Genomic DNA, 226,472 nt, shown 5'->3' with positions numbered 1-226,472 from the left:
GACCATGGTAGGGTGTTTTAAGCAGAGTTCCATCATAAGACATCATAAGAAACCTTTCTAAATCTCTCTCTGTTTGCATTGAACACTTAAACTAACTTAAGTAATTAATGGTGTAGTATCCAAAGTAATATTGATGTTTCTATGTCTTATTAGCTAGTTGTAGGTTCCTAAATTAAGCATTCATTATCAGAGTTCATGATTAACAGTTAAGTCCTTTCCCTTCAGAATTAGAGGGATGCCTCTACTTGACAGTGCTAATAACTACATTTTAAAATATTTTAATTATAATTATTTTCACTTAATCAGCATTACTTGAATTATAAGGCCTACCAATTTTTATAAACTCAAAGAGAAATAGAATCATTTGATATATTATCATCTATGTATAGAAGTGAATTTATCCTGTTCTTTCTGACTAGTAGAAATATTCATTTTAATTTTTGACACAATGAAAGTGCATTCCTTCATTCTGCATTTTAATTTATCCATCTCTTCCATAATAAGAGCTCTTATTATGGTTTTTAAGGAAAACTCCCTTGGGTCTGTTTCTCATAAAGATTTTATCTGAGCCTGACCAGGTGGTGGCACAGTGGATAGAGCATCGGACTGGGATGCGGAAGGACCCAGGTTCGAGACCCCGAGGTTGCCAGCTTGAGCGCGGGCTCATCTGGCTTGAGCAAAGAGCTCACCAGCTTAGACCCAAGGTCGCTGGCTCCAGCAGGGGGTTACTCGGTCTGCTGAAGGCCCGCGGTCAAGGCACATGTGAGAAAGCAATCAATGAACAACTAAGAAGTCGCAACGCGCAACGAGAAACTGATGATTGATGCTTCTCATCTCTCTCCGTTCCTGTCTGTCTGTCCCTGTCTATCTCTGCCTCTGTATAAAAAAAAAAAAAAAAGATTTTATCTGAGAAAAAATCATTTGTACCCTTTGTTAAACATTGAACTCTTCTGAAAAAGTCAGGGTTTGGAGTGCCCAGGCAGGTACTTGATTTTTACCTCTTGCAAGTATCTGGCTGCTGAAAAGTACAGGGCATGATAAAGGATTGTACACTGGCAAACTAGGTCTTTGGGGAAACTTCAGTGTGAAACCTCTCAGACAAGAATCACTCGTATTAGCTATCTTACCACTTTTGTTGTTTGAATAGTCAGGGAAGGTTTTATGGATTTATATCTATTATTAAGTCTACTTATAGGGCTGAAATAGAGCCACTTTTGAAAAAACAAGAACCTTTTCTTAAATTGTAAAGTTGGTGTTTTATTTTGCTGTTTGTTAAGCTGGTATACAGAATACTGCTGATATGTAGGATTATATAAACTGTAAGACTTAATCGTTTAGTGACAAAGAAAAGCAGCATTTTGGTTAGTGGTATACATTTTTTCTTGTAATAGTACAGGTAATGTATGAGCCTTGTCTGTTAGGATTTTTATACAGCATTTCTGTATGCTTATGGAGAGCATGATCTTGATTTCCCGAAATGGGAAACAGGCATGTACTTTAGCCCAGCTGTCAACAAAAAACAAAGGTTAGAATTTAAAAAAAAAAGCTTGCATATTTATTCCATGTTCTGCCCAAAAGATACAATTTGTCTTCTATTTTCATTTTCTTTTGTCATAGTTACTGAACATTGAGTTTTCTAAAATTTGGTTTCAGTCAATTCCTCTTTTTGTAAGTTCAGTATACTAGAGCTGATCTAAGCATGTGACACAGGCAGAATTGTCCTCTGATTGCAGTTCTATTGCTGTCTCCATCTGTTGGTATGAAGAAGTAATGGTCTTGCCAGAATAAGCAAGCTCATTTTAATTTTAGCAAAAACAAATGAAGAAATAAGAAATTATGCTATTAATGCATTTTCTTTCTTTGTGACATGTAAGTCAGTTTGAAGATGCAAAACTATCATGGGATGTCAGCTTTTGTAGACAGATGGTATTTGATTTTTTTAAGCTTTTTTTTTTTGGTGATATTAAAGTGTCAACGAGAGTTATTAACTTAAAAACCTGATGTATTAATCATGCCTAGATTCTATACATCATGTTCTTTGGGAAAAGAGGGAAATATCATTATCTTAACCTTTTTCATCAGTGTGAAGTCAAGCATCAATGTACAACAAAATTTTAATAGGGAGAAATCTCAAAAATCCTGACAGTCCTTGTACATTCAGTTTCATGGGCTTTTGCATCATTGCTTCTGAATTCCTAATGAAGAGCTCGATATAGTTTCTGATGCATTTCAGATATTCTGGGTGGTGACTGGCTAGAGTGTTACTGACATCACAACATACAGCTGTTGACTTTCTTTTGTCTCTGAGTCCTCAGCAAGTAAGTGCTTTTTAGACTGCTCTAGCAGTGCTCTCCCAATGCCTGACTAATCAGCTGGCTGTGTGTGTGTTGAGCTCTGAAGGAGCAATGCAGAGCATCAGTTCACAGATCCTATGGAAAGTACATTTTCATCTCTGTGTAATAAAGCAAATAACAATACAACGAAGGTATGTGACTCTTAATTCATTTGCTAAATATGTATAAAAGGTAATCAAATAAATGAAGAGTTATTTATGTTCACTTTGTACTGTAATTTTTGCTAGAGAGGTGTGGTAAAATCCTTGCCATGTCCAAAGTTTTCGTTTACTTTTGCAAAGATGTGTTTGTTTGGGTTGCTAGAATGAGGCATAGGAGTCATTTACTTCTCATTTGTAGTACAAGTTTCTTCTTTCCTACCCCTTTAAACTTGTGATTTTCCTTGTACCTTATTGATAGTATGATTTATATGTGTGCTCATGGATATTTGTATATAGCAGAAAAATTGTCAGTTGGAAAAATGATTTCTCTTTCAACTTCATCTTAAAATAGACATGCTGTATGGCTTGTTTGATCTTAAAAATTTCATTAAGAGCCTTCTTTTGGGAATTAAGAAACTAAGAACCTTAACTTTTAAAATTGATGTTAAATTTTTTACCCTTTTGGGTGGAAAGAGATAGAAGATCTTTTTTTCACAGATTTATCTCTAATTGTTTTTAATTTTTTTATTGACTTTATTGAGTGACATTGGTTAATAAAATTACACAGGTTTCAGGTGCACAGTTCTACAGTATATCATCTGTATATCGCATTGTATGTTCACCACCCCATGTCATATAATAGGAAAACCTAGATCTGTCATTATTATGTCTAGCATAATCAAATACCACATTACAAAAGAAAGCAAATGTTAATCAACTGTTATTTTTTTAGAACTATCTGATTTCTAATTATACTGTCTGAAATTTTGACATTTATTTTGGTATTTTATTATTCTTCAAACTGGAATCTTACTGTATAGGTGATAATGAATAACTAAAACATGCCCATTAGTGTGTAACTGACTTATTTAACAGGTTTTTTCAAAGTTTTGCTTGCTTTTTACCTAAAATTAGTCAGATTTTAACAGCATTCAGAATTGCTGTGATATTTTCAATCTTTCCCTTTCCCATGTGAAGCAATTATTTTGATCCTGAATAATAACTTACTCTTTAATAGAGGAGATAACAGGAAAATCACTAAATGGCCTTTCATGGATGCTGAATATCATTACTCTTTTGTTTCTTTCTGATTTGCATTTATGGAAGTAATTAGGATCATGAAAATGTTAATAGCTGTTATTAAAATTAGGGTCTTTTATCAGTACATTATTTCCACCTAATACCAGGAGAATTTAATCATTTCTTTTTTAAGCTTTAAGTTTTCCATTGAAAACTACAAAAGAGAAAATAAAATAGCACATAGTCTCCATTCATCCTGTCACATTTTGCTCTTTTTTATAACCTTTCTTCTTTTTCATTTTTTTTCTTTCCTTTGGGTTTCTGTTTGTGTGTCCCTGCACACAGATCCATCCTCGTGTGTGTGTGTGTGTATGTGTGTGTGTGTGTGTGTACACACACCTCCCCACTGGTGTTTGCCTCTCTGCCAATTTTCTCTCCCTCTGATCCCTTCCCTCCACCATTCATTGGTCTTTCCCACTTTGTCTGGGCTTCTCTACCTTTCTGTCCATCTCTCCATGTTGTTTTTGTCTCTTTCTCTGTATGTATGTGTCTGTCTTTTGTTTTTAATTCACGTCTGACTCCCCTTTTCCTGGGATCTCTCTTCCTGTTTAGCTGTCCCTGCATCTCCATGTGTCTGCCTCATTTTTTCCCCTCTCTGTCTCTCTTTTTCTGTTAGTCTATTTTTCCCTTTCCCTCTCTGTGGTGTTTGATGTCCCCATTCTGCCTCTCTGTCCCCCTACCCTTTCCTTCGTCCTGCGTTATTCTTCTGGGCCTCTGTATCTTCCTATCTCAATATTTTTTTTTTTTTTTTTTGTATTTTTCTGAAGCTGGAAACAGGGAGAGACAGTCAGACAGACTCCCGCATGCGCCCGACCGGGATCCAACCGGCACGCCCACCAGGGGCGAGGCTCTGCCCACCAGGGGGCGATGCTCTGCCCCTCCAGGGCGTCACTATGCCGGGACCAGAGCCACTCTAGCGCCTGGGGCAGCGGCCAAGGAGCCATCCCCAGCGCCCGGGCCATCTTTGCTCCAATGGAGCCTTGGCTGCGGGAGGGGAAGAGAGAGACAGAGAGGAAGGTGGGGGGTGGGGGTGGAGAAGCAAATGGGCGCTTCTCCTATGTGCCCTGGCCGGGAATCGAACCCGGGTCCCCCGCACGCCAGGCTGACGCTCTACCGCTGAGCGAACCGGCCAGGGCCCTATCTCAATATTTTTATTTTGTCTGTTTCCTGGACTGTTGTTCTTTCTGTCAATCTTTCTGCCTCTGTCCTTCCCTCCCTTGGCATTTTTCTCCCTTTTCTACCCTACTCCAACGTCTTTCCCCTGTCCAAGCTTCACTCATGTGCACTCTCCAAATTTTCATTGTCATACAGATTTTCAGTTTTCATTGGAACCAAATCAGCACTTGACTGATTTTGTTGTTGTTGTTGTTGTTAACAGCAGTTATTGAATGCATTTTAATTTATGCTAAACTCTGCACTTCGTAAAAAATACTATTGGGTAAATAATTAAATATTTTTCAAAGAGTTTTTACCCTTTGCTCATTTTTTTTATTTGTAGAAACTTATGTTTTAGGCCTTAAAAGTGGATTGAGATGATCACATATTGAAATTGTCATTTAAAATGTTTTGTCTTCCAAAGATACACAGTTTAGATTGTTAAAGGAATTCGATTTCTCTTAAATGATTTTTCTATTAATTTATCAATTCTTTTAGCAGTTTTTAAATTTTTACTTATTAAGATACTTAAGACAGTATCCCACTTGATACTTGTTTTTGATTATGGGTAAACTTTCACTTTCTTATAACTATATGGCTTTTTAAAAATATTGTTCTCTATTTTAGGGGGTGTTTTTCTTTCACTTTTAACTTTATTTTTTGAAATATTATAAACTCACAAAGTAGCAAAAACCCAAAAGAAAGGTCCCATGTGTGTTTTTAAAGATTTTTAACATTTTTAAAATGTTTTCCTCACAGTTTTGTATCTTGGTATCTCAGTATTTAAATAGTCTGAAGAACTAAAACTTAGCATAGCATTTAACTGTTTATATAATCACAGACCTTAAAACTGTCATCATATTGTTTTTATTTTATTTTTATTTTGTAAAGCAGATTAAGATAGCAATTTTAGGAAGGCATAGTATTATATATTTTAATAGCACTGTCATTTTATGATAATTAGCATAAAGCTATCAGAAAAGAAAATTAAATTTATTGTTAAGTTATATATGTATAAGAAGCAAAGAAAGATGTGTAAGATGAAAATCTTCAGAGCTAAGTCAAAGGTCATTTTCCTACAACTTTGTCCTCTGAAATTATGTAGCACTTCTCATTTCTACATTCTTTTGATACCTCTACTGCTTGTATAGTTATCTTCTCTGTAATACAATTAGATTCCTGGTTGTGTGGGGCATGGGGTGGGGGTGAAATAAGATCAAAAAGTCATTGTCTCTGTAAATTTCTTGTTACACCTCTATAGCTGACCGACCTCATTCTGATTTATATATGATATTCTTAATAGTTAGTATATGTATTATACAAACATACATATACACACACATATGTGGGTATACATGTATGTATATACATACTGTACATACATATTCATACATATATAGGGTTGGTTTTCTAGAGCCTTCACATTAATCCTCATTAACAGTTCTTTTTTTTTGTGATAGACAGAGGGACAGATAGGGACAGATAGACTGGAAGGGAGAGAGATGAAAAGCTTCAATTTTTCGTTGTGGCACGTTAGTTGTTCATTGATTGCTTTCTCATATGTGCCTTGACCGGGGGGGACTACAGCAGACAGAGTGACCCCTTGCTCAAACCAGTGACCTTAGGCTCAAGCTGGTGAGCCTTGCTCAAACGAGATTAGCCCATGCTCAAGCTGACGACCTCAAGGTTTCGAACCTGGGTCCTCTGTGTCCCAGTCCAACGCTCTATCCACTGCGCCACCGTCTGGTCAGGCAACAGTCCTCATTTTATATTTTATCTGTAATACAGATATTATATAAAACATAAAACAGAAGTTGCTTACTAGAATTCATTTATAGATGTCTGGAAACCAAGAAACCCCTAACTTATCTATGAACATACATATGTATGGGTGCTACATTTATTTAGTCTACTACATTGATTTGACATTTTTCCTCTTTTCCTTAACTTCAGTGCTTAGAAGGGTATATCATTTTCTCCTTCAACAGCAGGCACTTCCACAAACATTACATGCGGTTCAAGTAGTGTGAACTTGTACGACTGATTACCCAAGCACAACTGGGTTATCCTACAAGATCACCAGGGAGATAGCAGTACCCATTACTTTCTTTCTTTTTTTAATATTTATTATGTACTTATTAATTTTACATAGGGGGGAGAGAGAGAGAGAAAGACAGACAGACAGACATGGGGAAGAGCAGGAAGCATCAACTCCCATATGTGCCTTGACCACACAGTGTAGGGTTTCGGACCGGCGACCACAGCATTCCACGTCGATGCTTTATCCACTGCGCCACCACAGGTCAGACCCCTTACTTTCAAAGTGCTAATTAAACCACAACTTTTAAGTGGTAGAAAATGAATGACCACCAAAGTTGAAGGCTAGATATCCTCATTGAACCCCAATGAGACAATTGTAAAGAAAACCAAAGGAACTTATTAAGTATTAATAACCACCAAAGCAATTTTATGTAGTGGACATTGCTAGGAAATAATGAAAGGAAGCCATTAGAAAATACAATCTGAAATGTATTAGACTCTAAACTAAGTCATTTTGTGCAAGGAAATGGGGATTTGAAAACCAGTTGATTTGAACAGAACCTGAGCTACTGCTCTAAAGAGAACTTCTGTCAGTTCACTCTGTGAATACAGTGTATAGTGTAGATTTCTAGAGATCATGAGATTCTCAGTGGTGCTCACTCATGCCTGGCAGGAGCATCTTCAAGCTATAAAAGTGTTTGCACATATCCTTTTATAGAGTATAAAGGTAGGTGATGGCAACTAAAAGACACCTGTTTTACCTCAGCTGTTTTATGCTATTTTTACTGACCATCAAATGCTCTCTGACTGAAAGAATAAATAAAACATTTTGAGCCTTTTCCCTGAACATAGTTCTTAGGTTCTTTCTTAAAAGAGTGTTGTGATCCTTTGTTAAGTAGTTGGCAATTCAAGAAGTGAATGGTGGCACATTAGTCATTCTAAAACAGAATGTCTGTCGATTGTTACCTAAATTAAAATCTTACCAAGGGAACAGATTTTTGTCATAGGAGGAAGTGGGTCATCTTAGATCTACTGATTCAAATGCTAGAGAATGTAGAGTTTCACATGTTGAAGCATATTAATCCATTAAAGAACCTCTGGGTGGATTAGATAAATGTGCTAGGAATCCACCATCAGTTTTGCTAAGAGTCGTTGATGACAGAACTTAATACTTTTAAGGGTTCCATTCTGATCCTGTGATAAGAAGAAAATGCTAGTCATAGGTAAAAAGTACATGAGATAAATTTATTTAGTTGTATTAGTAGTACACAGAAAAACATTTAAGTGAAGTAGAATTTTGAAGACATAAAGAGAATACCACATCAGAGTCTAGCTAAAATTAGCCAATAAAGACTGAAGGTTTTTGAACCTAGCACTTGCCACAGTCTGTGTAAAGCATATGCTTTCTCATTAGCAACATTAGGAATTACTGAATAAAAAAACTAGGATTATGCTCATGATGATTTTCACTTTTATTCATGAACTATAAACTACAGATATTATGCTATGGACCTAGCACCAAATACATTAGTAAAGAATGTAATATATGACATATGCTAAGTGCAGTAAGTTAGAGAAAGACAAATTTCTCTAACTTATATATGCAATCTTATATATGGATTATATAAGATTTCACTTATATATGCAATATAAAGAACAAAATAAATGAACAAACAGAAAGAGAATCACAGACACAAATAGCAGACTGGTCGTTGCCAAAGAAGAGGGATTTTGGAGAACTGGATGAGAAAAGATGAAGGGATTAAGAAGTACAAAATGGTATTTAAAAAAATAGTCATGGTGATGTAAAGTACAAAATAGGGAATGTAGTCAGTAATATCGTAATAACTACAGTGTGTCCATAAAGTCCTGGTGCACTTTTGACCGGTCACAGGAAAGCAACAAAAGACGATAGAAATGTGAAATCTGCATCAAATAAAAGGAAAACCCTCCCAGTTTCTGTAGGATGATGGTGGCAGCATGTGCGCATGCGCAGATGATGGCGTAACACCGTGTATACAGCGGAGCAGCCCATGGCCATGCCAGTTGAGATGTGGATGATACAGAAGAAAGTTCAGTGTATTCTGTGGCTCGCTAAATTCGAATCTGTGACCAAAGTGCAATGTGAATATCGGCGCGTTTATAACGAAGTGTCACCACATAGGAATAACATTACTCGGTGGGATAAGCTATTGAAGGAAACTGGCAGTTTGGTGGAGAAACCCCATTCTGGTAGGCCGTCAGTGACGAGTCTGTAGAGGCTATACGGGATAGTTACCTAAGGAGTCCTAAAAAATCTGTGCGTGAGCTCACATCGAACTGCACTGAATAGGTATGAAACTGGGGGAGTTTTCCTTTTATTTGGTACAGATTTCACCTTTCTATCGTCTTTTGTTGCTTTCCTGTGACCAGTCAAAAGTGCACCATGACTTTACAGACACACTGTATATGTGCTGCCAAAGTGAACACTTACATACTCATTGTGTTAAGTTCTTCTCTCACAGCCTCATTACCTGTGCCCAGTTTCTGGGAATGTAAACCTGTGAATGTTCTTTATTTCCCAAAGCATGGTCAGATGCTAAGACCATTCTTTTTTTCTTCCACAAAGTCTTTAAAAGAGATTTTATTATGTGCCAAGAGATCTTATTACAACCTATTTTCTTGCATTTGACACATACATAGGGAATACCAAGTATAATTTGAGATTATAATAGGTTTAGAATTAAGACAAATTTTATTTTACTCTTACTAGCACTATATTAGGAAGTAATTAATAAAGCCTTCAGGTATAGAGTAGCCCTAACTTTATTGTATTGTCTCTTGTCTTTATCTGCCATTATTTAAATACTTTCAGAATCTCATTAAGTTATCCCAGGGTTCTCTAAGGTCTCTACTGTGAACTCATGAACAGCTCTTTTCCTACTCTTCCAGTTTCATCCTTCTCTGGCTCCCTGCCACTTTTGCTAGTGCTTGCCATAGATTTGCTCATATTCCTGCGAAAGGTTCTGTAACATCATTAGTCTTCAGAGTACCATATTGACTAGAATCTTCTGTGCTGAGCTTGATTGCCTAAACACCATAGCTATGTGTCTCCCACTTCTCCCTTTCTACACAAAGTTATATGTAAAGTTCTTGTAGTACACTACCATTCCTAATTTCCAGCTTTTATATTTTGATTTGTGGTTATTAGGCTTTTGACAGCACTGTATCAAACAGTGATGTCAAGTCAGATCTAGAAATGGCTGTGAAAGGACATTTAGCCTATTTTATAGCCAAGTAGCCCCTGAGCTGTCTGACTGAAATTACTTTTATTGCACTGACCTCAGTTAAAGAACTGCAGAAACTTCCAGTCTTGTCCACAGACTACTCCCCCCAAAGGAGTTTGCCTGAACAGTCCTGAATGTTGGTGTCAGCCTAATGGACCTCCCCCTTAGAACAGTGGTTCTCAACCTGTGGGTCACGACCCCAGTGGGGGTCGAACGACCAAACCACAGGGGTCGCCTAAAGCCATCGGAAAATACATATTATACAATACATTTTAAAATAAAATATGTATTTCCGAAGGCTTTAGTATTTTCCGATGGCTTTAGGCCACCCCTGTGTTTTGGTCATTCGACCCCCCGTCGGGGTCGCTACCCACAGGTTCAGAACCGCTGCCTTAGAAACTCACTCCAGTGTTTATCCACACCCACTGTTTTCTCCAAACCCCACAGCCATCTCAACTTTCTCACTTCCAGTAGATAATATTCTGGGTAAAATGAAGCATAAAAAGAGTTTTGTTAGATATGCATTTCCTCCATTTCCTGCCACATTCAGTTTCTGAGAACAATAAACATTTTAAAGGCTTATCCTTCCACTTGTTTCTATCTCCATTTTCTTTTTTTTTTCCACCGCAGATATTCCTTCTCTTTTTCCCCTCATCTTTTTTTCCCTCTTAAACTTCCAGCCTGTCTTCCTCCTTTCCCTACTGGCATCTGTTTGGCCCACTTACCATCCTGACAGTCTTTTCCGACTTTGCATATCTTATTCTCCTTGTTGCCAAATTCAGTAGATCTTTTTGTCCTCTGTTTCCTTACTGATCTCTTAAGGGTTTGGTGTTCCCTAGGGAGTCTATCCCAAGACCACTTTACTTACTCATTGACTCCAGGGCAATTTCTCTGTGTTGATAATTCAAAGCTTCCATCTGTGTAGTGATTATACCCAAAGAAATGACATCAGCCCTGCCTTCTCTCCTAAGCTCCAGGCCATCCAATTCCCTGTTTAGATTTCTCCAAGTGAATGTCTTGAAGGCAGTTTAAACTTACTGTTTACAAAACAGATTGTTTTGCTCTAACTTCTCTTTTTTTCTCCTTATATATTTCTTATGTTAAAGGGTAGCAAGCACCACCTATACCTTCATTGTGTCCTGTCCTAACTTCCCCAGCTATTATATCCCTAACCTTGTTCCTGACCACCCCTGTGTCTAGTTAGCTTTCCCCAATTGGGTACTGTCCGATAGATAAACCTTTTTATTTCTAGTGGCAGAATATATAATTAGTGGCTTTAATAGCAACAGCTCTGAATTCAAATCCTAACTCTGCCAATTACTATTCTTGTAATCTTGGGCAAGCTGCTTAAACTTTCCCTACCTCAGTTTCTTCATTTGTAAAATGAAGTAATAAGAACACCTACCGTATAAGGTTGTTAGGAAGAGTAAATGAGTTAATACAGTTAAAGCATTGGGAATAGTGCTTTGTGAATAATAAGTAGCTATTTAACAGTGTGCTGTTAATATTACTAGTTTTAAAGTACACATCATAATCTGTAATTTCTTGTTAATTTGTCTGCAATAGAATGTAAGCACCCAGAATGCTGGGATCCTGCCTGCCTAGTTCACTGCTATAACCTCAGCACTTAGAGCAGTGCCTTAGCACAGTGGTCCCTAACCCCCGGCTTGCAGACTGGTCCACAGAGAAAAAATAAATAATTTGCATTATTTCTGTTTTATTTATATTTAAGTCTGAATGATGTTTTATTTTTTTAAAAAAATGACCCCATTCCCTCTGTTACATTCATCTAAGACTCACTCTTGATGCTTGTCTGGGTCACGTGATACATTTATCTGTCCCACCCTAAAGGCCGGTCCGTGAAAATATTTTCTGACATTAAACCAGTCTGTGGCCCAAAAAAGGTTGGGGACCACTGCTTTAGCACATAGTTTCTAATCAAAAGATTAGAATGAATGAAATCTCTTTCTTCCATTTCAGCCTTCACCTCTTAATGCTCTGTCTAAACTGGTCACTTTCTGTTAAAACTCTCATAACATTTTACCTGCTAGAACAGAGTTTATCTATACTAAAATAATTCTCCATGGTGTCTCTTAAAATCCTCTTATTCGGGCTTTCATGTCCCTCATGAGATCAAGACTTAACTTCAAATCTAGCCACCCTTTGATGGACTCCACTAAAAATTTATTTCCTCCAGTTCTTCAACTTACCAAAAAGTCTTTTTCCCCTCTCTTTAAATATCCTCTTAAAATTATTTTGTGAATTTGTTGATGTTATTATTAACCTTTTTGGGGTTTAACAAAAACTTTCAGGTCAAGGTAGTTCTTTCTCTTTTGCTCTTTGTAAGTACCACTAATATTATTGCAGCTATCTTGCTCTCTGGAGTACTCAGTAAATTTTTTGTTGGATGACAGTAACTGTTTATAAACCACATAGATATTTAGCATTTTCAAATGTTGGTGCTTGATCTCTTATACCATTGCTTCCTTCCAGGCAATAACTGGTCATTTTGGTTCAGAATCATTCTTTCATTTAATTAATTAGTTGTCAAGTGATACAGCATATTAGCAAGTATTTGTTATACATACTGGTTGTACGACTTAGGTCAAATAATTTGACTTCTGGAAACTAATAACTTGCATGGTAAATTAATAAGATTGGACTAGGTGGTTTTTAAGGCTTCTTGGGGTTCCTTAGGTCCTAAGAGACTCTTCTGATCCTCTTAGAATTTTGAGGGTTCACCTTTCCACATTGTGCCTCTTCCTCATTACCCCTTGAATTTATTGCCTTAGCCTATGCATTTATTTCTTAAATGAATCACAACCTTGCTCTTTTAGAATTTCAAATTTGAAGGGTTTTTGATTAAATCACAAAGTCACTTTACAAAGAACAAAAAATGTGACTGCTTAGTAAATACAAAGAACAAAAAATGTGACTGCTTAGTAAATGCAGCTATCCTTTTTTTTTTTTTTTTTTTTTGTATTTTTCTGAAGCTGGAAACAGGGAGAGACAGTCAGACAGACTCCCACATGCGCCTGACCAGGATCCACCCGGCACGCCCACCAGGGGCAATGCTCTGCCCCTCCGGGGCGTTGCTCTGTTGCGACCAGAGCCACTCTAGCACCTGGGGCAGAGGCCAAGGAGCCATCCCCAGAGCCCGGGCCATCTTTGCTCCAGTGGAGCCTCGCTGCGGGAGGGGAAGAGAGAGACAGAGAGGAAGGAGAGGGAGAGGGGTGGAGAAGCAGATGGGCGCTTCTCCTATGTGCCCTGGCCGGGAATCGAACCCAGGACTTCTGCACACCATGCCGACGCTCTACCACTGAGCCAACCGGCCAGGGCCAATGCAGCTATCTTGTGTCTACCATTTTATGAGAGAAAAATGTTAAAATGAGAAAAATTATACTGAAGTAATATTTTATTCTTTGTTTTTGGTTGTCAACCCATCACAATATGTAAGGAGACTCTGGCTAGAAATAAATGGCAGAGATTTATTCAAGACTCTTGAGATTTGCAAATCAGAAAAACTGCTAGGTAACAAACACTTAGAGTGTTCTGAAGAAAAGAGAAAAATTGAGAGTTCTTATAGTAAAATGCACATTCTTGAGAAGAATGCCCTGCATTCTTAGCTTCTTTATTGGTTCAAGATGGTTATCTTCAGATGTCCAGTGGGTCTGGACAATGAATGTCAGGTGTTCTGGACACAGTAACATTTTTTCCTGAGTTCTTCAGAGGGTTTTCTATAGGATTTATATTATATATCCAGGCATTGATAAACTACTGAAAAGTTCAAGTTAAGTTCCTAGGCTAGTTAAAGCAAAAATAAGTCATTTTCTCATGCTTCAACCTACTTGGTATTAGTAATTTAGCAGCTTGACTATAGTGACTCCATTTTATTTCTTCACTCTTTTCTCATCGTAGAACTTTAGAAAAATACTCCAGTCATTTGATTCAGTGGCCCAGTAACGTTGGGCAGATTGAGATGACAATATCAGTTTAAAAATAACTTTGACATTTGTTTAAGATACCTCCTTCTCTATTACGCCTTAGTGCTATTGAGATGTGAAAACTAATGTGAATCTATATCAGGGTTATGAGTAATGATACTTCAAAATAGTTTTTGAAGTTAGTGTAAGATGTGAGTTCTATGAGGCATACTTGGCAGTATTACATTACATCTCTTGGTGCTTATATCTTATTATGTTCAGTTTCACCTTAAAACTGTACTACTCTGTGTAGTACAACCATTATGGAAGAAAGTATGGTGGTTCCTCAAAAAACTGAAAATAGAACTACCTTATGACCCAGCAATCCCTCTACTGGGTATATATCCCAAAAACTCAGAAACATTGATACGTAAAGACACATGCAGCCCCATGTTTATTGCAGCATTGTTCACAGTGGCCAGGACATGGAAACAACCAAAAAGCCCATCAATAGATGACTGGATAAAGAAGATGTGGCACATATATACTATGGAATACTACTCAGCCATAAGAAATGATGACATCGGAACATTTACAGCAAAATGGTGGGATCTTGATAACATGATACGAAGCGAAATAAGTAAATCAGAAAAAACCAGGAACTGTATTATTCCATACGTAGGTGGGACATAATAGTGAAACTAAGAGACATTGATAAGAGTGTGGTGGTTATGGGGGGGGAGGGGGGGATGGGAGAGGGAAAGGGGGTGGGGAGGGGCACAAAGAAAACAAGATAGAAGGTGACAGAGGACAATCTGACTTTGGGTGGTGGGTATGCAACATAATTGAACGACAAGATAACCTGGACTTGTTATCTTTGAATATATGTATCCTGATTTATTGATGTCACCCCATTAAAAAAATAAAATTATTAAAAAAAAAACTGTACTACTCTGTTTAGAGACAACAGAATTGTCAGAAGAAGGTGGAAAAGCAATATAGGATTTTTAGAGTTGTTTATTTGCTATGGTGTATTCACTTGGACCAAAGATATACTGTATTTTTTTTTATTTATTCATTTTAGAAAAGTGAGACAGAGAGATAAAGAGAGAGAGAGAAGGGGGGAGGAGCAAGAAGCGTCAACTCTCATATGTGCCTTGACTGGGCAAGCCCAGGGTTTTGAATCAGCAACCTCAGTGTTCCAGGTCGACACTTGATCCACTGCGCCACCACAGGTCTGTTAAAATATTTAATAAAATATACCACAATAATATTTCACAAGGTAAACTGAACAGCAGTATTAACAACCATTAGCATTATTATTAACAAATGAGAAGAGATTTTAATGTTCAAATACTCTTTTAGTTGTCTGAGAACCCACAACAGCTAAAAAAAAAAAAAAAATGAACATTCGCTCCATAAGACATACGGGCATTTCCCCCTCCACTTTTGGGGACAAAAGTGTGTCTTATGGAGCAAAAAATATGGTAAAATGAAACTGACTTTAAAAGCAGATGACACTGGACATTGTTGCGAGGTCAGCGTACCAATTGCAAGGAGCAGCATTTCATAGATAAGCTAACTTGGCATTCAAGAGCAAGGCTCCTGGCTTCAAGTCAAGATGGTAGAGTAGTAGAAATATCCTGAGCTCACCTCTTATTGACACCAAAACTACAACTACACATAGAAAAGCAATCTTTGAGAATGATCTGAAGACTAACAGAACAGATATTCCACAACTACGGATGTAAAGAAAAGGCCACATTGAGATAGGTAGGAAGGTTAGACTACGTAAGTCTAGTCACCCACGTATCCCTATTCCCCATGTAGTGACTCGTAAGTGGTAAGAACATCACAACCTCAGATCTCCCCTGAAAAGTGAGGGATTTGAGCCCTAGCCTGGGGACCTGTATCAGGAAGAGAAGCCCCCATAACATCTGGCTTTGACAGCCAACAAGGCTATATCTGGGAGAGCCTAAGGGCTATAGGAAAGCAAAGTTGTGTTCTTTCTGAGCCTTGGAAGGGAGGAAGCAGTTTGAAAAGCACCTAGATCATACATGAAGGTGACATTGACTAATTACACGATATGTGCTAGAAAGACAGAGATGTATTGGAATTTCCTCCTCGGTCAGAAGTACTAGGGGTAGCCATTTTTTTCAAAACCCTTTCTTTACTCCTCTTCTACCTAGCTGGTCTGATGTTGGCGGGCACCATTTCTGACATTCACCATTAACCTTGCTAATACTGTTCATCCTACCCTGGTATTTCCCTGTGGGCTCACCCAGGCTGGCAGCCCTCAAAGTGGCTTCTGCCCAGCCACACCTACTGGATGGCTTCCATTGGCCCCAGCATACAGCAGTATGTCTGCAATAGTTGAGGCTGGGCCTCACAGTGAGCCACACTGAAGGCCTGCTTTGCATACCAGTGAGGCCACCACAGTTGTAGTCAGAACTCACAGTCAGTTTGGCCAGGGCCCAGCCTCACCTGCCAGTGTGACCATAGAAATTGTGGCCCAACCACAAAAGGAGGCCACACTAATTCACCCATGGAACACCTTTGGAGCACCTGGCTTTGGTTAAAATGGGCGATTCCACCACTGGGCCCCATAGGACACCTTCTAAATAAGGCCACTTTTTCAAGACCAGAAGACATAGGTGATCTACCTAATACATGGAAACAAAGGACAAAATGAGGAGAGAAAAAATATGTTCCAAGCAAAAGACAAAACCGCAGAAGAAGAACTGAATGACGTGGAGGTAAGCTATTAGAAGAAGAGTTCAACGAAATAGTCATAAAGGAGGTCATTAAACTCTGCAGACAAGTGGATAAACTCAGAACTTTAACAGATAATTATTTTAAAAATGTATTAGAACTGAAGACTATAACAGCTGAAATGAAAAATAGACTGGAGGAAATCAACAGATCAGATGACACAGAAGAATGGACAGAAATCAAGATAACAGGATAGTGGAAGTTATCCAACTGCAATATCTAAAAGAAAAAAGAATTTAATAGAATGAGGATAGCATAAGGAATCTCTGGGACAATGTCAAGCATGCTAAAATTCAAATCATAGGGATCTCAGAAAGAGAATAGAGAAAGAAAGGGACAGAAAACTTATTTGAAAAAATAATGGCTGAAAACTTACCTAACCTGGTGAAGGAAACAGACATCTTAAGTCCAGGAAACAAGAGTCTCAAACAAGATGGACCCAAAGAGACTCACACCAAGATGCATTATAATTAAATTATTAAAAGTTAAAGAGAATCTTAAAAGTAGCAATAGACAAGCAACTAGTTAAATACATAAGACTATAAGCTAATATTTCAACTAAAATTTTACAGGCTGGAAAGGAGGGGCATAATATATTCAGTATAATGAAAAGGGAGAATTTACAACCAAGACTACTGTACCCAGCAAGGTTATTCAGAATTGAAGGAGACGAAGATTTTCCCAGAGAAGCAAAAGCTAAAGGAATTCATCATCACTAAACCAGCATTATAAGAAACGTTAAAGGAAATTCTTTAAGTGGAAAAGAAAAGGTCAAAACTAGAAATAAGAAAATACATTTTTAAAAATCTCACTAGTAGAGGCAAACATACAGTGAAGACAATAAATAAATAGATCAACCACTTATAAATCTAACATGAAAACATTTTAAATGGCACTAAGTACATAAATATCAGTAATAACTTGAAGTGTAAATGGACTAAGTACTTCATTCAAATGACACAGGTGACTGAATGTATAAAAAAGCAAAACCCTTACATATGCTGCCTACATGAGGCTCACTTCAGATCAAAAGACACAGACTAAAAGTAAAGGTGTAGGAAAAGGTATTTCATGAAAATGGGAACAAACAAAAAAACTAAAGTGCCTATAGTTATATCAGCCAAAATAGACTTGAAAATAAAAGCTAGAACAAGAGACAAAAAGGGCCTAGCAGTTCCTCTTCTGGGCACTTACCTGAAAACAAAACACTAATTCAGAAAGGTATATGCACCCCCATGTTCACTGCAGCATTATGTACAGTAACCAAGATATGGAAGCAATCTAGGTGTTCATTGATAGATGAATGGATAAAAAAGAAGTGGATGTATATACAGGGTGGGGTAAAAGTAGGTTTGCAGTTGTTCATATGGAAAGTAATACAATAACTAATAAATAATGCAAGAATAAACTCTCATGTATTCAAGCTGTAAACCTACTTTTACCCACCGTGTGTGTGTGTGTGTGTGTGTGTGTGTGCGCGCGCGCGCTTTTTCAGTCATGAAAAAGAATGAAATCTTGCCATTTGCAACAATATGTATGGAAAGACCTAGAGGGTATTAGGCTAAGTGGTATTATGCTAAGTAGAGTAAGTCAAGAGAAAGACAAATACTGTATCATTTCACTTATGTGTAGAATCTAAGAAAATTAGAGACTGGGAGAAAAACTGATAGTTGCCAGAGGGTTGGTGGGGGCAGGAGAATAGGCAAAAAGGTAAAATGGGTTAAGAGGTACAAACAAACATATATAAGTCATGGAGATGTAAAGTACAGCATAGCGATTACAGTCTATATCACAATAACTTTGTACTGTGACAAATGGATGTGGTACTTTCTGTGCTCACTCTCTAAGATATATAAATGTCAAATCACTATTGTATACCTGAAGCTAATATATTGTATGTGAAGTATAATTAAAGAGAGCTTTACATTCCAGAATGAAAATTAAACATAGAAAAAGAAAAAGCAGGTGACATAGAATTTTGGCATTGATCTTTCGAAGTCTTTAAAAATAGTTATCCCATCCTTTAGAAACATTTGTTTTTAACAGACAATGTAGGTTTCTTTGAAAATGTTAAATGGCTTATTATACCCCTATGTTCTTTTGAAAATCTAGGGTGTGATTATTATTCAAAATTACAGTCGTCTTTTAAGTTTAAGGAGTTGTGGCTCTGGAAGGGAACTAAAAGTCACAGTTCTTGGGGTTAAGTGGTCCTGTTTGTAATCTAGGACAAACCTTTTTTTCTTATCCATAGTAAAGATAAAAGCTCCCTTACAACACTGACCACATACTAGGTTCTTATTATATGTTACCTGCTTTCTTCTCCATTCCCCTTTTGCTGCCACATTCTCTAAGTGGACACAGTGACTTATTCAAGCTCACAAAACCAATATATGTCCGAATTAGTTGAAAACTACGTGTTCTGACTCTTGTTTAGGACAAGACAATATAATCACCACAGTAACATTTTTAATTTATGATATTGTTTCACTTGGCTATTTTGTTAAAATGTTTTACTGTTTTGTTTGTTTTTATTTTAGGCCACTGAAAGTTATGATACATTTGATCCACGACAGTCCATTTCAAACCAGGAATCTACAGTGGTGACAAGGACATGGGACTCCTCCTGCCAGATTCCAGATGGTTCAATACAATTGACATCCTGGCTGACAACTGTGAAAAAGAACCTTGGATTATTTTATTTTATTTTTGTGGGACACCACAATACAAAATCCATAGGACACATCAGGTAACATCTTTTATTACTTGAGAGAAATACATCTCTTTTCTTTTAAAATCTTACATATAAAAAGCAAGGCCTGACCAGGTGGTGGCGCAGTGGATAGAGCGTCGGACTGGGATGCAGAGGACCCAGGTTCGAGACCCCGAGGTCACCAGCTTGAGCGCAGGCTCATCTGGTTTGAGCAAAGCTCACCAGCTTGGACCCAAGGTCTCTGGCTCGAGCAAGGGGTTACTCAGTCTGCTGAAGGCCCACGGTCAAGGCACATATGAGAAAGCAATCAATGAACAACTAGGGTGTCACAATGAAAAACTAATGATTGATGCTTCTCATCTCTCCGTTCCTGTCTGTCCCTGTCTATCCATCTCTGACTCTCTCTCTCTGTGTGTGTGTTTAAAAAAAAAAAAAAAGACAAGGAGCCAGGGTGTTTCAAGTAACCCTCTCCGCCTTGGTAACCTTACGGTTTTGAAAATGAACCAATTAACATTGGTAGGGAATATAATATAGGTAGACATATTTTTTATTCATTTGAGTTCATCTGTGACTTTAGAATTTATTTCTCTCTTTTTAAAAACTTTTCAGCATGGCCAGGAGGTGGCACAGTGGATATAGCGTCGGACTGGGATGCAGAGGACCCAGGTTCAAAACCCTGAGGATGCCGACTTGAGCACAGGCTCATCTGGCTTGAGTGCAGGATCACTGGCTTGAGTGTGGGGTCATAGACATGACCACGTGGTTGCTGGCTGACCCCTAAGGTCTCTGGCTTGAGCCCAAGTTCTCTGGCTTGAGCAAGGGGTCACTAGGTCTGCTATAGCCCCCCAGTCAAGGCACTTACAAGAAAGCAATCAATGAACAACTAAGGAGCTGCAGTGAAGAATTGATGCTTCTCATCTCTCTCTCTTCCTGTCTGTCTGTCCCTATCTGTCCCTCTCTCTGCCTCTGTGACAAAAAAAAACACAAAAAACCTTTTCAGATGTATTTTCCCCCTCAATATTTTATGAAAATTTCGAAACTACAGAAAAATTGAAAGAATTTTACAGTAAGCAACCATATAACCACTCCTGGGTTCTATCATTAATATTTCATTATCCTTACTTTAACCTGTACCTGTCCGTTTATATCCATTTCTCTTATCGAGCCATCAGTTTATCTTAATTTTTTGGATGAATTTCAAAATAAGTTGTTCTTGTTCTCACCACAAAAAAAAATTATAATTATGTGATAGATTGTGGTAATCATTTAGTGATATATACTTGTGTGAGATCCTCATGTCATATACATTAAACTTAACACAATTATAAAGCTGGAAAGAAAAAGTTTTTTACAATAACTTCTGCTCTTCAAGTTCCTATTTTCTAAAATGACAGCTATCTCTGATACATTTCTATTTGATATTCAATATGAAGTCCCCAGCGTTTTCTTAAACTTATTAAAAACGTGAAATTTATTGGCATTTGATGTATTTGCTACAGTCTGTATACTAGACCATTTGGTAATATATGTTGTTTGGCATTGAATCACAGAAGTCAGGAGAGTTTTAAATGCTTGATTCATAATTCCAAACAGTTGTTAATTGAGATACACAACTGTGTTTGTATAGAATGTTGCTGCTTATTTTTTAAATTATTTTCTTTTGGAATTGCAGGATAATTTTAAAAATTTGGAATTTTTGGACTCTAAATAGAAGCTGTGATAGGAAAATACTTTTCTCATAGGATGATGCTCATAATATTCCTTTAGAGAAAAAAATTTCAGCTGTCATCTAAATACACATTTCTGATAACGCAAGCCATTACCTCCCATCTCCATATGGCTTATTATTTAATGTTTCCTAAGAACTTTCACAAGTGTTGTGTTCATCAAACTCACCTCATACTTTTATTGTAATTCTATCTTACTGTATTAAAAATTTTTTTTTTTTAATTTTAGCCAGTCTACCACTAAATTGTATACTTTTTGAAAGTAATTTTGTGTGTGGTTTGCATGCTGTTGATTCTTTAATTTTAGTTGCTTTGTGCCCTTTAATATATGGTCATTTTATTTTTCTGAAAGCATGAATATTGCTTCTATATGGGTATACCCAACATTATTTCTGGGACATAGAAAGTAAGTCAGTCAGTATTGTGCTGTAACTGAATGTAAGAAATGTTTCCGACTAAATTAACTTTTTTTTTTTTTGCTAAGGCTTCAAGTTCCCTGTAGAATTCTACAATAACCTTTGCTGATGAGGATGTCTGATACTGTTACTGTAAAAAATGAAACTGAAACAATGAAGGATTTGGTGGCAGATACAAAAGATACAACCAAAGTTGAAAACCTTACCAAATCAGAGAACTATGGGAAGATTTTGGCAGAGAAGAATGAACATTGTATTGACAACAATATTGATTTTCAGGTAAATAGTATTTTCTCTCTGGCTATAAATTATATATTCATTATATAATTATCCCCTTCATACAAAACTCACTTTTAGAATTCTGAAAGAATGAGTTGAGCCATTGGGACACGCTCATTGGCGGGTGTTTGAGCTGGTCGCTGACCAGATTAGCTTGTTGAGTCTAGCTCTTTGACTTGCTTGTATTATGTAATATAATTCTTTACATTTATATGTGGCCAGTACTTTTTGTACTGGCATTCTATTTTTCATTCCACTCTGCACCTTAGCAGTATTGTGAGAGTTCTGAATTTAACCTGAGAGCTCTTACAAGATAGGAGAATAGAGAGATAGAAAATGCAGAAGTTCTTTTTGCAAAAAAAGAAAAGAAGAAAAAACAGCATTTGGGCGAAGCAGTCATCCATGACAGAGAAAAAAGGTTGGAGAGGGGGGGAAATTTCATTTAAAGGCTTTTTTTTTTCTGAAGTGAGAAGCAGGGAGGCAGAGAGACAGATTCCTGCAGGCACCCCTCCTGGGATCCACCAGGCATGCCCACTAGGGGGAGATGCCCTGCCCGTCTGGGGTGTTATTCTATTTCAGGGGTCCCCAAACTATGGGCCGCGGGCCACATGCGGCCCCCTTAGGCCATTTATCCGGCCCCCGCCGCACTTCTGGAAGGGTACCTCTTTCATTGGTAGTCAGTGAGAGGAGCATAGTTCCCATTGAAATATTGGTCAGTTTGTTGATTTAAATTTACTTGTTCTTTATTTTAAATATTGTATTTGTTCCTGTTTTTTTTTTTTTTTTTTTTACTTTAAAATAAGAAATGTGCAGTGTGCATAGGAATTTGTTCATAGTTTTTTTTTATAGTCCGGCCCTGCAATGGTCTGAGGGACAGTGAACTGGCCCCCTGTGTAAAAAGTTTGGGGACCCCTGTTCTATTGCAACCAGAGCCATTCTAGTGCCTGAGGTGGAGCCATGGAGCCATCCTCAGCACCCCCGCCAACTTTGCTCCAATGGAGCCTTGGCTGCGGGAAGGGAAGAGAGAGATAGAAAGGAGAGGGGGTGGAGGGGAAAAGCAGATGGTCGCTTCTCCTGTGTGCCCTGGGCAGAATTGAACCCAGGACTTTCACACGATGGGCTGACGCTCTACCACTGAGCCAACCAGCCAGGGCTCATTTAAAGGCTTTTGATACTACATTTATGTGATGATTTAGAACTGAACGCTGAGAAGGCTTTTAATTCCAAGTTTAGAAGGAAACTGAGGAGTTGATCAACAGATACAAGATAGGTAAAAATTGTTTCAAGTAGTACTTATTTAGTTCTAAGTGTTGCAGTTGTCTCTTACTACATAACATATTATCAAAAAACAAAGCACTAACAATTTTGAAACAACATTTTCTAAAACTTGCATTTTATTTTTTAATGCCTCATGATTTGTGAGTTGGAAAATGGAACAAAGGCTTGGCTGAGTGCATCTTCTGTTGCACAAGGAGTCAAAAGAGGTCCCTGACTGATATTTAACTGACAGATGGGCTGACCTAGAAGGTCCAAAACTGCTTCACTTGTATATCTGGCACTCTGGTGCCAATGGCTGGAATGTGGGCTGGCTGAAACTGGGAGCGCCTACCTATTGTCCCTCCAGCACATAGACCCCAAAGCAGTCAGGCTTATTATTGTGACACAGAATGAATGTTCAAAGAGCCAAGTAAAGCTGCGAGATCTCTTTTGACTAGGCTCAGAAGTCCCAGAATGTCACTTCCACTGTTGTGGAAGTGCATGTCACTTGAAACCAGTCCAGATTCAAGAGAAGGGAAATTAGGACCTGCCTATCAGTAGGAAAGATCTTTAATCTACCACAAAAAGTTATCTTTAAATACTGTCTTTAACATTTCTGTTTTAGTTTATGAATCAAGAATCCTACTTCTGGAGGAAATATTCTATCATTCTTTTTATATTCTGAGGACCTTGAGGGCTATACGCTAAAAATTAAACCTTCATTCTTTATGTTAAAGGCTTTTTTAAAGGTTATTTCATATATTTGGTCAAAACGTTTTTTTATTCTCATTATGTGCCACAAGTGTGTTAGAAAATGATACAACTCATACACCTATAAGAAAGCATTTAAGCCTCACTGATTAAGTATAGTCAAGTAGTAATTATCTAAGAAATTGGGAGGAATAATATGTTTTTTCTAGTCATTTTTGGTAATAGCACTTTTTAAAACAGAATTGCCATGCCTGTAATCTGTGCACTCAGTGATGGCAGCATGCCAGGGTCCTGACTGAATCAGAAAAAATCTCCTAGCATTGTATTGCATTCATGATTGAAATACTAAGATTTCCTTTTAATCTCTTTTCTATACCTAATGTTTACTTTTCCAGGTTATGCTTATCAAACAAGGGATTAATTTGAATTATCACATTTCATGCCCTGTGCTGCTCTTGTCAATAAGCACAAAAACATTCCGATGACCACTCTCAGATGGGCTGCTATCGTATGGCCTAGTGGTTCATACTATAGGAAAATTTCATGCAGTCTGCAAACACTTAACTGAAAACCTATTTTATGCCAAGGAAATACTATAATAAGCAAAAATGGGCATGGTCTCTGATATGTTCCATGAGTATGGTGACTATGAAGATTTGAAGGAGAAACAGAGAATATGATAATTCATTTTATGTAAATGCATTGAGTGCTGTATACAGTGCTTATTCTAAGGTTTATTTAGAATTTATTACATGTGGGACTATTTACTATGGTTGAATCTTTTTGAGGTTCAGGATGCCTCCATGCCAGGGGTTTGGCAACGGGCTTTGAGTTGAAATAAAGAGAAGAGATTTAAGTAATTGATACTAGGAATCTGGAAATAGATAAAATTAGAAAAATATTTTACCTAATGTAAAATAAAGTCAACTGAAGTTAGCTTTCAGTTTACTTTGAAGTTACCTATTATGAAATGTCTTCTTTCTGACATACTACTAGATATTTTATCTTCCTTTGGTTACCTCTAAGATATTGCCTAAAACTTTCATTTTATATAGGACCAACTATTTTTATTCAAATTTAGATGTATGTGCCAATTAATGTTGGTATTCTATTTCTCTCCTGTCATTCTGAAAATCAGCTACCATAAATATAATTTATGTCTGTTGTCTTGCTTCAGCACAGTAATATTTAAAGTGACTTAGGCCTTACTAGTGGTGGTGCAGTGGATAGAGCATTGACTGGGGATTCTGAGGCCCCATGTTCAAAACCCCGAGATCGCTGGCTTGAGCACAGCTCATCCAGCTTGAATGCGGCTCATCAGGCTTGAGTGGAGGGATGCCAGCTTGAGCATGGCATCATTAACATGACCACATGGTCTTTGGCTTAAGCCCAAGATCACTGGCTTGAGCAAAGAGTCACCGGCTTGGCTAGAGCTTTCTGGTCAAGGTATATATAAGAAGCAATCAATGAACAACTAAAGTGCTGCAGCTACAATTTGATGCTTCTTTATCTCTCTCTCTCCCCCACCCTCCCTGCCTTCCTCTTTTTCTCTCTGTCTTTCTCTCTCCTGCACACAGACACACACACTAATAAAAATTTATTTTGGGGGGGGGATTTTTCTGAAGCTGGAAACGGGGAGAGACAGTCAGACAGACTCCCGCATGCGCCTGACCGGGATCCACCCGGCACGCCCACCAGGGGCGAAGCTCTGCCCTCCAGGGGGCGATGCTCTGCCCCTCCGGGGCGTCGCTCTGCAGCGACCAGAGTCACTCTAGCGCCTGGGGCAGAGGCCAAGGAGCCATCCCCAGCGCCCGGGGCCATCTTTGCTCCAATGGAGCCTTGGCTGCGGGAGGGGAAGAGAGAGACAGAGAGGAAGGGGTGGGGGTGGAGAAGCAAATGGGCGCTTCTCCTATGTGCCCTGGCCGGGAATCGAACCCGGGTCCCCCGCACGCCAGGCCGACGCTCTACCGCTGAGCCAACCGGCCAGGGCCTAATAAAAATTTTTTAAAAAATAAAGTGATTTAGGATAACAAAACTGTTTTCCTTAAAGAAGCATACATTTCATTTATTTCCAAGTCTTAATTTTCTGACCATTCCCTTTGTATTTTATTTAGAAAAACTCATTTTGAAATGAGAGGTTGTTGTCATAGCTTCTTTAATACTGTGAAGAAATATGTATTATGATTTTCTATTATCTGTTCAGGATAGCATTTACATAAAATTTATTTCATCAAACTAGAGAGAGGCTGAAATTTATTTCAGCCAAACATTAGACATCACATTGTATGGTTCCAACTAGAGATTACCTCACAGAGCTCCTTGACCATTTCTTTTATAAATAATTCTACTTGAATGATGCTCTACTCTTTAAAAAATATTAGTTGTCAAAGAGAACAGAGGGAAAGGGGATGACAGGATGGGATAAAGCTGAAGGGAAGGGGAGAGGGTGCAATGAAGAGGCGGGCAAAGGAGATGTTGAGGGGAACACGGGGTGGGGGATGCATTCGGGGCACTGGAATCTATGTAAACACAATAAATTAAAATCAATTAAAATGTATTTAATCACAAAATACTATAGAACGATATAATTTTTAAGAAGTTTTCTGTTTATTTTCTTTATTCCTAGATGTGGATTATTAAATGTTGTTGCCAGTGGGGAAAAAAATATATTAGTTGTATTTTTTATTTAAAGTTTTGTACTGGACTATGCTCTTTTATATAAGTTTTAGGACTACTTTCTTAAGAATTTTGTAAGAATACTTTAGAGCAAATTTAAGCAATCTGTGTGTATTAATGTGAGGAAGTTAACTTTCCCACATAATTGCTGTGAAGTTGTCCTGAACTGTTGATAATTGTCCCAAATAATTGTGTAAAGGGTTTTTGCTTAGTAACTTTCATAATGCTACACACTATTTCTATTGCAAAATTTAATTTATGTTAGACTTTCTGTGATCATTAAGTATTTGGAAGATTGGGGTGGTGAGGTGTCAGGTTTCAAAATCCAGAAAAAAATTAATGTTAGACTACTACTAATCTTTAACGTAGGATAAATGCTTTGTTCACTTTGAATAAGTTGTATATGGCCTCTGGTTTTTCTCAGGGATAGATTCCTCAGATTAAATTTAGGTAAATTACTTGTGTTGATTGTTACTGTCATTTATTTCAAAATATAAAATTAGGAATCTTGTGGATTTTTTGTGGGTTTTTTTTTTTTAGCTAGAGAGAGTGAACACAGGAAAGGAGAGAGGTGAGAAGCATCAACTCAGAGTTGTAGCACTTCAGTTGTTCATTGATTGCTTCTCATACATGCCTTGACCAGGGGGCTCTAGCCAAGCCAGTGACCCCTTGTTCAAGCCAGCAACCTTTGGGCTCAAGCCAGTAACCATGGAATCATGTGAGTGATTCCACACTCAAGCTGGTGATCTGGGGTTTTGAACCTAGGACCTCAGTGTCCCATGTTGACACTCTATCCACTGCGCAACCACCTGGTCAGGAAGGAATCTTATGTTATTAAAGATTCAAATTCACCTTTACCATTTTTTTACAGTTTTATCTTTATACTTGACAAATGCTTGTCTAGGGGTATGGATCTGTATATATGTGCCTATAAACATAATTCAAAATGTATTTTAGAAAAGGTCAAACAATGATCCCTCTTCCCAATAACAATAGGATGCCCAGTCCAAACTGTGTTGGTAACCCTTGTTTTGAAGGAAATAAGAGAACTGATTTTTTTAAACAAGGCTTTATCTGCCAGGATACATGAACAGCTTCCGATATATGTGAGTGCATTTTCCATATATATATATATATATATATATATGCAAAGAAGCATTAGGAAATGAAACATATATCATCCCTTTGTATGAAGTTGACTATATAGATTTAGTTTCTTTTTTGTTATTGTTTAAAGCTCTCTTGTTTGGAGTAGCAATTAAGGTAGAGATAATGTTTTGAGTATTCTTTCAGAATTGTATTCTGAAATAAATTTTAAATCTGTTTAAAGTTTCTTTAGTGTAAACAAAATACCAAAGTACTAAAATCATTAATCATGTTTGTTTCTCTTTGCTCTCAGATCTCCAGAACAGTAAATTAATAAACAGTTTATGTTTATTGTAATGTTATATCTTAACCATTTATGATTAAACCTGTTTTTCTCCAAGATAGTAGTGTATAGTTCTGACAGTGTATAAATAATCGGTTTCAAACTGAAATTCCATTAAGGATGTTTCATATTCTGTATCCATTTGTTGGCCTATTTCTTGCCCTACGCTTCAGTGTCAAACAATGTAAGTTATATATTGGGGGCTTTGTCCCTAAGCCTTCTAAATTCTAATTAATTAGCATATTTCTGGAGTCATAAATGTCTGTTAAACAAGCTGCTAAATTTTTACTTTGACAGTAACATTGTTTTAAAATTGAAAAGCAAAATCACTTTAACACAATTCTATTAAAAGAGAAAATAAATGAATCCAAAAGTCAGTTCTTTTAGAAGATCAGCAAAAGTGACAAACCTTTAGCTAGATAGACTAAAAAATAGAGAAGACTCAAATTACTAAAATAAGAAAGTAGGGACATTACTACCAATTCTACAAAAGAAAAAGAATTAGCCTGACTTGTGATGGTGCAATGGATAAAGCAGAGACCTGGGAACCCTGAGGTCACCAGCTCTGAATGCAGGATTATCAGAGGGAGATCATCTACATGATCCCAAAGCTTGCCAGTTTGAACCCAAAGGTTGCTGGCTTGAGCAAAGGGACACTGGCTCAGTCTGAGCCTGAGGTCTGATCCCAGGTCAAGGCATATACAAGAAGCAATCAATGTACAGCTAAAATGAAACAACTTCAAGTTGATGCTTCTTACCCTCTGTCTTCTTTCCTGTCTCTGTCTCAAAAAAAAAAAAAAAAAAAAAAGCTTAAAAGAGGGTACTATGAACAAGTGTATGCCAAAAAATCGGATAATCTAGATGAAGTGTACAAATTTCTAGAAACATAGAACCTACCAAGGCTAAGATTACTGGTAAGGAGATTGAAGCAGTAATCACAAATCTCCAGACAGTAGAAAACCCTGGCTCTCTGATCTCTTCACAGGTAAATTCTACCAAACATTTAAAGAGCTAATATAATTCTTCTCAAACTTTTACTAAAAAATTAAAGGGAAGGGGGCATAATTCCTAATTCATTACCCAGATACCAAACTATACGAAGACTCTGCAAGAAAACTACAGACCAGTATCTTTTATGAACAGTGATGCAAAATTGAACAAAATACTAGCAAGGCAAATTCAGTAGCATATTAAAAGGATTGTACACCATGACCAAGTGGGATTTATTTCTGGAATGTTAGGGAATGTAATTTCAACATATGGAAATTGATCAATGCAATACATATTAAGAAAATGCTAGGGGAGTAAAGCATCTAATCAGCTCAATTGATGCAGAAAAAGCATTTCACAAAACTCAATAATTTTTTATGATCAAAACATTCATAAAACTAGGAATAGAAGGGAATTACCTCAATATAATAAAAGTCATATATGAAAAAATCCACATTGAACATCATACTCAATGATGAAAGACTGAAAGCTTTTCCACTAAAACCAAAAACAAGGCTAAAATCAAGTGTCTGCTTTCACTACTTCTATTTAACATAGTATTGAAAATTCTAGTAATTCAACTAAGCAAGAAAAAAAAAAGGTGTTCACATCATAAAGGAAGAAGTAATATTAACTATTTTGCAGATAAGAATCTTATGTGTAGAAAACCCTAAAAATTCCACACATAGCAGGATATAAGTCAACACAAAAAAACAACAATTGCATTTCTATACAACAATGAACAGACTAAAAGGAAATTACAAAAGCAATACCATTTACAATAGCATCTAAAAGAATAAAATACTTAGGTATTAACTTAGTCAAGGAGGTGAATGTCTTGTATAATGAAAATTTTAAAACATTGCTGAAAGAAATTAAAGATGACATAACTAAATGGAAACACATCCCATGTTCATGGATTGGAAGACTAATTTTGTTAAAATGACAGTACTACCCAAATCTACAGATTCAATAAAATCCTTATCAAAATTCAGATGACACTTTTTTTGCAGAAATAGAAAAACTCTAAAATTCCCGTGGCATCTCAAGGGATTTGGAGTAGCCAACAGTCTTGAAAATTAAAAAAAAAACTAGAGGACTCACACTTTCTGAATTCAGAACTTCCTATAAAACTACAATAAGCAAAACAGGATGGTGCTAGCTTAAAGGACAGACATATAGACCAAAGGACTAGAATAAAAAGCCAGGAAATAAACCAATACGTATACAGTCAAATGAATTTTGATAAGGATACCAAGACCATGGAGAAAGGACACTCTTCAACAAATGATACTGGGGAAATTATATATCCATGTGCAAAAGAATGAAGTTGGACCCTTACCTAGCACCATATACAAAAATTAATACAAAATTGATCAAAGACCTAAATCTAAGGGCTAAAATAAAAGTCTTAGAAGAAAACATAGGGGAGAAGTTTCATAACGTTGGATTTGGCAACGATTTCTTAGATATGACACCAAAGAAGCCAATAAGAAGGGCTTTCTCAGTCCCCTGCACCACCTCCAAGACACCCGTCTCACATGGGTACATAACTCCTATAAACTACACATCCAAGAGGGAAGGAGTCAAAGCTGCCAGAGTCATTCAAAGTCAAAAACTTTAAGGAGGGTAAACGAGGAAGTAAAGAATGTGTGGGGTGAGACCCCCAAAATTCAGCATCTCAGCAAGCTCTCAGATGGTGCCAGTGTTGCCGGGGGTGGTTCTTTGAACAGACTTTGTAAGATGCCTAAGACAAACAGCAGTACTGATGAAGGAAAACAGCTATCAGCTTTGGAAGCTACTCTAATCAAATGATTAGAAAACCGACTCCCTGCCCCTTGGCTGTCTTTTAAGAGCACACGCCCTCTGTGATATGATAGCAGAAACACACCGCCTAGAGTGGTAACAGGTTGGTCCTGGCCTCACAGACAATAAGAAGAAAGCCACTGAGTCACTTCACTTGTACTGGAGAGGAACTGTGGCATTTCCAGAAGAGTGAACACCAATGTCTGAGGTATGAGTATTAGTGGACACCATACCTAGCTAGTTCCTGGGAACTAACAGTGTGTGTTTGGGTTCAGGGTGGAAAAGTTTCCATTTGAAAACCCAGGGAACATTACCACCACCATCCTTCATGGAAAAAGAGGCTGAGGAAGAAATGCCCCAGAGAGGGATACCCTCTGTTAATTCATGTAATGACATTTCTCCCTGAAAAATCCTGAGTTGGCAAGAGAAGTACAAAGTAATGATTGACTATTTTGGAGTTAGATTCATAGAATTCAGAGTCACAGCTAAAAATTTTTCAAAGTTGATCTGAGCAACTCTTCCATTTTCCAGAGACTTGCACTCATGAAAATGAATTCCCAAGGCCACCTGGGGAGCCTGTGGCACAGCCAGGACTCAGTCCTAGCCTTCCTCCATGTGCTTTTCCAGAGCACCATACTGCTTCAGTCATGACCTTCTCCAACCTCATTTGGTCTGACTACCCTGAAAGCAGCATCTCGGTTTCAGTGCATATTACAATAAACTCAGACTCTCTTGCTGAGTATTGCAGATTCTAAAACTTTTACTGAAGCCTGGAAGAGATATCTGTACATCCATGTTTATAGCAGCATTATTCACAATAGCTAAAATATGGAATCAACCCAAATACATCCTTCAACAGATCAATGGATATTTCAGAATTGTACTGAACATGTTCAATAGCATTCACTCTCAAATATGCAGTATTATCTAGCATTAAAAAGGAAGGAAATTCTGCATTATCATGCAACATGATGAACCTTGAGATCATTATGCTAAGTGAAATAAGTCATATACTGTATGATTCGACTTCTATCATTTATATAGAATAGTCAAAATCATAGAGACAGAAAGTAGAATGGTGATTGCCAGGGTTTGGGGAGGAGAGGAGAATGGGAATTATCTTGATTGGGTACAGAGTTTTAAGTTTTACAGGATGAAAAGTTATCTACATTGATAGCAGTGATGGTTGCACAACATTATGAATGTATTTAATACCGCTGAACTGTATACCTGAAAATGGTAAAAATGTTAAATTTTATGTTATGCATATGTTTTTGCAATGAAAAAAATTGGGAAAAAGTGAAAGGTGTAGTTTAAATAATAAAATCCTCTTTAAAAATTATTTTTATTTAAAGCCAAATGTAGCTACCAAATTAATACTAAAAATATAAAACAGTGTTGTTTTTTTAATCAAACTTTGTTTCTCTGCTTTATTGTGTATGCATATATGTATATGGTAAATTTTCTGGCATATATTATATAATTTCAGTTCTTTGCTATTTGCAGTGAAATAATGTGACTTTTATTGAATAATGCCACTTTGGCAGTTTATACTTTTACTTTATGTAGTAGTGTATTAGATTTCTATTACTGCACAGCATGCTCCCACAAACTTGGCAGCATAAAACAATATATATATATGGTCTACCAGAAAGTTCTGTCCGTTTTTGGAATAAAACAAAATACAAATTTTTCTTACCGTCAATAAACTTTATTAAATAATATAATTGCCATTATTATTAATGATTTCTTGCCAGCATGAGGTCAATTTGTATATCCCTTTTTTTTTTTTTTTTAATTTTTTTACAGGAACAGAGAGTCAGATAGAGGGATAGATAGGGACAGACAGGAACGGAGAGATGAGAAGCATCAATCATCAGTTTTTCGTTGCGACACTGTAGTAGTTCATTGATTGCTTTCTCATATGTGCCATGACCGCAGGCCTTCAGCAGACTGAGGAACCCCCCTGCTCGAGCTAGTGAGCTTTTTGCTCAAGCCAGATGAGCCCGCGCTCAAGCTGGCAACCCCAGGGTCTCGAACCTGGGTCCTTCCGCATCCCAGTCCGACGCTCTATCCACTGCGCCACTGCCTGGTCAGGCTAAAAATGTTTTATCTTTTGATGCGAAAAATTGAACCAGTGCTTGTTTGATATCTTCTTCATTTTTAAATTTTTTGCCCTTCAAAAAATTTTGTAAGGACAAAAACAAGTGATAGTCGGAGGGTGCTGAGTCCGGGGAATATGGTGATGCGACAGAATTTCCCAGCCTAGTTCTGCAGGTTTTTTAAAATTTATTTTTATTTATTCATTTTAAAGAAGAGAGACAGAGAGAGAGAGAAGGGAGGGAGGAGCAGGAAGCATCAACTCTCATATGTGCCTTGACCAGGCAAGCCCAGGGTTTTGAACCAGCAACCTCAGTGTTCCAGGTCGACACTTGATCCACTGCGCCACCACAGGTCAGGCTAGTTCTGCAATTTTTTTGACGAGTCCCCAAAGCAGCGTATGGCCTGGCATTATCATGATGCAGTATGATGTTCTTCCTATTGAACATCGCCGGCCTCTTTTCTTGGACTGCTGTCTTTAAATTATCCAGTTGCTGACAATACTTCTCCGAATTGAGCTTTACGTTCGGTTTTAAAAGCTCATAATGTATTGGTCCTCGAATGTCCCACCATATACACAACATTCTCTTATTCAGAGTCAAATTTGGTTTAGAGGTGGAAGGGCTAGGTTTTCCGGGTTCACAATATGCCCTTTTCCTTACAATGTTTTCGTAGGTAATCCACTTCTCATCCCCAGTTCTCATCCGGTTCAAGAAGGGCTCGATTTTCTTCCGAGCAAGCAGAGATGTGCGTATGACAACTCGATCATCCAAATTCTTCTGACTTAATTCATGTGGCACCCATCTTGAATATTTCCACACCAATCCTATCTCCCAAATATGGCCCAAAATGGTTTGCTGAGCTGAATTAAGCCTTTCTGCGATCTCCGATGTTGTCAGAAAACGATCTTGCTCCAACATGGTCTTAACAACATTGTCATCGATCAAAGATGGTTGCCCAGAATGTAGCTTATCAGAAAGGTCGAAATCACCTGTTTCGAATTTTTCAAACCATCTTCTGCATGTCCTATCGGAAACTGTACCTTCACCAAACACTTTCAATAAATTTCTACATGCTTCTGTAGCATTTCTTCCTTGTTGAAATTCGTAAAAATTATAGTGGCGTAAATGAACTTTATCAGTAGCCATGGGTACACTATCACTTCACACATAAGACTAACATGAATCAACTTTGTGTTAGTTAATTTGCTACATCAGTATGTATACATTAAGTGATAAAAATAGAGAGGCACACATGCGCCAAATAAACATGTGCTTACATGTCGAAACTTGTTGTGATAGAAACGGACAGAACTTTCTGGTAGACCTGATACAATATCAACTCAGTTGTAGATATCAGACCTATAGATTAGAAGTTAGTTTGGGACCAGGTTATTCTTTGCTTAGGGTTTCACAAGGCTGAAATCAAAGATGTTGGCTGGACTAGGGCCTTATCTAAAGACTGGGGAAGAATTCACTCCTGGGTTCCTTCCAGTTGTTGGCAGAACTCGTTCCCTACAGTTGTAGGTCTGAGGTCCATGTTTCCTGGCTCACTGTTGGTCAAAGGCCAGTGTTCTCATAGAGGCTGCCTGCAATCCTTCTCACACAACCTCTAACTTCAAAGCCAGCATGCTGTATCAGTGCTTCTTGCCCTTCGAATCTGACTTACACTTCTGCTCCTCACCGAAGAATATGATCAGCCTTTAAAGGGTTCACTTGATTGGATCAGACCCAGCTGAATTATATCTGTATCTTGTTAAGACCAAGTGACTTGGGATTTTAATTACACCTTTTAAATCCTTTCCCATCCTAATTTAGATTAGTGTTTGATTAAATAACCAGGGGATGGGAATGTTGAGAGGCCATCTTTAGAATCCTCTCTCCCAGCCTGACCAGGTGGTGGCGCAGTGGATAGAGCATTGGACTGGGATGCGGAAGGACCCAGGTTCGAAACCCCGAGGTCGCCAGCTTGAGCGCGGGCTCATCTGGCTTGAGCAAAGAGCTCACCAGCTTGGACCCAAGGTCGCTGGCTCCAGCAGGGGGTTACTTGGTCTGCTGAAGGCCCACGGTCAAGGCACATGTGAGAAAGCAATCAATGAACAACTAAGAAGTCGCAACGAGAAACTGATGATTGATGCTTCTCATCTCTCTCCGTTCCTGTCTGTCTGTCCCTGTTTATCTCTGCCTCTGTAAAAAAAAGAAAAGAATCCTCTCTCCCATAAGTAGCATTTGATCCACAAGAAGGTTTTTATAGGTGTGATATGAAGTGCACCGGGCTAATATTCTGAAGGTCTTGGGTTACGGCTGACCATTTAGTAACTCTGAGTCTGGGCTGTAAGGTTCTTGACACCAGGAACTGTGTATTATTCATCTTTATAGCCCCAGTACCTAGCACAGTGTCTGGTATATAGCAGTAACTCAGAACATATTAATTTTACCTCTCTGTGTCTTTTTTAATCTTAATTTTCATCAAAGAATTCATATGAATTAAGGCTGTTAAATGCACGTGTAAATCCATGGAAATTCTAAACTATTACTTTAGAAACAATATACAACAGTAATTTTCAGCTGCCAGTCCACTGAAAAATACTGATGTACAGCATCCTCATTTCATAGATTTTTTTTAAGTTAAATCTCATAGTAAGCAGAAGTAAAACATTGGTCTTCTGACATGCTAGGTGTTTAACCTTTAATGATCTATTTATATAGTGCTTTAGTTTTTACAAAGCCCTTTTAATCTGCCCTTTCATTGAACCTTTTCAAGAAACTTGAAAATTAGTACAAATAGTATGAACTGTTATACAGATAAGAGTAAACTGAAATAACTTGACTGGGATCACCTACCTGTAAGAAGAAAAGTCAGAAATTTAAATTCAGCTTTGCATATAAATACAATTTTTGCTTGTCAGTTCTCTCTTTTTTTTTTTTTTTTTAATTTTAATAGGAAGTTTTTACCCTTGATGCTTAGAATTAAAGCAAGAGCACAGGAGGAAGTTGCAAATTCTTTTCTCATCTCTGCCTTTTTGCTAGCATTTATTTGTTGATTTTCTCCCACTTTTTCTTCCTTTTAAGTCCTTACTCTATGTAGCATAATTTCTTCTAATTATACATTTGGATGTGAATTACGATTAGAGATTTTCTTAAACAAATTAGAGAGTAAAATAGAAGACAACACCAACATTCAGAAGCTCTTGGGCAGCATTGTAATGTCATGTGTATGCATATGAGCCATTTTCTTCTCTATAAGAAATTGGAAGTCATTTTTCTTCATTCTACTTTCCTTTTGTGTTTGTTACTGCTAATTTGTATGTGATATGGATAATCCAGGGTCAAAATCTCAAGAATACAATGCTTATCTCAAGAATTTTGGGCTTAAAATCGGGGACAGGACACACTGGTACTGCATATTCTCATTTCTCTTGTTTCTACTAGAAGGGTGCTTTTGGATATTAGAATGACGTGATGACTTTTTTCATGTGTGAACAATACTAATTTAGATTTTAAGGACTTTTTATCTGTTTTATGTTTGTTACCAAACTGGCTCCCTGGCTTTAATGAGTATAAATGATAGGGACCTGGACCTGGTACTTTTTGGGATTGGGGCTAGAGAAGGAGATTGGAAGGAGATTGGAGGAAGGAAAGCATGTTTAAAACCTAGCTGGCTCTAGCTCGTGAGCACTTCAGCTGCTTTCCCAGTCTACAGCCTGCTGTCACACACTAGAGCGAGTTGCCCCAGTGGATTCCCCAACCACGTGATTGATGATTTGACAATCATGCTGAACATGTGTATTGGAACTTTGACCTCTTTACATCGCTTCATTGCCTTACTCTAGACCGGGCAGACAGGATTCTGTAACTAATAAACTGGTGGTGTACTTCACACAGTGTTTAAAAGGCTCAATAGATAGGTGGTTGTACTCTGTCTCAATGTGCATTAGCAACATTTCTCCTTAGTAAGTCTGTAACTTTGCTAAGCACCACTACTTAAAGTGCCTCAGGATTTTTGTGGGTTTTTTCCCTCCTAACCTTGCCTCAAGTGTATGTTATAAAATAATGAAGAAGCATGTTTTATTTTGCTATTATCTATGAAGTTACTTTATAAGTTCCATTTAGGTCAGTTAGCACAGAAATCGTGGTCATTTGCTCACTTGCAGAAAATGCCAATCCACAGAAAAATTTTAGAATCTTCTGTGCTTTTGGGAGGAATCAATACATTTTTACTTGATACCAAATTTGATGTCTTCATTTTCTATTCTTTATGCAGTTAGTTTCTTAGTGGTTTAGAATTATGAATTAAGCAGAAAACTTTGCATTTCAGTATGAAATTTAATACAAATCTTTCTTGTGTATTCAGCGGCCATTGCAGTCATTTGGACAGACAGGAAAAAGGTCTAAGGTATAGTAAATATTTTGTGCTGGCATGCCAAGGGCCGTCCCTCATGCTTGATGATCTTTTTTTTTTCATATAGCACCGCATTCAGTTTAGTTTTATCACATTTTGTTTGGGGCTGAAAGCTTTTTGTTTTATTTGGGTTTTTTTGTCTTGCCTAGTCACTTTTGTGCATTGCTTTAAATCTTTAATGGTTCTTTATAATCTATAGAGAAAATGGCTTTCTCAGCATCCTTTGGGTTTTGAAATTGGAATTATCCCCATTCTTGCTATTGCTATAATTTTGAAAACTGCGATTGTTTTCCCTCTTAACAAAAGGTTTTAGGGGTAATTAATGATATATTTAACTTTCACATTTCACATATGCCTATACAGAGCAGAAATTATAAAGACTTAAGAAACTCGAGGGGGCTTTTGGATATACATCCAGATTTGTGAAATATAGTGTTAATTTTAAATACTTTTCTTTAGTCAAGCTCAAAGTTAAAGCTAGTTCGGAGCCTTGCAGTGTGTGAAGAATCTCCACCACCCCCTACAACAGAGATATCACAGGAGAACCAGGTAAAATCTATATATACTGTTTAAAGAAATGGTGGAATAACCTACCTCCTGGAGAACAGTTTTTTATAAGGTTAAAGAAAAACCATATGTGCGTGTGTGCGCGCGCGTGCGCTCATTGTATATGTTTTTACTAAGAGAATGATTCGATAATATACCCAAGGTACACATGAAAAGTGGGAAAAACCTTGTTACTTCAGTCTAAGATTTAGTATAATGATTTCTCTCTGAAAAAACCTAAGGATAACATAATGAACCAGGAATGTGGCTTTACTGGAGTTAGTTATAAGTTATTTTGGAAAAGTAGAAAAATAGTACTTAATGAAATTGTAATGAAATTTGCCCTTTTTATTTTAACCTTTATAAATTTGTCAAATACCACTTGTGTGTGAAAAGGAGACTACCCAAGACTTCTGCTTGATGTATTTATTATTTTACTTAACCTGAATGCACAGTGAAGCCAATTCTCATATTAGCTTGGCTCTAATAATTGTATAAAACTTATAATTTTTTTTTCTGTCTAAACTTGTAAAAATACAACTACTGAAGTTCAAGCAAAATTTAGTTTGCCTTTTATATTTTTCATGCTATGACTACTTTTCTGTTCATCTTAGCTGTGAATTTATCTTTGCCTTATGTTATATTTGTACATTTTATACTAAATATTTTTGCATCTTTTACCAGTGTTTGGCTGTTGGTGGCTTGTTCTACTTTTTAAAAGTTTGAGCAATGTTAAAATTCCTTTATATCCCAACAATTACTTTCCAAAGAATTGAGGCAACTTTTTGGTTATTTAAGAAATTATGACCCAAAAAAAAGAGAGAGAAAGGAAAGAGAGGGAGAGGGGGGGGAAAGTTGGAAGGTTATGAAAAGCTGTATATCTTTTTTTTAATAAATGATAATTGTACATTTGTTGATTCAAGTGAAGACAGGCTTTGCTTGATTTAGAGAGTACCCTCAAAGCCTACTATAGCTACTGAAAAGAGTCATCACATATTAAAAGAATATGTTCTCTTTTTTAAAAGCACTACTTTTTTTTCTCAAAATGCAAAAAAGGGAAGGTTTTTAAAATAGATTATTTGTCATAGCCTGACCAGGCAGTGGTACGGTGGATAGAGTGTCAGACTGGGACACGGAGGACCCAGGTTTGAAACCCTGAGGTCTCCAGCTTGGGCATGGGCTCGCCAGCTTGAGCATGGGGTCACTGGCTTGAGCGTGGCATCATGGATATTGACCTCATGATCGTTGGCTTGAACACAAAGGTCACTGGCTTGAAGCCCAAGGTTGCTGGTTTGAGCAAGGGGTCACTAGCTCTGCTGTAGCCCCCTGGTCAAGGCACATATGAGAAAGCAATCAGTGAACAACTATGGAGCTGCAACAAAGAATTGATGCTTCTCATCTCTCTCCCTTCCTGTCTGTCCCTATCTGTCCCTCTCTCTGACTCTCTGTCTCTGTCAAAAAAAACCAAAATGTCAGTTTGATAATGTTCTTTTGTACAAATCAGAGTGAAGGATATGCCTGTTCAGAGTGGAGCGGTGGGCAGTATAATGTTTTTTATAAATTCATTTCTTCATTCTGTTGTCCAAAATGTTACAACATCTTAGCCTAATGGAATAATTAGTCCAAGGAGATTGAGAAAATGAGAAGTATTAGGCATTCAAAAGACTTTTAATACAGGAAAAATATATTCTTTTAAAGAAACACTGTAATATGATTTTTTTTCCAGTACATTTTACTTACCTATCTGAAAAATCCTGGGGAGGTATTCTTATAGCGCTACATAAATTTAGCTAGTGAAAATTTATATCAGAAAAAATTAATATCAGAAGAATATAGTGTAAATTAATATATGTATATTATTTATACACACACACACACACTATGATCACATCTTTTCACTTATAGTTCAAAGAGCTGTTATAGGATATGAATAAGGATGTTAGGCCAGAATTCAGTTATTTCTCTTAATACATTCATCCTCAGCTTTTCTTGGATTCAGTAATTATTTTCTTTTGAGATAATAACCAATTTTGACCCTTACTAAACAAAAGATACTCCTTTTTCCAAGTCTTGAGTTAACTGAATTGTACTTGAATGGAAATAGGTAAATAAATTATTTCTCATGAAATGTACTAGTATCTAATCCTTGATGGTAGAGACAATTTCCAACTAATACTGCTTGCTTCAGAATGTGAATTTTGAGGAATTAATACAGAATAAAATTCACTCAAAAGGGTGAGAGGCAGTTAAAAGAGAGATGTTACTTGTCTGATAGCTTATGAGAGGGAAGTGACCTCAGTAATAAATGTCAGTGACAATGAAGAGCAAAGGAATTACAACTTCGTATGGAGATGTTGCTTATTTATAATCAGAAGAGTTTGTGTATAAGGACTTCAGAATTTAGAATGCACCCTGCTTATTTGCTAATGAAAACAAAGTCTCAGTATCAACTGAAGACTGGCCTTAGTACATTAAGCCTACAAGATTTTAAATACAGTTCATCTTGATAAAATAGTTTTATATCTGTAGTTAATCATATGTAGAAATGAAGTCTGATAGTAATTGAAAGTGCCTTTTGTGACAATATAAATGTGAAGTCTTTTCTTCCAACCTGGATTTCATCGATTATCCTTGAGTATCAGAAATAGAAGCTGTGAGTCAGGAAAACTTCCAACATTCTACTTCCAAAACATACTTCTGGGATTCTTTTTTACATATCTATCTTACAATTACATATTTAAAAGTAAGGAAAATAGGTTAGAAAATGGGTCATAAGACAAAATGGATGGATCTTGAGAGTATTATGCTAAGTGAAATTAGATGGAAAAGGACAAGAACCATATTATTTCTCAAAAAAAGCAGCAAATGAACAAACAAAAAGCCATGTATATGCGGTAAACAATGGTGGTTGCCAGGGGTAGGGGATTGGGCAAAGGGCAAAAAGGGCAAAGGAGTCAAATACTAGGTGACTGAAGGCGACTAGATTTCCAAAGGTGAGCACACTCTAGAAAAAACGTATTATAAAGGTGTACACCTGAAGTTTACATGTTATTAACCATTGTTACCATGATAAATTAAGTTTTTAAAAAAGAAAATTGGTCATAATTAGAAAAATGACTTACCAATTGATGAATGTATTAAGTTTGGCAAGCAAGACAAAAGAGGGCATAAAACAAATGTTCATCATTTTAGTGAAAATTGACAGTAAATAGCTTTTGCCCTATATTATTATTTTTTTAATTTTTATTTATTGATTTTCAAGAAAGAGGGAGAGAGAGAGACATGATTGTTCCACTTATCTTTGCATTCCTTTGTTGATTCTTGTGCCCTGACCAGGGATTGAACCTGCAACCTTAGTGTATCAGGATGATGCTCTAACCAACTGAACTACCCTGCCAGTGCCTGCCCTATATGTTCTGAGCACAAATTTGACCTGAGATGGAAGGGGAAGTAGAATTGAAAAGAGATGAAAATAGCAGTCAGCAATCCTATAGGAAAAAATACTATTGATTTGAAGTTTTTCTACCAAATACTATTTCAGAAAAAATTATGGGGGCAGGTGTGTTTAATAGAAATCCTGATGGCTACAAGTTTAAGAATCCTGGTATTTGCTCTGGCTGGGTAGGCTCAGTTCATTTAGAGCATCATCCTAGTATGTGAAGGTTGCGGATTCAATTCCTAGTCAGAGCACATACAAGAATCAACCAGTGAATGTACGTAAGTGGAACAACAAATTGATGTTTCTCTATCTCACCCTTCCTCTCTCTCTAAAATAAATCAATTTATTTTTTTTTAAAAAGGAATCTTGAAATTTATCTCCCCTTTGATAGTGATTTAACTGCATTTATTACCACTACCAACCATCTCCCAGAGAAGCAAAGTAATTGATTGATATTTTTTATTGCTAAAGAACAAGAGTTTGATTTAGTCTACAAGAAAGCTGTACCTTTATCTTTAGTAGAAATGGTCTGGAAGTTACTCTACCTTTCTTTATAACTTTGCCTGAATAAACAGAGCTATGTGATTTTTGCCTTTTTAGGCTTATATGAATTTTCAATAATTCCTTTGGATTGTGAAATCGCATGTAATGACATTGTTTTAAAAATGAAATGTAGAATTAGTTCTCCTTTTCAGTCTTATGCAATATGGTTACTCTACAATGAATTATTATGGATCAGGAAAGAAAATAATCTTGTTTGAAACCTTTCTAAACTTTGTGGTGATTAAAGGAAGAATGATGGTAAATCTCAAATAGAAAATAATGAAAGTCATGTAAACCTGGTTTTAGAAATGTTGTACTTAAAGTTTTTTATATGTCAAGAGAATGAAGGAATACGACATTAAAGTGAATACTCAGAAAGTGCTTCTTATTAAGTGTTGACTTGACACGTATTTCTGTTGTCATGATTGATGATAATTATCCTTTTCTATTTGGCATCTTCATTGCAAAACAGGTTAAAAAGACCTTGGTTCTCATTCTCCAGGAGTTTTGCAAGTAGATACATTTAAACTATTATAAAAAAACACATACATTTTTTTCTAAAATAGTTTTCAGGATATTTCAGTTGATATATTCAGCATTTTAACATTTGATATTTAGACTTTGATAAAAATGGCAAAAATATTTTTAAGTTTTCTACTTTGAAGAATCTAATTGGATAAAATAATTTTTTTCTTTTCTCTATACACTTCGGTACTACTCAGAAATTACAAATGTGGGGTATTAACTGATTGCTTTATACTTTTATTTAATAATGGATTTTACCTTCCAACAGGAGAAAATTCAGATCCAGTTAACGCAATCATTTGAAAAAGAGGAGAAACCCTCAAAAGATGAAGCAGAAAAAGAAAAAGCTGGTGATAAGTTGCCCAGAAAAATGTTATCAAGAGGTTTGCAATTTATTTCTGTATTTCTGTTTTTTTAAACAAAATTTTAGTGTCACTGTTGATCATCCTATTACCCCTCATATGATTATATTTATAGGATATCTGTATTAAAAATGATACAGAACAAACTGAAGGGATAATACAGTATTTGCTCATCTGAACATCATCAGTAAGACACTTTTGCCAAAAAGCTGTAAAACATTACAGAGTCACAGAGAAGGATAGCTGTCTTGATATCTTATCAAAATAATGGAATTACTATAAATTGTACACTGATTCCACTAAAAATATTTTTAATTATTATGAAACAAAGCAATGATGACTAAATATTCAGTATTCAATAATAATATTCTTGGGAACCAGAATGTTTTCTTTCATAATAAATTTTAAGGGACTTCACCATCATCTAGTACTGCATCCCTAAAAAATGCTTTTTTTATTTACAAACTCAATTATGCTGATCAGTATTATAAATAGCATATTATATAAAATAGGATATAAAAGGATATTACATTTAATAGGAAGAAATAAACATGAATTTTTGAAAGTTATAGACTTGATCAAATCTAATTAATATTCTATCAAAACTAAATTCCTGTCTACCTCCAAATTATTTTCTCTACCTGTGTTCACAACTGAACTAAGTTGCTGAATTTGTTACCAATATAGTTAATTGTATAAATCATTCTAATTTTTTACTTAAGGAAGCATTTTAGAAAGTGACAGTTGTAGTGAGTTGTATGAAAGGATCTTTAAAGAATTCAGAGTAAATTAAACTGACATGTTTGAGAGAGAAACTTTTTTCCAGAATGTGCATGTCCATGCAGTTACATAAACCCATGTCTGTTCATTATAAGTGCATAGAAAAGTTGTGGTCATCTGAATTCATCATAAATTTCCTTTTCCTACTTTGTTAATGTTTTTCATTGTGAGGCATCTCATTTAATAAATGTATCATGTATAAAAGGGAAAGGAATTTATTTTCAAACAACTTTATACTGGGTTTTTGTGTTGTTGTTTTTTAGATTCCAGTCAAGAATACACTGATTCAACTGGCATAGATCTACATGAATTTTTAGTAAATACATTAAAAAACAATCCCAGGTAAAAATTAAATTTATAAGGTTTACATTGCTTCTAGAGTACCATAATTTACTATATATGTTTTCATTACTGAGTTAGAATATTAGAATAAGATTGCAATATTTGAAGTATACTAGAAACATTTTAGATTCTTAGGGCTAAGATGTTGTTGGTCTACTATATGCACCTGTGTAAATAGCTTTTTGCATTATATATGTCACCATGATACAAAAATAATTCATACTCTCTAGGAATTTTGGGACAGAATTACAAAATAATTTTTACTCAATTGAAATACAAAGGTAACGTTAATCATGAAAAACAAGAAAAAATATTCTCACAATAATTCACTCATCTAAATAAGAACTTGTGTATTTGTTTATGATGAGTTTTTGTTCTTCCCTAGTTTATAAGCCTTCAACCCAAAGATTTTTAAGGTGTTTATTTAAGTCACTACTTTAAGTAATTATGAAATTCTTTGTTTTACCAGGGTACTGAATAAATAGATTTTAACTTTTTGGTAGGTTATTGACCCCTTTAAGACATTTCCCCACCAAAATGCTTATCCAAAAAATATCTCACCAGTGCTTTCATAAAGTAGAAGCCATCTTCTAAAAGTTAGCTTCCCAGAGTGGTATTTTTACATACATTGAAATAAAAATAAAGCCGTTTCATTGGATATGTGTACATGAAAACATGAACAACTCTCTTGAGTCTCATTGAGACGTATGTCATACTTCAAGGCAAGCCTTTATTCTAATTCAGAGTTAATTTTATTCAGTACCATCTTTATTTTCTAGTTTGCATTTAACATAAACTTCAAAAGCTAAACAACCATAATGAAAAATGGCCTTGTAATAGGGGTTGAAGCAATATAGGTATGAAGTGAGGAAGAAGTTAGTCAGTTTTGCCTGACTTTTTTGTTTGAAGTTCAGGCTTATTCTTTTTTTAAAATTGAATTTATTCAGGTGACAATGGTTAATAAAATCATAGAGGTTTGAGTGTACCATTCCGTAACACATCATCTGTACACTGCACCGCACGCTCACCACCCCAGATCAAGCCTCCTTCCTTCACCATTTATTCTCAGGCTTATTTCTTTAGTCTCAAAAGAAAGATGAATTTATTAGCCCATTAAACAGGCGTTTATTGAGCATCTATCATGTGCTAAGCATTCTAGATACAAAGACTGACCCTAAATTATTCACCCTCTATGCTGGATAAAAAGCACATTATATATCATTAAAATAGAATAGATGTTATAAAATAACTTTTTTAAGGTGCCATAAAAGCACAGGGTGAGTACTCTAACCTCTGAAAGGATATGGGAAGGCTTTACTGAAAAGATACTGCCTGAGCTGAGTCCTGAAATTGGAGTGCTTTAAATGGGAACTATCTATACTGAGACGCATGGGATAGAGATAAAGAGCATTGCAAGGCATCATAGTGTGCAAGAGGAAGTGATACTTTCAAGGAAAGACAAAATTGTACATGCTGGCTCTAGCAGGGAGCATGTGGCAAGTAATTCTAGAAAGTGATGGGGAATGAGTGGGAGAGATCTGAAGATGGATCATAATCCAGTTGTTCTTAACCTAGAATTCTGCCAACATGCTGGGGTTGTGAGTCCTAGTGACTGTGGAGTGTTACTTGGAAGTCAGTGGTGTTAAAAAGATCTGTAAGACAATGATAAACAATGAAAAATATACTCTTATTTGAAAAGTCAGTAGTGCACCATCTGAGAAGTATGGCATGCTAAGTTGAGGAGTAATTAGAAGATTTTGAATAGGGTAATGCCATAATCAGATTTGTATTTTAGAAAGGTTATTTCAGCAATGACGGGCTAATATCATAAGCAAGGAGTACAGAAAGGAGACCATAGAGAAAACTAGAGAGTAAAGGACACTTTTAAAAGATACCCAAAAAGTACCTTGCAGGACTTCGTGATCATTTGGATATGGAAAAGTATTGGGAATAGAACAAAGTGGCTATTAGGTTTCTGGCTGGGCTGACAGTGTGAAAGGGGTCAGACCTGAATGAAATAGGGCAAGTTCCATTATAAATAAGAATAGTTGGAGGTTCCTGAAAGAAAGCAAGGAGATGAGATGTTAGCATTAAGAGGCTCTGTTTTTCAAGTAAATGAGCCTGGCTGGAGTTACAGATTCAGGAGTCATCAGTAGAGGCGAAGCTTGCTATAAATGAGTTTGCTCAGAAAGATGAAATAAATACCAAGGACACAGTTCCATGGAAAGATAGGATATAAAGGAAGATGAGCCTGACCAGGTGGTGGCGCAGTGGATAGAGCATCGGACTGGGATGTGGAAGGACCCAGGTTCGAGACCCTGAGGTCGCCAGCTTGAGCGCGGGCTCATCTGGCTTGAGCAAAGAGCTCACCAGCTTAGACCCAAGGTCGCTGGCTCCAGCAGGGGGTTACTCGGTCTGCTGAAGGCCCGCGGTCAAGGCACATGTGAGAAAGCAATCAATGAACAACTAAGTCGCAATGCTCAACGAGAAACTGATGATTGATGCTTCTCATCTCTCTCCGTTCCTGTCTGTCTGTCCCTGTCTATCTCTGCCTCTGTAAAAAAAAAAAAAAAAAAAAAAACTTTAAAAAAAAAAAAAAAGGAAGATGAGAAGGAAGAGACTCCAGTCAGTCCTAAATATAGAAAATGGTGTGAATTTTTGTCTTACAAGTCAGCCAAGAGGGAACAATTTCATGGAAGGTAAAATCAAAGTACCAAAAACAATTCATGAGGTTGAAAAACTAGGAAGTTACTATCTATTTTAACAAGCTGTTTCATACGGATGGTAGAAACCAGAATTCAGTGGTTTGAGGAATAAGGGGAAGGTAGAAAATACATAACTTCTTTGAGTAAAACAAGATAGGATCCTAAACCAGGTAGAATTGTTCTTGTCTCTGAACCAATAGGAGAAACATCAATAAGGACAAAGATTAGAAATTTTTTTATACATTTCAAATTATTTTATTGTACAGTGCTGTTTTCCTCTATAATTGTAAAAGTTTGTGAGTTATCTGCATTTTTAAAGTGTGTAATTTAATAGGCTTTAATATACTGCTTACAAAAGTTAGGGGATATTTTATAGCTTCATAATCATTTTGAAAATATCCCCTAATTTTTGTGAGCAGTATATATTTAAAGGTCTATACAACCATCACAACAGTCAATTATAGAACATTTTCATTACTCAAAAATAAAACCTATACCTATTGCTATCACCTCCCTGTGCCCAGAATGCTAATCAAGTTTGTACAGATTTCCCTGTTTTAGACATCTCATGAGAATGTCATATGTATTTGTGGTCTTCTGTGACTGGCACCATTCCCTTAGCATAATATTTTTATGGTTCATCCATGTTATAGCATGTGTCAGCATTTTATTCTTTCTGTGTACATTGTGTTTTTATTTAAATAAATATATAGTGAACAATTTATTTAATAGCTAATGTATAAGTTATTACTATTATCAATGTGGATTTAGGAAGTTGTAGCGAATGTTAAATTTTGTGAGAAATAAGATTTGCTTAATAATGCCTGTGTTTTCTCTCAGTGAAACACCCAATTAATTGCCAGAGACACGTGGCACAAAATTAGTAATAAGTATGACAGATTTCCACTAAAACTTTCAAGATTAAATATTGTTTAGAAGTGCCTGATCTGTGTTGGCTCAGTGGATAAAGCGTCAACCTGGAATGCTGAGGTTGCTGGTTCGAAACCCTGAGCTTGCCTGATCAAGTCACATATGGGAAGCAACTACTACAAGTTGATGCTTTCCATTTATCCCCCACCCCCTCTATCTATAAAAAAAAGTTTGCTTGATCTGTGGTGGCTCAGTGGATAAAGTGTTCACCTGGAACACTGGGGTTGCTGGTTCAAAACCCCAGGTTTGCCTGACCAGACGGTGGCGCAGTGGATAGAGCGCTGGACTGGGATGCAGGGGACCCAGGTTCGAGACCCTGAACTCGCCAGCTTGAGCATGGGCTCATCTGATTTGAGCAAAGCTCACCAGCTTGGACCCAGGGTTGCTGGCTCGAGCGGGGGGTCACTTGGTCTGCTGTGGCCCCACGGTCAGGGCACATATGAGAGAACGATTGGTGAACACCTAAGGTGTCGCAACAAAAAACTGATGATTGATGCTTCTTGTCTCTCTCCATTCCTGTCTTTCTGTCCCTATCTGTCCCTCTCTCTGACTCTCTCTCTGTCTCTGTAAAAAAAAAAAAAAAAAAAAATCAATAATATAAAACCCCAGGTTTGCCCGGTCAAGGCACATATGGGAGTTAATGCTTCCTTCTCCTCCCCACTTCTCTCTCTCTCTCTCTCTTTCCCTTTCACTCTAAAATGAATAAATAAAAATCTTAAGCCTGACCAGGAGGTGATGCAGTAGATAGAGTATCAGCTTGGGACGCAGAGGACCCAGGTTCAAAACCTGGTTGCTAGCTTGAGCGCAGGCTCACCAGCTTGAGTATGGGGTCGCTGGCTTCAACTGTGGGATCATAGACATGACCCCATGGTTGCTGGCTTGAGCCGAAAGGTCTCTGGCTTGAAAGCCAAGGTTGCTGGCTTGAGAAAGGGGTCATTTGCTCTGCTGTAGCCCCGTGGTCAAGGCAATATAAGAAAGCAATCAATGAACAACTAAAGTGCTGCAACAAAGAATTGATGCTTCTCATCTCTCTCCCTTCCTGTCCGTCCCTGTCTATTCCTCTCTCTGACTCTCTGTCTCTGTCAAAAAAAGATAGAATATTGTTCAGAGAAATTTTTCAAAAATTTTTTTCAGGTCATTAAATTTTTATCTTGTTCTCAGTCCAACTTCAGATGTTAAATGGTAATTTCTTTGGAATTCCTGTTTATAAGGAATATTTTCAGATGCTACATTAAGTAGTCATTAACTGAATTAAAACCTAGGAATCTGAAGTTATCCTCAGTAAGGATTACACTGACATGATATACTATTTTTCTGTTAATGTTATACTCATTTTGTGAAAATTTTATCAGTATTAAATATGGATAATAAAGGTAACTATATTAGGTCACTAATGAAGGGGAGCAACCTTATGAATTAATCCTGAGATTGGATTTTTTTTGAAGTAATTTGTTTTACTCAGTGAAATATTGTGTAATTGTTCTGTGTTTGAAATACTTTGTAAAACTACTTTTATTAGAGGTAATGTTTAAGTTATTTCTTATCTGTTGCAGATACTTGACCAAAGTCAGAAGGAACGTTGGGGAAGGGGTGGTCCAGTGGAAGCTTTATTGTATTCTTCTTTTGAGTTGCCGCTGGTGCAGCAGCCACACACAGCTTTCTCTAAAGCTAGGTCTGGTGTCGTGACTACAACACTCAGGAACTAAAAGATTGTTGCCTTTTCATTTTAACTGTGGACTACTGATCAATTTGAAATCCTTGTTTTTATTATTTCTTTAAAAACAGATACCATATATTGATTTCTTTTTTAAACTTTTCCATTATAGTTGGCATACATATTATATTCGTTTCAAGTATACATATAGTGACTAGACACTTATATTGTATTGGTTTCTTTTAAACGTTTTAAAAAGTAGCCTACTTTTAGGTTCATGTGCTAAACTTTATGCCTTAAAAGAAATAATCTGTAGCCTGACCAGGCAGTGGCTCACTGGATAGAATATTGGACTGAAACATAGAGGACCCAGGTTCGAAACCCCGAGGTCACCAGCTTGAGCACAGACTCACCAGCTTGAGCTTGGGATCATAGACATGACCCCATGGACGCTGGCTTGAAGCCCAAGGTCGCTGGCTTGAGCAAGGGGTCACTCACTCTGCTGTAGCCCCTGGTCAAGGCACATATGAGAAAGCAGTCAGTGAACAACTAAGGAGCTGCAACGAAGAATTGATGCTTCTCATATCTCTCCCTTTCTGTCTCTCTCTGTCTCTCTTCTCTCTCTGTCTCTCTCTCTCTCTCACGCTATCTTTGTCACCCAAAAAATGTAATTTGTAGATCTTTAGTTGGATTCCTATATTTGTTTTATATTATTAATATATTATTGCATTAATTCTTGGCTTATGACCATTACCAAAATGTCTAACCTTGATTACAGATTTGAAAATTTGGGAGCTTGGACTGAGCTATACTAGATAAAAGGCAGAAAGTGTCGATCTTAAGAATTTGGGGCCTGGCCAGTGGCTCAGTAAATAGAACGTCAGCCATTGTATTGTCGTCTCGTTTTCAATTCCTGGTCAGGGCACACAGGAGAAGTGACCATCTGCTTCTTTCCCCCTTTTTCTCTTCCTTTTCTCCTCCTTCTCTCCTCCTTCTCTCCTCCTTCTCTCCCCTCTTCCCTTCCTGCAGTCAATGAGTTGATTGGTTAGAGCATGGCCTAGGGCTCTAAGGTTGGCTACCTTGGAGTGCATCGCCTCAGGCACTAAAAATAACTTAGTACTCAAGCATCAGCCCCAGATAGGGTTGCCAGGTAGATCCCATTTGGGGTACATGTGGGAGTCTGCCTCACTATCTTCCCTCCTCTCACCTAAATAAATAAATAAGAATTTAGGAAAGTTACTGGCCTTATGTTTCTAACAGTTTTCTATTTTTTAGTAACTAAAAGTTTAGTAAACTGAGAAAGAGAATAGTAAATAGTGTACATAATAGAAAATCCTCTGCAACTCAGGTCTACATGTGAAAAAAAAGCCTAAATTCCTGTTAATGACTAGTAAAAATATTAGATTTGGGGTTTTTTTTCTTAGAGATAACACTTTTTTTTTTAGTAACAGTAGTGCATTTATGAAGAACATTTTCTGTATTTTATGCCTGCTTGTTCAGCTCAAACACAGAAAACCAATTTAAATGCACTGTTTTTTTAATGCTGATAAGTTGCCTGCCCCAGATTTTCTTTATTTTTTTTTACAGTGTCTAAAATATATCAGGAAAGTTATTGAAAATTATATCAACTCAAGACAGATTAACCCCTAAAAGTTACATGAAAAGATGGTCTTATAGTTAAGTAAATCCTTTTTGGGGAAAACCCTGTGAGGTAAAAATTTCCTATCTTCCCCCAATAATTTAAGGAAAAGAAATATTAAAAGACCTTCTGTATGAAATAATTTCATGCAAATACATTTGTTGAATTCCTATTTAGTCCAAATAACTATATAACTTATAAATGCTATTTTAAAAATGTATGAAAGAAACAGTCTAAGAATATAAAAAAGTTGTTCAGGCAAAGGAAACAGCATGTTCCAAGAAGCTGAGAAAGGAAGGAGCTTATTAGCAAGTAGAGATAAGCCAAACTGATGAGTTTTGTGGCTAAGGGGAAGGAGATGAGGCTAAAGATGGATGTAAGGAAAGACCAGATTATGCCTGCCTGGTAGGCCACAGTACAAATGTTTAGTTCCACCCCAAAAGCAGTTGGAAACCTGCGATAAATATTTAACCAAGTCAGTGACATTATTTTGTTTGCTTTAGGTGGAATAGATTTGGAGGGAAAATACCAAGAGACAGTAACTACTCAATATTGTAGTAATTTAAGTTACAGATCCTAATTGCTTGGACCCAGGGTATTGGCATTGCTCAGAAGAAAAATAGGTAGAAGGTAGATAAAATTTGCAGTAATAATTAACTGCATAAGAGGGTTAGAAGGTTGATTATAACAGGCCAAAAATGTCTCTAATACAGTCTACTGGGTGAAAAGGGTACCACTTACTAAGCTGGGGAATACTAGATGAGGACCAGATTTACGAGCAGAATTGAATTTTGCTACAATTTGTATTAAAACGTACAAGTGGTACCTTGAGATACGAATTTAATTCGTTCTTTAGCCGAGTCAGTCAACTCGTATATCAAACTGCCGATACTGGACTTGTGTACCAATGCATCAACTAGCTGCAGCTTCTCGAATCATGACTCATATCTCGGAATTTCGCTCGGATCTCAAACAAAAATACAGACCGAGTCGCAGCTCGTATCTTTAAAAAAAAAATCTGTATGTTGGTTTGCTTGTATCTCAAGGTACCACTGTAATTCCATTTTCAGCTTTAGGTTTGAAATCACCAGGTTGCATGTTTTTCTCTTGATTTTTCAAGTAATATTTTTAAATTTATGATCAAATAATACTCAGTTTTATGAGAAATTTTTACAGTGTAGAACAGGGGTAGTCAACCTTTTTGTACCTACTGCCCACTTTTGTATCTCTGTTAGTAGTAAAATTTTCTAACCGCCCACCGGTTCCACAGTAATGGTTATTTATAAAGTAGGGAAGTAACTACTTTATAAAATTTATAAAGCAGAGTTACAGCAAGTTAAAGCATATAATAATAATTACTTACCAACTACTTTATGTCGGATTTTCAATAAATTTGGCAGAATAAATTTTTTTTTTTTTTTACAGAGGCAGAGAGAAGGATAGACAGGGACAGACAGACAGGAACAGAGAGAGATAAGAAGCATCAATCATTAGTTTTTCATTGTGCGTCACAACACCTTAGTTGTTCATTGATTGCTTTCTCATATGTGCCTTGACCGCGGGCCTTCAGCAGACCGAGTAACCCCTTGCTGGAGCCAGCGACCTTGGGTTCAAGCTGGTGGGATTTTTCTCAAACCAGATGAGCCCACACTCAAGCTGGCAACCTTGAGGTCTCGAACCTGGGTCCTCTGCATCCCAGTCCGACGCTCTATCTACTGCACCACCACCTGGTCAGGCTTGGCAGAATAAATCTTTATAAAACAACTTACTATAGTTAAATTTATCTTTTTATTTATACTTTGGTTGCTCCACTACTGCCCACCATGAAAGCTGGAATGCCCACTAGTGGGCGGTAGGGACCAGGTTGACTACAACTGGTGTAGAAGGAGGTTCAAATTCAAGGCTGATGTATAGACTTCCAGGCAACTTAAGCAGGGCATATCATCTTCTCTATTAGAATTTGAGAGAGTTCTATATAACATTTATTTGTGAGGAAAACCATTTACCTTTTGGTCTAGGTTTATTAATCTATAAAATTTTGGGAACACAATTGAATGATCTGTAAAGCTGCTTCTAGCTTTAAGGTTCTAGGATGTACTTGTTTTGTGTGTCTTAAGTGCACATAAAATGTATAGTGAGCACAGAAATACTCTACTCTCTTGAGCCACATTCTTGGTGTTTGAAAAAGGAGGTCCTTTGGGGAGGGGTGCCATTATTGTTAACAGCCTAAGTACACCAAATAGGACCCCAATGGTCTAAAGGATCACATGCAGGTACTCCCTCAAGTCCTTATTTATTTTACATGTTGGAAGCTTTTGGTTCTTGATTTTTATGGGCAAAATTTCCAAAGCCTTAAAAATATTTAATAGCAATTTACAAAATGATTTGGGAAGTCTTCTTCTTTTAAGTTAGAGTTAGGATTGTAGTTCATACTTCTCTGCTATAGTTCCATCTATATAATAGCTTTGGATTCCCGTAGGAGTATTCCTGTTGTTACTGGCACTGCGTGTTCTTTAGATACTGTTTCTGTGGAGTTCAGCATGATAACAAAGTCAGGAGTCTTAATTGCAGTTTTCTGTTTTCTTCCTACCACCTCTCAGTTTTATTAAGTAACGAAGTAAAAACTAATATGGTCTCATCCATATAAAGTGGGGGGGCAAAAGTAGGTTTACAGTTGTTTGTATGTAAAATAATGCAATTAGTACATAATTCAAGGATAAACTGTTTTGCATACTCACAATTATAAACCTACTTTTGCCTTGCCCTGTATTTACAGAAAAGATTTCAGTATAGTCTTACTTAGTAAATCAAAATACATCTATTTTAAGAATGGCAACATGGCCCCTAGCCGGTTGGCTCAGTATATAGAGTATTGGCCCAGCGTGTGGACGTCCCAGGTTTAATTCCCAGTCCGGGCACACAAGAGAAGCAACTATCTGCTCTCTCCTCTTCCCTCTCCTTGTTTTTTCCCTCTTTTCCTCCCTTCTCCACCTTCAGCCAGTGGCTTGATTGGTTCAGGCATTGGCCCAGGAGCTGAGGATAGCTTATTTGGTCCAAGTGAGTCGGCCTCATGTGCTAAAAATAGCTCGGTTGATTTGAGCATCGGCCCCAGAGAGGGTATGCCAGGTGGATCCTGGTCCCAGTGCATGCAGAAGTCTGTCTCACTATCTCTCCTTAAAAGAATGGCAACATGTTGATAGTTGTTGGAGTTGGGTTTGGTGTTTGCTATATTGAGGTTTATTACACTGTTCCCTTTACATATGTGTATGTGTGAATTTTCCATAATAAAAAGTTAAACGAAAACTATCATCTTTTAGTTTTTAAAATTTTACTTTTTTAGAGTATATAAATATTCTAGCATCAAGCTTGTGATTTTTCTCAATGTACAGTTTTTAAGAAAAATATTTAGCAGTATTCAACATTTATGATTATTTCAGTGTTAAGTTTTACATATAAGAGTCTTCATATTTTGTTTCAGGGACAGAATGATGCTGTTGAAATTGGAACAAGAAATTTTAGATTTCATTGGAAATAATGAGTAAGTCCTGGCATTTAACAAGAAAAGAAATTGTCATCACATTTTTCCTTGATTTACTTAGGTTTTTTTTCCTATTTCTAGGTCTCCACGTAAAAAGTTCCCCCCGATGACATCTTACCATAGGATGTTATTACACAGAGTAGCTGCTTACTTTGGATTAGACCACAATGTTGATCAGAGTGGGAAATCTGTCATAGTAAACAAAACTAGCAATACACGAATGTAAGTATTGAGAAATGTAGGTATATGTTATATTTGTATGTAACAGCATTTTATCTTTTTTTTTTTTTTTGGTATTTTTCTGAAGCTGGAAATGGGGAGGCAGTCAGACTCCCGCATGCGCCCGACCGGGATCCACCTGGCATGCCCACCAGGGGGCGATGCTCTGCCCATCTGGGGTGTTGCTCTGTTGCAACCAGAGCCAGTCTAGCGCCTGAGGCAGAGGCCATGGAGACATCCCCAGCGCCCGGGCCATCTTTGCTCCAATGGAGCCTTGGCCGTGGTGGGAGGGAAGAGAGAGACAGAGAGGAAGGAGAGGGGGAGGGGTGGAGAAGCAGATGGGCGCTTCTCCTGTTGCCTTGGCTGGGAATCAAACCTGGGACTTCTGCACGCCAGGCCAACGCTCTACCACTGAGCCAACCGGCCAGGGCTGCATTTTATCTTTTTTACAGTACCTTTCCATCTGAGGTTTCCCACATGTTTTAGCAGCCTAATTAAGCTTTGTAATAAACTTATATGATTGAATCAAAAACTACTTTTAGCTCACTAGATTCAAAATGTACCAATCTGAACTGAAATGAGGTAGATGAATGAGGACTAGTTTTAAAAAAAACAAAAGCATAAACTCCTCAGAGGTTATAATACCAATAATGTTTGATGACCATTCTCTTCTGGATTTTTAAATTCATGTAATTCACATAGCTGTGTCCAACTTCTGGCAAATCGTGGGGGTGGGAGAAAGCAAATTTTGACACCATCACCTTTAATCTTCTATTAGTTTACTGTCCTTTCCACCTCTATTGTTGCTTCTTTTCTGCTAAAGCTCTCAAGAAAGTGAGTCTTAGGCTAATACAGTATTAACCAGAATATTGAGTCCACCTTCTGGGCTACACATAATTTACTGAGGAAATTTTTCTTTTCTTTTCTTTTCTTTTTTGTATTTTTCTGAAGTTGGAAATGGGGAGGCAGTCAGACAGGCTCCCGCATGCGCCCGACTGGGATCCACCCGGCACGCCCACCAGGGGGCGATGCTCTGCCCATCTGGGGCATTGCTCTGTTGCAACCAGAGCCATTCTAGCACCTGAGGCAGAGGCCATCCTCAGTGCCCGGACCAACTTTGCTCCAATGGAGCCTTGGCTGCGGGAGGGGAAGAGAGAGACAGGGAGAAAGGAGAGGGGGAGGGGTGGAGAAGCAGATGGGCGCTTCTCCTGTGTGCCCTGGCCAGGAATCGAACCCGGGACTCCTGCACGCCAGGCTTATGCTTTACCACTGAGCCAACTGGCCACAGCTCACTGAGGAAATTTTTTTAAAGAGTTAGGAGAAGCCATTTCCTTTAAAAAGTAATAGCTTTCCAGGCATCCCCAAACTACGGGCCCGTATGCGGCCCCCTGAGGCCATTTATCCAGCCCCCTGCCGCACTTCCGGAAGGAACACCTCTTTCATTGGTGGTCAGTGAGAGGAGCACTCTATGTGGCAGCCCTCCAACGGTCTGAAGGACAGTGAACTGGCCCCCTGTATAAAAAGTTTGGGGACTCCTGCTATACTGTTGGTGAAATGATCATCAGTGCTAGTATTCGGGAGCCAAGGGCTCAATGTAGAGGCACCTAAAATTACAACGTTCACAACATCTGTTCTGCCTATTTGTAAAGCTGATCCTAAAACAACTAGTTGAGTTCAGCTAAAATTTTATACTTTGGTGTTGATATGCCTATCAATAGAATTTTCTGTATTAATTTCTGTCTGACAACTGTGATTATGTGGTATTGAGCAGCACTCAACTTCAGCTGCCATAAATGCTGCTTTTCAGTTCATTATTTTTTGCCCTTTTTTTTTGAAGCTGAACTTCTCTCAGAGTTTTATCCATGAACCATTTGGTTTGCATGGTTATATTTAATTCACTTAGGTCCTTTCTGTTATACTGGCCTTTCCCCTTACAGCTGGCATTTTGTTTGCTGGAACAAAGTTGGTTTTCTTCTATTGCAAGTAGAATGTTGTCAATAAAATAGATATATTGATGGAACCTAGTCTTTTTAAATGGTTGTTCCTACAACTAAAATTGAATGAAGGTAAATGTCCTTGAAAAGGATCCTCCTATCTTTCTTCAGGGATTAAATTTTACTTGCAAGTGTGAATCTGATTTAATTTTCCTCTTCCTGTCACTTAGTCCTTTAAAAATATCCTCCTCAATTAGTCTTTTCCCAGTTAGTTACATCATGGCTAAAGTAGGATAATAACCATAACACATGAGCTGGACTGAAGGTGAATAGATCTCTAACCCATACCTTTCAACGTTACTCAGAGCTGCTGGACACCCAAGCACATGCACATTAGCAGGCATTTTGACTAACATTTTGACTGATGATTCTAAGGTTTTCAATACAGTGTAACCTCAGTTATTTGAATACTATGAATAATGTCAGAAACTTTATACTTCTCTTCATCAAGGTTGTAAAAAGTTTAGCTAAGCACTGATGTTTATGATGTACTAAAAGAAGAATGGATCGATTGCATATTTCGAATCATTGAAGTTACACTGTATTCTTGTATCTTCTGCAATATGAAGAAGGTTGTAAATCAGAAAACCTTAGAGATCTACTCCACATTAAATAAAAACAAACTTACCTTTTCCTCATAGGCAGATTACCCGCTCCAGCCTTGAACCAGTGGTGTTGTGGATGTCAGCAACCCAGTGTCCACTGGGGTGTCTCAGTTGAGCGGGCGCTGGAGATTGCAGGGCAAAATATTCAGGTATCTATAAAAGAAAGAGGTAAGACAGTCTTCAGGTTAGCTGAAATGCCTGCTAATGCTTTTTGGTGTGGGAATCCAGCTGCTCTTAGAAAAGTTGCCAGGCTCTTGGTTAAACTTTATAGCTCACTTTGGAATAAGTCTCTCACCCAAGTATAAATTTGTTGAATAAGAAAATGTGACTTTAGCTACTAAAGTAATTGATATAAGTAAACAGGGTGACAAGAATAACTACATACCATTGTCAGAACTTTATAGATAATCTTTCAAATTCCTAAAACAGCCTTTTTCTTATCAGTTTGGTCATGAAAATGTTTTTACTCTGTATTTTTCTCTTCAGTTCTGTATATACAGTGTGTCCGTAAAGTCCTGGTGCACTTTTGACCAGTCACAGAAAAGCAACAAAAGACGATAGAAATGTGAAATCTGCACCAAATAAAAGGAAACTCTCCCAGTTTCATACCTATTCAGTGCAGTTCGATGTGGGCTCACGCACAGATCTTTTAGGGCTCCTTAGGTAGCTGTCCCGTATAGCCTCTACAGACTCGTCACGGACTGATGGCCTACCAGAACGGGGTTTCTCCACCAAACTGTAGGTTTCCTTCAACTGCTTATCCCACCAAGTAATGTTATTCCTATGTGGTGGCGCTTCATTATAAACACGCCGATATTCACGTTGCACTTTGGTCACGGATTTGAATTTAGCGAGCCACAGAACACACTGAACTTTCCTCTGTACCGTCCACATCTCAACTGGCATGGCCATGGGCTTCTCCGCTGTATACACGGTGTTACGTCATCATCTGCGCATGCGCACATGCTGCCACATCATCCTACAGAAACTGGGAGGGGCCCTGGCCGGTTGGCTCAGCGGTAGAGCGTCGGCCTGGCATGCAGAAGTCCCGGGTTCGATTCCCGGCCAGGGCACACAGGAGAAGCGCCCATTTGTTTCTCCACCCCCACCCCCCTCCTTCCTCTCTGTCTCTCTCTTCCCCTCCCGCAGCCAAGGCTCCATTGGAGCAAAGATGGCCCGGGCGCTGGGGATGGCTCCTTGGCCTCTGCCCCAGGCGCTAGAGTGGCTCTGGTTGCAGCAGAGCGACGACCTGGAGGGGCAGAGCATCACCCCCTGGTGGGCAGAGCGTCGCCCCTGGTGGGCGTGCCGGGTGGATCCCGGTCGGGCGCAGGCGGGAGACTGTCTGACTGTCTCTCCCCGTTTCCAGCTTCAGAAAAATGCAACCAAAAAAAAAAAAAAAAAAAAAAAAGAAACTGGGAGGGTTTTCCTTTTGTTTGGTGCAGATTTCACATTTCTATTGTCTTTTGTTGCTTTCCTGTGATGGGTCAAAAGTGCACCATGACTTTACAGACACACTGTAATTTTTTGTTTTTGTTTATGGTAGGTTTTTTGTTTTGTTTATTTTTTTTAATTCTCTTTATTTTTCTCTTTTCCATATATATTTTTTTGTTTGTATTTGTGGTGGGTTTTTGTTTTTGTTATGTTTGTAAAAATTCACTAGGTTAAAACAAGTATTTAGAAGTGTTACTTGAGTACTATGTATAATGAAATAACTCAGTTTGAAAATGTCTTTATTCAGGTGTATTTGTTTTAGAAATTTACTTAATGTTAGTCATAATATATTGTGCGACAATATACATAATATATTTTTCAACTATTTTTTTTTTATTTATAAATAAATTTTTATTTTAATGGGGTGACATCAATAAAGCAGGGTACATACATTCAAAGAAAACATTTCCAGGTTATCTTGTCATTTAGTTCTGTTGCATACCCATCACCCGAAGAGAGATCATCCTCCGCCACCCTCCATCCAGTTCTCTCTGTACCCCTCCCCCTCCCCTCCCCCTCTCCCTCCTTCCCTCCCCCCACCCCCCCGTAACCACCACACTCCCGTCTATGCCTCTTAGTCTCGCTTTTATGTCCCACCAATGTATGGAATCCTGCAGTTCCTGTTTTTTTTCTGATTCGCTTATTTCACCCCGCACACTGCTACCAAGACTCCACCATTCCTCTATAAGAGATCGATGTCACCATTTCTCCTAGCTGAATAATATATCATGGTGTATATGTGCCCCATCTTCTTCATCCAGTCCTCTATTTTTTACAGTGATTAAAAGCCTTTAAGCAAACTCTTGGCCAATACAGCAAGAATCCCTAAAAGAGTAGTGTCCTTAACATGTTCCCCAAGTCCAAGTTGGCCCCATCACCATGCCAAATCCCTGAAAAATGCAACCCAACCACAGTTCAGTCTGTTAGGAGCTGTCACAGGGAGCAGGAGTCCAGGAAATTTCCCCACAGGAAAAGTCCACATGGCACTGGAATTGTTGTCACCATTCTATACTTTGAAGCTCATGTCCAAGTCCCAATGACCACTGCTTCTAGCTGGTAATGATTCAGGTAGACTGGAAAAAGCCATTTGCAGCATGTGTGGATATGGAGCTTCTGTTCTCCTCTGCCTGGAGAGTTGAGACCAGGTTGCTTTTCCCTGGAGCTTTGCGACTGTGGCCTGGTAAAGAGAACCTTGGGATTTTTCAACTATTTATAATAAAACTACATGGGGGTTCAATTGGACTTTATAACCTCTAAATATATTTTAGTTTATCATATTTTAAACAATTCCAGTTTTGTGAGAGGATAATATTAACTCATAAGAGTTTGAATGAATAATTTTTGGAAGTGAAATTTTACATAATTATAGTTTTCCTGGGGCCACAGTCTTGTCTATCTTCTGGATCTCAGTAGAACTTGTAACATTTCCATAGAGGAAGGACCAATCAGTCATAAAATATATTAAACTTTATAATCATTAGGTTACAACTTTAATGTCCAAAAAAAGAACTTTTTTGTAACTAGTTTCAATTAACATAAAGATGTATCCCGCAATAATTAAGCATTCTTACTTAATCACTTGGTTGTATTTTGAAGTAATCTCTTAAGTTTTAGTCATTTCAACCACAAGATATTTTATTCCTTTCAATTATATAACACCAAACCAAGTGCACTACGAATATAACATGTTACTGTGCTATAGTTTTTTCTTTGCCCTAAAACTTTTTCTTAGATTTAGAGGAGACAGTGCACAGAGGACATACAATCATTGGTTCTTGCATACCAGAGCTTCAATTATGGCTCAGTCATGTACTTGCCCCTTGTGTTTGTTGTTATTTTGTCTCTGAGGGTGTGCACCATTCCCAGAGGTACTACAATGTGGGGTTGATGAGCGCAGTGGTTGGAGCAAGCTCCTAGTCCACCTCCCTGCTCCAAAAATTCATTTACTATGTTGTCTTGGATAGAGGACGTATCAGATATTAAGCTCATAACAGGGCTCAGCCCTGGCTGGATGGCTCAAAGAGTTAGGCCCTGGTTGGCAAACTGCGGCTTGCAAGCCACACGCGGCTCTTTGGCCCCTTGAGTGTGGCTCTTCCACAAAATACCACGTGTGGGCGTTACCTCGATAAGGAATGTACCTACCTATATAGTTTAAGTTTAAAAAATTTGGCTCTCAAAAGAAATTTCAATCGTTGTACTGTTGATATTTGGCTCTGTTGACTAATGACTTTGCCTCCCAGGAGGTTAGAGCATCATCCCAACATTCCAGGTTGTCGGTTCGATTCCAGTGAGGGCACATATAAGAATCAACTAATGATGGCATAAGTGGTAGAATAACAAATCGATATTTCTCCCTCTCTGTCTCTCCCCCCTTCCTTTCTTGCTGTAAAAAGCAATAAATAAAAATTTAAAAGAACAGATCTCTACACTTGATCTTAGCCAAAAGGCCAAGAAGTCATGTGTACTTGCTCTTTGACCTTGGAGAGTTGCTCAAATCATTTGAACCTGTTTCCTAGGTAATATTTATAATAATAACATACTTCTAATGGGTTGTCACTGTTTTAAGTGCTGTTTATTAATTCATCTTCAGACTAACCCTATGAAGTAGAGACACTATAATTTCCATTTACAAATGAGGAAATTAAGAAATATAGAAGTTAAAATAACTTGTGCAAGTCCCAAAGCAACTAAATTGGTAAAGCTATTTGAACCCAAGCAGTCTGATTCCAGAGCCCACACTGTATTTCATGTAGCCTTTCACGCATAACATGGGCTAGTTGATATTTTCTTAAAAGGTTGTTATAAGGAATAAATGAAACAACTTAAATATCTATTAATGGCACCAGTGAGTGGTAACTTTTATTACTTCTATTACTTTTCATAAAATGTTATATTTACCTTTTCTGTAAATATTGTATGTTATCTTTTTATTTCCTTGTTTTTGTTTTTTAGACCTGATCAGAAATTTAATGAACATATTAAGGATGATAAAGGTGAAGACTTTCAGAAACGCTATATCCTCAAGAGAGATAACTCTAGCTTTGACAAAGATGATAATCAGGTAATCTAGCACAATTAGAACATTGTTATATGTGCAGGACTTATACCAGCAGATTATTTCCCCAAGAATTAATTGTTTTGTTTTCTGTAGATAAGAATACGATTGAAAGATGACAGAAGAAGCAAATCTATAGAAGAAAGAGAAGAAGAGTACCAGAGAGCTAGAGATCGTATATTTTCCCAAGATGTATGTATTATAGTGTTTAGCTTGTCATATGAGAATATATACTAATTGCATTAGAGGGCCTTATTCCTCCCTTAATCTACTGGTCACAGTTTTAACCACATTTGTTCCATATCAAAACACCTTTTAGAAATACTTAGATATGTCTTGTTCATGTTAATAATTTAAAGTTTATAATATACTATTTTGTGGCAGTTAAATAAGTTTGTCAAAAGTTAGTAGTAGATCTACTTCAGGAGTAATATGCTGAACTGAGTATGTAGTTCTTATAATATTTTTTTCTTCCAGTCTTGAGATTTTTAGAGCATTGATCACTGTCTATAAAATCACGTGCTCTCTAAACCAGTGGTCCCCAACCTTTTTTGGGCCACAGACCGGTTTAATGTCAGAAAATATTTTCACAGACTGGCCTTTAGGGTGGGATGGATAAATGTATCACGTGACCAAGACAAGGGTCAAGAGTGAGTCTTAGACGGATGTAACAGAGGGAATCTGGTCATTTTTAAAAAATAAAACATCGTTCAGACTTAAATATAAATAAAATGGAAATAATGTAAGTTATTTATTCTTTCTCTGCGGACCAGTACCAAATGGCCCACGGACCAGTAACAGTCCGCGGCCTGTGGGTTGGGGACCGCTGCTCTAAACCTTACTTGTTAGAGGACTTTTCTTGATAAATAACTTGTTTCTTTTTTTTTAAATAAAGCTAATTGATTTTTAGATTATTACTTGTTTTCCACTTTGTAAGTGATTATATGAAAGAGATCTTTTAATTGGCTAATTATTTTATGCATATATTTGAGAAGAGCATCAATGTGATTTTACCAATCTCTGTTAAGCATCTGTTCTGTGCAGTACTAGTTACTATTCAAAGATATATTAATGTCTGTGTTTGTGTTAACATTGCCAGCGATAAAAATTGCCTCTGTATTTAAAAAAAAGCAAATAACATTAAAATCTAGACTCTTAGTTAAGAATTTATAGTATTCATTCAACAAATTTTATTTAACACCAGTAGCAGGTACTGTACTTAGTACTGTAGAACATACCCAGGGATTGCTACCATAATTTATCCCCAAACAGCTTATATATATTAGATACTATAATTGGTTTTGTTTTACAGATAAGGAAACTAAGGCTCCAGGAGGCTAAGTAAAATAGCCAAAGATCATACAGCTAGAAAATGACGGAGCTGGGTTTCAACCCAGGTCTTCTGAACTCAGAGCCTGAAAGAGATGTATTTCTCTGTAGTTATAAGATAGATGAGATCTCTGCCCTTGATGAGCAAACAGAAAATGACGATATGGTATGTGATTTGTGTAGAGACATGAAGGTAGAATAGGGACACAGCAGAGAAGCACCACAAATGAGAGGCAAAAAACCAGGTTCAGCCATAATTTAGTAACTCCTGGTAGATGGAAAACTAGTTAGAAGACCCATAATAATACAAATAAAAATAGTGGTTGTCTAAGCCAGGTTCATAACATTAGAAAAGCTACATGAAAGTGCGGCTGCTTGCTCACTGCTACTGCCACAGCCGAAGGACAGTGGTCAGAGTATTTGTTGAGTAAATTGGGTAGGTCCGCAGACTGTTGTATACCTTGAATATATACTACTACTAATAATAATAATAATAATAATGATAATGGGTTCACTTGTTTGGTAGAGAATATAACTTCTTTATTATTTATTTGTGCACTTTTATCACCATGTGGAGTATTTTGGTTGGAGATACTTTTTAAATATTAGGTAATTTTTATTGTTGTTATTGGTTTATAGGTGGCATTGTGTATTTAAGAAAAGCTCAACTTGATCTGTTCTTTCTTTCTAGTCCCTGTGTTCCCAAGAGAATTATATTATTGATAAAAGGTGAGGGAATTTTTAACATTTGTTTTGGTAACTGACTGATACTAATAAAAAATAAAAATGTGTTATTAAAATGCCAACAGAATCCAAGATGAGGATGCTAGTAGTACCCAGCAGAGGCGCCAGATATTTAGGTATTGGAAGCATGCTTTCATGCAGCAGTGAAAAATTAAAGCTTTTTAATTCTTTTTGTTTTTGTCTTCTATTTGCTTTTCAAAGTTCTATTTCTAAATTACAGAGTTAATAGAGATGCTTCAGGAAGATCAACAAATAGCCATCAAAGCAGCACTGAAAATGAGCTCAAGTACTCGGAACCACGACCCTGGAGCAGCACAGATTCGGACAGCTCCCTCCGAAACTTCAAGCCTGCGGTAACCAAAGCCAGCAGCTTCAGTGGAATTTCGGTCCTGACGAGAGGTGATAGTTCTGGAAGCAGCAAAAGCATAGGCAGGCTTTCAAAAACAGGTATAAATATCTGTCTAGAACTGTGCAGTCAAAACTTTAGTTTCCCAAATACTGTCTGAGCTCTTTGTTTTATATGGCTTATGTAATTATCCAAATTACATCAGCAGTGTTTTGAGCACTTCCAAAGAACTTAAGAGATATATGCTATTGACATGACAGTTCATTTTCTGTGTGAGAGATTTACAAGAGATTAAAATAAGAATTCTCTATTGTGACATAAACTTAATCAGGTTGGTTCGATGAAATGTCATCTCAGTACCCAGACATATTGGAAATTCTTCATTGCTTATTTAGTCAGAAGATATGGTTTCTCACCTTGGATTATTTAACAGTGATTGCCTTTTCAGCTAATACTATCAATTATTGGTTGCATTTTTTCATGATAAAGTTCTTCATCTGCCATTGAAAAATGAATGCAATTGCTGAGAAGTTTTCAGAGTACTTCAAAACTAAATAAAAAATAAAATGATGTAATTATTACAAATGATAGAAATTTTAATAACATCCTGATTCTCTTAGCTTCTTTGCATTTGCAGTGCATAACATTTAGGCTTATAACATATTCTCCTTGCACTTTTATAAGCTGGTTTCAATAATAAAAAAGCTCATGTTTCTCTTAGAATCTTCATTTTCATCCCAATATAAGCATGAACATCAGGATAAGTGGCTCCCTCTCTTTAGCCTATTGAGGTCAGATTTGGTCTTGTACAGATGACAATTTAAGGGAGAGCTATGTATTTGAAAGTGACAGTATTTTTTTAATCCTGATTACAGTCAATGCTTCTTTACAATATTGAGGCTTGTGAATTGCACTTGCCACATTTTTAATTTATATTGTGGATATCAAAAATGTCTTAGTGTATATAATAGATTTGCTAAAAAATAGGTGAGTTTTATGAATATAAGAAATATGCATATGTGCCAAATATGTATTTATCTGAAAAAATGGCCACTTAGTCTTCATAAAAAGAAACTGCTCTTGCATCATGAGACCATCATTTAGACACTGCCAAATTAAAATATTTTAAGAACATGTACTATTTATTATCTGTATTAGTTTCAGAGATTAAAAAGGAATATTATTTAACTCTTAATAGGAAAAAAGTATTTTTTATATACTGGTCAGTAGTCATTTTTGCACAACTTAAAATAGAAGCTATCCTTCAAAGGAAATCTGTATAGTTCATCATATGTGTTTATTTTATTCTTTAAAGATTAATTCTCCATTCCAGAGTCAACTCTGTTTTACAAAACTTAATTAACTGTATACATTATCAAAGTTCTTTTGTTCATTTTCTTATTCACCTTGAGCCATTTTACTGAAAGTCAGTGACGTTTTCTGTCTCTGTATAATAGAAAATGAATTCAGATTGCAAGCGTGAAGCAATTAAATATATATAAGTTATCAATTTATTAAGTACAGTGAGGAATAAATTTTAAGGTGATGGTAATATAAGTACTTGGCTATTTTTCATGCTATCTTTGTCTCTTGATAGGATTTTTTTTAATTTTAAGGTGACTTTACGTTATAGGAAGATGCTATGATTATGTGCTGAAAATGAAGTTCTGCAGTGAAACTTGACAGTTTCTCTTGATAGAGAATTTATCTTTTATTTTTAATTCCTACAGTACTATTAATCTTTCTGTGTTCTTATAGATAAGGGGTTTCTGATATAAGAGGTTTTGGGCATTTGGCTGTGCTATGTTCTTTTTCCTGTGGGGAAAATTATAATCTGTTATATTTCTAGGTGTTAATCTAAAAGGTAAAATGTATATAACTTTGTTGGTTTGGGGATGTGGATAATATGCTTTTTGTGATTGTCTGTGGCTGGTGTTAGTGTAAACATGCTAGTTGCATGCTTTGGCTGTGACTTCTCTGACAACTTATGTGGTCAGTTTTCTGTATTAAACTTGTTTTTTGTGGGGAGGGATAGCAAAATTTACAGTAAATAAAAAATAGCCAAGCTTTTATGTGGTAACTGCATGTTATGCAATGTGAATTTTATTATTACATATTTAAAACCTGCATCTTTAAATGAGGTTTAAAAACTCCGTATTTTTCATTACTCCTCCCCTAGGTTCTGAGTCTTCTGGTAGTGTAGGGTCATCTACGGGCTCTCTTTCTCACACCCAGCAGCCTCTTCCAGGTACCGCTCTCAGCCAGTGTTCTCATGGCGCACCTGTCGTCTATCCAACTGTCAGCACTCATAGTTCTCTTTCCTTTGATGGTGGCCTAAGTGGGCAAGTCGCATCTTCTAGCACTAGCTTCTTTTTGCTTCCCTTGGAAGCGGCAGGCATACCACCTGGCAGTATTCTGATCAACCCACAGACAGGTTGGTATCCCAAAAAGGATGTTTCTTTCCATTGAGAGATTAGGAGTTATCTGAAAATTAGAGAATATGTGTTAAATGTAATGTCTGTGTATGTGTTGTCAGCTATTTATTTCTCATTTATAATCAGCATTTTCCCTAGAACTTTTAATGAAAACAGTTATGCTAGAAAATGTTAAGACATATCAAAAAGTACTTTTCTCCTTATGACATTATCTTTTAGGCCAAATAATGGCCTAACTGTAATTAAAAACAATTTATATCCTTGAAATGAGACAACTACCTTTGAACGACATTTATTTGATAAAGCTTTGATAAAAGGTTTTATTTATAAAGGCTTTATTCTGAGTATAATAGTGTACATTTTATGAAGAAGGAGAAAGTTAACAGTGCTTACTCATTATATAATGAAGTAGAAAGAACCTATAAGTAATTGTCCTGAATATGGGAATTGTTTTATTCTGAGGAAAGACTAAAGACAATCTTATTACTAAAAGAAAATACGTAGCCACTATGAATTAATATTGACAATACATAGTCTTTGCAATTAGACAATTGTATATACCAAGCATTTACTATATGTCATATCCTGTAATAGATGCTTTAAATACACTGTTTATTGTTTTTAGAACAACCCTGTTAGATAGGTTAAATCACCTTCTACAGATAGGGAAACAACCGTGGAAAGATAGAGTCATAATACATTTTATTATGTACATTGTCAAAAATGACATACGGAAAAAATGTGATCTTTTAAAAGATCACAGGAAGTCTTGGTCTCTCTTCAAAATAGCATAGCTCAGTCATTTGGTAAGATAATGAAAACAACTTTAAATTATTTGATAACCTTCCTTAAAAATTTACACACTTAGTCACATCGCCATGGTAGTTTGTCAAGTAAGGTAGATACAGGTGAGAGTATCAGGGTCTCTGAATGTTTCTTTTGTTTGTTGTCGAGAAAATCATGGCTTTGAATTCATTGCCTTCAGATTTCATTTACATTCTTTTTTAAAAAATAATGTATTCAAACATTGTTTCTATATAAGAATTGAATTAGCATAAATGACTCAGAAAATCAGTTTTTGCTTAATAACAGTTATCTTTTATCCTTCAGGTTTATTATATCACTAACTTCCTAATTCCTGGAGCAGGATATAAGATGATTTATTATACTATTTCCTATTCTTTTTTATTCAAAACCCATTAGTTAATATGTTTTTGGTAACATGAAAGATTCAATTGAGTAGGGAATAATAGAGTGAGACTAATCAATCTGAAGTTGAATTGTCTTAATTTTAAATGAGTTCAAAAGTGACCTTTTTGCTTTTTGAACGCAGTGTTATAAGACATCTAATTTTTTCAAGCAGTTTTGAAGTTACTTTTAAACATACTTTCACCTTAATTCCTGCCTAACATTTTATTTTCAAAATTATTAACAATCAGCAGTTATGCAGCATGACTTGTTTTTAGTTATTTATAACCAACACATAAATTCTCAGGAAACTGATGAAAATAATTTGGCCTTGGAGGATTTTTCCCACTTGATAGCAATGGAGCAGTGAATTCTTCTCTTCCAAAATTATTATATAAGTTTCAAAAATAATAGGTATATATCATGAAAAAAAGGATGTTTTGAAGGCAATGGAAAAACTATTATTCAAACTTCTCTTTTTTTTTCTTCTTTATTCTTCCCATACTAATTTGATATCATGTGCAACGGTCAGTTTATTTCATGTAGTCTTTTCCTTTTTTTATTTTTTAAATAATCTAGCATAGAGGGAGGAAAAATACTTACCTTTGAATCTATATATGTATTGAAAAAAAGGTCTGGAAGAAGGTATCCAAATTATTAACAATAAGATTTTGGGGGATTTATTTTCTTTTTGATCTCTGTTTATTGGGTGGGTTGTTTTTTGATTTTTAGTAAGAGAGAGGAGAGAGAATGACTGAGACAGGATGGGAGAGAGATGAGAAGCATCAACTCATAGTTGCATCACATTAGTTTTTCATTTATTGCTTCTCATGTCCCTTGACTGGGGGACTCCAGCCAAGCTAGTCACCCCTTGCTCAAGCCAGCAATCTTTGAGCTCAAGCCAGTGACCGTGAGGTCATATCTGTGATTCCACACTCAAGATGGTGACCCAGTGCTCAAGCCAGATGAGCCTGCACTCAAGCTGGTGACCTTGGTGGTTTCAATCCTGAGCCCTCGGTGCCCCATGTTGACGCCCTGTCAACTGCGCCACCACCTGGTCAGGCTATTTGTTTTTATTTCCACTACATTTTTTAATAAAAAGTTGTTTAGCATGCATGTAGAGAAAGAATAAAATTTACTATTACTTAAAATTTCCCTCTGATAATTAGTAAGCACTAAAAAGCCTCACAATCAATATTAAAGTTCTCTCTAGTTTTCTCTCTTAACAATAATAAATCTTGGCCCTGGCCAGTTGGCTCAGTGGTAGAGCATTGGCCTGGCATGCAGGAGTCCTGGGTTCGATTCCCGGCCAGGGCACAAAGGAGAAGCACCCACCTGCTTCTCCACCCCTCCCCCTCTCCTTCCTCTCTGTCTCTCTCTTCCCCTCCCGCAGCCGAGGCTCCATTGGAGCAAAGTTGGCCCAGGCACTGAGGATGGCTCTGTGGCCTCTGCCTCAGGCACTAGAATGGCTCTGGTTGCAACAGAGCAATGCCCCAGATGGGCAGAGCATCGCCCCCTGGTGGGCGTTCCGGGTGGATCCCGGTCGGGTGCATGCGGGAGTCTGCCTTTCTGTTTCCAACTTCAGAAAAAAAATAATAAATAAATAAATAAAAACAATAAGAAATCTCACTGGAATTAAAAAGATTATTATGATAGAAAATGATATAGAATTTTTAAATTATTTACAGGTTTGACAAATTAAAGATATTGCCATCAAGTCCACATTTGAAATTTGAAGCTGTCAATCATGTTAATTTTCATTTCGTTTTAATTTTATTTGTTAAATATACACAATGTGGCCTATAAATTAGCTATTTCCTGCCACCTAATAGAGGCCAACTAACAATTTTCCAGGAACCCAAAGTCAAGCAATTTTTTCTTGAAACTGAGAAGTATTATTAGAGCACTAAAGCACCCCAGTTTTGTAACTAAACTTGGAGCAAGATATATTTCAGAATTCAGAGGTTTTAAGAAAATACTACCTATTATAAATTAACTTCAGCAGATTCTGGAGCAGTAGTACCCTTACAATAAAACACTGCAGCAAAAGTTTTGAATACTTTAAGTGGAAAAAATAAAGACTATTAATAGCTTCATATAAGGTCAGACTTTGCTTCTTAACCTGGGAACATCTTTTAGTTTTCAGAAATTTGAGACTTTGAAATTGTGAATAAGGATTGTAATTGTGTGCTGTAAGTTGTTATTAGAATGATCTATTTTTAAACTGTATTGTGATTGACTTTTTTTCCCTCCTTTTTAAATTTTTTAGGTCAGCCCTTCATAAACCCAGATGGGAGTCCAGTTGTGTATAATCCTCCTATGACTCAGCAACCAGTTAGAACCCAAGTGCCTGGACCTCCACAGCCACCTCTGCCACCCCCACCACCTCAGCAGCAAGCAGCTAATCACATTTTCTCACAGGTGCACATACCCACAGTTATCTAAGGCTGCGAATAAGTTCACCTGCTTTGCATATTTGGGATTGAATTCACTAATTATGATTGAGATAGCCCACATAAGTATCTCTTAGAACTTTATTATATTCTCCACCAGTGATATCCCACTCACTACTTATAGGAAGAGAAGTTAACTTCAAGGGCTTTTTAGCTAATAAATATAGACTCGATAGTGGAAAGAAGGGAATTTTGTATCTCATGATCCTGTGTAGTATTTTATTCCTATTTCACAATAACAGGAAATGGACAAGAGGAACAAAAACTATTGATAAATTAAGATTGTTCATTATCCCAGTGAACAAAGTGAGTTGTTTTAAAATTTAAAAGATCAGCACTTTGAAGAAACTGAGTTGAGTTGCTGAAGTTTCGCAATGTACCCTCTTTCCCATCTACCCTATGAAAGATAGAGACAAACATCTCGAGTTAGGGTTCACAAAAGCACTCAATTATAATTTGAATGTTTGAATGCTTAGAGTTTACACATAGATTTTCACATTCAGGCTTTTCCCCTATAGATGTGTGAACTTGATTATACTAGTGTGAACTCTTACTTCATTTTGTCTTAAAGGTCGTGTGACATATCAAATACAATTTGTACAATTAGTGGCACCTCTTTTTTTCTATAAGACCATCTAAAATTTCCACTGGTGAGAAAATGCAGAGTAATTTCTTGTGAAAGAAGTATGGTGATAAACTTGAACTGCAGAAATTTCATTTGTTTTGCTCCCAGTTTATATCATTTGTATTGCAGGGGTGAAGGCTGTATGAGCATTTGATAAAGTTATCAGATATTTTTCAAAGTCATGAAAATAATTGTTCCTCAGGCAATTAATACTCCTAATACTGGGCAAGGCAGTTTATCTAAATTAAGTGGACTTTGAAGTTTTTGATGTATTTCTCCAGCCATAAATATGAATTCATATATGTAGAGGAAATTGCCTAACATAATTTCCAAAGACTCCATACTCACTTCCCAACCCCATTTGATTACATACACTCAGTTACATGTTAGACTACAGAAAACTCCCTCCCTGATCTTCTGTGCCTGGGCTTCGTTCAGGTTGGTCCGGGAGTGTTTTTGCTTTTACACGGTTTTTGCAACACTCTATCTCACTAGACGCTTGATAGGACTGATTTTCATTACATTTAATTCAGTAAAAATGTAGTCTGGTAGTTTCAAAACATTCTGAGGATTTGTCTATGGTTATATATCTCTTAGAAATAACTGATTTAGTTATAAAAGGCAATTCTAAGTGAAGGTACCAGTGGTCGGCAAACTCATTAGTCAGCAGAGCCAAATATCAACAGTACAACGATTGAAATTTCTTTTGAGAGCCAAATTTTTTAAACTTAAATTATATAGGCAGCTACATTCCTTATCAAGATAGCGCCCACACGTGGTATTTTGTGGAAGAGCCACACTCAAGGGTCCAAAGAGCTGCATGTGGCTCACGAGCTGCGGTTTGCCGACCAGGGGTCTAGACAGTTTAGTTCAGAAATAAATGCCTTAACACATTGTAATTTGAAATCTTGCAGTATGCATCAAACTCCATGGCTCTTTTTTTCTAACATTGCTTCAAGTGTTTTTGGTAATCATCATCAAGTACAAAAATAGAGAATTGACGAACAAGTTGATAATCATCTTTTGCACACTGAGATCATCCATGAGATTTCAAATAACCAAACAAAATAATGCTTTGAACCTGACCAGGTGGTGGCGCAGTGGATAGAGCATCGGACTGGGATGTGGAGGACCCAGGTTCGAGACCCCGAGGTCACCAGCTTGAGCACAAGGTCACTGGCTCCAGCTGGGGATCACTCGATCTGCTGTAGCCACACACCCCCCCAATCAGGGCACATGTGAGAAAGCAATCAATGAACAACTAGGGAGCTGCAACAAAGAATTGATATTTCTCATCTCTCTCCCTTCCTGTCTGTCCCTCTCTCTGACTCTCACCAAAAATAAAAATTAAAAAAAAATAATCTTTGATTTCCAAAGCCTGCAGATGGGCTACATTTCTTGAAGCCAGTCACTTTAAATGGGTATTGCTTTGCAGCTAGTTGCAATATAAGTAGGGAAAGGAAGTGTTGAGGCTTTTTCTTTTCTAAGTGGTATCAAAATTTCACTTTGATCAGCCAGTCTTCTTGGTTCACGTTTTTCTCATTACCACTTGACACCCTGGCAGACATTAATTCATACTCTTTGTACTCATAGTGCTCTTCTTTCTCTTATCCTCTACCAGACTGAAGCTTTTGTTTCATCTGACACTTACATAGTAGGTCAAGTTCTCTGGAAGAAACTTGTGTCTTAATGGCTGTCTGACTTAATAACACATTGGACAGCCTGTACTTGGAAGTTCTAAAGCTGCTACATCTCATTTAGTGTCATACGAGCTGTCATCCGTTGGGAAGCTTGAGGGGTTAGTGAAGAACCAATGGCTGCTCTGTAGATTTTTTCAGCTTTTACCTTTTTTAGTTCTTTTATTTTCATTTTAGGTAATTTGTATGATTCTAAACTAATATAAGCCTTTCATATTTTTAGAAGCTATTATGTTGATTTTGTGGTAAAAATGCAACTCTATACATTTTAGTTGTCATAAGAATTTCTCCTTATTTATATTATATCATATTCGCTTAGTTTATTTTGCAATTCGAAAGTATTTTCTTTGACCCTGGCTATGTGATTCACTGGATAAAGTGTTGGCTTGGCACACCAGACATCACAGGTTCAACCCCTGGTCAGGGCACATACGAGAAGCAATCAGTTATTTAGTATACAACTAAGTGAAACAATGAGTTAATGCTTTTCTTTCTGTCTGTCTCTCTCCCTTCCTCTCTGAATTAAATGGAAAAAAATTTTTAATAAAGCGTTCTCTTAGGAAATATTCCAGAGGGATATTCATGTACTGTATATACATTTTGACCAAAAGTCAGAGTTTTTATTAGATAAAATTACTTGGGTTACTCCAGTGCTTGCTTACAGGACTGTCTACAGGTCACTTAGGTCATCTTAGCATCAATCATAAGTTTTTCATTGCACGTTGCAACACCTTAATTGTTCATTGATTGCTTTCTCATACATGCCTTGACCACGGTCCTTCAGCAGACCGAGTAACCCCTTGCTCGAGCCAGCGACGTTGGGCTCAAGCTGGTGAGCTTTTGCTCAAACCAGATGAGCCCGCACTCAATTTGGTGACCTTGGGGTCTCGAACCTGGGTCTAACGCATCCCAGTCTGACGCTCTATCCATTGCGTCACTGCCCGGTCAGGTGGTTTTTCTATTTTTTAAGTATTTTTTAATTGATTTTAGAGAAGAAAGGAGAGAGAAAAAGAAAAACATCAATTGTGAGAAACATCAATTTGTTGTTCAAATATTTATGTATTCATTGATTCTTATATGTGCCCTGATGGAGGATTGAGGCCACAACCTGGTGGTATCAGCACAATGAGTTGCCCAGGCAGAGCCTAAAATGTTTTTCTTTTTTTTAAACACCTATTTTTTGAGTGCCCCTGAGAAATATTTTTTTTCCTGAAATGCAAGAGTGTTCCATTAGTGAAAAGAATTTCAAGAACTAGTTTCTCAGCTCTTAATAAAAGTTTCTAGTTACAAGAAAAATATGTTTATTTTTTGTATAGAAAAGTGATGTGTTTATGTGCCTGTATGTATGTGTGTGTGTTGTCTCTTTAGGCTATTATTCTTTTTTTTTTTAATGTTTGTTATATTGATTTGGAGAGAGCAGGAGAGAGACAGAATGTCTGTTCCTGTATGTGCCCTGACTGGAGATTGAACTGGCAACGTGTGCTTCAGAACAACACTCAAACCAACCGAGCTATTCTGTCAGGGCTAAGCCATTGTTCTTAACGGTGCCCCCAGCACACTTTTCTTACATAATTGCTAAAATTTAGACACTTTGGTCCCAAAAGAGAACCTCATCATGCCTTATCACATAAAGGGGTTATTGCCATAGATCAGTGCTAGTCAACCTGGTCCCTACCGCCCACTAATGGACGTTCCAGCTTTCATGGTGGGTGGTAGCAGAGCAACCAAAGTATAAATTAAAAGATAGATTTAACTATAGTAAGTTGTTTTATAAAGATTTATTCTGCCAAACAGCGAAAATTTGACATAAACTACTTGGTAAGTAATTATTATTATATGCTTTAACTTGCTGTAACTCTGCTTTATAAATTTTATAAAGTAAAGTTACTTCCCTACTTTATAAATCACCATTATTGTGGAACCGGTGGGCGGTTAGAAAATTTTACTACTAATAGAGATACAAAAGTGGGCGGTAGGTATAAAAAGGCTGACTACCCCTGCCATTATGTAAAGTATTACTGTCTTATAATAAAATAAGTGAAGTTTTAATTTTATTATTTAGTGTTATATAACTAAACAGAGCAGCCCCTTCATCGAATCAGGAAATAAGAATAAGTCATTTTGCTTTTCCCACCTTCAACCAGAGGTCTTGGTTAGTTAACAGGATTTGAATTCCCTGCTTCAGTGAATCTAATAAGTCTTTTTATGAATTAGATATCTTTCTTATTATGTGTAAATATAGGTGTATTCTTACAAATTTTACTATGTAAAGTTTTTTTCATTTAGCATTGTTTTTGTTGTTTTCTATATTGTATTCAAAGTGACTTTATGAATGTCACTTAAGCTATTGCCAAAAAAGTATAACTTCCCAATTTATGCAATAGTACTTCTATTTTATTCTGACATTAACGTTTCCCAACCTGTTATTCCTTAATCTGTTCATCCTCTTCACAGCTTGTTCAGTCCTTCACAGCCCCTCACCCATCCCTGCTCCTGCCAGTGTCCCTCACCCAGCAGTACTCGGTGGTACTATTTCTGTTCACCTCTTTGTTGTTTCTGTTGTTGGATATGTGATGAAGGCTCATGAATGGGATTAATGTGATGGAATCATTTGTGGTGTGTGTGTGTGTGTGTGTGTGAGACAGAGTCAGAGGGACAGACAGACAGGAAGGGAAGAGATAAGAAGCATCAGTTCTTCGTTGCAGCACCTTAGTTGTTCATTGATTGCTTTCTCAAATGTGCCTTGACTAGGAGGCTACAGCAGACAGAGTGAGCCCTTGCTCAAGTCAATGACCTTTGGGCTCAAGCTGGTGAGCCTAGCTCAGACCAAATGAGCCCATGCTCAAGCCAACGACCTCAGTTTTGAAGCTGGGTCCTCTGCATCCCAGTCCGACACTCTATCCACTGCGCCACTGCCTGGTCAGGCCTTGTGTGATTATTTTAAAGTCAGGGATATATGTATACTGAAAAGTGTGTCTAGCCTGTATTAGGAGTAAATTTAATTCTCTTTCATAAAATATTCATTATATTGGCTTATATTAGGGATTTTATAAACCCTAATCTTTTCCTTCATTTCATAATGAAATAATTTCATGTTGACTATTCTAGTACTAACATGTTTACTGTTTTTCTCAGTGAGGTCAATGCAGCTCCCTGCAATTCTGGGAGGCAGCTTTCATACGGGTTCAGGCTTTCTGTTCTTTCCCCAGTGCCATAGGCACAGTAGGCTTAGTACCAGTCATTAAGGTGAATTGAAGCTTTCAACTACAGAAGTCATCCTCCTAAGTAAATTTCTAAGAAAGAGCTATAGATATTCAATCTGTGACTCTAAAGTAATGGTACCTCCTTTAATCCAAAGTATGCCCCAAGAGATACTGCTCCATAGGAACTCAGATAGATGCACCACTGCCTTGTGTTTTCTATGTGACCTTCCGTAGTCACTAACCACATGAGACAGTGGTGTAAGTGCCTCGTGCCTGACGTGAAATAGTGAATATTAGTTTCCTTCCCTTAAAATTACTCCTCCTTCCCTAATAGCCTGCATGTTTTCCCCAGTAATGCTTTATTTCTCAGGCTGCATACTCATCACATTTTGGAACTGCTTCCCAAGTTAAATAACAAGCTATATCTGAAAATCTACACTTTTCACTGTACCTTTCAGAAATTATTTGTTTTATTGGGAGTAGTTTTGTTTTTTTGTTTTTGTTTTTAATTTTATTTATTGATTTTAGGGGGAGAGAAAAGGGAGAGACAGTGGGACAGAACCATTCTTTGTTCTTGTATGTGCCCTGATGAGGGATTAAACTGGCAGCCTCTGCTTATCGGAATGATTCCCTAACCAACCGAGCTATCTGGCCAGCGCAGGATAGTTTTGTTTTGAGTTGGGGGGAAACCTTATTTACTAGCCGTGGCTCTGAATGATTTTAAAAATCACTTCTAGTCTGAAAAAGTAAAGGTTTGACAGCATTGAGATTGTTGACAACATAAAATGAATAGCATAAAATCCTCAAAAATGTTTTGAAAAATGACAAATTATTAGAATAACAAAACTGACTTTTTGCTACGATGACAGTAATGATGGTATACAATTATGGTATTTCTTTTTAAAACATTAGCCATATCACTTTGCAATTACAAGTAGTATACAGTGTGTCCGTAAAGTCATGATGCACTTTTGACCAGTCACAGGAAAGGAACATAAGACGATAGAAATGTGAAATCTGCACCAAATAAAAGGAAAACTCTCCCAGTTTCATACCTATTCTTTTTTTTTATTTTATTTTTTATTTTTCTGCAGTTGGAAACGGGGAGGCACTCAGACAGACTCCCTCATGCGCCCATCTGGGATCCACCCAGCACGCCCACCAGGGGGCGATGCTCTGCCCATCTGAGGCATTGCTCTGTTGCGACCAGAGCCATTCTAGCGCCTGAGGCAGAGGCCACAGAGCCATCCTCAACGCCCGGGCCATCTTTGCTCCAATGGAGCCTTGGCTGTGGGAGGGGAAGAGAGAGACAGAGAGGATGGAGAGGGGGAGGGGTGGAGAAACAGATGGGCGCTTCTCCTGTGTGCCCTGGGCAGAAATCGAACCCGGGACTCCTGCACACCAAGTGGACTCTCTACCACTGAGCCAGCCGGTCAGGGCCATTTCATACCTATTCAATGCAGTTCCATGTGGGCTCTCACGCACAGATATTTTAGGGCTCCTTAGGTAGCTATACCATATAGCTTCTGCAGACTCGTCACTGTCTGATGGCCTACCAGAACGGGGTTTCTCCACCAAACTGCTGGTTTCCTTCAACTGCTTATCCCACTGAGTAATGTTATTCCTATGTGGCGGCACTTCGTTATAAACACGCCCATGGATTCGAATTTAGCGAGCCACAGAACACACTGAACTTTCCTCTGAACCGTCCACATCTCGACTGGCATGGCCATGGGCTGCTCTGCTGTATACATGGTGTTATGTCATCATCTGCACATGCACATATGCTGCCACATCATCCTACAGAAACTGGGAGGGTTTTCGTTTTATTTGGTGCAGATTTCACATTTCTTTCGTCTTTTGTTGCTTTCCTGTGACCAGTCAAAAATACACCATGACTTTACGGACACACTGTATTTAGGTATATTTTTCCCTTTTGAAAGTATGCATTGAGTTAAGAGAACAGAGCAGCCATTTGAGGGATAAAACCATATATTTTCAACCATAAATCAGGTTCACCTTTTCAGTCCCTTATTTTGGCTATAGCTTTAAGTTACTTAGAAAAAAAATACAGCAGTCTTAGTAATTACAGACATGTCAACTTTAATCTGACAACTCAGTTGTCACCATTTTTTTAAGTAACTTTTTTTATTTTTAATCTTAGCAAAATGTTATATGCATTGCTGCTAATCTGTGAATCCTGGAGAGCATGGAACTGCCATTTTAACCCTGTTGTTTATATTTTAGTGATATTCTCTAGACTAGTCAGAACTGGTCCTTTATGTTGTTGAGCCAGAGAAACATTTCTCAGGTGATATAAATTATAACCCTGTTGTGGCTGGGCACCATGGCCTGCTCACAATGTAGCAAAAACAGAAGGACACTTATTTGGATTACATTTGTTAACATGTGAGTTAAGGAGCAGACTGAAACACATTTGGAAAGAATAAAATTTATGGTAAATCATTTTTGAGAGATTTGAGAAAAGAACAGGATGGATGGATTTTAATTTTATTTAATTTCTGCTAGTATGTTTGTTAGGTATGATAAAAGAGTCAAGATGCTTAGGATCTAAATCTTACCTTCTAGGAAGAGAAGCAGTGATTTAAAGTTAAGAATAATTAGTACTGTGCCTGGCTAGGTACCTGGTGTTGAAGTCCTTTTAGTTTCACTTTCTCATCCTAATGTGCTTTTAATTTTTATTTAAATTAGTGGTGTGTGTGTGTGTGTGTGTGTGTGTGTGTGTGTGTGTGTGAAATGTTATACCCTACTCTTTTCTGCATGCTATGAATTTACATTACATGTGTTTTTTAAGTAATTTGTAGCCCTGGCCAGTGGTTCAGTGGATAGAGCATCGGCCCTATGTGTGGATGTCGCAGGTTCAATTCCCAGTCAGGGCACACAGAAGAAGCGACCATCTGCTTCTCTTCCACATTCTCACCCCTTTCCTCTCCCACAGCCAGTGACTCAGTTGATTCGTGCATGGCCCAGCACTGAGGACAACTCAGGTTGCTCCAAGCGGTCAGCTTCAGGCACTAAAAATAGCTCAGTACTTGACCATAGGCCCAAGATAGGGTTGTCAGGTGGTTCCTGGTTGGGGTGCATGCAGAAGTTTGCCTCACTGTCTCCCCTCCTCTCACCTAAAATAAAAAAAATGTAATTTGTAATAACTGCATTGTAATAATCCTACCATCCTACCTTAGAGTTTTAATTTTCTTGAAGATGTTCTTTTATTAAGTTATGTCTGTTGTAATACATGATTTTCATAACATACACTACTGGATCTCCTCATAAACTATGTGAAGTGTTTTTCTTTGATAAGTTTTGTCTGTGTTTGAAAGGTGTACCGATTTGACTTTCTTTTTTTTTTTTTATTCATTTTAGAGAGGAGAGAGAAAGGGAGAGAGAGAGACAGAGAGGAAGAGAGAGAGGAGAGAGAGACAGAGAGAGAAGGTGGGGAGGAGCTAGAAGCATCAACTCCCATATGTGCCTTGACCAGGCAAGCCCATGGTTTCAAACCGGCGACCTCAGCATTTCCAGATCTATTCTTTATCCACTGCGCCACCACAGGTCAGGCTGACTTTCTTTTTTTTGGCAGGACAACCTTGGATCTCAGTTCAGCCACATGAGTCTTGCCCACCAGCCATCTGCAGATAGTTCTGACCCTCATGCTACCATGTTCCAGTCCACTGTTGTTCTTCAGTCTCCACAGCAGTCTGGTTACATCATGACAGCAGCTCCTCCACCACCACTACCACCACCTCCCCCTCCGCCACCTCCCCCTCCTCCTCTCCCACCGGGGCCGCCAGTCCCTACTGCTGGCTATTCTGCTTCTGGTCATCCTGTCAGCCAGCCAGTGCTCCAGCAGCAGGGATATCTTCAGCAGCCCTCACCACAGGTACATCACTTTTTTCAACTAAGCTTCTCATTTAAGATCAATTTTAATGTTAGAGTTTAATTTCACAGGGAAAGAATTTGTGAAAACGTGTAAGCAAAGCTTGCCATCATTTTCTTTCCTCTGGAGATTTTCAAATGTGTGCTAGACAACTGCAGATAGCTGGGTAATTAAACTATGTGCTCTTGGCCCTGGCCGGTTGGCTCAGTGGTAGAGCGTCGGCCTGGCGTGCAGGAGCCCTGGGTTTGATTCCCGGCCAGGGCACAAAGGAGAAGCGCCCACCTGCTTCTCCACCCCTCCCCCTCTCCATCCTCTCTGTCTCTCTCTTCCCCTCCCACAGCCAAGGCTCCATTGGAGCAAAGATGGCCCGGGCGCTGAGGATGGCTCTGTGGCCTCTGCCTCAGGCGCTAGAATGGCTCTGGACGCAACAGAGCGACGCCCCAGAGGGGCAGAGCATCGCCCCCCGGTGGGCATGCCGAGTGGATCCTGGTCAGGCGCATGCTAGAGTCTGTCTGACTGCCTCCCTGTTTCCAGCTTCGGAAAAATACAAAAAAAAAAAAAACCACAAAAAAAACTATGTGCTCTTGGAGTTTTCTTCTGACTCCACCTGGTTTGTTTTTTATAATTAGCTTAAGAGAAACACAATAAAGTAAATGCACTATAAAAATAAAATGCATTTCAAGAAGAAATAGATTAGTTTGGAGAGAATTAACATCTTAACACTATTGAATTTTCTAGGGTAGGAACACGTTATCTCTCAGTCTACTTAGATCTTCCTCAGTTCTCAACAGTATTTTGTAGTTTTCATTATACAAGTATTACACATATCTTATTAAATATAACCCCCTAAGTATTTAGTATTTTTAAATATCCTAAGAGATTTTTTTTCAATTAAAGTTGACATTTAATATTATATTAGTTTCAGGTGTACAGCATAGTGCTTAGACATTTATTTATATAGTTTTCCAAGAGATCCCCCCATAAGTCTATTACCCACCTGATGTGAAGTGATATCTCATTGTGGTTTTAATTAGCATTTCTCTGATGACTAGTGACATTGAACATCTTTTTATATGTCTGTTGGCCATTTGTATGTCCTCTTTCAAGAAATATCTATTTGCATCCTTGCCCCCTTTTTTTTTTTTTTTTTTTTTCTGACAGGCAGAGAGAGGGACAGATAGGGACAAACACACAGGAAGAGAGAGAAATGAGAAGCATCAGTTTTTCTTTTCTTTTTTTTTTTTAATTTTTTTTTTTATTCATTTTAGAAAGGAGGGGGGGAGAGAGAGAGAAGAGAAAGAAGGGGGGGAGGAGCAGGAAGCATCAACTCCCATATATGCCTTGACCAGGCAAGCCCAGGGTTTCGAACTGGCAACCTCAGCATTTCCAGGTCGGTGTTTTATCCACTGCGCCACCACAGGTCAGGCGAGAAGCATCAGTTTTTCATTGCAGCACCTTAGTTGTTCATTGATTGCTTTCTCCTATGTGCCTTGACCAGGCAAGCCTGGGGTTTCAAAGTGGCGACCGCAGTATTCCAGGTTGATGCTTTTATCCATAATGCCACCGCAGGATAGGCACTAACTAATTTTATCTGTGCATGCCCTTATCAACTTGAGGACATTCTTTTCTGTTCCTACTTTGCTGAAAGTCTTTACTATGAATGGATATTAAATCTTGTAAAATATTTTTCTGTACCTGTTTAGGTGATCATATCATTCCCCCCCTCTATTGATACTGTGTTTTTGTTTTGTTTTTTTACAGAGAGTCAGAGAGAGGGATAGATAGATAGGGACAGACAGACAGGAACGGAGAGAGATGAGAAGCATCCATCATTAGTTTCTCGTTGCGACACCTTAGTTGTTCATTGATTGCTTTCTCATATGTGCCTTGACCATGGGGCTACAGCAGACCGAGTAATCCCTTGCTCCAGCCAGCGACCAAGGGTCCAAGCTGGTGAGCTTTGCTCAAACCAGATGAGCCTGCGCTCAAGCTGGCGACCTCGGGATCTTAAACCTGGGTCCTCCGCATCCCAGTCCAATGCTTTATCCACTGAGCCACCGCCTGGTCAGGCTTTTGATACTGTTTTTAATGTAGGTATGCTGCATTGCTACTTGTTTTCCATTTGTCCTTTATTTTATTTCTTTCTGCTTCTTTTCCTACTCTTTGTGTTATTAGAATACTTTCAGTGTTTCATTTTCTTCTCGCAATGCTTTATTTTACCTATAGCCTTTTGAATCTTGTGTTTGTAAAGTTCCTTCGGGGACTACTATACATATTTTTAGCTTATCACAGTCTACCTCAGTTTGATTTGAAACTATAAGTACAATATCTTAGTCATGTTATCAGTATAATTCTTTTTCCCCTCTCTCCATTGTTGTCATATATATTACAAGTATATACATTATAAACAAAAAATGGTGTTATAATTTCTGCCTTAAATAATAATGTCTATTAAGAGGAAAAAAAATATTTATATATACACATACTGAAAAATATAATAATGTATAAGATCTGAAATCAGAATATATACCTACTGATTGCTGGCATTTCCAAGAAAAGTTAAGGGATTACATCTGTATGGTGTATAATATTTCAAAGACAAAAGGATAATACAGTAAATATAGGAGATTCTTGGCTTATAACTGATCTAGAAATTATTTGCTTGGCAGATTTCCAGATGAAATGGGCACTCTTTAAGATCTCCACAGGTCTCTGTCTTTTTGTAGTAACCCAGTCAGAAAAGCAGAGCCTGAGCGAGCCCGTGAACCAAGTAAAATTAACTACCATCTATTTCTACATCACTGGATTATTTATTCTTCACTTTAGACTAAATTAGATTAGTTTAAGAGAATTTCAAAGCTGATATAAATAGCTCTGGAAGGAAAATAAATCAAGCTAGTCTTACTGGCATTTTTTCCACATTTACTAAGGTATTTTTGACAAATAAAATTTGTATATTGGCATTTTAATTTGCATTAAAAATAGGAGGAAAAGTAAGGAATGGAACCAGTACAATTGTATTTCTATGTGGGAATGGATAAAGTTATTTATTTATATAATGATTGCTATTCAACATTTAAATTGAATGAGCTAGCAGTACATGTTTCAACCAAGAAAAATCTCAAAAATAATGTTAATTGCAAAATAAGTTGCTTGAAATTATAATTGAGTGCCATAAATGTACATTTGTTAAATTCTCAACAATACTTGCATATGTATGTATATTAAACACATAGGAATAATATAGTATTCTAACTACAAGATAATGACTTTTTGTGGAATATAGAACAAAGCAATGTTGGCATGAGCCTTCAGCTATTTCAGTAATGTTTGGTTTTCTAAAATAGAAAAGATAATCTGAAACAAAGAATAGCCAAAAAATTAAAATCTAATCCTGATGGGTATACTGTATGTTTTAATTTTTTGTTTAATTTTTTCAGTTAAAGCCAGGAAAGTCCATTTTTAAATGATTGGTTTTGGAAAGAATTATTTCTCATTACACGCTGATATGCCTCACAGAAAAAAAATTTTATTGCAAGTAAAATTTATTTTTTCTCTCTTGATATTTATATCCTAGATGCCAGCCTGTTATTGTGCTCCAGGCCACTATCACTCCGGTCAACCTCAGTATCGCCCAGTCCCTTCTGTCCATTACAATTCACATCTAAACCAGCCAGTGCTGCAGCCTGCACAGCAGGCAGGTGAGTAGTATTTTTGTCATTGATTCTTAGCTTTTGGGTATTGCTTTTTTTATCCTGCTTTATTTCAGTCTTACTATTAAGATACTGCCTCAGTCGATCAAGGGTCTCAGATATGTGCATAAGTTTGAATATGCAAACCAATGATACTGAAAGAGTGGGCAGATCTTAGCACCTGCTGGCAAACACCACACTACCAGGTTTATATGCTAAAGGGCTGGGGGCCATGATGGGCTTGTAGGAGGTTGAGCACCCATGGTGAGCAGCCTGCTGGTGCTCACTGCCTTTGTAGTTGAACACTTCTTTGCAGCCTGGTTAACCTTTGAGTAGTACAAACATTCATGTATGTCCTTGTGCCTCTTGACCATCCAGAGTACAGCCATACATGTGTAAGGCAACATTAAAAAAGGCAAAATGTATGTTCTTCTTGTTTCCATAAATTGGTTATCAAACAAACATTATTTTAAGTTAATAAAATTATAACTGTAGCCTGACCTGTGGTGGCACAGTGGATAAAGCGTCGACCTGGAAATGCTGAGGTCGTCGGTTCGAAACCCTGGTCTTGCCTGGTCAAGGCACATATGGGAGTTGATGCTTCCAGCTCCTCCCCCCTTCTCTCTCTCTGTCTCTCCTCTCTCTCTCTCTCTCCCTCTCCTCTCTAAAAATGAATAAATAAATAAATAAAAATTTTAAAAAAATTGTAACTGTAACTAATTTCATTTTTTGAAAAAAAAAACCTCACTCCTGGAGGCCAGCAAGCATGAAAAAAACTCACTACACAAAAGGTTAATCCACCAATGATAACAACAAAAGAGAGGCAAGGCAAGTTAAAATGTCTCCTGAACCTAAATTTGATTGAGAACTCTAGCCTAGTAAAAAAATTTTATGTCTCACTAACAGTAGGACTGCCTTGAAAAGGAATAATGTTCTTAATACATCTGTTTTTGTGTGTTTGTTTGTTTGTTTAGTTTGCTTGTATAGTGAAAGCTATTTTTAAACCTAATGCAATCTAATACTAGGCATAGCAAATGTATTAAAACTCAAAGATTATTTTCCTTTTGCCACTTTCAAATTTTCTTTAAGCATTCAATGAAAACAATTTATCTCAGTGTGTAAAAGTATCTTATTTTAGTGAACTCATTTCTATCTGTGCTTTCCAGTTAGAGGTATTCTTCCGCCATAGATATTTAATAAAGTATTTTTTCAGCCTTTCATAAGTCTAGGTGTTGAAGTCAAATTTGTATTGGTTTCTTTGAAGCTTTTTAGCTACTTGTCACCATTGGGGGCTCTCAGAATATGTCAGCATGACTCACTGAGGCCACATAATTCTCCAGCTCCATTTAGGCAGTTTCTTGCTTTTAATATCGATTGGAACTCTTTAAGGGATGCTACAGTTTCAGGAAGAAGACTGCTGCTCTGAGCAGTCTGATGAGAAGTATTCTTGTTTCTCATCACTTATGCAGTCTTCAGTGATCATTGTGACTTACCAGCTTCCTTTATAAGATAGGATTTTTTTAAACAAAAGAAGGGAAAGAGATGAAAAGCATTAACTCATAGTTGCGTTACTTTAGTTGTTCATTGATTGCTTTCTCATACGTGCCTTGACCAGGGGTTCCAGCCGAGCCAGTGACCCCTTGCTCAAGCCAGCAACCAGGGATCATGTCTATAATCCCACACTCAAGCTGGTGACCTCAGAATTTCGAACCTGGGACCTCAACATCCTAGGTAGACCCTATATCCACTGTTCCTCCACTGGTCAGGCAAGATCTGATTCTTATCATCCCTGCAGTGGAAATTCCAGGTCCTTAATCTTTTACATCTAGCAGTTGTCTTCTACTCAGTATGTAGGTTCTTCCTTTTTGTGCGTTGCTGGCCCTGTATTATATGTTTGACGGATGTTCTTCCAAAGGATGTTGAGTACAAGCATTGGTCTTTGGTCAACTTAGAATTTGCCCTCTGTCTCAACTATGACTCTTAGTTTTAGGTTTTCCTGAAATTTAATAATATAGTCCAGTTGTAATGTAAACTAATACATGCAATCATTTTGGAGAGCATGAAAAGTTCTTTATACATAGAAACATTGGTTGTGATGCCGCTCATTATCTTTAATATATTATTTCATTCTTCTAGAAATTATTTTCCAAGTTTTCCTAGAAACTCAGTCACTCAGCCTCAATGACTGACTTTTCATATTGTTTTTATCTTAATTTTTTCTCTCAAAATTATAATACAGATTATAGTTCATTCCATGATAATAAAGAGTGATTTACCTTCATGTTCCCCATTCAAGTACCTTGTGTGTGACTAATTAATATAGTTCATTAGTACATCCTATTAATGGAGCAGTCAGAGGTTTTTTGTTCTGTATTGAGTGAGCTTATTAGTTTTGTTCTTTATGACTAAATTTTTGTAAAATTGCCTGCGAAATTAAAATTTAGTCACAGGTTGACCAGTGTACTTGTACAAATGCATTCCTGCAAAAAAAATATTTCTACTTAATGGAAAACAAGTGAAAATGACACTTCTAATTGAAGGCCAAAATAAGTATGACAGATAGCTTGTGTTTATCATCAGTCATATTTTAATTTGGGGGGTTTTTTTCTAATGCTGGTTATGGTGAGAAGGAAGAAAACAATGAGTAAGTTAGATTGCATCTGGTTAATAAAGGCACAGAAAGAGAATATGTCTGAATAGTTTTTGACATTGTTTGACTCATAGAGTCAATCACAATACAGCACTTTATAACTAGAGTTGGTTCTTCCAGTTATTTTATATAGTATCTTCTTATTTTATAGCTTAAGTTAGTTGAATCTCATGTAGTTTGATGAAGAAAAGAGAAATACATGCTTAAAGCATCCTTATCTGAAAGGGAGAGAAAATCTGTTGTGCTAGTAAATACAATAGAAATTTTTCTTGAAAGAGAAGTTTGGTAGGGCCAGTGCCAAGTATTGTGTTGGTAGTTATATTGAATTTTTGTTATAGAATTTGTAGGATTTACATATTTTAAAACGTAAATAACCTGAAGACTTGTAGTTAATGGTTATTTTTTATGGCAAACCTTGCAGAAAATGTGCATTTGTTTGTAGGTATCCTAATAGAAAAATAAAATGCATTGAGAAATGGACAGTTTTTTGTTTCTGATTTTTTTTCACAGATTTATAGCAATTTGTCTCAGTAATTTACATTTTTATATGTAAGCATCATACTTCCTGGGTTTATTTTTCTTATTTTTTTCCTTATATTTTCTTATATTCTACCATATCAACCTGATAAAATCAGAAATTGTGACATCTTACACTTTTTTTCTTTGAACATTTAAGTAAGCAAGTTTCTTTTATTGCACAAAAGGGTGAAATTAATTATTTAACCAAATAATGAAAACATTGATATAGATCTGGAACAATTTTTCTTCACTGAGGCACAAGTAAATAAATTTTTAAATATTTGTGTATTAACTTTAAAGAAAGTTTTGCCATAAATTAGTAAACCCAATTGAATACCCTGTTCTTAGACTAGGTAGGGTATGGGAAGTTAAATATAGGGTTTTCTATTATTTTCCCTTTTGGAGAAAGAGAAAGGATGAAATATTTTGATCTTTTATCCATGTGTGTGCCAGAAGACCATAATAGTTACTGGTTTCCTTGACAGTACACCTCCAGCCTATTAGAGGAATGGAATTGAAATCAGGACTAGAATTACTGCTGAGGAATGAATATACAAAGCTTTTGTTGTGAATATGAAACTATTATAATCATTCAAAACAAGGTAGAATCAACCTCTGCCAACAGAGGTAGAAGAAATTCTGGCTACATAAGGCTTTTTCAGACAATGTAGTGTATAAAGTGAAAGAAAACAAAATAGGAGTCAAATCCTGACAGCCCTTGTTTTCAACAGGTTTTAGGTGTACCACTTAAAGCCTCTGGGTTTCAGTTTAATTATTTTCCAAGTTAGGGAGCTTGGAAAGCTTACTGTATTGTCTATTGAAGCCTCTCTGTACCCTAAAATTCCATGATTCTGTGTCTATCTTATGTGAGTCATTTCTAGTTCAGAAAGGTGGGAAGATCAGAGAATTGGTTTGCGTTAACAACTTACTGCCAAGAACTGGAGTCTTATAAGCAGCGATTTCAAAAGGTGGTTACTTACCAGTTACAGTAATAAGGATTTGTTATTTTAACTCTTTATCATAAAATGTACAGCTTGGAGACTATGAAGTATACTACATATAGCGAGCTTGTTAGACTTACAAAGAAGCCTTTTTCTGCAGCTAGTGATTATAGCCAAGAATTTGGGTTTATGAGGCCCTGTCTTTTCTATGTAGCTGCTTTCATTCTTACAACTCTTTTAAAAAGTTTGCAGCTTCAGCATATAAGTTTAATATTTTGCAATAATTTGCCTTGTTTCTGAGCTGTTGGATTCGGGGCCGTGGCACTGTCTGAGAGGTTTACATTTCTCACAGTGAACCGGTCTCTTTTTCAGCTGCTTCCTGGCTTCTTTTTACTCAGATTTCCACAGCTTTTTTCTTTCTTTCTTTCTTTCTTTCTTTCTTTCTTTCTTTCTTTCTTTCTTTCTTTCTTTTTTTTATATTGTATTTAGGTATTAAGATTTGCTTATAATTTGCATTAATTGTAATGCCCGTTAATCATGCATCATACTCAGCAATAGGGATTTGAATTTAAATGACAACCTTAGCTTAATGTAATTTACCTTTTAAAAATTTGTGTAGTTTACTATTGCTTTAATTTCTTTTCCAAAGCAGATTTGGATGGCAGATTCAGTTTGGTTTGGAGCTTTAATTTTTAAAAGTTTGATGTCTTAATTATGCCAAACTCATTATTAAAAGTCAAATACATCTCTTTTCCTCTTGTTACATAACTTTTTTAAATTATTATGCATAAAGCATGCCATCAAGTAAGATAACCTAAAAGCATTTGAAGCTACCTGGGCTCTGACCAGGGCGACAAATTTGTTTTTCTTCCAAATTGTGATATTGTATGCATGTGGGAAGCAAAATGACTGTAAAACTAAATAACATTTTAGTTTGCAACCAGTGGATGAATTAAAAAGAATATCAAAGCATTATAATCTCAGCCTCAGCTTTTCAGGTAACTTAGAACCATGTGGTCCCCAAGTTTTATTACCAGCGGACTATTGTAGGATCCTGATGAGCTACACTGTAGAGGAACATTTTAGGATAAACAGTCTGAGATGCACAGAATATTAGCAGCATTGCAAGGTGCAAATTTAAGTAACTAGGAGGTAAAAGGGAAACAAGGAAGAAAGGGCCCTGCAGGATAATGATAAAGGATTTAGCTATGTCAAATAGGGACTTTGCACACAAAGTCTTTGTCTTTACGACAACCTTTGGTAGGAGTAAGAAGAATTTTGTATTTATATTACTAGATTGGTAGCCCTGGCTATCATTTTTTTGTTGATTCTGTGAGCATTTCTTAGTATTGTGTGACCAGCACAGATTCAGACATTGTGTAATACCTACAAATCCACCTATTTCCCTTTTCCCTTCTCCATTAACCTGCCGCCACTGAAATATGGAGCCAAATGTATCAGGTAAGTACTCATAGATTTTCTTGAGTTATATAGACTCTTCATCGGAGTGTCGTTTAAATAGCTGTGAGCCGTAATCTCTATGGCTGTTAATAGGTTTGTTTTTTTGTGTTTGTATTTATGTTTATTTCAGGCACAGAGGTAGGAGACGAGGGTTATAGAGGAGAAAGAATAGTGAAGGTGTGCTGTGTCTTCTTCCAAATTTACCTAAAGAGCTAGTTGAACTTGCCTGCTCACTAAAATAGTGCCACAGACATAGACAGCCCATGATTACAAATTTGAGGTTTTGATGATTTAGAAATAGTTCTCCTAATTTGTCCTGTAAATAACTAGTTACCAATAAAATCATGTTGGCAAAATGGCTCCTCTGAAAAACTACCCTCACAGTGCTTCAGCTATGCACATTTAATCTCTAAAAAAATTAATAATAAAATTTAATAAACCTTACATTTATGACTATTCTGACTAAGCAGTTCTTCATTCAGTTCTTCATTTCTTTTTATCTTTCTAATTATATCTAATTCATATTAAGCATGCTTTTCTTATCATAAGTGCTAGTTCTGGTCACCTATTTAAAATAAAACTAGCACCTGACCAGGCGGTGGCGCAGTGGATAGAGCATTGGACTGGGATGCCAAGGACCCAGGTTTGAGACCCCGAGGTCACTAGCTTGAGCACGGGCTCATCTGGTTTGAGCACAGCTCACCAGCTTGAGCCCAAGGTCACTGGCTGGAGCAAGGGGTCACTCGGTCTGCTGAAGGCCCACAGTCAAGGCACATATGAGAAAGCAATCAATGAACAACTAAGGTGTCGCAACGAAAAACTAATAATTGATGCTTCTCATCTCTCTCCGTCCCTGTCTGTCTGTCTCTATCTATTCCTCCCTCTGGCTCTCTCTCTGTTTCTGTAAAAAAATAAAACAAATAAAATAAAACTAGCTGGTTACAGCCTAGGCAATACTCTTCTGCTGAACACTCTGTTTCCTTCTTACTCTCTTCTCTGTTGAAGTGAAAGAGAGTTAAAAATAGAATATTCTTTGGAACCCTCCAGGGAAGTGCCTGAGCCATCAATTTATATTGTCCTAGTTCTCTGGGCTGGCAGAATTGATTGTGCTTTCCTATGAAAGTGCTGGAAGAAATGGGATAGCATCGCAACAGTTTGATCTATATATCAACAAAGGAGAGCAGCAGTACTAAATAACACATTTATTCCTAATCTACAACCTACTCTTTTTCCAGATCATTGGATTACTTTCTCATATTTGACAGTCTTCAAACTATACTTTTGAAACTACTTTTGCCCCTCCCATTTTTCTGAATAATTGGATATGGACCTGAACCACAGTGCCACTTTTCTCTGTAACAGCTGATGCTCAGCAGCCTGAGTGCTTAAACACACATTTAGGGGAGCAACTTGAACCCTTCCTTAAGATGTAAATTTTATTAAGGAAACGTACATAAAGTGAGACATGTCATTAATTAGATGATCTTTTTTGTTGTTAAGAAATTATTTTATTAATGCTCTTGTCTTGCCTGACCAGGCAGTGGTGCAGTGGATAGGGCATTGGACTGGGACACAGAGAACCTAGGATTAAAATCCCAAGGTTGCTAGCTTGAGTGCAGGCTCATCCAGCTGAGCACAGTCTCATCCAGCTTGAGCGCAGGGTTGCTGACTTGAGCATGGCATCAGTGATACCATGGTCACTGGCTTGAGCCTAAGGTCGCTGGCTTGAGCAAGGGGTCACTTGCTCTCCTGTAGCTCCCCCTCCCCCCGTCAAGGCACATATTTCCATATGTGAAAAAGCAATCAATGAACTGCTAAGGAGACTAAGGAACTGCAATGAAGAATTAATGCTTCTCATCTCTCTCCCTTCCTGTCTGTCCCTATCTGTCCCTCTTTCTGTCTCTGTTTCTGACACACACAAACACATACAAATGATTTTGTCTTACAGAAACTTTAGTAAGGTTCTTCTTGTCTTTAATTGGATTAGTAAAATGGTGTTTGGATATTTTGTTTGCTTTTAGTGCTTTCCAGCTGAATACAGTTGTCCCTCGCCGAATTGCAGTTCACTTTTCATGGTCTCACTGTATCGCACATTTTTAAATTGTATATATCTAATTTCATATCACGGATTTTTTGCTATACCATGGGATTTTGTGGTATATGGGTATTTTTATATATTATTTTAATTGTTTTTGTGGTAAAATAAGCATTTTATAGCCTAAAAATTGAAAAACTATGAAAAATATAAAATGTATTAATTAAAACATTAAAAGAATATTACTGTATATTCACTGGTGAGAACCCATATAGAATTTTATATGTTGTTAAAATTACATATGTTTAAGAGTGTAGAAAGTATTTAAGAGCATAGGAAGTGTTTATAAGAGTATGGGAAAGATTAATAACAGTCTGGGGAATATTTATACAAGTGTGGGGAGGGTTTATAAAGCCTTAAAATATATATATATAAATAATAAAATAAATATAAAGTCACCACTTCGCGGATTTTCGCATATCGCAGGGGGTTCTGGAACCTAACCCCGTGACAAATGAGGGACCACTGTATTTCTAGCTTTGCTAGTGATTATACTAATTTTTTTTTGATTATACTAATTTTAACCAATGTAGAGCCCATGGCCTTATGTCATTTGCAAAAGTCCAGGAATATTATTGCAACTTTTAATATTCTGCTTTTTAGAAAATATACTCAAAAATTATATATTTTATAACCAGTTGTTTGTTTGTTGTAATTATTGGAATGAATAATCAAACATCTCATTTCACTGCTGAAAAGCAGTTTAAATACTTGTCCTAATGCCAGTAAAGTTTGCCTCCAGGAGTACCAATTATACAAAGCATCAAATGTTAAATCAGGGGTAGTCAACCCTTTTATAACTACCACCCACTTCTGTACCTCTGTTAGTAGTAAAATTTTCTAACTGCCCACTGGTTCCACAGTAATGGTGATTTATAAAGTAGGGAAGTAACTTTACTTTATAAAATTTATAAAGCAGAGTTACAACAAGTAATGTAATAATTACTTAGTATTTTATGTCAGATTTTCACTAAGTTTGGTAGAATAAATCTTTATAAAACAACTTACTATAGTTAAATCTGTCTTTTTGTTTATACTTTGGTTGCTTCGCTACCGCCCACCATGAAAGCTGGAACACCCACTAGTAGGCGGTAGGGACCAGATTGACTACCACTGTGTTAAATGGTGCTTTAAAAAAAACAAAACGTTGTGACAGCCTTAGATTCCTCAGACCCTGACAACTTTCTGCTCAGTGTGGGTCAGAACTGGTGGGTTTTCTTGCCTTGAATGTAAAAAGGAATGTAAAGCTATTCAGGGTATAGAAAATAGCCATTACTTTATAAAACTTCAAGACTTCACCCATTATACAAAATATATTTCCTTAGCCTGGCTAGGCGGTGGTACAGTGAATAGAGTGTCAACCTGGGACGCTGAGGATCCAGGTTCAAAACCCTGAGATCGCTGGCTTGAGCCCGGGGTTGCCAGCTTGAGCGTTGGATCACAGGCGTGACCTTATGGTTGCTTAGTTGAACCCAGGGTTGCTGGCTCGGCTGGAGCCTTCCAGTCAAGGCACGTATGAGAAAGCAATCAATGAACGACTAAAGTTCCATAACTAGGAGTTGATGCTTCTCATCTCTCTCCCTTGTTGTCTGTCTGTACCCTCTCCCACTCCCCTTGGCTAAATAAATAAATAATAATAAATATATAAAATAAAATATACTCCCTTATACACAGGTGTCCAGGCTAAAGATGACATTGTCCACTGGAGTAAAGTCTGACTTAGCAAAGCAACTCAAATTGTGGAGAAGAAAGCCAAAATTAGGAAAATTCTGCTAGAGAAATCTTGTCGTTGACTCAGGTGGAATGTGGCAACAGGGTATATACACTTGGAGCAAAGGCAGCCTTTGAGGCAAAATAGCAAAGCTAAATCCTAAAGAGAAACATTGGCAATTGACATGGCAATAATTAGGCTGAGAGGCACAGACCAAGGAATGTGGAACTTGAAATAAGTCTTTCCCTTCTCAGTTATTTTATACACATGTGAGTCTAATTACAGTCAAGAAGTGTAACCTTGAAATACAGAGGTCACAAACCATGTGTCTTGGGAGTAGTGAGCAAAGTAAGGGAAGGAGAGTACCTCCCAGGCACAGGACATTATTGGCCGATAGTATGAACTCAGAGACACACCTGATCTTTTCTCAGCCCCCATGTTCATATAGCTACCATCTGGACTAATTCTTCAACAGCCTTTCACTCTGATTCCTACCATATTTCCCCATGTATAAGGCGATCCCATGTATAAGACGCACCTTAATTTGGGGGCCCAAAATTTGAAAAAAAGTGTATTACATAAAGTTATTGAATTCACGTTTTATTCATCATAAAATTCATACAACTCCTCATCACTGTCAAAACTCCCATCCACCAGCAATGAGGAAAGAGTGGGAAATGCAAGTAAAAAAAAAAAGCTACAACCACTGTATAAGACGCACCCCGTTTTTAGACCCTGAATTTTTTGGGGAAGGGCTGTCTTATTCATGGGGAAATATGGTAATTTGAACAGTGCTTATTCTCACAGATAATCTTTTTTTTTCTTTATTTTTCTTTTTTCTGAAGTTGGAAACAGGGAGGCAGTCAGACTCCCGCATGCGCCCAACCGGGATCCACCTGGCATGCCCACCAGGGGGCGATGCTCTGTTGTGACCAGAGCCATTCTAGCGCCTGAGGCAGAGGCCATAGAGCCATTCTCAGTGCCCAGGCTAACTTTGCTCCAATGGAGCCTCGGCCGCAGGAGGGGAAGAGAGAGACAGAGAGGAAGGAGAGGGGGAGGGGTGGAGAAGCAGATGGGTGCTTCTCCTGTGTGCCCTGGCTGGGAATCGAACCCGGGACTCCTGCACAGCAGGCCGACACTCTACCACTGAGCCAACCGGCCAGGACCTCTCACAGATAATCTTGAATTCAAAAAATTTTTTAAATTATTGGTTGATTATTTACAATAATTCTCTGTTTTCCTATAATTAAATTTATCTTGAGAGTTAGGTATGTGAAATTACAGTAAAAGTCTTCATTAACCAAAATTCTCAGAAAATGGAAAGTGGCTAGGTATTTAGTGTTCTGCTTATTTGAAAAGTTTTACTGGAATATTCTATCTCACCATTTGCCCCTGAGAAAAGTAAAGCTTAGGATCAGACTGTGATGTGCAAATCCTAGATAAGCTTGTATGAACCACTCTGTGTTTTTGACTCTTTGTCTAAAAAATGGGGATAACAATTATACCTGTTTCATGAGATTGTAAACATTAAATGAGTTAGCATATATAAAGTGCCTAGAACAGTGCCAAAAACTAAAAATGTCATGTAAATATTAGGTATTAATAATACCTTGTCATACCATCAAATAAATAAAAATTATGTAGTAGTCTAAATAAAAAGACATAGAAATTTTGGACTCAGTTTGTGTTTAAGCTGAATTCCAGAGTGGACATGAGAAACTGACATAGTTTATTCTAAAGTATTTACTTTTTGTCTTGTTAGCCTATTGACACTTTCCTTCTTCCTTAAAGTGGAGTACAGAGTTCAGATCAGTTCTTTTTTCATCCTTGGATTGTTAGCTTTAGGTTTAAATATGTTCTAAGAGAATTTACACCTGACCAGGTGGTGGTGCAGTAGAATAGAGCATCAGACTGGGATGCAGAGGACCTAGGTTCGAAACCCCAAGGTCACCAGCTTGAGCTCAGGGTCACTGGTTTGAACCCAAGGTCGCTGGCTTGAGCAAGGGGTGGACTCGCTCTGCTGTACTCCCCCCCCCCCCCAGCTCAAGGAACATAGGGGAAAGCAATCAGTAAACAACTAAGAATAGGCCCTGGCCGTTTGGCTCAGTGGTAGAGCATCAGCCTGGCGTGCAGAAGTCCTGGGTTTGATTCCCAGCCAGGGCACACAGGAGAAGCGCCCATCTGCTTCTCCACCCCTCCCCCTCTCCTTCCTCTCTGTCTCTCTCTTCCCCTCCCACAGCCAAGGCTCCATTGGAGCAAAGATGGCCCGGGCGCTGGGGATGGCTCCTTGGCCTCTGCCCCAGGCGCTAGAGTGGCTCTGGTCGAGGCAGAGCGACGCCCCGGAAGGGCAGAGCATTGCCCCCTGGTGGGCAGAGCGTTGCCCCTGGTGGGCGTGCCGGGTGGATCCCGGTCGGGCGCATGCGGGAGTCTGTCTGACTGTCTCTCCCCGTTTCTAGCTTCAGAAAACAAACAAACAAAAAAACAACAACTAAGAATACTAAGGAGCTGCAGTGAAGAATTGATGCTTCTAATCTCTCTCCCTGTCTGTCTGTCCCTATCTGTCCCTCTCTCTGTCACACAAAGAAAAAGAAAAAGAAAATTTACTTAAATACTTGCTTCCCATAGCCTTGTATTTTTTTAAGGTTTTTATGTCTTTTTTTCCTCCAGAAATGTTCAAATAAAACCTTCATTTAAAAGCTTTACATATTAGATATAAATTAAAACAGTTCTGGGTTCTTCCTTATCAAGTGAGCATTTTGAGGTTAATTACATAAAAACGATGGTTCAGCTGCTGTGCATTTTTTGAGGAAAGGCTTAGTGCATGGTCCCTGAATCCCAGGCTGAGGTGGTTTGTATTCGTGGGATTAAGTTCCATTTTAATGAAAAGGTAATTCAATGTATTTAGCCTTATTATAAACATGTTGCCTTCAAACTTAAGCTTACCTTTGGTGTCAGAAACCATTCCTTCAATATGGACAGTAGGAAACTGGCCATTTCAGTCAACCTTTCGGCACCTAATAAGGTCCTGGTTTCATGTAGAAGCATATATTATTTTTATTTCATTCTGTGAAGAATATGTTTTTTCTTATTGTTTTATCAGTAAGCATAAATATTGAGTGCCACTTTTTTTGCCTTGGCTGTGTGATAACTGATATAGGTGTTTTGGGTTGTGTTGTTTTGTTTTGTTTAATAGGGTTGATGTTAAAGTTTTTAACCTCACCCTTAAAAAACACACTGTTTTAATTTTTTTAAAGGCATACATAAATCACAAGTGAACAAGAGAGTTTAGGGAATATATTTTCTTTTAAAGTGCTTAGCATTCTTATTTTTAATAGCTCAGCTGTTATTTAAGATCATGTTCCCATTTAGTTATGTTGCTTCTGGATGAAGTACTAGTATTAGTCATTTTTCTATTTTCCCAATCTGTAAAATCTAGAACTTCTGGTTAATTCTCACTGCTCTTTCACTTACAAACTGGTTCTTCACCAAAATTCTATTCTACCTTCATCTTCTACTTTTCCCTCCACATCCCACATCCAGCCACTCCTGACTGTTCTCTGTTCTCTATCCAAAAGCATTTTACTCATTTTTTGCTTTTTCAGATGTTTTTCTTTTTTTTTTTTTTTTTTTTGTAGCAGAGACAGAGAGAGGGACAGATAGGGTCAGACAGACAGGAAGGGAGGGAGATGAGAAGCGTCAATTCTTCGTTGCAGTTCCTTAGTTGTTCATTGATTGCTTTCTCATATGTGCCTTGACTGGGGGACTACAGCAGAGTGAGTGACTCCTTGCTCAAGCCAGTGACCTTGGGCTCAGGCTGGTGAGCTTTGCTCAAACCTGTCAAGTCTGCACTCATTCTCACTCTTGCCCTTTATTTTCCTAGGGTTAGAAGTGTGTCAGTGTATTTTTTTGACAGTGTTTGGTATTTAAGATATGAATTAGAAAGACCTGTTATTTGATAAACTGAAAAATAGGGTTAAATGTTGATTATTATACTAAAGAGCAAGAAAGAAGTTTCTTCTGCTCATCCTTTATCTACCTATAAGTTTAAGTATTATTGGAAAGTCACAGGGAGAAAGGTTTAAGAAACAGCATATTATCAATCACTTATTATAGGCCCTGGCCGGTTGGCTCAGCGGTAGAGCGTCGGCCTGGCGTGCGGGGGACCCGGGTTCAGTTCCCGGCCAGGGCACATAGGAGAAGCGCCCATTTGCTTCTCCACCCCCACCCCCTCCTTCCTCTCTATCTCTCTCTTCCCCTCCCGCAGCCGAGGCTCCATTGGAGCAAAGATGGCCCGGGCACTGGGGATGGCTCCTTGGCCTCTGCCCCAGGCGCTAGAGTGGCTCTGGTCGCGGCAGAGCGACGCCCCGGAGGGGTAGAGCATTGCCCCCTGGTGGCCAGAGCGTCGCCCCTGGTGGGCAGAGCGTCTCCCCTGGTGGGTGTGCCGGGTGGATCCCGGTCGGGCGCATGTGGGAGTCTGTCTGACTCTCTCTCCCTGTTTCCAGCTTCAGAAAAATACAAAAAAAATTTTTTTTAATTAAATTATAGATAAGGACTAGAATATATATTTTCTTGTACAAAGTTAGATTGATGAGAATTCATTTGAAACATGGCCATAATCATTTTCCTTTTTTTTTCTTTTTTTTAAGTGAGAGGAGGGGAGATAGACGGACTCCGCATACACCCAGACCAGGATCCACCTGTAAACCCATTCTGGGGCCGATGCTAGAATCAACCAAGCTATCCTTAGCACCCGGGGCCAATGCATCAAATTAATTGAGCCACTCACTGGCTATGAGAGTGGAAGAGAGAGAAGGGGGAGAGGGAGGGGAAGAGAAGCAGATGGTCGCTTCTCCTGTGTGCTTTGATCTTGGATTGAACCCAGGACATTCACACACCAGGCTGATGCTCAACCCACTTAGCGAACTGGCCAGGGCCAGCATCATTTTCTAAAACCTTTCACTCCTTTTAACGGTTTTTTGGGGGGGTTTTAGATTTTTATTTATTCATTTTTATTAGAGAGAGAGGGGAGAGAGAGAGAGAGAAGGAGAGATAGACAGAGAACAGGGGGAGGAGCAGGAAGCATCAACTCTCATATGTGCCTTGACCAGGCAAGCCCAGGGTTTTGAACCGGCGACCTCAGCATTCCAGGTCGACGCTTTATCCACTGCGCCACCACAGGTCAGGCTAAAACCCTTCACTTTTTAAGGATTCACTCTAACTGGGTGTTTACTTTGTTGTTAATACTATAACGGTTACCAGGTATACTTTGTATTTATGTCTTTAGAGAAGGTTGATGCTAGATTTTATTCAATTATTTGGTCATTGAACAGGGTCATCAAGACTTCTGGGTAACTATAGTGTTGGTGTTGTCTATATTCAATACCGGAGATGTGACCTTTGCCATTTCTTTTGTTTTAGGGATTAATAAGGTTGAAAATGAAAACTGATACTTAAAACAAAATATATTTATGTATTACCAGAGAAATCATTTCATTGACCTTTAGTTGTGGAGGTTTGTATAGGCAGAACCATAGTTTGTTTCATCTTTGCAAAAGCTTTCAAAAACCCCATGTTAGGGGTGCTGCTATTACCAACCAGTGCAAAATTCTCAATAAAATTTAACAAGGAGCCCTATATTTTCATTTTGTACTCAGCCTCACAAATTATGTAGTTAGTCCTGGACCCCGAAACTAGTTGACATAATAGATTATAATACATACTAAATAGTAATTATCTGTGTGAACCAAGTCTCTGTGACCCTTTAAATATTTGGAACTGCAAAGAAAGTCTTTGTTTCTTTTTTTATTTTTTTGTTTTTGTATTTTGTATTTTTCTGAAGCCGGAAACGGGGAGAGACAGTCAGACAGACTCCCGCATGCGCCCGACCGGGATCCACTCGGCACGCCCACCAGGGGCGATGATCTGCCCCTCCAGGGCGTCGCTCTGCCGCGACCAGAGCCACCCTAGCGCCTGGGGCAGAGGCCAAGGAACCATCCCCAGCGCCCGGGCCATCTTTTGCTCCAGTGGAGCCTTGGCTGCGGGAGGGGAAGAGAGAGACAGAGAGGAAGGAGGGGGCGTGGAGAAGCAAATGGGCGCTTCTCCTATGTGCCCTGGCCGGGAATCGAACCTGGGTCCCCCACACGCCAGGCCAACGCTCTACTGCTGAGCCAACCGGCCAGGGCCACAAAGAAAGTCTTTGTACACAAATTTTATTTGAATGTATTTTAAGGCAGTCGGTTACCTAGAAGGTAAATCTTTTAAATGTTAACTCTCATAATAGAGGGTTTTGTGAGATTTGCTGTTTAAACAATATTTTCATTTTAAAACACAGAGTACGTGCTTCAAGTACAAAACATCCTACTAGATAAAATAAAATAAATTCAAAGTAGGACTTAATTCATTATGCCATTACAGGTTATCAAGTTATGCCCAACCAGCAGCAAAACTACCAAGGAATAGTTGGAATTCAGCAACCCCAGAGTCAGAGCCTCGTTAGTGGCCAACCCAACAGCATTGGGAATCAGATTCAAGGAGTTGTCATCCCCTATCCTTCAGTGCCATCATATCAGGTACGTTATCACTCACCAACTTAGACTGGAGGTGGTTTAAAAGAAATAGAATGTTTATAGCTACGATGCATCATCTCTTCTTTTAATATGGGGACAATGCTCTGTAATACATAACTTTATAGTTTTAGGAGTCTTATTAGTCATAGCAGCTTTGTTTTACCCTCATTTTATTGCTTTATTCCTTCATTTCATTAATTTTTTAATTTTATTAATTTTAATTTATTGTGTTAACATGGATTCAAGTGTCCCACTCATTATAACAATCTCACCCCCCACCCTCATGTTCCCCATTACACCCCCTTTGCCCGCTTCCCCCTAACTCCCTTGCCCTTTCCCTCTAGGATTTGTTGTCATGTTATCTGTATCTGTGTTTTATGTATTTATAATCCCTTCACCTTATCTGATCCAATCCTCTCATCCCCCTTCCCTCTGACAGCTGTTCCTCTGGTCCCTATGACCTCTCTTCTGCCTCTATTCTATTGCTCAGTTCACTTTGTTCAATAGATTCCACATATAAGTTAAATCATATGATATTTGTCTTTCTCTGCCTGGCTTAGTTCACTTAGCATAATAATTTCCAAATTCATCTATACTATCACAAAAGGTAACGTTTCCTTTTTCATGGCCACGTAGTATTCCATAGTGTGTATGTACCAAAGTTTTTTAATCCACTCATCCACTGAAAGACACTTGGGCTGTTCCAGGTATTGTCTATTGTAAACAATGCTGCAGTAAACCTGGGGGTGCATATCTTCTTGTGAATCAGTAATTTGGAATTCTTAGGATATATTCCTTAAAGTGGTATGGCTGGGTCAGAAAGCAGTTCTATTTTTAATTTTTTGAGGAAACACCGTACTGTTTTCCACAGTGGCTGCACCAGTCTGCATTCCCACCAGCAGTGCAGGAGGGTTCCCTTTTCTCTACATCCTCGCCAGCACTTATTCTCTGTTGTTTTGTTGATGAGCGCCATTCTGACTGGTATGAGGTGATATCTCATTGTGGTTTTAATTTGCATTTCTCTGATGATTAGTGATATTGAACATTTCTTCATATGCCTATTGGCCATCTGTATGTCCTCTTTGGAGAAGTACCTGTCCAATTCCTTTACCTTTTTTTTATTATTATTTTAATTTATTGTGGTTACATAGATTCTAGTGTCCGCTGAATGCGTCACCCCTCCCCCATGTTCCCCACAACATCCCCCTTTTCCCCCTCCTCACAACGGCCTCCCCCATTCCATTCAGGATTAGCTTTTCTGCTCTCTATAACATTATGTGTGTATAATTTCACCAATCTCTTTCCCTTTTCTGATCCCTTCCTATTGTCCCCTTTCCCTCTGTCCGCTTTTCATCTCGACCTATTGATCCCGCCTCTGTCTCTATTCCACTCCTCAGTTCATATTGTTCATTAGATTTCTCAAATGAGTGAGGTCATGATATTTTTCTTTCTCTGCCTGGCTTATTTCACTTAACATAATAGTTTCCAGGTTCATCCATGTTGTTGCAAAAGGTAAGATTTCCTTCTTTTTCATGGACCCATAGTATTTCATTGTATATATGTACCACTGCTTTTTAATCCATTCGTCTACTGACGGACACTTGGGCTGTTTCCAGATCTTGGCTATTGTGAACAATGCTGCCATAAACATGGGGCTGCATTTCTTCTTTTGAATCATTGATGTGGTGTTCTTGGGGTATATTCCTAAAAGTGGGATGGCTGGGTCAAAAGGCAGTTAGATTTTTAATTTTTTGAGGAATCTCCATACTGTTTTCCACAGTGGCTGCACCAGTCTGCATTCCCACCAGCAGTGCAGGAGGGTTCCCTTTTCTCCATATCCTCTCCAGCACTTTTTGTTTCCTTTTCTTTTTTTTTTTTTTTTTTTTTTTTTTTTTTTTTTTCTGAAGCTGGAAACGGGGAGAGACAGTCAGACAGACTCCCGCATGCACCTGACCGGGATCCACCCGGCACGCCCACCAGGGGTGACACTGCCCACCAGGGGTCAATGCTCTGCCCCTCTAGGGCGTAGCTCTGCCACGACCAGAGCCACTCTAGAGCTTGGGGCAGAGTCCAAGGAGCCATCCCCAGCACCCGGGCCATCTTTGCTCCAATGGAGCCTTGGCTGCGGGAGGGGAAGAGAGAGACAGAGAGGAAGGAGGGGTGGGGGTGGAGAAGCAAATGGGCGCTTCTCCTATGTGCCCTGGCCGGGAATCGAACCTGGGTCCCCCGCTCGCCAGGCCAATGCTCTACCACGGAGCCAACTGGCCAGGGCCTGTTTTGTTTTCTTAATGAGCACCATTTTGACTAGTGTGAGGTGATATCTCATTGTGGTTTTAATTTGCATTTCTCTAATGATTAGTGATGTTGAGCATTTTTTCATCTGCCTGTTGGCCATCTGTATCTTTTCTTTGAAGAAGTGTCTATTCATTTCTTTGCCCATTTTTTGATTGCATTGTTTATCTTCCTGGTGTGGAGTTTTACAAGTTTTTTTTAAAAATTTTGGTTATTAACCCCTTATCAGACGTATTGTTGAATATGTTCTCCCATTGTGTGGTTTGTCTTTCTATTTTGTTCATATTGTTTTTAGCTTTGCAAAAGCTTTTTAGTTTGATATAGTCCCATTGTTTATCCTGTCTTTATTTCCCTTGCCCATGGAGATAAATCAGCAAATATTCAATATATTGCTGCAAGTGATGTCAGAGAGCTTATTATTGCCTGTTTTCCTCTAGAATGCTTATGGTTTCATGACTTACATTTTAGTCTATCTATTTTGAGTTTATTTTTGTTAATGGTGTAAGTTGATGGTCTAGTTCAGGGGTCAATAACCTTTTTGGCTGAGAAAGCCATGAACGCCACATATTTTAAAATGTAACTCCATGAGAACCATACAATGACCCGTGTACCTTACGCATTATCCAATAAAAATTTGGTGTTGTCCCGGAGGACAGCTGTGATTAGCTCCAGCCACCTGCAACCATGAACATGAGCGGTAGGAAATGAATGGATTGTAATACATTGAGAATGTTTTATATTTTTAACATTATTTTTTTTATTAAAGATTTGTCTGTGAGCCAGATGCAGCCATCAAAAGAGCCACATCTGGCTCATGAGCCATAGGTTCCCTACCTCTGGTCTAGTTTCATTGTTTTGCAGGTAGCTGGCCAGTTTTCCTAACACCATTTGTTAAAGAGGCTGTCTTTACTCCATTGTATCCTATTACCTCCTTTGTCAAATATCCATTGTCCATAAAGGTGTGGGTTCATTTCTGCATTTTCAGTTCTGTTTCATTGATCTGTATGCTTGTTCTTATGCCAGTACCAAGCTGTTTTGAGTACAATGGCCTTGTAGTATAACTTGATATCAGGAAGTGGGATACCTCCCACTTTATTATTCTTTTTCAAGATTGCTGAGGCTATTCTTGTTCTTTTTTTGGTTACATATGAATTTTTGGAATATTTGTTTTATTTTTTTTTTTTTATTTATTTTTTTTTCCATTTTTCTGAAGCTGGAAACAGGGAGAGACAGTCAGACAGACTCCCGCATGCGCCCGACCGGGATCCACCCGGCACGCCCACCAGGGGCGACGCTCTGCCCACCAGGGGGCGATGCTCTGCCCATCCTGGGCGTCGCCATATTGCAACCAGAGCCACTCTAGCGCCTGAGGCAGAGGCCACAGAGCCATCCCTAGCGCCCGGGCCATCTTTGCTCCAATGGAGCCTTGGCTGCGGGAGGGGAAGAGAGAGACAGAGAGGAAAGCGCGGCGGAGGGGTGGAGAAGCAAATGGGCGCTTCTCCTGTGTGCCCTGGCCGGGAATCGAACCCGGGTCCTCCACAAGCTAGGCCGACGCTCTACCGCTGAGCCAACCGGCCAGGGCAATATTTGTTTTATTATCTTTGAAGAATGTCATTGATATTTTAATAGGAATTGCTTTGAATTTATAAATTGCTGTGGGTAGTATAGACTTTTTTTTTACAGGGACAGAGAGAGAGTCAGAGAGAGGGATAGACAGGGACAGACAGACCAAAATGGAGAGAAATGAGAAGCATCAATCATCAGTTTTTCGTTGCTACACCTTAGTTGTTCATTGATTGCTTTCTCATATATGCCGTGACTGTGGGCCTTCAGCAGACTGAGTAACCCCTTGCTCGAGCCAGCAACCTTGGGTCCAAGCTGGTGAGCTTTTGCTCAAACCAGGTGAACCCATGCTCAAGCTTGCGACCTCGGGGTCTCTACCCTGGGTCCTCTGCATCTCAATCCGATGCTCTATCCACTATGCCACCGCCTGGTCAGGCTAATATAGACATTTTAATGATGTTTATTCTTTCTATCCATGAACACAGTATATGCTTCCACTTGTTTGTATCTTTCTTGATTTCTTTTATCAATATTTTATAATTTTTCGAATACAAGTCTTTAACCTCCTTGGTTAAATTGACTCCTAGGTACTTTATTTATTTTTCGATGCAATAGTGAAGGGGATTGTTCTCTTAATTTTTCTTTCAGAAGATCATTGTTGATGTATAAAAATGCCTTGATTTCTGAGTATTAATTTTCTATCTTGCCACCTTGCTGAATTCATTTATCAGGTCCAGTAGTTTTTTATTGCAACTTTAGGGTTTTCTATGTACAGTATCATATCATCAGCAAATATGATAGTTTTACTTCTTCTTTTCCAATATGGATGCCTTTTATTTCTTCTTCTTGTCTGATTGCCGTGGCTAGGACTTCAAGAACTATGTTGAAAAAATGTGGTGAAAGGTACCAACCCTGCCTTGTTCCTGATCTTAAAAGGATTGTTTTTAACTGTTGTCCATTGAGTGTGATGTTGGCTGTGGGTCTGCCATAGATGGCCTTTATTATGTTGAGGTATGTTCCCTGTATTTCCACTTTGCTGAGAATTTTTATCATAAATGGGTGCTAGATTTTATCGAATGCTTTTTCTGCGTCTATTGATATTATCATATGGTTTTTCTTTTTCCTTTTGTTTATGTGATGAATCACATTGATTGATTTGTGAATATTGTACCAGCCCTGCCTCACCAGAATAAATCCCACTTCATCATGATGTATGATTTTTTTTATGTATTGCTGGATCCAGTTTGCTAATATTTTGTTGAGAATTTTAGCATCTAAATTCATCAGGGATATTGGCCTATAGTTTTCTTTCTTTGTTTATCTTTGCCTGGTTTTGGAATCAGAATTATGCTTGCCTCATAAAGGGAGCTTGGAAGTCTTCCCTCCTCTTGAATTTTTTGAAATAGCTTGAGAAGGACAGGAGTTAGTTCTTTGAATGTTTGGTAGAATTCGCCTGTGAAGCCATCTAGTTCAGGGCTTTTGTTTTTTGGGAGTTTTTTGATAACTGTTTTGATCTCATTTGTTGTAATCAGTCTATTTAGGTTTTCTAATTCTTCCAGATTGATTTTTGAGAGATATTTTTTAAGGAATTTGTCCATTTCACCTAGGTTGTCTAACTTTTTTGCATATAGTTCTTCATAGTATTTTCTTACAATCCTTTGTATTTCTGTGGTGTCAGTTGTTATTTCTCCACTCTTATTTCTAATTTTATTTATTTGAGTCCTCTTTTTTTTTTTTGATGAGTCTGGTTAAAGGTTCATCGATCTTGTTTACCTTTTCAAAGTACCGGCTCTTGCTTTCATTGATCCTCGGTATTGTTTTTTTAGCTCTATATCATTTATTTCCACTCTAGTCTTTATTTCCTTCTTTCTACTTCCTTTGGGCTTTACTTGCTTTTCTTTTTCTAGTTCTTTTAGTTATGGGGTTATGTTGTTTATTTGAGCTCTTTCTAGCTTCTTAAGTTATACCTGTAATGCTATGAACTTCCCTCTCAGGACTGCTTTTGCTGTGTCCCATAAATTTTGAATTGATGTATACTGATTTTTATTTGTTTCAAGGAAACTTCTGATTTCTCCCTTGATCTTATTGTTGACCCATACACTATTTAATAACATGCTGTTTAATTTCCAAGTATTTGAGTATTTTTTAGTTTTTCTATTGTAGGTGATTTCTAGTTTCATGCCATTGTGGTCAGAGAAGATGCTTGGTATGATTTCATTCTTAAATTTGTTGAGGCTCCGGTTGTGCCCTAACATGTGGTCTGTCCTAGAGAATGTACCATGAGCACTTGAAAGGAATGAATATTCTGCTGCTTTAGAGTGAAAGGTTCTGAAGATATCTATTAAATATAGTTGATCTAGCGTGTCCCTCAATTCTGCTGTTTCTTTATTAATTTTCTTTCTTATCTATCCAGTGATGTTAGTGGGTATTGAAATCCCCTACAATTATAGTATTGCTGTTGAACTCGCCCTTTATGTCCATCAGTCTGCTTTATATATTTAGGTGCTCCTATATTAGGTGCATAGATATTTATAATGGTTATTTCTTCTGTTGGCTTGCTTCCTTTATCATTATGTAGTAACCTTCTTTATCCATTACTATAGTCTTTTGGGGTTTTTTTTGTTTTTTGGGTTTTTTTCCTTTATTTTTTGTTTCTTCTGAAGCTGGAAATGGGGAGAGACAGACAGACTCCCGCATGCGCCCGACCGGGATCCACCCGGCACGCCCACCAGGGGCGAAGCTCTGCCCACCAGGGAGCGATGCTCTGCCCCTCCGGGGCGTCGCTCTTCCGCGACCAGAGCCACTCTAGCGCCTGGGGCAGAGGCCAAGGAGCCATCCCCAGCGCCCGGGCCATCTTTGCTCCAATGGAGCCTTGGCTGCGGGAGGGGAAGAGAGAGACAGAGAGGAAGGAGGGGGGAGGGGGGGAGAAGCAAATGGCGCTTCTCCTATGTGCCCTGGCCGGGAATCGAACCCGGGTCCCCCGCATGCCAGGCTGACGCTCTACCGCTGAGCCAACCGGCCAGGGCCTATAGTCTTTTGTTTTAAAGTCTGTTTTGTCAGATATAAGTATTGCTACCCCAGCTTTTTTTCATTTCTGTTTGCATGAAATACTTTTTTCCACCCTTTTACTTTCAGTCTATGTGTATCTTTTGTTTTGAGGTGGGTCTCCTGTAGACAGCATTTGTATGGGTCCTGTTTTCTTATCCATTCGGTTACCCTATGTCTTTTGATTGGAGCATTTAATTCATTTATGTAAGGTATTTTGCCCCGCCAAGAAGGAAGGAAGGGGCCGTAGCCACGAAATGTGGAATAATAATAGGCTTTATTGAGTACAGAGCGCTTTCTGCCCAACGAGGTTCCCTGTTTCCAGGGACAGAGAGGCCAGAGAAGTCGTAAGGGGTGACCAATGTGAGAGATACTTAAAGGGTCCCTAGGGTGGTCAAGCTAATATGACGTGGTGAAATCTCACTGGCTGACGGCGGTGTTGCTCTTTTCAAAAGGGCTCTTGGGAAGTTTCTTTTGGTGCACTTGGTTGTGGACAGTCCTAGCCAAAGTTCCCGGACCTGAGTTCCTCACGTGACCTTCCCCAATTGCCCACCACCCTACATTCTGGTCTTTTGTGTTAACTAGCAGCGCCGCTTATTCGTCTGATTACTTCCTGCTGATTAGGGGCATCATGGGGAGGGGGAGATCAGAAGGTGGTTGCTTTCAGGGGAGTCGGGAGGAACATTTGTTTGGCTGTGACTGGAGAAACTTCGCGGATGCAGTCCTCTAAGGATTTTTTTTTTTTTTAAAGGACAAGTAACGGGATCTGCATAGTCCAGCCTTTTGGTGAGCTGGAGATGGGTAGAGTCCAGTGGTTCTTACTGCCAGTGGTCCTGCATGGAGGCAAGCTTGAGGCAAAACTGTATGCCAGGAGTGGCGTACGAAGGGGGGAAAACTGCATGTCAGGAGTGGTGTGCAAAGAGGAAAAGAAGGGGGGGTCCCATCCATTCCCATAAGCGAGAACTGTGAGGGAACTAAAGGTCCAGAGTGTCATGGCAAAACAGAGGAGGGTAACCCCCATGTCCACAAGAAATGAGATGGATTTACCCTTTTTTTAGCATTACCGTGGGTTTTGGTGAGGATGATGAGGGTTTCTGAGTCCAGGGCATCAGTCCCAGGAGTTCAAGCGATGGGCCCACCTGGCTGGATTGGCCTCCTATTCGGTCAGCTTGTCCTCCATGTAGAGACGTTGAGGAAAAGCCTGTTGCCCAAAGGGGCAATCACTCTGCCAGTGATCGGGCTGCTTGAAGTTAAGGCAGGGCTCAGTGGGCAGCTGCGGGCAAGGGCCCTGTCAGTCACAGTGGTTCTGCTTGCCACACTTAAAGCAAGCTCCTGGTGGGGATTTTCTTTGCAGCCTGGACTTGGGTTGGGCACCTCCTGTGTCTTGGCCCTGTTGCTCTGATGGCCTCAGGGTTGCCACAGGAATTTGGGTTTAGAGCATTACCTTCTGCTGCATGCGGGCCTGGCGAATAGCCTTGGCCTATTTCTACTAGTTGGACCATTAAAAACTTTAAATGCCGTGTTCACAGGTCCCGGATAGGGGTTTGAGGGTTGAGAATAAGAAGAGGGGGGCCCGTGGGGAGCCCAGCACCCAGATCCAGGTGGAAATGCCAGAACCGGAGGTAAGACAGGGCCAGAACTTCCTGCAGGAAAATTGGGGTTGGGCTTTGGGGGCCTGCAAACTGGTGTAAGAGTCAATAGTAGGTGGAGAATGGACTGACGGAGGAGGGGTTTAAGAACACAGTTGAAAAGGGAAGAGCCCCTGGCCAGCAGGGGAGGAGAAAAAGGGAATGGTATTTACAAGTGAATGAGAAACGGAATCCTGCAAGGGGAGGGGGCTTTCTGTAGGGAAGATACTCAGTGGAAGAGGTCTGCAGAGGGACCAGAGAGGGGTCCCGAGAGAGGGGTACCCTCCGGGGGTCAGGCAGGAGGGGGGGAGAGAGTTGGGAGTCCGCAGAGAAGGAAAGATTAAGAGTGGAGGTTTTAGGTGAGGTTTCTCTGTCCAAAAAAATGGCCTGCACATGGAACAGGCCGCACAGATATTAAGGACGGGAGCGCGAATAACTAGGAACCCTGTATGTAAGGGATCTCCAATCAATTCCCAGCTTTTTTGATGATAGTTAAATTGGTGAGGGTGTTAAAACCGAAAGTCCCTTCAGGAGGCTACCTGGTCCAGTTACCAGTGGGTTCTGTGGCCTGGCCACAGCGGAGAAAAAGAACAGTTTTCTCTTCTTTCAGGAGGGAGAGATTTCATATAAGGCAACTCCCAGAGTGTTTTTGGATTATGTTTAGTGTTTAGATTCCTGTGCCCCCACGGCTGCCCTCAGTCTTCAGAGTGGTCAGAGTTGAGAAGTGGCATCCCAAAACTCAAGCTCTGGCCACGGACAGATAGGGAAAGTGGATGTGCTCGGAACTTCTCCACGGGCACACACACACTCAGATGGAAAGACGTCCCTGACATACCTACGGTTTTGGACAGGGAGTCTTGGCGGAAGGAACTGAGGGGAAGGCTGAAGGCAGAGGACTTACCACATCGTGTGTCAAAGTGGGTGGAAGGTTGGAGATCCTGGTTCTTTCTTGGAGGGGAAGGGAAGAGGAGTGGTCCTTGTGGACTTCAACTCCTCCCGGGTTTTTGGCACCAAAATGTAAGGTATTTTTCCCCGCTGAGAAGGAAGGAAGGGGCCGTAGCCATGAAGTGTGGAATAATAAAAGGCTATATTGAGTACAGAGCACTTTCCACCCAATGAGGTTCCCTGGTCCTGGGGACAGAGAGGCCAGGGGGTGACCCGCATGAGAGATATTTAAAGGGTCCCTAGGATGGTCGAGCTAATATGACATAATGAAATCTCACTGGCTGACGGAGGTGTCACTCTTTTTCAAAGGGCTCTTGGGAAGTTTCTTTTGGCACACTTGGTCATAGGTGGTCCTAGCCAAAGTTCCCGGGCCTGAATTCCCCACGTGACCTTCCCCCATTGCCCACCACCCTACAGTTTACATTTAAGGTTATCATTGATATGTAGTTGTTTATTGCCATTTTTTTTCTTTAAATCTACATTCCTCTTTTACTAGATTTTTTCCCTGCTTTGTTCTATCTACAACGGGCCCTCTTAACATTTCTTGCAACATTGGTTTGGTTGTGATGAATTCCTTGAGTTTTTGTTTTTCTGGGAAGCTTTTTTATTTCTACTTTAATTTTAAATGATAGCCGTGCTGGATAAAGTAGTCTTGGTTGTAGGTTCTTGTTTTGCATCACTTTGAATTTCTTGCTAATCTCTTCTGACCTCAAGTGTTTCTTTTGAGAAGTTGGATGTCATCCTAATGGGGGCTCCTCTGTATATAATTAACTGATTTTCTATTGCAGCTTTTAGTGTTTTTCTTTGTCTCCTAATGTTGGCATTTTAATTACAATGTATCTTGCTGTATGCTTCCTTGAGTTCCTCTTTAATGAGACTCTCTGGACTAGATGACGTCAGAGTAATGGCGGGGTAGGAAGCGATACCGATAAATCTCCCCCAAAACTCAACAAGATCTTCAACCAGAAACAGAAAAACCTATACTTGGAGCTTCCAGATGCTTCGCAATACACCCAAAGATGCCATTAAGGAAGAGAAAATCGAATATCATGGATACAAAAGAAAGAGAGGTAACACAGCTAGATGAGGAAAAATCTATGGAGAAAAAATTTAATATATTGGAAACCTTGGAGCTAAATGACAGAGAATTCAAGATAGAAATACTAAAAATCCTCCGAGATATACAAGAAAACACAGAAAGGCAATTTAGGGAGCTCAGAAAACAACTCAATGAACACAAAGAATATATGTCCAAGGAAATTGAAACTATAAAAACAAATCAAACAGAGATGAAAAATTCAATTCACGAGCTGAAAAACGAAATAACAAGCTTAGCTAATAGAACAGGTCAGATAGAAGAGAGGATTAGTGAAATAGAAGACAAGCAACTTGAGGCACAACAGAGAGAAGAAGAAAGAGACTCAAAAATTAAAAAAAAATGAGATAGCCCTACAAGAATTATCTGACTCCATCAAAAAGAATAACATAAGAATAATAGGTATATCAGAGGGAGAAGAGAGAGAAAATGGAATGGAGAACATACTCAAACAAATAATAGATGAGAACTTCCCAAGCCTGTGGAAAGAACTAAAGCCTCAAGTTCAAGAAGCAAACAGAACTCCAAGTTTTCTTAACCCCAACAAACCTACTCCAAGGCATATCATAATGAAATTGACACAAACAGCAAAGAAAAAATTCTCAAGGCAGCCAGGGAAAAGAAGAATACAACATATAAAGGAAGGCCCATTAGATTATCATCAGATTTCTCAGCAGAAACTCTACAAGCTAGAAGAGAGTGGACCCCAATATTTAAAGTCCTGAAAGAGAGGAACTTTCAGCCACGAATACTATACCCATCAAAGCTATCCTTCAAATACGAAGGGGGGTTCTCCAATCAGATACAAAGAACAAAAAAAAACAGAGCCACAAGTAAAAGCTCCAAGAAGAACACAATAAAACCAAATTTAAACTGTGACAACAACAAAAAGAAAGAGGGGGAGAAGATGGAGATTAACAGTAGCAAAGGACGATGGAGTGCAAAAGTACTCACAAAATAGTTCGCTACAATGAACAGGGTAACGACCCTTTTCATTACTGAAAGGGAACCACCATTGAAAAAACCACCACAGAAGCACATGAGATGAGACTCTCTGTGTTTCTTGAACTTGTGTGACTTTTTCCTTCCATCAATTTATGGAAATTTTCAGCCATTTTTCCTTCAGAACCCCTATGATGCAGTTGTTGTTTTTCTTCATGTTGTCACAGAAGTCTCCTAAAGTTTCCTTAGTCTTTTTGAGTCTCTTTTCATTTTGCTGCTCTACTTTTGTGTTCATGTTTATCTTGTCTTCTAAATTGCTAATTTGATCCTCTGCTTCATCCAGCCTACTATTGATTCCTTCTAGTGCAGTCTTCATGTGTGATATTGCAGTTATCATTTCTGACTGATTCTTTTTTATGATTTCAATGTCCTTTTTGATGCTTGCTATCCTTTTATTTAGTTGCTCATTGTGTCCATCCATTCTTGCTCTAAGATCCTTGAGCATCCCCAAAATCATTATTTTAAACCAGGGGTCTCAAACTCGCAGCCCGCGGGCCGGCATGCAGCCCGCCAAACAATTTTGTGTGGCCCGCAGACTAATCCACGGGCTTACTTAATTTTATCCAAAATATTTTGAACTTCGTGGATTAGTCTGCGGGCCGCACAAAATTGTTTGGCGGGCCGCGAGTTTGAGACCCCTGTTTTAAACTCTGCATCTGGTAGTTTGGTTACTTCCATTATATTTAGTTGTTTTTCCAGGGATTTCTCTTGTTGATTCATTTGGATTGCATTTTTTTGTCTACCCATTTCATCTGTGTATTAGGTAGTACTGTCTGACTGAAATTGTTTTGGTGTCTGTATGAGGAAGATGAGCTGGGTCGTACTGCCCTACCAGCCACCTTATTTCCTTTTTCTAGAAATGCACCTTGAGAGTACTATTTTCCTTTCTTATTGTATTGATTATTGCATGCAGTTCATCCTTTCATGGATACGGTTATTCCATCAGCTTGGCTGGCTCTAAGGGTCAACCTTGATCATGTGTGTTACACACTGTGCAATGTCTGTCCTGTTGGGCATATTTATTCTCCACAGTGTCTGGTGCCTGCTAGACTTCTCTTTTGAGCATCCTACTTATGTAGCTAGCCAAGTCTAGGGTTAGTGCTGTCTTCCACACACTAACAGTTGTGTTGGTTCTAAATCTTCTTGAGTTGGTGCCTGCTGTAGTTTATAACCTGCTGTGGGCTACCTGTGTGCAGCTACTGCACTTTTCTCTGTTTGTGTCTGCGTTTTCTGTGCCTGAGTAGTGTTGGAGGGGCCAACCTGTGTATAAGGATCATTTTCCCCCTGCTTACAGATGACAGCAGCTATGTAAAAGCCCCAAGCTACATAAGATTTGCCTCCACTTTTCAGTTGATCCACCTTCTCTTGCAGCTTTCTGGTCTTCCCACAAAGTCTTCTGTAGAAAGACTGTATTATGGGCTCAGACTGGCCTCACCCAACCAACCCCTCTACAGGTTGCAAGTTTGTTGGGTTAGGGCTGTTAAAGTTGGGAATACAAACTTTGTGGGACCCCTACTTCATTGGTCTCTTGATCAGTAGCTCAATACAGACAATGTGGCCCCTACTCCAGAGCCTAATTCCTCAGCCATTGCTGGATACTTAATTTGTGTGTGTGTGTTTCTGAAGTGAGAGACAGACTCCCGCATGCTCCCGACCCCTGTCTACCCAGCAAGCCCACTATGGGGTGATGCTCGGCCCAAGTGGGACATTGCTCTGTTGCAAACGGAGCCATTGTAGCATTTGAGGCAGAGGACATGGAGCCATCCTCACCACCCGAGTCAACTTTGCTCTAGTGGAGCCTTGGCTGCGGGAGGGGAAAAGAGAAACAGAGAGAAAGGCGAAGGGAAAGGTGGAAAAGCAGATGGGCGCTTCTTCTATGTGCCCTAGTCGGGAATCGAACCCAGGACCTCCACACACCGGGCAGATGCTCTACCACTGAGCCAACCAGCCAGGACTGGATACTCAATTTTTGTTTTTCCCTAGCAAGGTGAGCAGCAGGTTCAGATCGAGTGGAGCTTACAGTCCCCTCTGCAGAAGTTATTATACCTGGTGAGACCCTGGCCTCGGGGTGGAATGGAGCTGACTGTGCACCCCCCAAAAAGTGGCTTAAGGCCCTCAGCCAGAGTCAAATAGGCTCATAGGTTCCCACACTTTCAATGTCCATGCTCCAAGCCTCTCTCTATTCCCCCTGTGGAATCTAGCTTAATGCAGCAGGATGTACAGCACTCAAGCTGGCATCCAATGCCCATGAGCCTATCCAATGCCCATGAGCCACTTTGGTGTCTGTATGAGGAAGATGGGCTGGGTCTCCTTGATGGGCTAATCAAGGAGAGCACAACTCACCTCAAGTGGGCCAGGTGTGAGGAGCCCTTCCTTAGGATACCACTCTAGCAGGGGTTGTTAGGTCCTGAACTAATGTTCTCTGCAGCCACTGGATGTACCAGCCCTGGGCCTCCCTGGCAGGAACCTGGCGCATACCAATGGGAGACACTGCCCGTTACAGTCCCGCAGCAACCTTCTTGGATCTACAAGCAATCCAGAGTTTGTGGCTGCCTCTGCTGGGCCCAGGTGCACATGGAAATACCAAGCTTCACACCTAGGCTGGATTTTACCCACTCTGGGCCTGGGGCAATGTCCACTTACAAGGCCAAGTTTGCCCTGGCCAGTTGGCTCAGTGATAGAGCGTCAGCCCAGCGTGTTGAAGTCCCGGGTTTGATTCCGGGCCAGGACACACAGGAGAAGCACCTATCTGCATCTCCACCCTTCCCCCTCTCCTTCCTCTCTGTCTCTCTCTTCCCCTGCCGCAGTCAAGGCTCCATTGGAGCAAAGTTGGCCTGGTTGCTGAGGATGGCTCTATGTCCTCCACTTCAGGCACTAGAGTGGCTCCGGTTGCAATGGAGCAATGCCCCAGATGGGCAGAGCATTACCCCCTAGTGGGCTTGCCAGGTGGATCCTGGGTCGGGCGCATGCGGAGTCTTTCTCTGCCTCCCCACTTTTCACTTCAGAAAAAAAATTAAAATTAAAAAATATTTTAAAAGGCCAAGGTTCCCTGAATCCCACCTCCTACAGCCTCTGTCTGCTGTCTGCTTGTTGGACTCAGCCACTGAATAGATCTCTGATGGAGTCTAGAGCAAGGGTCAGGAACCTTTTTGGCTGGGAGAGCCATGAACGCCACATATTTTAAAATGTAATTCCGTGAGAGCCATACAACAACCCATGTACATTTCACATTATCCAATAAAAATTTGGTGTTGTCCCGGAGGACAGCTGTGATTGGCTCTAGCCACCCGCAACCATGAACATGAGCAGTAGGAAATGAATGGATTGTAATACATGAGAATGTTTTATATTTTTAATGTTATTATTTTTATTAAAGATTTGTCTGCGAGCCAGATTCAGCCATCAAAACAGCCACATCTGGCTCATGAGCCATAGGTTCCCAACCCCTCGTCTAGAGGCTGCAGCAATTCAGGTATTAGGAAGGGTTGGGGGTGTGGCACCGCCCCTTGGCCCCAGGTATCTGTCGGTCTGTCCAGACTTTCATAGACCTCAGTAGGCCTCTGAGACCTAGAGGTGTGTGTTGCCTGCACTCCGGACAGATTTTACTGAGTCTCCTGTTGGGCGGAAGCACCAGTCTTAGACTCCAGAGCATGTGGTGGAAAACTCCTGCCTCAATGCCAGTAAACTGAGTCACTGATGTGCCCCCTGCTTCCTGGCTTCTCGGAACAGCCTAGTTGCTTTGACCGGAGCAGGAAATACTCTTGGGGGTAGAGCAGTTGCTTTTCCCCAGGCTGATGCCACTCAGAGGGTACTGCTCCACCCAAGAAAGGTGGCGACTGCAGTATTAGAGAATGACTCAGCAAAGGGATTGCAGTGGCCATCCCCCACAGTGTCTCTCCCTGAGCCTCCAACTTCACACTCTCCTCATGCAACTCTAGTCGTCAAAGCTCTCCCTCTACTGAAGCCTGTGGGTGGCTGTCAATGAGATGTTTTGCGCAGGCCCTTTAAGACGGAGCTTTTGTCTCCAAGAGCTCAGTCTCTTTCTCACAGACAGAAAGCTGGCTCTTTTCACCACAAAATGCTGTCTGGGTGCCTCTTCCAGGCTCTGAGGCTCTAGGCTGGGGCTCCGGGCCTGAGGCTGAGGACCCACACCTTTCAGAGTGACCCTCCCTGCAGTGAGAGTTCCTTGGAATCCTTAGTAGTCCCCTCTTGCTCCTGGGAGCAGGCAGCCCTTTCCGCTTCTTCACCCTTCCTACCAATCTCGATGAGGCTTCTTCTGTGATCCTTGGTTATAGACTCCTCTTCATTCAGTCCAAAGTTATTTTTTCAAGATGATTGTTCTTAAATTAAATTGTAATCCAATTTGGTCCTAGGAGGTGGCAGTTGGAACATCTCCCTTCTCCATCACCATCTTGGAATCCTCTTCACTTTGTTAATCTTTTTTTTTTTTTTTTTTTTTTTTTTTTTTTTGATTTTTCTGAATCTGGAAATGGGGAGGCAGAGAGACTCCCGGCATGCCCACCAGGGGGCGATGCTCTGCCCATCTGGGGTGTTGTTCTGCCGCAATCAGAGCCATTCTAGCACCTGAGGCAGAGGCACAGAGCCATCCTCAGCACCCGGGCCAACTTTGCTCCAATGGAGCTTCGGCGGCGGGAGGGGAAGAGAGAGACAGAGAGGAAGGAGAGGAGGAGGGGTGGAGAAGCAGATGGGCTCTTCTTCTGTGTGCCCTGGCCGGGAATTGAACCCGGACTCCTGCACACCAGGCCGACACTCTACCACTGAGCCAACCGGCCAGGGCCCACTTTGTTAATCTTAAGAAAAAATATGAAATACTTTGATGCTGACAAATTTTCTCTGGTATTGACTGTGTTTCCAATTATATAAGTACATAATCAAGTGTCTTATTCTATAATTCAGCCCCTTAGAAATTGTCTTTTGAGGAAAGAGTGGAATAGGAAGGAAAATAGAGGGGAAGTATGTATTTGAAATAACGAGATAGAATACAGAGTATAAATCAGTGTTCATAGAGTAAAGGAGATTGTGCAATTGCCCATGCTGGAACTGACTTTTTTTTTTCCACCTTAATCCCAAAAGAAATGGCATATATTAAAAATGACATGGATTTTAAAATAAGAATACCTATTGTTTCATAAGTAAGTTATATTTTTTAGTATAATATGGCACATTTTCAGAAATTTGTTTTACCTCCTTTTATCTTTCTAGAATAACTTACAAGTAGGTTTGTTTTATTAGTTGCATGGTTTTCCATAACTGGGTCTAATGTTAAGGAATCCAGAGATCATTTTTATTCATCTCAACATGGTAAAAACAATGTCGTTTGGAAGATAAATGCATGTGCATTTTAACTAAACATATATAAACAAATTTGTGATACTATATATAGACCAGTAACTGAAGGGATCATGAAGTAAGTGATGAATGGATTAGGGACTTAATTTCTTCTGGGAAATATAAACCTTAAACTATTTCTTAGAAGAAAATTACAGGTATAAATTGGTTAGAAGACATTCTGGGGATAGAGAAGTATGTGAGCAAAGGTGCTAGGATAGTTCATTTAATTCCAGAAAATTGAAATTGAAATTAAAGTATAAAATGTGGAGCCTGACCAGTGGTGGCACAGTGGATAAAGCATTGACCTAGGACGCTACGGTCTCAGGTTCAAAACTTTAAGGTTGGTGGTTTGAGCATAGGGTCACCGGCTTGAGCAGGGAGTCACTGGCTCAGCTTCAGCTACCCACCACCTCTCCCCCGGTCAAGGCAAGTACAAGAAGCAACCAATGAATAATTAAAGTGAAGCTATGAGTTGATGCTGCTCTTCTCTCTCCCTTCCTGTTTCTCTGTCTCAAAAAAGAATAAATGTGCCTAACCTATGGTGGCACAGTGGATAAAGCATAGACCTGGAATGCTGAGGTTGCTGGTTGAAAACCCCGGGCTTGCCTGGTCAAGGCACATATGGGAGTTGATGCTTCCTGCTCTTCCCCCTGTTCTCTCTGTCTCTTTTCTCTCTCTCTCTCTCTCTCTCTCTCTCTCTCTCTCTCTCTCTCTCGGTAAATAAATAAAATAAAATAAAACAATTTTCTTTAAAGAAAAATGAAATGTGAAATTGTCAAGAACTGATGTGTGTGTCTCAACCAAGACTAAAGAGTATGTCTAGCTTTGAAGCCCCTTAATTTCAGAACTAAGGAAAAAAAGACACGTTATGAAATCAGATTTTATATCTTTCTTTTGTCACATTTTCATGCTTTTTATTTCGTATCCTCCATGCATGAGGCTATGTACATGATACTGCCCATCCCCTACTTTCTTCATAGCTAGACATTAGACATTAGAAGCATTACCACACCAGGAACTCTCCCTTGTCCAGGGACCATGGTCATGCTGCCTAGTCCAGTACATTGAGCATCTATAAGATACAATGCCATGGCGCTATGTAAATAAGATTTACCCTTGACCTTTGGTGGCTCACAGTCTAGTACATGAAATACAATTTTTAAATAGAGTACTACCTTGTTAGTGTCTTTAAAAATGGCGCTACGTATTGAAGATGCTTCAGAGCTAAGATAGTTACACAATTTCCTTAGCATACTTTTTTTTTTTTGAGGGAGGGAGGGAGAGAGAGAGAGGGAGAGAGAGAGAGAGAACGGGGGAGGAGCAGGAAGCATCAACTCCCATATGTGCCTTGACCAGGCAAGCCCATGGTTTTGAGCCAGCAACCTTAGTGTTCCAGGTTGATGCTTTATCTGCTGCGCTACCACAGGTCAGGCATTAGCATACTTTTTTAAAAAGATTTTATTTATTGATTTTAGAGAGAGGTGAGAGAGAGAAAAAGCAGGGAGGAGGAGCAAGAAGCAACAACTCATAATAGTTGCTTCTCATATGTGTCTTGACCCGGCAAGCCCTGGGTATTGAACTGGTAACCTCAGCATTCCAGGTCAACACTCTATCTACTGCGCCACCACAAGGCAGGCTGTGGCACACTTTTTTTTAAGCTACAAATTGTTTTCCTATGGTATTTCGTGTAATCCTCACACTGGATGAATGACTGTGAGAAATGTTGCTTTGATGAGCAATGAATAATAACAGCCTCTTTGTACTTCTTCCCACATTTGATAGATGAGCTGAGTGGTGAATTATTATATAAAAATTAAGCCAGAAGAGTCATCCATCCTTAGTAGAGTGTATTGTATCTGTATATTCTCAAGTACTGTCCCTTTTTCTTTCTTGGTACTTCAGTTTTTTTCTTTACCACTAGTTACAGATCTGTTCTATAGCTTAAATCATCTAGATTGAGCTGTGTCATTTTTCCTAAATCTGCCTTGTATATATATTAATTTAGTTCCACTCAGAAGTAATATTCTCAGAATGTTAACACTGCATTGGTGGACAAAAAGACTGAAATACGTTATACAGAGTTGGATACATTAAATCAGTAACTTTCTCTTTGAAGTAATTGAGAGATTACTGTGTATTTTGAAAGGACCAGTTCATTTCAGAAACAGGCTACATAGGCAGGATTTAGAAGTGAATCATTAATTCATGAATCACGGAGGCTGGATATAGAGAACAGTGCAAAGAGGTTAAAGAGCTGAGGCTCTGGAGGTAGAAGGCATGGGTTCAAATCTTGATATACCTATGTACTAGCTATATAACTTTGAGCAAGTTACTTAACTTCAGTTTCCTAAAATGAGGATGATAAAAGTATCTTACTAAGGTTGTTAAGAAGACTTGATGTAATAATACACATAGTATTTAGAACAGATGGTGAACATGATAGTAAATACTCAGAATTGTTCACTTTCATTGTCACCATTGTTACTAATATTGCTGTTATTGCTACTATTATTACTATCATCATCATCATCAGATTTCATTTGTAAATTAAGAACCCATTATGCCTATGTGGATTCTATTTTAGAAATTAGAGAACTGAAATACCGAATTGAAGAATATTATGTTCATGTGGGTTTTATGTAAATAATATAGAAAGCAAAGAATTGAAAGAGCCACTGTTCACCAAATGCCTCTTCTTTTAGATACTGTGTTTTCTAAAGAACTAAAGCAGTAGTGTTACTGCTGACTCTCAGGACATCCCATTGGTAGTTCTAACTTATTCCTAACCGGTCATACTTGAAAAGTTTTTGAAGGCTAGAGACATTAACATTTTTGCAAGATTTTGGATAATATTTTCCAATATTTTCTCTTTAAATTGTTTTTCAAATTTTAGGTTTCACTGCCTCAAGGTTCTCAAGGAATTGCCCACCAGACTTATCAGCAGCCTGTTATTTTCCCTAATCAATCGAATCAAGGATCTGTGCCCACAACAGGAATTCCAGTTTACTATAGTGTCATTCCACCTGGCCAACAAAATAACTTAAGGTGAGTATGACTAAGAAACCTTAATTTTGCCTGACCAGTTGGTGGCACAGTGGATAGAGCGTAGGACTAGGATGCAGAAGTTCCCAGGTTCAAGACCCTGAGGTCGCCAGCTTCAGCGCAGGCTTATCTGGCTTGAGCAAAAAGCTCACCAGCTTGGACCCAAGGTCACTGGCTTGAGCAAGGGGTTACTCGGTCTGCTGAAGGCCTGCGGTCAAGGCACACATGAGAAAGCAATCAATGAACAACTAAGGTGTCGCAATGAAAAACTGATGATTGATGCTTCTCATCTCTCTTCGTTCCTGTCTATCCCTCTCTCTGACTCTCTCTCTGTCCCTGTTAAAAAAAGAAAAAAGAAAAGAAACCTTAATCCTATAGCTTCTCATTTTTAAATCGGATTTTGCTCTGTTGCTAATTTTAAAGTTGTTTCAGGGGCATTACCTGAGGTCATTCTCTAAGGTAGAAGAGAAAAACTGTGATAAAATCTATTTTTCTAATATTCTTTTAACAAAGTTCATGTAAGCAAAGCATTCCATTTATAAACCAAAAAGTAAAATTTTGCCTTAAGTCTAGTCTTCTGCCAAGTGGTTCAGTTGCTTTCTCCCTTCCTCTATCTCTCAAAAGAACAAACAAACAAGTTTGTCTCCTTTTATTTACCCAAGTGGAATAAAATAGTTGGCCATAGAACTTGGAGTTTTTAGAGCATTTGTTGGTTAATGTTTAAGGATTTTGTCAGTTTGGGGAGAATATATTTCCTTTATATAACAGCAGCAAACGACCATGCTGAACTTCTCCAGGCTCTGGGGAGCTGATTTTTTTATCAGTAAGGGAAGGGAGGTATATAAGAGCAAATGTATAATAGTAAGTCTATATTAAAGCAAGTCGTGAAGTATTACATTAGCTTCTTCAATTTGGAAGAGCAAAAGCTTGTCTGATAAGCCTAATGTGTAAAATAGTAATCTTCATTTGAATTGAGCACCTTTAGTTTGTTGTTCAGAGTGTATTATAATCCTTCATTTATTCTTATAACATCCCTGTAAGGTTGCCAGAGGGAGCTTCAATGCTCTTAATAAGAAGGGGTCTTTATTTATAATTGCTGATAAGAGGTTGTTGCCAGCTTACGGTTACAAATGGTATTTAGGCATGAAGAGGGGATTGACATACTTGCTTCATTGAACCTGCTTGGGAAATGGGGGCTTGGCTCTCGTTTTATGTATCATAAGAAACAGTCACGCGAGCGCGCGCACACACACGGAATTCACATGGTTCTATGACTGCTGCAGTTCTTCCAACTCCAAGCCCATGCTTTTTAAACAGCAAGTTGTTTTTGAATCTCATAGGCAACTCTGGAGTTTTATGTTGTAGTAATTCTCAGCTCTTTGGAAGTAGAGCTTCAACACAATAAAAATAGAAATGTTTATTGTCTTAAATTTTCCATTTGTTGTGTGAGTTTAAGTTACATAAATAGGGAGAAAATACTCTCAATCTGAGCCTCTTTTTCTAATTTATGTAAGTTTGGGGTCTATAATACCAATTCAGTTTCTGAATTGTCAACTATTGGTAGAATTCTGTGCTAAAGCAGGTGAAATGGATATGCAAAAATTGCTGAATTACCTGCTTTTTGAGCCAAACTGTAACTTTTCATTTATCTGAAAGGAAGTTACCAAAGTATTCATTCCTTTGTATTGTAGGGCATAAGCTGAGAGAAATAGATATTTCTAAATGCAGAGACCACAAGGCTCCTGTTTTAATGTTACTTCTGTAGGCCTAAATGCAGGGTAAGGACTTTCATGAAGGAAGGAGATCAAACCTATAAGAATCTGTATAATGTGTTTGTTGTATACTGCTCACAAAAATTAGGGGATATTTTTTATTATATCTTCATGTGAAGCAATAAAATACCCCCTAATTTTTGTGAGCAGTATATTTATTAATCTCTTGAAACAAAAAATATCTCTACTTGACTTTTGAGGGACCTGGCTCTAAAAGTATATGTGGAGGTGAGAAAGCACAATTCTGCACCCTTTCAACTTCAGCCTTATTTTAAGCTTGAGGGCAGAATCCAAAAGCTGTCAAGTAGATGCTGATGACTGGACTTTGGAATGAAACATACTGTATATACTTTTAGTCCCGGGTCCTGCTTTTCCAAGGAAAATAAAATTTTGAGACCTATCTTTAGCCTGAGGAATAGCTTGGAAGCACATCAATTTAAAGATAAGTGACCCTAACCAGGCAGTGGCTCAGTAGATAGAGCATTGACCTGGGATGCATAGGACCCAGGTTCGAAACCCCAAGATCGCCAGCTTGAGCGCAGGCTCACCAGCTTGAATGTAGGGTTGCTGGCTTGAGCATGGGATCATAGACAAGACCCCATGGTCACTGGCTTGAGCCTAGGGTCACTGGCTCAGTAGGAGGCCCCCAGGCACGGCACATATGAGAAAGTAATCAATGAGCAACCAAGATGCCACAACTATGAGTTGATGCTTCTCATCTCTCTCCCTTCCTGTCTGTCCTTGTCTATCTCTCTCTCTCTTGCTAAAAAAAGACTTGGAGGGTGAACACACAATACAATGTACAGAGATGTTTGTAGAATTGGGCACCTGAAACCTGTATTATTTTATTACCAGTGAAACAAAGTTCATCCCAATAAATTTAGTTTAAAAAAAAGATTTCTGATCACTTGAGAATTCTCATAAAGAATTAATATATAATATTGCCTGACTAGGCGGATGCGCAGTGGATAGAACATCAACCTGGGATGCTGAAGACCCAGGTTCAAAACCCTGAGCTCACCAGCTTGAGTGCAGTGTTGCTGGCTTGAGCCCAAAGGTCACTGGCTTGCACAAGGGGTCACTGGTTGAGCTGATGCCCCCAGTCAAGGCATGTATGAGAAAGCAATCAGTGAATTACTAAAGTGCCACAACTACGAGTTGATGCTTCTCGTCTCTCTCCCTTTCTGCCGTTCTCTCTCTCTCACACACACACAAAAGGAAAAAAGAAATTAATAGTATCTCTGCCTGACAGTGAATAGGACATCAACCTAGAGTGTGGAAGTCACTGGTTCAAAACCCAGGCTTGCCCTGTCAAGGCACACATGAGAATCCATCAGTGAGTAATTAAAGTGAAGCAACTATGAGTTGATGCTTCTCGCCCTGCCTCTAAAGTCAACAAATAAAATATTTTTAAAAAGAAAGGATTAATAGCATCTTCCTATGATCTGAAACTATTTTCTTGAAAAAATTTACTGAAAAGGGAAAACTTTTAAAACTAATTAAGACGTTACGTATTAGACTTAGACTCAGACTCACTGTTAACAAATACAGCAATAACTTAGTAGTCTTACATTAACAGCCTTTTTTGTTTCTATCACTATGTAGTTAGAATATGTCAGAATCATGTCCTATTGTTTCCTTTATTATTAGATAGTACATTTTTTTGCCATGAAATATTTTTTAGAATCTCATCATTGTCAAACTGTATATTCTCTTTTCTAAAATACAGCTTAGGGTAGTGAGATCCAAATAAATTACCTTTTTATTTTATAAAGTTAGTGAATTATTTTTTTAAATTATTTGAACAATACTAAAGGTATATTTAGAATAAGTGGTAAAAGAGTAAGAGCAATGGAATTAGTTGTTTTTTCCCGGTTTTAAAAGACTGGTATTGGCCCTGGCCGGTTGGCTCAGCAGTAGAGTGCCAGCCCAGCATGTGAAAGTCCCAAGTGCGATTCTCGGCCAGGGCACACGGGAGAAGCGCCCATCTGCTTCTCCCCTCTTCCTCTTCTCCTTTCTCTCTCTCTCTCTCTCTCCCTCCCCCTCCCTCAGCCAAGGCTCTATGGGAGCAAAGTGGGCCGGGACACTGAGGATGGCTCCTTGGCCTCCACCTCAGGCGCTAAAAAATGATTCAGTTTGCAACAGAGCAACGGCCCAGATGGGCAGAGCATCGCCCCCTAGTGGGCATGCCGGGTCGATCCCAGTTGGGCCATGTGGGAGTCTGCCTGCCTCCCTGCTTCTCACTTCAGAAAAATACAAAATAAAAATAAAATAAAAGATTGGTATTGGCTGATCAGGGGATGACGCCGTAGATAAAGTGTCGTCAGACTGGGATGCGGAAGACCTGAGTTCAGGGCCCTAAGAGAGCCGACTTGAGTGCAGGTTCATTCAGCTTGAGTGCAGGCTCACCAGCTTGAATGTAGCATTGCTGGCTTGAGCATGGGACTATAGATATGACCCCATGATCACTGGCTTGAGCAAGGGGTCACTCGGTCTGCTGTGGCATGCCCCCCACTCCCCGTCAAGGCACACATGGGAAAGCAATCATTGAAGGTGACTAAGGAGCCGCAACAAAGAATTGATGCTTCTCATTCCTCTCCCTTCCTGTCTATCCTTATCTGTCTCTTTCTCTGTCTCTCTCTGTCTCTTTCACACACACAAAAAAAGATTGATACTGGGTCCTGGCCATGTAGCTCAATTGGCTGGAGCACTATCTTGACAACACCAAAGTTGCCAGCTCTGTATCCAGTCAGGGCACATAGAAGAATCAACCAAGGAGCCTGACCAGGCAGTGGGTGGTGCATTGGATAGAGCGTCAACCTGAGACACTGAGGACCCAGGTTCAAAACCTCGAGGTCACTGGCTTAAGCCCAAAGGTCACCATCTTGAATCCCAAGGTCACTGGCTTGATCAAAGGACTGGCTCAGCTGGGCCCCCCTTCCAATCAAGGCATGTAAGAGAAAGCAATGAACAACTGAAGTGATGCAACTACGAATTGACACTTCTCATCTCTCTCCTTTTGTGTCTTTCCTTTTCTCTTTCTCTTCTTTGCATGTGCACAAAAACAAAACAAAATTAAGTTTAAAACACAAGAATCAACCAAAGAATACACAAGTGGAACAACAAATTGGGTGTTCTTCATCCCTCCCTTTTCCCCTTCTTCTTTTTTCCTTCCTCTCTAAAATTAGTAAAAAATAAAAATTATTTAAAAAAACAATTTGGCAGCCCTAGCCAGATGGCTCAGTGGATAGGGCCTCATCCCTGTGCACCAAAGGCACCAGTTCATTCTCTAGTCGGCATGGACAGGAGGCACCCGGGGAGTGCACAGCTAGGTGGAACTACTGAATGGAATAGGTTGATGCTTCCTCTCCCTCGCCCTCCCCTTCCTTCTCTCTCTACCCCTTCTTCTCTTCTTTCCTTCTCTCCTCTCTCTTTCTCTGTCAATGGAAAATAATTTTTTTAAAGATTGATATTATTGCCATAAACATAATTATTCAAAAGATTATTTATAATGCACAAGACAGATTTGACTTTTACTGCTAATCAATTTGAATAATAGTTTAATTTAAACAAATTTTCAGGACTCTTCATCCAAAGTACCTTCACAGTCATCTCCATCTAATTGTGCTGTGATTTTTGTGTTTATTTGATCCCCCTTCCCCCCCAGCTCATCAGTAAGTTACTTACAGCATCCAGGATCAGAACAAGTACAGTTTCCTCGAACTACTTCACCATGCAATTCCCAACAGCTTCAGAGCCACCAGTGTACAGGTATGGATAGATAATTGAACAAAAGGGTAATGGTTTTGCCTGACCAAGTGGTTGCGCAGTGGATAGAGCTTCGGACTGAGATGCTGAAGGACCCAGGTTCGAGACCCCAAGGTCGCCAGCTTGAGCACGGGCTCATCTGGTTTGAGCAAAGCCCACCAGCTTGGACCCAAGGTCGCTGGCTCGAGCAAGGGGTTCCTCGGTCTGCTGAAGGCCCGTGGTCAAGGCACATATGAGAAAGCAATCAATGAACAACTAAGGTGTCGCAACGAAAAATTAATGATTGATGCTTCTCATCTCTCTCCGTTCCTGTCTGTCTGTCCCTATCTGTCACTCTCTCTGACTCTCTCTGTCTCTGTAAAAATAAAAGGGGGGGGGTGTATTGGGTTTTACATTTGAGATAATTAAATTAAGTTCCTTAGGCATTTCTAGATAAACATTTTCAGCCTGTTAGGTGCAGAGATATACAGGATATTCAGGGTACCATGCAAAAGTAGTGCTGGCAGGTTCAGTCGACTTCCTTTTCTGCTGCTGCCACCACTGTGCTGCCATCCTGTTTTCCTCCTCTGGTTCCTTCTCCCTGCCTCAGAAACATGATGTTCTCTAGGATCCTGTCCTAGTTACTCTCTCATTACTTACTCTAAGGTCTTCCAAAGTCATCCAACCACCTTCTAGGCTTCAACTATTGCTTTCTGCCAACGCCTTCCAAATTTTATTTTTGCTAAGACCATATTGCCAGCTGTCTACTAGGCACTCCTACCCAGATGTGTTGAATGCACTTTAGATTTACTGTTTCTGCCTGACCAGGCGGTGGCACAGTGGATAGAGCGTCGGACTGGGATGTGGAGGACTCAAGTGTGAAACCCCAAGGTCGCTGGATTGGGCCCCAGGTCACTGGCTTGAGCAAGGGGTCACTAGCTCTGCTGTAGCCCCCTGGTCAATGCACATATAAGAAAGCAATCAGTGAACAACTATGGAGCTGCAACAAAGAATTAATGCTTCTCATCTCTCTCCCTTCCTGTTTGTCCCTCTCTTGAACTCTGTCCAAAAAATATATATATTTTAAAAAATATTTATTATTTCTTCCCCTTCCTGCATTCCTTACCTCACCTATCTAGAAAAAAAATGAAATTCAAAATCATAATTAACTCTTTCTATTCTCCTCTTTCACGTTCATGCCATCACCATTTTCTCAGATCTGTTACCTTCTTTCCTTACCTGCTGCGGCTACTTTCGGTCAGTTCTTTTCATGTCTTATTTGCCAGTAATCTCAAGTGTTTTGTTTATTTCCTGTTTCCTCTATGCCCAGCTTTTTTCCTCCCCAGTGCACAAGCACATACACAGACAGCTCAAAAAATATTGTCCTGAAACAGAAGTCTCTCTGCATGTCCTTCCCTTGAGTAAAAAGTTTGCATTCTCTGGCTGGATAGCTTCCCTGGTTAGAGTATCAACCCAAACTGCAGAGGTTGCCAGTTCAATCCCTGGTTGGGGCACATACAAGAACAGATCAATGTCCCTATCTCTTTCCCCCTCTCCCCCTCTCCTCTCCTTCACCTCTCCCTTTTATTTTTCTCCTAAATCAATGAAATTAAAAGAAAATTTGCATGGATTCTCTATCTGAACTCGACCAAGTGTGCCTCTTGTTTATACTTAGGTGCTCAATTCACACAGAACTTTGTTTCCTGAATATACTGTTCTTTTTTTTTTTTTGCCAAAGTTTTGTATCTATTTTTCCTCTGTCTTCAATGCCTATCTGCTATCTGCCATGCTCTGTTTGCCAAAGTCCTGTTCATCCTTAAATTTTGACTCAAAACTTGCCTCTTCTACAAAGGCTTCTTTCTTAGTCCTTAAAATAGTTTGTTGCTTCTTTTTCTCTGCTTCCCTAGTGTCTCAAACAATCTTTACCATGACACCATATATTATTGTAATGCTTTATTGACACATAGTCTGTGAGAAACAGAAACAATAAATGATTCTTAAATGAAAAACTAGTGGCTGCCTCCTACATGGGCTGCCGTAGCAGAGAACTTGGAGCGTCCTTAGCAGTCAGCCCCTCTGCGGTGCCCAGCCAGGCAGACTGGCACTGTTCCTAGGGTGCTGGTAACTACCGTTGTCATTGCAGTGCAGACCACGACCCTGTCTGCAGGGTGCCGAGTCCCCTTGACCATACCCTGAGCTGGCTGGTGAGGGGCTGCCTTATACTAGCAGTGCTGCAGTATTTGAACACAAAAGAAATAAGTCAGATTAGAAGATAGATGTAATAGTCCCCTTATCTGTCCTGTGCAGTTAGCAGAGTGTTTAGACATACATGTAAGCACAGCTATTTAAAGTCAGCTATGTAGGCCTGACCTGTGGTGGCGCAGTGGATAAAGTGTTGACCTCGAATGCTGAGGTCACTGGTTCGAAACCCAGGGCTTGCCCTGTCAAGGCACATATGGGATTTGATGCTTCCTGCTCCTCCCTCCTTCTCTCTCTACCCCTCTCTGAAATGAATAAATAAAATATTTTAAAGTCAGCCATGTAGGTCTTCCTAGCCAACTTTTTCAGATGAGAAAACACAATAAAATCGCTTTCTCTATTTAAAACCTGAACAAACTGCTTCATTAAACCAAGTTTGATGTGAAGTGGGGGGAAAATGATCCTGTCTCGATTAACTACAGGTTCATTCACAATATTTTGCATCCCTACTTCTAGAGCTTCACGTTTCGGTCACTCCTGTGTCCAGTGTTTCTCCCGAGCTTGGCTGTCCCACAAACACAGAAAGCAAGGATACTTCGTGAAACCTGTCTGTTGTCCTAGCAGGAAATTTACCATTTTAAGGTCCACACAAATGATCCAGTTATGCTCCTCATACTTTAGAAAGTCGAGGACATTTTTTATGTCATTATAATCTTCCCACAGATGAGTCGAATAGCCAATTGGAACCGATGCATAAACATTACCGTTGTGTAGGAGGACACACTTCAGACTCCATTTAGAGCTGTCAAAAAATAGCCGCCATTCTGTTGGACTGTAAGTGGTAACACCTAGCTGTCTGAGAAGACTACTGATATCATGACAGTAAACAAAGTGTTTGTCTTTGGGAAAAAGTCCACAAAATTTTGTTCAGGCTTCTTGAAATGGGATACTTTAGCTGACCAGTGGAGTACATTCTATTCTTGAAGCCTGGAGATTAATAACTCAGCTGCTTTCTTTGATAGGCCCAAATCTCTTACTAAGTCATTCAATTCAGGTTGGCTAAACTGCTGAGGGGTTAATGACTGCTTGGCATCAGAAGAAGACCCTTCAGATTCTACAACCATTTTCTCATGCATCTTATCAAAATACACTTGATCACCATGTTCATTTTCTTCATCCTTTGAAGAAATAAAACCCTTGAAAACTGGAACCGGGAGTGTCTCAGAGTGTGGGATAGGTCATATTGCTGAAGGAATGTTAGGATATGCGATCATATGTCATCTTTTCTTGCTGATGCCCTTTGTATAGATCAGACAGAAATAATGCTGTGGTCCTTGGGTTCACGCCAGACCATGGGAATACCAAAAGGCATTCCTTTGCATTTTCCTTTTGTCCAGTCAGGAAGCATTCCTCACAATTATGACACACAATATGAGGAGCCCAATTCTTGTCTTGATCGCCAAGAGAACTTGAAAATTGGCAATATATGCACGTGTCACAATTGATGAAATATTGCGCCTTTGATGTTTAAGTGCGTAACAGCCACATATATAACTGAAGGTGTCAGGACTATTCTTACATTTACACCTACTCCAAGAAGCTATGATTCAATCTTAAAACAAAATAAGAAGGTGTTTTTATCAGATAATAATTTCTTACATTTAAAAACAACTACAATTGCCTGACCTGTGGTGGCGCAGTGGATAAAGCATCGACCTGGAAATGCTGGGGTTGCCAGTTCGAAACCCTGGGCTTGCCTGGTCAGGGCACATATGGGAGTTGATGCTTCTAGCTCCTCCTCCCTTCGCTCTCTCTCTCTCTCTCTCTCTCTCCTCTCTAAAATGAATAAATAAATAAAAATAAGAATAAATAAAAACAACTACAATTATGTAAAAGTGATGTTTGTGAAACATTAATTGCCCTTTAACTCCAATTTAAAAACCAATGGACAAGAGGATGGAGGGGCACAAAGAAAACCAGATAGAAGATGACGGAAGACAATTTGACTTTGGGTGATGGGTATGCAGCATAATCAAATGTCAAAATAACCTGGAGATGTTTTCTCTGAACATATGTACCCTGATTTATCAATGTCACCGCATTAAAATTCATAATAATAATTTTAAAAAATTTTTTAAAAATACATGCTATTAACTGTAAAAAATAGAAATTAAAATTGCATAAAAACTAGAGCATACTTTTCTTCTTTCTTTATCTCTCCTTTCCTTTCCCTCCCTCCCTCCCTCCCTCCCTCCCTCCCTTCTTTCCTTCCTTCCTTCCTTCCTTCCTTCCTTCCTTCCTTCCTTCCTTCCTTAAAAATATAAAAAATAAAATTTAAAAAAAAAAAACTAGAGCATGCACCAAAATATGGATTTCAGATTTGGAATCAGCGATGCAGAAATACATAGAATCAGTTTTAAAACCTCATGCAACAGAAAATGAAAAAAAAAGTGTTCCCCAGTGCAATTGGACTTTTCTGAATAACTATAGACCTATTATTTTTAGGATAAAGGAGATGTTTAGGTCTCCATTGTCCATTCTAATGCCTTTTTAAAGAACACAATGCTTTTAGCAGGAAGCAGTAGGGTTTAAATCTGCCTCACATGTATAATAGTAAAGATTTGTTCAGAAATGTAAATGAATGCTATCATATCAATGTTTAAAGATAGCTGCTCTTTTCTAAGGTACACTGACTATAGTACCCTAATTCTGGTTTTCAGCTGTGCCGCCTCCACCGCCTGGTGGAGGAATGGTGATGATGCAGCTCAACGTACCAAACAGCACACAGTCTCGGGCCCCCTCACCCCCCCAGTGGAAACAGAACAAATACTACTGTGATCACCAGAGAGGACAGAAGTGTGTGGAATTTAGCAATGTAGACAATGTTGTTCAGGTAAGATGCTTAATTTTAAAACTTTTCATATTTTAGTCATAGAAGATTGAACTTGAAACCTCTTATTTTTTATATCCAGACAAGTAAATGTTTCTCTCTCTCTTTCTTTTTCTCTCTCTCATTCACTTTCTCTCCCCCTTCCTCTCTCTGTCTCTCTAAAATTAATCAGAAATACGTATCTGCAATATTATTGTCTGGATATAAAAGCAGGATTCAAAAATAGGATGTATAGCCTGACCTGTGGTGGCGCAGTGGATAAAGCGTCGACCTGGAACGCTGAGGTTGCAGGTTCAAAACCCTGGGCTTGCCTGGTCAAGGCACATATGGGAGTTGATGCTTCCTGCTCCTCCCCCCTTCTCTTTCTCTCTCTCTCTCTCTCTCTCTCTCTCTCTCCTCTCTAAAATGAATAAATAAATTTTAAAAAATAAAAAATAGGATGTGTAGTCTATTTCCATTTTTGTAGAACATGGATGTATGAGTGCATATACATAGAAACAAGCTGTTACCAGTGTTTATCTTTGGGAGTTGGAAATTTTAGATTTCTATGTTGTTGTTTTTTTGTTGTTGTTGTTTTCATTTTTCCGAAGCTGGAAATGGGGAGGCAGTCAGACAGACTCCCGCATGCGCCCGACCGGGATCCACCCGGCATGCCCACCAGGGGGCTATGCTCTGCCCCTCTGGGGCATTGCTCTGTTGCATCCAGAGCCATTCTAGTGCCTGAGGCAGAGGCCACAGAGCCATCCTCAGCGCCTCAGGGCCATCTTTTGCTCCAATGGAGCCTCGGCTGCGGGAGGGGAAGAGAGAGACAGAGAAGAAGGAGAGGGGGGTCGTGGAGAAGCAGATGGTTGCTTCTCCTGTGTGCCCCGGCCGGGAATTGAACCCGGGACTCCTGCACGCCAGGCCGACACTCTACTGCTGAGCCAACCGGCCAGAGCCTCTTTGTTTTAATTTTTATAAAAATTAGTATACATTGTACTAGTATAACAAGTTACATATTTATAATCAAAAAGAAGAAAATTTTTGTCCACTAGAAAATTTGCAAAAAGCCTCACTAAAATGCTGACCCGTTTTCTTGATTTTTTACAGCACAGTCCTCAACTCAGTAGTCCCATTGTTTCACCAGCTCAGTCTCCAGCACCAGCTCAGCTATCTACCCTGAAAACTATTCGTTCTTCTGGACCACCACTTTCCATCATACCCCAGTTTTCTAGACCTTTTATCCCTGGGCAAGGTGAGTGTGCACAAAACTAGACACAGACATAGAGAATTTTAAGACTTCAATCCCAGTAACTTTGTGATTTACCTTGGTTTTGCTAGCTTTCATTTTCCCATAGGACATGTTCACCTCCACCTGGGCATGTTTCTTTATTACCATATACTGTCCTAACCTTAATGTTTCATCACTAATTAATAATTAATTACTAATTTAGTAATTATATTCAGTAATTACTTACATGATAATTAAAATGGTTTTAACTTATTATCCTTACACTTTATTCCTCTATAGCAATAATCAATTTTCTACATTTGTTCTATAGTTCTAATTTTTATTTTAGAGTAATATATATCAAGAGTTTATTCAAAAATGTATTTAACAAACCTTTTTTGAGGACTTACTGTGCCCCTGATGTACAAAAATGAGTAAGATGAAGTCTTCATCCTCATCAATCCTCAGTCTAGCTGGAGGCACAGACACATAAGCAATGATTATAAAATAATGTGGAAACCATTGATTATATTTCCTGAAATTTATTGTAAAAATAAATCCACACAATCAATGCACGTAACTAACAGTTGATACACAGGAGACTGTATAGCAGAACATTTTTTCCGAAGATAAATATTTTTCAAAACAACCTAAGTGTTCATCAGTAAGGATCAGTTAGATGATGATATGTTCTTATATGGAATACGGTGAAATTATCTAAAAATCATGTTTTAAAGAATCATTAGCCTGACCTGTGGTGGCGCAGTGGATAAAGTGTTGACCTGGAAATGCTAAGGTCGCCGGTTCGAAATCCTGGGCTTGCCTGGTCAAGGCACATATGGGAGTTGATGCTTCCAGGTCCTCCCCCTTCTCTCTCTGTCTCTCTCTCCTCTCTCTCCCTCTCTCTCTCTCCTCTCTAAAAATGAATAAATGAAATTTAAAAAAATAATAATAATTTAAAAAAAAGACTAGTGAAAAAACAAAAAAAGAATCATTAGCCTGACCAGGCGGTGGCGCAGAGGATAGAGCATCAGACTGGGATGTGGAAGGACCCAGGTTCAAGACCCCGAGGTCGCCAGCTTGAGTACGGGCTCATCTGGTTTGAGCAAAGCTCACCAACTTAGACCCAAGGCCACTTGCTCCAGCAAGGGGTTTCTCGGTCAGCTGAAGGCCCGCAGTCAAGGCACATGTGAGAAAGCAATCAATGAACAACTAAGGTGTTGCAGCGCGCAATGAAAAACTAATGATTGCTGCTTCTCATCTCTCTCCGTTCCTGTCTATCTGTCCCTGTCTATCCCTCTCTCTGACTCACTCTCTGTCTCTGTAAAAAAAAAAAAAAAAAAGAATCATTAAAAGGAACCTGACCGGGTGGTGGTACAGTGGATGGAGCGTTGGACTGGGATGCAGAGGACCGAGGTTCGAGACCCCGAGGTCACCAGCTTGAGCGCGAGCTCATCTGGCTTGAGCAAGGCTCACTAGCTTGGGCCCAAGGTCGCTGGCTCGAGCAGGGGGTCACTCAGTCTGCTGAAGCTCCCTCCAGGTCAAGGCACATATGAGAAAGCAATCAACGAACAACTAGGATGCTGCAACGAAGAACTGATGTTTCTCGTCTCTCTCCCTTCCTGTCTGTCCCTCTGTCTTGTCTCTGTCACAAAATAAATAAAAATTTTTTTTAAAAAAAGGATCATTAAAAGGAAATTCAGCCCTGGCCGGTTGGCTCAGCGGTAGAGCGTCGGCCTAGCGTGCGGAGGACCCGGGTTCGATTCCCGGCCAGGGCACACAGGAGAAGCGCCCATTTGCTTCTCCACCCCTCCGCCGCACCTTCCTCTCTGTCTCTCTCTTCCCCTCCCGCAGCCAAGGCTCCATTGGAGCAAAGATGGCCCGGGCGCTGGGGATGGCTCCTTGGCCTCTGCCCCAGGCGCTAGAGTGGCTCTGGTCGCAACATGGCGACGCCCAGGATGGGCAGAGCATCGCCCCCTGGTGGGCAGAGCGTCGCCCCATGGTGGGCGTGCCGGGTGGATCCCGGTCGGGCGCATGCGGGAGTCTGTCTGACTGTCTCTCCCTGTTTCCAGCTTCAGAAAAATGAAAAAAAAAAAAAGGAAATTCATAGAACAGTGAATGATTTTCAAAAAAAAGATACCTGGACATTTCAAAAAAGATGTTCAAAAAGCCCTTGAAAAAATGCTCAATGTTATTCATTACAGAAAGGAATATTGAAGTCTGAATGGAAAAATCACTTTGCCCCACTAGAGGGGCTATAATCAAAAAGGTTAAAAACACCAAACGTTGATGATGACACAGAGGAACTAAAATTCTTACACATTGGTGTGGGAGTGTAAAATTATAAAGCCACTTGGAGAAAAGATTTGACAGTTTCTTACAATGTAGCAATTGCACTCCTAGGTATTTACTCAAGAAAAGTAAAAACTTGTCTATGCAGACTTGTACAAGAACTTTTATAACAACCTGTAATAGCCCAAACGGACATGGCGCAAATGTCCACCAGTGGAGCCTGAATAAACGAATTGTAGTGTATTCTTACAACAGAGTACTGCTCAACAGTGAAAGTGAACAAAGCGAACTACTGACATTCAACAACAAGGGAGAATCTCAGAATTACGTTACGCAAAAAACAAACCAGACACACACAAAAGACATGCTGTCTGATTCTAATTATATGAAAGCCCACTACAGGCAAACTAAACTAGGATATTAGAAAGCCAATAACGATGTGGAAGGAACAAGGAGTTAACTGGAAATGCGCTTGAGGGAACTTTTCAAGCAGTGGAAGTGTTTATCTTTTTTGGGTAGGTCATGATTACATGGATCTTTACAGTTGTTAGAAGTAATCAAACCTAACAACTGTGCATTTTATTTTATGTTAATTGTATCTCAATTTTTTAAAAGCATTCTAAAATTTGTATACCTGTGTGAGCACACATATATATGTAGAACAAAGACTGAAAAGATACACACCAAAATGTTAGAAATAATGGAATTCCTAGGATGGTTTTTATTTTCTCCTTTATAATACTTTAATCTAGAAAAATAAAGCATTTATAAGAAATATATTAAACAGCATTTGGGTTGAAACTATATATGTGGCACCATAATAATATCAAGATGCACAGTCTAGTATGAATGCCCCAAGAGAAGCACATGGCACAGCCTATAAAGAGCGGTCTTTGGTTACTGCTGACTTCAGTCTCATCTTCATATGTGAAAATACTGCTTCAGAGGCCTAAACTTACCTCTGGCTTCTTTACAAGTGTTTTTTAGGCATCTTCACAATTGTGCATTTCTGATCTCAGTGCTAAGCTTCTGTGTCATATCTGCCCTTCAGGGAAGGAGAAGTATGTCATGGGTGTGTTCTTACAGGGAGTTTGCCAAGCACCTTCACAGTGTTCATTAGAAAAGAGCCCCATAGACTAGTAGGAAGTTCACACCTGCTTTTCTGTTGTGAAACTGTCAAGGGAAAAGGGATGTATAATTTCCTGAAGATGCTTTCCTAGCACCTACCTATAACCCTCTTCTAAACAGAGAACATGCTAAATTTGGGGATTTGTGGTAAAAATAAAATGAGAATATAACAAATAGAAGCATTCTTCTCCAGGACAAGGTTTTGCAGTCAGCCTTTATTAAGCCTTTTTCATGTGAAGACTTTAGGCATTCTAGAAGGAAAGAACATAATAGGAGGATTTTCATCCTGAGTACCTGACACTTGCTGATTTAGGAAGAGGATACTTATTCATAAATAACACTTAAGAACTGTGCCACTCTTTCTAAGCAAGTTGAAACTAGAAATGTAAATTTTCATATAAAGAGAGCTCACAATGTAAACATACCTACAATGTAAATATGTACATGTATATATTCATAGTAGTTAATACTGAATTTGGGTAGCTAGAGAGTTTAATTCCTTCTCCTGAAATATAAATTATATTACTTTTTAATCATCAGAGAATATGTGGATTTTAGCATCTCAAGTGGTTGATGGAGGTATTATAGTTATCTTGATGGGTTTCATATGGAAAACCATCCCCCTCTTCATCCTATCCCATCGACCCAGTTCCCACCACTTACCCTTCTTCATAACTGCTATTGTTAGTCCTTAGTCCTTTGAGAAGTTTACACTAGCTCTTTAAGTTTATTTTATTTTATTTTATTTTTTTCTTTACAGGGACAGAGAGAGAGAGTCAGAGAGAGGGGTAGATAGGGACAGACAGACAGGAACGAAGAGAGATGAGAAGCATCAATCATCAGTTTTTCGTTGCGACACGTTAGTTGTTTATTGATTGCTTTCTCATATGTGCCTTGACCGTCAGCCTTCAGCAGACCGAGTAACCCCTTGCTTGAGCCAGCGACCTTGGGTCCAAGCTGGTGAGCATTTCTTATTTTGCTCAAGCCAGATGAGCCCATGTTCAAATTGGCAACCTCGGGGTCTCGAACCTGGGTCCTCGGCATCCCAGTCCAACACTCTATCCACTGCGCCACCACCTGGTCAGGCTACACTAGCTCTTTAAAGGATATTTGGAACTTTTAATCCTTTTAAAAAATGTGTCAGTACCTACTCAACTGAGACAATAGAGAAAACTCTTAAGGAAGTACTGTATAAGTCAGTAGAGAAAAATGTTAAAATGTTTCTGCTGACTTTTAGGAGATATCAGATACCCGTTACTTGGCCAACCACTGCAGTACAACCCTCCTGCTGTTATGCATGGACACATTCCAGCCCAACAGGTGAGAAAGCCAGCTCTCTGACCTCCTCGGCTTTATTGGCAGAACATCATACTTTGTTGCTGAATATGGGGCACCCTAGGCCCTCCTGTTAGCGCTGCATAGGGAGACCTCTGTGCCAGTTGCTTTCTTGTTGTCACTGGCCCCATGGGGAGCAGAGCAAGGAAGAAGGTGGAGCATTGCTTGGCTGAACAGTAATTCATGCTTTCCAAAAATGGGTGGTGGCTGGCATGAGGGTACCCTTTCTTATGAGGACCAGCAAATGACTGCTCACGGTGAGGGACAGGAGTGTCGTCGCCACAAAGGCAGAATTCAGAAGGCCTGAGATTGAATTTTTTTCTGCTGAAATACAAAACCCAAACTGAGTATGGTTAGATGTTAAGTGTTTAAACATTACAAACACATTTTTCAGCATTGTTAACCCTATTTCTCACCTGTTTGTGGGTTTTCAGTCTGGCAACAGGCATGGAAACCGAGGAAGGAAACAAGCTAAGAAAGCTGCATCCACTGACCTTGGTGCAGGAGAAGCAGGTTCGTCCCTCATGGGCAGCTGGATGTGGGTCTGCAAACTGTTGACCAGTCAGTAGTCTTTAAAATGATACCACGGCACAAAAAGTGGGTGTTCCTCCTTTTGGAGTCCTGTAGAAAGTCATAGACAGTTATGCCATCTATAATGTAGGGTGGTTTAATGTTTTTTAAATGCTATTTCATTTTAAATTTGAGAATGTAGTAGGTACGGGTTAAGTGTAGGAGTGAAGGAACCAGAGGGAGAAAATAAGTGTGACAAGAACAGATAGAATGAAATTCTGCCTCTATTCTTTGAGAAAGGAAGTAGTCCTTACGTTCACAGAGCTAGTCTGAAAAATATATCACCTTTCTATGGCAAAGTGCTTTCAAGTACCATATTTCCCCATGTATAAGATGCTCCCATATATAAGACGCATCTTTAATTTTTGGGCCTGAAATTTGAAGAAAAAAAAAAGAATTACATAAAGTTATTGAACTCAGGTCTTACTCATTATAAAATTCATACAACTCCTCATCACTGTCAAAACTCCCATCCATTAGCTTGTCCTCATCTGTGTCTGATGACAAATCACTGTCTTCATATATTGCCTCGTCCTCAGTTTCATCCATGGCAATTGAAATGCCACAACCACTGTATAAGTCACACCCAGGTTTTAGACCCGAAATTTTTTGGGAAAGGGTGCGTCTTATACCTTGGAAAATACGATATGTACTTTAACTTTCTACCCAGCTTCCTTGGGGTGGTTAGGACAGGGCTGTTATCTTTATTCTACAATGAGAACATGAAGTTCAGGGAGCTGTTTCCCCAGAATCACACACCTCATTTAAAGAAGCCACTGTACAGTGCTGTGTTTTGTATGTGCACCTCCCAATGAAGACTGAAATGAGTAGTTTAGCACCATTAGCTCTACACATCTTGCCTAGGGGGTAAGTAGGAGTGATTTTAAAAATGGCCATAACAGTTATAATTTCGTGGATTTGAATGGTTTGGAAAATTCAGTTCATTTTCTATGGCACATTTGGGTCTACAGTACTATTTTGCCTCTTCAGTAACCGGGATTATTAATTCTATACTTTTTCCATTCTAGTTGTTGGGAAAGTCTTGGAAATTACTGAACTGCCAGATGGAATAACTCGTATGGAAGCTGAGAAGCTTTTTGGGGAACTCTTTAAAATTGGCGCCAAGATCCGGTGGCTGCGGGACCCGCAGTCCCAGTCCCAGCCACGTCGTCACCCCCTCTGCTGTGGCAGTGGGGACAGCACTGTTAATTCTGAACGCTCTAAACCTAGTGACTTGGCCTCCACATACACTGTCTTAGCCACATTCCCCTCCATTTCAGCTGCACAGAATGCATTGAAGAAACAAATTAACTCGGTTAACAAATTTAAACTGAGAACAAGCAAGAAGCACTATGACTTTCACATTTTGGAAAGGGCAAGTTCTCAGTAACAGAGCCACCTTGGACCCTTGGCCTTTTTGATTCCCCCGTCCTCTCCCATCTTTAATTGGCTTTGTATATGGAGCTTCTGTTAACATGATAGAGACTCCTAGGATATGTGGTCATGACGTCACAGCTTTTGAAGACAGGCCAGTGTTCTGGCAGAGGGGGGAATGCACTCTTCACCCTGAATGACTACAGGAATCCACATTGGAATGATACAGAGTTAGCAGCTTTTTCTGAGGAAATGCTGTTCATATGCCTCCTGACTTTTATAGTTATTTTGTTTTATATTTCTGAATTCTTGTATCAGATCCAAAGCTCTATTGTATAGCAAATTATTCTTCAAAATGATTACAATCAATTGCAACCTGTATTTCTTTTTTGCAGCCAGCACAATGTGATCCCACATAGAGTTTGGGGAGGAAAGAATACAGGAGTGGAATAACCCAAGTCAGAACCATGTGCTGTCTTTGAGGGCCTTAATGGGGACTGAGGAGAGCCCACAGATTGATCACTCTTCCCCTGTATCTAAACAGAGAACCAGTTTTCACAAAATACAGAATTCCCTCATCGGGTTTTTTCCTTATTAAATTAGGTGGTATGACCGTCAAGTGTAAAGTAAATTATGTTATATCTAAGGCCTCTTAAACCACTTTTGACTCAAAGGGGAACAGGAATCATTCTAGGCAAGAAAATGCTTCTACTTTGTTTTAGAATGTCCTTCCAATAGCTAAATAAATTCTTTGTGGATTTCTTGTCACCTGAGGAAATGCATTTGATGAGTGCTGGAAACTTAAGTGGTTTAAAATTTGTTTTCATTGTTTGCTGCAGCAGATCACTGGACATCAAAGGTTCACTGCACTTATGAACAAGAAACCTTTTTTCAATTTCTGTGTAATTTGAAAGGCTGTACAATGTGTGCTGATGCAAGCCTTTTTCAGTTCCAGAGAATAAATGTTTACAAATATAGACCCACTTTGTCTTTTGTAAATTAAAATCATCTTTGTAAATGAGTGCCAGTATTAAAGACTGAACCTGTCCTACAGATTTCCATTTCAGACTTAAGGTAGAAGACAGTAAAGCCTTACCTTTTTTTTTTCCTTTTATTACTGAATTTATTGGGTGACAGTGGTTAGTAAAATTATATAGGTTTTAGAGGTATAATTCTATAATACATCATCTATATATTGCATCATGTAGTAAACCCCTCATCTTAAAGATGTTTTACAAGCATCACTTTCTCTATGGCAGTGATTCCTGTGGGTACGATTCATATTTTGTTTTCTCATAAAATTAATACCAATTAATTATAGAGAATTTTGAGTATGTGAACATAGTTACATAACTAAAATTCGAAGATTATTTGGTTAGGTAAAGAATTTGTGTTTGTAGGCAATGTGTTGATCACCCAGTGTCCAGTTCAGCTCACACGCTGAAACCCACCCCCCCACCCCACCCACCCCCCGTTTAGTACGCAAGCAGAGTGCTGGGAATCCAGAGGGGAAGGCTCTGCCACGTGCAGCCTGTTGGCTTTCAGCCCAGAGTAGGAGGAGCAGGAATTACCAGACTGGCACAGATGTTCCCTCACTCCAGAGCACTTACAAAATCACACTTGGGAATCCCAGGCTTCCTCACGAGCTGGTGTATCCGATTATGAATATTGTCTTCCAGGGAACAGAAGTTGGAACTGCCTTTAAACCATGTTAGACAGATTAAGGAGCCATACACAGAGGGAAAGTAAGGATTATGAAAATCATTTCCAAGGGCTGATAAATTTTTATTATTTTTGATAGTAGAGAGTTAAAGATCTAGAGGATACAAAATTAGGGCCAGCACTGCAGCAAGAATTATCCAATCGTACGTGGGACTGGAGACAATAAAACCTACAACCCTATGGTTTATTTCAGTCTTCTGAATATTTGCTTTAACTCCTGCAGTAGGACTCCTAGTAACATAAGTGGAGGTTTAGGTTTTTTGAGTTTTTTGTGTTTTTCTGAAGTTGGAAATGGGGAGGCAGACAGACTCCCACATGCGCCTGACCGGGATCCACCCAGCATGCCCACCAGGAGGTGATGCTCTGCCCATCTGGGGCGTCGCTCTGTTGCAACCAGAGCCATTCTAGCGCCTGAGGCAGAGGCCATAGAGCCATCCCCAGTGCCCAGGCCAACTTTGCTCCAGTGGAGTCTTGGCTGTGGGAGGGGAAGAGAGAGACAGAGAAGAAGGAGAGGGGGAGGATGGGTGCTTCTCCTGTGTGCCATGGTCAGGAATCGAACCCGGGACTCCTGCATGCCAGGCCAACGCTCTACCACTGAGCCAACCAGCCAGGGCCCAGTTTTTTGTTTTTTTTGAGGTATAATTGACATTATATTCCTTTCAAATTTATAACACAATGATTTGAAATTTGTATATATTGGGAAATGGTCACCATGATAAATCTAATTAACATTCATCACCTTACATAGTTACAAAATTTTTTTCTTGTGATGGTGAGAACTCTTAAGACCTACTCTTAACAAATTTCAAATATACAGTACAGTAATAACTAGTCACCATGTTGTACATTAAAACCTAAATTTTTGCTTTAGATTCTTGCTTTACCCTTTAAGAGTTGAAGACTACCAGAGGAAACAGGTAAGAAATCAAAGCAAGGTTATTATTCAGTCAGCTCTTAGCCACCACCACTACTTCCCCCAGTCCTAAACACATGGGAATGGTTATGAAATGACCAAGATTCCACCCCCCACAATACACGTTACAAAACTAATGCACCCATTCCCTATACTATATCCCCTGTTCTTTTTATTCTAGAATCTGGTTTTACCTATAGAAAAGTACTGGAAGAAGGAAACACACAGGAACTATGTAAGATGTGATCTGACTCATTCTTTAAATCTTTCTAAGGATAGTCTAACCCAGGGGTCTCAAACTCAACTCAGCATGTGGGCCGCAGAGCAAGATCACAGCCGTTTGGCGGGCCGCACTAGGTCTACAAAAGGCAACTGTTACGCAACACTTTTCTCACTGCAGTTGAAAACAAAAAAAAATCAGTACAACAAGCACAATCGTACATGCAGTTTACTCAGTGTCACAAAACGACCAGAAACTGTAGTTCGCATCACAACTGCTGTTAACTAAGCTAATATCTAGCTAGGATGCTAGAGAAATGAAAAATACAAGTAGGCCCCTAGGCTTACTTAATTTTATCCAAAATATTTTGAACTTCGTGGATTAGTCTGTGGGCCACACAAAATTGTTCGGCAGGCCGCATGCAGCCCGCGGGGCACGAGTTTGAGACCCCTGGTAACCAGTAGTGGTGCATTAGATAGAAGAGTGTCAACCTGGCATGCTAAGGTTTGACCCAGCTTAAGCATGGGCTCACCAGCTTGAGCACAGGGTCACTGGCTCGGCTGGAGCACACACACACACCCCCCTTGAAGGCACGTTTGAGGAGCAATCAGTAAACAACTAAAGTGATGCAACTATGTGTCGATGCTTCTCTTGCTTGCTCGCTGGCTCTCTTGCTAAAAAAATAACTAGCTTGTCCTTTGAGCTGACAACAAACTAAGAATCTGATCAGCAGACGCCGCCACCCCTCCTACTCACCCGCCAACTGCAGGCTAAGAAACTGATCCCAGCAGGTAGGGCCATGTGGCCTGCGTGTAGTGTGCAAAGAGGTCTCATTAGAACCCACTGCCAGAGCAGCTTGGGAAGAGGCAAACCAGCACATCAGCAACTCCCTCAGCAGCTGAAGAATTGGGTTTCTCACATATCAGCAACAGGGAATGGAAGTGTAAGTCTGTTACAAGTTTGGGTTCTTGTCTCCTGATAAAGAATTTAGACCAGGGACACTGATAAAGGCAAAGCTGTTTTATTGAGGCTCTGCAAAGGGTGAGAACACTGAGATAGGATCCCAGATTCTGTGCACTGAATGTGAACTGAGGGGTTTTATGGCTTGGGAACACAGAAGTTGTTGAGGTAACCAATCAGGGAGTAGGTTAGCAAGCTTCTCTTTTGGAACAAAGATGTCCAGTATATGATGTCCAGGTGTACAGCAGTGAAGCGAAGCATTCTGGGGATTGTGCAACATTTATGGGATGCAGGAAGGGACTTTCCCAACCAGGTATTGAGTTTGTCTCTGATTTGGCTTGGCTTCAGATCTGAAAAACAAACTTAAAAGGAGTCAGGTTAGTTCCTGGGCCATTTTTTTATAGCTTCCTATTGGTAACTGCCACAGTTCTGGCAGGGCTTGACTTGATAGAGCAATTTTGGGGAACATTTTATTTTACCTGTTTCATTTCCCCCCGAGAGATTTTTATGCTCATAATTCTTTTTGTGTGTGTGTGTGTGTGTGTATTTTTCTGAAGTTGGAAACGGGGAGGCAGTCAGACAGACTACCGCATGCGCCCGACTGGGATCCACCCGGCACGCCTGCCAGGGGGCGATGCTCTGCCCATCTGGGGCATCTCTCTGTTGCAACCAGAGCCATTCTAGCGCCTGAAGCAGAGGCCACAGAGCCATCCTCAGTCCCCGGGCCAACTCTGCTCCAATGGAGTCTTCGCTGCAGGAGGGGAAGAGAGAGACAGAGAGGAAGGAGAGGGGGAGGGGTGGAGAAGCAGATGGGCGCTTCTCCTGTGTGCCCTGGCTGGGAATCGAACCCGGGACTCCCGCACGCTTGCCGACGCTCTACCACTGAGCCAACCGGCCAGGGCCAGTATGCTCATAATTCTTTATGGCTTAGTGGACAGACCTCTCTTTCCCTAGCTAATTCCTGTTGAGGAGGGTCTCTGGCCTGCCTTATTGAGTAAAAATTTTTCTCTTGCCTGACCTGTGGTGGTGCAGTGGATAAAACATTGACCTGGAACACTGAGGTTGCCAATTTGAAACCCTGGTGCTTGCCCAGTCAAGACACATGCAGTATCTGACCTGTGGTGGCGCAGTGGGATAAAGCGTCGACCTGAAAGTGCTGAGGTCGCTGGTTCGAAACCCTGGGCTTGCCTGGTCAAGGCACATATGGGAGTTGATGCTTCCAGCTCCTCCCCCTTCTCTCTCTCTCTCTCTCTCTCTCTCTCTCTCTCTCTCTCCCTCTTCTCTCTAAAATGAATAAATAAATAAAGAAAATTGATAAAAAAAAAAAAGTTAAAAAAAAAAAAAGACACATGCAGTAAGCAACTACTGAGTTGATGCTTCCCGCTTCTCCCCAACTCTTTCTCTCCTCTCTCTCAAAAGTAAAAATAAAAATTTTTCTCCTATTTAAGCTAAAATGAGATTCTGTTCCCATGTTTGGTGCCCATCCTTGTATTACCATGAATTTGTTTTGGAAGTAATCTAGAAGCAATGATTAACTAGACATTAAGGCCCAAAGATGAATAGCAGGAGGGTTAGCAGAGGTCCTGGAAGTATGATAAACCAGAATCTCAGACCTTGTAAGCACCATGGGAGTTGGGATTTCTCTTAAAAGTTATGAGCCTTTGCTAATAGGTTTTTAATGTTTTCTGGGACTTGTAATGCTTGATGGACATAAAAGCAACGTATTTCTTGCCTGGCCTGTGGTGGTGCAGTGGATAAAGCATAGAACTGGAATGCTGAGGTTACTGGTTCAAAACCCTGGATTTGAGCATCGGACTGGGATGCGGAAGACCCAGGTTCAAGACCCCGAGGTCGCCAGCTTGAGCACGAGCTCATCTGGCTTGAGCAAAAAAAGTTCACCAGCTTGGACCCAAGGTCGCTGGCTCAAGCAAGGGGTCACTTGGTCTGCTGAAGGCCCGCGGTCAAGGCACATATGAGAAAGCAATCAATGAACAACTAAGGTGTTGCAACGAGAAACTGATGATTGATGCTTCTCATCTCTCTCCGTTCCTGTCTGTCCCTATCTATCCCTCTCTCTGACTCTCTCTGTCCCTGAAAAAAAAATATACTCTGGATTTACCTGGTCAAGGCACATATGGGAGTTGATGCTGCCTGGTCCTCTCTCTCTCTCTCTCTCTCTCTGTTCTTACTAAAATAAATCAACTTTTTAAAAAGGCAACTTATTTCTTATAAGTAAAGGCAGGTTCCTCCCTGACTGGCCATAAGTAAATTTAAGGCTTTCCAGTTTAATGAGACCACAGAGGCTAGAGAGTCCATTTGCTCTTGAGCTCAGGTTAAAGAGTTGGCAGCAATTTCTAGGGATGCGGCTGTTGCCTGAGCCAGGGCTCTGCTGTCAAATACTGTCCTGCTAGGCCGCCTCCATTTGCTGCTGCTCTAGCTGCGAGGGCTGTTGCGAGGCTGCAGTAGGGGAATGAGGCTGCTTCCTCTGAGTGAGTGGGGCATTATAGTTGGCAATGGTGCTGAAGCATTTCCCCATGCTTTTTTTTCTTTTTTGCTTTTTTTTGTATTTTTCTGAAATTAGAAGCAGGAAGGCAGAGAGACAGACTCCCGCATGTGCCTGACCTGAATCCACCCGGCATGCCCACCAGGGGGCGATGCTCTGCCCATCTGGGGTGTTGCTCTATTACAACCAGAACTATTCTAGCGCCTGAGGTGGAGGCCACAGAGCCATCCCCAGCGCCCGGGCCAACTTTGCTCCAGTGGAGCCTTGGCTGTGGGAGGGGAAGAGAGAGAGAGAGAGAGAAAGGAGAGGGGGAAGGGTGGAGAAGCAGATGGGCGCTTCTCCTGTGTGCCCTGGCCAGGAATCGAACCCAGGACTTCCACACACGACCGATGCTCTACTGCTGAGCCAACCAGCTAGGGCCTTCCCCATGCTCTTTAAATTTCAGGCCAGACACATCCTAAGGAGCATAACCCTATCCAATTTGCGGGAAGAGAAAGATAAGCCTTATTTCTACAGATTAAGTAAAGACCAAACTTGATAGGTAGACAAATGCACAGATACTGAGACCATGAAAAAGGTTGTGGGTTGTTTGAGGCAAACCAATCACTTTTGAAGTGAGTCTTTTTTTTTTTTTTTTTAAGGAGCAGAGGGTTTTTTTTGTGGGTTTTTAAAAAATGTTTATTTAAATGATTTTAGAGTGAGGAAGGGGAAGAGAGGGAGAGACAGTAACATCAATCTGTTCCTGTATGTGCCCTGACCAGGGATTGAACCGGCAACCTCTGTGCTTTGGGTTGATGCTCTAACCAACCAAGCTATCTGGCCAGGGCTGAAGTGAGTCTTAACAAGAAAATCTGACAGGCTAGATTTGCCAAGAGTGAGGTTTGGGTGTGATGTGTGGCCAATAGTAAGATTTTCATAAAATATAGTTGCTCTATTTTGATCATATAAGATTTTATAGGTGGGGGTTTCTTCAAGAAGATAGATACAAGTGGTGGATTTGTTCAGAAGCCGAGGAGCAAAATGTGATAAAACATGGCAGTCATGACAGAATTGAAAGGTGAAAATATTTAAAATAGGTGTATAGAAAAGGCTTAGAGAGAAAATGTACAAGGAGATAGTTTTAGACTGTAGAGCAGGGGTCCCCAAACTACAGCCCGCGGGCCACATGCGGCCCCCTGAGGCCATTTTTCCGGCCCCGCAGCACTTCCGGAAGGGGCACCTCTTTCATTGGTGGTCAGTGAGAGGAGCAAAGTTCCCATTGAAATACTGGTCAGTTTGTTGATTTAAATTTATTTGTTCTTTTTTTTTTTTTGTTCTTTTTTTTCTTTATTCATTTTTAAAGAGGAGAGAGAGAGGGAGAGAGAGAGAGAGAAGGCGGGAGGAGCTGGAAGCATCAACTCCCATATGTGCCTTGACCAGGCAAGCCCAGGGTTTTGAACCGGCGACCTCAGCATTTCCAGGTCGATGCATTATCCACTGTGCCACCACAGGTCAGGCTAAATTTATTTGTTCTTTATTTTAAATATTGTATTTGTTCCCGTTTTGGTTTTTTTTTACTTTAAAATAAGATATGTGCAGTGTGCATAGGGATTTGTTCATAGTTTTTTTTTTGTTTTTTTTTTCATTTTTCTGAAGCTGGAAACAGGGAGAGACAGTCAGACAGACTCCCGCATGCGCCCGACAGGGATCCACCCGGCACGCCCACCAGGGGCGATGCTCTGCCCACCAGGGGGCGATGCTCTGCCCATCCTGGGCGTCGCCATGTTGCGACCAGAGCCACTCTAGCGCCTGAGGCAGAGGCCACAGAGCCATCCCCAGCGCCTGGGCCATCTTTGCTCCAATGGAGCCTCGGCTGCGGGAGGGGAGGAGAGAGACAGAGAGGAAAGCGCGGTGGAGGGGTGGAGAAGCAAATGGGCGCTTCTCCTGTGTGCCCTGGCCGGAATCGAACCCGGGTCCTCCGCACGCCATAGTTTTTTTTTTATAGTCCAGCCCTCCAACGGTCTGAGGGACAGTGAACTGGCCCCCTGTGTAAAAAGTTTGGGGACCCCTGCTGTAGAGTATTGTCAAGAATGTCAAATGATAGACGTTGGATTCTTGTTTAGACTGAGGATTTAGGCCTGACCTGTGGTGGCGCAGTGGATAAAGCGTCAACCTGAAAACGCTGAGGTTGCCGGTTCAAAACCCTGGGCTTGCCTGGTCAAGGCACATATGGGAGTTGATGCTTCCAGCTCCTCCCCCCTTCTCTCTCTCTCTCTCTCTCTCTCTCTCTCTCTCTCTCTCTCCCCCCTCTCTATAATGAATAAAAAAATAAATAAATAAATAAAAATTAAAAAAATAAAAAAAAAATAGACTGAGGATTTAATGTGAAGTTTAACTTGCAGTTAGATCTGGTGAGATTTCCAACAAAGGTTGAAAACTGTTACGACTTTGGCTCGAAATGCAAGGGGGGAAGACCAGGCCAGTTATGTGTGTGTGAAGTGAAGGAGGGAACTGGGTTCCATGTTGGAAGGGTATTTGATGAACAGTAATAGCTGCTCTAAGGGAGGATGAAGTGGGACTAGGGCTACATGACAGTAAAGGAGGATTGTAGACCAGTCAGCCAGTGAAGCTGGAAGTACTGTCCCTCGCTGGCGGTTACTGATACATACCCGCAGTTAGTTTGGTTTAATACGCAAGCAGTAATGTTTGCAAGGGAAAGGATGGAAGGGACTGCAGTGGACTGGGAGAGAGGTAGATCTAGTGTGGGGATCATGGTGAAGTAAATGGAACTGTGAGAATGTACAGTTTTTCTTTTTTCTATTAAACTATCCAGTGTTACAGAATATAGAGAAAACACCATTAAAAAGACCCTAGGAAATATAAAAAACAAAAACAAAACTTGGATCTTCAATTCTATTAACATAAATCAGTGTGGTTAGTCAGTGGTTTTAGTCAGGTGCAGTGAGGTAGGGAGTAATGCCCAGAAAGGGGACGGCTGCAGCAGACTGGACTGGCAGGACAAATGCAGTTAGCAGACAGCTCCGCGAGGCGAGTCTTAGTAGTACACGTGGAATGGTCACTCACCTGTTGTTGGTGGTTTTCTTGAAGAGATACTTGAGAACTTCTCCTGGCTCACAGGTGTAGGAAATAGGACGTGGTCCAGCCTTTTCAGTGTAGGGCTGCTCCTGAGTGAGGTGCAGTTTGACAGAAAGATAAACCCAAGGGGTCACTCCCTGTACCTTGGTTGTGGTTGGGGTGGTTAGAATTACATGGAAAGGTCCTTTCCACTTTTCCTATAATTGAGCAATTATAGGAAATTCTGAACAAATCCACCCACTTTCGTGCAAATGTTTAAAACCTGTCGTCTGAGGTTCATCAAGAGGGGGCGATCCTGATGAGGGATGGGGAGTCTTTTCTCCTCATTCTCTCAGGGCTTGTTGGAGTTCTCCTAGATTAATGATATATTTTCATTGTTGGGTATCAAAATCAAGTAAATGGTCAGGGTTAGGAAGGGTCTTTCATATGTCATTTCAAACAGGCTAATCTGTAGGGAAGAACTAGGTGCAGCCCTCACCCCCATTAAAGCTATTAGCTAGCATGTCAAGCCATATAGAGTTTGACTTTTGACAAAATTTAGAAAAAGTTTGCTTTAAGGTTTGGTTCATTCTCTTTTTATTTTTTAAGAAGATTGTGGCCTCCAAAAGGAATGAAGCTTATAATTTAATTCCAAGAGAAATAGCCAGGCTTTGAGTAATTTAAGCTATGAAAGAGCCCATTGTCATTCTGGGGGAACTTCCATAGTCCAAATCTAGGGGCAACTTCCTTGAGTAGACTTTTGCAGAACACTGTAGCTTTTTCAGTTCTGGTTGGATAGGATTTGACCTGTCCAGTAAAGTATGTATAAGATTAAATGATATTTGTCTCCCTTGCAGAGAGGCATGACTGTAACCTTCAATCAGCCAATTCTCTTTCAGATACGTTCCCATGTTTCCCAGGAGGAATGCGTGGTGGTGGACAGCAATTCTTGGGGTTGTTTCTGTTACCTCGCAGACCCTGGTAACTTGCCTTATGGTTGAAAATAATTCAAAGCTGTGCCCAGGCCAATTAGCTTGATCAGTTAGAGCATTGTCCCAGTATGCAGAGGTTGCCAGTTTGATTCCTGGTCAGGACACATATAGGAACAGATTAATGTTTCTCTCTCTCTCCCTGTCTCTCTACCTCTCTCCCTTCCTCTCTCTATAAAAATTAATAAATAAACCATAGGAGATAAAAAAAGAAAATAAGCCTGACCAGGCGGTGGCGCAGTAGATAGAGCATCGGACTGGGATGCAGAGGACTCAGGTTCGAGATCCCGAGGTTGCCAGCTTGAGCACAGGCTCATCTGGTTTGAGCAAAAGCTCACCAGCTTGGACCCAAGGTCCCTGGCTCCAAAAAGGGATACTTGGTCTGCTGAAGGCCCACAGTCAAGGCACATATGAGAAAGCAATCAATGAACAACTAAGGTGTCACAATGCGCAATAAAAAACTAATGATTGATGCTTCTCATCTCTCTCTGTTCCTGCGTTCCTGCCTGTCTGTCCCTGTCTATCCCTCTCTCTGACTCATTCTCTGTCTCTGTAAAAAAAAAAAAAAAAAAAAAAAAAAAAGAAAATAAGCCTGACCAGGCGGTGGCACAGTGGATAAAGCGTCGGACTGGGATGCAGAAGGACCTAGGTTCGACACGCCGAGGTCGCCAACTTGAGCGTGGGCTCATCTGGTTTGAGCAAAGCTCACCAGCTTGGACCCAAGGTCGCTGGCTTGAGCAAGGGGTTACTCAGTCTGCTGAAGGCCTGTGGTCAAGGCACATATGAGAAAGCAATCAATGAACAACTAAGGTGTCACAACCAAAAACTGATGATTGATGCTTCTCAACTCTCTCCCTTCCTGTCTGTCTGTCCCTGTCTATCCCTCTCTCTGACTCTCTCTCTGTCCCGGCTAATAATAATAATAATAATAACAATAATTCAGGATTGTAAATGAGAGGCCTTAAAAATTTATTAATATATTTCTTAAGCGAGTGAGGGGAGGGGGACAGGCAAGCAGGAAGGGAGAGTTATGAGAAGCATCGACTCATAGTTACAGCACCTCAGTTGTTCATTGTTTTCTTATATGTGCCTTGACCAGGGGGCTCCAGCTGAGCCAGTGACCCCTTGCTCAAGCCAGCAATCTTGGGTTTTAAGCCAGTGACCTTTAGGCTCAAGCTGGATGAGTCTGTGCTCAAGCTGGCAACCTTAGGGTTTTGAACCTGTGTCCTCAACATCCCAGGTCCCAGGTCGATGCTCTATCCACTGCACCACTGCCTGGTCAGCAGACTTCACTTCTATTACTGTCTTGAATAATATTTACCAGGTCCTGGAGAATTACGTCTACTCAATAGAGAGCCGTGGGGTCAGGACCTAGCATCCCAATACTTCTCCCCTGGGATGCCTCTTAAATAATTGCGCATCCTTGCAATTAGATGGTCTTAAAAAGAAAAAGCTCAAAAAATATTGAACTCAAGATTGACCCACTTACCCTCTGGGGGATCAGGAGAAATGGTGACCCAGTGGCTCCCTTTCTTTTTTTTTTCTTTTTTTTTTTTACAGAAACAGAAAGTCAGAGAGAGGAATAGACAGGGACAGAGAGACAAGGAATGCAGAGAGATGAGAAGTATCAATCATCAGTTTTTCGTTGCGACACCTTAGTTGTTCATTGATTGCTTTCTCATATATGCCTTGACTGTGGGCATATATGAGACTCAGCAGACTGAGTAACCCCCTGCTCGAGCCAGCGACCTTGGGTTCAAGCTGGTGAGCTTTGCTCAAACCAGATGAGCCCGTGCTCAAGCTGGAGACTTCGGGGTCTCCAACCTGGATCCTCTGCGTCCCAGTCCGATGCTCTATCCACTGCGCCACAGCCTGGTCAGGCGGCTCCCTTTTTTATATTACCATCCTGCAGCTCAGTCTGTATTGCTGAAGGGCAAGGAAATATGATGAGGTTCCCTATGTTCAGGCATATATAGCTCTACAGCAGGGGTCCCCAAACTATGGCCTGCGGGCCACATGCGGCCCACTGAGGCCATTTATCTGGCCCCCACCGCATTTCCGGAAGAGGCATCTCTTTCGTTGGTGGTCAGTGAGAGGAGCATAGTTCCCATTGAAATACTGGTCAGTTTGTTGATTTAAATTTACTTATTCTTTATTTTAAATATTGTATTTGTTCCCGTTTTGTTTTTTTTACTTTAAAATAAGATATGTGCAGTGTGCATAGGGATTTATTCATAGTTTTTTTTATAGTCTGGCCCTCCAACGGTCTGAGGGACAGTGAACTGGCTCCCTGTGTAAAAAGTCTGGGGACCCCTGCTCTACACCAAGATAAAAATCTTGGGGAGAAATGTCATCTCAAAACCCCTGTTACCTACCCTGTTAAAGTTGCAGTTATTAGGCTGAAGAAAATTTAGACGATCCCCTTTATTTACTTTTGATACCTCCATCTCAGTTTCCCCAAAAGGACCCAGCAAGATCAAGAAAGCAGTCTGAGGCTGGTTCCTCACCTCAGGGGAAGGAGGGAGTAATGTCTGGAGCCTCAGTGCCGCCTCCCTCACCTGTGCCTGCTGCTCCCTCACCTGCTGTGTGTTCACCCACAGGGTTAAGATCAAGGAAGGAGCTTTATCCATCCTTTCCTTTCATTGTCCCCTGTGAGAGCCCCTGGTGGGGAGGGGGGACTGTGAGGGTCGATGTTCCTTTCTCCAAGATTTAGCACAACACAAAGCTTACTTAGGGTCTTATTCCAAAAGTCCTCAAAAATGTAAAGATGAATTTCTTTCTATTATTTTTATTATTATTACTGATTGATTGACCTTAGAGAGACAAAAAGGAAGGGAGAGAGAGAGAACCACTCATTTGTTCTACTTAGTTGTGCATGTTGGGATGACACTCTAACCCACTGAGCTAACTGGCAAGGGCGAATTTCTTAAATCGACTATTGACTTCTCATTAACTTGGGAAGACACAATGATTATTCTAACTAGATGTTGTAAAATAACTTTAAAAATTCAGGATTTTAAAGAATGTACAGGAAATAGCTGATAAGAAAAACTAATGCAAATAAACCTTTGGGGGAAGAAGCAGTTACTCAGACAGAGCCTGACTGGCCCCTTAATAGGTAAGCAGGAAAGGAAACAATTTTCCATATGTTCTCCTGTATAACTAGAAGAATGATTAAAAACTAAAACTTTTTTTTTTTGTATTTTTTCGAAGTTAGAAGCAGGTAGGCAGTCAGACAGTCTGACTCCTGCATGCGCCCAACCAGGATCCACCCGGCATGCCCACCAGAGGGTGATGCTCTGCCCATCTGGGGCGTTGCTCTGTTGAGGCCGGAGCCATTCTAGCACCTGAGGCAGAGGCCATGGAGCCATCCTCAGCGCCCGGGCCAACTTTGCTCTAATAGAGCCTTGGCTGTGAGAGGGTAAGAGAGAGATAGAGAGGAAGGAGAGGGGGAAGGGTGGAAAAGCAGATGTATGCTTCTCCTGTGTTCCCTGACTGGGAATCGAACCTGGGACTTCCACACACTGGGCCAATGCTCTACCTCTGAGCCAACCAGCAGGGCCAAAAATTAAAACTTTTTAAAAATTTATTGATTTTAGAGCAAGAGGTAAGGGGGAGCAAGAGAAAGAGAAAGTGAAGCATCAATTTGTTGTTCCACTTAGTTGTGTGTTCATTGGTTCTTCTTATATGTCCAAATTATTTGGGAATTAGCACTAGAAGGGGAAACTGAAACTTATTTACTGGAGGAGTTCACTTTTTTTTTTTTTTTTAGCGAGAGAGTTGTGGGGGACAGGGACAGACAGACAGGAAGGGAGAGAGATGAGAAGCATCAACTCGTAGTTGCGACACTTTAGTTGTTCATTAATTGCTTCTCATACGTGCCTTGACCTGGGGGCTTCAGCTGAGCCAGTGACCTCTTGCTCAAGCCAGCAACCTTGGCTAAAGCCAGTGACCTTGGGTTTCAAGCCAGCGACCATGGGATCATGTCTATGATCCCATGCTCAATCCAGCGACCTGTGCTTAAGTTGGTGAACCCACACTCAAGCTGGCAACCTCTGGGTTTTGAAGCTGGGTCCTCAGGGTTCAAGGTCAACACTATATCCACTGTGCCACACCAATCAGTCAGAGATTGGTTAGTTTTTAACACACTTTGGTAGAAGGTGGGTGTATCTCTTCCCTAGCATGTTGTTTCTCAGCCCCCTACTTCTGATGGGCCATGCATTTGAGTTTTGGCCATTGAAATGCAAGCAGCAAAAGTAATAATGCATGCCAACTTCATGTCTGGCCCCTAAAGCCCTCTGAGAGATTCTCTTGGTCCTTGCTAAGCAGAGTGAGGGTGGTGGGTTAGAAACAAGTAGTTATCAGTATCTCCAGAGAGTTTAATGCAAATGCAGAAATGCAGAATCTCAGGTCTTACTCCAGACCTATTTGAGTCAAAATCTGCAGGGGTTTTTTGGTTTATTTTTGTATTTTTCGGAAGTGAGAAGCAGAAGGGAGGGGACAGACTCCTGCATGCGCTCGACCGGGATCCACCCGGCATGCCCACCAGGGGGCGATGCTCGGCCCCTCTGGGGTGTTGTTGCTCCACTGCAATTGGAGCCAGAGCCATTCTAGCTCCTAAGGCAGAGGCCATGGAGCCATCCTCAGTGCCTGGACAAACTTTTGCTCCAATGGAGCCTTGGCTGTGGAAGGGGAAGAGAGAGATAGAGAGAAAGGAGAGGAGGAAGGGTGGAGAAGCAGATGGGTGCTTCTACTATGTGCCCTGACCAGGAATCGAACCCAAGACTTCCACACGCCAGTCTGATGCTCTACCGCTGAGCCAACCGGCCAGGGCCAGAATCTGAGGGGTTTTTTTGTGTTTTTTTGTTGGGACACCTTAGTTGTTCATTGATTGCTTTCTCATATGTGCCTGGACCACAGGCCTTCAGCAGACCGAGTAACCCCTTACTCGAGCCAGCAACCTTGGGTTCAAGCTGGTGAGCTTTTGCTCAAACCAGATGAACCCGTGCTCAGGCTGGCAACCTCGGGGTCGCGAACCTGGGTGCTCTGTATCCCAGTCCAACGCTCTATCCACTGCGCCACCGCCTGGTCAGAATCTGAGTTTTTAATAAGATCTTCAGATGATCTGTAGACACTAAAGTTGCTGTGTTGGCTGCATGTAAAGGATCTAATGGAGCTCTATGGGGTGTTAAGAAAAGAAAGAGCTACTGGGTGGAAAGATTCAAGAGTACTTGACTGTATGAAGCAGAGGCCCCTGCAGCAACACCCCTTTACACCTCTGACTGGTACGAGTCTGTAAAGTGAATAAGAAGTAAACCTTTTTTGTGTTAAGCCACTCAGATTTGAGAATTATTTTTTTCCACATATAACTTATCTTCTGCCTAGAACACTTATTCTTCCCACCCTACCCTCCAATTTTTGGTTAATTTGTACTCATACTCTAGGTCTCACTCACCTCATATTATCTGCGTTGAGGTAGCCTGCTCTTCCTCCAGAGCTCCCTCCCTCTTTCAGTCCTTCAGACTAAGTCATTTTTGCTAGTAATAAATAATAATAACCTGTACTTTCTCCTCAAAGTACTAATCACGATGGTAATTATCTGAGTAGTTGTTAATGTTTTCTAGCCATCAGTATGTAATCTCAGGGCAGGAAAAATGTCTATTGCTGTGTTTACTAATGAATCCTCAGCTCCCATCAGTGCCTTTCTCAATAAATGTTTGTCCAGTGATTAAAGGAAGAAATGATCTTGCTGAGCCAAATGCTTTGAATCCTGACATATATATGTGTATGATTTTAGCAAGCAGGCAGAAAATAGCCAACATTTGTAGAGCAGTTAATTACAGTTGACTCTTGAACAACACCGGTTTGAGCTGCATGGGTCCATTTTTTTTTTTTTTCTTTCATTTTTCTGAAGCTGGAAACAGGGAGAGACAGTCAGACAGACTCCCGCATGCGCCCGACCGGGATCCACCCGGCATGCCCATCAGGGGCGACGCTCTGCCCACCAGGGGGCGATGCTCTGCCCATCCTGGGCGTTGCCATGTTGCCACCAGAGCCACTCTAGCGCCTGAGGCAGAGGCCACAGAGCCATCCCCAGCGCCCGGGCCATCTTTGCTCCAATGGAGCCTTGGCTGCAGGAGGGGAAGAGAGAGACAGAGAGGAAAGCGCAGCGGAGGGGTGGAGAAGCAAATGGGCGCTTCTCCTGTGTGCCCTGGCCGGGATTCGAACCCGGGTCCTCCGCACGCTAGGCCGATGCTCTACCGCTGAGCCAACCGGCCAGGGCTGCATGGGTCCATTTATATGCAGATTTTCCAATAAATATTCAGTTGTCCCTTCTTATTGGTGGGTTGAACATTCACAGATTCAAAGAACAGCAGATCAAGGACAGTATTTTTTTTTTTTAATTTTTTTTATTTATTCATTTTAGAGAGGAGAGGGAGAGACAGAGAGAGAGAGAGAGAGAGAGAAGGGGGAGGAGCAGGAAGCATCAACCCCCATATGTGCCTTGACCAGGCAAGCCCAGGGTTTTGAACCGGCGACCTCAGCATTTCCAGGTCGACGCTTTATCCACTGCGCCACCACAGGTCAGGCAAGGACAGTATTTTTGATCCATGGTTGAGGATCTGCAGATACAGACTGTATGCAATGTTCTACACCATTTTATTTATTATTTTTATTTACTTTATTTTTTATTTTTTAGAGAGAAGGAGAGAGAGAGAGAGAGGGACATTGAGCTGCTCCGGTATGTGTCCTGACCAGGGAATCCCACTGGAGGACGCTCCAACCAACCGACCAGGGTTTATGGATTGATTGTTTTTTAAGAGAGACAGAAAGAGGGAAGGGAGAGAGAGTGGAGGGGGAAGGGAAGCATTCATTTATTCCACTCAGTTGTGCATTCATTGGTTGCTTCCCATGTGTGCCCTGACCCTGACCAGGGATCAAACCTACAACTTTGTTGTTTCCAGGCAGTGCTTTTAACTGACTGAGCTAACCGGCTGGGCTTTCTATGCCATTTTATTATATAAGGATCATGAGCGCCTGTGGATTTTGGTATTCACAGAGGTCCTAGAACCAACCCCATGGATCCAGAGGGAGGCCTGCAGTTGAGTTTTAGAGTCGAAAGTTATATGTGGATTTTTTACTGCATGGAGCAGTTGGGTGAGTTATGAGGGGTGGGGAGTGAGAGGGTTGGTGCCCCTGACGCTGTGCTGTTGAAGGATCAACTGTACTATGTGCCAAGTACTTGCTAAGCATTTATAAAGGTCCCTGCTTAATCATCATAATAGCACTAAAAGGTAAGTTCTGTTATCATCCCAATTTAGTAGTGAGGCAACTGAATTGTCAGATATATGAGGAAATTTGCCCAAGGTTAGTTTAAGTGTTGGCTGCACACGTAACCCAGGATGCAACAGAGATAGGCTCAGCTTGAGTTCATGGGCATAATTCCTCAAGCTGCTTACTGCCTTGCTAATGTAGTGATTGTGACTGTGATTGCCATTTGTGACTTGTCTTATGCTCCTGGATCTATATATAGGAGAAGCCAGAGAGGAGTGCCATCCTATCTTCACTCGTGAAAATTCAGCGGTTGCGAGTGAAGCATACAATATATTCAAATGTTCCTTCTCCTCTTTTTAAGTTTTAGATGCATCCACAAGCCTTATGTAGTATTGAAACTGTTCTTTTACTGATCAATAGGTAAGTAAATAATCAATTTACATTTTTACACATTTCAATTCTTCACTCAAGAGAAAAACAAGAACAGAGAATATTCCTTTTCCTTCACAGGTTTTTTTATACTAAATGGCTTTGCAATAGGTAAATCATATAGCCTCCTCTAGTGGTGAACAGTGCACACTTCTATGAAACAAAAGAAATGTCTTTTTTTTTTAAGGTTTTTTTTTTAATTTTTATTTATTTATTTATTTATTTTACAGAGACAGAGAGTGAATCAAAGAGAGGGATAGACAGGGACAGACAGACCAAAACGGGGATGAGAAGCATCAATCATTAGTTTTTCATTGCGCGTTGTAACACCCTAGCTGTTCATCAATTGCTCTCTCATATGTGCCTTGACTGCGGGCCTTCAGCAGACCGAGTAACCCCTTGCTGGAGCCAGTGACCTTGGGTTCAAGCTGGTGGGCTTTTGCTCAAACCAGATGAGCCCGCGCTCAAGTTGGCAACCTCGGGGTCTCGAACCTGGGTCCTCTGCATCCCAGGCTGATGCTCTATCCACTGCGCCACCGCCTGGTAAGGCTGTCTTTTTTTTTTTTTAAGCATGGTGTGTGACTGTTTATTTCAAGGTGACATTACCAATCCAGCTTCAGTAAGAAATGCCTTTTTTTCCCTTTTTAAAGCAATAGTGAAGATTTGGCACTGAACTCTTCGCCTTCTTAGGAACATTGAAATAAATCTATTTGAGCAACCAGAGGTAAGGATTCAGTTTGTGATGGGTTTTTACCTGTGCGAATTGAAATAGAACTTTGTAGTGGGAGAACTTTGGTCTTCAGACACTAATAAGCCATTCAATTCACAGAGAAAACAAGGCATTTTTGGAGATAGAAGATTAAGTAGAGTTGCTGCTTTTTATCTTTAAAGGAAAGAAGACATAAACCCACAGATTTAAATAACTATATAAAATAAAGTGTTCACAGGATAAAATAAGCATGAGGAACTGTGCACTTGCTGCAGAGGTGCCACGTTACCTGACCAATTGTCCTTCAGGTTCTTAGGTGAGAGCTGATACTGAGCAGATTGGAGAAACACCAGCCAGTATTGTTTGTACACTTATGTCTGTGAGGCCAACTAAATGTGTACAACAGGGTTGGCTAATTCAAATACTTGATACTGCCAAAGAGTAAAGGAGTGAAGCTTAGAACTGAGAGGGGCTGTGACAAACTAGAGGGCATATGACTTTTTCTTACATTTTTTGTTTTGTTTATTTATTTCAGAGAGAAAGGAAGGAGAGAGAGAAACATTGACTTGTTTTCCACTCATCCATATCAACCCAATGGTTGATTCTTGTCTGTGCCCTGACTGGGGATCGAACCTGCAACCTTGGTGTGTTGGGACAATGCTCTAACCAAATGAACTACCTGGCCAAGGCTGCACATGACTTTTCTAAAACCTCGTGCAGGCCCCCAAAAAAGAACCGGAGACCAGATACAGTCCACGGGCTTCAGCACAAATGCAGGACCCAAGCATCCAAAGACCCCACCCTGCAAAGGCGTGAAGAGAGTTAGGACTCCTGTCCTGAGTAAACAGGTGCAGGGTTTCTGTTGCTGAAACCTGAAGCAGCACATAGGCTTCTGTCACAGGAGAGAACTGATGGGTTTCGAGAGGTGGAAGGCCAGAGGATTTATGGTTGGCCGAATAGGGTGGTTCCCTACCCCATTTCACTGTGAATTCTCGCTATTTTTGATGACAAGAAGCCAAATTTTAAAATTCACTGTAGGGCCAAGCATGCAGGTTAAAGCTGTTGTGGTGAGGAGTCTTCCTATAGTCAGAGACACCCCGGCTGAAACCTGACCTTCCTCTTCATTACCTCTGCTCTGGGAACAGACACCCTGATATCTAAGATCCTTCGTGGAAGAGCTCCTCTCAATGAAACCATTCTTTTGTATCAAAGAAGCCCATAAAGCCTTGGAGCCCAGCTCATTGGAAGTCTTTTATCTCTAGAACTGACGAACAGTAGTGAGAAGAAAAAGAACAGGATATAACTCATTCATAGTTTGCCTGCTGCACAGCAGTAAACAAACTTCAGTTTTATGGGTCTGATTGTATAATGGAACTTAACTTTTCATCAGTGGTTCAGGTTCATTTAAAAAATAGGGTTGCCTGGCCTGTGGTGACGCAGTGGATAAAGCATTGACCTAGAATGCTGAGGTCACTGGCCCAGAACCCTGGACTTGCCTGGTCAAGGTACATACAACAAGCAACAAGCAAGCCATGAACAACTAAAGAGAAGCAACTATGAGTTGGTACTTCTTGCTCTACCCCCCCCCCCAAACACACCTCCTCTCTCTTCTCACCTTTCTGTAAAATCAGTAAATAAAATATTTTTTAAAAAATAAAAATAAAAATAGAGTTGATACCACTTCCTCCAGCAGACCATCCCTGTCCCTCACTTTCTCTCTGCATGCCCTGTACATGGGTCTTTCATTCTACCCAAGCCAATACAGTGGTACCTTGAGATACAAGTTTAATTCATTCTGTAACCGAGCTTGTAAGTCAGTCAACTCGTATATCAAATAACTATTTAAAATAACTGAAATAGATTTAATCTGTTCCAGCCCTGTGAAACATCCCCAAACCATTCTAAATTATAAAAAAAGATATGTTTTTAATTAAGAAACACACATGTATACTTTCCCAATGCATAACAAAATATATGAAATAAAAGAAAAAAGTGTTATTTAGTATTGTATTCTTACCTTGGAGACAGACAAGTGCAGCTAAAGGAGGTGAATGGCAGAGGAGGAGGGAGGGAGGAAGGGATGCAGGCCCTGTAGACATGTAAACTAAAACTGCACTTTCTTAACACTAAATGTAAACTAAAACTGCATTTTCTCTACTTTAAACAAAACTAAAACTGCATTTTCTTTTCTTTTTTTTTTTTTTTTTTTACAGAGGCAGAGATAGACAGGGACAGACAGACCGGAACGGAGAGAGATGAGAAGCATCAATCATCAGTTTCTCGTTGTGCGTTGCAACTTTTTAGTTGTTCATTGATTGCTTTCTCACATGTGCCTTGACCGTGGGCCTTCAGCAGACCGAGTAACCCCCTGCTGGAGCCAGGTACCTTGGGTCCAAACTGGTGAGCTCTTTGCTCAAGCCAGATGAGCCCGCGCTCAAGCTGGTGACCTCGGGGTCTCGAACCTGGGTCCTTCCGCATCCTAGTCTGACGCTCTATCCACTGCGCCACCACCTGGTCAGGCTGCATTTTCTTTACTTAAAATGAAACCACAAAAACTTAATTGTAAAAAAATGCACTTTCTTAACTTTAAACTTAACCTAAGCTTAACATTACATATTTTTCATTTAATCATCACCTGTTTTTGCCTTTTTGGCTGCACTTTCGGCACTTTCACTAGCAGGACTTTTGAATAAAAATCTATCCAAAGAGGTTTGCTTTTGCCTGCCTTTTAAAATGTGACAGAAATGTGACAAACAAGTGTCATTAAAAAGTGCTGAAGCACGACCAGTTGAAACTTTTTCTGGGTGTTTCTTTTCAATGAAACTTGAAAGCTTCTCCCACATTGCCAGCATGTCTTTAATTTCACTTGTAGAAATCACTTCCTCCGACTCTGCCTCCTCCTCACTACTAATCTCTTGCAGAAGCTCCATATGTTGCATCATCTGTAGCTCCTTCAACTCCTCAGTTGAGAGTTCCTCCTCATGTTCCTCGACAAGCTCATTTATTTCACCCTCATCTACCTCCAGACCCATCAACTTTCCGAGGGACACATCTCCTCCAACCTCAGTCTCGGTCTCTGGTTCAAATCCTTCAAAGTCCCTGTCTGCAACAACATCAGGCCATAACTTTTTCCATGCCAAGTTCAAGGTTCTTCTTGTAACCTCTTGCCATGCCAAGTCAATAATACATAAACATATCACGATGTTGTAGTGATCTTTCCAAAACTCTCAAAGGGTTAGAATTGTATTCTCAGTCACCTCAAAGCAGCGGCGGAACAATTGCTTTGCGTAAAGCTTTTTAATGTTGGAAATGACTTGCTGATCTATAGGTTGCAAGTTCGAAGTTGTGTTGGGTGGGAGGTAGAGGACTTTCACGAATTTGAACTCATCGAGAATGTCATCTTCAAAACCAGGTGGGCGGGCTGGAGCATTTTCAAGGATTAGTTATGCTTTCATTGGGAGTTTATTTTCTTGAAGATATTTCTTCACTACAGGACCAAAGACAAGATTTACCAATTCAACAAAAAACTGCCACAGAACCCATGCCCTAGCATTGGCGCGCCACATAACCTGCAGTTTTTCTTTAAGAATCTTGTGAGTCTTTTTTTCTTAATTTTTTATTTTATTATTATTATTATTATTATTATTTACAGAGACAGAGAGAGTGTCAGAGAGAGAGATAGACAGGGACAGACAGACAGGAATGGAGAGATAAGAAGCATCAATCATTAATTTTTAGTTGCGCATTGCAACACCTTAGTTGTTCATTGATGTGCCTTGACCGTGGGACTACAGCAGATCGAATAACCCTTGCTCGAGCCAGTGACCTTGGGTCCAAGCTGGTGAACTTTTGTTCAAACCAGGTGAGCCCGTGCTCAAGCTGGTGATCTCAGGGTCTTGAACCTGGGTCCTCACCATCGCAGTCCGCACCCTATCCACTGCGCCACTGCCTGGTCAGGCAAGAATCTTGTGAGTCTTAAAGTCTCGAGGATTTTTGGAATGATACACTAGCAGTGGATTTACTTTACAGTCACCACTAGCATTTGCACACAATGCAAGGGTCAGACGATCCTTCATGGGTTTATGGCCTGGCAGCTTTTTCTCCTCTGCGGTGATGAAAGTTCTCCGGGGCATTTTTTTCCAAAACAATCCTATTTCGTCACAGTTGAACACTTGTTGGGGGATGTAGCCTTCCTTTGAGATAAGCGCAGCAAAACATGTGATGTACTCCTCAGCTGCCTTAACGTCAGCACTCGCAGCTTCATCATGCCTCACCACCGAGTGGATGCCGGATCTCTTCTTGAAATTTTCAAACCAGACATGACTTGCCTTAAATGTATCTTCTGCTTCCTTTTTTTTTTTTTTTTTTTTTTTTTTTTTTTGTATTTTTCTGAAGTTGGAAACGGGGAGAGACAGTCAGACAGACTCCCGCATGCGCCCGACCGGGATCCACCCGGCACACCCACCAGGGGGCGACGCTCTACCCACCAGGGGGCGACGCTCTACCCACCAGGGGGCGATGCTCTGCCCCTCCGGGGCGTCGCTCTGTCGCGACCAGAGCCACTCTAGCGCCTGGGCAGAGGCCAAGGAGCCATCCCCAGTGCCCAGGCCATCCTTGCTCCAATGGAGCCTCGCTGCGTGAGGGGAAGAGAGAGACAGAGAGGAAGGAGAGGGGGAGGGGTGGAGAAGCAGATGGGCGCTTCTCCTGTGTGCCCTGGCCGGGAACCGAACCCGGGACCCCTGCATGCCAGGCCGACGCTCTACCACTGAGCCAACCGGCCAGGGCCTCTGCTTCCTCTTTTGAGGATGGTTCTTTCTTCTTCAAGTTGCTGTAAATAATATGTGGCTTTCCACATTTACAGTCTCCATCATTGTATCTCCTTCCAGCTCTTTCTCTTTCACCCACACCAGCAGAAGTGTCTCCATTTCTTCATGGATCTTTGTCCTTAATTGGGACAGAATTGTAGTTCCTTTTGCTGGATTTGTGCTTTTGATGGCATCCTTTTGTTTAAGGATGTTACAAATTGTAGATGTATTGCGGTCGTACAGCCTTGCCAGTTCAATCACTCATACAACACGCTCATGTTCTTCTATTATTTCTTGCTTTACTTCTATGGACATCATTCTCTTCTTCTTCTCACCACTGTCCTTTACACTCGCTGTCTTTGGCTCCATGATAGCACACAAAAAAAGTTAGTAAAAAATGCAAAAATGATGCAAGAACGAGTACAGTGCACGAGATTTGACTTGACTCTGTGGGTAATGTGAGAAAGAACGAGATGCTGATGTTGTGCTGCTGATACTGGACCCGTGTGCCATCGCGCCAACTAGCAGCAGCTTCCAAATCACTTGTATCTCGGAATTTCGCTCAGATCTCGAACCAAAATACAGACTGAGTCACAGCTCTTATCTAAAAAAATTAGTATGTTGGTCTGCTCGTATTTCAAGGTAACACTGTATATAATGGTCTCCTATATATATGTAGTTTTCTCTCCTACTGACAAGACTGTAAGCTTTTTGAGGACATCCATCTTTCATCCATCAACAAACATATTTTTCTCAGCATCTGATCTACTAAATATTTGTTGACTGAAAGAAGAGAATTCCATGCAAGAGACATGGTGTGAACAAAAATAGAGATGACGAGGAATATGGCATGATCAGTGAGTAAATTAATCAGGTTGGCTGGAGAGCTCAGGTGGGAAAGTAGAAGGAAATGTTAGAAAGTTGGATGGAGCCAAACTGCAGAGGATTTTAAATGTTGGGCTACAGAATTTTTACTTTATTTGTAGAAATATTACAGAGCCACTAAAAGTTTTAAGCAGGAACTAACATGCTTAAAACAACTTGGGGGGGAATGATGGACCCACCCTCCCTCTCCACCCCCCCTCCCCACCCCCCCACTCCACTCCCAGTCCTTTCCCTTCAACACTCATCAATATTATTTCAAACCTTGTCCCCTATCCTCAAGGTACCAAAGTCCTTATTGTCACTTCATGTCCTGAAACTTATAAACTTATTTATCTCCAAAATTATTTCCCTTTCTTACTCTTGTTAAAATGGAAAAGATGTCGGCCCTGCCCGATTGGCTCAGTGGTAGAACGTCGGCCTGGCGTGTAGAAGTAATGGGTTCAATTCCCAGCTAGAGCACACAGAAGTGCCCATCTACTTTTCCACCCCTCCCCCTCTCCTTTCTCTCTGTTTCTCTCTTTCCCTCCCGCAGCCAAGGCTGCATTGAAGCAAAGTTGGCCTGGGCACTGAGGATGGCTCCATGGACTCTGCCTCAGGTGCTAGAATGGCTCCACTTGCAACAGAGCAACGGCCCAGATGGGCAAAGCATTGCCCCCTGGTGGGCATGCGAAGTGGATCCTGGTTGGGCACATGTGGGAGTCTCTCTGACTCCCCACTTCTAACTTCAGGAAAAAAAAAAGAAAGAAAGAAAAGAAAAAAAAAATGGAAAGGACGTCTCTTCTGCCTGCCTGTGCTCTGGATCCAATCCATGCGTGTTTGTTTAGAATGGTGGTGATTACAGGAAGCAATTAACCAATGAGAACACTTGATATATCATAAGACAAGACTTGTTTCATCATAGACACATGTGCTTCCCATATTCTCTTCTACTGAGAGGGGAGAAACCAGAAAAATGCAGGAGAAGGGGCCTGCAGGAATGACTGGATCAGCCAGTTAAAAATTACCCAATAGCCTGACCAGGCGGTGGCACAGTGGATAGAGCATCAGACTGGGATGCAGAGGACCCAGGTTCAAAACCTCGAGGTTACCAGCTTGAGCACAGGCTCATCTGCTTGAGCCCAAGGTCGCTGGCTTGAGTAAGGGGTCACTTGCTCTGCTGTAGCCCCCTGGTCAAGGCACATATGAAAAAGCAATCACTGAACAACTAAGGAGCCTCAATGCAATGAAGAATTGATGCTTCTCATCTCTCTCCCTTCCTGTCTGTCTGTCCCTATCTGTCCCTTTCTCTGACTCTCTGTCTCTGTAAAAAACAAAACAAAACAAATACCCACATCCTGTAGATCTTTAACTGACCTGCTGGAGACTCTTACAATACTCACAAGAAAAACAAGATCTGCAAATAGATAGGGCCAGAGGTCTGGAAACCCCTTCCTCCTTGCTGCCCCACCTAAACTCCCCTGCCCCACCTTGAGCCACGAAGTGCACATAGGACCTCAGACAAAGGATTCATGTGCCTCTTGCATGGACACTATAAAAGGTGTATAAGATGTAAGAAATTTAACTTTGGGAAGCTTGTGCTTTGGTGCTACTAATTCCACATGCTCTGCCAGCTACTAATAAATTCTTCTTTCTCCATTAAGTTATCTGGGTGCCTATTACCCTCCATTTGCATGCTGTTTCTTGCAACGCTGCCATTCTTAGAGCATTGGCAATATCATGCCTTATGGCCAAAGATAGCTGCAGCAGTACCAGATATCATATGCATACAACCACATCCAGCAAAGGGGATATGTACTTTCTTCCATGTGACTTTTTATTAGAAAATCTTATTTTAAAATATTTTATTTATTGATTTTACAGAGAGAAGAAACAGAGAGGGGGAATGAGAAGTATCAACTCATAGTTGCTTCATTTTAGCTGTTCCTTGCTTGCTTGTTGTATGTGCCTTGCCCGGGCAAGCCCAGAGTTGCCAGCTGGCAACCTCAGCATTCCAGGTCAATGCTCTATCCATTGTGCCACCCATGCATTGTTAGGAAATCTTATCTTAGAAGTGTCTATTCCCACTTCCCACGAGGTTTTATTGGGTGCAAGAGGAGGTTTAAAAAAAGTCTCTAGCAGTTTACCCTCTCTGCCAGCATGGAATAATGGAGGGCATGGTAAATGAATGATTGTTGAGTGGCCTATCCGCACCATATGCCACATAATCTCATTTCCTCCCGTCTTCACAGGGGCCTCCCTTTTTCCTGTGTATTCAGTCTCTCCAAGACTAGCTTCTTTCCATCAGCATTTAATTGTGTACAAATTTCTGCAATCTTTAAAAAGTCTGTCTTTCCTAATCCAAATCCCTATCCAGCTAATGTCCTTTCTTCCTCCTTCCCTTCACACTTACTGACACCCTTTTCCTATCTCCCCTCATTCCTCAACCCTTTGCCATCTGGGTTCCACACAGAGGAATCCAACAAAACCCTTCTTGCTAAGTTGATAATCACCTCTATGTTGCTAAAAACAATGGACATTTAAAAATATTATTTAAGCCCTGGTGGATAGCTCAGTTGGTTAGAGCACTGTCCTGATATGTAAATGTTGCCGTTTCCATCCCCAGTCAGGGCATATACGGGTCAGATTGATGTCTCTCTCTCTCAAATTAATAAATAACAATTAAAAATAGTAAAAATAAAAATCTTATTAAATTACCCCAACAGCAGCATTCAGCATAGATGCTTTTCATCCCTTCTTCTCAAACTTTTCTACCCTTGGCTTCTTCAGTATCTCACAGACTCAGTTTCCTCCATATACACAACCCTGGTCTCCCCTCCCCTACTAGCTTTCTTGAGTCTCCTATACAATCCTCTAAATGTTGGAGGTTTTAAGACTTCGGTCATATACTCTTATTTCACTTCACTTTGCATACTCTGTGATAGCATCTTCCAGAGCCTCAATTATTCTCTGTATAGAGACAAATCTCAAATTCTTATCTCTGGGTAAGAATGTTTTCTGAGCTTCAAATCTATTATCTACCTACTTAACATCTCCACTTTGATGTTTCTCCAGCATCCCAAACACATGTCTAATACTGCCCTCACACCTTCAAGAACTCCTCCCCACCAACCTGCTCTTCCTTTAATGTTCCCTATTTCAGTGCCTTCTATATGGTTTCTCAAGACACAAATCCAAGATCTCCTTTCAATTACTTCCTCAAATTCTATACCTAATCAATCAACAAAACCTGTCGGGTCTGCTTCTGAAATATCAAAGGTATCCACTTCTCCATCTCCCTTATGCATGGACAACAATCTCTTAACCAGTCTCTTCACTTTTGCCCATTCCACTTCCAATCTAATCCATTTCAATTGCAGCATAGCTTCATATTAAAAACTCAAGTCTTATATGTAACTCTTATTTAAAATTTTTCAATGACTTTCTACAAGTTTTAGAAAAATGTCTTCAACCCTTCACATGACTTCCAAGACACTTGTATGATCTAATCCTAGTTTATCTTTCCAGCCTCATTTGACTACACTCCCCTTTCTCTGTTCTCATGGCACTGGACATTTTTCAGTTTTTCAAGTGCATTATTCTCATTTGCTTCACAGCCTTTACATTGCTGTTTCTTCCACCAGGAATGTCTTCTTCACCTAGCTAGATGTTTCCTGCACATCATTTTCTCCGAAAGGCCTTTTCTAATCCCTCTACCCATGTTTGGTCACATCATCACATCTCTGAAGCACTCAATGTTATACACCTATTGTGGCATTCATTATCACAACCACTTGTTCAATGTCTGCCTTCTTTAGAACAGTATAAAGTCATTGACCTGACCGGTAGTGGCACAGTGGATAGCATTGACCTGAGACGCTGAGGTCCCAGGTTTGAAATCCTGAGGTAGCCACCTTGAGCTCAGGCTCATTGACATGGTCCCTGAGCAAGCGGTCCCTGGCTCGACTTGAGCCCTTGAGTCACAGCATGTATGAGAAGCAATCAATGGCTTGGCCTGTGGTAGCACAGTGGATCAAGCATCGACCTGGAACTCTGAGGTCGCTGGTTTAAAACCCTGGGCTTGCCCGGTCAAGGCACATATGGGATGCTTCCTGCTCCTCTCCCCATTCTCTCTCTCTCTCTCTCTTTCTCTCTCTCTCTTTTCTAAAATGAATAAATAAAGCAATCAATGGATAACTAAAGTGAAGCAACTAGAAGTTGATGCTTTTCACTCTCTCTCCTCTCTCTCAAAATCAATAATAATTATAAAAGAACAGCCTAAAGTCACAAAAGCAAGGCCTTCATCTGATTTCCTCATCTCCTTATCAATGCCAAGAACAATGCCTACCTCCTAGTAGGAGAGCACTAAACATTTGATGAATAAATGAAAGGCCAAGAATGATTCTTATAATATTGCTCTACTGAAAGAATCTATAGGTTGATTGAATTTTAAGAAATCCACTTAGGTCTGACCTGTGGTGGCACAGTGGATAAAGCGTCGACCTGGAAATGCTGAGGTCGCCGGTTCAAAACCCTGGGCTTGTCTGGTCAAGGCACATATGGGAGTTAATGCTTCCAGCTCCTCCCCCCCTTCTCTCTCTCTGTCTCTCTCTCTCTCTCTCTCTCTCTCTGTCTCTCCCTCTCCTCTCTAAAATGAATAAATAAAAATTAAAAAAAAAAAAGAAATCCACTTAAAAAGTTGATGTTTAAGATCAACTCTAATTCTTCTTGAGGATCAGTGTCCTAATCACTATGATGTTTCAGTTCATAATAACACTCTATGTAAGTCCTGATCAGAAAACATTAAAAATTGGAATGCAATCTGTTAGCATTCTTTAGGTAAAATATTTGCAGGAAAAAGGTATTTTCAGATATAGTACCTCTTTAATCCTGCAAAGATTATCAAATGGCTCTACTGCTGGAGGAGACATTTAATTGATGTAGAATGTACCTGTACAATAGTATATGCAACTTTAAATAAACCATACAAGTAGTTGTTAGAGACCATGCATTTTTTTTTCTTTTTGAGAGAGGTGAGGGGTGGGGGAAGAGAGAGAGAGAGAGAGAGCGAGAGAGAGCGAGAGAGAGAAACATGAAGCTGCTTTAATATGTACCCTGAGTGGGGGAATCCAACCAGAAACTTCACACTCCAGGACGATGCTCCAACCAACTGAACTGAGGTATCGGCCAGGGCTTAATTTTTATTGGTTCTTTAGAAAGACAGAGAGAGGAAGGGAGCAAGAGGGGAAAGGAAGCATTTGTTGTTCCACTCAGTTGTGCATGTTTTGGTTGCTTCATGTGTGCGCCGTGACTGGGGATAGAACTCGCAACCTTATTGTTTCTGGATGATCTTTCTTTCTTTCTTTCTTTCTTTCTTTCTTTCTTTCTTTCTTTTTTATGTGATAGAGACAGAGAGAGACAGATAGGAACAGACAGGCAGGAAGGGAGAGAGATTAGAAGCATTCATTTTTTGTTACAGCACCTTAGTTGTTCAGTGATTGCTTTCTCATATGTGTCTTGATGGGGGGGGGGGAGGGGGCGCTACAGCACAGCAATCAATCGCTTGCTCAAGCCAGCGACCTTGGGCTCAAGCTGGTGAGCCTTGCTCAAACCAGATGAACCCGCGCTTAAGCTGGCGACCTTGGGGTTTGGAATTTCGTGTCCCAGTCTGACGCTCTATCCACTATGCCATCGCCTGGTCACACTGGATGACCTTAACCAACTAAACTAACCAGCCAGGGCTAAGACCATGCAATTTAGTGAAAGTATTAAATATGAATCAATTTTCATTTTATTGACAACCAACCACAAAGTGTTGTATCTTGATTAGAGAAGCTTCTTACATAAAATTGTAAACAAAATCATTATGTATTCTTCTCTTTTGTATTACCAGGAAAAGTAGCTGGAAAATAAAGCAAGTCATTATTTATTCTCTGCTTTTGAGTTACTGTAGAAAACCACTGTGGCAGTAGCTTAGCGAAGGGTTTTGAAGTTTTGTAAAGACCTCCAGTCAATGAGTGGGAAATTGTTCAGGCTTACCTTCTACCAACACCTCCCCTCAGGTACATGGGCTGCGTGATAACAGAAGTGACTGTCGTGGTTTTTTATCCTGTCTTTTCTTTTTTTAAAGCTATTTATTTATTCATTCATTCATTCTTTCATTCATTCATTTTAGAGGGAAGAGAGGGGTAGGGGAGAGCAGGAATACCAACTCTCATATGTGCCTTGACCAGGCAAGCTCAGGATTTTGAACCAGCGACCTCAGCATTCCAGATCAACCTTTATCCACTGCACCACTACAGGTCAGGTCAGGTGTACCTGTCTTTTCTTTAAGGTTGGGCTGATAAAGTATGTAAGTTCAGTAGAAATCAAAGCCTCTCACTAAATCCCTACGAAGCCCTTTTAGTTCCATACCGAGAGACACACAATCTTATCACACAATGGCCACTAATCGTAACAGAGAGTTTATGTCGTCCCTCACTAAGCAGGGTTCCACTTGGAGCAGGAAGGTTTCAAGGGGGCAGAGCACACAACCCCGGGTCACTGAAGGTCCCTTTCCCTCCTCCTTTTTATAAATTGTGAAGTGGCTCCCACTGATGCCCCTTTAGCGGTGCCCAGAAATCAGTTACATTTCCCACAATACGAAGGAGATCAAGCCTAAGACTACAATTCCCATCATGCCTCATGCAGGCGTCGCCGACGCGCTGTAGGGGGTTAAGTCATCCTTTCCAAGGCCTCCTTGCACTTCCGGAAATGTCGGACTCGAAGGCTTAGCGGGCGCACGCGCGCACGAATTTGCCAACGAGACAAGGCCCCAACCGAGCGCGACGTGCGGTGTCACGTGACACAGAGCACTTCCCGCCCGCGCGTTCGCGCGCGTCCCAGGAGGCCGGTGACGGTTTTGCGCGTTCGTGCGGAGCCTGAGGTGGTGGGCGGATCAGCAGGGCCTCGGGGGACCGCTGGGGCCGACGACGGAGAGGGCGGGGCCAGGTCCGGGACCGGGTGGACACCACTTCCTGCGAGCACCTACTCCCGAGTGAGACGATGCTGTGGTTCCAGGGCGCCATTCCGGCCGCCATCGCGTCGGCCAAGAAGAGCGGCGCGGTCTTCGTGGTGTTCGTGGCAGGTGAAGGGGGCGGGGGCCCGAGCTGTGGCTGGACACCCTCTCCGGCCTACCTGCCACCCAGGGCCCCCCAGCCTTTGTTCCGGGGCGGCCTGGCCCTGGCTTTTCAGCGCCTCCCCGACCCTTTGGGGGTACAGCGGGCCTGGCCCCCTCCGCCCGGGTGGGAAGCGCTCGAGCGCGCTGAGCCCCGCCGACCCCTCTGCCTTGAGGCGGGCAGTCAGGCGCGGGCCCTCGCCGCCGCCGCCGCCGCCGCCGGCTGCGCCCCGCCGGGCTCCCGCGCCCTCGGGGTCGGCGCGCAGACCCCGCCGCCCCCGGTGCGGCCGGTGCAGTCCCGGAGTCCGCGCGGGGTGCGGACAGGCCCCGAGCAGGCGGCCGGGTAGGTAGTTGTGGAGTGTCAGGGAGAAAGCTGTGTCATCGGTGAGCAACAAAGGGAGACCACCTGACGTTCACGGGTATTGGCGTTCCTGTGTTCCGGAAACGCGAGCTGTTGAGCATTAGATAGGTTTAATTTTTTAAATGATAGTGGGAAGTAGTTGTTTAATGTGAAACGACGTTTAGTTGCAGGTTGATTTTTTTTTTTCTTTTACCGTTTGTTTAGAAGAAGTAGACGTTCAGTCCTTGGTTCTTTTGGTCATTATCTTCCTGGTCTGTTATCTGCGGTCTCCAGAATGTGTATTAACTCTCATTTACCCCGGGTGGCTCTGGTTCACGTACTCCGTATTTCATTACTTCCCTGTTTTATTACTGAAATCTTCTACAGTAAACCTCTGCCTATGTGGATTTGCTGATTCTCGTTACGTGAACCAAATCAGTATTCGTGGCAACTATTAATTTGAGGTGTATTATTTCAACTATTTGTGTCTAATAACGGTTTACTCATTATTAACTTACACACTTGGGAGACTACATAATGGCTCTGTAACTTTATGCATTGCAGTGAGAACAAGTTGCTGAAATGTGAGTTTCAGTTAACATTAAATTTGAATTTTGTAATTGTTTTGTTATGCTAAATTTACAGTTAAATTTCTAATGCTGTTAATTTAGAAGAGTGAGTAATTCATATTCTCTTGTGCTGTTTTACATAAAACAGTTACTATTTTACATAGAAAAAACTGCTGTAATCCTATAAGGATTACTGTAGATTAAAAAGGAAAGGAAAATTAAATGATAGATACCACACTTATTAAGAGTACAATTATATTTTTATGACATTTTAAGTACTTTTTCACATAAAACCTCTGTTGATTCTTGTGGTAGGTAGAACAGGTTTTATTATCTCCATTATATAGATGCGGAAACTTATGTCCACAGTGGTTAAGTCACATACAGCAGGATCACATAAAAAGATTTACATCCTGACAAATTTTTTAGCAGCTTAAAGAGAATTGTCTTTTTTGTTTTCAGAAAAAACTTAATAATTGTACCCTTTATGTGGTTATTGAAGTTAGTGTAGAAATGAGGAATCAAGAATTATGATATTCATGTTGTTAAGCAAAAAACACAATTGATGGTGCCCAAATGTTACTAGAAGGCACTCATGGGCTGATCAGTTAATTTGACAGAAGTAATGCTAGATTTAATTAACAAATATTTGGAAACCCATTTGGAAACAGTAGTGCTAACAGTATTTTTACAGTACTGTATTAAAGTTACAGGTCTTTGGGACTTCTGTGTATATACAAGGTGTGGCAAAAGCAGGTTTACAGTTTGTATGGGAAATAATATACTGCTCACCAAAATTAGGGAGTATTTCAAAATGAATATGAAGCAATAAAAAAAGAAGCATTTGGCCTGACCAGGTGGTGGCACAGTGGATAGAGTGTCAGACTGGGATGTGGAGGATCCAGGTTCGAAACCCTAAGGTCACTGGCTTGAGCAAGGGGTCGCTGGCTTGAATGTGGGATCATAGATGTGACCTCATGGTTGCTGGGTTGAACCCAAAGATTGCCAGGCTGAACCCAAAGGTTGCCGGCTTGAGCCCAAGGTTGCTGGCTTGAGCAAGGGGTCACTCTGACTTTGTCTCTGTCAAAAAAAGAAAAAAAGCATTTGATTTCTTTTTATTAAACATCAGAAGAGCAGACAAGTTGAAGAAAATTGTTTAATAATGCAAATGAGATGCAAAACCAACTTTTATTTTGATCGTGAAAATGCTCTATACAAAAGGCTGAAAGTACTGGAGTATCTGCTCGTTCCCTGCTCCCCTAGTTTTTGTGAGCAATGTACAATAATTAATAAATAGTAATACAAGAATAACACCATTTTGCATACTCACAACTGTAAACCTACTTTTTTCCCCAGAGAGAGTCAGAGGGACAGATAGGGACAGACAGACAGGAAGGGAGAGAGATGAGAAATATCGATTCTTCGTTGCAGTTCCTTAGTTGTTCATTGATTGATTTCTCATATATGTCTTCACCGGGGGGCTACAGCAGACTGAGTGACCCCTTGCTCTAGCCAGCGACCTTGGGCTCAAGCTGGTGAGCCTTGCTCAAACCCGATGAGCCTGTACTCAAGCTGGCAACCTCAAGGTCTCAAACCTGGATCCTCCGAGTCCCAGTCCAACGCTCTATCCATTGCACCAACGCCTGGTTAGGCTGTAAACCAGGGGTCTGGAACCTATAGCTCGTGAGCCAGATGTGGCTCTTTTGATAGCTGCATCTGGCTCGCAGACAAATCTTTAATAAAAAAAATAACATTAAAAATATAAAACATTCTCATGGCCCTGGCCGGTTGGCTCAGCGGTAGAGCGTCGGCCTAGCGTGCGGAGGACCTGGGTTCGATTCCCGGCCAGGGCACATAGGAGAAGCGCCCATTTGCTTCTCCACCCCTCCGCCGCGCCTTCCTCTCTGTCTCTCTCTTCCCCTCCCGCAGCCAAGGCTCCATTGGAGCAAAAAGATGGCCCGGGCGCTGGGGATGGCTCTGTGGCCTCTGCCCCAGGCGCTAGAGTGGCTCTGGTCGCAACATGGCGACGCCCAGGATGGGCAGAGCATCGCCCCCTGGTGGGCAGAGTGTCGCCCCATGGTGGGCGTGCCGGGTGGATCCCGGTCGGGCGCATGCGGGAGTCTGTCTGACTGTCTCTCCCTGTTTCCAGCTTCAGAAAAATGCAAAAAAAAAAACAAAAAAAAAAAAACCATTCTCATGTATTACAATCCATTTCCTACCGCTCATGTTCATGGTTGCAGGTGGCTGGAGCCAATCACAGCTGTCCTCCGAGACAACACCAAATTTTTATTGGATAATGCATAACGTACATGGGTTGTTGTATGGCTCTCACGGAATTACATTTTAAAATTTGTGGCATTCATGGGTCTCTCAGCCAAAAAGGTTCCCAACCTCTGTGTTAGGTTGACGTTCTACTGGTTAACTAATCGTCTAGGGCTAGAAGCTGTCTGTAAGAGCAACTTTGGTTTCTGTAACTACTCAGATAGTAAGCATTTCAGGTAAATTGTTTCTCTTTAGTGAACTTTTTCATGGATAAATTAAAGAATATTGTAGGGTTGATGTTAGATTGGAGAGATTACTACTAGTTCAACTAACAGATTACAAGGATTTTCAAAGTATTATATCTGAAAATTAAGAAAAAGAAAACTGAAAAAGATTTTGATTCTATTCTTGGAAAAGTAGAATAATCTGACAAGGATCCTGATGCTAAGGTGTCAGTTCACTGAGTAGTGTAGCTAGTGGGTTAAAGTTCTTTGACACTGTTAACTGCCTTTTTTTGTTTAAATAGACTATAAAAGTCTTTCGTTGTTTTGACCAGTGGAAGTTTACTAGGTTGGAATTGGTGGCTCTATTAGGGTTTGCAATTCTTTGCTCCCCCCCCTTTTTTTAATAGTGAGAAGATGGGAGGTAGACAGACTCATGTGCCCTGGCCAGAATCTACCTGGCACCCCCTATCTGTGGCTGGAATCAATAGAGCTATCCTCATCGCCTGGGGCTGATGCTCAGACCAACCTAGTTATCCTCAGTGCCTGGGGCTAACACTCAAATCAATCAAGCCACTGACTCTGAGGGGGGAAGAGAAGCACATGGTTGCTTCTCATGTGTGCCCTGACCAATTATCGAACCCAGTACATTCACATGCTGGGCCCACACTCTATCCACTGAGCCAACCGGTCAGAGTGCAATTCTTCAATTCTTCTGAGTTTGTACTGTTCTAAGTAGCCTTACTTTGGATACTGTTGATACCAACAAGGAGACAGTCTTTTCTCCTAAAGTCTTAGGCCCACCTAACTCCATAGTATAGTTCATTATTTGAAACTATGAAACTAAAGTTACTGAAGTTGACAAATGATCATTCCATTCAGTAGTATTAAGATAGCTCTCACCCAGTTGAGTAATTCCATTCAACCTTACACTTAGTCATGCAGCTGCTGCTGCCACTAGGCTGAGTCATGGACAGATATTTTTAGTGGGGATGTGACATCTGGGATACCAACCACGTGGTACAGCATAGGTGAGGGAGAGTGCAAAGTAACAACCTCAGAAATAGCAGATCCATACTTCCAGCTACCTACTTGACATCCCCACTTGAATGCCTCATAGGATTCTCAAGCCTAAAAGTATAGTTATTGCCTGAACCTGTGTTTTCACCCAGTGTTCTACATCTAAATAATGGCATCACCTTACATCTGGTTGGATAAACCCTAAGTGTGGGAGTGATCTTTGACTCTTAACTCTTCAGTCTCATCTTGTGCTCCCTATTGTTCATGACACTACCAATCACACAGCCCTTTCCCTATATCTAAATTCCTTCTGCTTAGTAAACTCTTCTGGCTCTTAGTATGCCAAAACCTTTTATCTCCACAAAGAGGGCTTCCTTGATCAATCTGAAGAGGTGTCATTATTTCCTCTCATAGTCCTGTTCTTTTTTTCACAGCATTTTTTACTATATTTATAGTTTATTAAACAAGTACTTTTTTTCTGTACCATTAGATTTTAATCTCCACTGAGGGCAGACAGTGTCTCATTTGTTTTATATTTAGTTTATAGCCCAATGTCTAGCATGAAGTATGTGGAACAAAATAGTGAATGCATGAAAGAAAGAATGAATAAAAAGGATCCCTATGCCTCTAAGTCTTCTCTTTAGAAGTGTTTGTAGTAAGAATATTCCCATGCATCAATTTTCGAGGTTGACAATTTTTGTCGTTGACTTGGAATTATACATCTGTCTGCAACCTATGTCTTAAGAGTTGCTCTGACTGGTGTCACTGCAAATACAGTAATACTTTTCCCCATCCTCTTTTTCAACATCTAGGAGTCTGCTGATGGGCATTCATTTTGGTCTTGGCCTGTGGGTGCATTAAAATCCCTGTTTATTTTTCCATGGCCAGATTCTCAAGTTCCTATTTCTGATATTCCTTAAATTCATCTCACACAAAATATACTCAAATATGCAGCATTACTTAAGTATTGTAAGCATCCCAAGATACTTTCTATACCAAAAATTTAGCTGTTGATTTCGCACAGTTTTTGAGAACCTTCTATATGCCACCTACCTACTTATATGCCAGGTTTTGTTGTAGGCATCTAAGTTATTACATATCAGTAAGTAAAAAGGAAAACAATCATTGCCCTGCTGAAGTCTGATTTATTGTGGAAGATACAGACAATAAATAGTAAACATAATAAGTAAAAAGCATACTCTATTAATAGGTGATAAGTATTACAGAAAAAGAAGCAGGAAGTAAGGAGTCTTTGGTAATTTCTGAAGGCTGTATGATTTTAAAGTGATTAGGGAATGCTTTATTGAGAAGATAATATTTGAGCAAGGATTTATGGTAGTTGAGTATTAACCATGTAGATGCTGGGGAAAGATCATTCAGGCAGAGGAAACAACTGCTACAAAGACCTTAAAATGAGGGTCTTTTATAATTTGAATAGAAAAGAAAGGAATAGGAAGAAAGTAAAAGGAAATGAGGTCAGAGAGGTACCTGGACTTTTTAAAGGACTTTGGCTTTTGCTTTGAGGGAAAATAGGGGGCCATTGTAGGATTTTGAGCTGAGGATTGATGTGATCTGAGAGTTTAAGGAAAGTTGCTGTGATAATAGACTGAGCATGGAGACCATTGAGGAGGCTATTGTTACTGTAATCATTAGGTGAGGTGTGGTATCATAAATCAGCATGGTAGCAGTGAAAGTATTAAGAAATAGTTACATTCTGGGTATATGGTTGACCCTTGAACAGCACGGGTCCCTTCATACATGAATTCTTTTTTTCAATAAATACATAGAGATATAAGTGGATTTTGACTGCAGAGTGTGGGGTTTGGTGTCCCTAACCCCTGTGTTCAAGACTCAACTGTATTTTGGAGATGGAGTCAACTTAAGTCAAGGGGTAACACAAGTTCCTGGTCCGAGAACTGAAAGGATGAACTTACTATGAACAGATAATTGTGATGGGGAAGGCTAAGTATGGATTAAATTGCGGGGGGGGGGGGGGGGGGGCAGTGAAAGTAGCTTACAGAAGAGCAGGTATAGAATGATCTCTTTTTTTTTTTTAAGATTTTTTAAATTCATTATAGAGAGGGGGGGAGAGAGAGAGAGAAAGAGAGAAAGAGAAGGGGGGAGGAGCAGGAAGCATCAACTCCCATATGTGCCTTGACCAGGCAAGCCCAGGGTTTTGAACCGTCAACCTCAGCGTTTCCAGGTTAATACTTTATCCACTGCGCCACCACAGGTCAGGCTGATTTCATTTTTCTAAAATGAAAAAGGTGGCCTGAAAACTTCTTTTATCTAAATTGGCAGAGGTTGGTCACCTTTGAGAAAGTTCTTAGCTCTGCTAACCTCAGAAATATTTTTCGGTGACCTACTCAGGTAAGGTTTTCTCTGTCCACCAATAAGTGGTTATGCCAAAATATGGACATAATAGCTCTAAAATAAAAACAATCTTTTGATAGGTATAATTTTTTAAAATTTTGTCACTGAGATGTGATATACAGTATATTAAGTGAAACATAATGAAGTGAACAGCTCGATGAATTTTTATGCATAAATATACCCGTGTAACCAGATAAGATATAAACATTTCCAGCAGCCCTGAAGTTCCTTCATGCTCTTCTAGTCATCAGCACCTGCACTAAGGTAGCCACTATGCTGAATTCTGTCAGCATAGATTACTTTTGGGTCAGCATAACTTTCATGATTAGCATGCCTATAAGAGAAAGCTGTTCCCAAGACTACTCACAGAATTGCACCTGACTCTGTCTACCTTGGAGGAATTCTGGAGAATAAATGTTGTGGAGGACATTGAACTCAACAGAAAGTTGCTACATGAAGGAGGGGTATTGGGTTTGATCCCTGGCCAGAGCACATGTAAGGTATTTTCCCTGCTGAAGAAGAAAGAAGGGCATAGCCACCAAGTGTGAATAAGCAAAAGCTTTATTTAGTAGAGTACTTCCCAGATGAAGTTTTCTGGTCTGCGAAACGGGGGCCAGAGAAGTCGTGTTGCCTTCCCTGTTTGGGGGTAATTTACAGCGTCGTTAAGGTAGTCGGGTTGATATGACCTGGTGAAATTTCATTGGCTGACAGACAGTCGTTCTTTTTTGAAGGGCTCCTGGGAAGTTTCTTTTGGCGCGCATGGGTGTGGGCAGTTCCAACCAAAGTTCCCAGGCCTGGTTCCTCACATGACCTTTCCCCATTCCCAACTGACCTCACAGCACATACAAGAATAAAGGAAGGGTGTTGTAAATTTATATGTTTTGTTGAAAAACATGTTGAAAAGTAAAAATAGTCACTGTACATTTTTATCCATGACTTCTACTTATTGTGGGTACTTTTGACTTATTTTAGAAAATGCTTCATATAATCTAAATGGCAGCATTTTGTTTCTTATTACTTTTTATTAACAGCGCATATGTAGAATTACACTTCAGTTTTTGAAAAAATTCAGTTTTTATATTTGGTAGAAAATAGTATTTGTGGGATTATATTTTATTTGCAGTTCCAGATTTCTAGGGAAAAGAATCAGCAGATACTGGCCTTATATTATAAGAACCCTTAAAATGTTTTATAGGTGACGATGAGCAGTCTGCACAGATGGCTGCAAGTTGGGAAGATGAGAAAGTGACAGAAGCATCTTCAAACAGTTTTGTGGCTATTAAAATCGATACTCAAAGGTTTGCTTATGTTTTCATCTTTCATTTTTAAAAAACATTTTAACTGTAGTCTGGTTGTGATTTGCTTTTAGACTATAAGATGTTGATTTTTGACTAAGACATACTGGGGTCTTAAATTCTGATTGCTGTTTTCCAAATTCATTATTATATCTTGCTGCAAAACTTCAAATTCTTCTAGTCCAGTGGTTGGCAAACTAATGAGTCAGCAGAGCCAAATATCAACAGTACAACGATTAAAATTTCTTTTGAGAGCCAAATTTTTTAAACTTAAACTATCTAGGTAGGTACATTGTTATTAACTTAATTAGGGTACTCCTAAGCTGGCCTTTGCTAAACACGCAAGGGGCCAAAGAGCTGCATGTGGCTTGGGAGCCGCGGTTTGCTGACCAAGGGTCCTAGTCTACCAAATAGAAACACAGGAAATGTGATCCTTAGCATCTAAGAACATGGAAGTGACTATAAATCATATATTGAATATTTCTGAAAGGTTGACCACTCCTTTGGATTGTATTTTTGGGAATGGAGTTGTTTAACTTAGTAGAAAGAAGGACATGTATAGGTCCCTCATAGTACTTACTATCTATCCACAAGTCTGTTTTATTCATCCCTTCTCCCCTCCTTAAAATTTTTTAATTATTAAAAATTTCAAACTGGAGAGTATAATAAACCCCCATGTACTTGTCAGCTACTTTAATAATTATCAATTCATGGTCATTCTTGTTTCATCTATACTCCCACCCATTTCCACTCATCTTATATAATTTGAAACAAATCTGTCATATCATTTCATCTATAAATATTTTACTATGTCTCTGAAAGATAAGGATTCTTAATTTTTTTTAACATAGCTAAAGACATAGCTAAAAACAAAATAACAATTCCTTAGTATCAGATATCCACCCAACATTCAAATTTTCAATATCTCACCAGTCATAGTTTTATTAATTTAATTAGAGTTTGTTTGGTTCAGGATCCATCCAGTTTTACACATCATGATGTACTGATCTTGCCTCTTTTAGTCTATAGGCTTCCCCTCTGTATCTCTTTCTGTCATTTTCTTTGCAATTTATTTTTATTTTATTTTATTATTATTTTTTTTACAAATTTTTTTTTAAATTTTTTATTCATTTTAGAGAGGAGAGGGAGAGACAAAGAGAGAGAAAGAGAGGAGAGACAGAGAGAAGGGGGGGAGGAGCTGGAAGCATCAACTCCCATATGTGCCTTGACCAGGCAAGCCCAGGGTTTCGAACCGGCGACCTCAGCATTTCCAGGTCGACGCTTTATCCACTGCGCCACCACAGGTTAGGCCAGCAATTTATTTTTTTAAAGTACCTTAGTTTCCTCTAGTATGGTTTTATTGATTACAGCCCTGCTGTGTCATTTAGTTTGTTCCTCTGACAGTTGGATTTAGGTCTGTGATGGTGAACCTATGACACACGTGTCAGCACTGACACGCATAGCCATTTTCTATGACACATGGCTGCATACCAGAGAAGTATGGGGCCGCATGCTGAGAAGGATGTTTCATCCCTGGCTTCTGCACGGCCAGGTGCAGTAGCCGAGGATAAAACATTTGCTGTAGTGTAGACACTCTGTGCTGGAGGTCTGTAGGCCGAAACAACAGAACTCCGGCACAGAGCGTCTAGTTCTGGGACTTCCGGTTAGGCCATTAGGGGATCTTTGACCTCACTTCCGGCCAGTGGAGCAGGAAGCAGTGGAATGCCATGGGGGACTCATCTCTGAGTGCCCTGTGTTCGCCATTACCAGCAACCACATAACCACAGCAACCGTCTAATCTACTGTTCTGGGTGTCGTGGATTTCTAATTCACCATCATTACTGAGATAAGTGAGGGGGAGGCTGGGAGAGGCAAAGGCCTGTGCTATGGGTGCTGTTTCCCACCATTAGAAATAGTGGCAGCCATCTTAATTTACATAAGATGCAACTTGCAGAATTTCAAGACAGCATTTGGGCGCAGGTGTTTGTCGACTTGAGGTCAAAGCTTTAGAATCTGGAAAGGTGCCACTACGAACAGGAAATTTGGAGTGCCTGGAACTGATTACCAGACACTTTTAGCACCCTGAAAAATATAGCAGTGGCTTTACTTATAATTTTTCCCTCTACGTACTTTTGTGAGACCTTATTCTCAGCGTTAAATAATATTAAAACCAACAAAAGAAACAGATTGACAGATGAAGGTAGTAGTGCTTGCTTGGGCTTCAAGTGTACAAAATACCAACCTTCAATTGAAGATTTAGCCAATGAAATTCAACAAAAAAGTCACTAATAGCCTGACCTGTGGTGGCGCAGTGGATAAAGCGTCGACCTGGAAATGCTGAGGTCGCCGGTTCGAAACCCTGGGCTTGCCTGGTCAAGGCACATATGGGAGTTGATGCTTCCTGCTCCTCCCCCCTTCTCTCTCTCTCTCTCTCCCCCCCCCTCTCTAAAATGAATAAAAAAAAAAAAAAAGTCACTAATAGGCAGGTTAGTTAAAGAATTCCCCCTCCCCTCACTTATCTTAGTTCACGGCACCCCACACAAGTTAAATAATACCAAGACCAACAAAAGAAACCGACTGACAGATGAACAAAGAAGTCACTACGCAGGTAAGTTAAATAATTAGTTTTTGGTTTATTAAATACAGTTATATATTACAATTATACATTTTTGTTATTTAAACTATAAATATGAAATTATGGGGTTTTTTTGGAAGTGACACACCACCCTAGTTATGCTCGGTTTTTTGGCGAATTTTGACACACCAAGCTCAAAAGATTGCCCATCACTGATTTAGGTTATATATATATTTTTTCCTTCAAGACTGCTTCAGCCTGACCGGGCAGTGGCGCAGTGGATAAAGCGTCAGACAGGGATATGGAGGACCCGAGTTCGAGACCCTGAGGTGGCCAGCTTGAGTGTGGGCTCATCTGGTTTGAGCAAAGCTCACCAGCTTTGACCCAAGGTCACTGGCTCAAGCAAGGGGTTACTCAGTCTGCTGCAGCCCCACGGTCAAGGCACATATGAGAAAGCAATCAGTGAACAACTAAGGTGTCGCAATGAAAAACTAATGATTGATGCTTCACATCTCTCCGTTCCTCTCTGTCTGTCCCTATCTATCCCTCTCTCTTACTCTGTCACTGTGTTAAAAAAAAAAAAAAAAAAAGACTACTTCATAGAGTCAGTAATGGCAGGAGGAATACCAGGCTTTATTAGGGATGTGGAAGAAATAAAAATTTCAGAATTCTTGAGACACTATATACAGACTTATTTTCTAGCATTTTTAAAAACAAATTTTTATTAGGATGTAGGGATGCTTATGTATAGTGATGGTTGATGCTTGCTTGTTTCAGTACAGATAGCCTGCTAATAGATTCTAGAGCAGGGGTCCCCAAACTACAGCCCGTGGGCCACATGCGGCCCCCTGAGGCCATTTATCTGCCTCCGCCGCACTTCCGGAATGGGCGCCTCTTTCATTGGTAGTCAGTGAGAGGAGCACAGGATGCATCCTGGAGTACTGTATGTGGCAGCATCGCTCACGTATAGTACTACTGGTGACGCGGGATTCACGCGTCACAGCTCCAGAAGCGTATCATATGGCGCACATCTGGGCTGCGGTGCCCCACATGACCGGAAGCAGTGTGAAATAGCAGAAGTAGGAAGAAAGGCAAAGCACTATAACCATTACTACACAGTACAATGGCCCCCATATTCCCCCAAATGTGCAACAACATAATGGCCCCTGTAACTTCCCTTTGCCCAAAAGTTTCCCCCCACATTACTACTCACCATGTTTCCCCTATTATAGGACCCTATCTTTTTTTTTTTTAATATTAATATTTTTTTATTAAATTTAATGCAGTGACATTGATAAATCAGGGTACATATGTTGAGAGAAAATATCTCTAGATTATTTTGACATTTGATTGTGCTGTATACCCCTCCCGCAAAGTTAAATTGTCTTCTGTCACCTTCTATCTGGTTTTCTTTGTGCCCCTCCCCTCCCCTAACCCCTTTCTCCTTCTTCACCCCCTCCCCCCTCCCCCAACCCCCCCCCCCCCCGCCCCTGTTGCCATCACATTCTTGTTCATGTCTCTGAGTCTCATTTTTATGTCCCTTCTATGTATGGATTCATCTCAGTTTTTTTTTCTGATTTACTTATTTCACTCCATATAATGTTATCAAGGTCCATCCATGCTATTGTAAATGATCCGATGTCATCATTTCTTATGGCTGAGTAGTATTCCATAGTATATATGTACCAAAGTTTTTTAATCCACTCGTCCTCTGACGGACACTTGGGCTGTTTCCAGATCTTCGCTATTGTGAACAATGCTGCCACAAACATGCGGGTGCATTTCTCCTTTTCGAGCCGTTCTATGGTGTAGGACCCTATCTTATATTAATTTTCCCCCCAATAACAGGGGCTGTCTTATTTTAGGTGTCTTATAATAGGGGAAACATGCAGCAGTGGGCTTCCCACAGAAGAGGCCCACCGCTGCTGCTGCAGATGTTCAGGACGCTGTATACACAGTGTCACAGGCTGATCACCGCCATCCCTGAATATAGCACTGGAGGCGGTGCTCGGCAAGGTGGCATGTTTTCAAGTTGCCAAGCTAATAGTGTGCACTGGCCGACCATTCGTGGAGGGAGAATTTGTTAGAGAGTGCCTTCTTTCTGTTGCCAAAGAGATGTGTCCAGAAAAGGCAGACTTATTTAGTACAGTTAGTCTTTCAGGATCTACAATTACACGAAGGATTGGAGAAATGGGAGACAGTTTGCATCAGCATTTGCAAAACTCCGCAAGAAGACTTTATTATTTTTCCTTGGCACTCGAGAGCAATGATGTTCGTGATTCTGCACAACTTCTCTAATTTTTATTCGTGGGATGAATGACAATTTCGAAGTCACAGAAGAGCTTGCTGCACTGCAAAGCATCAAAGGAATAACTACAGGAGAGGATCTCTATGAAAAGGTTTTTCCCAAACTGAAGAATTTGGAGCTGGACTGGGCTAAACTAGCCAGTGTGACAACTGATGGTGCTCCTAGCATGATGGGGTCTAAGAAAGGAGTAATTGCTCGCATTAACCAAGAGATGGACAAACGTAACCATTCTCATCCAATAGCCATACACTGCCTCATCCACCAACAAGCGCTATGTAGTAAACCACTAAAGTGGGACTCTTATGAAAATTGTATCTTGTGTTAACTTCATTAGAGCTAATGCACTAAACCACAGACAATTTCAGGAATTTCTGTCTGAGCTAAATGTTGCCTATGAAGATGTTCTGTACCACACAGAAGTCCTTTGGCTCAGTTGAGGGAGAGTTTTGAGACATTTCTGACTTACTTCCACAGATTACAGCTTTTATGCTTTCAAAAAACAAAGAAGTACTAGAGCTCAATGATGCAGAATGGAAGTGGCACCTCGCCTTTCTGACAGATGTAATAGCTACTCAACAGTTTCAATGTGCAACTTCAAGGAAAAGGGAAGCTCATCTGTTATATGCAATCACATGTAAAAGCATTTGAAATAAAATAAGGCCTCCTTATCAGACAAGTGAAGGAGGAAAATTTCTGCCATCTCCCCTTAACTCAAAATTTGTTAATGGAAAAACCCTTGATTGCATTCCCAAAAGAAACGTGTGGATTCACTGGAAAAGTTGCGAAAAGAGTTCCAATTCAGATTTAAAGAGCTTCATCTCCATGAATAGGGCATACAGCTTTTCCGTAACCCATTTTCTATTGACATTGAAAATGTGAGGCCCTGGCCGGTTGGCTCAGTGGTAGAGCATTGGCCTGGCATGCAGGAGTCCTGGGTTCGATTCCCGGCCAGGGCACACAGGAGAAGCGCCCATCTGCTTCTCCACCCCTCCCCTTCTCCTTCCTCTCTGTCTCTCTCTTCCCCTCCCGCAGCCAAGGCTCCATTGGAGCAAAGTTGGCCCGGGTGCTGAGAATGGCTCCATGGCCTCTGCCTCAGGCGCTAGAATGGCCCTGGTTGCAACAGAGCAATGCCCCAGATGGGCAGAGCATCGCCCCCTGGTGGGCATGCCGGGTGGATCCCAGTTGAGTGCATGCGGGAGTCTGTCTGACTGCCTTTGTTTCCAACTTCAGAAAAATACAAAAAAAAAAAAAAAAAAGAAAATGTGGATACAATTTACCAAAGGGAACTGGCTGTATTGCAGAATTGTGACTCTGAAAGATGCATTCAAGTCAAGCAGCTTGCCTAATTTCTATGCATCTCTCCCCTTGGAGACATCCTAATCTCAGGAACCATGCACTCAAAATGGCAACCATCTTTGGCAGCACTTACGCCTGTGAACAAACTTTTTCCAGAATGAAACATCTGAAATCTCCAATCAGATCTACACTAACTGATGCACACTTGCATCACTTGTTACGGCTAGCAGTGACAAATATGGAACCGGACAGTGACCATCTCATTAGCCAAAAGGAGGCCCATAGTTCCCATTGAAATACTGGTCAGTTTGTTGATTTAAATTTACTTGTTCTTTATTTTAAATATTGTATTTGTTCCCGTTTTGTTTTTCTTACTTTAAAATAAGATACGTGCAGTATGCATAGGGATTTGTTCATAGTTTTTTTTATAGTATGGCCCTCCAACGGTCTGAGGGACAGTGAACTGGCCCCCTGTGTAAAAAGTTTGGGGACCCCTGTTCTAGAGTGTCTTTTAAATTATGAAAAATTCTACTACTAATACTTCTTTTTAAAAAATATTTCCCTATTGATTGATTTTAGAGAGAGTAGGGGGGGAAGAGACAGAGAAGCATCCATTTGTTGTTGTTTCACTTTGATTGTGCACCCATTGATTGCTTACTGCATGTGTCTCCACCAGGGATTGAACCCACAATCTTGGTGTTTTGGAACAATGCTCTGACTGAACCAACTGGCCAGGACTAATATCTTGTTACAAGATACTATATTTAGGTATACATGCTGTTGAGGAAGCAACATGGAAGATAATTAACTTGAGTTTTTTAGCTACCAGTTTGTGGGTCGCAAAGAATAGTTTTTTAAATTAAATTTAATGGGGTGATTATTGATCAATAAGAGTACATAGGCTTCAGGTAAACATTTCTATAGCATTTGAACTGTTGATTGCATTGTGTGCCCATCACCCAAAGTCAAATCATTTTCTGTCACCATGTATTTGTCTCTCTTTTTTTTAGAGAGAGAGAGAGAGGGATAGATAGGGACAGACAGACAGACAGGAACGGAGAGAGATGAGAAGCATCAATCAGTTTTTTTTCGTTGTGACACCTTAATTGTTCATTGATTACTTTCTCATATGTGCCTTGACCATGGGCCTTCAGCAGACCAAGTAACCCCTTGCTCCAGCCAGTGACTTTGGGTCCAAGCTGGTGAGCTTTTGCTCAAACCAGATGAGCCCGCGCTCAAGCTGGCGACCTCGGGGTCTTGAACCTGGGTCCTCCACATCCCAGTCCAACACTTATCTACTGCGCCACCGCCTGGTCAGGCTATTTGTCTGTCTTTATCCCCTCCCCGCTCTGCTTCATAATCACTTTTGTCTCTCTCCAAGAGTATAAATTTGTATAGTTCTGAACTTTTACTGATTTACTTATTTCACTTAATATAATGTTCTTAAGGTTCGTCCATGTTGTCGTAAGTGACAATATATCATCGTTTCTTATGGCTAAGTAGTATTCCATTGTGTGTGTGTGTGTGTGTGTGTGTGTGTGTGTGTATCATATGTCCTTTATTTAGTCTCTCTCGAAGGACACTTGTTTCCATGTCTTGGCCACTGTGAATAATGCCGTGATGAACGTGGGGGTGCCCTGTGTCTTTGTGTACCAATGTTTTCAAATTTTAGGGGTCAATAACCAGTAAAGAGATTGCTGGATCATATGGTAATTCTTAATTTTTTGAAGAACCACCATACTGTCTTTCACAATGGCTGTACCAGTTTACATTCCTACCAGCAGTGCATGAGGGACGAATAGTTCTTTAATCTGACAGTTATAAAGCAAAAAAGGGTCTGTGAAATAATATATTTTTCTGTTTTCAGCTGATGGCCATGAAAGGACCTATTAGTTTCAGAAAAATGCATGTAGTTGGTACAATAATTTTTTATAAAAACAACTCAGTATTTGGAAAATAAATAAAAAAAACAACTCAGTATTTGGGAAACACTTGCATTCATCTAGTGATTTTCTGTTTGATTTTGTTTTACAGTGAAGCCTGCCTCCAGTTTTCACAAATCTGTATCCTTTCAATGAAGAATCAGTTTTATATATACTGTTTTGTTTGAGAATTTACCTTTGTTTTGATTAATTCATGACATTTAGAAATTATTCATTTTTATTTATAAAGTCATTCATTCTTTATGGGAACTTGATATTACTAAATGTACTTTGAGACAGTTCATTGTAGGGATTGGAATTATAGGGAGTATTTTATGTGTGTATGAGCATCTAGAAAGTAGTATGGAGCAATTTGGTTGGCATGTGAGAAGTAGCTAACAAGAGGCAATATAGATAAAGAGGTTATGATGGGAATGTAGTAGATGTTCACTCAGCTATGCAATGCAAATACATCATAAGTCAATTCCCAAATCACATGTAGTAATTGAAATTATTTTCTAAAAAATTCACAAAGATGATATGTTTTGCTTTATTAAAATTATTTCCTTGTTTCTCGTAAATTATTAGACTTAATTAAACTGTATAGATCCTGTAGTATGTGTTCCATCCAGTTTCTTTATTGGAGACAGTGGAATTCCCTTGGAAGTAATAGCAGGAAGTGTTTCTGCAGATGAACTCGTTGCCAGAATTCACAAAGTCCAGCAGGTGAGAAAGAACAGAATTATTCATTATATAAACATGTGAAATTGATTAGCTAGGAACTTGACATTGGAATATTTTTAGAACTGCTTAATATATTCAGGAACCTGCTGTGCCATTAAATTTGAAATGTAGTAAGTACTCTCTTCTTGGACTGGTTTTGAAAGTAGCATTATGAAGTTAGAGGTGCCTGTACTTAATACATCAGTGACTTCTTACTTTCCCTTATCCTTTGTTCCTTCACCCAATCACATAATGCATATTACTTTGTTGCAAGAGAGTTGCTCTCACATTAAGGTATCTAACAGTATATTGTTTGTCATGTGTTAAGAACCTTATTCAGCCTGACCAGGCGGTGGCGCAGTGGATAGATCGTTGGACTGGGATGCAGAGGACCCAGGTTCGAGACCCTGAGGTTGCCAGCTTGAGCGCGGGCTCATCTGGTTTGAGCAAAAAGCTCACCAGCTTGGACCCAAGGTCACTGGCTTGAGCAAGGGGTTACTCGGTCTGCTGAAGGCCCGTGGTCAAGGCACATATGAGAGCAATCAACAAACAACTAAGGTGTTGCAACGGCAATGAAAAACTGATGATTGATGCTTCTCATCTCTCTCTGTTCCTGTCTGTCCCTATCTATCCCTCTCTCTGACTCTCGCTCTGTCCCTGTAAAAAAAAAAAAAAAAAAGCCCTGGCCAGTTGGCTCAGCAGTAGAGCGTTGGCCTGGCATGCGGGGGATCCGGGTTCGATTCCCGGCCAGGGCACATAGGAGAAGCGCCCATTTGCTTCTCTGCCCCCCCCCCCTCCTTCCTCTCTGTCTCTCTCTTCCCCTCCCACAGCCGGGGCTCCATTGGAGCAGGGATGGCCCGGGTGCTGGGGATGGCTCCTTGGCCTCTGCCCCAGGTGCTGGAGTGGCTCTGGTCGCGGCAGAGCAACGCCCCGGAGGGGCAGAGCATCGCCCCTGGTGGGCATGCCGGGTGGATCTCGGTCGGGCACATGCAGGAGTCTGTCTGTCTCTCCCCGTTTCCAGCTTCAGAAAAATACCAAAAAAAAAAAAAAAAGAACCTTATTCAGTTTCTCATTTGCATCCACTTTGGACAAATAACTAATATAGCATGTAAGTTTTTCCCTTCAATTATAATTTGAAGGAAAAGCAGTATTATCCTTTTAAAATCTTTCTTTTTTTTTAAGAATTTGACTTTATCTTAGAGCTATATTTTTAAAATCTTTTAATTTTCTTGGCCCTGGCTGGTTGGCTCAGCAGTCGAGTGTCGGCCCCGCATGTGGAAGTCCTGGGTTCAATTCCTGGTCAGGGCACACAGGAGAAGCACCCATCTGCTTCTTCACTCTTCCCCCTCTCCTTCCTCTCTGTCTCTCTCTTACCCTCTCACAGCCAAGGCTTCATTGGAGCAAAGTTGGCCTGGGTGCTGAGGTTGGCTCCATGGCCTCTGCCTCAGGTGCTCGAATGGCTCTGGCTGCAACAGAGCAACACCCCAGATGGGCAGAGCATCACCCCCTGGTGGGCATGCCGGGTGGATCCCGGTCGGGCGCATGCGGGAGTCTGTCTGACTGACTGCCTCCCTGCTTCTAACTTTGAAAAAATACAAAAAAATAAAATAAAAATAAAATCTTTCAATTCTCTTGACAGTTTATAGTAGAATTCCATAACATGATTATGTCATGTTTAAGATTATATATTTAGATTTATCTACTTAGAAAGTATTTATTTTGACTTACTCATATTTTAGTCTGATTTGCCATGATAAATTTAGATTCTTACCTGTTAATTAAATTTCAGTGTGTTCTCTTCCTAGATGCACTCATTAAAAGGTGAACCATCAGTGGCAAATGGCAGCCAGTCAGAAAGTTCAGTCTCTACTCCATCCACCTCATTTGAACCTAACAACACTTCTGAAAACTCTCAGTCTGGAAATATAGAACTTTGTGAGACACCACCTACTTCTGATACAAAGTCAGATTCTGCAACAGGTAATTTTCAGTGTACTCTTTTGAGTACAGTAGAAATACTCCTTCACTTCATTTTAAAGGCCCTAGATTGGACCTGGACGGTTGGCTCAGTGATAGAGTGTCAGCTAGGTATGTGGATGTCCCAGGTTTGATTTCCAGTGAGGGAACACAGGAGAAACGACCATCTGCTTCTCCACCCCTCCTCCTCTCAGTCCTCCCTCTCTCTCTTATCTCTATCCTCCCCTTCCCCTATAGCCATGGCTCAGTGGTTTGAGTGAATTGGCCCCAAGTGCTGAGGATGGCTTGTGGCCTGTACTTAAGGCACTAAAAATAGATCAGTTGCCAAGCAACAGAGCTACTGCCCAGATGGCCAGAGCATGGCTATTAGGAGGCTTGCTTGGTGGATTCTGGTCAAGGCAGAGGCAGGCTAACTAACTAAGTAAAGGGTTGTCTTAAATACGTTTGTCATTTAGTGACAGAATAGGATAAATTTAGTGAATATGCCCTTCAAACCCAAATAGGAAACAGTCTAGAAGAGCTAGATTTGTAATTTCTGCTACTGTGCTATGATTTAGGAACTGTCATTATGACTCAGTAGTTTTATAAATTTCTTCCCAGCCAGGAGATTTTCAAAGGTCCAAATGAACTAATGTTTTTGGGGTTGTTTTTATAACCAATAAAATAATAGACAAATTTAAGGGAATATTTGCATTTTAAAAATTAGAACTAAAGGATAACTATAAAATAGAACTTGTAGAAATAAGAGGTGTGACTGAAGAGGCATTGATAGAAAGGACAAAAGAAATTTTACACTTTATTAGGGGTCATTGTCAGAGTTATTTGGTGTTTTGGTGTAATATACAATGTACAGTTAGATAAACAGAGAAGTTAGAACATTAGTATTTAAAAAGATTATCCCACTCCATCCTGGTAATCATCAAGCTTTTATTTAAATACACTTAATGATAGGACGCTCATTACCTTGCCTAGGAAGCCTGTTCTGTTGTTGAGTCCTAAGTGTTTTTTCTTGGATTTTTATGTATTGATTTTAGAGGAGAGAGAGAGAGAGAGGCTGGGGTGGAGTGGGAAGCATCACCTTGTTGCTTCTCATATGTGCCTTAACCCAGCAAGCCTGGGGTTTCAAACCAGCGACATCAGCATAACAGTTTGGTGCTTTATCTACGCCACTACAGGTCAGGCAAAGTGGTAGTTTTTAGAAAAAATTTCCCCGTGTTTAGCTGAAACTTGATGCCCTTTAACTTTAGTGCTGTTTATGGAGTTAAACATAACAGGTTTGAATATTTGAAGATTGGCTATCAGGTTCCTTTTTAGTAGTTTCATTTTAAGGTTTTACATGCATAGGTTACTCAAGTTGTGGATACAGATAGGACTGGGAGACTGTTATGAGTGTGGTCCACTTAGGTGTACAGCAGAATACTTATGTTTTATATTTACCTGGATATTTATTATTTTTAAAATTTTTCATTCCCTTTTGAATACAAATGCTCCTTGACTTAAAATGGGGTTATGTCCAAATAAACCCATTAAGTTGAAAATAAAGGTTAAAAATGCATTTAACATGGGGTGAATACACAATACAGTGTATAGAGATGTGTTGTAGACTTGGACACTTGAAGCCTGTATAATTATGTTAACCAGTGACACCCCAATAAATTCAATTAAAAAAATTTTTTTTAATACTTAAAACAATTTTTTTAAATTATTTTGTTTATTGATTTTAGAGGGGAGAGAGGAAGGAGGGAGGAGGAGTGGGAAGCATCAAGTAATAATAGTTGCTTCCCGTATGTGTCTTGACCAGGCAAACCTGGGGTTTCAAACCGGTGACCTTAACATTCGAGGTTGACATTTTATCCACTGTGCCACCACAGGTCAGGCTAAAAATACTTTTAATACATGTAACCTACCAAACAGCATAGCCTAGCTTAGTCTAGCCTACCTGAAGTGTGCTTAGAATACAATATCAAAAAAACAGACAACACAGTACGCTGTAGTTAGTGGCTACTGTATTTGACACTGTAGATATTGGACTACCTTGCTCTAGAGTGTGGCCTACCCATATCCAGGCATGCTTACTCTACTTTTATTATATCGCCTCCTGCCAGATTAATATTTCTTCATGTTATACTTCTAACTTTGCCTTGGTGGACCTCAACTGGGTAACTGCCTTATTGCCTATTTTATATACTATTGTGTCCAGATCCAAACTTCAGAATTAGTAATAGCTCATTTCTTATCACCTGCTCCATTCTTAGGGAAAATACGTAATGTTTAAGCAACAAAATTAGCAAGTGTTGTAACCCATAGGATTTATCCCTTTTAAAAACTGACATTAAACACAGTATTTTTTTTATTTCTTTATATTTAATAAATAAGAAGGAGAAAGATCAGGCCATGCCACTGCGCCTCAGGAGCCTAATGGATGTTCAAATCAGAGACCTGCAGAGGACCTCACTGTCCGAGTGGAAAGGTTTGCTCTTATTTTTGCAATAGTATTTTGTTAAAATGACAGTGGTTTTTCAGTTATTTCATGAATTTGAGTAAAAGCTAAAATTATACAAATGAAGTTTCAGAATTCTGGGTTGAGATTTTTTTTTTTATTACTTGACCTGCTTATTTGTATCCATAAAGATTAATTCTGGAAGTAAAGTTCTTCTGTATCTCTGAAGTCATCAGTCAGCTTTAGATCTGATCATTCCAAGACTCTTTTTCACTGGCATTTTGTTGTATGTGTGTTTTCATCTGTCACTTCTGCTTTTTATTTATTTATTTAATTTTAAAAGTACATTTATTAAAGCTGGGGACAGTGAAACAAGGAAGGGTTTAGGATAGAAGCAGCAACAGGAAAGCCTAGGCAAGGATACTTTGCCTCACTGAAAAGTGGGAGGAAACTGCGTTGGAGACAGTTTCATAGGGTTGGCCCAGGATGAGCCTCTGCTGCCCACTACTCCCCTGGGGACCCTTAGAGTTTAGAAGATGCACGCCTGTGAGGGAAGAAGAGGGGAAGGGATAGGCGTGTGTGTGCTCCTGGTGGGGAGAGCACTCTGTCACTTCTGCTTTTATCTCTCCATGCCATAGGATAATAAGTTTCAGGTGGGGAAGAATTTCAGCTAATTTTATAATTGTATACTGAGCCTGGGTTCTGCATAATTGTGTCTATTAAATGTCACTTGTTATTAGTTGGTCTGATAATCAGATAACAAATTTCTGACTTATAGTTTCTAGTTTAGTACTTCAATGATTTAGGAATTTGTAAATCATAGTCTTTTTTATACTATGATACTATGATTTTTTTTTAATTCATTAAAGGAGGAGAGGCAGAGACAGACTCCCACATGTGCTCCAACTGGGATCCACCTGGCAAGCCCACTAGGCAGTGATTGCTCTGCCCATCTGGGGTGTTGCTCGGTTGCAACCAAGCTCTTCTTAGCACCTGAGGTGGAGGCCATGGAGCTATCCTCAGTGTCCAGGGCCAACTTGCTCCATTCGAGCCATGGCTGCAGCAGGGAATAAGAGAAAGAGAGAGAGAGAGAGAAACGAGAGGAGGAGGTGTGGAGAAGCTGATGGGCGCTTCTCTTGTGTGCCCTGACCAGGACTTGAACCCTAGACATCCATGTGCCTGGCCGACACTACCACTGAGCCAACCTGGCCAGGGCCTATGATTCTTAAAAGTTGTATGAGTTAATGGTAAATTGATAAGCAGAAATTTTATTTTAATCCTGAGTTAAAATCATTTAATATTATATGTATATGAATATTAAGAAAAATACTTAGGGAGACTTGATATTTTCTTGTTCACATAGATGCTATAAAGAAGGTTCAAAATGATTGCTGACATTAGGTATTTGGGTTCACTCACAACTATAAAAATCACCTTCATTTCAGCAAAACTTGGATTCTGATTATTCTTTGTAGGAGTTGGTCATAGCCAGGATCTTGATGTGAAAAGCAGGACAGATCCTCTCACAGTGGTGAAAAATGGTGTAAGGCTGGAACCAAAGTTCCCAGGGACTCATCCTCCTTTGTTTTCATCTGTTTTGCTAACACCAAACCCACCACTGGACACCGTTTTCTGTAGCATTCTTCAGTGTCCCAGGTTGATGCTTTATCCACTGCACCACCACCTGGTCAGGCTATCCATTTTACTGTTGATGGATATTTATGTTGTTTTCAGTTTGGAGCTATTATGAATAGGGCAGAACATTCTTGTATGTGTCTTGGTGAACATATCTTCTGGGTGTATTTGTAAAGATGAGAATTTCTGGGTCATAGATACTGGACAGTTTTCCAAAGTGGTTAAACCAGTTTATAACTGCCCTCATCAGTAAGCTGTCTCATGAATCCTTCTTTTTCTCTGTGTTACAGTTCATTTCTCTTATTCATTTTGGTGCACAGATTGCCCCAAATTTGGTTAGTAGAATTTCCTTCATACTGGATCCTCTGTCCGTGGACATACCTCTCTTGATTTCTGACATAAGTTGTTCTGGCTGAGATCTAGCAAATACATGTACCTGTGTAACCCAGATCCCTCTTACAGAAAGCTACATTATTTTTGAAAATGGAAATGTAATTATATACAGTCAAATTTAAAGTGTACATATCAGTGAATTTTAATATATTCACTAGATTGTGCAACTGTTATCACTGTCTACTTTCAGAAGTCTTAGTTTTTAATTGATTCATTTCTTATAGTTGTAAATCAATTATGGTATTATTAGTTTTTATAAATGCTAGCCTTCAGTTTTTTGCTATTATTTTTAACAATATTATAACAATATATAATTATAATACATTGTTGTTCACTAATGTGTAATGGGTAAGACATTTGTAAGTCATTGATTTATATATGTATATATTTTTGAAGAAGTATATTTATATTTTTCTTTTTTTTAATTAATTTATTGTGTTTACATAGAGTCTAATGTCACCCGTGTTCCCCAGTACATCTCCCCTGTCCCCATCCAGGATTTGCTTTTCTGCTCTCGTCCCATCCTGTCACCCTATCATCACCATTCCTCTGTCTGGTTTCCTTCTGGATCCTTTGATCCCTCCTCTGTCTCTATTCCGCTCCTCAGTTCATATTGTTCGTCGGATTCCTCATATGAGTGAGGTCATATGATATTTTTCTTTCTCTGCCTGGCTTATTTCACTTAACATAATAGTTTCCAGTTCCATCCATATTGTCACAAAAAATAATATTTCCTTCTTTTCATGGCCCCATAGTATTCCATTGTGTATATGTCCAACTACTTTTTAATCCACTCGTCCACTGAAGGATACTTGGGCTGTGTCCAGATCTTGGCTATTATAAACAATGCTGCAATAAACATGGGAGTGCATTTCTCCTTTTCAAACTGTGCTATGGTATTCTTGGTATATTCCTAAAAGTGGGATGGCTGGGTCAAAAGACCGTTCGATTTTTAATTTTTTGAGGAATCTCCATACTGTTTTCCACAGTGGCTGCACCAGTCTGCATTCCCACCAGCAGTGCAGGAGGGTTCCCTTTTCTCCACATCCTCGCCAGCACTTACTTTGTGTTGTTCTGTTGATGAGCGCCATTCTTACTGGTGTGAGGTGATATCTCATTGGGGTTTTAATTTGTATTTCTCTAATGATTAGTGATGTTGAGCATTTTTTTATATGCCTATTGGCCATCTGTATGTCCTCTTTGGAGAAGTGGCTGTTCATCTCTTTTGCTCATTTTTTGATTGGACTGTTTATCTTTTTGGTGTTGAGTTTTACAAGTTCTTTATAAATTTTGGTTATTAACCCCTAATCAGATGTATTGTTGAATATGTTCTCCCATTGTGTGGTTTGCCTTTTTATTTTGTTCATATTGTCTTTAGCTGTGCAAAAGTTTTTTAGTTTGATATAGTCCTTTGTTTATCCTATCTTTTATTTCCCTTGAGAGTGGAGATAAATCAGCAAATACATTGCTGCGAGTGATGTTGGAGAGCTTATTGCCTATCTTTTCCTCTAGGATGCTTATGATTTCATGACTTACATTTAAGTCTTTAATCCATTTTGAGTTTATTTTTGTGAATGGTGTGAGTGGGTGCTCTAGTTTCATTATTTTGCAGGTAGCTGTCCAATTTTCCCAAGACCATTTGTTAAAGAGACTGTCTTTACTCCATTTATGCTATCACCATCCTTGTCAAATATCAATTGTCCATAAAGGTGCGGGTTTATTTCTGGGTTCTCTGTTCTGTTCCATTGATCTATATGCCTGTTCTTACCCAGTACCAAGCTGTTTTGAGTACGATGGCCTTGTATTATAACTTAGTATCAGGAAATGTGATACCATCCACTTTATTCTTCTTTTTCAAGATTGCTGAGGCTATTCATGGTTTTTTTTTTTGGTTACATATGAATTTTTGGAATATTTGTTCTATATCTTTGAAGTATGTCATTGGTATTTTAATAAGAATTGCATTGAATTTATAAAATGCTTTGGGTAATATGGACATTTTAATGATGTTTATTCTTCCTAGCCATGAACACGATATATGCTTCCACTTGTTTGTGTCTTCCTTGATTTCTTTTATCAATGTTTTATAATTTTCCAAGTACAAATCTTTAACCTCCTTGATTAAATTTACTTCTAGGTATTTTTTTGTTGTTGTTGCAATAGTGAAGGGGATTGTTTTCTTAGTTTATCTATCAGACAGATCATTGTTGGTGTATAAAAATGCCTCTGATTTCTGAGTATTTTTTTAAAATCCTACCACCTTGCTGAATTCATTTATTAGGTCCAGTAGTTTTTTGACTGAGACTTCAGAGTTTTCTAGGTACAGTATCATAGTTTTATTTCTTCTTCTCCAGTTTGGATGCCTTTTATTTCTTCTTCTTGTCTGATTGCTGTGGCTAGGATTTCCAGGATTATGTTGAATAAGAGTGGTGAAAGGATGCACCCCTGCCTTGTTCCTGATCTTAGGGGATTGCTTTTAACTTTTGTCCATTGAGTATGATGTTGGCTGTGGGCCTGTCATAGATGGCCTTTATCATGTTGAGGTATGTTCCGTGTATTCCCACTTTGCTGAGAGTTTGATCATAAATGGGTGCTGGATTTTATCGAATGGTTTTTCTGCATCTGTTGATATTATCATGTGGTTTTTTCAGGAGTCTCAAACTCACGTCCCGCCGAACAATTTTGTGCGGCCCGCAGACTAATCCACGGGTTTACTTAATTTTATCCAAAATATTTTGAACTTCGTGGATTAGTCTGCGCGTTGCACAAAATTGTTCGGCGGGCCGCATAGTTTGAGACCCCTGGTTTATATGATGAATCACATTGATTGATTTGCAAATATTGTACCAGCCTTGCCTCCCCAGAATAAATCCTAATTGATCATGGAGTATGATTTTTTTTCATGTATTGCTGGATCCAGTTTGCTAATATTTTGTTGAGAATTTTAGCATCTAAATTCATCAGGGATATTGGCCTATAATTTTCTTTCTTTGTGTTGTCTTTGCCTGGTTTTAGAATCAAAATTATGCTCGCCTCATAAAAGGAGCTTGAAAGTTTTCCCTCCTCTTGAATTTTTTGAAATAGCTTGAGAAAGATAGGAGTTAGTTTTTCTTTGAATGTTTGGTAGAATTCGCCCATGAAGTGATCTGGCCCCGAGGTTTTGTTTGTTGGGAGTTTGATAACTGTTTCTATCTCATTTGTTTTAATCGAACAAATTTGTTGTATTTAGGTTTTCTGATTCTTCCAGAATGATATTTAGAAGATTACATTTTTCAAGGAATTTGTCCATTTCACCTAGGTTGTCTTAAGTTTTGGCATACAGTTCTTCATAGTATTTTCTTACAATCCTTTGTATTTCTGCTGTGTCTGTTGTTACTTCTGCATTCTCATTTTAAATTTTATTTATTTGAGTCCTTTCTCTTTTTTTCTTGGTGAGTCTGGCTAAGGGTTCATCGATCTTTTTTACTTTTTCAAAGAACCAGCTCTTGGTTTCATTGGTCCTCTATATTTTATTTTAGTCTCTATATCATTTAATCTCTGTTCTTTATTATTTCTTTCCTTCTACTTCCTCTAGGCTTTACTTGCTTTTCTTTTTCTAGTTCTTTTAGTTGCAGGATTAAGTTGGTTTTTTTGAACTTTTTCTAGCTTCTTAAGGTATTCCTGTAATGCTATGAACTTCCCTTTCAGGATTGCATTTGCTGTGGACCACAGATTTTGAATTGTTATATGCTCATTTTCATTTATTTCAAGGAAATTTTTTATTTCTTCCTTGATCTCATTTTTGACCCAGTCGTTGTTTAATAACATGCTGTTTAGTTTCCAAGTTTTTTAATATTTTTCAGTTTTCCTATTGTAGTTGATTTTCGTTTAATGTCATTGTGGTCTCAGAAGATGCTTGATATGGTTTCAGTCTTCTTAAATTTGTTGAGACTGGTTTTATGCCCTAATATGTGGTCTATCCTGGAGAATGTACCATGAGCACTTGAAAAAAATGTATATTCTGCTGCTTTAGGATGGAAGGTTCTGAAGATATCTGTTAAATCCAGTTGATCTAGTCTAGTGTATTCCTTAATTTTGTTGTTTCTTTGTTAATTTTCTTTCTTGAGGATCTGTCCATTGATGTTAGTGGGGTATTGAAATCCCTTACTATTATAGTATTGTTGTTGAGCTCTGCCTTTATGTCCATCAAAATGTTTTATATATTTAGGTGCTTCTATTTTAAGTGCATATATATTTATAATGGTTATCTGTTCCTGTTGTATTGCTCCTTTTATCATTATGTAGTAACCTTCTTTATCCCTTACTATAGTCTTTGTTTTAAAGTCTATTTTGTCAGATATAAGTATTGCTGCCCCAGCTTTTTTTCATTCCATTTGCATGAAATATTTTTTTCCATCCTTTTACTTTCAGTCTGTGTGCATCTTTTGTTTTGAGGTGCGTCTTATCCATTCAGCTACCCTATATCTTTTTATTGGAGCATTTAATCCATTTACATTTAAGGTCATTATTGATATGTAGTTAATTGCCATTTTATTCTTTAAAGTTATATTCCTCTTTTACTATATTCTTTTTCCCCTTTGTTCTGTTTACAACAGGCCCCTGAATATATCTTGCGGCATTAGTTTGGTTGTAATGAATTCCTTGAGTTTTTTGTTTGTTTGTTTGTTTTTTTGTCTGGGAAGCTTTTTATTTCTCATTCAATTTTAAACGATAGCCTTGCTGGATAAAGAAGTCTTGGTTGTAGGCTCTTGTTCTGCATTACTTTGAATATGTCTTGCTATTCCCTTCTGACCTAAAGTGTTTCTGTTTGAGAAGTTGGATATCATCCTTCTGGGGGCTCCTTTGTAAGTTATAGTGTTTTTTCCGCTAGCAACTTTTCTTTATCTCTTAGCTTTGGTATTTTAATTATGATGTGTCTTGGTGTAGATTTTTTGGGTTTCTCTTTAATGGAATTCTCCGTGCTTCTTGAACTTTTGTGACTTTTTCCTGCATCAATTTAGGGAAGTTTTCTGCTATAATTTTTTTTTTTAAAGGTTCTTTTTAAAATATTTTATTTATTGATTTTTTAGAGAGACAGGAGAGAGAGAGACAGAGAGAGAAAAGGGGTAGGAGCAGGAAGCATCAACTCCCATATGTGCCTTGACCAGGCAAGCCCAAGGTTTCGAACCGGGAACCTCAGTGTTCCAGGTCGGTGCTTTATCCCACTGTGCCACCACAGGTCAGGCTCTGCTATAATTTTATTGAACCTCTAACCTTTGTTTTTTCTTTTCTTCTTCAGGAACCCTTATGATGCAGATGTTGTTTCTTTTTAGGTTTTCACAGAGCTCTCTTAGAGTTTCCTCAGATTTTTTGTTTTTTTTTCTTCTTGCTGCTCCACTTCCGTGCTTTCACTTACCTTGTCCTCTAAGTCGCCGATTTGATCCTCTGCTTCATCCAGCCTGCTTTTCATTTCTTCTAGTGTAGTCTTCATTTCTGATATTGTGTTTGTCATTTCTGTCTGGTTCTTCTTTATGATTTCCGTGTCCTTTTTAATGCATTCTATTGAATATTTCTTTATTGAAGTGTTCATTAAGTCCATCCATTGTAGCTTTGAGATCTTTTTTTTTTTTTTTTAAATATATATATTGTTTTATTGGGTTATGTCATGCATAGAGAAAAATGTATAAAACATAGCTACAGCTTAAAAAGATAATTACAAAAAACATACTTCCAAATGAATAGCCATGTAACCACTCCCCAGGTTAAGAAACAGAACATTCCCAGTCCCGGGCAGCCCCGGGTTCCTAACCCCAACCATGTCCCCCTCCTGGAAGTAGCCATTTTCTGGACTTTTCTGATCAGTGTTTCTTTGCTTTTACTTATAAATAGGTTGGCCATCTCTTACCCCTAGGCACATAAACTTTTTGACTTTCCCATAAATGAAAGCAAATTGTGTGCATTCTTTTTTTTTTTTTTTTTTTTTTTTTTTATAAATAAATTTTTATTTTAATGGGGTGACATCAATAAACCAGGGTACATACATTCAAAGAAAACATTTCCAGGTTATCTTGTCATTTAGTTATGTTGCATACCCATCACCCAAAGAGAGATCGTCCTCTGCCACCCTCCATCCAGTTCTCTCTGTACCCCTCCCCCTCCCCTCCCTCTCTCCCTCCTTCCCTCCCTCCACCCCCCATAGCCACCACACTCCTGTTCATGCCTCTCAGTCTCGCTTTTATGTCCCACTAATGTATGGAATCCTGCAGTTCCTGTTTTTTTCTGATTCGCTTATTTCACTCCGCACAATGCTACCAAGACTCCACCATTCTGCTATAAGTGATCCAAAGTCATCATTTCTCCTAGCTGAATAATATACCATGGTGTATATGTGCCCCATCTTCTTCATCTAGTCCTCTATTTTTTTTACAGTGATTAAAAGCCTTTAAGCAAACTCTTGGCCAATACAGCAAGAATCCATAAATGAGTAGTGTCCTTAACATGTTCCCCAAGTCCAAGTTGGCCCCCTCACCATGCCAAATCCCTGAAAAATGCAACCCAACCACAGTTCAGTCTGTTAGGAGCTGTCACAGGGAGCAGGAGTCCAGGAACGTTCCCCACAGGAAAAGTCCGTATGGCACTGGAATTGTTGTCACCATTCTATACTTTGCAGCTCATGTCCAAGTCCCACTGACCGCTGCTTCTAGCTGGTAATGATTCAGGTAGACTGGAAAAAGCCATTTGCAGCATGCGTGGATATGGAGCTTCTGTTCTCCTCTGCCTGGAGAGTTGAGACCAGGTTGCTTTTCCCTGGAGCTCTGTGACTGTGGCCTGGTAAAGAGAACCTTGGGATACACTAAGCTGGGTGGCAAAGGTAAATTCATAATACAAGTTGGCAAAAGGAGGAAAGAGAGCTCTAAATTAAGAGTAGGTCCCAGCCTGAAATATGAGTGGGGCATTGAGGTAGGAGGAATAAAGGAAACACTATATATTAAGCAAAGCAGCAGAAAATAGGACTATCAACACCCACAACAGAGATCTTTGAGGGAAGAATAAAGAACCTGACTATTCAGGCAAAACATAGTTAAGTGGCCCTTGTGCAAATGAGATCAGTTTACCTGCTTCTTGGAAGAAATACCCTAGGCTCGTCCACAGTGTCGTAGATGGGGTCGACGGCCCTGGGCACCTTCAGCCTTCAGTGGCAAACCCCAGCATTCTGGGCAAGGTTAGGTCATAGGTGGCTGGAGCAGGCCTGGAAGAGACTGAACCCTCCCTTAGAGGAGCGAGGGGGAAGCCCACCTTCCAGTGTCCCTGTTTCCTCACAGTAGAGGTGTGTAAGCCTGGCAGGCTTTAGCTCAATGACCTTCCTTTCCACTATTGAAGCAGGACCCAGATGGCATCCTATGAGACCCCTTTGTGGTGCTGGAGCCTTTAAGGGTGTATCCTAAAAGCTGGTAGTTCCCCCTGATCTCTATTGGGCTTTTTCTGCCTCTAGGTATCTTAAAAGCCATTCTCAGAAGATCTCGCTGAGGGGTTTGAGGATCCTCATCCGCCTATATAAATCTTTTCCATATATCTGGAGCTATTTGGAAAAAAGACAGAACAGTGTTATTAGCTAGATCTAATAAAGAAGGTAGATTTGGTGTCTCCTGTTCATCAGCTTTCAAAAGAAATGTAAATTTTTTTTTTTAAGTAAAAAGCATGATATGGTAGACCCATCGGAGTCATTGGCCTGGTGTGCAGGATTCCCGGGTTCGATTCCCAGCCAGAGCACAAAGGAGAAGCGCCCATCTACCTCTCCACCCCTCCCCCTCTCCCCCCTCCCGGTCCCTCTCCTCCCGCCCACAGCCAAGGCTCCACCGGAGCAAATCCACCCTGGGCACTAAGGATGGCCCCATGGCCTCCGTCCCAGTTGCTAGAATGACTCCGGTTGTAACAGAGCAACATCCCAGATGGGCAGAGCATTCCCCCCGGTAGGCATGCCAGGTGGATCCCAGTCAGGCGCATGCAGGAGTCTGTCTGCTTGCCTCCCCATCCCCATCCTCAGAAATATACAAAAAAATAAATAAATAAAAGAAAAAATACAAAAAAAAAAAAGGGGGGGGGGCATTCCCTTGTGCTAAAGCACCAGGAAGCATGGAGTGAGCTTGAGTATGTCCTATGAAACATGGAGCTCTATGTTTACATATAAGTCTTTGAAGAAGGAGGAACTGCTGAAATAGTTTGTCAGCATTTGTCCCTAAGACAGCAGTCTTTATAGTGGGAACACCATACGTAAATATTTGCTGTCTGTCTATAGATTAAGGGGGGAATATGGCCAATGCTGAAAAGCCATGATCTTTGTGCCCCTCCCCTCCCCCAACCCCCTCCCTCTCCTCCCCCCACCCTGTAACCCCAACACTGTTGTTCATGTCTCTGAGTCTCATCTTTATGTCCCACCTATGTGTGGAAACATATAGTTCTTAGTTTTTTCTGATTTACTTCTTTCACTCAGTATAATGTTATCAAGGCCCATCCATGTTGTTGTAAAAGATCCTATGTCATCATTTCTTATGGCTGAGTAGTATTCCATAGTATATATATACCAAAGCTTTTTAATCCACTCATCCTCTGATGGACACTTGGGCTGTTTCCAAATCTTTGCTATTGTGAACAATGCTGCCATAAACATGGGGGTGCATTTCTTCTTTTCAAACAGTGCTATGGTGTTCTTGGGGTATATTCCTAACAGTGGTATAGCTGGGTCAAAAGGCAGTTCGATTTTTAATTTCTTGAGGTATCTCCATACTGTTTTCCACATTGGCTGCACCAGTCTGCATTCCCACCAGCAGTGCAGGAGGGTTCCCTTTTCTCCACATCCTCGCCAGCACTTATTCTGTGTTGTTTTATTGATGAGCGCCATTCTGACTGGTGTGAGGTGATATCTCATTGTGGTTTTAATTTGCATTTCTCTAATCATTAATGATGTTGAACATTTTTTCATATGCCTATTGGCCATCTGTGTGTCCTCTTTGGAGAAATGTCTATTCATTTCTTTTGCCCATTTTTGGATTGGATTGTTTGTCTTCCTGGTATTAAGTTTTACAAGTTCTTTATAAATTTTGGTTATTAACCCCTTATCAGACGCTATGTCAAATATATTCTCCCATTGTGTAGTTTGTCTTTTTATTCTGTTCTTATTGTCTTTAGCTGTGCAGAAGCTTTTTAGTTTGATAAAGTCCCATTTGTTTATCCTGTCTTTTATTTCACTTGCCTGTGGAGACAAATCAGCAAATATATTGCTGCGAGAGATATCAGAGAGCTTACTGCCTATGTTTTCTTCTAAAATGCTTATGGTTTCATGGCTTACATTCAAGTCTTTTATCCATTTTGAGTTTATTTTTGTGAGTGGTGTAAGTTGGTGGTCTAGTTTCATTTTTTTACAGGTAGCTGTCCAGTTTTCCCAACACCATTTGTTGAAGAGGCTGTCTTTACTCCATTGTATTGTCTTACCTCCTTTGTCAAATATCAGTTGTCCATAGAGCTGTGGGTTTATTTCTGAGTTCTCTGTTCTGTTCCATTGATCTATGTGCCTGTTCTTATGCCAGTACCATGCTGTTTTGAGTACAATGGCCTTATAATATAACTTGATATCTGGAAGTGTGATACCTCCCGCTTTTTTCTTCCTTTTCAGGATTGCTGAGGCTATTCGTGTTCTTTTTTGGTTCCATATAAATTTTTGGAATATGTGTTCTATGTCTTTGAAGTAAGTCATTGGTATTTTCATTGGTATTGCATTGAATTTATAAATTGCTTTGGGTAATATAGACATTTTAATGATGTTTATTCTTCCTAACCATGAGCACGGTATATGCCTCCACTTATTCGTATCTTCCCTGATTACTTTTATCAATGTTTTATAATTTTCTGAGTACAAGTCTTTAATCTCCTTGGTTAGATTTATTCCTAGGTACTTTATTTTTTTGGTTGCAATGGTAAAGGGGATTGATTCCCTGATTTCTCTTTCTGACAGTTCATTATTAGTGTATAAAAATGCCTCTGATTTCTGAGTATTGATTTTATATCCTGCCACCTTGCCAAATTCTTTTATCAGGTCTAGTAGTTTTTTGACTGAAACTTTAGGGTTTTCTATATACAATATCATGTCATCTGCAAATAATGATAATTTTACTTCTTCTTTTCCAATTTGGATGCCTTTTATTTCTTTTTCTTGTCTGATTGCTGTGGCGAGGACTTCCAGAACTATGTTGAATAAGAGTGGTGAAAGGGGGCAACCCTGCCTTGTTCCTGATCTTAAGGGGATAGCTTTTAATTTTTGCCCATTGAGTATTATGTTGGCTATGGGTTTGTCATAGATGGCCTTTATCATGTTGAGGTATGTTCCCTGTATTCCCACTTTGCTGAGAGTTTTGATCATGAATGGGTGCTGGACTTTATCAAATGCTTTTTCTGCATCTATTGAAATTATCATGTGGTTTTTCTCCTTTCTTTTGTTTATGTGATGAATCACATTGATTGATTTGCAAATATTGTACCAGCCTTGCCTCCCAAGAATAAATCCTACTTGATCATGGTGTATGATTTTTTCCATATATTGCTGGAGCCGGTTCGCTAATATTTTATTGAGGATTTTTGCATCTAAGTTCATCAGGGATATTGGCCTATAATTTTCTTTTTTTGTGTTGTCTTTGCCTGGTTTTGGAATCAGAATTATGCTCGCCTCATAAAAGGAGTTTGGAAGTCTCCCTTCCTCTTGAATTTTTTGAAATAGCTTGAGAAGGATAGGCGTTAGTTCTTCTTTGAATATTTGGTAGAATTCACTTGTGAAGCCATCAGGCCCAGGACTTTTCTTTTTTGGGAGTTTTTTGATAGCTGTTTCAATCTCATTTGTTGTAATTGGTCTGTTTAGGTTTTCTGATTCTTCCAGATTGATTTTTGGAAGATTATATGATTCAAGGAATTTGTTCATTTCATCTAGGTTGTCTAGTTTTTTGGCGTACAGTTCTTCATAGTATTTTCTTACAATATTTTGTATTTCTGTTGTGTCAGTTGTTATTTCTCCACTCTCGTTTCTAATTTTATTTGAGTCCTCTCTCTTTTTTTCTTGGTGAGTCTTGTTAAAGGTTCATCGATCTTGTTTACCTTTTCAAAGAACCAGCTCCTGGTTTCATTGATCCTCTGTATTGTTTCTTTAGCCTCTATGTCACTTATTTCTGCTCTGATCTTTATTATTTCCTTCCTTCTACTAGCTCTGGGCTTTACTTGCTGTTCTTTTTCTAGTTCTTTTAGATGCAGGGTTAAGTTGTTAATTTGAGCTTTTTCTAGCTTCTTGAGGTATGCCTGTAATGCTATATACTTCCCTCTCAGGACTGCTTTTGCTGTGTCCCATAAATTTTGAGTTGATGTATGCTCATTATCGTTTGTTTCTAGGAATTTTTTAATTTCTTCTTTGATCTCAATGTTAACCCATTCATTGTTTAATAACGTGCTATTTAGTTTCCAAGTGTTTGAATGTTTTTCAATTTTTCTATTGTGGTTGATTTCTAGTTTAATGCCATTGTGATCAGAGAAAGTGTTCGATATGATTTCAATCTTCTTAAATTTGTTGAGCCCGCTTTTGTGCCCTAACATGTGGTCTATTCTAGAGAATGTCCCATGAGCGCTTGAAAAGAATGTATATTCTGCTCTTTTAGGGTGAAAGGTTCTGAAGATATCTATTAAATCGAGTTCATCTAATATGTCCTTTAAGTCTGCTGTTTCTTTGTTAATTTTCTTTCTTGAGGACCTATCTAATGATGTTAATGGGGTATTGAAATCTCCTACTATTATAGTATTGCTGTTGATCTCGCCCTTTAAGTCTATCAAAGTCTGCTTTATATATTTAGGTGCTCCTATATTAGGTGCGTAGATATTTATAATGGTTATATCTTCCTTTTGTATTGCTCCCTTTATCATTATGTAGTGACCTTCTTTATCTCTAACTATGGTCTTTGTTCTAAAGTCCATTTTGTCTGATATAAGTATTGCTACCCCAGCTTTTTTTTCATTTCCATTTGCATGAAATATTTTTTTCCATCCTTTTATCTTCAGTCTGTGTGCATCTTTTGATTTAAGGTGTGTCTCTTGTAGACAGCATATGTATGGGTCCTGTTTTCTTATCCACGCAGCTACCCTATGTCTCTTGATCGGATCATTTAATCCATTAACATTTAAGGTTATTACTGATATGTAACTGTTTATTGCCATTTTTTTTCTTTAAAACTGTTTTTCTCTTTTGCTATATTCTTTTCTTCCTTTGATCTGTTTACAACAGGTCCCTTAGCATTTCTTGCAGCCTTGGTTTGGTTGTAGTGAAATCCTTTAGTTTTTTTTTGTCTGTAAAGCTTTTTATTTCTCCTTCAATTTTAAATGATAGCCTTGCTGGATAAAGTAGTCTTGGTTGTAGGTTCTTGTTCTGCATTACTTTGAATATTTCTTGCCATTCCCTTCTGGCCTCAAGTGTTTCTGTTGAGAAGTCAGAAGTCATCCTTATGGGGGCTCCTTTGTAGGTGATTGTCTTTTTTTCTCTAGCAGCTTTTAATATTTTCTCTTTATCATTAAGCTTTGGTAATTTAATTATGATGTGTCTTGGTGTTGGTTTCTTTGGATTTCTCCTTAATGGAGTTCTCTGTGCTTCCTGAACATGTGAAATATTTTCCTGCCTTAATTGGGGGAAGTTTTCCGCTATAATATGTTTGAACAAAGTCTCTATCCCTTGTTCTTTCTCTTCTTCTTCAGGAACCCCTATGATGCGGATGTTATTTCTCTTCATGTTGTCACAGAGCTCTCTTAGAGTTTCCTCAGACTTTTTGAGTCTCTTTTCTTTTTTCTGCTCTGCTTCCGTGCCTTTATTTATCGTGTCCTCTAACTCACTGATTCGATTCTCTGCTTCATCCATCCTGCTTTTAATTCCTTCCATTGTATTCTTTATTTCAGATATTGTATTTGTCATTTCTGTCTGATTCTTTTTTATTATTTCAATGTCCTTTTTTATATTTGTTATCTCTTTATTTAGGTTTTCGTAATGGCCATCTATGGTGGTTCTAATATCTTTGAGCATCCTAACAATCGTTATTTTAAACTCTGCATCTGGTAATTTGGTTATATCTGATTCACTTAGGTCCTTTTCTGGGGATTTCTCTTGGTTTATTTGTGTTGTATTTCTCTGCCTCCGCATTTTCTCTTCACGAGAGTGGCTTTGATCACGTGCTCGGGTGCACAAGGGTTGGTGGCCTTGGCCTTTGCCCCGCCCCCGTGTGTGATGTTATGCTCGGTCCTGAGGGCACTGGCGAGCACCTTTGCTCAGCTGCGGGTCTCCGCCTGTTTCCGAGCTTTCACCCTGCCTTTGCAGGATGATCCCACTCAAGGAACAGCTGCTAGCCTTGGCTCTACCACCAGGAAAGGCTGCGTGCCCAAGCTCAGCTTCGTAGCGGAACTCTGCCTCTTCTGGGCTTTTGGCTCCACCCCCGCGGGAGGAGCCTGCTACCAAGTCAGACCGCAAGCCTGGGTTGCACGGGTGGGGCAGGGATGTGCTCCTCTGCCCTTGCTCCGGGGCTGGTTTCTACCCTTTCTGGGTTTCCCGCCCTTCTCCCGGAGGCTGGATTACAGGCTGCCGGCAGCTGAGCTTAGCCTCTTTTGCACGCCCCCTTCTCCCTAGCTGGGCAAGATTGAGCTCACACCTGAGCCCACTGGTGGCCAGCCGGCTTCCGCCCCTGCCAGCAGAACCGCGCTTTTGTCTCCCGCTGCCGCCCGCTCTCCGGTGCGCCCTCAGCCGTGTGGGTGGGGGCGTTGCAGCTCGGACCCTAAGACTCACTACCGTAGACCCGAAAGCTCCCTCCTTCTATGCGACTCTGCTCTGAATGCCGCGGGGGGGGGCTTGTTTGGCTGCTCTCCTGCTTCCCTTTGCTGGTATTGCTGTTTCCGGGGGAAATATTCACTTCAGCTTTGGGGAGTGACTCGTCCCAGGGGTTAGAGTGGCTATCTCCCAAAAATGTTTCTCCCTATGCCTCCTAGATTGCACTCTCTTCCTGATACTGTGGTTCTCTCCCCTCTCCCTCCGTCTCCAGGAGCCCCGGGTGAGTGTTTGTGAGAGAGATGTTCTGCGTGGTCCCTTTAAGAAGGATCCTGGGTCTGAGAAATCAGACTCTCTCACAAACAGTATCCTGACTTGTTTCAAGCTAAATACTGTCCTTATGCTTCTTCTGGGCTCTGGGGCTGCAGGCTGGGGCTTTGTTCCTGGGGCTCAGGGCCCTTTCCCCTCTGCTAAACTCACTTCCCGCCACGCGAGTCTCTCCCTGCTGCCGTTCGCTCCGAGAAGCTGGGCAGCCCTCTCCGCGTTTCCGCTTTTCCTACCAGTCTCTGGGTGGCTTCTTCAGCATTCCTAGGTTGAAGAGTCCTTTTAGTTTAGTCCAAAGTTGGTTTTTCCAGTTGATAGTTCATAAAATTAGTTTGTAATCCACATTGGTTCTGGGAGGTAGATGCTGGTACGTTCGCCTACTCCAGCGCCATCTTGTCTCTCCGCTTTGAGATCTTTAAGCATCCTAAAAATCATTATTTTATACTCTGCATCCTGTAATTTGATTACTTCCGATTTGTCCAAGACTTTGTCATAGGACTTATCTTGTTGAAGCATATGACTTATGCTTCTTTGCCTACCCATTATTCTCAATGACTTATAGGCCTCTATATATGTATATTTTTCAATCACTATCCAGTACCAGTAGTAAATCTGGTGAGAATCAAGGGAACTAGTAGTGGTAAGAGGTAAGGCATTTAGAGTTGGAACCAGGCTTTCCAGGGGCGTCCACTGACTCGGGTGTTTCTCTAGGTACCAGGGGCAAGGTAAATAATTTGTTGCTTTGCCCTTAGGAGCTTTTGTTTGTTTGTTTCTACATTTCTCAGTTGTTTTTAACTAAATAAATCTGCTAAATGTATTTTATGTTAATATGATGTTTCACTTAATCTATTAAAAAATTTTTAAATACAGATTAAACAAAAAACTTGAAGAAAGAAGAGAAGAGAAAAGGAAAGAGGAAGAACAGGTAAAGTCTGTGTACTAAGCATTGTTTTACTCTTCCATTAAGTCAGTAAACACTTGACTCCCTATTCAACTGGCTGACCTAGTATATCTTCCTGATTCCAGTTCCTTGTTGCAGCACAATGAAGGGAATTACCTGTCTCCTATAGTAGGATACAGTGTATACTTTGTGTTCTTTTTGTAAATTGCTAGAAGTAAGTTAGCTCACCATTTCTTCCTGTGCAGTGAGTCTTTTACACTAAGAATAAGGGGACTAACTAAAATTATCTTGCTTTAATGCAGATAAAACTTTTAGTTCCTTTTTGTGAAAAAAAATTTTATACTTTCTGATAAATTTTTCCTGTGGTGTTGCTGCATTCTAGTGTACCATTTAATTTTCTCACTGTGCACACCTAATGTGCATCATCTCTTTGAGATTCTAATATAGTAAGATTATCATTTCTTCAAGCCTGACTGTCTTGTTGTCCTTGGAGGGTAACATGTTCACTTTAGACACCAAAGACCTATAATTTTCTTTGTTTTGAGATTACATTGAATACATCATTATTTTAATAGAACAATTGCCAAAGTTGTGTAATTTGATAGACATTTGACCATTATTCCATGAGGTTAATAAATCCTACTGACTTCTTACATTGTATGAAGTTGTTTTATTCCTTTAGCTATTCCTACAGCCAGTTTTCCTACATACAGAATAATATCTAGGGCAGGTTTTTAAATTATGTTTTAGTTCATAAAACTTTCTCTTTAATTTAGAGAGAGATTAAGAAGGAAATTGAAAGGAGAAAAACTGGAAAGGAAATGTTGGATTATAAAAGAAAGCAAGAAGAGGAATTAACAAAAAGAATGTTAGAGGAAAGAAACAGAGAAAAGGCAGAGGATAGGGCAGCTAGAGAACGTATAAAACAGCAGATTGCATTGGTGAGTATTAAATTTTTTTTAAATTTTTTAAAATTTATTTTTTTTAATTATTATTATTATTTTTTATTTTTCTGAAGCTGGAAACGGGGAGAGACAGTCAGACAGACTCCCGCATGCACCCGACCGGGATCCACCTGGCACGCCCACCAGGGGCGACGCTCTGCCCACCAGGGTGCTATGCTCTGCCCCTCCGGGGCGTCGCTCTGCCACGACCAGAGCCACTTTAGCGCCTAGGGCAGAGGCCAAGGAGCCATCCCCAGCGCCCAAGCCATCTTTGCTCCAATGGAGCCTTGGCTGCGGGAGGGGGAGAGAGAGACAGAGAGGAAGGAGAGGGGGAGAGGTGGAGAAGCAAATGGGCGCTTCTCCTGTGTGCCCTGGCCGGGAATCGAACCCGGGTCCCCCGCACGCCAGGCCAACGCTCTACCGCTGAGCCAACTGGCCAGGGCTAAAATTTATTTTTAATGCTTGACTAGAACATTTGTGAAATTGTTTTTCTGTGCACAGTAGTTTTGGTTTATTGCCAGTGTACATAAAAATAGTAAAATTTAGTGACTCCAAATGTACCAATTCTCAGCTTCCTATAACAGAAATTGTGTATTAAAAGTAAAGATTAAAATTGTGATGATATTTTTCAAAGTAATTTTTACCCTTATGTTATGAATTTTATCAGGAATCATCAAAAGGTATTTTTCACAGATTCCCTAGAAAAGAAGCTAAGAATTGGTCACCTGGCGGTTTCCTCTAGTCACATACATTCGTTTTTGGGATATGCAAAGGATTTAGAACATCACGTAGAAGTTTAGGATTGTTTTTGAACAATTGTTTTAATTGAGCAGTTGTAATTATAATACATATGAAAAACATGCCTACTTTAACACTGTTTGTTCATTTGTTTATTCAACAAATACTTATCTACTATATGCCAGACCTTGTTTAGGCTCCAGTGATATAGTAGTGAACAAAATCAAGTCTGAGTTTGTTTAATAACAACTCTGGTCCCGGTACCAGAACCCGAGTGATAAAGTTAACACGTATGGCCTTAAGATATTTCACGCATGTGTATGTTTGTTCTTTGTGTTTGGCAATCTGTGAGTGGAGTGTTCTGGCAGTGGAAGATAACTGGTGTCTCACAACTGTTTTTAAGGATCGTGCAGAGAGAGCTGCACGTTTTGCAAAGACAAAGGAAGAAGTAGAAGCTGCTAAAGCTGCTGCCTTGCTGGCTAAACAGGCAGAAATGGAAGCTAGGAGGGAGGCTTCTGCCAGGGAAAGAAGGTACTTTATTTCCTGCTTAAACATTTTTGTGTATGTAGCAGCTGAGAACAGCAGTTGTGGGCTGCTTTTTAACACTGACATATGCTGTGGCTGTACTGAGTAGTTCCAGAAGGACACATTGACCAGTTAGGCAGCTGCTGATGGTATTTGTTGTTGAATGTGAATGAATGTTCCTACTAAATACAGACAGTTCCTAATTTATAGTGGTTCGCTAAAGATTTTTCAATTTTTACCATGGTGTGAAAGTGATAAGCAGTCAATAGAAACCTTTCTTCAAATTTTGAATTTTGATCTTTTCCTGGTCAAGTGACGTGTGGTATTATTCTCTCTCATGGTGTGGGCAGCAACAGAGAGCCTCAGCTTCCAGTCGGGCATGCAATCATCACAAGGTTAAACAACCAGTACTCTACACCAGCGGAGTGCTGCACTGTAATCATTGTATTAGGTGGTGTGTGTGTGTGACAGAGACGGAGAGAGAGACAGAGAAGCATAGTTAGGAAAGGAGAGAGATGAGAAGCATCAGTTCTTCATAATGGCACCTTAGTTGTTCATTGATTGTTTTCTTATATGTGGCTTGACTGGGGTGGGGGTGTAGGCTATAGCAGAGCACATGGCACCTTGTTCAAGCCAGTGACCTTGGGCTCAAGCCAGTGACCCCACGCTCAAGCTGGCGAGCCTGCACTCAAGCCAGATGAGTCTGAATTTAAGCCAGCGACCTCGAGGTTTTGAACCAGGGACCTCAGCATCCCAGATTGATGTTCTTTCCACTGTGCCATCATTGGTCAGACAAAAAAATCTTTAAAAACGGAAAAGAAAGAAAGGAAATTATATGTTCACACAAAAATCTGTACTTGAATATTTATAGCAGCATTCTTCATCACAATCAAAAGTGGCAATAGTCTAATGTTCATCAACTAAAGAATGGATAAACAAAACATAGTATATCCCCTATAATGGAATTTTTTTTTATGAGAGAGACAGGAAGGGAGAGAGATGAGAATCATCAACTCGTAGTTGTGTCACTTTAGTTGTTCATTGATTGCTTCTCATATATGCCTTGACCAAGGGGCTCAAGCCAGCAACCTGAGGATTATGTTGATCATTCCGTGCTCAAGCTGGTGACTCCGTGCTCAAGCTAGTGAACCTTCACTCAAGCTTGATGAGCCCACGGTTAAGCCACCAACCTCAGGGCTTCAAACCTGGGACCTCAGCATCCCAGGTCGATGCTCTCTATCCACTGTGCCACCACCGGTCAGGCCATACGGTGGAATTTATTCAGCAATAAAAAGGAATGACGTACACATGATATAACATGGATTAACCTTGAAAACATAGTGGTACATGAAAGTCACACACTGTGTGATTTTGTTATATGAAATGTCCAAAGTAGATAAAGTTATAGCTTTCGGAAGTAGATTAGTGGTTGCCAGAGTTAGATGAGAGAGGAATGCTAATGGGTTTGGGGTTCCTTTTTAGGATGATAGAAATGTTCTTAAATTAAATAGTGTTGGTAATTGCATAATTCTGACTTGATTAAGAATGACTGAATTGTATGCTGTATGAGGGTGAATTTTATTTATGTGAATTATATCTTAGTAAAGCTGTTTTTAAAAAGTATAAATGAAAAGATCTGATATTGTGCAAAAACCTATTTTCATTATACATTTCCACCTCCATTTTCTTCAACTATTTATGTTGTTTGAGAATATGTAGAAGGAAAGATACTGACTTGTACTTTTCTTCATAGCACCATTGCAAGAATTCAGTTCCGTCTTCCTGATGGTTCTTCCTTTACAAATCAGTTCCCTTCTGATGCTCCTCTAGAAGAGGCGAGGCAGTTTGCTGCCCAGGTAAGTTTGTACTGAATTGTAGTAAAGATATATGAATAGGCTATTAAAATGTAGGAGGGGAAACTTTTCAATCAGAAGTTGAAGAATGTGAGTGAGTCATGACTTGCCTCCAGGAGGGAGGGAAAGGACAACTCAGGTGTGGTTGAGCTTCCATCTTGTATTAGTGCTACGTGGGGATAGCTTGTCTGTGTGTCCTGCAAAAATAGGGATTTGTTGATATTGTACAATAAACTCAGAAACTTTTTTCATTGCTTTAGTACATTCAGTGGGCATAGTGACAATCAAATGATTTTCCAAAGGTCTAATCAGAGGGAGTTGTCCCCAGTATAAAGGATATAGTATTTCTTGGTCCTCTCCCCATTTTCTGCAGGCTGTTTGGAATGCTTTGGGGCTGGCCATTTTCCCACTATCTGCCAGTTATCCAAGCCTAAAGACCAGTAATCTTTACCAACAAATATCTTCTCCAGGAATTTACTTCTTGAACATGACCTTACTCCAAAATCTACATGGATATGAAATTTGATATGAAAATTTGATGTGAAAATAAGATACGAGTAACTTCCACTTAGTTTTTATTTTCTGATTGATTTCTTAATTCAAAATGTATTCTAAGCATCAGTTGTCCTATAGGACCTAGGCTTATTATACAGTGTGTCCGTAAAGTCATGGTGCACTTTTGACTGGTCACAGGAAAGCAACAAGAGACGATAGAAATGTGAAATCTGCACAAAATAAAAGGAACCTCTCCCAGTTTCATACCTATTCAGTGCAGTTCGATGTGGGCTCACGCCCAGATTTTTTAGGGCTCCTTAGTTAGCTATCCTGTATAGCCTCTACAGACTCGTCACTGACTGATGGCCTACCAGAACGGGGTTTCTCCACCAAACTGCCGGTTTTCTTCAACTGCTTATCCCACCGAGTAATGTTAATCCTATGTGGTAGCACTTCGTTATAAATGAGCCAATATTCATGTTGCACTTTGGTCATGGATTTGAATTTAGCGAGCCATGGAACACACTGAACTTTCCTCTGTACCGTCCACATCTCGACTGGCATGGCCGTGGGCTGCTCCGCTGTATACATGATGATATGTCATCATCTGCGCATGCGCACATGCTGCCACATCATCCTACAGAAACTGGGAGGGTTCTCCTTTTATTTGGTGCAGATTTCACATTTCTGTCGTCTTTTTTTGCTTTCCTGTGACCGGTCAAAAGAGCACCATGACTTTACGGACACACTGTATGTATCAGTATTTATCTCATATGTCACTTCAGTGTTAAAATTAGAATTCAGATCTTTCTACTAGATCTTTTCTCTGCATTTAGTCTACTGTTTCACTTATGGGTCCCTAGAGAAGGATTCTTCCCTCCTTCCCTCCCTTTCTCTCTCTTTTCTTTTCTTTCTTGATTTTATTTATTCATTTTAGAGAGAGGAGTGAGAAAGGGGGGGAGGAGCAGGGAAGCATTAACTTGTAGTTGCTTCTTGTGTGTGCCTTGACCAGGCAAGCTGGGGCTTCAAACTGGCCACCTCAGCACTCCAGGTTGAGGCTTTATATACTGTGCGGGCACAGCTTAGGCCAGAATACCTGCTTTCTGCCTTCCTCCACTGGCGAGCTGAGCTGAACAAGACAATAATTGAAGAACTCTTTTCCCTAAGCTCTGTAGTAGTACCAACCCAAATAGCCAATTTTATTCTTTTGCCTTGGTGCCCCACCTGGGGCCTCCGAAGAGGGGGTGCCCCTCACCTGAGTCTTATTGCGTCTGCCACAGGTAAGTGAAGAGAGGAAGCCACACGAGGGGTGAAAAGAGCTTCGATTACATCAGTCCTGTGAAATCTCAGTAGAATGACCTACTTCTCACACTAACATTTGTGTATGCCATTATGTTAGTGTGAGAACAGTGAGAGGTATGAATGACCTACAGTAAAAAATTAAAGAAAAACAAGTGTTAATCTTTTTCTTTGTAATCTTCTAGATAAACAGTTGTCTAAGACTTTTAATAACTGTGAATGACTTAAAATTGTGAGGATGACTGATGCTGCTCAGTAGAATTTCCTGGGTCTGGGTTTATATGTATGGTGAGGGTTGATTATAGACCATTTCTTCTTTGAGAGGAGGAGGCAGAAACTCCTGATTATTCCATATTTATAGTAGGGAGTACCTATATAGTGTAGTCCAAATGTATTTGGACGATACTATTTTAAGTTTGTAAAGGATAGTGAAAACTCATGGCAAACTACAGCTACACTTAAAAAAATTGCTAATTGATCATTTTTATTCAGTTCATATGGTTTTAGGACCTATTTTCTTGCTATTTTATGGTAATTTTTGAATTACGAAAGTTTTTTTTTTCCTTGTTTTTGGCAGAGGGACAGAGAGGGACAGACAGACAGGAAGAGAGAAATGAGAAGCATCAACTCTTCGTTGCGGCACCTTAGTTGTTCATTGCTTGCTTTGTCATATGTGCCTTGACCAGGGGGCTACAGCAGAGCAAGTGACCCTTGCTCAAGCTAGCAACCTTGGGCTCAAGCTGATGAGCCTGTGCTCAAACCAGATGAGCCTGCACTCAAGCCGGCAACCTTGGGGTTTGGAACTTGGGTCCTCCGTGTCCCAATCTGATGCCCTATCCACTGCGCCACCGCCTGGTCAGGCCTTTTTTTTTTTTTTTTTTTTTTTTTAATTTTTCTGAAGCTGGAAACAGGGAGAGACAGTCACACAGACTCCCGCATGCGCCTGACCAGGATCCACCCGGCATGCCCACCAGGGGCGACGCTCTGCCCACCAGGAGGCGATGCTCTGCCCATCCTGGGCGTCGCCATGTTGCGACCAGAGCCACTCTAGCGCCTGAGGCAGAGGCCACAGAGCCATCCCCAGCGCCTGGGCCATCTTTGCTCCAATGGAGCCTTGGCTGCGGGAGGGGAAGAGAGAGACAGAGAGGAAAGCGCGGCGGAGGGGTGGAGAAGCAAATGGGCGCTTCTCCTGTGTGCCCTGGCCGGGAATCGAACCTGGGTCCTCCGCACGCTAGGCCAACGCTCTACCGCTGAGCCAACCGGCCAGGGCTGGTCAGGCTATATTTAAATAAACGTTTAAAATCAAGGTAATTTTAATTAAAGCAGTCATTTTAAATGACTATGGATATGTAATATCTTACTCCTAAAAAAGCACTATTGTAATGTTTTTAAATTTACTGTTATGTTACAGACTGTTGGCAACACTTATGGTAATTTTTCATTAGCAACCATGTTTCCCAGGAGAGAATTTACCAAAGAAGATTATAAAAAGAAGTTACTGGATTTGGAACTTGCCCCAAGTGCTTCTGTGGTACTGTTGCCAGTATGTATACATATATATTCTTCCTGTTCTTACAGTCCTATTTGTTCTACTTTTGATTGTCTTTTTTTGTTTTTTATTTTATTTTATTTATTGGTGTTAGAAAAGAAGGGATAGAAAGAGACAGAAAAGAAACATGGATCTGTTCCTGTATGTGCCCTTACTGAGGATCAAACCAGCAACCTCTGTGCTTTGGGATGAAGCTCTAACAAACTGCGCCGTCCAGCCAGGGCTCTTAATTGTTTCTATATAATTAGAGGAAGGGAAGGTGAAAGGTATATTGGATAACATTATCCAAAAATGTTAGATCAATGTATTGTTCCATTATTCTGTGCTTTATGTATTTTTATTGCTATTGAAGCAATAGTTAAAGTTTTAATGTTTTCCTTACCTATTGTCATGGACAAAAAAATGACCAACAGAAGAAGAAGAAAAGAAATTCAGGGTATCTAATCCATAGACTTAGTGTTTTTTATTTGTGTACTATTTTGTTTACCAAGTTTTAAAAAAATACATTTTAACATAAAAATAACATTTTTAACATGTCAATTTTATCCTTACAACAATATTTTAACCTCTGATGAGGAAAAGAAGCTCAGAAAGCTGAAGTTACTTTGCCAAGGTGCCACCTGACATGGCAGAGAGGGGATGAGAGGCTGGGTGTTTGAGTCTGGCTTAGTGGAGTGTTCCCTGTTCTGAACTAGAACACACACCTAAAACAGCCCTTCAGTAATCAGGAGAATTGCATTCACTGAGGCTTGAAGCTTTACTATTTTTTTAAATCATCATAAAAGACTTTGTCAAAGTTACTGATTTCAATACAAAAGTTTAGTTCTCTTAAAAATATTTGGTTCATTTTACCAAAAACTACCTTATGGTTTCTATGTGTGATGACTCCTTTCAAAAGCAGGGCTCAAAAAAAAAAGGCAGAGCTCCAGAAGTTCCCAGAAGTTTATATACACTTGAAACACAGCAAAGGTGGTAACTTTCCCCTCTTGCAGTAAACTAAAATTATTAGTACTTTCTTTTTCAGATAAAAAATTCACCTAGAACCTTGAGTGTGATGTGATTGGGCTGATGTAGTCTTTATCTAGGTTTATTTCTTAATTTTTAGGCAGGAAGACCAACTACATCCATGGTACATTCTTCCAGTGGAGACTTTTGGACATTGTTGGGGACAGTTCTTTACCCATTCCTTGCCATCTGGAGATTGATTAGCAACTTCTTATTTAGCAATCCTCCTCCTGCACAGACCTCAGTGAGAGCAGCATCTTCGGAATCCTCAAACCTCGCATCATCTAGCAGTTCAGAAAAAAGGTATTTCTTTGTGTTTTCCCCATTTGCAAAATGTTAGTCATGCTCAATACCTTATTTAAAACAAGAAATTATGTTAAAGATACTTTGCCTTTTTTCTGTATATGGGGGAAAACTCAAATGTTTTGAAGATTTATTATATTATCTCTCCTGGGAAGCTCACTCACCTGAATTTTCTCAGCCATCTTTTATATCCTCTTCCATGGAAAGCCACTTCACCTCTGCTGGTTTTTTAAATTTCATTTATTTCATTTATTGAATTCTCTTTATCCTATAACTGTAAAATCTTTTTTCCCCAGGTCTAAATAGTAGTATTTTTTCTTGGTAGCCATGTTTATGTCTGACAAGGTATTTCATTCCATTGATCTCTTCTAGTTGTCTTGCATAATTTCTTTAGAGGAATTGTGCTCTAGAGAATTTTAAATTTTAGGTGGTTCTTTCATCTGTTTTCTCTGGGTCATAATAGAGAAGGACCAAACTGAGGAAACTGGATATTCACTTGAAAGTGATGCTTTCTTCAGAGAGATATTTGGGCTAGTCCCTTAACCAAGAGACCTACCTGTTATTGCAGATGGTCGAGGTTAGAATGGTAATACTGATACACAGTGCTAACGGTTTTAGCTTATTGCATACTTGAAACAGGTTAACAGAAAGTATTTTTCTAGAAGGTGAGATTATACCCCTTCTAATAATAGCACTGTCTGTTTTTGTTTTTTTTTTTGTTTTTTTTTTTGTTTTTTTATTTATTCATTATAGAGAGGGCAGAGAGAGAGAGAAGGGGAGAGGAGCAGAAAGCATCAACTCCCATATGTGCCTTGACCAGGCAAGCTCAGGGTTTTGAACCGGCAACCTCAGTGTTTCCAGGTTGACACTTTATCCACTGCGCCACCACAGGTCAGGCAGCACTGTCTGTTAAAATATATACCTACTCTTGTTAAACACCACACCAGTCCTATGTAATAAGTAATGAAAATTCTTGACTATTGCCATCATTAAGGAATCCCTAGTCTTGTGTCCTATTGACTCTCTATCAGGGGTCCCCAAACTACGGCTCACGGGCCACATGCGGTCCCCTGAGGCCATTTTTCCGGCCCCGCTGCACTTCCGGAAGGGGCACCTCTTTCATTGGTGGTCAGTGAGAGGAGCATAGTTCCCATTGAAATACTGGTCAGTTTGTTGATTTAAATTTACTTGTTCTTTATTTTAAATATTGTATTTGTTCTCTTTTTGTTTTTTTACTTTAAAATAAGATATGTGCAGTGTGCATAGGGATTTGTTCATAGTTTTTTTTATAGTCTGGCCCTCCAATGGTCTGAGGGACAGTGAACTGGCCCCCTGTCTAAAAAGTTTGGGGACCCCTGCTCTAGATGAAGATTTGTAAATAATGTAATTGGATTGATTTAACTTCTATCTTATTTCTTTCTTAAATATTAGGTAGGAAGAGCAGTTATAGCCTTAGAACATTGCTCAAATGGGGACAGAGGGAAATTCTTCTCTAGTCTTAGAATAGCATTCAAGCTAGGCTATATTAGTGCTTAAGTTTAGAACTTACAGAATGGTGGGTGGAAGGAAGCATTTAGTCCTAAGTTCTCCAGTATCGGATAGCTTGCTGTGTGGGTTTTTAAAACATTTTTAGATAAGGGAACAGGACTTGGGCTGGGGCATAGGACAGGATGAGTGTATATCTGAGAGGCAAAACTTTGTGTTCTACTGTTAGTTTTCCTTTTTTCTTTTTGCTCACTCTCTCTTCCCCTCTAGTGTTGAGGAATGAAATAGCTTAAATTTCACCCATTTTTCCCCCCATTTTCAGATGCAGAAGTCCTGCTGTTAATTGTATGAGTAATTAAATATTATAAGAGGATTACAAGTTGCTAATTGACCATTTCTGTAGATTAGGCTATGAATGGAGCTTTGGCTAGCTTATAGGGTACTAAGTTATAAATGTTTTAATAAATACACTATCATCTTGTATAAACAATAAAGGAAAGATCAGTTGGCAGATAGTCCCACTCTTCTAAAGCTTAGTAAGTCATAAAGAAATACATGAAAATCAAAAATACAGATAAACTGCCAAAAATGTATATAGTACTATAGTAGTAGATATAATTGTCCCCATGAACTTTCTTAAAATATATTTGCCTTTACTGATGGAATTGTAAAGGAAATAGCTTTGTATTACTGGTATTTTCCTTTTATGTCATCTTCTCTTTTCTCCCTCTTTTGCTCTATCAGGGAACCTGTCAGAAAAAGAGTGCTGGAGAAACGGGGAGAAGACTTTAAAAAGGAAGGGAAGATATACAGATTGAGGACTCAAGATGATGGTGAAGATGAAAACAACACTTGGAATGGAAACTCTACTCAACAGATGTAGTGTGACAAGTACATTATGTGCAATAATCAGTTTCTCTTATGATTTAATTCAACTAAAATTCTACTGGAGAGATGGGACTACTTTATGTTTTCTAACTGATCTATAAAGTGTCTCTTTATTCCTGTTTAGTGGGTTAAAATTCTTTAACTCAGACAAGTCAAGAGATAAAATAACTTGCTGCTAGGTCCTTGCATATGGTAACCAACTGCTATAAACCTAAAATAATCAAAAAACTCAGCCACAACTTCCCTTTATCAGCCTTTTCCTTCAGTATTTCATATACCCATTATCCCTGTGCTCTCAGATGACATGTTTTGTTTAGAGCAATTTTGCTCCAGAAATTTTAGGCCCACACAGAGTAACTGGTATGTCACTGAGTAATCTGACTCTTGAGTCAGAACATCATAACTAGCCAATCAAATGATAATTTATGTTCTTTTTTTCTGTTTCCTCTCATCAGCTGCAAGCAGAATCTTGTAGTTTTTAATCTTAAATACTAAATAAAATTTTTTTTCCAAAAATTGAAATGATCTTATTTTTGCTTTAAGTTTTGTTATCCTAGCATCTTTTCGTTGCACAGGGCTCGGTTGAGGTCATGTGTCTGATTTTCATCCCTAGTATTGCCCTGAAGCTATCTCAGGAAAGCAGATGACCACCTTCGCTTAAATATCACTGGAAGAAGAAATTTTCTGACATTGATGCTATGTTACTGACTCTCCTGTCAGTGAGGCATCACTTGCATAACATGGTTTTTGTTCTCATTAGATGCAAAACAACAGCTAATCTACAACTAGTCCTGTCAATAACCACACTTCAGAGACCCGAAGTATTTGTAGTATAGGACAAGAAGAATGGAATAGAGATACAAGGATTTGCCTTTTGTTCATCCTTAAGAACATGAACAAGATTCTTAATCTGATTTACATGCTACTTTATCCATATGCTTTTGGCAGTGGAGTCCACTAAACTAATAATGTTTGAAAAAGGGAGGAAACCTGACAGTTCCTCTTTTTTTTTTTCTGAAGTTGGAAACGAGGAGGCCGTCAGACTCCCACATGCGCCTGACCGGGATCCACCCGGCACGCCCACCAGGGGGTGATGCTCTGCCCATCTGGGGCGTTGCTCTGTTGCAACCAGAGCCATTCTAGCACCTGAGGCAGAGGCCACAGAGCCATCCTCAGCGCCCAGGCCAACTTTGCTCCACTGGAACCTTGGCTGCGGGAGGGGAAGTGAGAGACAGAGAGGAAGGAGAGGAGGAGGGGAGAAACAGATGGGCGCTTCTCCTGTGTACCCTGGCTGGGAATCGAACCTGGGACTCCTGCACGCCAGGCCAACGCTCTACCACTGAACCAACTGGCCAGGGCCTTGACAGTTCCTCTTTTAACCTGCCTTTAGTTTGGAAGATACCACTCTTGAGTGAAAATATAAGACTCTCACTTTACTTTGTAATGGGAGACATTTTCTCAGAAAACTTTTTCACCTATGAAATAACAGTGATATTTTGCAATGGCAATAGTAATTGTTGGCAAGGAAACAGGCTACACCAATGGTCGGAGTAAAAGCTGGTATAACCTTTTTGAAAAAAATTGTCAGAAACAAATATTTCATACTTTTCGATCCCATAATTTTTCCTAAGGATGATCATAAATGCACGAAGAGTTTAAATGTAAATATATTCATTAAATGTTACATGTTTTACCTAAGAACTAGAAACCAACTAAATGCCTTGTGCAAAAATAACTTTTGATGAGGAGAGATGGTACAGTAGTAATTCAACAATTCAGTATATGTTTATTGAGGACCTGTTACATAGTGAGGGCGGGGGCAGGATACAGAGCTGCATGTACAGTGCGATCCCAGCTTTGTAAGCACATTTTCAATAGGAACAGAGGTAGGAGTTGTTATAAGTGATTTTAATTTTTTTGTACCCAATTTTCTGCAATGATTATATTTCATAATTTAAAAAAATGAGCTTGAAAAAGAAAAATCCAGCCTGACCTGTGGTAGCGTAGTGGATAAAGCATTGACCTGGAATGCTGAGGTTACTCACTGGTTTGAATTCCCAGGCTTGCCCAGTGTAGGCACATAGGAGGAGCAACTATTAGTTGGTATATCCCACTCCCCCCCCACCTTCTCTCTCTAAAATCAATAAATAATAATAAATAATCCATCAAGCATCCCATTTAAGTGAAAATTTGTCATCTTTAAAAATATAGCAATATGTGATTTTTTAAAAAAAACTGCCAAGTCTTACCTGTGGGGGCGCAGTGGGTAGAGCATCAACCCGGAATGCTGAGGTTGAAGGTTCGAAGCCCTGGGCTTGCCAGGTCAAGGCACATATGAGAAGTAACTAAGTTGATGCTTCTCGCTCCACCCCCCCCACCTTTTCTCTCTGTATCCTCTCTCTCAAATCAATAAATAAAATCTTTAAAAAAAATAAAAATAAAACTCAAATGGGTGTGACCCTCCTAATAACTATTAGAAATATATGTGCAGAAACTTGGAGTACCTCAAGTCAGTTTGCCTTGAAAAAAATCAAATATAGATCTTAGAGCAATATACATAAAAGAATGGTTCACAATCTTGAGGTAGGAGGATCCCTCCTTAATTTTATATTTTAAAAAGTATGCATGGTAAAGAAAAACTCAACAGTATAGGCTATAAAATGAAAATGAAATTTCCCTCCTTGCATCTTACCCCCCGTTTTATTCCCCAGAAATAACCTGAATCTATTAACAGGTTTTTTTGTAATTTTCAGAAGATTTTTATGCACAATAAGCAAATATGTAATCTTTATATTTTAAATAAATGGGATCATATATATATACTACTCTGCATCTTGCTTTTTACTTATAATCTTAAAGATCTTCCTCTGTCAGAATATAGCTATCTCATCTTATTAGTGGCGGTATAGTGTTTTACTTGATAAATGTAACCCCAACCTATTCATTCTCTGGTGCTATTCATTGGTTATTATATATATATTTTTTGCTTGTTTTTGTTTTTCTATTTACGAACATTGCTAAAGTAATTAACTTCGTGAAGGTGTCTTCTTAGGTGTGAAAATATACCTGTACCCTGACCTGTGGTGGTACAGTGGATAGTGTGTCGACCTAGAACACTGAGGTCACCAGTTCAAAACCCTGAGCTTGCCTGGTCAAGGCACATATGACAAGCAAGCAATGAACAACTAAAGTGAAGCCACTATGAGTTGATACTTCTCATTTCTCTGTAAAATCAGTAAATAAAATCTTTAAAAGAAAATATACCTGTAGGTTTGTATAACTTACTGAATCAAAGGATGTTTGCAGTTTAGATGATAAAAATGTTGCTAAATTGCTTCTTCTTCAGGCTCTATGAATTTATAGCCCCACCACATCTTTGTCAACACTGTATTCTACCCCTTTATCTTTTCAACATGATAGATGAAAAATTGTCTCAATTTTTGTGCATTGCGTTGATCATGAATGAAATTGAGCATCTTTTAATATTATTAATCATTTTGATTTATTTTACTAATTTGTAAGAATTCTTTGTATATTAAGAAAATTAGCCCTTTGTCTAGCACATGATATAAATACTTTCTCCTTGTTTATCTTTTGATGAATATATTGATGGTAATTTTTGCCTATACTTCTGTGGTCATGTTTATCAGCATTTTTCTTTATGCCCTTATTAATTTCTTTCCCCACTTCAAAAAATAATTTCAAAAAATTCACCCTTCCATTCTAGTATTTTCATGGTTTCCTTTTTTTACATTTAAGTCTGGTATCCTAGGCTTGAACTGTGGTGGCGCAGCGGAGGGGCGTCAACCTGGAGCCCTGAGGTCGCCAGTCTGAGGCCTGGGTGGGGCACATGCAGGTGTCAGTTGCTGTGGGGTGATGCTTCCTGCTCCTCCCCTGTCCTCTCTATACTTTCTGAAATCAATGAATAAAATCTTAAAACAAATAAAAAGTATTCCGGAAGGCCTCTGGCTCCTGTCCCCATGCCTCTGGCTGACATCTTCAAGATCTAGCCTGTTAGCCTGCCACCGTTTATGGAATAAGTCATCTCTTGCACTGACTTGGTATGTCGTCTCTGTCACTATTCCCATATATCTAGGCTTTCTTTTCCTTTGTTGGTTTTCACTTCTCTCTTTTCCCTGTCTGCTACAAAATTACTTTTTTTTTAGATTTTATTTATTCACTTTTATTAGAGAGAGAGGAGAGAGAGCGAGAGGAAAGAGATAGGACAGGGGGAGGAGCAGAAAGCATCAACTCCCATATGTGCCTGGACCTGGCAAGCCCAGGGTTTCAAACCGGCGATCTCAGCATTTCCAGATCGACGCTTCATCCACTGCGCCACCACAGGTCAAAGGCCAAAATTACCTTTTATAACTAGTCTTTATCCTGATTCTTCTTACAAGTTTATGTGAAATTTTATATTTCGTCCATACACCCCCCCAAAAAAAGGGTTATAAATTTTGAGGTTAATTTAGGTGTAACAGTTTAAAATACTGAGTGTTTCTACCCAAGAAATACCTTTAATATACGTTTTAGACACGTCTTTACCCCTATCTAACAAACTCTTCCTGTCTGTTTATGGAGAAAAATGTTTGTGTACAACAAACCTGACTCTTAGGTTGGGGCCCACGATAGTGGAACATTTTCATAGCAATTTTCTATAGATACAACTCAGATAAGGAATGCTTATGGAAATTGAATTTCAAGCATGATCACCCTTTTAAAACCAGTTGAAAACTACTTTTCCCCAAGTGTTTTCACTTTTTTTTATTTCAATTACAGTTGACATACAATATTGTAATAGTTTCAAGTGTACAACACAGTGATTAGACATTAATAGAACTTACAAAATGGCCACCCTGATAAGGCTAGTGCTCACCTGACACCATATGTAATTATTATTATGTATTGACTATTTCCTATGAAGTACTTGATATTCTCCATGACTATTTTTTATAACTGCTAATTTTATCATGCTCTTTAATTTTAAAAAATTTCAATCTTTTTAAGAAAGAAATTTTGACTGATTTTAGAGGAAGAGAGAGGAAGTGAGAGAGACAAACTGATATCAATCTGTTTTTGTATGTGCCCTGACTGAGGGTCGAACTGGCAGCCTTTGCATATATGGACTACCCTCTAACCAACCAAGCTAAAACTTTTTAGCTTGGCCAGGCTAAAAACTTTTTCAGTACTGTTACATTCAATATTATTCTGTATTAGTTTCAAGTGTATAGCATAGTGATTAATCATATACTTCACAAAGTGTTCTCCCTGATCTTGCCAGTACCCAATTGGTACCATACATAGTTCTTAAAATACTGCCTGTTTCTCCTGTGCTGTACTTTATATAACTGCCTTATTCCCTTGACCTTTCTCACCCACCCCTCTCATCGTTTTTCTCTGTATCAGTTTGTTTCTGTTTTGTTTGTTCATTTTTGGCTTTTGTTCATTTATTTTTTTTAGACTCCACATATAAGTAAAAGCATATGGTATTTGTTTTTGTCTTTTTAATTTAACTTTTTCATATATACCTTAAAATATGTAAAATTTTCTCTAGATGTATAAAAGCAATTGTATGTGGCTCTTCTTTGTTTTTGTTTCCTTTTATTTTTTTTTATTTAGATAGTTACATTTAACAGGGTGACATTGGTCAAATAGTACATAAATTTAGAGAAAATACCTCCATATCATTTGGACAGTCGATTATACTGTATTCTGGTATTTGTTTTATTTTAACTCATTTTACTTGAACATAATACCCTCTAAATCCATCCATGTGTGTAGATGGCAAGATTTCATTCTTTCTTATGGTTGAGTCTTACTACATTGTATACACGCACCACCTTTTCTTTATCTCTTTGCTTTCATATCTTGGCTTTGTAAATAATGTTGCAGTGAACATAAAGGGTGCATGTATGTTTTCGAATTAGTTTTTTTTTTTTGGTTTCTTCAGATAAATACCAAGAGTGCAATTGCTGGGTCACATGCTAGTTCTGTTTTTAATTTTTTAAGGAATCTCTATACTGTTCTCCATAGTGGCTGGAAAATAATTTACAATCCCACCAACAATGTATAAGTTTTCTTTTCTCCACCTCTTGCCAACAGTTGTTTTTTATTAATTTATTGATCATAGCCATTCTGACAAATGTGAAGTAATATCTCGTTGTGGTTTTGATTTGCCTTTTTCTGATGATTAGTGATGTTGAACTTTCATTCATTTGTCTGTTGGCCATCTGTAAGTCATCATCTTTGGAGATATGTCTATTCAGGTCCTGCCCATTTCTTTTCCTTTTTTTAAAAAAAATATTTTATTTTTTTCAGAGACAGAGAGAGAATCAGAGAGACAGACAGGGACAATCAGGAATGGAGAGAGATGAGAAGCATCATCAGTTTTTCTTAGCGACACCTTAGTTGTTCATTGATTGCTTTCTCATATGTGCCTTGACCGCAGGCCTTTAGCAGACCGAGTAACCCCTTGCTCAAGCCAGCAACCTTGGGTCCAAGCTGGTGAGCTTTGCTCAAACCAGATGAGCCCACACTCAAGCTGGAGACCTTGGGGTCTCGAACCTGGGTCCTCTGCATCCCATTCTGACGCTCTATCCACTGTGCCACTGCCTGTTGTCAGGCCTGCCTATTTCTTAATTGGATTGTTTTATTGGTGTTAAGTAATCTAAGTTCTTTATATATTATTTTGGGTATTAACCTCTTAGATATTTTCTTAGTAAATATTTTCTACCATTCAGTATGTTGTCTCTTTGTTTTGATGATGGTTTTCCTTTCTTTTTTTGGCGGGAAAGGGAGAGGCAGGGAGAGAGAGACAGGAACATCGAGCTGCTCCTGTATGTGCCCTGACCAGGAAATTGAACTGGTAACCTCTGCACTCCGGGACAACGCTCCAACCAGGCAAGCTCTCTGGCCAGGGCTTAATTTTTATAGATTTCTTTTTTAGAGAGACAGAGAAAGGGAGATTGGAGGGGGAAGAGAAGCATTTGTTGTTCTCAGTCGTGCATTTTTTGGTTTGCTTTCTGTATGTGCCCTGACTGGGGATCAAACCTGAAACCTTGTTGTTTTGAGACAATGCCTTTTTTTTTCTTTTTCTTTTTTTACAGAGGCAGAGATAGACAGGGACAGACAGACATGAATGGAGAGAGATGAGAATCATCAATCATTAGTTTTTCTTTTTTTTTGTATTTTTCTGAAGCTAGAAACGGGGAATGACAGACTCCCGCATGCGCCAGACCGGGATCCACCCGGCATGACGCTCTGCCCACCAGGGGGCGATGCTCTGCCCCTCCCGGGCGTCGCTCTGCTGAGACCAGAGCCACTCTAGCGCCTGGGGCAGAGGCCAAGGAGCCATCCCAAGCGCCCGGGCCATCTTTGCTGTGGAGGGGAATGGAGCCTTGGCTGTGGGAGGGGAAGAGAGAGACAGAGAGGAAGGGGAGGGGGGTGGAGAAGCAAATGGGCGCTTCTCCTGTGTGCCCTGGCCGGGAATTGAACCCGGGTCCCCCGCATGCCAGGCCGACACTCTACATCTGAGCCAACCGGCCAGGGCTGACAATGCTTTTAACCAACTGAGCTAACTGGCTAGGGCCTGTTGATGGTTTTTTTCACTTTGCAAAATCCTTTTATTTTGATTTAGTCCTATTTATTTATTTTTGTTTCCCTTTCCTGAGGAGACATATCAAACAATATATACATATATATTGTTAAGAGCAATGTCAAACTGTTATGATTTCTTCTAGGAGTTTTATGGTTTCAGGTCCTACATTTACATCTTTAATCC

At 39.9% G+C, this 226,472-nt stretch overlaps 2 protein-coding genes, 2 non-coding genes and 1 pseudogene across 12 annotated transcripts; 2 read left to right on the top strand and 3 right to left on the bottom strand.

The window, feature by feature from the left end:
- Positions 1–19,337: 19,337 nt before the first annotated feature.
- Positions 19,338–138,610, top strand: R3HDM1 (R3H domain containing 1). 8 transcript variants are annotated; one of them, XM_066233263.1, is made up of 25 exons: positions 19,338–19,476; positions 21,652–21,862; positions 37,185–37,226; positions 37,692–37,781; positions 42,554–42,668; positions 43,691–43,769; positions 54,176–54,235; positions 54,317–54,457; positions 61,497–61,605; positions 61,696–61,791; positions 63,620–63,657; positions 63,738–63,788; positions 63,893–64,119; positions 66,198–66,452; positions 69,911–70,062; positions 79,218–79,517; positions 83,092–83,215; positions 98,998–99,152; positions 118,966–119,117; positions 124,554–124,657; positions 129,553–129,725; positions 130,812–130,956; positions 135,590–135,672; positions 136,122–136,200; positions 137,286–138,610. In XM_066233263.1, the coding sequence occupies exons 2-25, from the start codon at positions 21,692–21,694 to the stop codon at positions 137,645–137,647; spliced, it is 3,303 nt and encodes a 1,100-aa protein (XP_066089360.1). In that variant the 5' UTR covers positions 19,338–19,476; positions 21,652–21,691; the 3' UTR covers positions 137,648–138,610. The 8 variants fall into 8 exon arrangements, with proteins under 8 accessions (XP_066089360.1, XP_066089366.1, XP_066089361.1 ...); XM_066233269.1 differs by having other exon boundaries at positions 136,122–136,284; positions 137,286–137,419; XM_066233264.1 differs by lacking the exon at positions 37,185–37,226.
- LOC136307018 (U2 spliceosomal RNA) lies at positions 60,391–60,572 on the bottom strand. The gene has a single exon (XR_010725744.1). It is a non-coding gene; the product is annotated as a U2 spliceosomal RNA (small nuclear RNA).
- LOC136307013 (U2 spliceosomal RNA) lies at positions 60,845–61,003 on the bottom strand (annotated as a pseudogene).
- On the bottom strand, positions 93,674–93,749 carry TRNAS-GCU (transfer RNA serine (anticodon GCU)). Its single transcript has one exon. It is a non-coding gene; the product is annotated as a tRNA-Ser (tRNA).
- Positions 138,611–168,866: 30,256 nt separating the features above from the next.
- UBXN4 (UBX domain protein 4) lies at positions 168,867–221,092 on the top strand. Of its 2 annotated transcripts, none has more exons than XM_066278876.1 (13): positions 168,867–169,197; positions 177,208–177,310; positions 185,521–185,549; positions 186,016–186,134; positions 187,937–188,111; positions 190,488–190,578; positions 207,578–207,632; positions 208,385–208,549; positions 209,694–209,821; positions 211,569–211,671; positions 214,874–215,005; positions 216,117–216,319; positions 218,549–221,092. In XM_066278876.1, the coding sequence occupies exons 1-13, from the start codon at positions 169,116–169,118 to the stop codon at positions 218,685–218,687; spliced, it is 1,524 nt and encodes a 507-aa protein (XP_066134973.1). In that variant the 5' UTR covers positions 168,867–169,115; the 3' UTR covers positions 218,688–221,092. The 2 variants fall into 2 exon arrangements, with proteins under 2 accessions (XP_066134973.1, XP_066134972.1); XM_066278875.1 differs by having other exon boundaries at positions 168,868–169,197; positions 190,485–190,578.
- The last annotated feature ends 5,380 nt before the right edge of the window (positions 221,093–226,472 follow it).

The sequence above is a fragment of the Saccopteryx bilineata genome, chromosome 5, assembly GCF_036850765.1.
Source record: "Saccopteryx bilineata isolate mSacBil1 chromosome 5, mSacBil1_pri_phased_curated, whole genome shotgun sequence".
NCBI classification, from domain to species: domain Eukaryota; kingdom Metazoa; phylum Chordata; class Mammalia; order Chiroptera; family Emballonuridae; genus Saccopteryx; species Saccopteryx bilineata.
Note: the sequence above shows the minus strand (reverse complement) of the source record. Positions and strands in the feature narration are given on the sequence as shown.

What these genes read in the sequence shown, in the direction of transcription:
- R3HDM1 (XM_066233263.1), top strand. Translation starts at nt 21,692, where the DNA reads ATGAGGATGTCTGATACTGTTACTGTAAAAAATGAAACTGAAACAATG. An exon ending in GGCCAACAAAATAACTTAAG is followed by an intron (nt 119,118 to 124,553) that starts GTGAGTATGACT and finishes CTTCCCCCCCAG; the next exon opens with CTCATCAGTAAGTTACTTAC. An exon ending in ACCTTTTATCCCTGGGCAAG is followed by an intron (nt 130,957 to 135,589) that starts GTGAGTGTGCAC and finishes GCTGACTTTTAG; the next exon opens with GAGATATCAGATACCCGTTA.
- UBXN4 (XM_066278875.1), top strand. Translation starts at nt 169,116, where the DNA reads ATGCTGTGGTTCCAGGGCGCCATTCCGGCCGCCATCGCGTCGGCCAAG. An exon ending in CCTCCAGTTTTCACAAATCT is followed by an intron (nt 185,550 to 186,015) that starts GTATCCTTTCAA and finishes TAAACTGTATAG; the next exon opens with ATCCTGTAGTATGTGTTCCA. An exon ending in TAAAACAGCAGATTGCATTG is followed by an intron (nt 208,550 to 209,693) that starts GTGAGTATTAAA and finishes ACTGTTTTTAAG; the next exon opens with GATCGTGCAGAGAGAGCTGC.